Source organism: Capricornis sumatraensis, chromosome 10, assembly GCF_032405125.1.
Source record: "Capricornis sumatraensis isolate serow.1 chromosome 10, serow.2, whole genome shotgun sequence".
Lineage (NCBI taxonomy): Eukaryota > Metazoa > Chordata > Mammalia > Artiodactyla > Bovidae > Capricornis > Capricornis sumatraensis.
In genome coordinates, this window is record NC_091078.1 from 101,916,382 (window position 1) to 102,140,999 (window position 224,618).

At 47.8% G+C, this 224,618-nt stretch overlaps 4 protein-coding genes across 6 annotated transcripts; 2 read left to right on the forward strand and 2 right to left on the reverse strand.

The window, feature by feature from the left end:
- The first annotated feature begins 1,543 nt into the window (after window positions 1-1,543).
- Window positions 1,544-75,784, forward strand: RAF1 (Raf-1 proto-oncogene, serine/threonine kinase). Its single transcript, XM_068982807.1, has 17 exons — window positions 1,544-1,838; window positions 44,644-44,876; window positions 54,468-54,580; window positions 56,477-56,579; window positions 56,880-57,037; window positions 59,103-59,201; window positions 61,233-61,386; window positions 64,371-64,398; window positions 64,507-64,634; window positions 64,983-65,100; window positions 70,507-70,591; window positions 71,246-71,422; window positions 72,550-72,596; window positions 73,648-73,766; window positions 74,116-74,247; window positions 74,356-74,490; window positions 74,850-75,784. The coding sequence occupies exons 2-17, from the start codon at window positions 44,670-44,672 to the stop codon at window positions 74,991-74,993; spliced, it is 1,947 nt and encodes a 648-aa protein (XP_068838908.1). The 5' UTR covers window positions 1,544-1,838; window positions 44,644-44,669; the 3' UTR covers window positions 74,994-75,784.
- MKRN2 (makorin ring finger protein 2) lies at window positions 75,751-115,276 on the reverse strand. The gene is made up of 8 exons (XM_068982808.1): window positions 115,182-115,276; window positions 94,296-94,424; window positions 93,233-93,414; window positions 91,916-92,220; window positions 90,809-91,023; window positions 88,204-88,314; window positions 77,163-77,307; window positions 75,751-77,013 (listed from the first exon to the last, which is right to left on the reverse strand). Exons 1-8 carry the CDS (start codon window positions 115,205-115,207, stop codon window positions 76,876-76,878), a joined length of 1,251 nt encoding a protein of 416 aa, XP_068838909.1. The 5' UTR covers window positions 115,208-115,276; the 3' UTR covers window positions 75,751-76,875.
- Window positions 115,277-129,198: 13,922 nt separating this feature from the next.
- Window positions 129,199-135,350, forward strand: MKRN2OS (MKRN2 opposite strand). Of its 2 annotated transcripts, XM_068982895.1 has the most exons (4): window positions 129,199-129,461; window positions 132,831-132,880; window positions 133,630-133,792; window positions 135,032-135,350. In XM_068982895.1, the coding sequence occupies exons 1-4, from the start codon at window positions 129,244-129,246 to the stop codon at window positions 135,270-135,272; spliced, it is 672 nt and encodes a 223-aa protein (XP_068838996.1). In that variant the 5' UTR covers window positions 129,199-129,243; the 3' UTR covers window positions 135,273-135,350. The 2 variants fall into 2 exon arrangements, with proteins under 2 accessions (XP_068838996.1, XP_068838997.1); XM_068982896.1 differs by lacking the exon at window positions 132,831-132,880 and having other exon boundaries at window positions 129,199-129,458; window positions 133,646-133,792.
- A 7,625-nt stretch (window positions 135,351-142,975) lies between these two features.
- Window positions 142,976-186,455, reverse strand: TSEN2 (tRNA splicing endonuclease subunit 2). 2 transcript variants are annotated; one of them, XR_011145478.1, is made up of 13 exons: window positions 186,431-186,455; window positions 180,011-180,225; window positions 178,178-178,259; window positions 173,289-173,325; window positions 169,409-169,904; window positions 168,293-168,370; window positions 159,639-159,689; window positions 157,224-157,362; window positions 149,819-149,855; window positions 148,958-149,069; window positions 144,550-144,639; window positions 143,511-143,643; window positions 142,976-143,237 (listed from the first exon to the last, which is right to left on the reverse strand). XR_011145478.1 is itself a non-coding variant. In XM_068982508.1 (12 exons), the coding sequence occupies exons 2-12, from the start codon at window positions 180,197-180,199 to the stop codon at window positions 143,584-143,586; spliced, it is 1,371 nt and encodes a 456-aa protein (XP_068838609.1). In that variant the 5' UTR covers window positions 180,200-180,225; window positions 186,431-186,455; the 3' UTR covers window positions 142,976-143,583. The 2 variants fall into 2 exon arrangements, 1 of the variants encoding a protein (XP_068838609.1); XM_068982508.1 differs by having other exon boundaries at window positions 142,976-143,643.
- Window positions 186,456-224,618: the final 38,163 nt, after the last annotated feature.

Genomic DNA, 224,618 nt, shown 5'->3' on the forward strand with positions numbered 1-224,618 from the left:
TATATATAGGTCCACATACTCTTTTTAAAAAAATAATTGTATTTATTTAGGCTCTTCTCTAGTTGCAGCAAGTTTAGGGGCTACACTCCAGTCCAGGTGTGTGGGCTTCTCATTGCAGTGGCTCTTGCTGCTGTCGAGCACGGCCCTAGCTAGGGCTTGCAGGCTTCACTAGCTGCAGTACATGGCACAGTAGTTGCGGATCCTGGGTTCTAGGGCACAGGCTCAGCAGTTAAGGCACATGAGCTTAGCTGCTCCTCAGCATGTGGGATCTTCCCGGATCAGGAATGGAACCCCTGTCTCTTGTATTGCCAGGTGGATTTTTTTCCACTGAGCCACCGAGGAAGCCAAGTCCTATACATAGTCTTGCTTCATCTTCATTTCCCTTTATACTGTACATAGGACTGACTATATTTTCTTTGGCTTTCTCTTTACAAGACAGAGCTTTTGATTATTGCTGACTTCCCAATACGGAGAATAACGTGTGGTACTAACAGGCTTTCAATAAAAATTTAAATTAAAAAATGTACATGGTGGTGGGTAGCATTGTGTGCCCCTGTTAGAATGGTCATTCTGTACATGTTCTACTTTTTAAAATGTAATGTCTTCGATGAAAAAAAATCAGTATATAGAACTAGCTGATTCTTTTTAACAAATGGGTATCATGGACTGTGGAGATAGCACCCTTTATTTGAACAGTTTCCTTTTTAACTAAGTAACATTTTTTCCAGTGTCATCTCTAATGCAAACAGCATGGCAATGAACATTTTAGCGAGTGCCTTTTTGTGCTCTAGAATTAGTGTCCAGAGGGGACCTGCTGGGGCGATGGGTATATGCATTAAAATATCCATTTGCTGTTGCTGTTTAGTAGCTACACTGTGTCTCTTTTGCAACCCTATGGACTGTAGCCGCCAGGCTCCTCTGTCCATGGGGTTTCCCAATCAAGAATACTGGAGTGGGTAGCCATTCCCTTCTTCAGCGGTCTTTCAGACCCAGGGATCCAACCTGGGTCTCCTGCAGGCAGATTCTTTCTCGTTTGAGCCAGCAAGGAACTGAGACTCAAAAGTTTACTGACTTTCCCACATGATGGGTAAACGACAGAGTCGCGATGTGTCTCCTGATGCGTCGGACTCCAGGGAGAACATGCCAAAGCTGGACACTGTTCTCTACACTGAGTCCTCGGGCTTATTTGGTTATCTCTGGACCTTGAGATATCACCAGGCTGGCCGCCTTCTCCCTTTTCAGTCTCAGACTCCTTCGGGGCAGCTAAACTCTGACCCTCCTCGACCGCCACTCCGTTGGCCGATCGGCCCCCGCCCTAGAGCCTTCACGGCTCGGAAATGGCGACCTGCGCGATCTCTAGGCCACGCCCACTAGGAGGTGGGACCAGAGTTCAGGCCAGAGCGATGGATGCCCGAGCCAAGTTTGAAGTCGGCTCCTAGGCGGGCTCGCGCAGAAGCAGAGCTGGTGGCGGCGCAGGTCGGGAGGAGGAGCACCGAGTGTAGGGCTCGCCTGCCGGGGCCGCCCGAGAGTCTCTCAAGTGCGGGCGCTGGGGCCGCCATCTTAGATGGCGGGATTAAGGCGAGAACGAGAGTGAGACGGGAAGGCTTTCCTGCCGCTCTTGGGCCCCGGAGAGGGACAGGTGGCCGGGCTTTGGGGTGTGTGCCCTGAGGCCGCGGAGCGCGAGTGGGACAATGCGAGAGCTGCCCGGGGCCCCGTCCCCTGGGCTGGGGACGCGCCGAATGTGATCGCCTCCCGCTCCCTCACCCGCCGCGGGGAGGAGGAGCGGACCAGACGCCGCCGCCGGACGACTGGACGCGGAGGCGGCCGGGCTCCCTCAGGTAGGCTGCAGGGCCGGGCCCTGGGAGCGGGGCGGCGGGGCTGAGTGGGCCGGGTTCCCGGGCGGCCCGGCTAGGGCGTCGCTGACGGAACGGCCCCGCGGCGGTCGGGCGGAGGGCCGGGCCAGGCCGCTGTCACCCCGGGTGGCGCTGGGCGGGCGGGGGCCCCGGGGCTCGGTGTCATGGCCGGCGAGCCGAGTCCCCACATTCCCCACTCAGGATTTCCTTGTGTTTCGGGGAGACGTGCGGGCGCCACCCGAGTTCCCGTTGCACAGTCCTTGTGTTTCGGCCACGGGAAAATCCGCCCAGAGACGCCTCGAATCCGTGTTGTCACTGAGGTGGACCACCGTCGTTTCTTTCTGGCCGCAGAGTGGGGGGACCCGGGCTTGCATCTTCTCTCAAGTGACACCCTTTTCGGGAAGGTGAGAGCAGTCGGAGACAAGAGGAGGAAGTAGGTCGGTGTCCCACCACAAAGGAAGGGATCGGGGCCTCCCCTTGGGGCTCAGGACTCTGCGGGTTACTGATGATACCGTTGGGATGCTTATACTGACGGTCGGCCCCAGGATGCTTGGGAATAAAGATCCAGGGCTCCTTTGTGTGAAGTGAGAGCCGCCTGGACGCTTCAGCTGTGCAGCTGCAGAGGCTCTGCGGAGCTAGTCGATGCCCCGAGAGAGGCGTTTGGACGTGAGGAGAGGCGAGGCGGCTGTGTTCATTCATTGTTCTCTCTCAGGGGGCCAGGGTGTGCCCCTTTCTCTGGTGGGAGGAAGGTTAGGGTCTGCTGTGCCTCCTCTAGGTGTGACGGGGTTCTGAAAAGTCGTAAGGAGGGAATGGATTCAGCCCGCGTTCATTATTTCTGCCTGCTTCGTCCGCTCGGGTCTGAGTGGAGGTAGGCGGCCCCTCTGTTCGCTCCCAAGTGTGAAAACAATACGCTGTGATTAGGGTGGGTTTACCCAGGGTCGTGCTAGTTTGGTACGACTCATTTTGCTTGGGGGAGTTGAGGGAGCACGTAGACTGGAGGGGACTTTCGTGCTGAGCAAATGCTCTTCAGGTGGGGAGGGCGGAGCAGGCTAAGCTGAGGAAACAGCTGGTACAGAGGCCCCGAGATGTGCAGGAGTTGGAATGAATTTGGGGAGCAGCAAGCCGTCTGGGGTGCAGGAAGGAAGTGGTGAGAGATGAGGGTCTGAAACAAAGGTTGCCTAGCTTGCGAAGGATCTTTCTTTGTTGAAGATAGTCAGCTAGTTGGTTTAATTGGAGTTATTTTAGACGAATGTTGCTAGTTTTCTTGCTGATAATCGATTTTCCCCCTTCTCTTGATGATGTTAAAGCTGTTAGTAATTGCACAGATTTACTTTGTTAAGCTCCGTCAAGAACATTTTGATAAATGCTTTATGTCAAATATTTTGCTCTTGCACTGTGGTGAATGAACAGAATTCATATTTCTCGGGATTCTTGCAAAAGGTTCTTCTGAAGTTGTGCTTGCTCACAAAAGTGTTGTCTTTATAAATGTAAGACAGTCTACTAATACCGCATTTTAAATGGTTGTTGACAACATAAATTGTGCTCCCCAGTTGCTTAGAAATTGGCAGATTATATGAAACATCTGAAAAATTGTAGAATGCAACTATTTTTAGTTGAGTAGATGTTTTATATAGTAAACTGTTCAGATTGATTCTGTGGATTCCAGTTCTGTTTTAAAGTCTTTAGCTCTATGAACATAATTTTCCCCAAAGAGCTGTATTGTTGTGCTTAATGTTTGTGCTAAAGTGACTATTATGATATTAACAGACTTCATCTAGAAGTTCCTGAATCTTTTTTGGGTTGTGATGATTATATACCACTCCAGAACATTAAGATTAAAATTCTTTTGGTTTGTTTTCACCCTTATCACTTTAAGGGCTGTGCTGTTTAAAATGCAACAGAAACATTTGACCCAGTTGAACACAGGATACTTGGGAAAATTAACCTGTTACTCTTTCTGTGTAAAAGCTTATTATCTTTTAGGTATGCAGTGTTTGTGATTATAAGTTGTAGTGAAATTGCTTAGTTTTCTAAAATTCTTATTTAACAACAATTAAAAGATGTGTATGCCTTCAAAGGAGAAGGCTTGAGTGAAGTACAGGAGAACATATTTCATAGGTTTTGGTTTTGCAGGAGAAAACAGTGAGAAGCAGATTAAGCTGGTCACTTATGATGAAAAGTAACTAAAAGATCAAATGGAGAATGGTTAAACATTAAGTATTATATTTTAACTGCTCTGAGACTAGTTGGTTTTAGTTTAAAACAGGCCATTTGTGAAATCCAAAGTAGAAGTTTGCTCTGAGGATTAAACAACAACTTCTTGGAAGTTAAATTTGACTTCTCCAGAAGCACTAGGTTACTTATTAAATGGAAAATATAATTAATAACTTCAAATTACTATTTCAAGTAACCTGTTTGTAGTAGGTGCATGATTCTATCACATTTTAATTCCAGATAAAGCTTTGTTAATAACCTGTTGCCTAAAAATAGAAAAATGTTACATGGGGAGTGCTTTTGTTTGCATGTTAACATAATAGCCCATACATCATAATCCTGGTCTTGGGAGGAGCTTGTTAGATGAACAGCATGCCTTAATGTTGACTTGCAGAAGAGAATTTTAACTAGTGCCTTTGAAAGGCAGTGGACTATGTGACAGTGGGGGGTTTATGAAACCATAAAGTCAAGCTTTGACTTAAAAAGATCTTTTGTTTTTTAAATCGTGTGTTGTGAAAGTCAGTTCTCCGAAAAAAATCACTGTAGTTGGAAAATTGTTCACCTTGACTAAATTAATTGGGACATCAAGGGACACTTGGGTTCATTTAGGATGAGGTTGTTTAGGGTTTTGGTTGTTGTGCGTGTGTGTGTGTTTATCTTTGTGTATGGATGTCTAAGAATTCTTATTTGCTAAGCTGCCCAGGTTGCAAATGTGATACTAGTTATTTGTGTTATAATTCAGTTAGTATTTTTGGTACAGGGTTTAACTACCTTGCCTATAATCCTTAGGATAGTAAATGGCTGGTTTTTTTTTTTTCCTTGCCTTAAAGTTGTGAGTAAAAATTCCTTAATTACATATTATAGTTTTCATCTTTAATTTTATAGTGGTTGAGTCATTCTGCTCCTCCTTTTCTCCCAGGATACTTGTGAAGCTCACAATGATTTTAGTAGTTAACTTCAGATCTGTTAGCCTTTCTCCTAAAATTACTCCTAGAATGTCAGTTTAACCAAGGAAAATGTCAAGTGGGTGTTGTTCCTTTGTTACTGGTTTTGGCCCAGGCTATCTCAAGTCTCTTTGGCAACTCACTCAAGAAGTGTGTTAATTGCTTCACATTCCAATCAGTGTAGATAGTTTTTCTTGAGGAACACTTGACACATAGTTTTATTTTTAGATCAGATTCTAAGGGATTTTACTGGGTGGGGATTAACAATCGTAAAACTGATTTGGAATTAAAACCTTTGTGATTTAGAAATTGTTCACATTTTTGGTTAATGAATGGGAAGTCACAGGCAGTGAAAATGTTTTAGGGGAACCAGATATGTCTAATTGCTTCTGAGGATCCTGGTGGACTATATGGGTGACATCTTTCTGCCTGTTGGGTTTCATGTACTGTCATCCAGTAGCAAGAGTAAATAATACATCTTTACTGTTTTAGTCAAGACTTATCTCCTGTTTATTGTCTTCCATCCTGCTGGGGAAGGGAAAAGTGGTATGATTTCTTTGAAGCTACTTAATACTAGGCATCACATTTGGACAGAGTATTTACTTTCTTCATCCGTAAACATTTCTGATGGAAGAGTCCGGCTAGTAATGGTTAACTATGTTACTGGGTCTTTAAAATTATGAGTTGTCATTCTTAATCTGGGTTTTATGGGAACATACTTCTTTTTTTTCTTTTCAAAATTAAAAAAATATTATAGTGTAATTGCTTTACAATGTTGTGTTACTTTCTGCTGTGTAACACTGGGAATCAGCTATATGTATACATATATCCCCTCCTTCTTAATCTTTCCCCAGCCCCCGCCCCACCTCTCTAGGTCATCACAGAGCACCCAGCTGAGCTCAGCTTCCTTACAGCTATCTGTTCTACACATGGTAATGTATATATGTCAATGCTTACTCTCAGAATTCACCCCATCTCATACTTTTCCATGTTAGATGGCTTTTAACATCTGTCCTTTACCTAGGTTTCAGTTCAGTTCAGTCGCTCAGTTGTGTCCGACTCTCTGCGACCCCATGAATCGCAGCACGCCAGGCCTCCCTGTCCATCACCAACTCCCGGAGTTCACTCAAACTCATGTCCATCGAGTCGGTGATGCCATCCAGCCATCTCATCCTCTGTCGTCCCCTTCTCTTCCTGCCCCCAATCCCTCCCAGCATCAGGGTCTTTTCCAATGAGTCAATTCTTCGCATGAGGTGGCCAAAGTATTGGAGTTTCAGCTTTAACATCAGTCCTTCCAATGAACACCCAGGACCTATCTCCTTTAGAATGGACTAGTTGGATCTCCTTGCAGTCCAAGGGACTCTCAAGAGTCTTCTCCAACACCACAGTTCAAAAGCATCAATTCTTGGTGCTCAGCTTTCTTCACAGTTCAACTCTCACATCCATACATGACCACAGGAAAAACCATAGCCTTGACTAGACGGACCTTTGTTAGCAAAGTAATATCTCTGCTTTTGAATATGCTATCTAGGTTGGTCATAACTTTCCTTCCAAGGAGTAAGCGTCTTTTAATTTCATGGCTGCAATCACCATCTGCAGTGATCTTGGAGCCCCCCAAAATAAACTCTGACACTGTTTCCACTGTTTCCCCATCTATTTCCCATGAAGTGATGGGACCAGATGCCATGATCTTCGTTTTCTGAATGTTGAGCTTTAAGCCAACTTTTTCACTCTCTTTCACTTTCATCAAGAGGCTTTTTAGTTCCTCTTCACTTTCTGCCATAAGGGCGGTGTCATCGGCATATCTGAGGTTATTGATATTTCTCCTGGCAATCTTGATTCCAGCTTGTGCTTCCTCCAGCCCAGCGTTTCTCATGATGTACTCTGCATAGAAGTTAATAAGCAGGGTGAAAATATACATCCTTGACGTACTCCTTTTCCTATTTGGAACCAGTCTGTTGTTCAGTTCTAACTGTTGCTTCCTGACGTTAGGGTAGATGGAATCCTGAGTTTTCCTTAGAAGAACATGACTTTTGTTCTCTGTGGCAAATCTCATTAGGAATCTCAGTTTCTGGGAGAGGCATTTCCCTGGATCTAGATAGATTATTTTGAAAGGAGTTCCCATTTGCATTTTAAAAAGTTTGTTTATGGTAGAAAAAACTGGAAAAACTTTAGATGTTCAACAATAAGTAAACTGTTGGACAGCCCCTTATGGGGCACAGTGCTTTTCTTGAACTGTGGCATATATGAAGCATTTATGACACAAGAAATGCTGTATCTGAATGATTGTAGTTCTGTTAAAAACACAACATTTAACACAATGGAATGTTATTCAATAGTGAAAAGGAATTCATCTGAGCAAACTCCAGGAGATAGTGAAGAGCAGGGAAACCTGGCATGCTACAGTCTGTGGGGGTCTCAGAGTTGGACATGACTCAGCAACAGAACAACAACAAAACTGATACATTCTCCAGTACGTATAAACCTTGCAAACATCATGTTAAATAAAGGAGTCAGTCAGAAAACCCCACATAGTCTGTGATTCTTTTTGCATGAAGTGCCCAAAACAGGCAAATCTGCAGAGACAAAGTAGATTTGTGGTTACCAGTGGCTGGAGGGAGAGGGGAATGTCAGTGAACAGTGATAGGGGTTTCTTTTTGAAGTATTGAAAATGTTCTGAAATTGATTGTGGAGGTAAATGTACCACTCTGAGTCTAATAAAAGCCATGGAGTTGTACACTTTAAATGGGTGACTTGTATGGGATGGAAGTTATATCTCAAGCTTTAAAAACAAAAACTCAAAGCCTACACATAGGAAGAAAGTACATGTAGATGTTACTGGTTGTTGTTAAACAGAAATTAATTATTATTACTTTATATTACTTTTCATTGTCTCTGAATATATTGTTTTATAATAAAAAAACACATATAAAGATAAATTCTATTCATGTTGTGGGCCCTTATGACCCTCAGACATTCAGTCACTCTCAGTTGTCATGACAACTATATTTTTGCGCTTCTTTCAGCTGTGTTCTACTTTGTCCAGGTTACTTCAGGCTTTTATCACTGAATTTGCCTGGGCTATCCTTAGAACTTCTAAACTGAACTCCTTTTTCTTGTTTCTTTCAGTTGGATTTTTCAAGTTACTGCCAGATTCACTTTTTAAATGTATATTGTTCAGTCGTGAAATCGAGTCCAAGTCTTTGTGACCCCATAGACTGCAGCATGCCAGGCTTCCCTGTCCCTCACCAGAATCTTTTTTCTTTTTTAATTTATGTTAGATGTGGTGGGTCTTTGTTGCTATGTATGGGCTTCTCATCGCGTGGCCTCTCCTATTGCTGAGCACAGGGTCGGTTCTTGCGTCTCTCAGGCTTAATTGGGTCTGCAGCATGTGGAATCTTCCCGGAGCAGGGATCGAACCCACGTCCCCTGTGTTGGCAGGCAGACTCTTCACCACGGCACCTCCAGGGAAGTCCCCTCACAGAATCTTAAAAATTAGGTTTTATAAATCTTTTGTATAGATTATGCAGTCACATGCTCCAGAATTTAAAGGATACAGAAAGTTACGCTGTTTAGAGTAACTCTACTTTCTCCTTTGTTTCCTGTACCCAGCTTTCTTTCGTGGAGGGAAGTGTGTTACGAGATTCTTGGGTATCTGCCTGTTTTGTGATGATACAGGAATATTCACATGTTGTTGAGCTGCCCTTACTTCCTTTGGCAGATCATCCAAGAGTCTCCTTTGCTTTTCAGACTAAGCATACAGTTCTTGCTTTTATATCTTGGTAGTGTGGATTTCTTACTATCTTCAGTGGAATTCAGAAGCCTTTTTTTTTTTTTTTTAAAGCACCTAAGTAAGTGCAGCAGGCTAGTGTGGTGGAGGGTGAATTAGGCAAGTTCCTGCCTCAGTAACCTTATCTACTGAGGAGAGATTCACACGATTTCCTCACTTTTATCTGTTCCTCTTTTAAGAGCCATTTTGAACACCGTCTTCTAAATACATTTCCTGATCTTTTTCTCAGTATGTTTTCTTCCTTGAACCCTACCTTAAAACCCTTGCATTTATTTTTCTGACTGTCTTTATCATATAGCCATTTGTGAGTTTATCATCCCATTAGATTATAAATTCAAGTTAATGCTTTCTACTCAGTGTGCAAGTCCTTCTTTGTTGACATTTGTGAAAAAATTTGAGAAATTGAGGGACCAGGTCTGTGCATTTTGGTGAAACTATTAAATCTAAATCAGTACATTTAATGCTAGACTTTATAATAAGACTTTTTATTTAAACTTAAATGGTTTGTGTATGTACTTGTTTGGTAGTGTACACTGTAGACGTGATATGTATTTATTGTGATATGTATTTTATTAAAATATTTGTTTGCCTCTCATCTTTTCTCACAGGATTGTCTCTTAATCACCTTTGAATACCCAGAGTTTAGCACAGTGTTTGGTGCCCCTGATTTCAGTTCAATTTGTTGAGTGTAAGGTGCTAAATGATGTTGATTGAACTGAATTTTTTATATAGATGTCTTACATCTCTGGCTAGATATAAGCTCCTTAGAGCCGAGACATGTCTAATTTATAAATCTCTAGTTCTTGAAACTTTGTCTTGATGATGTAGTAAACATTATTTACATAAGTAGAAATTCACAGGTTAATCACCTGTGGATTGTTCCTACTGCCCATCACACACTAGCTTCCCTGGTGGCTCAGATGGTAAAGCGTCTGCCTACAAGGTGGGAGACCTGGATTCGATCCCTGGGTCGGGAAGATCCTCTGGAGAAGGAATTGGCAACCCACTCCAGTACTCTTGCCTGGAAAATCCCATAGAAGGAGGAGCCTGATGGGCTACAGTCTGTGGGGTCGCAAAGAGTCGGACACGACTGAGTAACTTCACTTTCCTCACACACTAATGTTTACAATTAAAATTGTAAACTCATACTCAGAAGTTTGTAACTTAGGATTTCTATGGAAGGAATCAACCTTGCTTAGCTTTCCCGTCTATTTTGCATTATCAGTAGAGGGCTCTGGGTTCTCAGTGCCAGCTCCCTGAGGACGTGTGCCTGCTTTAGCAGCTCGCTGACGCATTGCTTCAAGTGGCTCTTGCCACACTGGCTGTTCTCTTCTGCATTCATAGGCTTTCTACATGGAGGGTATAGATGACACTCTTCTATCTTCCTTGGTCTTAGTCTGGACTGGAATTAGAGAATGTGAGTGTGAGAATAACCGTCATAAATACTCCATGCCTAGTATTTAGCTGGCTGACAATTCAGAAATGGGCCCCTTAGGCTTTTTTGGAGGGAGTGGTGGAGATAAGCTGTACCTAACATACAGTTTACTGTTTTAACCACATTTGAGTGTATTATTCCATGGCATCAAGTGCGCATAGTGTTGTGCAAACATGACCGCTACTCTGTTTCTAGAAATTTTTCATCATACCAGATAGAACCTTGTAACAATTATATTGATACAATAACTCCCAATTCCTCCCTACCTCCAGCCCCTGGTAAACTCTGCTTTCTCTCTGAATTTGCTAGTCCAAGTATCTCATATAAAGGGAATCATTGTTACTCAGTCAGTTGTGTCCCACTCTTTGCAACCCCATGAACTGCAGCACGCCAGACCTCCCTGTCCTTCACCATCTCCCAGAGCTCGCTCAAACTCATGTCCATCCAGTCGGTGATGCTATCCAACCATCTCACCCTTTGTCATGCCCTTCTCCTCCTGCCTTCAGTCTTTCCCAGCATCAGGGTCTTTTCCAGTGAGTCAGCTCTTTGCATCAGGTGGCCAGAATATTGGAGCTTCAGTTTCAGCATCAGTCCTTCCAGTGAATATTCAGGGTTGGTCTCCTTTAGGATGGACTGGTTGGATCTCCTTGCAGTCCAAAGGACTCTCAAGAGTCTTCTCCAGCACCACAGTTCAAAAGCATCAATTCTTTGGCTCTCAGCCTTCTTTATGGTCCGACTCTCACATCCATACATGACAACTGGAAAAACCATAGCTTTGACTTTTGGACCTTTTGGGGAATCATACAATATTTATAATTTTGTATCTGGCTTATTTCACTTACTGTTTTCAGGATTCATCCACATTATACTGTGTGTCAAAATTTTATTCCTTTTCCTGGTTGAATAATAATAATATTCATGTGCGTGCACACACACATACACATTTTATTTATCCTTTCAACAGTTGATGGGCTCTTAGGTTCCACATTTTGGCTTTTGTGAATAATGATGCTGTTAACATTGATTTGTAAGGGTCTGTTTGAGTCTCTGCTTTTGTTTCATTTTACTATATATACCCAGGAGTGGAATTGCTGGAACTGATGGTAATTCTGTCTGACTTTTGAGGAATTGCCAGATTATTTTCCACAGCAGCTGCATCATTTTATATTCCCACCAGCAATGCATGAGAGTTCCAGTTTATCTGCATCTTTGCTAATACTTGTTATATTTTGTTATTTGATAATAATTGTCCTAATGGATGTGAAGTGGCTCTAGGCTTTTCTCTTAACTGCTAATTAGATCAACTAAGCAAACCAGAAGTTTAGGAAGTTGGCTGTATTTGCATCTATGGAATTTTTCCTCCTTTATAAATGTATTTGTATATAATGTTCTTCAAAGAGGTAAATTAATTACACAATTAATGACTTTTTTTGAAAAAAAAACAGTTTTTTATTAAGTTGGTACATGTAGTTGTTGCTGTTACCTTCCTTATACCCTTCATCCCCTTTTAATCTAAAATATATTCAGTTAACTTATAAATAATTATTTCAATTAATCTTGAGTGGTAAGATATACCAAGTGAAAAAAGTAGGGTACTAAAATATGTACATTAAAATTCTATTTTTTATAAAGAAAAACATTTACATGCACCTATTAAAATGCTTCCCCTTCAATTTCAGATACTACAGTGAAATCATCCTGTATTGTCTGCCTCTTCTCTGCTCAGGCTGGAAGTGGCCGTTCCATGCTCCACATTCTTACAGCTTTCTTGAGAAGGCACTCCTTTTCCCCCCGTCACCGCACACACACAGCTGTCAGTTCTTGCTGTTGTAGCCTCTGTGTCATCCCGAGAGCTCTTAGCACATAGGCAGTCTTTGGTAAGTCATGATTTTTTGTTTTTTTTCTACTTTAACAAGGCAAGGGCTATTTTTTTGAACTTTACATTCTTCAAAGCCACTGGCAGTTGAAAGAGATGATTAGAAATTGTCAAATGATGTGCTCCTTACACTTCTCCACTCAGTTCTGTGCCAGGTTGCAGTATATAGAGAGGCATTCTGTTTTATTGGAGTCTATGTATCAGTACTTTCATGTGGTAGGTAGTGATTCAATATCCATGAGAAAAGTTTAGGATAAATAGTGTGATTACATCATTTCTCCATTAATAGTTTATTCAGATATTTAAACGTTGATTTTGTGCAAGGTACTGTACTGGCGTGTGTGCTAAGTCACTTTGGTCATGTCTGACTCTTTGCGACCCTATGGACTGTAGCCCACCAGGCTCCTCTATCCATGGGGATTCTCTAGGAAAGAATACTGGAGTGGGTTGCCATGCCCTCCTCCAGGGGATTGTCCTGACCCAGGGATCGAACTTGTGTCTCCTTTGACTCTTGCATTGCAGGTGGATTCTTTACTGCTGAGCCATCGGGGACGCCCTACTGTACTGGCTGATGGAGTATATAACAAGATGTAGGAGACACATACAGCTCTTTTCCTTAAGGCATTCAGACTTTGACATGTAATTATATAGGTTACATTTTCATATTTAGTTTCTTTTTTTACTCCTGTGGCAAAGTAGCTGGGTATAAATTAGAGTTTTAATGAATTAATGGTCCAATTTACAGTGGAAACCTCTGAACATGTCCTTGGTTTAAGAAAAATATTCTTGAAAAGTTGATTTAAAGTATTTTCTGGAAAAAAAATGGTTTTACAGATATACCTTATTGTAATTCTTACAAGTTCTCAGAACAAGCAAGATGCTTACCTTTGGTGGTATCATTGAAGACCAGGGAATTTTTCTGTATGAAAGCCATTGACTCCAAAGGAATCATTGGAGAAATGACTGAATCAGATGGTTACTTCTTGAAATAGCTTTGGCAAGGTTGTAAACCTGGAGGAGTACTTATCTTGAGGGTAAATCTCAGTGTCTGCCCAAGTGAGAGAGGCCAGTGTGCAGAATGGTGGATTCACTTATTTTATAGTTCATGTCTTTATTTTATTAAATTTTTTTCATGTCTTTATTTTTGAAGAAAGCTCATGGCTATTTTTTAAATCACTTGTTGATTATGCAGGAGTTGCCACTAAAATTTATGCCTTTTATGTGGAACAGAAATTATTGGTATGGTTAAGTCAGTGTTTCCAGGCATTAGCTTAGCAGGATGAGATGTCTGGGTGGTTTTTATTTCCTCTTCTCCCCCTTCCACTGTGTAGCTGTTTTTTACTTCATTATTAGCCGACCATCAGAGTGATCATACTTACACCATCTTTTCTTTGTGTGTTGCATATTTTTCTACTTGTGTAAGGATATACTTTGTAAATAGCTCCGTTCATTTAAAAATGAACAGTTGCTGCTTAAATGAAGAAGCAGTGACTGATTTGGAGATGAAAAGTAAAACGAATTAAAGAGTTTAGACAAAGTGACTTAAAATGAAAATAATGAAAAACTAAGAGTTAAAAATAAAATCGGCTCCATATGTCTTTCACTGTGGAACTGATGGTTCAATGTAATTGTTTGAACTAGCTGATGAACTTTTAAAAAATTAGTTATCCTTTAAAAAAGTTAGGTTCTTTTCGAAACTTGGGCAGCCCAGCTTGCTAACTATGAGAAGGGTAGAGTATCACATTTCTTCATGTGCGTTTATGCTGGCCAGTCATCTGATGAAGTTGCCAGTTTGTGGTCAGAAGTTGAGAAAGAGGGGTGAGGAAACTCAAAATATTGACACACACCCCACCTTGCAGTGCCTTTGAGCTGCCCTTTTGGACTGGTTGTGAAACTAGCTAAGCCGTTTCCAAACCAGACTTATTATTGTTTCCTAGCTTGGATGAGATGATATTTTAAGTGTTGGAGTGTGTCTGTTTCAGCAGAAACTTTTTATGTGTGAGGGTGGGTTTTTTCCAGTGTTGTGTGACCAGTTGGATGAAAAAAAGGGAAAAAAAGAAAATAGAAAAACACGTACTCCTTAAAGGAAGCTTGGAGTAATCTTGAAAAATTGATCACCCAGTTCCTCAGATGGAACAGAGCTAGACTGAGCAAAGAAATGAGCTTAAAGGAGAAACGAAGAGTGAAACTGCATTGTCAATATATTAAAGTGAGCAGGGAATTCCCTGGCAGTCCAGTGGTTAGTGTTCTGCGCTCTCACTGCGGGGAACCTGGGTTCAAGCCGTGTGTTGTGGCAAAAAAAACACACCAAAACCCCAAAAAAGAAAAACAAAGAAGAAATAAGTATTCAACTATGTTTTGTCCTGCCAAAAAAGTATTTTAATAGTCCAGGCAGTTTCAGCCATCACTCACTCCTTATGGTACTGAGCATATGTTCTTGGGAGATTTTGATTGCAGTTGAAGAAAGTGAATCTATTCTTTGTCATTCTCAATTCTCCCATGCCTTATAATTCGACCATCTCATAATTGAGTGTGGTTTTTTTGTCTAAAGATACATTTTTAAAAAGGCCATCCTGAAGATAACAGCTTACCTTTATCTTAACTACTGCATACCAGATTCTTTTAAGAGTTTACCTTAATTCGTTTAATCTTCCCATAAACCTGATGATGTAGGTACATTGTAATCCTTACTTTAAAGAGGAAGAAGCACTGAGAAAGATGGAGTAAATACTCTAAATATAGGCCATCGACTTAAGGAGAGATTTAAAGGGGTTTCTAGGTTAGTTTTTGACTGCATCCTACACCCTCTCTGCACCTAACAATGTAACCCGAAGATGTGATGCAAACTTTAGGTTTTTGTTAGGTTTCTGGGAATGCTGTTTTATAATTTTCTTTATGGCTTAGAGAAGATCCATTTCCTTCTCATAGGCCTTGTATAATTAACCCCACCTTGTCCTTGTGTTACTTCTTCATCTAAACTATAAGTTCATTGAGGGCTGGGATTGAGGCTACTCTAATTTGCCTCTCCAGGTACTTATTTTTCATAGGACCCTCAGAGATATCCGCCCCCCCCACACACACTTTTTTTGACTGCACCATGCAGGATCTTAGTTCCACACCAGGGATCAAACCCCCACCCTCTGCAGTGGAAACGAGGAATCTTAATTCCTGGACCACCAGGGGAGTCCCGAGATACCCCTGTTGACGAGTTGTCTTTTCTAAACCTTTTTGACTTGAATGGAAATAATTAGTTCCGTTACCTTTTTTCTGTAAGATGATAATCATAGTGCTATGACTTTGTATGTGAAAACTTTTCTTCTAATTTTACGTGTTTAATTTAGGGAATTATGTTAAAATAGCACTTTAAGAAGTATTCTTTCTCTTTACCACTAATCAATATTTCATAAACTTCTAGGAACACTTAATCACTTGCATATGTATAAAGCAATTGTGGGCTCACCCTAAAGCCTTTAGAGTTTAGAGTGGTTGGGGGTACCCACCTAAGTTTGCCAGTTCTTATGAGAATATTTAAGCTGCTTAGACTTTTATGTGATAGTAGTACTCTGAAAAGTGAGCTTAGTGCAGAGATTTCTAAAATGATGTACTGGTTTTTGTAATTTTAAAAGTTCATTGTACAATTCAGTAATGATCCTGAGTTGGTGCCAGGCTTTGGAGTGCATTCGTGTTGTGGTCAGAGTGGCTGTCGGCGTCTCTGAGGCTAATGGGCTCAGCTTCAGTACTGCCGTTCCCCTACTTTGTGCTCTCAGCCTGGCTTCTAATTTTCCGATTTACCAGGAGGATACGGAGTTAGAATACTTTAAGTAGTTAACTGGTTACAATCGACATATACTTCACGTATACCCTCTATAGTTAATAGAGCTACTTTTAACTGTATTTTACTTTTTAGAACAGTGAAGTAGGATATTTTACATTTCTTCTAAGGCTTGTTGTAAGTTGTACATAGCATTAGGTTTACTTCTCTTTGATGGTAAATCTTGTCTCATTTCTCCTACCATGGAGAAATACAAAAATAAGAAGCTTTTTGAGGAAATGATAAGTCTAAGCAGAGAAGGAGGTATTTTTCAGAAAGTTACCTTGGTTGTTAATTGCAGGTAATTTAGGCATGTGTTGATGTGTAGATAATTTAGGAATGTGTTTACAGGTTCCAAGATACAGACTGATGGTTCAGCATCTAGAATTATTACTCCATGCAGGCTCTGCAGAAGATCTCTGGGAATAGAGAGACCATTTGCAGAGATGAAATGAACAAGATAGCATATTAGCTGTGTTATTCCCCCAACTGGGCTTCCCAGCTGGCTCAGTGATAAAGGATTCTGCCTGCCAGTACAGGAGATGTAAGAGATGCGGGTTTGATCCCTGGGTCGGGAAGATTCCCTGGAGGAGAACATGTCAGCCTGCTCCAGTATTTTTGCCTAGAAAATTCCATGGACAGAGGAGCCTCGTGGGCTACAGGTCAAAATAGGGTCAAAAAGAGTCAGACACAACTGAGTGACTGAGCTCACAGCACACATTAACCCGAGTAGCGTGAGAGCTAAACAGTTGATCTGTATTTTGGAAGCTAGGACTTAATTTTGGAACACAGAACCGTAGTAGTGAAGAGTGTTAGGCTTTGAACTCAGAAAAACCCAGGCTGGAGGTTTATGGCTGTCTAGAATTCCTGACTGTTTCATCATAATAGGGAACATTTACTGTGTCAGGCCAACACTCTGTGCTTCATATACATTGTTTAACTTTCACATTTTGTAAAACATGCTGAGTAGAGGGGAGTGAGCTCCACGTCCATCTTAAGTAAATGTCATGAGTAAAGGGCTGTTTAAAGCTGTGGGCATCTTAGTGTGTTCAGGTCTTTAGTCTAGCAATAGTCTTTTCAAGCCCTTGCTACCCGTTTCTCCTCCTCATTTCTCTCCTTTTGAACCAAGGAAAAACTCACAGCAGCTACAAAATATTACAACAGAATTTTAACTCCAGGGCAGTGCCCAGGTGATTTTGATGTATAGGAGTTCTTTTGTATTGACTAATATTCAGAATTAGTGAGTCATGGTTTGTAGTTTAGCAGTCTTCTAATTACATGGAGATTTTATTTTATCTAACTTCTGTTTGTTACCAACTCTGAGTAGGAAAATTTTGGAGTGAAGATTAAAAAAGAGTGACTTACAAACAGTTTACGAGACCAGTGCTCTAGTCCCTGAGCCATAGAGCCGTTGAACACAGTGGAGCCTTCGTTATGTTTGTCTTCACTGGTTATTCACTTGCTGCAGATTGTGAGAGTTAGCTTCTAAATAAGAGATTGTCTGTGCGCATTTTGAAATACTTACTCGGCAGCGCCAGGCCTTGGTTGAGGCAGACGGGTCTGTAGTTGAGGCGCTCGAACCCTTAGCTGTGGCTTGTGAGCTCTAGTTCCCCGACCAGAAATTGAACCCAGGCCTCCTTGAATTGGGAGTGTGGAGTACTAACCTCTGGACTACCCACGAAGTCCCAGGATTATATTTTTGATACTCTTCTATTCTGTATTATTTAATGGATAAGAAGAAAGAAAGGCTATGTGAGAAAAAGCATTGGGAAAACAACTGCTCTAAGATAATGAATTTGAACTAAATCATTATTTAGAAAGGAAGTAAAACTCTCTTCAATATGAAGGACATTTAAATTGCTTATGTTATGTAAAAATATTTTCCTTTATTCCGTATACCGCATCACCTATAAACTATTTATTTCAAAGTAGTAATAGTAATAATGTTAAACAATTATTTTTGTTTCTTAATGTGTTAAGATAGACCTGTGATTCATAGAGTCTGAGAACCTGAATTTTTTTGTTTTCCTTCCCTTATTGTCACTAAACCTTTTGAACTTCTTGTTTTCTTTGTCTGTAGAAGAACTAGGAATAATACCTGGTTTTAGCCTGTTTAATAGCACTGTGAGATAGTGGAGAGGAATAAACTGTAAATTTATGTAAAATTTTAAGTTCTCTTGATTGAAGTAAACTTTCTCCCATCTATCTCAACCACAGAATGCATTGCTATGTTCTTAGAAACTCGCTATTAGGCTTAAGATATCTCTAAAATCTAGTTTAACACCAAAGTGCTGGTTGCCTTAGGTATTTGTGTTCTACCACTTTAATATTTTTAAGTGAACTAAAAGAGAGTAGTATTTGAATAAAAGCTCAAAAGTGAGGTTTTAAGACAGATTTTATATACTGATTCACTGAGGCATTTTCAAGAAAAATGCCATCCGTCTCTGAGATATTTACACGTGTGTGTGTGTGTTTCCCTACTCAGGAAAGAATAGTAAAATTTATTTGGTTGCTTGGCTTGGCTGAGGTAGGGAGAGGGTAAAGCAGTCCACCTTAACCCCAGGTTGGCGCAACTGCTTCTTGACTCTTTTAGGCCGAAGTCTTAGAACACTTTGGTTCTTGTACACTGAACTCCTGAAGAGCTTTCTGGATTAATCGGGGTTGTTTTCATTTGTTTTACTTACCATGGTCCAAAGGTATCTAACCCTTCAGGAGAGTAACTGACAAGACAATCGATGAGGAATGTTTGAGCGAGTGCTCTGCTGAGGTCTGTATCTCCTGACGTCGATAGGATAGTGTTTCCAGTCAAACATTTATCCATCAGATTAGGCCCTGAGTTAGATGATGGACCTTAAACACAGGACTCGAGTCCCTGAAAGGCGCACGCTGCGTACTGGCGGTCACGTTTTCATAGTAGTGCTCGCGCCGCATCTGGCTTGTCTCGGGCTGTTTATTAGCACTTTGTATGTGTGCTGCTCCCTAATAATCTTGCACCTGAAACAGGCTTGCTTTCTGAACACTTTTTTTATAGCACATGGTAAGCCAAAAAACAAGAAAAAAACACAAGACTCTCCCAGAGTAATTAATTTATTACTGTTTTATTAATCTGGTGCTACTTATTCATTTTTAGAAATGCCTCTGAATGAAGCAGTTCTTTGAAGTTGCTGCTAGAGCTGAGCCACAGGGTGAGAAGTCTGAAACGAATGTGTTGAGTTTAAAATGCCTGTATCATAACCTGTGTATTCTGGATTCTGAGTTTCAGAATAAAGATCCCAGTTTCCTTTGTAATGTCACTTCTCAACAGCTTGTTAGGAATTGACTAGGAAATAACTTGATTTCTCTAAAAAATTTTAAGCAAGTCAGTTTTCACAGACACAGTATGGCCCCTGTATTTACTACCCTTTTACTTTGTTTGCATATCCAAGTGTTCCTTCCTGCTCTAACCGGCTTCTCAGTCACGTGGTGTTTTGTGTAGTTTGGGGCGTGAGGATTGTGGGAAGAGTGCTCAAAACTCTGCAGACTGTGGAAATGCAGCCTGCAGAGTTCTGTAAAGCCTTTTGCCTTAGCCAAGAGAATGTTTGTGACTTATCTCCTAATCCCTGGGAGTTGAGTGGTAGGTGCTGTGCTCTTATGGGCCATTTGAGGACAGAAGTGTACCTTGCTTTGCCAGTGTTCAGACTTTTATAAAGATAATCTTACTTCTTGAAAGCGTAAGATGAAAATCACTGGCACCCTGCTTCTGTTCCATTTCTTCAGTTTTTTGCTTGACTGTCCTGGTGCATGTTGTTCATGGAAACTCCCAGGAATGGGTTATTGATTTAAAAAAAAAAATGAATTTGCTATAAAAGTTGAGTTCAAAAGAAAAAAAGTGAGCTTTTCTTAACATTCCTATATTTGAATTATTTTAAAAAGAGTTGAGAAATTTATCATTTTAATCATCTAATTAGCTGTGGCCTGTGAAACGTGCTGACATTCAGCAGTTCCTTGTTTTTATTCACTGAGTTACTGGTTTCATCATTTTACTAAAATGGAGACTTATTTTTAGAGGTTACAACATACGGCATTAGGCCCATAGCAAATATAGAGAAGGTGATGACTAGTAACTGATTCTAGAATCATTTGCAAACCTGATGTGAAAATGTATCAGTTTTCTCAAATTTTAGCTTTTGTATGTTCTGAAATTGCTGAAAACTGTAACAAAACTTTGATTTTCTGTTTAATTTTGTTGATTAGTTTCATGGTTCACAACTTATGTATGTGAAGAATACTTTTTTAGATTGACATCCAAAAATTTAAACTGGAACTGCCATTGTTTGGTTATGCTTAAGAAATCATTCTTGTTTTGGGACATGTACCCCAAATATTTGTTAATTATTGTATTTCTGTTAGGCTGAACCACCCCTCCTCCTGTCTGATAGCCTACTCATTCTTTTGGATTCTACATGATCTTAGGCATGTTTAAAAACACATTTCAACATTTCTTTAGTAGAGACACTGTGGCTTAAAACCACTTTTTATTTTCAGCAGTGTATATTTAGGACAAATGGATGTGTGTGTAGCTGGAACATGTTTACAGTTCAGTTTGACAGAGCAGGTGAACAAGAATGGTGCTTGGTTTTATTTTTACAATAAAACAACTGTGAAGAAAAATGCCAAACAACACTAGGAAATCAAACTTTGGAAATAGCTCAAGCATGGTCGAATTCCATAATGGCTCCCACTGGCTATTACCAGCTAGCTTTTGTCCGTTTGGCATCTGTCTGGTAGAGCGGACTGCTAGCCAGTGGTTACACTGTGCCGATTCTGCATTTGCAGAATTCCACAGTTGTCAGTGTTCTAGTCCTGGAGTGTAGCCCCTCAGCATCGTGTGGATCATAAATGACTGGACTGATGATTTTTAGTAGAACTCAGCAACTCACTGACTGGACCTAGATGCCAGCCTTTAGTATTCATTCAGGAAGTGTCTTTAATGGCCAGTTGTATGCTAGACACTGAAAGGTGATGGGGTTTTTAGGGTAAACTGAACGTAGCTTCTTGGAACATACTATCGAGGGTAGACAATCACTGGGTAGCAGGTATCTAATATAATTTCAAAGTATTGTAAAAATGGCGTAAAGGATGGTGGGAACAGTAAAGCTCAGTAAAGAGGGAAAAATGCTGGGGAGAGACAGGATACACTGAAACAGGATGGCCAAGGAGGTCCCCTGTGAGGAACCACATTTGAGTGGAAACGGGGTTGACAAGCTAGCAACAAGAAGGTCAGTATGACAGGAATAAATGAACTAAGAGAGAGGATAGGGGATAAGGTGTAGAACAGAGATAGAGGCCAGGTCATCATGTAAGGCCTTGTAGGTCATAGTTTTGAAGAATTTGGGTTTTATTTTGAGTGTAATAGGGAACCAGTCACACTCAAAAGTAAGGACTTTAGCAGAGCAATCATGTGACCAGATTTGTGCCTTAAGGTAGTAGGTAGAGAATAGATTCGCAAGTTTTGAGAGTGGACATAGTGACACCTGCTGTAATCTAGGCAAGACATGATGGTGCTTTAGGTTGGAATGGTTGGGTTAAAGTGGTGGAGTTTGGAGGCTCTGACAGTATGTGTTGGATGATTAAATGTGGTGGGTGAGGAAAATACTAAAGGAATCAAGGATCATATCTAGTTTACTCTGTTGTGTGGGTAAGCACTATTATTACCAATAATATCATGTAGCAATAGCTATTTTGAATTAAGTGCCCACAGTGTACCAGACAGTGAATTTTGTACTCTTTATAATTTTTCATTTATTTCTCATAACCACTCCACCTCTTAAAATATATTCTTATTTTACAGTTGAAGAAATTAAGGCGTAGATGTTTTTTGCCCAATTCCACACAGCCAAGAATGTTATTCATCAGCAAATCTCTGCACTTAAAAGTGCATGCTTAGTTTATTTAGTCATTCAACAAGTACTCTTCTAGGAATTAAGTATACAGAGGTTGTCAAAGCTCAGTCTTTATTTTCATGGAGTTTAATAATTTGAGTGTTAAAAATTTTACCACAAGAGTCTATATAGTTTTGTGGACCAAGTGTGTAGGAGGACCTTGGTTAGCTGAATGTTGGATTTTTGGTACTCTTATTAATTTTCTGGACTGTAGGTTTGACCTTGCAAACAAGCCTGTACTGAAGCGTTTTTATTACTCAGTAGGTTAGGCCTTCTCTGGGTTTCCCTTGTGGCTCAGATGGTAAAGAATCTGCCTGCAATGCAGGAGACCCAGGTTCATTCGCTGGCTTGGAAGGATTCTGGAGAAGGGAACGTCTACCCATTCCAACATTTCTTGCCTGGAGAATTCCATGGACAGAGGAATTGGGGAGCTACAGTTCATGGGGTCACAAAGAGTCAGACACAACTGAGTGACTTTCACGCTGTGGCCTTCTTTCTCTTCCTATTGTTTTGCTTAATATATAGGCTTGATTCTTCTCTTTCTCAAATCAGGTCGTCAAGAGCGAATGCTGAGGAGTAGGGCAATCAGCAGAAGTAAAACTGTCAAGTCAGAAGTGGTTCTGGCAGCTGGAGTGCAGGAAGAATCTGAGAAACAGAAGGCACAGAACTCTGTTGTCTGTTACAGTGATTGTCATTATTGTTTTGAAGCTTTTCCATCAAACTACCACTAATATTAGATTAAATGCCTACTCTTTAAACCTGAAAGTTTTTTGAAACATTTCATCTTAAATCTTTGGTTTTTGACTTTTACTTCTTAATAGACACGTTATAAAAATATTTAAAACTGTGTGTTAGTCGCTCAGTCGTGTCTAGCTCTTTGCCACCCCGTGAACTGTAGCTCGCCAGGCTCCTCTGTCCATGGAATTCTCCAGGCAAGAAATGCTGGAGTGGGTAGCCGTACCCTTCTCCAGGGGATCTTCCCAACCCAGGGGTCGAACCCTGATCTCCCACATTGCAGGCAGATTCTTTAACGTCTGAACCACCAGGGAAGCCCATATTTAAAACTGTAATTACCTTATTAACCTCCCCAACTCAAATCTGAGTAAAATTATTGTTTTTTTGGAAAATCTGCTGTATTTATATTTTGTAGATAACCAGAGGTTACTCATTACAGTAACTTATAAATCATTAAGAGAAGGTTGCCATATAGTCTGTTTGGAAAACTAGGGAAGGATATTCTGTATCAGAAAATTGTAGTATTTGTCATATTTTCACGGCAGTAGAATCATTACAAGGTGTTAGAGCTAGAAGCGTCAATATAAGTCATCTCTTCCAACTCTTTTTTTTTGGGAGGGTGGGCAGAAGAGGCAGGTAACTTGAGGTTATGTGGATTAAAGGAAATAGCATTTGAATACCTATATGCTTAGCACCTAGCTCGTAGTAGATGGTTGAAAGTTGCTGGTTTTTTTTTTTTTTTTTAAATCTGTCAAGTCTGTTCCTTTTATATTTTCTCATATTTTGCTTTCTGGAAATTCCATTTTCCTGGTCCTAGTGATAGATGTGTTCCACAGAAGCGATTGAACAAGAAAACGTGGTATTTTGTCCCCTCCCTGCTCAAGGATCTTCCCCTAAGATTTGCTGAAGAACAGAGTGACAAGAGCTTAAGAAGACCCATGTCGCTTGCCTGATTTGTTGTGCGTGCGTGTGTTTACAAATAGTGGCAGTATTTGAGAAGCTTGAAGTTAAAGGTATTACCTGAGTTTTGATTCTACCTTTAAGAGTATGCACAGTAGGTCAATTTAAGGATATATCTCTTACGCTCCTTCCTTCAACAAACCCTTGATCTTGGTGATTGTCACCTGAAAACTGGTGAAGTGGACACCTGTTGTTTGTTTCTATTACCCCCTTTCATTGTAACTGTACCCATATTTTTCTCTGAGGAACTGTCAGCCCTTATTCTCTATTACGTAGGCACTCAGTTTTAATGAGACTGATCTCATCGTTAGCTCTAGTGGAGAGCCTGATTTGCTTCAGTCAGTCTGTAAAGGCCAACCATTTGGACGTAATGATTTGTTCACAGTGACTCACTGGAGGCCAGTGAAATGTGAGCTTGTGTGGGGCTCGTTACTCTGAAGAGGTTCCCTGGGAAATGCTGTTTACCCGAAGGCAATACCAGAAAGTTCCAAAAAGCAGAACTTGAATTTGTTCCTTTGTCAAGGCAACTATATACATATCATTTGCATTGCATTAAATATTGAAGGTAATCTTGTTGTTGTTCAATTGCTTGTAAGTAATCTAGAGATGATTTAAAGTTTGGAAGGATGTGTGTAGTTTTTATGCAAATATTACACCATTGAATATAATGTACTTGAGTGTCCTTGGACTTTGTTATCTGCAGGGGATCCTGGAACAAATCCCTTGCAGATACCTAGGGGTGACTGTACCACATTTTATTTATTCATTCATCACTGGATGGATATTTGTGCTGTTTCTACCTTTTGGCTGTTAGGCATAATGCTCCTGTGAACTTTCTGATGTCCTAAGGTTCTAATGGACTTCCCAAGTGGCTGAGTGGAAAAGAATCCTCCTGCCAAGCAGGAGACTCAGGTTTGGGAGGATCCCCTGGAGTAGGAAATGGCAACCCACTCCAGTATTCTTGCCTGGAGAATCCCATGGAAAGAGGAGCCTGGTGGGCTACAACTCATAGGGTTGCAGAGAGTTATATGTAACTGAGTGACTTCATAACAGCAGCAACATCAAAGGTCCTGATAACTTGCAAGTCTGCTCTGAAGTCCTGTAGCTCCAGTCTGCAGTAGATAAAGAAGCCTGATGATTTTTGTTGCTCCGAGTGGATTTTTGGAAGGTAAAAGAATAGATTATTAGTTTTAGTTTGGAAATATTGCAGGTAACCAGATGTTTTATTTTTATGGTTTTTGGAATCTTAGTTCCTTGACCAAGGATTGAAAGTAGTGAAAGCATGAAGTCCTAACCACTGGCCCACCAGGGAATTCCCGGAGGAGTTTTTCTTTTTTTTAATTGGTTTGGCCAAAAAGCTCATTTGGGTTTTCCTGTAACATATTATGGAAAAACCCCAGCGAACTTTTTGGCCACCCCAATTTTGTGACATTTGGGGTTCACAGGAGTTCTGAGACTCCAAGTTAGGGTAGGTCTGATTTAGTCCTTTGCACCTGTTTTTTAAGATGAAACCATGAGGTCCAGGGAGATGCATGGGCTTTCCCAGAGCCTCCAGATTTACTATCAGTGACTTTGATGGTGTTTTGACATGCTATCTTTAAAAAAAAACATGGTAGGTTTAGGCAACTATAAACATTATTTGTAAAAAAAATTTGTTGTGGTAAAATATAACAAATTTACCACCATGCACCATATACATCGGAGAAGGCAATGGCACCCCACTCCAGTACTCTTGCCTGGCAAATTCCATGGGCGGAGGAGCCTGGTAGGCTGCAGTCCATGGGGTCGCTAGGAGTCGGACACAACTGAGTGACTTCACTTTCACTTTTCACTTTCACACATTGGAGAGGGAAATGGCAACCCACTCCAGTGTTCTTGCCTGGAGAATCCCAGGGATGGGGGAGCCTGGTGGGCTGCTGTCTCTGGGGTCACACAAGAGTCGGATACGACTGAAACGACTTAGCAGCAGCACCACATACATAATATAAATCTCTGCACAGTTCAGTGGCATTAAGTACCTTTACAGTGTGTTGCAGCCATCACCACCATCCATCTCCAGAACTTTTCCATCATCCCATACTGAAACTCTGTACCCTTAACCTCCCTGCCTGACTCCCCACTCCTGTCCCTGTGAACTGCAATCCTACTTTCTTTATGAATTTGACTACTCTAGGTATGCCATGTAAGTGGAGTCATAGGATATTTGTCCCTTTATGACTGGCTTGGTTCACTTAGCATAATATCCTCAAGGTTCATCCATGCTGTGGCATGTATTAAAATCCTCTTGCTTTTTAAGGCTGAATGATAACTTCCTTGTATGTGTATAGCATGTTTTGTTATCATTTCACTGGTCAGTGGACACTTGGCTTGTGCCCACCTTTTGGCTGTTGGGAATAGTACTGTGAATATGGGTGTGCAAGTATTTTGAGTTCCTGCTTTCAGTTCTCTTGGGTCTGCATCCAGATGTGGACTTGCTGGACCGTACAGTAACTCTGATGTTTTGAGGAAGTACCATACTGTTTTCTGTAGAGGCCATACACCATTTCACATTTCCCACCAGCAGTTTACAAGAGTTTCACTTGCTCTGTATCCTTGCCAACACTTCCCTCCCTCCCTTCCTTTCTCCCTTTTTCTTTCTCTCTTTTTGATAATAGTCATGTAAAGTGCTTATTATGTTTTTGATTTTTTGTTTCCTTAAAGATTAGTAATGTTGAGCACCTTTGCATGTTCTTGACTGTTTCTGTGTCTTTTTTGGAAAAATGTCTATGCAGATTCTTGGCCCGTCTTGAAATTGGGTTGTCTTTTTATTATTGGGTTCTAAGAATTCTTTAGCCTGTATTCTATAGAATATTTATATTCTAGATGCAAATCCCTTATGAGTTACATGATTTGCAGATTTCCCCCCCTTTTCTCAGTTAATTAATTTATTTTTAATTGAAGGGTAAATGCTTTACAGAATTGCATTGGTTTCTGCCAGACTTGATTATCTTTTTATTTTCTTGATTGTGTTCTTTGAAGCAAGAAGTTTTTAATTTTGATAAAGTCTATTTTATCTGTTTTTCTTTCATTGCTTGTGTCTTTAGTATTATATCTTAAAAACCACTGGCAAGTTCAAGGTCATCCAGATTTCCTCTTTTGTTTTCTTTTAAGTGTTGTATAGTTTTAGCTCTTACATTATTCAGGTCTTCATCTGTTGGTTTCATTTTTGCATAGTCTCTGAAGTAGGGGTCCAGCTCCATTCTTTTGCATGTGGATAATGAATTGTCTGGTGCCCCCCTCATTTCTGCTCTGTTGCTCTAAATGACTATCGTTATGCCAGTACCACATTGATTACTGTAGCTTTGTGTAGTAAGCTTTGAAATTGGTAAGTATGATTCCTCAAACTTTGTTCTTTTTCCAGATTATTTCGGCTATTCTGGGTCCCTTGAATTTTCATATGTATTTTAGAGTCAGCTTGGCAATATCTACTAAGAAGCTGGCAAAGAAGCCTGTTCCGTTAGAGATTGTGTTGAATCTGTAGGTCAGCTTGCAGAATATTCTTCTCTTAATAGCAAACTTGCTTTGACTGCTTTGAACATACATGGACCAACATTCTTATAGCTCTTGAGTTTCTATGTTCTCGGTTCAAAGGATCATTCTTTATAGTCTCTCAGTTTCAAAGCAAGTTTCCGCTTGCTTGTTCCATTCAGTTGTAGTGGGGCCTCAAGGGGTGGGGTCATGAATATAAACAGATAAACGTCGCTGCTTGGGGGTTATTCCTGTGGATGAAGGAATGAAGTTCTCAAAAGAGGAATGTGGGGTTGAGAGACAACAGTGTTGTTTGCCGCGCTTTTCACTGATGGAGGCAGTGTGTGTAGGCCAGGTTGGAAAGGCTGTGGAACACTTGGGAAGTTAGAAGTCTTCAGGTGCATCCATGGTTTTGAGGCAGGAGGAAGAACAGAAGCCAGAAAGCAGGTGGAGAAGATAGAAGAAATCTCTGCAAGTGCCGGATAACGAAAGTCTCTTAGGAGGAAGAGAGGATCGTTAGGCTGAGAAACCCTCTAGATTCAATTACTAGGATTTTATTGCTCAGACTTGCTTAAAAGCCTGAAGGATAAGTAGTGGCAGACTACAGGGTCAGTTTTTTAAAGAATGTATTGCCTCTGCTAGACTACTGTTTCACCGCTTTCAGTCATTGAGGTGCTCTCTTCCTGACTTTTACCAGAACAGAGAACCACCTATAGTAGTGCTTATTTAATGTATTCTCTTAAAATGGCTCACTGCTTTTTTGTTTTTTGGCGATGCCTTGCAGTTTGTGGGATCTTAAGTTCCCCGACCAGGGATTGAATTTGTGCCTCCTGTGGAGTCCTAACCACTGGACTGACCGCCTGGGTATTCCTGGAATTTTAACTTTAAAAATAGTAAAGTAGTTTGAGACTGTAGAGTTATAGAGGTCAGGGCTTGGTGCTAGCATCACCTGAAATTGCAGGAGCAAAGCATCAAGGATGGATGGTGATGGCTTACTCTCTTGCGTTGACTTCTTTTGCACAGAAATGGAGGGAACTATGTTATGTGCACTTTGAAAATACAGTCAAAATGAATCCAAAAGAAGCTGCCAGGAGAATGGGGATTGCGTATAGTACTGTATTCCTTTGCTGCTATTTTAATATAATAAAAACAACAGTATTAATTTTTAGTTAGAGTTTGTCAGTGGCTTTTTTCTTTTTTTAATGGCAATTAAGAAGTGTTAAAGAGGTATTAAAGATCCCAAACTGGTAATTCTTCTTTATCATAATCTTTATCTGATTGATTCAGTGTTATTTTATGTCATGTTCACAAATCCTCTAAAATCACCTTTTAAACCATGAATAATGTATGGCCCATGCTTTGGGAAACCCTGTATTGCTAGACCGAATATTCTGTTCATGTTGATCGACCACCCAGAATATGTCAAGGTGCAGCCCAGCTCTCACTAGCTCCTGTATAAGGAAGAGTGTACTTTAAGGGGTATAGGATCATGTCATACATTGTACTGATGTTTTCTTAGGTCAGTCTCTCAAGGCAGTAGAAATAGAAGCAAAGATAAATCAAACTTATAAGCTTTTGTACAGCAAAGAAAGAAGAAAAAGTCACTCAGTCATGTCCAACTGTTATACAGTCCATGGAATTCTCTAGGCCACAATACTGGAGTGGGTAGCCTTTCTCTTCTCTAGGGGATCTTCCCAGCTCAGGGATCAAACTCAGGTCTCCCACTTTAGGGGCAGATTCTTTACCAGCTGAGCAACAAGGGAGCCCCAGGCCCCAAGAAAACTTGAGTGGGTAGCCTTTCCTTTCTCCAGGGGATCTTCCCAACCCAGGGATCGAACCCAGGTCCTCCTGCATTGCAGGCAGACTCTTTACCAGCTGAACCACAAGAGAAGCCCTTTGTAGAGCAAAGAAAACCACAAATAAAATGAAAATATAACCTATAGATGGAGAGAAAGTATTTGCAAATGATGAGACCAACAAGGGCTTAATTTGCAAACTATACAAATATACAACTCAAGAATAAAAAACAACTCAATCAAAAAATGGGCATAAGAAACTTAAATAGGCATTTCTCCAAAGAAGACAGACAGATGGCCTTCAGGCATGTGAAAATATGCTCAACATCGCTAATTTTTAGAAAAAGGCAAATCAGAACTATAATAAGATATCACTCCACATCAGTCAGAATGCTCATCATTAAAAAAGTCTACAAGTAACAAATGTTGGAGAGGGTATGGAGAAAAGGGAACGTGCCTACAATGTTTGTGGGAATGTGAGTTGATGCAGCCAAAACAGTATGGAGGTTCCTCAAAAAAATAAAAATAGAGTTGCCATATGATCCATCAGGACTTCCCAAGTGGCTCAGTGGGTAAAAGAATCTGCCTGCTGTGCAGGAAACATAGGAGATACTGGTTCGATCCCTGGGTTGGGAAGATACCCTGGAGAAGGGCATGGCAACTCTCTCCAGTATTCTTGCCTGGAGAATCCCATGCCAGAGGAGCCTGGCAACCTGTGGTCCATGGTGTCAGAAAGAGTCAGACACGACTGAAGTGAACGCATGATGCATGCACATGGCCCAGCAATCCCACTCCTGGGCAGATACGTGCACCCCTTTCTTCACAGCAGCACTCTTCACAAAAGCCAAGACACGGGAACAGCCTAAATGCCCTTTGACAGATGAGTGGATGATGAAGATGTGCACACAGACACGCACGCACTGGAATACATACAGCAGCAGAGAAGAAGAATGCCGTTTGCAGCAACGTGGATGGTGTCAGATATTATCACACTGAGTGAAGTAAGTCAGGAAAAGGCTGCTGCTGCATGATGCCACCCGTATGTGGACTCTCAAGTATGGTGCAAATGAGCTTATCTACAGAACAGAGATGGACTCACAGACGCAGAACAGGCCTGTGGTTGCCCAGCGGGAGGGGCTTGGGGAGGGATGGAGTGCAGGTTTGAGCTTGGCAGATGCAAAAATTATATATAGTGTGGGCAAACAGGGTCCTATGATATAGCATGGGGAACTTCAGCATCTTGTGATAAACCATAATGGAAATGAATATAAAAAAGAATATATGTATGTATAACTGAGTCACTTTGTTGTACAGCAGAAATTAACTCAACGTTGTAAATCAGCTATACTTCAGTTTAAAAAAATATGGAGAGTATAGGATCATGTAAAACTAAAAATGTGCGCTGTTTCCTTCTATCTCTTCTCTCCCTTCTGCTCTTCCCTTACCTCTCTCCCCCTCCCCTCTCTCTACTCTGTCTGTGAAGAAAAGAAAAGGCCATTGTGCAGGTGAGTGTTGTTGGTGGCAGTTCACGGTGCTACAGAGGGTCACACAGTTATGGATTCTTGTCCCTGATGCACAGGTGTGATTCAGAGATTTCTGCCCACTGGCCTAGGGATTTTGTTTTGCTTCTTTCTTGTGTTAGATGCCCCTTTTCCTATATCTCATCTCTTTCTTGATTTATTCTTAATTATGTAACAAATCCCTTGAGACATGGATCTTGAAGGGTAAAATAGTAGTAAATGTCAGAAAATACCTCTTTTCTACAATAGTTTCGGTGATTATTCTAAATTGGAAATAGTTTCCCTTTGGAATTCAGAAGTCTTTTCTTCATTATTTTTCTAGCTTCCAGTGTTGATAAGTTTGAAGGCATTCCCATTCCTGATTCCTTTTATTTTTTTTCTCTAGAAGTTTGTGAAATTTTCTGTTACCCCGTTACTGTAAAATTGAATGTAATGAGCATTTGATGGGCTCTGTTCTGATAATTTCAGTTAATCTGATAGCTCAAGTCATGCAGGGGTGTATGTGTTTCTTATTGTGTTTTGGTCTTTATCATCCATGTTAAAGTGTCTGGTAATCCTTGGCAGTCTTATTTCTAAAAGGATTGGACTAAATAGCTGATTGGAATCTTTGAACGCTTGGGTTAGGCTTATTGTCTTTGAGCTTCATCGTAAGGTAGGGGAGCTAATGTTGGGGTTTTTTTTGAGCCTGGTTGCCCAGCTGTGGAAGGAGCTCTTTGGTCTCTGCTTTCAGGCATTCAGTTAGCATGGTTTTCAGAATAGCACCCATGCTCTCAACTGTACCTGAAACCTCCCAGTGTAGAGACCCTCTGTGTTACTTTTTCCAGGAATAAAGACCTGAGCCACCTTATTAGAAGAGTTTAAGAGACCTCTTTGGGAATTAGGCGGTTGAGTGCTCCTTTTCTTCCATGGAGTGTAAAAACACAAAATAATCTTACTTAATACCCAGCCTGCTGATGGAAAGCTGACCTAATGTGAAATTCTTAAGAAAGTTACACCCATTGGTGTTGCCTTTATCAGTCTGTATCTTTACCCTCTCTAAACTTTCAGAAGTCTTTGTCATTTCTAAGATAGTGAAATAACACAACCCTCCTCTTCCGGGTTAAACCTACCCTAACCCCCTACCCCACCCCGCCACCCCGCCACCCCGCCACCCCGCGGTAAAAAAGATCAGAGAAAATAGCCACGAGTTGCTTCAGAAAATAAGCTTATCTTAAAGACAAAAATTCATCCCAGACCAATTTTAAAATATTAACCTTGTGAGAGTAGCAGCATTCGTCCATAATTCTTACCTTCTGACCTAGTATCTCATACCTAGGTTATGGAGCAGAATACTCACGTACCTGATGGTGTTCTTCTCCGGTTCTCTGTTGGGACAAGTAAGGGACAGCATTGTTTTTTTTCATATGTTCTGATTTCAGAGACTTTTAGCTCTGGAAAAAAAAAGTGACTTAAAAGAATAGGTTAAGGATGAATTATATGCAACACAATGGGGTATGATTAGACAAAGAATTATCAAATATTTAAAGTTGGAAGGAGAATAATGTAACTGTTTGGATTGAGACAGCAGTTGTGCCTATGTACACGTATGGACAAGGATTGAGGCCACAGTTAGACCCAAAGACAGCATTGCTAAATAGTGAAAGTCTGTAGCTCAGCTCCCAGAACCACCCACTTCACGGGATTTAGGAGAAACCCTTCCTTCAGCCTGGTCTGTCTGCATACACGGCACACTGAGGCACAGGCTTGTTTTCCGCCACTCTCATTCTCCATGCTGAGTGGCCTTGGTAAGGCAGAAGCTACAGCAATATTAGCGTTAGGCACAGCCGTTTACAAACACTGAACCATTTTCATGAAAACTCAGTATTATTACCCCTTTTTACGGTTAATCCTTCAGCACAGACATCTTCTGAACTTCATAGTTGGATGTCTACTGCGCATGTAGTTTATTTACAGTGTAGCAACTGGGCTAGTCCTTCTAAGACTTTGGTTGTGTGTCTTCTCTGCTCGAAACTTTTCAGTGGCTTCCCATTTCCCTCAGTAAAAGGCAGAGTCCTTCCAGTGGTGACCTGGGTGACCGCATTGCCCCCTCCCCCAGATGTACTCTCACTTCACTGAGCTCCATGATCTTTGCTGATTGTGCACGGGACACTCCTCCTGGAGGTTTTCACTGGCTGCTCCTTCTGCCTTGTCTGTCCCCTCAGCTGCTTGCAGGTCAGACTCCTGACTTCCTCACCCAACTCCACCTCCTCAGTGAGACCGACTCTGACTCTGACCTCATTATATAAATTGCAACTTGTCTCCCTTCCCCCAGCACTTACCACCCGCTATCATGTTATATAATTTACTTTGTTTGGTGTGTGTCCTCTAGAAGATCCACTTCTCCGGAGATCAGGAGTCTTTGTCTCTAATTCACTGAGTTAACTCAGGCATGTAGAGTAAAACAGTGTCTGGTACATAGTAGTTGCTCCGTAATGTGACTGAGTGAAAAAATTAGTATGGGGGAAATTAAGTAATTTGGCAAAAGGCCACACAGCTAATAAAAGGGGCAAGTAGATTCTGAACAGATATCCATGTACCACGCTTCTAATATTAGGAGATAGTATCCAAAAATGTTTTGTTAGGATGAATAAGGTTATGGGTAACTTTCCTCTTTTATGCCCCTCCCCAAATTTAATTATATCATATTTTAAATAAAAGTGTAATAAAAACAAATGATCAGGGTGGAAGGAAGAAGCCAGTAGCAGGAAGCTAGAGCAGGCAGCCACAGGGTTGAAATCTGGCACCTCATCTCAGCCTGCCACCCAAATGCACTGATCTTATCTGCCTGAACAATAAAGAGTGATAGTGTGATAAAGCTCTGGCAAAACTTGTGAGTGCTTTTGACCTTAGATATTCTGTCAGTAATCTTGGCTCTCTATCTTACTGTGTAACCTTGGACAGTTTTTTTAACTTTCTTGCTCTTCAGTTTCTTTATCTCCAAAATCAGGATAATAGTATCTCTCATAGAGTTCTTGGGAGGCTTAAATGAGAGATTTAATTAAAGAACTGATGCTTACATAGTGAAATGTGACAATTTCAATATTACTCTGCATGTTGTAGTCTGTACCTCAGTAGTATCGTACCTGCTGAAATGTCAAGAACTCAGTAGCAATGGACTAATGTTATCATTCTTGCTGTATAGTTGGTACAGAATTTTAAGAAATTCATTTTTGGTGAATATATCTCATTTCCTAGTCAGTTTTGGCAGGTGTCAAAATAGAGAACAAACCAATATTGTTACTGTTCAGATAACTAGTCTTTGTTAAGTTATTTGTATTTTTCATGGATCCTTGCTTGTGGTTATAATCTTATATTACATATTAAAAATAGCCCTTTCCCTTAATAATTTACATAAATCTAAATGTTTACTATGTTGTGGATTCTGCAACAACCATCTCATTGATTTGAAGTCTTCGTTGAATAACTTCTTTGAGTCACATGTTGTGCTAATAGTAAGTTCTGGGGAAACAGGGAAACAGAGAGGCATGTGTGTGCTGTCCTCAAGGTGCTTATAGTCAAATAGGGATGCAGACGTGAATAACTAGGGAAGGGCTATTAATAGCATGCATGTGAATAATAGCAATATAAAAAAACAAGAGAGAGTGGTAAATTCTTTAGGAAGCAAAGAAAGGAGGTTTTATGGGAAGAGTTTTACCTGAAGGACATCGCAAAGAACCCAAAGCTCAGTAGAGGCATGTAGAATTTTTCTACATAGAGGCTGCCTTCGAAGACTTCCGGAAGCCTACTTTGTATGTTTTGAAGTTCTCATGCTTGCTATCCAGAGACTTAATCTCTGGAACTCTCCAAAAGAGAAGGTTAAAAAAAAATTACGAGACTCTGAGTGAGGATAATCTTTCTCACGTCCACTTTGGAGAAGGATTTAAATTGGGAGTGGAATGTGCATTAAGTTCAGTGACATAGATTTAACCCCACACTCTTATTTGGTATTTCCTTTAAAAGCAGAAAAGAATAGGAAACAGAAGATCTTACAGCAACAACGATCATTATAAGGAGTGATAAATGAGACGATAAAGAGGAAGGGCAGTTTTGGGAGAGAACGAAATATTACCACTTCAACATGGAGTAAACTAATTTAGTAATGAGGCTTTGTAGGGGCTTCCCTGGTGGTCCAGTGGTTAAGACATCACACTCATGATTCCTGGTCAGGGAACTAAGATCCCACACGCTGCAACCGGGGAAAAGAACAGATTTGGCATGCTGGAAACTAAGACTTGGCACAACCAAACAGATAAATATATTTACATATATGTTGAAATGAGACTTCATCATGGGAGTATAAGTTCCATGCCTTAAAAATGTCACAGTATTTAACAGTTAGTGAGCCATGTAGCCCAATCAGTGTTAGAGAATGGTCTCAAGTTCCTGTCAGTGAATCCACTGCAGTAGATATTGTCACAGTAAATTTGAATGATAAATGTTCATTGTTCAGTCGCTTAGTTGTGTCTGGATCAAGCTCATGTCCATTGACTCAGTGATGCTGTTCAGCCAACCATCTCATCCTCTGTCACTCCCTTTTCCTCCTGGCCTCAATCTTTCCCAGCATCAATGTCTTTTCCAGTGAGTCAGCTCTTCGCATCAGGTGGCCAAAGTATTGAAGCTTCAGCATCAGTCCTTCCAGTGAATATTTAGGGTTGATTTCCTTTAGGATGGACTGGTTGGATCTCCTTGCAGTCCAAGGGACTCTCAAGAGTCTTCTCCAGCACCATAGTTCGAAAGCATCAATTCTGTGGTACTTGGTCTTCTTTATGGTCCAGCTCTCACATCCATACATGACTACTGGAAAAACCATAGCTTTGATTCTGTGGACCTTTGTTGGCAAAGTAATCTCTCTGCTTTTTAATATACTGTCTAGGTTGGTCATAGCTTTTCTTCCAAGGAGCAAGTGTCTTTTAATTTCATGGCTGCAGTCACCGTCCTCAGTGATTTTGGAGCCCAAGAAAATAGTCTGTCATTGTTCCCATTTTTTTCCCATCTGTTTGCCATGAAGTGATGGGACTGAATGCCGTGATCTTGGTTTTTTTGAATGTTGAATTTTAAACCAGCTTTTTCACTCTCCTCTTTCACGTTCATCAAGAGGCTTTTCAGTTCCTCTTTGCTGTCTGCCGTAAGGGTGGTACCATCTGCGTATCTGAGGTTATTGATATTTCTCCCAGCAGTGTTGATTCCAGCTTGTGCTTCAGCCAGCCTGACATTTCCCATGATGTACTCTGCATTTAAGTTAAATAAGCAGGGTGACAGAGTACAGCCTTGACGTTCTCCTTCCCAATTTGGAACCATTCTGTTGTTCCATTTCCGGTTCTAACTGTTCCTTCCTGACCTGCATACATATTTCTAAGGAGGCAGGTCAGGTGGTCTGGTATTCCTATCTCTTGAAGAATTTTCCACAGTTTGTTGTGATCCACACAGTCAGAGGCTTTAGCAAAGTCAGTGAAGCAGAAGTAGATGTTTTCCTGGAATTTCCTTGCTTTTTCTATAATCCAGCAGATGTTGGCAATTTGATCTTTGGTTCCTCTGCCTTTTCTAAATACAGTTTGTTCATCTGGAAGTTTTTGGTTCATGTACTGTTGGAGCCTAGCTTGGAGGATTTTGAGCATTACCTTGCTAGCATGTGAAATGAGTGCAATTGTGCTATAGTTTGAATATTCTTTGGCTTTGCCCTTCTTTGGGATTGGGATGAAACTGACCTTTTCCAGTCCTGTGGCCACTGCCGAGTTTTCCAAATTTGCTGGCATATTGAATGCAGCACTTTCATAGCATCATGTTTTAGGATTTGAAATAGCTCACCTGGAATCCCATCACCTCCACTAGGTTTGTTTGTAGTGATGCTTCCTAAGGCCCACTTGACTTCGCACTCCAGACTGTCTGGCTCTAGTGATCACACCATGGTGGTTATCTGGGTCATTAAAACGTTTTTTTGTACAGTTTTTCTATGTATTCTTGCCACCTCTTCTTAATATCTTCTGCTTCTGTTAGGTCCATACCATTTCTGTCCTTTATTGTGCCCATCTTTGCATGAAATATTCCCTTGGTATCTCTGATTTTCTTGAAGAGATCTCTAGTCTTTCCCTTTCTGTTGGTTTTCTCTATTTCTTTTCAGTGTTCACTTTAGAAGGCTTTCTCATCTCTCGTTGCTATTCTGTGGAACTCTGGGTTCCATAGCTATAGATGGGTATATCTAACGTTTTCTCCTTTGCCTTTTCACTTCTCTTCTTTTCTCAGCTATTTATAAGGCCTCCTCAGACAACCATTTTGCCTTCTTGCATTTCTTTTTCTTGGGGATGGTCTTGATCACTGCCTCCTGTACAGTTTTACAAACCTCCATCCATAGTTCTTCAGCACCTCTGTCTGATCTAATCCCTTGAGTCTGTTTGTCACCTCCACTGTATAATCATAAGGGATTTGATTTAGGTCACACCTGAGAGATCTAGTGGATTTTCCCTACTTTCTTTAAGTCTGAATTTTGCAATGACGAGTTCTTGATCTGAGCCACAGTCAGCTCCTGGTCTTCCTTTTGCTGACTTTGCTCCTTCTTAGATTGCAAAGAATATAATCAATTTGGTTTTGGTATTGACCATTTGGTGATGTCTATGTGTAGAGTCATCTCTTGTGTTGTTGGAAGAAGGTGTTTGCTATAATCAGTGTGCTCTCTTGGCAAAACTCTGTTAGCCTTTGCCCTGCTTCATTTTGTACTCCAAGGCCAAACTTGTTACTCCAGGTATCTTTTGACTTCCTACTTTTGCATTCCAGTCCCCTATAATGAAAAGGACATCTTTATTTGGTGTTAGTTCTAGAAGGTCTTGTAGGTCTTCATAGAACCAACCGGTCAACTTCAGCTTCTTCAGCATTAGTGGTTGGGGCATAGACTTGGATTACTGTGATACTGAATGGTTTGCCTTGGAAATGAACAGAGATCGTTCTGTCATTTATGAGAATGATAAATAAGCTCACAAAATAACTAATGGAACCTGAGAAAAGAATGAAAGGTTAGTATACTGAGTTTCTTTGAGTCTGCTTGGCAGTGAAATACATGAAAACTGGAAGAATCACATGAATTAGCAGAAATGACTATTTTAGTACCTAACATAAGGTGGAATTAGCAGACACATGGAGAGAGTTCATTGGTAAAACTAAGACAATCTAAGACTACATGGATCCTTTAAAAAACTGATCATTCAAGCGCAAGGAGATATATTCTGAGTGGATAAATGCGCTTGAGACCTCAGTGAATGCTCTGGTAGGGATTCTGAGCTTTATAATTACACCAGGAGTTTTCAGACTTAGTAGTGATCTATACTAAGGAATACATTTTATGATGTGTGTGTACCTGAGTCAGAGATTTCTCAAAGTAGTATTTAACTCTGCTATGTGGATACGTGCTGCTCTACCGTACTTGAGAAAGCTGGTCATAACTCATGAAAATGATATTCTGAACACCTAGGGGTCACACTCCACAGTGTGAAAAAGTGCTGAGTTACAGTCTAGGAGAGAAAGAGATGAGTTTTGGAAGTCTTCCTTGAAGAAGCTGGCTATTAAGAAGGTACTTATTCTGTCCTTGTTTGAAGCACGCCGGATACTATTTTAATTACATAATAGTCCCCCCTTACCTGTGAAGGATACTTTGTTAAGTGTCCGTCCCCGACTCCCCCTTGGGTGTCTGAAACTATAGATAGTTCAGAACTCTTGTACTGTTTTATCCCATACATACATATATACATATGATAAAGTTTAATTTATAAACTAGGCACAGTAAGAGAATATTCGAATTGCCAGCATCACAACTCTTGCACTTTTGGCCATTGTTAAGTGAAATAACATGCACTCCCATACTGCGACAGCCCATCTGGTGACCCAGAAGACCCCTAAAGGACTGCAGAGCAGGTGGAATATGTAGTGTGTGTGTGTGCTGGACAGAGGGGTGGTTCACATCCCGGCAGGAGGGGGCCAATTGCTGTGAGATTTCATTACACTACTCAGATGTGAAGAGTTGACTCATTGGAAAAGACTTTGATGCTGGGAGGGATTGGGGGCAGGAGGAGAAGGGGACGACCGAGGATGAGATGGCTGGATGGCATCACTGACTCGATGGACGTGAGTCTGAGTGAACTCCGGGAGTTGGTGATGGACAGGGAGGCCTGGCGTGCTGCGATTCATGGGGTCGCAAAGAGTCGGACACGACTGAGCGACTGAACTGAAATGAACTCAGAAATCAAAAAGCTTTGAAAGGCGTGCAGTTTAAAGCTTAGCAGTTATTCATTCTGAACTTTTCTATTTAATATTTTCAGATGGGTAACTGAAACTGCAGAACGCAAAGCTTTCTAAGATGGGGCACTACTGTACCAACCAGAAGGGCCTGGAGAAGGCAGCTGAAATGGATCTCAAGATAGAACTTAGCAGATTATTCAGGGTTTTGGTCTTCGACTCTTCCTTGAGTCCCCTTGCTGCATAATTCAGGGCAATGTGCTTTCTATGTGGTTCTTTTGTTCGCTCCTGAACTCCCTGGTGGCTCAGATGGTAAAGAATCTGCCTGAAATGCAGGAGACCTGAGTTCAGTCCCTGAATCGGGAAATCCCCTGGAGAAGGAAATGGCTACCCAGTCCAGGATTCTTGTCTGGAGAATTCCATGGACAGAGGAGCCTGGAACAGAGGGCTGCAGTCCATGGAGTCAAAAGAGTTGGACATGATTTAGCAACTAAACCACTACCCACGAGACTCAGTACTGCTAGAATTTCTAAACCACTTTTTAACTTAGATATAGGATAGATATCATTCTCTGACTTTCTAAAAGAATATTCATGCAGAGAATAAATGAGGTTGAATGCTTATGACAAGTGAACTATGGTAGTAAAAGCAAACATTTTGAAATAGATTCAGCTTTAAAAAGAGTTTAGACTACAAAACCTTTAAATTCTAGTATGACAGATGAAGCATGAAGTCAGTAAAAGGCAAGCTTTTTGGTGAACCTTATGGAGGCTGTCAGCCTCAGAAATTATGCTCGAAGTCATAGATTTAGGGGAAATTTTGATCAACTAATGATTGATAGATATAGACTGAGTGACTCAGGAAAGACATGACACCTATTAATTGATGAATTGTTCCCCCCCCCCCTCCTTTTTTTCATAAAATGTAGACCCTAGTGGTGTCTTTCAGCGACGGAATTTGGGGGTAAGCCCATTTTGGCATATCTTTAATGGAAGAGTCGCGGAGGAAGCAGAGCAGAGTAGGATCCGGGTGTTTTGATTTCTGTGGTGCTCTGTAATGGGGATGACTGGAGGAGAAAAGGCATATAAATGCAGAAGGAAGCAGCTTGAAACCAGTTGAGCCTAGCCTGTTCTAGAATGTTCTGTTCTAGAATAGGCTAGAATTCATGTTAAGCAAATTGTAGGCTTCCTAAAATTATAGCAGTTTGCTATCATAGTGAGATTGTGAATATGCTGTGTCCTTTCTGGTAAAAGGTCAATGTTTAGCTTGTCGAATACAAATTCTTGGGCTGTCTCACTATATATATGTATAAACACAGAAGTGTTTACAATCAGGGGTCTTTTGACATAATGAGGCTACTACTTTGTGTAGCTTTGAAGAGAGTTATCTAAAAAGTTATTTTTTAATCATGGGACAGAAAGGAGCTTTTAAAATTAGGTTCCATGTAAACTTTTTGTTTCCAAAGTTATCTTTAAATGGCTTACTGAACAATCGTGTTTTACACAATACACTTTTATGTAAGGGTTGAAAAGGTTGGATAAATACCAAGAAATACTTTATGAACATTTTAAACTTCTTTTTTAAAATGTTTGCTTTACTTTTGATATTACACAGCACATATAGTCCTTTGAAGTATTTTTTAAAAGATGATGTAATTGGCTCCATCTTGAGAAGTATGAAAGTGTTAGCCACTCAGTCGTATCCGACTTTTTGCGACCCCATGAACTGTAGCCCACCAGGCTCCTCTGTCCATGGGATTTCCCAGGCAGGAATACTGAAGTGGGTTACCATGCCCTCCTCCAGGGGATCTCAACGACCCAGGCAGTAAACCTGGGTCTCTTCCCTGGTGGCTCAGACGATAAAGAATCTGCCTGCAATGCAAGAGATCTGGGTTTGATCCCTGGATGGGAAAGTTCCCCTGGAGAAGGGAATAGCAACTCACTCCAGTATTCTTGCCCGAAGAATCCTATGGACAGAGGAGCTTGGTGGGCTACAGGCTGTGGGGTCCTATATGACTGAGCGACTAACACTTTATCTGCATTGGAAGCAGATTTTTTGCCATTTGAGCCACCAGGGAAGCCCTGGACCCATCTTGTGGATGAATAATTTACACTTTTAGCAATAATGTCCAGTGGTTTTCTACTTAAATATGAAAATATGAAATATTCCACAATTAAAGTTTGAAAATTTTCTTATTAATTTTCAGGAGTTCTTTGTATGTCAGGAATGATAATCCTCTTATTATATTCTTGTGTTGTGGGGAAGTATATATGTCTTATTTTAAATTATTTCTTCTGATATAATGAATTTCTCTATTCATAAGAGAATGTGTTTGTTTTGAAACTTTTCTTGGGAACTGTGAAAGACCTTTTACTATCAGAAGTAGATTTCTACTTTGGACTGTCTAATTTTATTATATCTTTAGGAGGATATGTGTGGGTGTGTATATATATATATATATTTTAACAGAGCATTTGGTCAACAGATCAGAGGGAGAGATCACAATGTTAGAAACTAGATTTATATTTACATTATGCATGCTTTTACGTTTGGGAGTAGTATCAATGGGGTTTCTGAATGTCTCCATTTAATATTGAAGTATGTTGGCTGCTATATGGTTTTTTAGAAGATTCTTTGTTCTTGTTTTTAGATGTGTATCCTTTCTTGTTAATTGATTACAGAATACTTTGGCTTACAGCTTCCTGTGATACAGTGGTCAGCACTGGGGCAGCTGGTAGGGGCCTTGGCTTTTCTGGGCTTGTCTGCTTATCTCAGCATGCCTTACAGTTAGGATTCATCATTTTCTGTGAGTGGCATGAAAAAGGCACTGCTTTAGCATGCTTCTTAGCCTGTAAGTGGTCTTGATATAAACATGGAAACTTCAAAGTTATGAATGATAAATAATCAAAAACTTGAGAATTAGAGTGGATTTGCTTTTGTCCGTTTTTATTAACAGTTTTGTAATGTGTTCCTACTAAGTACCAGGACTGTTATTTTCTAAGTGCCTACAGTAGGGCACAGAATTGGTCATAAAATAACTATGATCTTGATTTTAGGCTGCAGTTAAGTCTTGTAAGTGGGTTCTTTAGCCAGTAGATTATAATACAGAATGCAATTTATTGCAGTTTGTCTTTTGCTGAATAATAGGTTGTTTTTTTTTTTTTTTTAAGATGTACTACCAGATGGAGATTTAATTCACATTTACTAGTTCTTGACAGGTCTTTTCTTTTAAAATATATTTTTTGCAGCATTATTCTGGCTCCTAACTGAATTCATTTAATAAATACTTGAGTGCTTTTGTGATCCAGGCACTGTATCAAGGACTAAGAACACAGTAGTGAACAAGATTGGCAGGAGGCACTGGCAGGATTGGCAGGAGGCACTGGCAGGATTGGCACGGAGCAGAAAGAGGGTGGGAGGTACTGACCAAAATCTGTAAGCAGTTAACATCAGTGGTAAGTGGCATGAAGAAAGTAAGACTGGGTTATTTGATGGGGGAAGGGCGGTGGAGTCTTATGGTTAGGGTGGAGAAAGTGTCTCTAAATGATATTTTAAGTAAAGCCCTTAATGATCTGAAAAGGACAGCTTGGCTGTTTGTGGAGGTTTTGGCTTTCCAGGTGAAGGGGACAGAATGTTCAAAAGCACTGAGATGCGAAGCTTGGATGGGAGTTTAGCTTTTGTTCTGAGTCTTAAACAGGGGAGGGAAATGACGAGTTGCATTTTTAAGATTAATCTGGCTGCTCTGTATCTGTCGATTATATGAGCTACACCTTTTCAGGCTACTGAGATGCTCAGATAAGTCTTCCTCTTTAGTTGGGAAAAACGGTCTAGGGAAAAGAAGCTGTAGATGCCCCTAAAAAGTGACCTCATGGTAATAGAATTAGGAATGTGTTGGAGCTTGGGTGGTGTCAGAAAGAAATGGGAGGCAATGCGTCATGGTTCTGCCCCTCGAAGGCTGTAGGATCTTGTCCTGCCCTTCCCCCTTACACAAATAAAATAAGCTTTTCATGTAGTAGTAAAATATAAAAAGCAAAAAGTAGATATATATAGAGTAAAAATTTCCTAACCATCCTGCTGAAATAATTATTGGCACATTGTTTATTACTCTAGATTTTATCACCTTTAAAAGAAAGATTTTAGATTTTTCTCCTTTCTAGATTAGTATGAAAGAGGTTCAGACTACATTTTTCATTTTGTCTTGGGTAGCTTTTTCTGTCTCTGCACATACAGAGCAACTTAGTCACATGGGAATTAGCATGATTTGTGTAGTTCTCTGTTGTTAAGTATTTGGTCTTTTCCCCAGTATTGAAGATGCTTATACATATATCTTTTGTTTTGGCTGTGCCGTGGGATCTTAGTTCCCCGACCAGGGATTGAACCCACGTCCCCTGCACTGGCGGTGCAGAGTCTTACCCACAGGAGCATCAGGGAAGGCCTTGCCTTCTACTTCTGTAGGATAAATTCCGAGAGCAATATTGAATTACCAAGTTAGTCTTTAAGAACATTTCAAATTTTTAGTAGTATTTTGTTTTTAACCATATTCTCCTCTAAAAAGTTGTGTCGAGACTTTGTGTGAGAGTGATGCCAGATAGTGATCCTGTCTCTAAACTTCTCTAGTTTCCTCAGCTGTCAGCTCAGAATAGTTAGTATCTATCGTCCCTTCTGGATTCAGGCATGTGAGGTGAGAAAGAGCTTACTGCATAGTGGGTGTGCAGACAGAAGCTTCTGGTACAGAGCAAGACGTTTGGATTAAATGATCTTTAATTCTGGGCCATTTTAGCTCTGACTAAATGATTTCAAGTGTCAGGGTTACGTATGACAAGGTAAGGACTCTGGAATCAGATAGAGCTGCCCAGTTCTGAATCCTGTCTCTGCCAGGTAGAGTGAAGTGGATGTCATTTCCACCTAGAGTATCCCCTAAGGATCAGGGTGGATAATAGGAATGGGGTGTGTGCAGCATATGCTCATTCTCATGATAGATAGTAGGCATCTAGTAAGGTAACTACTGCTGACAGTGGTGATAATAAGATAAAACAACTTTCTGAAGGAGGAAGGCTTGAGAAGGATGGGTTCCCTGTCGACCTCACTGTTCTGTAAAGGTGGAAGCACCTCTCACTTCTGCCAAGATCGATTGCCTTCAGGCTGGTATGGCTGTGGACCCCCTGTCACTTCTGCATGGTTGCTGACTCCCAGTCGGTGCCAGGGCATTGCACATCCTCACTGCAGAGTATCTCTGACTTACTCTCATTGTGTGACTGTCTGTGGACTTTAACTGCGGTTTTCTTGTTGCCCTATTAAGACATTTGATTGTTTTTTGTTACTATCTCTGTTTGCATCTGTTTGTAAGCTTTGTTTCTGCACTAAAACTGAATGTTATGTTGTAAAGTTCATGTACTTTAAATACAAACAGATATAGAGTCTGGTTATTTTACCTATCAACCTGGATGTTCTTGGGCAAGTAGCATGGTTTTCTTCTGCCTCATTTGTTTAAAAATTAAAGCATGGTTGGAGGAAGGTATTTAAAATCTTTCTGGGTCCTTATTATAGATTAAATGAGATAATTTACATATAAAGTGTCTAACATACATCTTACAAAAACTAATTTCTTTTTCTTCTTCAAAGGCAGAAAATGATGGCTTACACTTTTTTTTTTGTATTTCTCATAGTACTAATGTGTTACTAATATTCAAAGGTAGCTGTTTGTGCTTAATATACAATAACAAAAGAAAAAGTGGAATTGAAAAAGCATTAGACTAGACCTAGCTATGTTCCGCGTTGACTTTTACCTGGTTGTATAACCCTTGATGAGTCTTTTGATCTCTAGGCCCCATCTGGTTCATTTTTGGTTGTCTGTGAAATATTCTATGGAAATACACTATAATAGAAGTTTTCTGAATAATATATTTAAACAGAATATGTCACCTACAAAAAAAACCCAATAGTACTGTTTTCATAGTTACTCTGTATATTGTATTGTTGAGCTAATTAGTTTTACTCAAGAATTATTATATTTTTTCACTAGGTTGAAGTGCTGCGTAAGCTGCATCAATGGAGCACATACAGGGCGCCTGGAAGACGATCAGCAACGGTTTCGGATTCAAAGACACGGTGTTTGACGGCGCCAGCTGCATCTCCCCTACAATAGTTCAGCAGTTTGGCTATCAGCGTCGGGCGTCAGATGATGGCAAGCTTACAGACCCTTCTAAGACAAGCAACACTATCCGTGTGTTTTTGCCAAACAAGCAAAGAACAGTGGTACGTGAACATTCCTCTCCGAAAATGCAGCTGTCCATCACCTGTGAAATCATTACAGATCCTGTTTGCCCATCTCATAGATAGCAGAGATCTTCACTGTCACTTAGAGGCTTTATGTTTCAATGTTAGTTTAGTGTTTTGTAGTTGCACTTTTTTTTTTCAGTTGAGATGTTGTTGATTTACACTGTCGTGTTAGTTTCAGGCACGCGGCACAGTGACTCCAGCATGTACATGTGCTTCAGACAACTTTCTGCTGTGGGCCATTACACGATGTTGACTGGTTCTGCATGTCGTACAGGAGATCCTTGTTTCTAATCTATTTAATGTATCGTAGTTTGTTTCTGTTAATTCCACACTCCTGACTTACGCCACCTTTCTTTCCCCTCTCCTTGGTAATAAGCTTGGTTTCTATATCTGTGGTCTGTTTTGATTTTGTATGTAGATTCGTCTGTTTTTAGATTACACATTTAAACGATAATTACATAATATCTGTTTTCTCTTTCGGACTGACTTCACTTAGCATGGCAGTGGTTCATTCTTCCTTATGGCTGAGTGATACACTGGTGGGCACTGGGGTCGTTTCCATGTCTTGGGTATTGTAAATAGTGCTGTGAACACTGGGGTGCATGTATGGTTTTGAGTTAGAGTTTTTGTCTTTTTTGGATATATGCCCAGGAGTGGGGTTGCTGGATCGTATAGTAACTGGTTTTTGTTTTGTAAGGAACCTCTATACTGTTTCTCATCGGGTGTGTACAAATGTTCATTCCCACCAACAGTGTAAGAGGGTTCTACTTAGAGTCTTTGTTAATTGACTTTCTAGTTGTTGATTTTATTGCTTTATATTCTCTTCACACCCCCTTGCTTTTTCCTTTCTAGCTCTTGGCCTTCCTTCGACTTAGCCTTGCTTAGAAGGTCTTTTCTGACAATTCACCTAAACAAATTTAGTACATTTTAAAGAAAATATTTACTGAAATATAGTTGATTAACAATATTGTGTTTCAGGTATATAACAGTGAATCATTTATACATACACATAGATCCAGTTTTTTTAATACTCTTTTCCCACAGGCCATTGTCGAGTATTGAGTAGAGTTCCCTGTGGTCGCTGTAGGTCCTTACTAGTTATCAGTTTTGTATATAGTAGTGTAGATAGGTCAGTCCCGGTCTCCCAGTTTATTCCTCCCCCTCCCTACCCTCTGGTAAGCACAGATTTGTGTTTATAGGTAACTTTCTGTTTTGTGGATAAGCCCATGGTACCCTGTTTTTAGGTTCCATGTGAAAGTGATATCATGCTGTTTGTGTTTGTCTCTCTCTGTCTTCACTCAGTCTGACAGTCTCTGGGTCCATCCATGCTGCTGCAGATGGCAGGGCTCCGCTCTTCTGTGTGGCTGAGTGACATTCCGCTGTATATATAGGAGCCCCATCTGCATCCATTCCTCTGTTGGTGGACATTTAGGGTCCTTCCACACCCTGGTTACTCTAAGTAGTGCTGCAGGGACTATTGGGGTGTCCGTATCTTTAGAATTATAATTTTCTCTAGATATGTCCAGGAGTGGGCTTGCTGAATCATAATGGTAGTTCTGGTTGTAGTTTTTTAAGGAACTTCCATTCTCTTCTTCTCAGTGGCTGTATCAATTTATGTTCCCCCCAGCAGTGTAGGAGGGTTCCCTTTTCTCCACACCCTCTGTGGCATTTATTATTTGTATTAGATTTTTTTGATAATGGCCATTCTGATTGGTGTCAGGTGAATGTAGTACATTCTTAATGGGGATGTATTTCAAAGGGTTCTCTAAGAAATCCCCTTAGACATTTCAGGCTCATTACAAACTTTGTTCAGTGTATTAAAGCAAATTGTTCATTTAAATTTTTTGATATTATAGTCAAGTATATAGAAGAAAATAAAATTACCTGGAAAAAATTATTTTAGTACATTTCCTAGGTTCTGGGGCAAAGCTGGAGGTAGCCTGGAAACCAAACTTTTTTTCCAAGGCCCTGGACTAGCCAGTTATTCTTGTGTAGCTTCTGACACAAAATCTCAACTTTTTTAAGAAATTACTGCTTAAAAGCTTCTTCCTTTTCTGGGGGAGGCGGGGGGAACACCACCTGGTTGAAACCCAAAAGTGAAGCTGTGCTAATTGTGGTGGGTGTGTGGCTATCAAACACCGATAAGGTGCGAGAAAACCTTTGTTCAGAACATCCAGGCGTCGTCCCTTCCCACCCTCTGTTCTTTGTGTGAAATCGGGGCCTTGTGTTTATTCTGTGTTCCAAGGTTGGGAAGTGCAGTCCAGAGTTTTCTTTCTAACAGTTCCACTCTCTTCACTAAAATTTCCTTTTACTTTTGTGAAACCTAGAGAGCCTCCCAGTTACAGTGTTGTACATTAAGGTACATTTTTAAACTGAAGGCAAAACTCAAAGGCATTTAAAGTTTGAGTAAATTTATTTTTGTTCTCTTTCCTGGAAATGAAACTTTAATGACTGGCAAAATAAATAATAATAATCTCCTTATTTCAGGAGTAATCTTTTGTTTGCAAAGTGAGTTTTCTCATTAATTTTCTGACCTTAAGAAAGTGGAAAGTGTGAGTGTGCCGCGGAGCTGAGACCCTCTGGTGCTGCTTCTGGGTGTTGCTGCCCCGTCTTTTCCACCCCTGTGTACCCGTTTGCCTGCAGACTGGGAACCTTAGTTTTGCGCAATAGTTTAAGTGTTTAGGCCTTTAAGACAACAAGGCCCAAATTTAAATCCTTGTATTGCCTTTTATAAGCTGTATCATGGCAAGTTACATAATATTTTGAGCCTCTCTTCCTGACCTTCATGAAATGAGGCTGATGCTAGCTACAGTGACTAGTTTCACAAGGAAAATGGTAGTTATGATAGTTTCTGGAGGAGGAAATGGCAACCTACTCCAGTGTTCTTGCCTGGAGAATCCCAGGGACAGAGAAGCCTGGTGGGCTGCTGTCTGTGGGGTTGCACAGAGTTGGACACGACTGCAGCAACTCAGCAGCAGGAGGATGGTTTCTGAGAGTTTCCTACATCAGTGTGTCCTCGGTAGCCTTCAGCTGAGCGCAGCTGGGGGCTGGGACCACCGATTTGAAACGCATGACACCTACAGCAGCTTTTGAGAAGGTTCTATCAAAGAAAGTTAGATTCTCTTGTTTCTTTGTCCTGAGGCGGACTGTGTGCTTCTGATACAAACACTCACACGTGAGAGAGCCAGGACCTGTGTTGCACACTGTGCGGCAGTACTCTGAAAACTGAACGTGATCTCGGTGATATTTAATCTTCATTAGAAGCCAGAGCTCCAAGAGCGAGACTGTTCTTTAAATATCCTCTAATCCAGTGGGGTTCCCAAACGTGGCTGGTATGAGTACCCAGCTCCAGGGGTACCTTGAAGGAGGAAGGCGTCACGTGCTGGCCGGCTTGGCCAGTCAGCTGTTTGTAGTCCTCCCCAGGTTGCTTCACCGCTGGAGCCCAGAATGACTGTCATAATCACTTAGGGGGCTCCAGAGATGAGTCAGACCGTAACTGATCACAGCATGTACCCATGGGGAGTCCAGAGAGAAGAGTGACAGAGAGCATGTATGTCTGATAAGGAATTTTTAGAATAATTAGTAGTTGCTTGGTTTTTGAGTTTTTCTTGTCATTTGTTTTGTAAACATGTGTCTTTGACTTGCTGCTGCTGCTTTTTATTAGATGAGTGATTGGATCAGAGCTCAGGCTCTTTAATTACCATTGGAATCATGTCAGAAGCAGCTTAAGCTACAGATTGCTGAGCTTCATTCAGGATGAACTGAATCAGATGAGTGTGTTAGAGGGGGCAGGCTGGGAAAAGACATTTTCCCAGGCTCCTCGGATGACTCTAATACCAGCCACGTTTGGGAACCCCGCTGGATTAGAGGATATTTAAAGAACCGTCTCGCTCTTGGAGCTCTGGCTTCTAATGAAGATTAAATATCACAGAGATCACTTTTCAGTTTTCAAAGTACTGCTGCACAGTGTGTGACCCAGGTCCTGGCTCTCTTACTGTTGAGTGTTTATTACTTTTCATTGTCTTCATTCTTGGTGCCGTCACAGTTCAGATCAGTCTCTTTCCCTTTACTGAGTTGTTTTGTTTCTGAAAAGCTGGAAGTCGGTGGGATATTTCTAAGGGTATCACTGCTTCAAGAAACCTTAAAAATAAACTTGTTGTGAAACATTGAAGATGGACAGTTGAAAATATTCTAAACCTTTAAAATAAAAAATCACTTACCTCTCTCTGGAAAGGGGCTGGATTGGCCACTGTCAGCTGTCACATTTTCAGCAGAAGGACTCCACTGTGGGCAGTTTGCAAGCACCGCAAATCTCATTCTGCTCACCCTGCTGCCCATCCTGAGTCTAGTTGCCTTACTTTTGATTACGTCTATTGGCTTTTAAAACACTGTATAGGACTCTTACTGAAATGCTTAAAATCTTGGTTGAAATGTTTATCTAGCTGCTGATATTAGCATGCTGGGTGCTCACACTTTCTGTTAGGCTCTGAAGTGCCTACTGAGCTCCTGAGGACTGGGTACATGGGGGTGTGAAGGGGTCTATACTGCTGAGACTACTGGATGGGTATGCACACGTGTTCAAACCAGCAGTGCTGTTTGCCCTGACAGCGGGGCAGAGACTGTATTTCCTCTGCATCCTGCTTGCCCGCCTCTACTGTGCAGTGTACGTGAGATGGCTTTTTGGTTAGGAAGATGAACCATTTTGTTGAAAATAAGTTAAAATACAAATTTTTAATACAAAGAACTCATGTCATAGATTGCATTGGTTAATTTTTGTTTCTGGTGGATATTTATATTTGCATGAATATTTCATTGACTCAAACAACTTCAGTCAATTCAGTTCAGTCGCTCAGTGGTGTCCGACTCTGTGACCCCATGAACTGTAGCATGCCAGGCCTCCCTGTCCATCACCAGCTCCCGGAGTTTACCCAAACTCATGTCCATTGACTTGGTGATGCCATCCAACCATCTCATCCTCTGTCGTCCCCTTCTCCTCCTGCCCCCAATCCCTCCCAGCATTACGGTCTTTTCAAATGAGTCAGCTCTTTGCATGAGGTGGCCAAAGTATTGGAGTTTCAGCTTCAACATCAGTCCTTCCAGTGAACACCCAGGACTGATCTCCTTCAGAATGGACTAGTTGGATCTCCTTGCAGTCTAAGGGACTCTCAAGAGTCTTCTCCAACACCACAGTTCAAAAGCATCAGTTCTCCTGTGCTCAGCTTTCTTTATAGTCCAACTCTCACATCCATACATGACTACTGGAAAAACCATAGCCTTGACTAGACAGACCTTTGTTGACAAAGTAATGTCTCTGCTTTTTAATATGCTGTCTAGGTTGTTCATAACTTTCCTTCCAAGGAGTAAGCATCTTTTAATTTCATGGCTGCAATCACCATCTGTAGTGATTTTGGAGCCCTATGGTTTTTCCAGTGGTCATGTATGGATGTAAGAGTTCGACTGTGAAGAAAGCTGAGTGCCGAAGAATTGATGCTTTTGAACTGTGGTGTTGGAGAAGACTCTTGAGAGTCCCTTGGACTGCAGGGAGATCCAACCAGTCCATTCTGAAGGAGATCGGCCCTGGGATTTCTTTGGAGGGAATGATGCTGAAGCTGAAACTCCAGTACTTTGGCCACCTCATGAGAAGAGTTGACTCATTGGAGAAGACTCTGATGCTAGGAGGGATTGGGGGCAGGAGGAGAAGGGGACGACAGAGGATGAGATGGCTGGATGGCATCACTGACTCGATAGACGTGAGTCTGAGTGAACTCTGGGAGTTGGTGATGGACAGGGAGGCCTGGCGTGCTGCGATTCATGGGGTCGCAAAGAGTTGGCCACGACTGAGTGACTGAACTGAACTGAAAATAAAGTCAGCCACTGTTTCCACTGTATCCCCATCTATTTGCCATAAAGTGAAGGGACTGGATGCCATGATCTTTGTTTTCTGAATGTTGAGCTTTAAGCCAGCTTTTTCACTCTCCTCTTTCACTTTCATCAAGAGGCTCTTTAGTTCTTCTTTACTTTCTGCCATAAGGGTGGTGTCATCTGCATATCTGAGGTTATTGATATTTCTCCCGGCAATCTTGATTCCAGCTTGTGCTTCCTCCAGCCCAGTGTTTCTCATGATGTGCTCTGCATATAAGTTAAATAAGCAGGGTGAAAATATACAGCCTTGACATACCCCTTTTCCTGTTTGGAACCAGTCTGTTGTTCCATGTCCAGTTCTAACTGTTGCTTCCTGACCTGCATACAGGTAGAAAGGGAAAGTTGATCATTTTCTCTCTCCCAACTACTGTCTCTTGGGGCTTCCCTGGTGGTTCAGTGTTAAAGAATCTGCTTGCCAATGTAGGAGACGTGGGTTTGATTTCTGGGACGGGAAGATCCTCTGGAGAAGGAAATGGCTACCCACTCCAGTATTCTTGCCTTGGAAATCCCATGTAGCCTGGTGGGCTACGGTCCATAGAGTCAAAAAGAGTCAGACACATCTTAGTGACTAAACAACAAGAAACCACTTCTCTTAGGGAAAAGAGCTATTTTTTCACATGCAGATGACATATATAAACATATATTGGTTCCCCACCCTTTAAGTAATCTTCTTGGCATTCTTCAGTTGCTAAGTCATGTGTGACTCTTTGCAGCTCCATGGACTACAGTACGCCAGGCTCCCCTGTGCTTCATTATATCCCGGAGCTTGCTCAGTCTTACGTCCATTGAGTTGGAGATGTTATCTAAACATCTCATCCTCTGTCACCCCCTTCTTCTTTTGCCTTCAGTCTTTCCCAGCATCAGGGTCTTTTCCAGTGAGGTGGCTCTGTGCATCAGATGGCCAGAGTACTGGAGCGTCAGTCTTTCCACTGAGTACTGGGAGTGGGTTTCCTTTAGAATTGATTGGTTCGATCTCCTTGCAGCCAAGGGACCCTCAAGAGTCTTCTCCAGCACCACAATTCAAACGTGTCAATTCTTCGGCGCTCAGCCTTCTTTATGGTCCAGCTCTCATACCTATATGACTACTGGTAAAACCATAGCTTTGACTATTCAGACCAATAGGCAAAGTGATGTCTCAGCTTTTTAATGTGCTGTCTAGGTTTGTCATAGCTTTCCCTCCAAGGAGCAAGCATCTTTCAATGTCATGGCTCCAGTCACTGTCTGCAGTGATTTTGGAGCCCAAGAAAATAAAATCTACCGCTGTTTCCACCTTTTCCCCTTGTATTAGCAATGAAGTGATGAGACCGGATGCCATGATCTTTGTTTTTTGAATGTTGAGTTTCAGACCACCTTTTTCACTCTCCTCTTTCATCCTCATCAAGAGACTCAAGTTCCTCTTCACTTTCTGCCATTAGTGTGGTATCATCTACTTATCTGAGGTTATTGATATTTCTCCTGGCACTCTTGATTCCAGCTTGTGATTCATTCAGCCCAGCATTTCACATGATGTACTCTGCATGTAAGTTAAATAAGCAGGATGACAATATACAGGCTTGATGTACTCCTTTCCCAATTTGAAACCAGTCTATCGTTCCATGTCCGGTTCTAACTGTTGCTTCTTGACCTGCATATAGTTTTTGCAGGAGACAGGTAAAGTGGTCTGGTATTCCCATCTCTTTAAGAACTTTCCATAGTTCGTTGTGATCCACCCAAAGGCTTTCACATAGCTAGTGAAGCATACAGTTAATTGGACTTCCCTGGTGGCTCAGACGGTAAAGTGTCTGCCTACAATGCGGGAGACCTGGGTTCAGTCTCTGGGTTGGGAAGATCTCCTGGAGAAGGAAATGGCAACCCACTCCAGTATTCTTGCCTGGAAAATCCCATGGATGGAGGAGCCTGGTAGGCAACCCACTCCAGTATTCTTGCCTGGAAAATCCCATGGATGGAGGAGCCTGGTAGGCTACAGTTAATGGGGTCGGAAAGAGTCAGACACGACTGAGTGACTTCACTCAGTGAAGCAGAAGTAGCCGTTGTCCTGGGATTCCTGTGCTTTCTCTGTAATCCATCGAATGTTGTCAGTTTGATCTCTGGTTCCTCTGCCTTTACTGAACTCAGCTTGTACATCTGAAAGTTCTTGGTTCATGTATTGGTGAAGCCTAACGTGAAGAATTTTGAGCATAACTTTGCTAGCATGTGAAATGAGTGCAGTTGTATGGTAGTTTGAACATTCTTGAACATTGCCCTTCTTTGGTATTGGAATGAAAACTGACCTTTTCTAGATGAAGACTGACCTTTTCCAGTCCTGTAGCCACTGCTAAGTTTTCCAAATTTGCTGGCATATTGAGTGCAGCACTTTAACAGCATCATGTTTTGGATTTTATGTATTTATTTTAAAAATGTGTTTATTTCTTAGTTCCCTGATCAGGGATCCAACCTATGGCCGTTATGGTGGAAGTGGAGAGTCCCGAGGTGGAGAGTGCTAACCACTGGACCACTGGAGAAGTCCTCCTTTTAGGATTTTAAATAGCTCAGCTGGAATTCCACCACCTCCACTAGCCTTATTTGTAGTCGTGCTTTCCAAGGCTCACTTCACTTTACATTCCAGGATATCTGGCTTTAGGCGAGTGACCAGACCATCAGGATTATCTGGGTCATTAAGACCTTTTTTTTTAAAATAGTTCTGCGTATTCTTGTCACTTGATCTTGTCTTCTTCTGTCAGGTCCTTACCCATTCTGCCCTTTATCCTGCCAGTCCTTTCGTGAAATGCTCCCTTGATATCTCCAGTTTTCTTGAAGAGATTTCTAATCTTTTCCAGTTCTCTTGGTTTCCTCTGTTTCTTTGCATTGTTCACATAAGGCCTTTTTATCTCTCTTTGTTCTCTGAAACTCTGCATTCAGTTGAGTATATCTTTCCCTTTCTCTTCTGCATCTCTTCATTTCTCAGCTATTTGTAAAGCTTCCTCAGACAGCCACTTAGCCTTCTTGTGTTTCTTTTTCTTTGGGATGGTTTTGGTCACTGCCTCGTGTACAGTGTTACAAACTTCTGTCCATAGGTTTTCAGGCACTCTGTCAGATCTAATCTTTTGAATCTAATACTACTCTTTGTGTTATTCTGAAAAATATTTTCCTCCAATTGAGATGGGGGGACCTGTCCCCCTTCTGACAGGTCATTGGAAGTAGTATAGTCACAGCACAGCGTGACACGTGCTGATGTTCAGTGCTTTATTCCAGCTCTCGCCTGTTGCTGGGCATCCTGGTTGTTTCCCCTGTGTATGTATTTGCCGTTATATTTGGCTCTTGAACAACTTGAGGGTTATGGGTGCCCTCCCTGTGTGCAGTTGCAAATTCAAATATAATTTATAGTCAGCCCCTGGGTATGTTGCTATGTATTTCCTGTTCCGTAGCCTTTGGATCAAACAACCACGACTCATGTAGTACTGTAGTATTTATTACTGCAGAAAGGCCACGTGTAAATGGACGTATGCAGTTTAGAGCCGTGTTGTTCAAGGGTCAGCTGTCCGAGCAGCGCTCTTCTACATTTTCTCCGTACACCTTTATGGACCGATGCCTTTATTCTATGCTTACTTTCCAAGGAGTATGCTTGCACAGCCTGTGTTTGTTCTAATGGTGGTCCTTCGTTTGTAGGTCAACGTGCGGAATGGAATGAGCTTGCATGACTGCCTTATGAAAGCTCTCAAGGTGAGGGGCCTGCAACCAGAGTGCTGTGCAGTGTTCAGACTTCTCCACGAACACAAGGGGTAAGAGCTTGGAAGTCAGCCAGGTCTTCCTTCACACTAGTAAGGATCTCCTAGCTTCAGATCATAACTCTTTTCCATTAAACAAAAACAAGTACTTGCTTCCTATTGAATAGTGAATATTTGAATATCTTATTTATAAAGAGACAGCTTAGAAAAGTAAGATACCAAGAACTTGAAAATTTTGCTTAAATATCACATTGGAAAATAAAATACATGTTAGGTGTTGGATACTGTTTCCACAGAAGGAAGCAGTAATGTCAGATGGTATGTTTTTTGAGAGCAAGGCTTTTGTGTTTGCTGTAAGGCAGTTAACAGAATGGGGACTCAGAAAGTCTTTGCCTTATTTATAGTTAAAGAATGTTGTCTGTAAGAGAGAAACTTTTACAATTCACTCATTTTTATTCAGTTCTACTAAATCCCAGCAGTTTGACAGACACAGGGGTAAAAGATGCAGGAGAATTTGCCTCAGGGATTATCCGTATAACATGCTATTTCTAATGATGGTGGAAAGATAGAGACATCACCTCATAGTCGAGGAGTAATAATAATAAACACCCTGAGGCATCAGAGCTGTCTGTGACCATTGGTTACCTGTTATCTTCCCCCCAGAAATCTGGGGTGATACCTTAACTTTCCGTTCTTTTTTCGCTTGCATGTTTTATTTTTCAAGGTACTCCCTAGTTTGAGAGAGGAGCCTAGGGAATGAGTCTGCTCAGAAGGGTGAGCATAAAGTCTTCTGTTGATGATGCTCCTTTCAGCTTCAGAGGCTTTTTGCTGAAGTGCAAATCTTTGAAGCAGATGCCAGCTCTGTCTGGTACAATTGTGGGTTGGTCCCCAAGCTCGTACATAGAGCTCCTTAGAGACTGGGGCGCTGAGATGGTGGGGGGTTTGGTGCTTGAGCCCCCTGGGTCTCCAGGCGCGTTTGTTTGGAGCCATCCTCAGTTCTCCCTTGGGTGGAGAGCACCTGAGGGCTGATCAGAAAACAGCACAACCCTCACCTTCGCCACTAGGGCGAACTGGGGTCAGGATGGGTTTCCTGTACCCTGTCCGGGGAACCGTACTAAGGAGTGGATTATCTCCTGTTCGACAGTCAGAGAGATGGCTCTGAGGGCTTCTTGTGGGTGAAGGGAGAGGCTTGCGTGGTGCCATGGACGCGGTGTCCTCTTCCTGTCCCGGGCCGCCTTCCTTCAGGAGGTGGGCCGATGGACTGCGTAGGACACGGGAAAGGAGCTGGGTGTTCATTTCCACTGACATGTACCTGCTTGTATGTCTCATGTAGGCACAGAAAGAATAGTTTCAGAGTAAATATTAAGACACTTAATGTCTTTCCTCAGTTTTATATTTATAGACGATAAACAGTTCTACAGAGTTAAGCCCATTATTAATAGAAGAAGTGCATTTTATTTGTGATTCCTTTCTACCTGTTTATTTTTAAGAGTGAAATAGGCTAGTGAAGATTAAATTTTGCTACTCTCACAATATTTTTAACCCGTTTTACAGGATTTTTATAGGATTCTAATGTTTAAAGATGTCTCCAGTTTATTGCAGATTTTCTTTGTTATGAGATTGTTTTATTGCATTGTTTAAAGAAAACTTTATTCTAAGAGTACCTATTTGGAGTCTGACTGACCTAGATTCCAAATAGGCCCTTAAACTCTGTGTAGCCTTGAGCCAAGTCACCTTCTTAGAGCCCCAGTTCTCTTATTTTTAAGATGGAGGTAAGAATGCCTGCTTTATGGATTTGTTGTATGAATTAAATGTTAGTGTTGTATGGGGCTTTAAGTTTTATGTTTATGTAGCATGAGCTAAATGGTATTTATTGTTTATTGGTATTCAGCTCTTTTACCTTGTTTAAATAGTTCCCTTTTGTGTTATGGTTTTAAAAATCCTCTTTAGTAAAAAAGCACGGTTAGATTGGAATACTGATGCTGCCTCATTGATCGGAGAGGAACTTCAAGTGGATTTCCTGGATCATGTTCCCCTCACAACACACAACTTTGTAAGTGGCGGATCTCTTCTCTCTTTGTGGTATGTTGGGTGCTTTGGCTGGCACAGTAGGAATTTCTCAGAGATAATAAGCATGTATGTTGTTGGATTGTTTAAAGCTATGCTATTATTGTTTACAGTAAAGCAGTTTAGGTTTCACTAGATCACAGATGTACCTCAGTTTCTGTGTATGAATTTTATTACAAATGTTGGAAGTGTGATTCTCCATTGTAATAAAACCTCGTGGGGGCCGAGGAGGAAATTATTTTGTCTTTTATTCAGCATAATTTACTCACCTGTGTTCTTGTTGCAGGCTCGGAAAACCTTCCTGAAGCTTGCCTTCTGTGACATCTGTCAGAAGTTCTTGCTAAATGGATTTAGATGTCAGACTTGTGGCTACAAGTTTCACGAGCATTGTAGCACCAAAGTACCCACTATGTGTGTGGACTGGAGTAATATCAGACAGCTCTTGTAAGGCATTGTTCTTTTTTTCAAAGAATATAAGGGGATAGGGAGGTATAAACCCCCTTGGGGGATGCATCTTGTATATTTGACTGACAGGTCTGGGTTTTAGACTTTCTAAGTGAATTATCATGATCTGGAAATGATCTCCTTTAGAAATCTGACAGTTCTGAAATTAGTTAAGGTTTAGTTTGGCTTGTATACAACTTTCTAAAATGAGCTGGGAGGATTGTCAACTAGAGATTGATATACTGTGATTCTGTAAGATAAAGAGCACGGTGACATGGACAGCCCCCAGGGTTACTGGGTTGCTAGGAGACACTCTTCTGTATTGTATTAAATAATGCTGAAGAGACCTCTTCTTCAGAGAGGGAGTAGTTGGTACGGTTGGTGCTGTTTTCTTCACCTCAAACTAGGGAAAACATTAGTCTTCAAATGATTTTACAGTAAACCTTAAACACATATATCTCTGACGACAAGCCAGTTACTCAAATATATTCCATATAGACAAACTGTCTTTTTTAGTAAGGTTTAAAGAAGTACTCCAGAGCCTCTCTTAAAACCTGTGGACAGGGATAGGAAACGTCGGAGTTGCACTTCACCCCTTTCTGAGGGCACCAGGAAAATGAGGGGCCTGTCACCATTAAGCCACCGTGGGGGCATCTGTTTTGCTTTCGTGGCAGTCACATGTAGCTTTTGCAGAGAGAACTTTGTAAGTGGCCCAGACTTTGGAGTCCAGCAGACACTGGTCAGAATCTCACTGTTGCATTAACTAACTGTTATTACTTCTGAGCTTTGGCTCACTCATCTGTAAAAGGGGGCATTCCCCTGGCTGCAGCGTTCTTGTGAGCCTTATGAGAGAGAACGCATGAGCTTTCTAGTCACTGAGTGCTCATCTCATGGAGGGAAGATGCCCAATTGGTGTGAATATCACTTTTTTCTATGTATGACTTTTGGTGCTAATCTGTCCTCTCATACTTCAGTCTTACCATTTGTGCATTTCTGAGACAGAATGTTTCCAGAAAAGCTATATGATTTAGGTTACAAAGTGCCCTACTATATATAGATTTTAAAAAAAAAACCCGTTATTTTGATGTAGTTGGGCATTAGGCCAGTATTTCCTAGAACTGCACGCTAGAGACTCTGTTCATTGGCAGGTCAAGATTGTTCACGTTCTGTAGTCATTAGGCCAGTCACTTAGGTTGGTAGTCCATTGGTGGACTCCCCAGGTGGCTCAGTGGTAAAGAATCCATCTGCGATGCAGGAGACCTGGGTTTGATCCCTGGAGAAGGGAATGGCTACCCACTCCAGTATTGCCTGGAGAATTCCATGGATAGAGGAGCCTGGCGGGCCACAGTCTGTAGGGTTGCAAAGAGTTGGACGTGACTTGAGCTACTTAAACAACTTACTCTGCTGCTGCTGCTAAGTCGCTTCAGTCATGTCCGACTCTGTGTGACCCCATAGACAGCAGCCCACCAGGCTCCCCCGTCCCTGGGATTCTCCAGGCAAGAACACTGGAGTGGGCTGCCATTTCCTTCTCCAATGCATGAAAGTGAAAAGTGAAAGTGAAGTCGCTCAGTCGTGCCCTACCCTTAGCGACCCCACGGACTGCAGCCTACGAGGCTCCTCCATCCACAGGAGTTTCCAGGCAAGAGCACTGGAGTGGGGTGCCATTTCCTTCTCTGATGAATGTGGTTGGCTCTCATCATAACCGACATGCCCATCCACGTCCCCTCCAAACTGCCCACAGTAGAAAGGAAAAGACTGAAACCCAGAGAGAGAAAGTGACTGCCGCTCTGAGGGGCTCCTGAGTCTCCTACCTGGCTTCAACTCTGAGGCCTCATTGTTGATCAGGGGCTGCCGAGCTGCTGTGTCTGAATCCTCTTCCCCTCTGGGATCCTGTGGCCCAGCGGACGTGAGCAACAAGAAATAGCTGGCCAGCAACTTACTCTGGGTAGCCTAAAATGGTCCAGGAAAGTGTGACTAGGAGAAGCTGAATTTGGAAGGCCAAGCAGGCTGACTGTAAAATCACTATCACAAGTCTGTAAACCAGCCTTTCTCTGATTTCATTTAGATTGTTCCCAAATTCCACTGTTGGTGATGGCGGGGTCCCAGCACTGCCTTCTTTGACGATGCGTCGGATGCGAGAGTCTGTTTCCCGGATACCTCCTGGGTACTTTGCACCTACTGCTTTTATGGGAAGTTGTACTGGGGCAGATAGAATTGAAAGTGTGAACACAGAGGACAGGAGTTCCCTTGGGTTCCCTTCTCTTTCCATGTAAACTGTGCAGCTTCTGTGGAACTCAGCATTGGTGTTAAAGCAAAATGTAGAACTTTCCTTTTGTAGTCCTTTAGTTCTTAAATTCTGGAAAGTGAATACAATTAATTCTGGTATTGTGGCGTGTTCGTTATATCTCATTTGTGTGTTTTGTTTTTGTATTTTTTACTGAAATGTAATTGCTTTACAGTGTTGTGTTACTTTCTCCTCTGCAGTGAAGTAAATCAGCTGTATGTATACAGGTGTCCCCTCCCTCTCCCACCCCAGCCCTCTAGGCTGTCATTTCACTGAGCTGAGCTCCCCGCACGGTACAGCAGCGGCCCTCTGGCTATCTGTTTTACACACGGTAGTGGATACATGTCAGTCCGAATCTCCCAGTTCATCACAGCCTCCCCTTCCCTCACTGTGTCTGCAAATCTTTTCTCTACGTCTGTGTCTCTAGGGCTGCCCTGCAGATAGATTCTTTGGAGCCGTGATTCCAGATTCCACATATATGCATCAATAGTTGACATTTGTTTTTCTCTTTCTGACTTACTCTGTATGACAGACTCAAGATCCGTCCACATCTCTACAGATGATCCGGTTTTTTCCATTTTCTGGCTGACTGAGATTCTCTTGTCTACACGTACCACATCTCCTCTCTCCATTCACTACATTTCAAAGACTTTGAGATTTGCCTTTGTCAGTATGCAGTGAGCCTCAAGGGAAGGGTCCCAAAATGATATACAGTGATTCAATAAAAGTAAAACCCTCGACTTTGAAATACTTATTATGGCCTTGCATTGCTAAAACCATGATGTTTAATAAACTGCTATCTTGAAAAAATCTAATTAGATTTTTAATATGAAAAATCCATTTTAATGTGCCTGTAAGTTTGCACATAATCTGTCTTTACTCTGTTTTCCAACTTTAAAATCAGAGTTTTGTTGAGTTCACATGCCTCACTAAGTTTTACACATGAATTTGGAACCTAAAATAATTCTACATCTTTGCCCCAAATATCTGACTTTAATTTATATGTAGTCATATAATATTTAATGGCCTTTGTAAAACTAACATAGAAATTATTCAGGGCAGCATATCTTAGAATAAGGAATTTGTATTGAAATGATACTTGGATGTATTAGTGTATGACCTTATTTTTCTTGATAATTTGAAAAGCATGTCTTTCTGAAAAACTGTACTTGCTTCTGAATATTTAGATAGAAAAAGCCAGGCCTCTGAGGCCATTCATGTTGAATTGCCTGGAAAGGCAATTTTTCAAGGCCATGAAATAATTTCTCTTGAAAAACTCTTTCATCCCTTGAATTCATGCATGGTGCTAACCTTGTCTGAACAAAACTCAGAGTAATCTTTTGAGCAAATGACAGTGTTACGCTGAATGCATGGGTAAAAGAAGCCAGTGATAAATGTCAGAGGTATGCAGATCTGAAAATCAAAGTCATTGTAAGTGATTTTGTGAGCTGTTTATGGGGAGAGGATGCCCATGAGTAAAGTGCTACTTGTGTGCAGACACACTGGGCAGGTCTAAGATGGTTAGAAATCTTCCTTCAGGTTTTCTCATTTAGTCTCGAAATGAACCTGGGAAAGTTCAGCTAGCTTAATTGTAGAGGGTAGTGTTGAGATGGTCTAAAATTTTGGAGTATTCTGTAGACGTGATTTATTGAAGTATCATTTCTTTTTACATGAATTCTGAGCACATATGTTATTTCCTTTTTAAAAATTTGCATGCAGAGGCACCTCAACAGAAGAAAAATTGTAAGTGGTGCATATTTAGATTGACAAAAGAAAGGAATACCTTTGTCGAAGGTCATAGTTTAAGTAGGGTTTGCCCCGAGTATGTTAATGAAGTAAGTAGTTGAAAGATTTTTCCATTCCAGAGGCCTGAGTGTCAACCGTGGACTTTTGTTTCTCCTTGTTGCCTAGTTCCCAGCACAGATACTCCACACCCCACGCTTTCACATTCAGCACCTCCAGCCCCTCCTCTGAAGGCTCCCTCTCCCAGAGGCAGAGGTCGACGTCCACCCCAAACGTGCACATGGTCAGCGCTGCTCTGCCCGTGGACAGCAGGATGATCGAGGTAACGGCCCGCGGGTGGAGGCAGGAGTCAGCCGTCGGGTGGGTTGACAGTTGTGTCCGAGAGGTTTGGGTTTCTAACCTGGTAAGGAATGTTGCAGCAGTTTCTGAGGCCCTTGGACTTTCTGAATTTTTTATTCACTATATCCTCAGACTAGCTTAATAATCCTGTTGGTATATCATTCAAATGGAGAACTGAAATTTCCTGAAGAGATGTTAACATTTGAGCTCATTGTTTCCAGGTTAGATATGAAGAGAATTTCAGCGAACTGGTGGATAAGTTAGAATAGAGCCCTGTTGTTTTGGAGGGGGAGTGGGGAAAAGGAAACAGCAGTGATGGAGGGCTGTGAACTCTCTGAAAGACTTGTGTTTTATTTAGAAATAAAAGGGTGGAGGCCTAAGATTTTAATAAGCAAGTGTTTAGGGATGTATGAAAGTGCCCAAAGCTAGTGTTTTCAAACTGCTGCTTTTTCTTTGCCTTGCGTTATGGTATGTTCTATTTGTTTGGTTTGCTTTCTGGTTCATCTTTATTAACAACTGAATACACTTAAAATACTTCCTTTGTTCTTTATTCTTCTTATTTCTCATTGCTTTGGACTAGAATAACAGCCTGAATGCTTCTCCCAGGGCGTGGTCCAGACGATTTTGTGTGAGGGGAAGAGTAGGTATTCTTCTTCATGCCTTTGCTTTCTTGTAAACTAACAGGATTTCTTAGACTGTCACACAGTAGACTATCAAAAATGAGGCAATCACTGCATTTTATATTTCTCATCAGACTTGCTCTCATGTTTTCTTTTTTGGCAGCAGCATATTTAGGAGTTTAAAAAAATACCAGTTTCTCAGGTGGGATTTTGAGTCTAAGGGTATTAAAAATTGTTCTTTAAAAATAATTTTCAGCCGGAGACTAATGCTAGTTTATTCACTTCATGTTGGACACCGTCAGGATCCTGTTACGTTTTGTTTAGAAACACAGTGTGTCAGCTTGGTTGGTACACCCTGGAAACCCTGTGATAAGAGGTTTCTTAGAATCAGACAGCTGTGCCCTGTCTGCCTCCTGAATTGGTCCTTGAAAAACCTCAGGGCCACCTGTGCCCTCAGACCCAGCTCACCATGCTCAGACCTCAAGTCATTCCTAACAGACTTGTGCTTTGAATGTGGGGTCTAAACTGGTCACTTAGGGGCTCTTCGGTCATGACACGATTATTGTGAGGTTGTGTGTATGCAGACTATGAATCTTATTATTTTATTGTGATGAGCCAGTTTATACCAGTAATATAGCCAGTAGTATACCAGTTTTCTTCTGATATATAATCTGTTCTTGTATAAACACTGTATTATGGTTGGAGAGAACAGTAAATGTGAAAATTCTTGAATTGTAGGATAACTGGCACATCTGTTGTGCTTAATCCTGTCTGTACTTCAGAAGCAGAGCAAAATTTTGACTCCTGTGTTTTAAAAATTTGATTCAGCATTTTTAAAGTACACTTTCTTGCTTTGTATACACCATCTTAGTTCTCTTTAATATTTAGATTTCAAGATGACAGGTCAATCCAGCTGTAGAAATTAGCACAGAAAAAACAGGGAAGAAAATTACTGTGGCATTAAGAAAAAAATCCTAATGCACGGGGTATATAATTCTGGTCAATAAAAATACATTGTGCCATGCTTTGACTGAAAACAATAGAGTAGTTGAATAATAAAACTACAGCTGGTAAATATCTACTGAAATTCAGGTTTTTTTTGGATAAAGGATTGTCCACCTGGCAGTCATCTTGTCATTCTTAAAAGCATGCAGATTCCTAGATTTCCCACCTTTTCTCCCAGACATTCTTAGATCAATTCTGCTGGTGGAGGGGCTTGGGAATCTGTGTTCTTACATACCTCTCCAGGTAATTTTGAAGACTGACCAATTTGGGGAACCCTGGAACCAAGCTTTATTGGTAAACTCTGAAGATGGGGCTGCCAACGTTGGGGGGCTTGGCCTGTGATTTCTCTCATCTCTTGTAAAGATACCACAGAGTGCAAGCATTTTGATAATAATTCTGTGAAAAAAGTATCTGTGGTTACACAAGGAAAACAGAGTAGGACTTGCAAGAAAAATATCCTTTTCAAGGATATGGGGATGAAGTGGTTTCATACTGTTGTTATTTATGTACTCCAAGTGAGCTTTTTATAAAATGAGGATTTAGGCCTCATGGGAGAGCCCTGTGATTTAAACTGTTCCAACTGAACAGTTTCTAATAAATTCTAAAGGTAACCTTTGCCCTCTCACCTGAGTAGGATGTGGCTCATTTCCGAGCGCACCCACAGGGTCTGAGGAACACTTTGTGATGAGTGCGCTCCTGGCTGAGGTCCTTGGGTGGTATTTTTAGTTCCGTTTCTTCCACCTGCTGGTTGTGTGGCCCTTGCCACACCCCTTTGCCTGTTTCCATAAGTTTTCTTATATGTAAAAAGTAGGTTTCAGACTAGGGGATTTATGGTTCTCCCAGCTTTCCATGATTTTAGGCTTGGATAAAGTATGTAGTCATGGTGCTTACCCTTCGCAAGTCTAACTCCTAGGGGAGTAAGAGTGAACTGGGCACTGAATCCCTTGCTAAAAAATATTATTATTCTCTTTTTTTGAGCTTCAGTGGAGCAAGATCCCCAACCATTGGAAATCTCTCACCTTGATAGTGGCTCTGTTAGCCTCCCTTTAAAGAGTGCCAGTCTGCTGTGTGCATTGCTTTCTTCAGAGAAATAAGAATGTCATGTCCATCGTGTATGAGAAACTAGCGTCAGTCCTCCTAGTATGTGATAACAGTCCTGGAGATACTGGCCACAGACATTTGATGAATTGAATCGAAGAAACGTTAGTGTATGAAATTAGACCTTTTGTGATGTAGAGATTTTATAATCTCTTTTGCTCTTGTAAATCCTTATCCTCCCTCTCCCTCCCCTAGAGAACATCTTTTCTAGGGCAGAAATTGACACTTTCCTTTTCTGTTTCAGGATGCAATTCGAAGTCACAGTGAATCAGGTACTTGCTTAAGTCATTTAGCAGATGGTAATGGGCTCTTTCTCTTTATGCTGTTGTGTATTCTGTTGGCTTATCCGTGAGTGGATCCTGTTTGTCTTGTCTATTAAGGCTCCCCTTCAGCCTTGTCCAGCAGCCCCAATAATCTGAGCCCGACAGGCTGGTCACAGCCCAAAACCCCTGCGCCTGCGCAGAGAGAGCGGGCGCCAGGCTCCAGCACCCAGGAGAAGAACAAAATTGTGAGTGTGCCCACAGCACCCCCTGCATGTCCGGGTTCAGCAAGAGAAGCCTAGTCAGAAATGGGGATGCCGTTAATTTTAGGGCTGGGAAGGGCTAATTAAGCGAACATGTGACACGTGTCAGTGCTGTTTTTCGCATGCTTGCACCAGAAAACTTGCTGGTTTGTTGCAAGGCAGGGCACAACTAAAATCGTATTTTCTCAAATGACAAAAACTAGACTTATAGTTAATAGGTATTTTTGAAAGATCTGGGAATGGATGGAGTTGGGTTGATCCTTTCTTTGACACCCTCATGAAACAGAGTTTTAACCATTCATGGAACATATTAATGATCTGTGCTTGCTTTAGAGGCCTCGTGGACAGAGAGATTCGAGCTATTACTGGGAGATAGAAGCCAGTGAAGTGATGCTGTCCACTCGGATTGGATCAGGCTCCTTCGGGACTGTTTATAAGGGCAAGTGGCATGGTAAGTTTGGTACCCCCCCTGCCCCCGCCAACTACCAGGGTGAAGTCCTGTTTCAATCCAGAGAGGGCCAGGCGGGCTCACAGCAGCACTGTCCAAGGTTACCTATTCTATCTCAGTGACATTGCACACTGTTCTTTGTAAGACTCAACAATCTATAATTGGTACAAAAAAGTTTTCAGGATAACTTGAAATCGGTGAACAAGGGTTGAACACTATAGTCAAATGTCACAGTCTCTTCTTTCTTATAAATTGACTAGATAGTGTGAACCTGGGAGGGACATGCTTTGAAGCTCCTTAAATGTGTTTAAGAGTCTGTTAGGCTCATGCATTCCAGCAAGTTAAAGCTGGCAAGGCCCTTAGAGATTTTACATGCAGAAAAGCAAGGTCTCAAGAAGGGGAACTGGCACACCCATGGTCAGACAGTCAGCACAGTAAAGCCTGGAGCCTCCTAAGGCAGAATTTCTTTGCTCTGCCCTGGAATTGGTTGTGGGAACCTCTGTCAGACAGGAATGCACAGACTGTATTCTTGAATCTGTATGGAGTTGATGTTCTTATTTGAATGGAAATACTTCGTCACTTGGAAGAAACTTTCTATTTTAAGGTCTGTAGCCACAGCTTCTTTATTTTGGCAACACGCTTAACATTTCTCTGTCAGGTTTTTATTGCCTCTGCCTTTAGAATGTCAGCAGAGAAGAGTATTTTCTTGAAAATGCTACATGTTCCCCAAAAGACATCTCTCCTAAATTCAGATTTTAATAAAACAAAAAGGCAAGCAAGCAGACCACCAAAAGCCCCACAAAACCACACACAGAATCTAGAGTGCCTGCATTTCTACTTTGGATGCCACCGTGTTTATCTTTACACATAAGTGGACAAAGGCTGAGAGAAGTCATGAGCATAAAATGTGTTGGAGCATTAAGATTCAACTTGTTAACAACTGAGAAACACTGGCAGCATTGCGAGTAGCGTATTCATTAACCTATGGGTTTTCCTCTTATAACTAACCATCTGAGAAGTCTCTGGTTCTTTGTAAGAACTGAGAAAGGACTGAATGTTTGTAAATTACATGAAGGGGGATTCAGGTCACCAAGAAATTATGCTATTGCTGAATATTTTGTAAATAGATGTCATAAATGTCTTGGTGATCCCTTAGAAAAGAAAAACACAATTTTGTGAGATAGAGTGCTTATATTTGAGACAGCAAGCCTGTAAGTAATTGCAGGAAGTGGAGCAGAAAATACTTCTTTTAATGCTTCCATTAGGAGCATTTTATCATTTTTATACATTTTAAAGCCTCTGCCAAAAGCCAGTTACATGCAGTTTAAATGTTGCCCAAATTTAAACCTCCTCCGATTGAGCACTTTTATTGGGGATTCATGTTTTTAGAGCATTAGATTTGCCACAGTACTCCCTTTGAGATTGTAGATTTTCTCTTAGTTGTGAGCTTGTAGATTACTGTAAGGAGGTATATTGCGCTAGTGTTACTTCCATAAAGACAACCGTTAGAATGTGGATAACATCTAATGCTTTTAATTCTAATTTTTCTGAGTTAAGAGTCTCAAAAGTCAGAGGAGTGAGGAGCTGTGGACTTTTAGGTCAGCCTCTCAGAAAGTAAGCTGTGGTCTGCAAATGAAGATGAAGGAGGAGAGGGTCAAGGAAACCATGATTTCAAGAGTGAATGTTTTATGCTATGCTTGCTTCCTTTTTGCCTCCCCCCCATGCTTTTCTGATTCCTATATATATAATATAATGTTTTATTCGATTCCTTAAAAATTAGAGCTGTTTTGGTGATTTTTAAATGCTTTTTATTTTTCCCAGCTGCAGAACAAAAATAAAAAAACAGAAAAGGTCTTAAAGCAGCCAAGGTGGAGGCCTCAGATCCGTGAACGGAGCCTATTGACTTCACATACAGAAGAGACTCTTCGGGCCCGAGAGCCGAGTCTCCTTTTGAGTGTGAATTTGGCGTCTCCTAATTGCAAAAATGCATTAAAAACGATAAAGACAGCAGCTGAAGCTCTCAGACTGTTAGCAGGGTCAGTCTCTCAGGGCGAGAAGAGGTAGCAGATCCCCAGACCGAGGACACTCAGGGGCCCCATGTGAGGTCTGCAGCTGGTGGAGCCATGCGTGGGGCCCCCAGCCCCACCTCAGTCTGAGGCTCATGTTGACTGAGTCAGTATGAAGAGGAGGAATGGGGTTCAGTCTGTTTCTGTTCTAGAAAGCAGGGTTGTATACAGTAAGTTTTAGGCAATCCCAGATGATTAAAACAGGGAAGGTAATTGAAGTATAAAAAGGTAAAAAAAAAAAAAAAAAAAAACAACCCACTTGAGATTCATCAGTGATGGCAGCTCTTTCTTCTTCAGTGGTGGATGAATCATACCAGCTCAGTGTCTTATTGAAACTGTGATAACCAGTGGCAATGTATCTTAGAGCTTGTACCACGTTTGCCTCTGACATTACTGTGGAGGGAAAGTGAGACGTTCTTGGTTTAGTAGCGCCCACGTCACATGGTCACTCAACAGTGGCGCTGAGCCTGCTGCACGAAGCGCTGAGAGGGCGACGCTGAGTGGTCCTGACGCGCTGGGCCCTGCGGGCCATCTCAGTGCCCGCTGTTCCCTGTCAGAGGCTGTGCCCGCTTCCAGCTCCAGAGCTTCAGACAGACAGCTTTTCAGTTCATGACTTGGCTTGCTGACCGGTGCCTCTTAGAATCCACTCATTTCTTCAGCCAGTGTTTCCTGAGCATTCTTCTAATACCAAGCATTTCTCTTAGGGCTAGGACTGAAGCCCTGAGCAAAATGGATACAAATTCTTTCTCTTACGGAGTTAATATTCTGGTGGGGATAATAACCAAGGAAAGCCCAGCAGATGGTGTGTGCTGAGCGCTCAGGAGGAACTTGGAAGAAGGCGGGTGAGGAGTGGCAGGCCTGGCTCCCGGCATTTAGTCGATGGGTCAGTGGGGAGTCCGTGAGGGAAGCAGCAGAGGTGGAGTGGGCCGCACCCCGGGCCTGTCTCAGGGACCCCAGGAGCTCTGAGGGGCTGCTGGGGAGGCGTGAGGGAGAGGCTGGGGCAGTGGGGTCAGGCTGTGGCCTGTGAGGGCCCGGAGAGACCCTGGTCTCACTGGGTGCAGTGGGCATCCCGGACTCTGCCCGGCCTTCAGGAGGCTGCCCAGCCTTGGCCTGAAGACCAGTGACGGGAGCTTCTGAGTGACCTGAAAACTCAGCCTCGCTCTGGGCGGTTCCCACCAGCAGAGAGCCTTTCTGTATGGGAGTTGAAATCGGTTTTCCTGTCTTGTTTGGCCATTGTTCTCAGCAAACTGGATCCCTGTGATGGCCTCGTTGGGGGTGCTGTGACCCAGACTGTAGTCTTAACGCACAGTCCGCTGGCAGAACTGCTAACCTGAGCTGGCGGGCCTCTGGGTCCCGTCTCCCCATCAGTGACGGGCACGACCTGGGGAGTAGGGTTTGGACTTAAGAGAGAGTGATGGTGGAACAGAGAACAGATGACTGTTTAACAGGAGTCCGTCTTGTTCCCAGCTCCAGAAAGTAGAGGCTAGAGGGGGAGGGTGCCAGCTGAGCTCAGGTCAGGGGGCGTTGCTGGGGCAGCTGTGGCTGCTGCTGCCCTCTCTGCAGTTGCCGTGCTGATCAGTCCACAGCGGGACTGCGTGTGCCCGTGTACCCGGGACTACCTGTGCCCATGTGCCCGGAGGAGAGCCGTGAGGGGGCAGGGCGTGCAGGACGTGCCCGACCAGGCTCAACGCGGGGAGTGGTTCCCCCGAGGGGCGGCCAGCCTTGCCCGGCTCTCTCCCGCATCCTCCCCAGCCTGGCCCTTTGCGTCCCGCCCCGGCCGACCCTGGCCCCGGCCGTGCCTCTCGGCTGACTGCCACGTTGAGCCGGTTCACCTTCACGGGGTTCTGGCCTCTGTCCCTTCCAGCCCTCCGTCAGCTCTGCCTGCGCCGAGCTGGGCCTGCTGCAGGCTCCCCCAGCCCCCTTCTGGCCTGCAGGCGTCGCAGCACACGCTAGCGTTTCCCTGGCCTCTCTCTCCTCCCCATCACCTCACTGCTCCTGGTGTTCCTCGTCCAGAACTGCCTCTTGCCTTGGCTGACCTCCCATCTCCCTCAGAAGACCGCCACCCTCTCTGCCGGCATACTCGCTCCTCTCTGGGTCAGCGCCCTCACCTGCGTTCTGTCTTGGCTCAGATGCTCCAGAATGGACAGTTACCCAGAAGGCTCTTGTCCGTTTGTCCATCATCAGAACTTGGGGTCGGGGCCGCACGGTTCACCAGCTCCATCTGCCCAGGTAGAAGGCAGCTCTGAACACAGAGTGCGTCTCTGCCGTCCACAGGCTGCCTGGGCCCTCCGCAAATTCATGTGGCAGGAAATTGGTTAAGAACCAGTGTGGAAGCTGCTGTTAGGTGATTTTATTTTCACATGATACAGAGATCGCAGGGCAGCAGTCCGTAATGAGAACCATCTCTCTACCATTTGGTGCCCCCCAAAGTGAAATGAGTGCCCCAGTAGAGGTGCCGGGGTGCTGCGGGCACGGGCTCAGGATGCGGGGGAACTCGGTCACCTCTGGGGTGCCGCTGAGCTGGAATCCTCTGTCTGATCGCTTTTCCTGAAAGCTGACGTCCCTGTAGGGCTTCAGGCAGTTTGTCATCAGCACTGTTACTGAAAGTGGCTTCTAAATCAGCCTACCTATAAAATAGAGTTGCTCTGTGGGTGTTTCTGAAATTACATGAAGAGTGATTGACAGTATGTTAGTTATAAGTACAGCTGTTGGACTGGGGTTCTAGCCTGGCTCTGGCTTTTTGGGCAGTGCTACCGTGGCCAACTGGCCGAGCCCCTGCATTGCTTATAGGGTGAGGTCAGCAGTGCTAGCGGGAGACGGCAGCTGAGGATTGGAGCAGTGCCGCCCCTTGAAGGCAGCGTGCAGGCTTAGTGAGTGGTCAGGGGTCGTTGAGAGGATTGGTTTCTAATGGGATTGAAGGCAGAGGAGCTTCATTACAATGCAGATCTTTGAATCTGTGCAAGGAGCATCTGGGCCATCACTGGCCTGCTTCTGGGCACCAGCCTCTGGCCTCGGAGACTCAGCATCTGCTGGGCGGTTCACACCCTGCTGCTCTCATCCTTATGGGCCCAGCTTGTGACGGTCACCTCACCACCGGGGATGCCAGGCTTGACAGGAACAGGTGAAACCGAGCCGGTTCAGGGCCTTGGGGTGGAATTTTAAGGATAGTAGTATAACCTATTTTTTTTTCAGCCACTTGAATAATTCAGAAATTGGCATAGTATTTGTCCTGTGTAGGTCTGTGATTTTTGAATAAGGGATTTACTATCTCTTCCTCAGACGAGTGTACGTGAAAAATGAAGTTAAGATCATTCAGCTGTACTGACTGTAAACTCATTTGCAGGAGATGTTGCAGTAAAGATTCTGAAGGTTGTTGACCCCACACCAGAGCAGTTCCAGGCCTTCAGGAACGAGGTGGCTGTCCTCCGGTGAGTGGAGAGCGGGCCTCTGTGGAGCTGTGGAGGGGCGGGCGGGACCTGCCTCTGGGGGCGTGCTCCTGTGGAGCTCCCTTTCGAGTGGAAAGGAGTGGAACCTTCTTCCAGCTCCTGTGCTCATTAGGCCTTGAGAAGAGCTGCTCTGATGGCACCGCCCTCCCACCGCCTCAGCCTCTGGGCTCACCACCTCAACAGCTCAGGTTCTGTTGCTGGGTTTTGGTTTGACATAGGGAGAAATAGGTTCTATTTTCATATTTATTTCCAAGAACTCTTTATAGCCAAATGGCCTTAATTTGGACTTCAAAACCATCAGCTTTTCAGTCTTTGTGGAGTCCCTGATTAAACTCAGGACTAGGCTGAGTGGATGGTCCCCGCAGATGCAGGGTCCCTGTGACCCCTGTGGGGAGCTTGTTGGGTCTGTGCTGCTGGGAGGGGACGCCTTCTCTGCCGTCCAGGCCAGCACCTGGGCGGCCGCCCTGCTAGCCCAGGGCAGCGGCTGTGGGCGCAGTCTGCCATGCTTGCTTTGCGAGCCCCCGGATTGTAAGCGCGGCGGTGTCGGTAGCACACCAGCTGCGCTCGGGGGCAGGATGCACCTCCCTGTCTGCAGAAGCACAGAGCCTTTTGTCCCCCCGCCCCCCCCGCCCCCAGCAAAACCCGGCACGTGAACATCCTGCTCTTCATGGGGTACATGACGAAGGACAACCTGGCAATAGTGACACAGTGGTGTGAGGGCAGCAGCCTCTACAAGCACCTGCACGTCCAGGAGACCAAGTTCCAGATGTTCCAGCTGATCGACATTGCCCGGCAGACGGCTCAGGGAATGGAGTGAGTGGATGGCTTGACGAGGAGGAGGTCTGGGGTCCATGCACCTTGTCCCTAAATCAAAACCAAGATTAGGGAAAGCTCAGTCTGTTAAGTGGATTCTGTGATATTTTTGCACAGCTGGAAGTGAACCTGTGGGGTGGACTGAAAGAATGAGAATGTCAGGTTTCTTGCCTGAGCTATCTAGCTGCTTAGAGCTCAGCTTCAGGTTCCAGCTGCTGCCCTCAGAGTTCAGCCAGACACCCCAGAACAGAGTGGGCCGGCAGCTTCTGGGGGGCACCACGCCTCTGAGGTGTAGCCGTCCAGTGTGGTTTATCCACCTGAGGGTTTATCAGATGTCACTTTTCTGATAATTTACATCACCGACTTGATGGACATGAATTTGAGTGAACTCCAGGAGATGGAGATTGAAAGGGAGGCCTGGCGTGCTGCGATTCATGGGGTCGCAAAGAGTCGGACATGAGTGAGCGACTCAACTGAGCTGCAGTTGTGCTTGCAAGCGGTTTATAAAATCTCCTGTCGTGCTTGTAAAATTCATACGGAATTTGCATGGTATACATTTTCAGAAATGACTAGTGACTCGTTTTATTCAGAGTTGTGCAGCGATTACCACTATCCAATTGTAGAATATTTCAAGATTAATTAGATGGAAGTCTTTTGTGTCTGGCTTCTTTCCCTTGGCATGTTTTTGAGGCGTTCATCTATGTTGCAGTGTGTTAGTACTGCAGTCCTTTCTGTGGCTGAAGAACAGTCGGCTGTACAGATATGGTTTTACTTGTTTATCAGCTGATGGACATCTGGGTTGTCAGAATTACCTTTTGAATACAACTGATGCTAAAAGACAACCCTGTTTGTGCTGTGGCCTTGCTTTCAGGTCTGAGTCCTAACAGGGACCACGCTGAACCAGGGCAGGACCAGTACCCATACTGGGGTGGCCAAAAAGTTCAGTTAGGCTTTTCTGTAAGATGCAACCAAATAAATAACTGAACTAACATTTTGGCCAACCCCATAACTCCTCACCTGGGAGTCAGGCCTTCCAGGTGGTTTGCTTCTTTGATGTAATTTGAAGGAAGCTGCTTTTTACCAATGTCTCTCAAACTGGTTTTAATACATTTATTTTCCCTTCACAGCTATTTGCATGCAAAGAACATCATCCACAGAGACATGAAATCCAACAGTATCCTTTGGTGGTAGTTTCATCAGACTGCTCAGTTCTAAATTTAGAAGACTTCTAAAGTTTACCTCAGCAAAAGTGACTTTGGAAAGAGTTCCACCAAAGTTGAGATACTTGTTTTGGTTATACTTGAAACAGGCCTAATTTAGAATGTTATTTATTAGTGAATCTGACTGGGGGGAAGGGGCCTTTTGTCTTATGTTTATTTCTGGTTTGTGGATTATATCTGGTCAGAAAGTAGATGTAAGTCGAAAGTTATAAGATTTTTAGAATTATTACTTGAAATTGTTTTTCTTGAATGTACAGAAATGGTTTCCTTAGAGATGACTGTTGGAATCAGCCCTTTTCTGACTGGAATGTGCTTTTGCAGAAGGGGAGTGAGTAAAGGCGGTTCTCATGCGGTAGGCGTGGAGTAGACAAGCTGCATACCTGCCTCCCGCCCCCCGCCTCTCAGAGGAGCGGCTTTGCAGCCAGCTTTGCTCCTGGCCCGTGGGGGGCACAGCAGTTGTGTTGGGCTGGAATTTGGGATGTGACCTACTTGGGGCATGTGTCTGAGGCAGGAAGTACCTGTAAAGTGGTGGGTTTGGGGGCTAACACATCACACCGCGAAAGCAGACACCCAATTCTAAGGAGGTACGGATTACTGGGCATCAGCAGATCGCACGCGTCGGCCTTAAACCGCCTGACTACTTTACCCGGAACAGAGGCAAGTTTGGTTCTGATTTTGAAGTCACCGCGGTGCCTGTTCTCATGGGAAATGTCTGAAGGCAGACAGCACTCAGGACTGAGGTGTTTCTCTTGGTCATGGGAGGGCGAGGTGCAGGCCAAGCTCGCAGTCGTGGGGTGTGAGGCCCTGCAGGCTGTGGGGAGCCCCAGCTGCCCGTGAGCGCAGCGGGAGGGACAGGGCTGCCCGGGCCCGTCGCTCTGGTCCCCTCAGCAGCACCACAGGTCCAGCGCAGGGAAGGGCGAGAGGTGGTGCCAGGGGGAACTTGGGGCGGCTTTTCAGGAGGAATGGGACCGTCCTTCTAAACTAGCGTCCTTAACGAGCATTGAGATATATTTCTCCACGAAGGCCTAACGGTGAAAATCGGCGATTTTGGATTGGCCACGGTGAAGTCGCGCTGGAGTGGTTCTCAGCAGGTCGAGCAGCCCACCGGCTCCATCCTGTGGATGGTGAGGTGGCTCGGCACCCACGGCGGGTGGGGGGCCGGGTGGCCGGGTGGCCGGGTGCAAACTCCAGGCCAAGCCCAGAGCACCTCCATGCTGTCCTGTGCCGGCAGCTCCCGGGCATTACGGGCTTCCTGGAGGGAGCTGGCCGCACAGCATGGCGTGGAGTTGGGTGGCGGGGGTGCTGGTTTCACGTCGGGCTCTGAGCTCATGGATCTGAGTGAGCGTGGGAGCCCTTGGGGATGAGCAGCCACAGGGCTTTCTGAGGACAGGACAGGCACACTCAGCCCCAGGACAGACAGCCTGGCTCCTGGACGGTTGGGGCACCCAGTGACAGATGCACTTGGTTCTGTAGGCCCCAGAGGTGATCCGGATGCAGGATAATAACCCGTTCAGCTTCCAGTCTGACGTCTACTCCTACGGCATCGTGCTGTATGAGCTCATGACGGGGGAGCTCCCTTACTCCCACATCAACAACCGCGACCAGGTGCGTCCCTGGCGCCCACCTGCTGGCTCTGGGAAGCCGGGCCGCCATCTGAGCGGCAGGGTTAGAGGCGCTCTGCTCACTGCCTGCCCTCCCTCGCTGCTTCCCCAGATCATCTTCATGGTGGGCCGCGGGTACGCCTCCCCAGACCTCAGCAAGCTGTACAAGAACTGCCCCAAAGCCATGAAGAGGCTGGTAGCTGACTGTGTGAAGAAAGTGAAGGAAGAGAGGCCTCTTTTTCCCCAGGTAAGGCTAGGTCCAGGTGCTCGAGCATGTTAGAGTGGGTCTGATGCTAGGAGGGATTGGGGGCAGGAGAAGGGGACGACAGAGGATGAGATGGGTGGATGGCATCACTGACTCGATGGACGCGAGTCTGAGTGAACTCTGGGAGTTGGTGATGGATAGGGAGGCCTGGCATGCTGCAATTCATGGGGTCGCAGAGTCGGACACAACTGAGCGACTGAACTGAGTGATGTGGAGGCGGGCAGACACGCGTCCTGCACACACCGTGCGTGGGGGTGGGAAAGGCCTATCTGGGGCCCGAGGGGAAGCTGCTGCAGGGACACCTGGCGTGCCCCCCGAGACCGCCCTGGCGCCTCTTTCAGATCCTGTCTTCCATTGAGCTGCTCCAGCACTCTCTGCCCAAGATCAACCGGAGTGCCTCGGAGCCCTCCCTGCACCGGGCGGCCCACACCGAGGACATCAACGCCTGCACGCTGACCACGTCCCCTCGGCTGCCCGTCTTCTAGTAGCCCCGCGCCTCTGCCCGGGCTGCCGGTGGGAAGGGCGGTCAGCAGGCACCGCCGTCTGTTCCCTTTCTGTGGGGACGGAGCTGGTCTTCCGAGAAGCTGCTGCTAAGGACCTTCTACACCACTCAACAGGGCCTTAACTTCACGTTGCCTTTTCTGCCCTTACTGCCCCGGGAGGAGGAAGCCATTCGCCAGCTGGTTTATCCTGCTCCCCCGGCAGCTCCCGAGCTCATGAGCCGACCTCCTCCAGACGCACCCATGGCTGCTGATGGCCACACAGTGGGCCCAGCTGTCAGCTGCAGGAGTGTCTTTGAAACAGCCGCGCTCAGAGGGGAAATGAAGGTGGCAGGCAACCAGCCGTGATGTGGGGTGTGTGGACTAAGCCAGCTCCTAGGAGGATCGCTGTCACAGAAGGCCTTCTCTGCAGACACCTGATGTGGCGCCAAACAGGTAGCTTTGCACATAACGCTCCAGACAGCCCAGGGCTGTCGGGACTGCAGCGGCCTGGATGAGCCCGCTTTGGTACTAGGGACTTGACTTGGGGACACATCCTTTCCTGACGGGCTCTGGTGCTGGGCCTGGTTGCACCAGAGGTGCTGGGCCTCCCCGCCCCGGGGAGCAGTCCTCAGCGTGCCGAGTCTTCCAGGAGTGGCCCCCGTGGGTGGGGCCTGGCCAGCCTTGTCTCTGTATCCCATCATGTGTGCAAGGAAGCCAGGAACACCGGTTTTCTTGATAATTTGCGTTTAATTTTGTTTTTATTGCGCCTGACAAAATACAGTTATTCAATTAGGTTATTTTAATAAAATAAATTAAATGTAGGTTTAATGGCTGTTTTCTCCTCTTAAAGTAATACTGAGCTTACAGGATTGAATTCAGTTTGTTCAGAGCAGAACTCCAGAAGCAGGAAATGGGCCAGAGTGTCTGCCGGAGTGAATGGAATCCAGCCTCTGTTCACCCTCCACTAAAGAATTAACTGCAGGAATTATGCAGAAGAGCAGTCTAAACTCAGGTGAAGAGTAGACTTTCTTTTACCCATACTTTAATACGTTTTATAAAATATCTGGTATCTACAGATGTCTATAAAAATAGGTAATTCAGGCTTGGAGTGAGTTCTGGGATTGGCAATATTTTAAGCTCTTAAAATCACAACTGATGACTTGTATTCAGTTTTCCTTAGGACCACTGCTGGGTCAGAACTAGAAACTGTTCTTAGGTGCTGTTACATTTGTATAAAACTTCTACTCAAACAAAGCCAGTTTACAGAGGAGAGAGCACAGCAGCCCTTGGCACAGGGACCCTGGGGTCACAAGCCAGCAGGTGAGAGCCAGGGCGTGTCTGCAAGGTTGTTATCTGCCCGGCGACCCCAAAACAAACCCTGAACGGGGCGCCGTATCTGCTCTGCCCCCTGCTGCTTCAGGAGCCCCCCCCTCAGAGGAACACCCAGCTGCAACGCTCCTGCCCTGCCTGGGGCCCTGGAGCGCCTCAGCCAAACTGAGCCAGGCAAGTAAGGTGTGCAGCAGCCGCGGTGTTCTAAAAGCAAGGTGCAGACCCCGTGTGGAGCACACGCTGAGCACTCGAGGCTCGCCACACAGGAGCCCTCTGAAGGGGGAGGCTCCTTTGGGGATCCAAGTACCCGCTGCTGGGGGGGCAGCTGCACGCTGGAGGGGCGACTACAGTAGCAGCTAGAGAAGCAGGACCCCATCTACGTGTTAGGTTATTTTATATCCTTCACTCTTCCCACCGCTGGAGTAACGGAGTGGCTGAGACCCAGAGGCGTAGAGCCCCACTGACTCCGGCACCCGCTGCCCCGGGCTGCCGTGGACGGAGCTCAGCGCGGCGCGAGGCTGGGCCGCAGAGCCCCCGAGGAGGGCGCGACCGCTCTTCAGGTCTCGGACGGCGCCACCCCGGACAGGTGCATGAAGAGGTCCCCAAGCTCCGTCACGTCCACGTCCTCAGTGGTGGGGGCGTGCCGGCTCTCTCGGTTTTCGATGAAATCCCAGAGCCGCACGGAGTTAAGGAACTGCAAAGACAGCCAGCAGACATGCTTGGTTATTGCTAACCGCAATGCGAAAGCGGAGTCGCTGAGACTCCATTGGCATCCCTGTGGCCAATGCCCTGAAGAGGCCAGGAGTGGCCCCAGCAATGCCCACAGGTGGGCAGACTCCTCACCCGCACGGTGCCTTCGGAGCTGAGCTGTTTCCGCGGTTTCTCAGGCTCTGCCAGCCGCCCGTCAGGGTAAGCATGACGGTAAAGGCATTTGCTCCCAAATGGACAGGTCCCTTTGCCTTGCTCAAAGTATTTACAAGCTTTTTTCCTGAAAAGCAGAAGAGGATAATGTCAAAACCTAGATGCAGATGAACCACTCCTCCGCTGACAGGGAGGCTCAGAGACGCTGGAAGCCGATCTCCACGCTGGACCGGTGGTTCACCACACTGCACAGCCTCCCGCGGAGTCTCACGCACCCGGGGAGCCCCGTTCGGCCAAGACTCTGAAGCCGGGCCACTCGTCTCAGCCCAGGGTCCCAGCACTGGCTCCACCTGGGCAAGCTCCCCGTCCTTCCGGCCAGCAGTCATGTCAAGGTGAACACGGGAGCCTGGACCTTGGCAGCTGCGTTACGGGTCTCATTCTGATTTACCTTGGTCCCACCCTCCAGGGCAGGGCTTCTTCACTCTGGGCCACAGACCCTGCGCGCCTACAAAACATAGTCGGAAAGTTAAGCTTTCCCCATCTTCAGCTTCTAGCTACAGATCTCTGTTAGAAATCCCTGCTCCTGAAACTCAAAACCAGACAGACAATCCACATTCCTTACTGAAATGAAATCTGTGGTCCAAAGTTATCCCAAGCTGAAGAGATGCCCAAGAAGCCGGAAGGTGTCTGGAGAAGGTGAAGAGATGAAGCCCGACCCCAGCTAACAAGACGCAGAGAGTGAGGCTGGCGGGAGCCCAGCTCCCCAACAGCCGGCCTCCCACAGGACTGACCCACACATAGGGGCCGTGGCCCCGTTCCCGAGCTTCTGAGCAGGTCCTCAAAGAACCGCCCAAGCTGGCGGTTCTTAACCAGGGTCTCTGGGACACTGGCTTTTTAAACGTGTCAGGTTCTAGAGGTTCTAGACTCTAGTCCCCACCCTAAAATGATTTTTCCCCAGCCTTATCTGGTCACCAAGTCTACAGAGCACCTCCCCAGACGACCCTCCTCTCAGTTTGGACAGGACTGTGACCAGAGTCCCCTGTCGTCCTCTTCCTGAAGACCCTGGCCAGGCTGAGGCCCTTCAGGACTTGTGTCTGTGTTGCTGTAAATGCCACATCTTCCCACGTTTCTTTTAACCTGAGGGACTGCTCCCCAAACAAAATCTGCACCCCGTCATTCCACCTGCCCCCACAAGCCCAACACACAGGCTGCTCACGCGTCTGGGCTCAAGGTCCCCGCCCCATCCTGCTCTCCTGACACTGCCAGGTGCCATGAGGACTACGTAACTCCTTGCGTAAGTTCCCGTGCAATTTCTTACCCGCTCTCCCACACTGGCATTTAGCTTGAAGGGGCTGGGCCCACAACTCAGTAAAATCTGTGCAATGCACAGAAACACTCATCCACAGAAAGCGAGGCCATGAAACCCAACGGCTGTACTGGGATGTTTTCAGGTGGCTGCAGCAGAGCAGCCTTGCTGCTCCTGCCCTCTGGTGGACACACAGGACCACCACAGGAGGTAAATCGATACGCTCTCAAGCCTTCAGTCACTTAAAGGAGCTAGTTTTGCTCTTAGTACCATTTCTGCAGATAAACTAGTGCCTTCAGGTCTTTTAATCATATCTGTATTTCTAGTTTATGAAGAATGAACAAAAGCAGCGTTTTTCAAGGGATTATAGACACCTGGAAGAATGGAATGGTAAGAGGCTGAATTACCTTTTTAAGAAATAATAGTGCTCAACCTAGAGCAGGCCCCAGTCAAATACATTGGCAAGGGAGCTAAAACTCCAGTGGAAAAGCCATGTCTTTGTGGCCTGAAGAACGTCAAGACAGAGTTGGTGGAAATCCACTATTCGAGGTGAGGAAAGGTCTGTCGCTGGCTCTTTGTCATTCCCCACCATTCTGGTTGCTAAAAATACAAGATGACACACAAGAAGAATCAGTAAAAGGTGCCCCATTCACACCGGAGGCTACCTTCAAGATGACAAGGGTTTCAAAGCAGCTGCTTCTGAAAGGTGTTCAAGATGAACAGAGAGAGAAAAAGACTGTGTGTGTCGGGGGGGGGGGGGTGGCGGGGAGGGGAGAAAAAGAAACTGAGTGGGAAATATAAAAACGTTTATCAGCTGCAGAAAAAATATGTGATGAAACGATGGTCAAAATTTATTCTGTCAGTTCCTAACAGTAATACTTACAGGTGACAATAAAACCCTCTAGCATTTTTGGTCTCTCACAATATGTAGCCCTTAATTGGAAGATGATGGTCTGAGATTATTTTCTGTTTTATAGATTTCCCTAAGCTGAATTATATGGTCTCTGAGGATAAGATCTAACAGATAATGGTGCGAGTTCTTGTTGACTTAATAAGAGCACACTGATCTGCGGTAATTCTCCTGAGGTCAGACACTGGAAGCTGTTTAGTGTGTGCTGAGTAACATTCTAAAACTGATCTAATGCAAACAAAACATACGCTACAGTGCTGAGAGCCAGGTGAAAAATTCCAGACTACCTGTTAGAGTTACTTGCGCCATGGCCTTCCACTGGTTTGAATATGGTTAGCTGAGTATCATCTGATAAGTCTGTAAATTACCCAGAAGCCTGGCTTGTATTATAAGTCTGCCTACCTCTTGACACTGCCAGTGTCCTCTGAACTTCAGGAGGCTTATTTGCAAGCAGAAAAGTACCTCACTTGCTTAAGTAAGTAATATCCCACATCGAAACGCCCTTAGAGCACTGTCTGCTACGTCCTTAAGTGTCCAGCAGATAGATCTGTCTTCTTACCTTTAAAATGGAAGATAACCACTTTGGGATAATACAGGTTTACATTATCCAGACTATCAAAAGTTTTCCATTTCCATACATTCCTTCACATGTTCTAGACATGTGAACACAATGGCCCCCTTCTTTCTGCTGGAGAAAGTTAAGTACTCATTCTCCATATTCTTTTGCTTTGCATTAGCAATTAAATATTTTTAATGTAAGATAACCAGATATTACTTTACTGTTCTGTCTTACACTTTACGTTAAAGATCTCTTAGGTAAGACTGGGCAACTCTGCTTAATTAGTTGATTAAAAGAATGCTAGTAAGATCCTAACGGAGAAGGCGATGGCACCCCACTCTTGCCTGGAAAATCCTATGGAGAGAGGAGCCTGGTGGGCTGCAGTCCATGGGGTCGTGAAGAGTCAGACACAACTGAGCGACTTCACTTTCACTTTTCACTTTCATGCACTGGAGAAGGAAATGGCAACCCACTCCAGTGTTCTTGCCTGGAGAATCCCAGGGACAGGAGAGCCTGGTGGGCTGCCGTCTATGGGGTCGCACAGAGTCGGACACGACTGAAGCGACTTAGCAGCAGCAGTAAGATCCTAAAGTATGTGCTGGTTGGTTGGTTTAGTTGCTAAGTTGCGTCTGACTCTTGCAACCCCATGGATTGTGGCCCGCCAGGCTCCTCTGTCCAGGGATTCTCCAGGCAAGAATATTGGAGTGGGTTGCCATTTCCTTCTCCAGGGGATCTTCCTGACCCAGGGATCGAACCTGGGTCTCCTGCATTGCAGGCAGATTGTATACCAACTGAGGTACAAGGGAAGACCAATATTTAACATACTGGGAAAGAAAAATGGAAAAGAAAAGTTTTGAGAAGAAAACACTGTATAAAATACAATGACACTTCAAAGAAGCAAGTCGGGAGCTTGACTGTAACCAACTGATGTATTTCAATAAAGATGTCTCAAGAAACACCTCAAGGACATTAACTTTCCCACACAGGACTCCCATTAGGTGCTGGAAAAAAATATCCTAGGGACCTACAGCAAAACAGAACACAGACCGTCCTGAGTCACCTTTTACTAATTCTTCAACACCCTTGGTCATTCAGGATGGGATCAGCCCACAGAGCCAGGAGGGCCATGCCTACAGTTCAAACAAGCTGAGGGAACCCAAAGCTCAGCACCCTGTGGACTGGAAGGGGTCCTGAAGAGTCCTCCGGTCGGCAAGGGTCCTGGTGGTGGATTCCCCTTCCTCTTTCCAGAGTGATGCCTCCCTGCCACGACAGATTAGCGTGCACTAGGTGATATACACAGATACACTAGCACACACAGATCCCCATAGTGCACACACCCCAGTCTGTGAACGGTGAGGGGGAAGCAGGAACGAGGCACCAGCCCTCGCGCCTTCCTCTGGCCCAGGCCCCACCCCACCAGCACGCCTTTCTCTAGGGCTCTGGCCGCCGTGGCACCAGCACCAGGAAGGAAATGCAGGCGTGCTGCCGCCTTGTGGACGCTTCCTTTCACAGCACCTCGATATCCCGGCTCACGGGTCCTTCTAAGTCACAAGGCCAGAGGGGCCGAGAGTGACACCTGCCACACAGCCATGTCTGGGGTAGGTCATCAAGAACAGTTCAAAGCAGAACTGCCTCTCAAGAAGCAAATTCAAGGCATTCATCTAACAAAGAACAGGCCACCCACCCCTTGTCAAGCACATGGAGAGGATGCCGCCTGGCTGATGATTAGACAGGGCTACATCATCTCATCACTGACAGTGGCCATCCTCAAATCTCTACAGACAGCACCTAACACAGGGCAGAGAGCACACGGACTCCCCCGGGGCTGTCTCTGGGAAGGTATGTTTCTAAAGGCCCCACTGACAAGGGGCCAGAGTGTTCTAAGAGAGCTCAATACACACACACCAGGTGAACCGGCAGTGACAAACGTGGGCCCACAGGTGAAGTGCTCCGTCACCAGCAACAGACACGGCACAAGACGCCCATCGACAAACGCGAGGGTTCAGAAGATGGGGCACTTTACAGAAGGGACTACTCCCTACTCAGCCGAAGAGAGAGAATGAAATGACGCCTTTTCCAACAACCTGGATAGCCTTGGACTTGGCATACAGAGTGAAGCCAGACGCAGACGTTCCGGAAAACATATGCTATTAGTTGCAGGTGGAATCTACAACACGGGACAACTGAACCCACATCAGAAACAAAAACCGACCGCCAGGCCCACGACACAGCCTGACAGCTGCCCAAGGCAAGGCGCTGGCGGTGAGAGGGGGAGGGTCTGACCGCCTGAGCACACGCGCAGAGCGACGGTCCCGAGAGGCCTGGTGCTCAGCGCAGAGTCCAGACCCCACTCTCACAGACTAGGCCACAAAGTGAAACAAAAAAGTGTGTGTGTATAAGTGAGCTCCCAGGAGAAACAGCACAGAAGAGGAACCGTATGCCACAGGAAGACGCGCACCGAAGACGCAAGGCCAGCGGCATTCCCCTGAGGTCTCTGGCCCTGGGCTGTGACCCATCCCTGAAGCCTGAGCAGTCTTGGGTCCCTGTGCTGGGCAGGAGCCGGTCAGGATGAGACTGCACACGGCGCCACTGGGCCCTGCACGGTCTGGCCCCGTAAGGCGGGGACCACATCCTGCACAGCCAGGAGGGCCTGCCGACAGCAAGCCAGGCGGAACCAAGGTTGGCGCACCCTCCGGTTGGTGTGGGCTCCAAAAGGCACCGCGTCTGCCAGCATCCTGGTGCCAGACCTCCCACTCTCCATGAGAAGCCCCTGCCGGGACAGCACCCTCAGCCCAGCTGTTTTCCACTGGTTGAGATCTGCCTGCTGGGGCATGAGGCTAAGGCGGAGGTGGGGAGGAGATGCAAGTCCTCTGGCACACCCCACTCTCCCCTAGCACCCAGCACCCGGACCTTCTCTAGCTTCTCACTGCCCTAGCAACCAGAACAGAAAATGCAGGAATGCTGCCATCCTGTGTAAATGTCCACCAGCAACTTAAAATATGGTGCGTTCAGGCCCTTTACGCAGATCTGGGGATGTAAATGCCACCTGTCTTCGAGCCAATTCGTACGTTTTGTCTTCCGTCTTTGTGACTGCTTGCGTTGTGGCCCACCTGCCTTCTCTGTGCATGGAATTTTGTATGCAAGAAGATTTGAGTGCGTTTCCATTTCCTTCTCCAATATATATTCCAGATCCCTGGACTGAACTGGCATTTGCTACAATGGCAGGCGGGTTTTTTACCACTCAGCACTTTGTGCACGCATGCTCAGTTGCCTCAGCCATGTCAGAGTCTTCGATCGTAGGACTCCTGCCAGGCAAGAATACTGGAGTGGGTTGCCATGCCCTCCTCCATGCCATCTTCCCCACCCAGGGATCGAACCTGCATCTCTTGTATCTCCTATATTGGCAGGTGTGATTTTTACTAATAGTGCCACCTGGGAACCCCCCTGACCCACCAGGCAAACCCCAAAGCACACGTTCCAGGAGACAAGGAGACCCTGCCATTTGTGACAGCCTGGACTGTCCTGGAGGACATCGTGCTAAGTGAAGTAAGACAGGGAAGACGAACGCTGCAGGACGTCACACACGTGCAGCTCTCAGGGCAAAAGTTACACAAATAGAAGTGGAGTGGAAACATGGTGGCCAGGAACACAGTGCTAAAAGATAGGGACAGCGGGTGAAAGGTTACAGACTCTCTCCTGTAGGATGAGCACGTATTTACCGTAAAACACAGTGACTGACTGAGAGCACTGCAGCGCGCCCCGGAAGCTGCCGTGGAGCCAGCAGACGCTGCACACGGACACCAGCACGGGCAGCACCAAAACCAGACTGCTCGCGCTCTCTACAGTCAGCGGAAACAAGACCGGGGTGGCTGTGGCTCAGACCATGAACTCCTTATTGCCAAATTCAGACTGAAATTGGAGAAAGTAGGGAAAACCACTAGACCATTCAGGTATGACCTAAATCAAATCCCTCACAATTATACAGTGGAAGTGACAAACAGATTCAAGGGATCAGACCTGATAGCCTGAAGAACTACGGACGGAGGCTTGTGACACTGTACAGGAGGCAGTGATCAAGACCATCCCCAAGAAAAAGAAATGCGAAAAGGTAAAATGGTTGTCTGAGGACTTACAAATAGCTGAGAAAAGAAGAGAAGCTAAAGGAAAAGGAGAAAAGGAAAGATATACCCATCTGAATGCAGAGTTCCAAAGAATAGCAAGGAGAGATAAGAAAAGATTCCTCAGTGATCAGTGCAAAGAAATAGAGAAAAACAACAGAATGGGAAAGACTACAGAAATTTCTTCAAGAAAATTAAGAGACACCGAGGGAACATTTCATGCAAAGATGGGCTCGATAAAGGACAGATGGTAAGGACCTAACAGAAGCAGAAGATATTAAGAAGAAGGGGTAAGAATACACAGAAAAACTGTACAAAAAAGGTCTTAATGACCCAGATAACCACTATGGTGGGGTAACTCACCTCGAGCCAGATGTCCTGGAATGTGAAGTCAAGTGGGCCTTAGGAAGCATCACTATGAATAAAGCTAGTGGAGGTGATGGGATTCCAGTTGAGCTATTTCAAACCCTAAAAGATGATGCTGTGAAAGTGCTGCACTCAATATGCCAGCAAATTTGGAAACCTCAGCAGTGGCCACAGGACTGGAAAAGGTCAGTTTTCATTCCAATCCCAAAGAAAGGCAATGCCAAAGAATGCTCAAACTGCCACACAATTGCACTCATCTCACATGCTAGTAAAGTAATGCTCAATATTCTCCAAGCAACACTTCAGCAATATGTGAACCGTGAACTTCCAGATGTTCAAGCTGGATTTTTCTTTAGAAAAGGCAGAGGAACCAGAGACCAAATTGCCAACATCTGTTGGATCATGGAAAAAAAAGAATTCCAGAAAACCATCTACTTCTGCTTCACTGACTACCCTTTTTTTACTGTGGAGATCACAACAAACTGTGGAAAATTCTTAAAGAGATGGGAATACCAGATCACCTGACCTGCCTCTTGAGAAATCTGTATGCAGGTCAGGAAGGAACAGCTAGAACTGGACACTGAACAACAGACTGGTTCCAAATTGGGAAAGGAGAACGTCAAGTCCTGCTTATTTAACTTACACGCAGAGTACATCGTGAAAAATGCCAGGCTGGATGAATCACAAGCTGGAACCCAGGTTGTAGGGAGAAATATCAATAATTTGATATTATGCAGATGATACCACCCTAATGGCAGAAAGTGAAGAGGAACTAATGAGTCTCTTGATGAAAGTGAAACAGGAGAGTGAAAAACCAGCTTAAAGCTCAACATCAAAAAAATAAGATCATGGCTTCCCGTCCCATTACCTCAGGGCAAACAGATGGGGAAAAAATGGAAATGGTGACAGACTTTACTTTCCTCTCTCCAAAAATCACTCCAGATTGTGACTGTAATCAAGAAATTAAGACACTATGCTCCTTGACAGAAAAACTATAACAAACCTAGACAGCCTATTAAAAGGCAGAGACATCACTGTGCCAACAAAGGTCTGTATACTCAAAGCTGTGATTTTTCCCGTAGGCACGGATGGATCTGGGAGTTGGACCATAAAGAAGGCTGAGTGCCAAAGAGCTGATGCTTTCTAATTGTGCTGGAGGGTCCCTGGGACAGCAGAGAGATCCTGCTAGTCAATCCTAAAGGAGATCACTGTTTCCACATTCAAGGGAAGGACTGATGCTGAAGCTGAACCTCCAATGATCCGGCCACCTGATGTGAAGAACTGACCCACTGGAAAAGACCCTGATGCTGGGAAATACTGAGGACAGGAGAAGAGGACGACAGAGGATGAGGTGGTTGGATGGCATCACCGCCTCAGTGGACGTGAACTTGAGCACACTTCAGACGGTGACAGCCGGAAGCATGCCTGGCACGCTGTAGAACATGGTGTCGCAAAGAGCTGGAGACAGTTCAGTGACCGAACAAACTGCGGTTGCCGAGTATACCTCAGCCAAGTTTTAAAACGGTACCACCACCTTGTGTAGCCTTATGTATGTAAATATAATGCATACGTATTACATCTGTACCACAAAGATGCTAACAGGGAGGTAACTGCATTTCATGTATGGCAGCAGGAGTATTAACTGCCTGAAAAATTAGGAATACATTGTAATCCCAAGGGAAAAAAAAAACAGTTAAGAAAAAAGAGAAGCTAAAAGATGTCAGTTAAAATGGAATTCTAAAACAAATATTCAAAATAGCTCTCAGTTGCAAACAGTAGCGGTGTCCTTCAACAGAGATCAGCGCTTCCACAGGCAGGCCTGCTCTGCTGGCTTTGGTGTGTGTGCGTTTCAGCTATCACGGGTCATGGTGTGAGTGTGCGTGAGTTCCCTGCAACCCACATGCCCAGCAGGACAGGGTCAGCAGACAGGTGATGGAGTCAGGAGGTGGGCCCTCAGGAAGGGGAGCAGCGCTGCTGCAGGGGCCTGCGAGCTCCTTCACCCTCCCAGCACGTGAAGACGCGGCGAGGGGGCGCAGGCCTTCACTGGTCCCTGACCATGCCGGCACGCTGATCTCGTACCCCCGGCCTCCAGAACCGCAACAGTAAACACGCCTGTTGTTTTTAAGTCCCCCGGTCTGTGCTGTTTTGTTACAGCATCAGAAACAGGCTGAGAAACCACGTACAGTGAGATGCATCGTGGGCACATCCGAGCCTGTGGTTCTGGGGACCGGGACCTCCTCTGGAGAAACCACGTCTGCTGACGCAGCGAGAGACCTCGAGAGGGGCTCTTCCTGGGTTAATGGGAGGGTCTCACAGGAGAGCCTCACAGGAGCCGGAAGGGAGAGAGACAGAGGTGGAGGGTGCTGCTCCCCGAAGCCGGGAGGGGCCCGCAGCCCCAGGGAGCCATGCCTGCCCACACCTGGTCTGGGGCTCCCAGCCTGCAAACCGTAGGGAGGCCAGCGTCCGTTGTTTCTAGCCATCCCGTCGGGGTCATGCTCCAGCAGCCACGGGAAACAAAGCCCAGGGTTCTGCTAACAGCCACTGTGCCCCCGCGACACGGTTCAGATTCCATCCTCGCGACCCAGGCCGCAGGAAGCACAGCCAGCTCTCCAGACCAGCCCACACACAGCACAAGGGCGCGGGCAGGACGACCGTCTGGAGCTCTTCTCACGCCTGTCAGTGGCCGGCCACCCAGCGGCGCCACGTTGCCTCCTCGTTTCCGCGTGCTAAATCCTCAAGAGATCTGATGAAAACTGATGGAGAGGAAACTGGCCAAAAAGACAGGCGCGCAGCCAAGCAAACGGAGAGCGGCGCCTCTGGGGCGAGAGTGAAATCCGGCGTCTCAGCCCTCACCACGTTCAGGGCCCAGCAAATTCACCCCGATCCTCCCGCAGAACGGAGAATCCAGACCGGTCCAGAAGCCTCCACGCCTCCCGGCCCGGCCCCCGCCCGCCGTGGCTCGCCCGGCTTGTAACAGGCTGACTGGTCTCCCCTCTTCCCCTGTCTCCTCTTTCAGGACATTTGCAGCGGTTCAGTCACAGGTCACGTCAGTCCTCCGGTCAGAATCCCATGGCGGCTGCCCGCCTCGGCCAGAATGAAAGCGGGGTCCCACCCAGTACCCCGAGCCCCGCACGATGCGGCCGGCCCTCCCTTCCCACCCAGCTCCGCCCTGCTGGTCCCAGCACCAGGCGCTGGCCTGCAGCCTTCCTCTGCAGGGACCAGCCCCTCCCTCGGGTGGCCGCTGCCTCCCCTCCCTCAGGTCTCTGCTTCCTCTGCTGAGGCTCTCCAGGCTCCACCACGGACACTGCAAGCCCCTCACTTCCTGTCCCCATTCCCAGGCTTATTTCTCTCCTTAGTCCCACCGTCTCATATCCTGTTTATCTCATGGGTTTACTTGATTCAGTGGAATGTGAACGGTGTGCCGGCTGGGATGTCTGCCATTTGTTTAAAGCCGTTTCCCCAGCAACTAGCAAGAGCCTGTCACACAGATCCTCCCTGCCATCTGCTGCATGAGCGATCAGGTAGGGCAGGCCTGCCTCAGCATCACAAGCGGGGTTTCAGGGGCATACTGCTCAGCTTCGGAACCAAAAGGCAAGCCCACTTCACCCTGGCGGCGCTCATCTCCACGCCCCCAGAGCCCGGCCCGCCGCCCGAAAGAGAGCAGACGCTGAGTGGCCTCAGGCCCCCACAGGCGAGGCCCCGCATGCCGTGCGACGGAACGAGCCAGGCCGGCACCAGACCATGCTGGAGCTCACAGCACTTACCCCATTCCCTGTTTGAAAGCTTCAATCAGCTCATTCTTTTTGTTCTGATCTTCTACCCAGTACACACTTGGAATTACAAACTCTGATATCACGCGGCATTCTGGACAAGACCTGCAACAAGCAGCGGGTTAGGAAGGGAGAGACTCAGTCACACACCCCATGCCCACTCCCCACTACACCTCGTGCTCAAGTGTGTGACCAGCCCGGTGCCTCTCACCCCTGAATTCTAAAAGGTACAAACACAATCCTCTAAGCCTAATCTACAGTTAAAACATGTTCAACAGTAAAGAGACAACCTAATTTTAAAATGGGGAAAGGATTTGAGTAGGCATTTCTCCACAATGGCCAACAAGCACACGATGTTTAATACCATTAGTTATCAGGGAAATGCAAATTAAAACCATACTAAGGTATCACTTCACACTTGCTAGGATGGCTAACATCAGAAATCAAGACAATTCCAAAATAAGTGTTGGCAAGAATGTGGAGAAACTGGAATCCTCCTACGTTGCTGAAAGTGAAAAGTCAAAGTGAAAGTCACTCAGTCATGTCTGACTCTTTGTGACCCCGTGGACTATACAGTCCATGGAATTCTCGAGGCCAGAATACTGGACTGGGCAGCCTTTCCCTCTCCAGAGCATCGTCCAAACCCAGGGATTGAACCCAGGTCTCCCGGATTGCAGGCAGACTCTTTACCAGCTGAGCCACAAGGCAAGCCCAAGAACACTGGGGTGGGTAGCCTATCCCTTCTCTAGCGGATCTTCCCGACCCAGGGATTGAACCAGGGTCTCCCACATTGCAGGCGATTCTTTACCCACTGAGCTATCAGGGAAGCCCCTGGGGGTATAGAATGGTTCACCCATTTTTTTTTAACAGACTAAGCGCTTCGGGGCGTCTTTATCTGGCTGTGCTGGTCTTAGCTGCAGCGCACAGAGTCCAGTGGCGCACAGGGTAGGGAGCCGCGGGGTGCCGGCTCCGAGGCATATGGGATCTCAGCTCCCTGACAAAGGACTGAACCCACGTCCCTTGCGTCACAAGGTGGGTTGTTCACCACTGGACCACCAGGGACATCCCTGGTTCAGCCACTTTGGACAGCAATCTGGCAGGTTCTCAAAATGTTAGACACAGAGTTCGCATATGCTCAGCAACTGCGCTCCTAAGTGTATACCCAGAAGTATTGAAAGCAGGCAGGCAAACAAATACAATAAATATTCACAAGCACAAATAGCCAAAAGATGTAAATAGCCAAAAAGCCACTGTAATAGCCAACAGATAAAAACAACCCGGAAGCTCATCAACTGGTGAACACATAAACAAAACGCGTCCTTGGCACAGGATGGAACATTACTCGGTCACCGAAAGGGAACAGTATGTTGGCTCATGCCACAACGAAGGTGAACTCTGACAACAAGCTGAGTTGAGGAGCCAGAGAAAAAGGCCTGCTATGGCAGGGTCCGCTTCATGTGGCCAGAACAGGCAACGTCAGAGCAACACTGATTTACTGACTGAAACCACCCTTGGCTATTCACTGAAGGACTGATGCTGAAGCTGATGCTCCAATATTTCGATCACCTGATGAATGGACTCACTGGAAAAGACCCTGATGCTGGGAAAGACTGAAGGCAGGAGAAGGGGACGACAGAAGACGAGATGGTTGGATGGCATCACCGACTCAAAGGACATGAGTCCGACAAGTTCTGCGAGATGGTGAAGGCCAGGGAGGCCTGGCGTGCTGCAGACTGTGGGGTTGCAAAGAGGCGGACGCGCCTAAGCGCCTGAACGACAGCAAAGCAGTCGCCAGGGGCTGGAAGGAGGGAACAGGCAGTGAGTCAAGGCAGAGTGTTTTCTTTTTAAGATGATGAAAATGTTCTAAAATTAGCCTATATGACACCTGCACTACTCTGAACATAATACAAGTCCTCTGAACTGTACATCCTATCTCAATAAAGCTGTTCTCTCACCACACAAACGTGAGACTTTAGGCCAGTCACCTGACCTCACCAGGCCTGAGTTTCCCTGCACAAAGCGAGGGTGACGATCACGGGGTCACTGAGAGAATGGCGACATAACGAGGGCGACGTTTCTCACGCTGCACAACGTGTGGCGGCTTCTCCCTGCGGGCGAGCTCTGCTCCCTGCCGCTGAGGAGCTGAAGACTCCTGCGTTCCTGCGTGCGGGTTCGCGCTCAGCAGAGCTGCGGCCAAGCCCTGCGCTCACTGAGGACGCCCAGTGTCAGATGCCACGTGGAGTGGGCTCCACGCCCTCCCTCACTCAGGCTTCAAGAGGCCCCTATGTGGCAGACGAAGATCAAGACAGGCAGCTGTCCTAAGGGCAGACTGCCAGTTACGTGAGCACCAGAGCCCAGTGGGCCCTCTCGCACAGGGGTGCCTGCTGAGGTCCCCCCAGCACTGCAGACACCTGCAGGAACTGACACCCACATTTAAAAGGAGAAGGCATCAGGGCTCGGGTGTGTGGGGGGGGGGGGTCCTGCAACTTGTTCAAGGCCCTGCAGCCCGGAAGACGAGGAAGGCTTCAGAGCGGACGGAAGAAGGTCCCGGGTCGAGCCTCCTCCCAGCGTCTACAGCTCAGGCCCCAGCCGCACTTACTTGATGATGGGGTTTTCAAACTGCTTGGCACACCGCCACTGCCGGATGCAGGACAGGCAGTACGTGTGGTTGCAGCTGGAGAGGATCCCGAACCTCCGCTCCGAGGCCGACGCCTTCTCCAGGATCACCTCCATGCAGATGCTGCAGGCCTTGTCCTGGCTCGCCTGGAGGGCGAAGGCCTTCTCCATCTCGCTTTCGAATGCTGACATGCAGACCTGACGTACGGGGGGGGAGTGGGGGGCGGAGCCTGAGGCCTGGGAGCAGCTGGCGCCCACGCGGCCCAGCTTGGGCAGGAGGGCCGGGGACCCAGGCTGCCGAGGCAGGGCCTGCGTCCGGGACACAGTGCGCACTCAGGCCGCCACCGGCTTGGCCCTCCGCCCTCCAGCACCGCTCCTGGGTCGCCTCCAATTTAAACCCGAGATCAGAGGCCCAAGGAAGTTACAGGGCTGATGTGGGGTCACAGAGGTTGCCAGGACTGGGACCCTGGTGTCCTGTCCCCTTGGGCACTGCCCTGCTCCACACCAATACCAGACATGGTGAACAATTCTTAACCTAAAACATTAGGCTGACAGGCCAGGGTCAGAGGTCAGCAGCATCACTTCCTCCCAGGACACGCCCCTCCACTCAGGAAGCAGGTGAACACGTCCCGGTGCAGCACCACGTACCGGGCACCGGCGTCAATATGAAGGATACGCAGACCCAGGCCCTGGCACAGTGGACGCACACGAGCCGAACCCACGGGCACACGGGACACTGCATCCCCGGGGGAGGGCAGCTCTCATCAGCGCTCACCGCCACACCCCCTGGAGACGGCGGGGGGGGGGGGGCGCAGTCCCCCCTCACCCACTGGAGATGGTGGGGGGAGGGGAGCAGCCCCCCTCCACAGCCTGTGCTGAGCGGAGGCCGCCAGAAGACGCTGGAGCCCCTGGCCCTGCCAGTCCCTCCAGCAGCGGGCGCCTCACTCTCGCCGGGGCTCGGCCTGGCTGGCCAGGCCCAGGATGCAGGTGTTACTGGCAGAAAGACGCGGACAGAACTGCCAAGGGTTTCGTCATCTAGCGCACCCCCCCCGCAACCCGCTGCTTCAGACGCGTTCACGTAAAGCTGTACCTTCTCATGAGCTTTCCTCTGCTCGGGGTCGAAGGGGTGCAGGACGCGTAACCTACAGATCTCGCACACCTCCCCATGCAGGTAGGCGCACGCGTCCCCAAAGCGGCACTCCCCAGTGGCCGCGTAGGGGCACAGCTGCTGCCCGCCGCCGTACGAGCTGCTGGCCTCCAGGTCGTCCAGGCCGCTCCGGATGGCGTCCAGGTAGGAGTGTGGCCTCAGCTCGGGGCTGCTCTGCGCGTCGCTGCAGCCCCCAGGACCACTCCCCACGCCGGGGCAGGTCTTGTCTTCAGCCATGCCGGAGAGATCTGAAGAGAAAATGCACAGCGCACACACTCGTGAACCCCGGCCCCACCTTTCTGGGAAGCCATCAGTCAAAACCTGACAGATGAACCCTGACTTTGGGAGTTTCACCCTTGGGAATGTATGGAAAAAAACAAAGGCCAGAGGGGAAAATGTTCAGAGTGATATTACTTACAACTGTAATAAAAACCAAAAAGCCCTAATTGGCAACGTAGGGAAATAGCAAAGCAGACGGTGATATATTTATATAAAAGAATGTGAAAGTTGCTTTTTAAAAACGGCAAGTATGGAAATGTCAACACGTGGACCAGTTACACTCAAAAAAAAAGAAAGTCGAACGGAATCCGGAATGATGTCAACAGAACCGCAGGGACTCCCTCTTCTCCAGTCGCTCTACGGTGAGGAGACGAAAGACCCAGGGCAGATTCCCGCCCTTCAGCCACCACGCACCTCTCAGCCAGGAGCCGCCACCGCCCTGGCACACGCTCCTAGCCTCCTCAGAGTGGGCAGCTATGGGATGGACCTGTTTGCTTAGCACAGTGTCTGCCTATCTTATGCTGAACAATTTCCAGAAGTAGAAACTCCTTCACCTGGTGAGAACCAGCCAATAAAACAACTACCGTTTGCAGTCTCTGACCCAGGCAAACCCTGTTCCAGGGCACAGACCACTTCCCAAACAGCGGCGGGCTGTTCTGTTTCTGAAAGTGCAACTGGCTCAGTGTTGAGGACTGAGACTGTGAACCAGCGGAGAAGGGAAACAGTGAAACGCGCTTCATCAACACGCGGAGCTTTGCGATGAGCAGCCTGCGGCCTCTCAGAGCTGGGCCGGCATCCCATGCGGTGCCAGCAGCGTCCCTTCCCCACCACGGGCACGAGCCCAGACATGGGGCCCGAGCGCCCTGCAGCAGAGCAGGCTGCTCTCAGGGGGCTCTGGGTAGGTGCTGAGGGGCCCCCTGACAGGGAAGCCCAGGACACGAGGGTGCTGCTCAAAGGAGAGACAGGGCCGTGCCCACTCACTTCGGTCTCTCAGTACCAACGTCCTCTTTTCACGTTTCCCAGGCTCGTGTAAGTTAGTCTTCACGATCGATGCGGTGAGCTCAGAAGCAGGGCGAGGACTGTGGAAAGCCGGGGAGGGCACCCCATGGGGCACAGTGCCCATGGCCCCACCAGCCGCAGCAGAGGGCCTTGTGTGATCATACCTGGACAAGACACACGCAGAGGATCAGGAGCCCCCCCGACACGCCTCACCCGCCCCAGGCCGCAAAGGCTCCGTGCACTTCTGCTCCATCTGTGCACGTGGACGGGGAGACAATCTCCTGTACTTTAATTGATAAAACTCTTACCAACTGGAAAGAACTGCCTGGCAATTCAGAGTGGGTGGTACACTGCTGTCTATTACTTCCACTGAGTGCCCTGTGGAGCTCGAGTGGGACGGACGTGCCCAGACCACGCAGAGCCCGACCCGCCAGGAGATGCTGGCTGTTCCCTGGACTCCTGGGGGTGCCCACTGGCGGGAGCAGAGCAGGGCGGGCCGAGTGCCCACGTCCCGAGAACACAGGGAGGGACAGAGGGCGCTCCCAGTCCAGGAGGCAGAGCAGCTGCTCTCTGCGCGCCCAGGGAAAGGCACCTACGGACGGTGGATTCAAATGAAGACCACGCGCACATAAATGCTGCTGCGTGCGCGCTCACCCAAAAAACTGGACGCCACTTACGTCTCTAAAAGTAGCTAATATGGAAGAGTTGAATGATGGGACATCAACATCATGGAAGGTTATAAAATCACAGTTAGCACGCAACAGTGGCAGCACTGGGAAGAGCTTATGACATGTTATCAAGAAAAGGCAAGACATAAAATCTTGGGTATACTGTGAATGCAAATTTATAGTTACAGACTCATAAGAACAGGCCTGAAAGTGACTTTGGAAAATTAAAATTGTTTTTAGGGCACTAAGTTTGAGGTTTCTGAATTATTTTTGCACACTCCTTTTGAAGTTCTCCCCTCATCAAGACCCAAGGTTCAGATGAAGGATTCAGGGCCCCGTGAGCTCAGTGTAGCAGCCGGCACAGGCGCGGCTCTTGCCTGCAACGAGCCCCGTAGGCGCAGCAGCCCTTCTGGTAGTATTTGCAGACGGTGGATGGCTTGCTGTTCGCCAAGTCGTGTGAGAACAGGCACTGGCTTCCTTCCCGACACACACCGTGCATAAAATACCTGGAGAGAAAGCAGAGGCACAGGGCTTTTAGAGGCACACTTTACTTTCCACATCACCGTATTCTTGAACCGAATACACACACACACACGCTCCATACACTATGTGTTAAGTGGGGACTGGAGATGCCCCCGTGTCCTTGACTCGAAGACACAGTGATTTTAGACACACCACAGCTTTTTCCGTGGCAGCGTTTCGAGAAGAAACATGATCGCACATATTTCATCCTCCAAACATCCTCTTGATTTAAGAAACGTTCCCTGCGTAAAATGTGAGCCTCCTAACCGAGAAAGCACGTGCTGAAGGCCTGCTCTGTCCTCACGGAGTTAAAGGGTCTGCTGTGCAGAAGTCAGAGACCTGGGCTCGAGCCCCAGCGGTGTCAGCCATCAGCGCAAAACCAGCTTTGGCGGGCCTTGCTACCTTCACCTGTGAAACAAAGCTGACACGACCTGCCCTACTAAACCGTGCCGAGGGCAGCGCCGAGACAGGCACAGAGAAGAGCATCGGCCGGCCGTCCCAGTCGGGCCTGAAGGAGCCACAGCGAGGCATCCTGGCTCCGTCCCGCCGGAGCAGGGAGGCACTTTGGCACTAAGGGCAAACTCACTCTCAAACGGAGAGACTTTAGGTCTGCCCCAGTAACGTTCAGAAAAAGACAGAAAAGCTCCAAAACGAGCTAGATGACAGCAAATAACTTACTGGCAGTTAAAACAAACTTTAACATTCTGTGAGGGAGGAGAATAAAATCTAAATGCTCAAAAACACAACGTTTGGCATTCAATCAAAAATCACTGGATATACCCAAAAGCAGGAAAATGTGACCCACAACCAGGCGAACAGTCAGTAACAGGAATGGCAGGCGGCAGACTCAGGAGACCAAGACTTTAATTACAGCCATCACAGGCTATGCTCAGTGTGCTGAAGGGTTTAAGAGAAGCGCAAAAATAGCATGAGGAGAAATGGACAGCACAACACAGAGCCGAATGAACTTCCACAACATAGGAACCAGATGAGAAATGACAGTTACACCATGACGGCAAAATAGCACTACCGAAGACAATCTCAGAAAACCCGAAGACAGAGCAACGGAAACTGTCCAAACTGAAGTACAAGAAGAGGAAAGAGGTTTCCGCTTCCAGCCAGGAGGAGCGTGGAACCTGCCCCTCCGCTGTGGAACGCTAGGACACAGGACAAAACACGTCAAGCGACTGCTTTCAACGTGGACAAAAGGCAACACCAGACTGGACCATGCAGGCAAACAAAGGCGCCAAGCCCGGCCTCCCGCCGCGAGGCATAGCTGGGCCCGGGGCAGGGAGGGCGACCCGGAGCAGGGCGGGCGACCCCAAGCGGAGCCCCGCGGTCTTGCTGACACGAAGAGGCAGAAACTGCAGTTCGAGGAGGCGGAGGGAGGCTCTTTTAAGAGCCAATAAATAGAATCGCACGTATACAGTGACTGACTTTTGATAAAGGTGTCAAGGTAATTCAACAAATGATGCTGGACCCAGTATACACACGAAAAAAAAAAAAAAGCTATGTCTGCTGATGGTACCCAATGTGAATGAAGTATACAATGAAACTGCCACGCATCCTAGGCAAAAACACTTAAACTCGAATCCAACAAAACTGCGGATCTACACCTCAAAGAATAACATACCTAGGAATAAACCTACCTAGGGAGACAAAAGTACTCCAAAGACTGTAAGAAGACAAACAGACGGAAAAATATCCCATGTTTGTGGACTGAAGAAGCAATATTGTCAAAATGACTATACTCCCCAAGGCAATCTACAGATTCAATGCAATCCCTATCAAATTTCCAATGGCATTTTTCACAGAAATAGAACAAAAATCTCAAAATCTGTATGTAGACACAAAAGACCCCAGAGAGTCAAAGCAATCCTGAGAAAGAAAAACAGAGCTAGAGGAATCGGGTGCCCGGACTTCAGACGACACTACAAAGCTCCAGTCATCAAAACAGTATGGTACCGGCACAAAATGAGAGATATACATCAATGGACCAGGACAGAACACCCAGAAAGAAGCCCACGCACCTACGGTCAACCGATCTATGACAAAGGAGTAAGACCACACAACGCTGGACAGTCTTTTCAACAAATGGTGCTGGGAAAACTGGACAACCACGTGCAAAAAAATGACCACAGGTCATTCTTTAACTCCATATAAGGTCAAACAGGATTAAAGACCTAAATGAGACCAGATACTGGAAAACTCCTAGAGGAAAACACAGGCAGAACACTCTGTGCAATCAATCACAGCAACATCTTTTTCTCACCCATCTCCCAGAATAATCAAAATGAAAACAAAAATAGACAAGTGGGACCAACTCAAACTCAAAAGCTTTGCCACAGAGAAGGAAACTATAAACAAAACGAAAACACAACTCACAGATTGGGAGAAATATTTGCAAATGATGCGATACACAAGGCATCAGTCACGATCAAAATGTGTACAAACAGCTCATGCTGCTTCAGAGTGTCAAAGCAATCAACTCACTCAACAAATGGGGAGAAGGCCTAAACAGACATTTCTCCAAAGACACACAGACGGCCAACAGGCACACGAAAAGATGTTCAGTATCACTAATCATTCAAGAAATGCAAGTCAAAACTACAATGAGATCTCACATCCGCCAGAATGGCTATCACGAAAAAAAAATCCACAAACAATACCTGCTGGAGAGGGTACGATGAGAAGGGCACCCTCCTACCCTGCTGGTGGGGATGTAGGCTGGTACAGCCATTACAGAGAACAGCGCAAAGATCCCTTAAAAACTAAACATAGAGCTACCATCTGACCCTGAAACCCCACTCCTGGGCATGCACCGACGGGTAAAAACATGACCCAAAAGGATACAAGCGCCCCAGTGTTCACTGCAGCCCGGCTTACAGCAGCCAAGACGGGAGCCCCTGAATGTCCATCGGCGGGAGAAAGAAACGCAGCGCACGCAGACCAAGGGCTGTGGCTCAGCCACCGAGAGAGAACGACAGGACACGATTTACAGCAGCCGGGGATGGGCCTGGGGGCATCCTACTGAGTGCAGTCATCAGACAGAGGAGGAGAAATACCACGCGACAGCCCTTATATGTGGAATCTAAAAAGAAATTATACAAATGAACTTACAAAACAGAAACTCACAGACTTAGAAAATGAACTTATGGTTGCTGAGGGGAAGGAACAGTCAGGGAGTTTGGGATGGCCATGTACACACGGCTGCGTCTTAAATGGATAACCAACAAGGACCTACTGGACAGCGCACGGAACTCTTCAATGCTATGTGACAGCCTGGATAGGAGCGGGGCTTGGGGGAGAAGGGGTCCACATATATGCATGACTGATCCCTTCCCTGTCCACCTGAAACTGTTACAGCTCTGTTAATCAGTTATACCAAGACACAAAATAAAAAGTTCAAGAAAACCCAAAGCTGCAGATCTTTGAGTTTATAGGAAATTCAGGAGGACTGGGAACAAACTAAAAGACTTCATGATAAAGCAACCAGATAAATACAAAAGAAGAGGCGGTATGTGGGGCAGGTCTCTTTACCAAGCAAGTGTCATGGGAAAAGAGTAAGGGGAGAGGGCCTTGGTTTGGAAAACAGTTTGGCAGTTTCTTAAAACTTAAACATAAATTTACCACAGGACTTAGCAATTCCATTCCTAGGTGTTGACCCTGTCTACCCAAGAAAGATGAAAACATGTTCAAATACTTGGACAGAACATTCACAGCAACGTTATTCATAATAGTCAGAGTGAGAACTCTGACAATTCCATCAAGTGGTGACGGGATAAACAAACTGTAAAACATCCACACAGTGGGGCATTATCTGGCAATAAAAAGGAAACAGCAATGATGCGTGCTACAAGGGTGAGGGCGAACACATCACAGCAAGGGAAATACGGCAGACACAAAAGGCCACCCGCTGCGTGAGTTCACTGCGTGTGGTGTAAAGGGGCGCATCCACAGGGGCACAGCGGTCCTTCTACAGACCTACTACGCAGCTTATACAGCCTACACGCAGACACAGTCCCTGTGAATGGCATGCAAATTACACTTCAATAAAGCTGTCAAAAGACAATTTAGAAAGAAGTGACTGCACTAGCTTAGCAGACAGAATCTAAGGTGGCAATAACCGATGCGATATTTGGTCCTGGACTATATTCTGGTTTGGACAAAGCAGCTCCAAAAAACCCCTGTGGCCCTGGAGAAGGAAATGGCAACCTGCTTCAGTATGCTTGCCCGGGAAATCCCATGGACAGAGGAGCCTGGTGGGCTATAGTCCATGTGGCTGCAGAACGCTCAGACACGACTTCAGTGACTCAACAACAAAGTGGAATAAAACAGTGAATCCACTGTTTAATAAAGTGCTCGGTGAAAACGGGAAAAAACATCTGTGGGACAAATGAGGAAATCCAGGTACAGACGCATACAGACTAGATATCAGATAATTCACTGACATGGAAAACTGAAGTGTATTAACTGAAAAAAGTGTATAACAAGACAATATACAGTAAAACGGTGCAGTCGTCACTATGTGAAACAGCACAGTGATTCCTCAAAAAATTAAAAGTAGAATTGCCGTATGACTCAGCAATTCCCCTCCTGGGTTTATACACAGACGAACTGGAAACAAGAACTCAAGTATTTGTACACCCCACATGATTCACAACAGAGAAAAGGTGAAACAATCCAAGTGTTCCCTCGTGGACGAATGGATAAGAACAACATGTGTCTGCACATGCAAGGAAGGAAAGCCTGACCGTTGCTGCAACATGGAAGGCCTTCAGACACAGAAGCCAAGCACCGCGGAATTCCACCTCCACGAGGTGCTCAGCACAGTCAAACTCGGAGAAAAGTGAACGGCGGTGCCAGGGGCTGGGGAGGCAGATGCAGGAGTGAAGTGTCGAAAGGGCTTGGGCTTTGGGCTTCGGTTTGGGGTTGGGAGAGTCCTGGAGGTGGATGGGGGAGATGGGCGCACGAGCGCGCGAATGCGCCAGCCACGGCACCGAGACTCGGCTAAGATGGGAAAGTGTGTTACGGACATTTTACCACAGACTTTGGATCATACCGTTTGCTCTCACACACACACGTGTTTGCATTTCAAAAATGCAGAAAGGTATTTCTACCATGAATACATACTACTTCTGTAAGAGTAAACGATGGTTATTTTAGTTTTTAAAAATTATAAAAAGTATCGAATACTGGGGAGAGTGTGTTTAAAAAAAACAAACAAACATAAACGCTCAGTATAATACCTATCTCACCCAACCCCCAAAGTTCACCTCTGATTCAGCTCAGTCCCTCAGTCGTGTCTGACTCTTTGTGACCCCATGGACGCAGCACGCCAGGCCTCCCTGTCCATCACCAACTCCCGCAGTTCACCCAAATTCATGTCCATCGAGTCGGTGATGCCATCCAGCCATCTCATCCTCTGTCATCCCCTTCTCCTCCTGCCTTCAATCTTCCCCAGCATCAGGGTCTTATCCAATGAGTCAGTTCTTTGCATCAGATGGCCAAAGTTTTTGAGTTTCAGCTTCAGCATCAGTTCTTCCAATAAATATTCAGGACTGATCTCCTTTAGGATGGACTGGTTGGATCTCCTTGCAGTCCAAGGGACTCTCAAGAGTCTTCTCCAACACCTCAGTTCAAAAGCATCAATTCTTCAGCGCTGCTTTCTTCATAGTCCTACACTCACATCCAAACATGACCAGTAGAAAAACCATAGCTTTTACTAGATGGACTTTCGTTGCCAAAGTAACGTCTTTGCTTTTTAATACGGTTGGTTACAGCTTTACTTCCAAGCAGCAAGCGTGTTTTAATCGCATGGCTGCAGTCATTCACCTCTTTAAAAAGAGTCAGCTCTTATTAAAGTTTAGTTAAAAAACACTGACGATTAAGCTGATAGTCACAAGACGGACCCGTGCCTTACCACAATGCACGCACAGGGCTGAGGAGGCATAGGACCGAGGCGGGGAGGACCCAGGGGGCTGTGCAAAGCGTGTGCAGAGCGCAGGGCTGCCATGGGCGGGAGGAGGCCGTGTCTCTTCCGAGAAGAGACAGGAAGGCAGACAGGGGAGCCGCCTGAGGGCACAGCAGGCCTGCTGAGACGGACGGGAGGGTCACGGCCAGACCGCGCCAGCTTTACTGACCAGTGTGCCCCCAGTAAGGGACAAGGGGCTCAAAGACATGACCCCTTCCCAGGCCTTTTCCAGAAGGGCTATGGAGCCGCAGGGGGGGCACAGACTAGAGAGGCTGGAGAAGTCGGTGAGGAACTCATCAGGAAGGTGCTCTGAAAGGGGCTTCATCTGTGAACCCACGTTTTAACTTAAGGCACAAAAGCAGACAGAGTGGAAGACTCCCAAGACCCACGCCAGCTCTCAACTTAGCAGCCTGGAGCACTCGGTTACCCATTTCTCCCCTCCCCCGGAAGGCTGTGACAATGCATCTTTTTGAAAGAGCGATTCTTCTTAACTGTGGCAAAGAGGGCCTTCCCTCTCTGAACAAGTTTCCAGAAATACAACAGGAAGGGAAACTACAACAGGTTCAAGGAGCAGCACCATCAGTGAGACTCTGTCTAGCACTTTCGCTTCTCTATCTCACTTAATCCTGACACTACCTTGGAGTACCAGCTCTATACCCATGACACAGACAGGAAAGCTGAGGCTCAGAGAGGTGGGAGGCTTAGAGAAGATCTAATTGCTGGGCAGGGGACCCCAGCTCTGGTCTCCCCAGGGAGCCCAGACCTCTTCTTCCCGAAACTGACTTTCCGGTCACTCTGCCTCTGGCCAAACCACAGCCTCGTCTGCAGTGCCGCGCCCCAGCTTTCACCGCACCCAACGGTGATGGCCCACCTTCCTCCACGGCCAGATGAGTCCTGGCGGGACCAAGAGACCATCCCACCCCCTCCAACCCACCACATGCTTTCCTGAGGGTTTCACTGTGCGGTGCTTCCCAACGTGGGGGCCCTGGCCTGAGAGAACTGCTACTCTCGAAAACATGCTTGGGGCCGTCTGGTCAACACCACACGCAAACACAAACTCAAGATGGACTAAAGACCTAAATGTAAGACTGGAAACCATAAGACTAGAGGAAAACACAGGCTGAACATTCCTTGACATAAACCATAGCAATATTTTTGGGGATCTGTCTCCTAAAGCAAAGGAAGCAAAAACAAACATAAACAAATGGTACCTAATTAAACATGAAGATTTGCACAGCAAAAGAAAACACCAACAGAATGGAAAGACGACCTACGGAATGGGAGAAAACACCTGTAAATGATTTGACTGATAAGGGGTAAATATCCAAAATACATACACAGTTCATACAACTCAACATCAAACAAACAACATGATTTTAAAAAGACGGGCAGAAAACCTGAGTAGACATTTTTTCCAAAGAGGACATGCAGATAACCAAGAGGCATGTGAAAAGATGCTCAACATTACTCATTAGGGAAATCAAAACCACAAGATCACTTCACACCACTCAGAACAGCTATCATAAAAAAGGACACAAATAACAAATGCTGGCAAGGATGTGGAGAAAAGGGAACGCTCCGGCACCGTTGCTAAGAATGTAAGTTGGTGCAGCCGGTGTGGTAAACAGCGTGGAGATTTCCCAACTAACTAGAAAGAGAACCAGCAATTCCGGCCCTGCTGCTGCTGCTGCTAGGTCGCTCAGTCGTGCCCGACTCTTCGCTACCCACGGACTGCAGCCCACCAGGCTCCTCCGTCCATGGGATTTTCCAGGCAAGAGGACTGGAGAGGGGTGCCACTGTCTTCTCCGAATTCCACTCCTGCGTATATTTAAATAAAAAGTTTTTTTTACCCAGAACACTAATTTGAAAAGGTGCATGCACCCCAATATCCACAGCAGCACCATTTAAAGAGCAGTGCACGGGAGCAGCGCAGACGCCCGTCAGCAGACAGGCGGGGAAAGGCGCGGCTCACAGGCACAGCAGACCAGGGGCAGAGAAGTGGACGGGCCCAGAGACAGCCACACGGACAGGAAGAAGCCAGAAAGGGAGAAATAAACATCATATACTAAGACATACATAGGCGTGGCTCACAGTCACAGCAGACCAAGGGCAGAGAAGTGGACGGGCCCAGAGACAGCCACACGGACAGGAAGAAGTCAGAAAGGGAGAAATAAACATCATATACTAAGACATATATAGGCGCGGCTCACAGGCACAGCAGACCAGGGACAGAGAAGTGGACAGGCCCAGAGACAGCCACACGGACAGGAAGAAGCCAGAGACGGAGAAATAAACATCATATACTAAGACATATATAAGCGTGGCTCACAGGCACAGCAGACCAAGGGCAGAGAAGTGGACGGGCCCAGAGACAGCCACACGGACAGGAAGAAGCCAGAAAGGGAGAAATAAACATCATATACTAATACATATCTGTGGAATCTAGAAAAAAATGGTGCAGCTGAACCCATTTACAAAGTAGAGATAGAGAAACAGATGCAGAGAACAATCGTATGAACAGCAAGAGGGGAGGGGTAAATCCGGAGACTAGGACTGACATACACGCACCACCACACACACAACAGGTAACTAACGCGAACCCAACACTGTCTTCAAGACGGCAGAGTAGAGGGACGTGTGCTCACCTTCTCCTGCACGAACTCCAAAACTGCAACTTGCTGCTGAACAAGCATCCACAGGAGAATGCTGGATCCCAACAAAAAATGATACCCCACACCCAAGGACAAAGGCGAAGCCCCAGCAAGATGACAGAAGGGGCAAAATCGCGTTTAGAATCAAACCCCATACCCAGCGGAGATGCTCGCAGGGCTCAAACAAAACCGTGTGCGCACCAGGCCCCGAGGCCCCAGAGACCAGCCACACCTGCCTCCGAGTGTCTGTGTCTCCTGTGGAGGAAGGGTCAGCAGTGGCCTGCCGCACAGGGGCTCTGCAGCAGCCCTGGGTCACGCGGCGTGTGGCATCAGCGCTCTTGGAGGAGACCACCACTGTACCAGCCCCACCACAGAGCCACTGAGCAGCCTGGAACCCCCAGGCAATCTGACTTCGGAGGCCAGTGGAACTTGATCACGAAGTTTCACAGGACTGGGGAAACAGACTCTCGCAGGGCACTAAGAAAACCGAGTGTACCAGGACCAGGGGACGGGAGCAGTGACCCCAAAAGAGACGGAGCCAGACTCGCCCAGGAGAGTCCAGGAGCAGAGGCGGCGGCTGACAGCTTGACCTCAGGCCAAACAGGGAGGGAACACCGCCCTGCCTGGCAACAGAAAACTGGATTAAAGAGTTACTGAGCATGGCCCCTTATTAAAAAGCAGAGACAGTACCTTGCTGACAAAGTCAAAGCTAGTCTAGTCAAAGCTATGGTTTTCCCAGTAGTCATGTATGGATGTGAGAGTTGGACTATAAAGAAAGCTGAGCTCCAAAGAATTGCTGCTTTTGAACTGTGCTGTTGGAGAAGACTCTTGAGAGTCCCTTGGACTGCAAGGAGATCCAACCAGTCCATCCTAAAGGAGATCAACCCTGAATATTCACTGGAAGCACTGATACTGAAGCTGAAGCTCCAATACTTTAACCACCTGATGTGAAGAGCTGACTCACTGGAAAAGACCCTGATGCTGGGAAAGATTGAAGGCGGGAGGAGAGGGGACAACAGAGGATGAGGTGATTGGATGGCATCACCGACTCAGGGACATGAGTTTGAGCAAGCTCTGGTAGTTGGTGATGGATAAGAAGACCTGGTGTGCTGGAGTCCACGGAGCCACAGAGTTGAACAGGACTGAGTGAGTGAACTGAACTGATCCTGGCCCCACGCATCAGAACAAGACCCAGTCTCCCCCCTCAGTCAGTCTCTCCCATCAGGAAGCTTCCATAAGCCTCTTATCCTTATTCATCAGAGAGCAAAGAGAATGAAAACCACAATCACAGAAAACTAACCAAACTGATCACATGGACCACAAGGCTTGTCTAACTCAGTGAAACTAAGCCATGCCATGGGGGGCCACCCAAGACGGACAGGTCATGTGGAAGGTCTGATAGAATGTGGTCCACTGGAAGGGAATGGCAAACCACTTCAGTATTCTTGCCTTGAGAACCCCATGAACAGCATGAAAAGGCAAAACGATAGGACACTGAAAGATGAACTCCCCAGGTCAGTAGGTGCCCAATATGCTACTGGAGATCAGTGGAGAAATAACTCCAGAAAGAATGAAGGGATGGAGCCAAAGCAAAAACAACGCCCAGTTGTGGATGTGACTGGTGATAGAAGTAAAGTCCGATGCTATAAAGAACAATATTGCATTGGAACCTGGAACGTTAAGTCCGTAAATCAAGGCAAACTGGAAGTGGTCAAACAGGAGATGGCAAGACTGAGTATCAACATTTTAGGAATCAGTGAACTAAAATGGACGGGAACGCGTGAATTTAACTCAGGTGACCATTCTATCTACTGCTGCGGGCAAGAATCCCTTAGAAGAAATGGAGTAGCCCTCATAGTCAACAAAAGAGTCCGAAAGGCAGTACTTGGGTTCAACCTCAAAAATGACGGAATTATCTCTGCTCATTTCCAAGGCGAACTATTCAGTATCACAGTAATCCAAGCCTATGCCCCAACCAGTAATGCTGAAGAAGCTGAAGTTGAATGGTTCTATGAAGACCTACAAGACCTTCTAGAACTAACACCCAAAAAAGATGTCCTTTTCATCACAGGGGATTGGAATGCAAAAGTAGAATCAAGAGATACCTGGAGTAACAGGAAAATTTGGCCTTGGAGTACCAAACGAAGCAGGTCAAAGGCTAACAGAGTTCTGCCAAGAGAATGCACTGGTCATAGCAAACTCTCTCTTGCAACAACACAAGAAAAGACTCTACACATGGATACCACCAGATGGCTAACACCAAAATCAGACTGACTATATTCTTTGCAGCCAAAGATGGAGAAGCTCTATATAGTCAGGAAAAACAAGACCGGGAGCTGACTGTGACTCAGATCATGAACTCCTTATTGCCAAATTCAGACTTAAATTGAAGAAAGTAGGGAAAACCACTGGACCATTCAGGTATGACCTAAATTAAATCCCTTACAATTATACGGTGGAAGTGACAAATAGATTCAAGGGATTAGATCTGATAGCGTGCCTGAAGAACTATGGACGGAGGTTTGTGACACTGTACAGCAGGCAGTGATCAAGATCATCCCCAAGAAAAAGAAATGCAAAAGGCAAAATGGTTGTCTGAGGAGGCCTTACAAATAGCTGAGAAAAGAAGAGAAGCTTAAGGCAAAAGGGAAAATTGAAGCTATACCCATCTGAATGCAGAGTTCCAAAGAGTAGCAAGGAGGGATAAGAAAGCCTTCCTCAGTGATCAGTGCATAGAAACAGAGGAAAACAATAGAATGGGAAAGACTAGAGATCTCGTCAAGAAAATTAGAGATACCAAGGGAACATTTCATGCAAAGATGGGCTCAATAAAGGACAGAAATGGTATGGACCTAACAGAAGCAGAAGATATTAAGAAGAGGTGGCAAGAATACATGGAAGCACTATACAAAAACAGATTAATGCTCCAGATAACCATGATGGTGTGATCACTCACCTAGAGCCAGACATCCTGGGGTCCAAAGTCAAGTGGGCCTTAAGAAAGCATCACTATGAACAAAGCTAGTGAAGGTGATAGAGTTCCAGGTGAGCTATTTCAAATCCTAAAAGATGATGCTGTGAAAGTGCTGCACTCAATACGCCAGCAAATTTGGGCAACTCAGCAGTGCCCACAGGACTGGAAAAGGTCAGTTTTTATTCCAATCTCAAAGAAGGGCAATGCCAAAGAATCCTACTGCACAACTGCACTCATCTCACATGCTAGCAAAGTAATGCTCAAATTCTCCAAATCAGGCTTCAACAGTATGTGAAGCAAGAACTTCCGGATGTTCAAGCTGGATTTATAAAAGGCAGCGGAACCAGAGATCAAGTTGTCAACATCCACTGGATCATAGAAAAAGCAAGAGAGTTCCAGAAAAACATCTACTTCTTCTTTATTGACTATGCCAAAGCCTTTGACTGTGTGGATCACAACAAACTGTGGAAAATTCTTAAAGAGATGGCAATACCAGACCACCTGACCTGTCTCCTGAGAAATCTGTATGCAGGTCAGGAACCAACAGCTAAAACTGGACATGGAACAAAGGAACGGTTCCAAATTGGGAAGAGTATGTCAAAGCTGTATACTGTCACCCTGCTTGTTTAACTTAAATGCAGAGTACTTCATGTGAAATGCTGGGCTGGAATCAAGATTCCCCCCCCCCCAATGGAAAATTATTCAGTCTTTATTTTTTTACCTTACAATATTGTATTGGTTTTGCCACACATTGTCATGAATCCACCACGGGTGTACGTGTTCCCCATCCTGAACCCCCCTCCCACCTCATCCCTCTGGGTTATCCCAGTGCACCAGCCCTGAGCACCCTGGAATCAAGATTTAAAGGAGAGATATCAATAACCTCAGATATGCAGATGACACCACCCTTATGGCAGAAAGTGAAGAAGAACTAAAGAGCCCCTTGATTAAAGTGAAAGAGGAGAGTGAAAAAGTTGGCTTAAGACTCGACATTCAAAAAACTAGTATCATAGCATCCGATCCCATCACTTCATGGCAAATAGATGGGGAACAATGGAAACAGTGACAGACTTTATTTTCCTGGGCTCCAAAATCACTGCAGATGGTGACTGCAGCCATGAAATTAAAAGATGCTTGCTCCTTGGAAGAAAAGCTATGACAAACCTAGATAGCACAATAAAAAGCAGAGACACTGCTTTGCCGACAAAGGTCCATCTAGTCAAAGCTATGGTTTTCCCAGTAGTCGTGTGTAGATGTGAGAGTTGGACTATAAAGAAAGCTGAGCGCTTAAGAATTGATGCTTTTGAGCTGTGGTGTTGGAAAAGACTCTTGAGAGTCCCCTGGACAGCAAGGAGATCCAACCAGTCCATCCTAAAGGAAATCAGTCCTGAATATTTATTGGAAGGACTGATGCTGAAGGTGAAACTCCAATACTCTGGCCACCTGATGTGAAGAACTGACTCACTGGAAGACCCTGATGCTGGGAAAGATTGAAGGTGGGAGGAGAGGGGACGACAGAGGATGAGATGGTTGAATGGCATCACTGACTCAATGGACATGAGTTTGAGTAAGTTCCGGAAGTTGGTGATGGACAGGGAAGCCTGGTGCGCAGCAGTCCACGGGGTCGCAAAGAGTTGGACACGACTGAGCAACTGAACTGAGGTCAATGAGAACCTACTGTATAGCATTGGGGTGGGGTGGGAAGAAAGTACAATCTGTTTGTAGGACATACATTAACTTAACCTTAAAAATGCATCCCAATTTACAGTGCAGACAAATACTGTTTGATTCCCACGTATACGAGGTACAGAGAATACCTAGTCAAATTGAGAGAGTCAGAAAGTAAGGATAAAATGGTAGATGCTAGGGGGTGGGGGGGGGGTACCGAGAATACCTAGTCAGATTCAGAGAGTCAGAAAGTAAGGATAAATTGGTAGATGCCAGGGGTTGGGGGGGAGGGGCATGGGGAGTGAGTGTTTATGAGAACAGAGTTTCAGTTCAGGAAAGTGAAAAATATTCAAGAAAGAGATGACGGTGAGCCATACGGGGGCTCGGTGCTCAAGCCACCACAAGCTCCACCTGCAATTCAGGAGCTGTGGATACTTGGTTTGATCCCTGGGTAGGGAAGATTCCTGGAAGAGGAAATGGCAACCCACTCCAGTATTCCTGCCTGGAAAATCTCATGGACAGAGGAGCCGGGCGGGCTACAGACCATGGGGCCACAAAGTGTCAGACGCAACTGAGCACGCACGCACGCACACACACAAGTTGTACAAGAGTATGAAGGTACTTGGTGCCACTGACATGTACAGTTAAACATGGTTAAAATGGTATGTTTTCTATTATGTGAATTTACCAATGACCACAAAAGCGGCGAGACAGGCCGCCAGGAAGCACAGACGCGCACTGCGCCTCAGCCCTCCGGAGCCCGGGGCTGCTCAGCGGAGCCACGGTCTGAAGGCCCACCCGCCCTGCTCTGCACACTCGTCCCCGTCTCTCCACCTGCCCGTCTCCCCACCGGCAGCCTGCTGACCAGGCCCACGGGGCAGCTGCTCTCCTCCCAGGAGCGTGAAAAGGGTGCCCACTGAGTCTGGGGGCCGCGGGCTCAGCCGCTCAGCTGTCGCTCACATAAAAAGCGACACCTGGAAAGCCCCTGGGTAGCATGTGTCACCTCTAAACACACCAACAGAATCAAGTTTCTGAGCCTACAAAGATGACTGGACCTGCGGTGCAAGCGGCGACACTGAGGCGGTGTCCTGCAGGGTCCTGCCAACGTGGTCAGCTGGGCTCTCCGCAGGCGACACCCCCCGGGGGCCGCCACCAGACTGGAGACTTGTGTAGTAACTTGCTATAAGGCCGGATGTAGTTTTATGTGAAAAAAAGAAAAAAGGCTCAGAACCTGGCAAACTAAGGGTATTGTTAGAAACATTAAAAAGAAAAAGGGCCTAAATAAACCTTGGTATTCACAAAACTGGCTTTCGAAGTGTGCAGAAGCAACGTGAATACAGCAGGCCTGAGCCCACCTAGAAGGCAGGCCCCTGCCTATAGCCCCTGGGGCCCAGCTGGTAGACGGCCCCCCACACCGAGAGACGGTCTGAGTGACGAGACGCTCGCTGCGCGTCTCCTGTGTAGCATCTAGTTGGCGCTGCACATCGGCTTTCCCAGGAGTCTGGTCTGGGGACACGCTAGGCAGAGGGCGAGAGGCCAGGGCACAGAGCCTCTGATGGCCTTGCCTGTGTTTCTGCTGCAGGAGGAAAAGGGTGCTGTGACCCTTTATGGGAGGAAGTGAGGGCAGGAAGCCTGCACTCAGGTTCCCCAGATGCCACTGGAGTCTGTCTCCCTTAGGGTCCAGCTGTGACCCCTCACCACTCACTGTGATCAACCTTCGTCTTCAGTACAACGATATGTTGAGTTCCATGGGTCATTCTAGCCAATCACCAGCTGTAGCGGCGATTCTGGGATCCCCGACATGAAAGCGTATCACACTTCTCAACAGTTGGGTAACTCTTCTGGAGAACACTACTCAACATCGTGACATAATTCCGGGACTTCCCCGGTGTCCCAGTGGTTAGGAACCCACCTTGTAGTACAGGGGACGCAGATCCAAGCCCTGGTGGGGGAACCGGGATCCCACGCGCCACGGAGCAACTAAAGCCCCGCGCCCCGCAACTGAAGATCCTGCGTGCCACAACTAAGACCAACTCAGCCAAACAAATAAATATAAAGGAAACAAACACTGATAGAGCCCAGCCATCCTCAAGTATGGTAAGCTTTGAAGGTGTTAAAAAAAATCAATGACGAGAGCCAAATCCGGTTATCAGAATTAGTAAACTCCTAAAGAGTGGAATGCAGATGACACCAACCTTATGGCAGAAAGTGAAGAGGAACTAAAAATAAAAAGCCTCTTGAAAGTGAAAGAGGAGAGTGAAAAAGTTGGCTTAAAGCTCAACATTCAGAAAATGAAGATCATGGCATCTGGTCCCATCACTTCATGGGAAATAGGGAAACTGGAAACAGTGTCAGACTTTATTTTGGCGGGCTCCAAAATCACTGCAGATGGTGACTGCAGCCAGGAAATCAAAAGACGCTTACTCCTTGGAAGGAAAGTTATGACCAACCTAGATAGCATATTCAAAAGCAGAGACATTACTTTGCCAACAAAGGTCTGTCTAGTCAAGGCTATGGTTTTTCCAGTGGTCATGTATGGATGTGAGAGTTCGACTGTGAAGAAAGCTGAGCACCGAAGAATCGATGCTTTGGAACTGTGGTGTTGGAGAAGACTCTTGAGATCCAACCAGTCCATTCTGAAGGAGATCAGTCCTGGGATTGCTTTGGAAGGAATGATGTTAAGCTGAAACTCCAGTATTTTGGCCACCTCATGTGAAGAGCTGACTCATTCGAAAAGACCCTGATGCTGGGAGGGATTGGGGGCAGGAAGAGAAGGGGACGACCGTGGATGAGATGGCTGGATGGAATCACCAACTCGATGGACGTGAGTCTGAGTGAACTCCGGGAGTTCATGATGGACAGGGAGGCCTGTTGTGCTGCAATTCATGGGGTCGCAAAGAGTCGGACACAACTGAGCGACTGAACTGAACTGAACTGCAAGAGTGGAAGAGAACAGGTTCCAGTTGGCTACAAAAACAGTTTCACACAAGTGAGATTTCACAAATGCTTCATTAACTATTTCTTTTGGAGAAACTAGACAAAATCTCCTCAAAGAACCAGGGCAAGACTGGCAGATACCATCTACTAAGCAGGCAAGAGGAGGAGAGATGCTCAGCGGGGCCTGCAGGTGTCTCTTATATTGAGTAATTCTACCACCACCTCCCACAAGTCCTATTTGGAAAACACACGTTCCCAACTGCACTAATTATATTCTCCATCAAAAATTCAAAATACTTCACCACCACCCAAGTTCCCAGTTTTCTCACTTAGAAGCTGGTGACTACATACAAGGCATTTCACCTCTGTGACTAAACTGAAATTTAGTTTCAAATATAACTTCTAAGCCTCCATCATTGCCTCAAGCAAGGCAAGCGGGAAACAAGAAGTGGAGCCGTCCAGTCCTATTTCTGGAGCACATGTCAGCATTTCTGCTGCCCGGTGACAAACCCAGAACTCCCCTGGGAGTGGCCCGCCAGTCCGTCAGGGCACCTCCGTCAGCTGCTCACAGCGATTCCTCACCATCCAGCTTATACTAAGTTTCACCCCGGCCTCCTTCATGTGGTACGTATCCTGTAACGAGTTTCCAGCTGCTCACCCTCTGGATGGCCAAGCCATCCCTCACACAGCTTCCTAGAGAGCAGGAGGAGACACGAGCTGGAGAGGACTGTGGGCTGTTGGTATATGAGGGGGGATGTGCACAGCTGAGACTCAGAGTAGGGAGGTTCTTTCCAGGGACAGTCCAAAGTCATCTGTTATCCTGGGTAACCCTAGAGATGGTTTCAGATGGTGCAGCTGTTATCTGCTGCAGGGGGTATCAGGTACACTACCAGCTACAGGACCGCCAGCAGCTGTGGCTGAACGCTGAGCCAAACAGAACCAACCTGGTTTCGTGCAGGTCTTTCCATAGTGCCCGCCACTAGCAGGACATGTTTGCAAGTCACTTCCAAGTACATGGGCAGTTTGCATTCTCAGCGTCACCTTCCGGCACCTTTTCCCACGTATTTTCACAGGCTTAAATTTTACAGCTGTACTACCTGTGACAACAGGTCCATCAAGGGGGAAGGGAGATTTAGACTCCCCTGGTGGCCCGGGCCCCCAATGCAGGGGGCCCAGGTTTGATCCCTGGTCAGGGAACTAGATCCAGCATGCCACAGCAAAGAGTTCGAATGCCACAGCTAAGGCGCCTGCGTGCTGCAACTAAGACCCACTGCAGTCAAATAAATAAAAACAAAAGCTTTATAAAAAGGGGAAGGAACTTAGCTAATGGCAGGCGTGGCGACAGGCTTGAAGTACCTGATGAGTGGCAGGGATGAAATAAAGAACAACGTGGTGCTTAAAGGAAGACCGTGAAGTTAGCTTCCTATATGACCTCGAGTAAAAAACTTAAATCTCCAAGCCCTTCCCATCTGTAATATGATTATAATTCATAGTACTTAATAGACTGCATGTCAGTGCTTAGCCTAAAACATCCTCAGTGGTCTGAGGATTATGTTATTATCTAATTTCTTAACCAACCCTACTGGCTGGGCATTGTCGTTCAGTCACTCAGTCGTGTCTGACTGCCACCCCACGGACTGCAGCACGCCAGGCCTCCCTGTCCCTTGCCACCTCTCGGAGTCTGCCCAAGTTCATGTCCATTGCATCGATGATGCCGTCTGGCCATCTCATCCTCTGACGCCCTCTTCTCCTTCTGCCCTCGATCCTTCCCAGCACAGGGGCTTTTCCAAGCTGGGTGGGCATGGCCATCCCCATTTTACAGATGAGGAGACTGCAGCCCAGGTGAAGCCAGAATCAGAATCCAGAGCTGCCCGAGGCTGGAGCCCAAGCGCTTCCTTCACTCAGGGGCCACAAGGTGCCCCGTATTTTGTTGGTGCCTTTCAATGAGTCACAAGCTCCAGGCCTGACTCTCTGGAAACCGTAATTAACAAAGGGACCTACCGCTATCACGTGAGGAGGAGGACAAACAAACTGGTTACCCAGCAATGATAAAGGCCTGCACCAGGCTTTTGAAAACAGACTGGAAACCTAGGGAGACGGTTTGGAAAAAAGAATCAGCAAAAAATTGAGATTCTGGACAGACTGAGATTCTGGAGAGAGTGGAATGTTGAGGAGGGGAGCTGACCGACAGCGCAGAGGTGTGAGTGGCCATTCTTGCATTCCAGGAAACAACCTGAATGTCTTTGTCCTTCAGCCTGGGAACCCCACCATTTAGCTCGTCTTATAGCGGAAGCAACGCAAACACTTGTTCCTGCCGACATGCAGCATAAACCAAAACCCGTCTGCATCTTGACATGAACCAAAGACAGGAGACCACCCAGCTTTAGATCTGGTCTCCCAAACAAATCAAACCTTGCACATTTCATATAAGTTGCCAATGTCTGGAGATAAGATCTCAGTGTATAAGGCACTGAAGCGAGAAGAGCTTTCCCATCACTAGCGCACTCATGGTAACCTAGCACTCTTGGTGCCACTGCCATTTTCCTATGTAAGTACGTCTTCTGTTTCTCCTTGGGCAAGGCAGGCCTTGCAAGCCAGACTCTTCCGCATCCCTTTGCAAGTAACCTTTTTTTCTCTTTAACATGGACCATTTTAAAGTCTTTACTGAATTTGTTACAATACTGTTTCTGTTGCTTCTGCTCTGATTTTTTTGGCCCTGAGGAATGTGAAATGTTAGCTCCCTAACCAGGGATCGAACTGGAACCCCCTACTGGCAGGCGAAGTCTTAAGCACTGGACCGCTAGGCACAGTCCCACTGTATAGTTTTGGATGAGTTTTCCTTTTTGGTATGAGCAAATTTAAAACTTTGAAAATTCCCGCAGTAAAGAAACTTTAATTTAGCATTTCCCGAACTTATTTGGGGGCCAGAGCACCTACAAGAGCACAAACTCTGATGCCACATGTGCCACCTGGAAGCTGAAAACCTTGGAAGTCACTTCACTGCTGAGGTTTGGTTGGTGATCCACAGAATGGTCTGTGTTGCTGGCTGACAAGCAACATGGCTGGTAAGGAACCTCAAAGAACACCCAGGGCACCGCCAACAAACATCACTTCATACAGAACTGATCCCTTCTCATCCTTCCAACCCACTCTACTTTCTCTGCACCGATGCCCTGCAGGACACTCCTATCTGGGAAAACCAGAACCGAAGCTTTTAGATCAAGCCATCTCCTAGGATAGAAAGAACAACCCCAAGGTAATCTTGATTTACATTTCTGTTCCTCCAGGTCGATGTGAATTCGGGGCAAGCTTCAAGTCGGGGCACAGATTCTCCTCATCTGTCAAATGAGACACCACGCAGATGGGAGATTCTATTACAAAGCAGCGCAGACACAAGCACCCTTATGCAGACGCGGCTTAGGCGGGGTAACCGGAATTTGGTATACAGACCTCAACGATTAAAGATACTGTCCAACAGGGGGAAGTTTTCAGAAATATACATAAACATACCTTCTATTACAAATAACCTAGTGAAATTCTTTTCTATCCACACAAACTGCCGATTTCTGACAACAGCACATAGGCCTTGGATTAACTGGTTAAACGGTTAATAGAGACTAATGCTAACAGGAAACTTTTTACATCACACTTTCTCAAAGATTCATAGTAAGGAAAAGAAGTAGTAACACAGATGATACTTAAAACTCTTCATTACATATAATCGAACCACACGACTATGGGGCTGGGTACCGCCGCCCATCATTGTGTCAGACCAACTGTTAAAAGCTGTACTTTTCAGGTTCAGTAAGAGCAGGACCCCCAAACCTTCGAGCCACATCCCTACCGAGGAATGCGGTGTTACACACACCAAAGCTCCTTCTATTTAACGGGCGCAGTGGAGCCATTCGGTTTTGAATTTTCTACAACTCCCCGTCCAGCCGTTACCGCTGCATTTCTCCACAGAAATGGGTTTCTCCGTTAAGGGGCGGCTCTCACTTACCCTCGGTCGGCCTGAGTTCCCTGTCCTACAAAACAGGAATAAAGTCAGCCTAGTACGTTACTGTGAAGGCTGCTCAACACAAGCCTTGGGGATACGCGGGAAAAGAAAGAAACTTCCAGCAAACGCTATTTCCCACACAGCAGCTTCCAACTCGCTAACTGTGCACCGGAGTTCTCCAGACACTTAGGAACCGAAGGCCGCTTCCGCAGGCCCTCACCGACGATGAGAGCCTACACCTGGGTGGTATCGCCATTTGTAAACGACCTCCTCGGCCCCCTGGCTGCTCAGCGGCGGCTTCGCCCCAGGTCTCGGGCCCACCTCCCAGCCCGCACGACCCGCCAGCGCGCTCTCCTTCCAGCCGCGCGGCGGCCGGCGCAGCGCCCGCGGGGCTCCGCCACGCACCGCCGGGTCCTGGGCACCGGCCCCGCCGGAGCCCGAACCTCGGGAGAGCCGCTTCCCACCGCCCCACTCGGGCTCGTTTCCCTGGCGCGGCGGAGAGGCGCGCGCGGGGAAGGACTCGCGGCGCCGCGCACTGACCTGCAAGTGACCTGCTTGGTGCTCATGGCGGTCGGATGGGAGGACCGTCGTGCGGCCGCCGCCTCTAGCTCTCCCAGCCGCCGCCGTCGCCGCCTCGGCCTCGGCCCTGCCCACCCCGCGGGCCCGCGTCACGCCGGCGCACGCCGGCGTCTCCGTGCCGCACGCTGGGGGCGCCGGCAGGAAACCTCGCCGCCGTCACAATTGGTTCCGCCCCGGGGTGAGGCGGGGCCAACCGCCAATCGCGGCACTCCTAGTCCCGCCTCCGCAGGCCTCCCGGGCGGGCGTGGCTAGCCTCAGGCCCGCGGGTTCTACTCCCGGGGGCCCATTGTTAGTCCCTACGGGTCTCTCCTTTTCTTCACCGTTCCTTAGCGACTTCTCGTGGCCTAGGATCACCTCAGCCCTCCCGCGGCCAAGCTCCCCCCTCTCCTCTGCGCAGTTCAATTCAGGGTCTCACACAGGAGAAGGCAATGGCACCCCACTCCAGTACTCTTGCCAGGAAAATCCCGTGGACGGAGGAGCCTGGAAGGCGGCAGTCCACGGGGTCGCACAGAGCGACTTAGCAGCAGCAGTAGCAGGACTGCGGCGCGCCAGGCCTCCCTGTCCATCACCATCTCCCGGAGCTTGCTCAGACTCACGTCCATCGAGTCGGTGATGCCATCCAACCATCGCATCCTCTGTCGTCCCCTTCTTCTACCGCCTTCAATCTTTCCCAGCATTGGGGTCTTTTCCAATGAGTCAACTCTTCGCATGAGGTGGCCAAAGTATTAGAGTTTCAGCTTCAGCATCAGTCCTTCCAATGAATATTCAAGGTTAATTTCCTTTAGGTTGGACTGATTTGATCTCTTTGCTGTCAATGGGACGTTTAAGAGTCTTTTTACTGCTGTAAAAATATTGTCTTCTGATGAATGAACATAGACTATACTTCCAATTATGTAGAACTTTTGAAATTTCTTTCAGAAACTTAGGAAGAATACTGGAAAATTTGTAGTTTTCAGTGTAGATGTCAACAGCTTTTATTATGTTTATTTTCACGTACCTCGGTCAGTGTTTTGGACGCATTTTAAATGATATTTTTTAAAATGTCCTAATTGTTTATTGCTTGCTCCGTGCTATATTCATGTATTAGTTCCAGTGGTTTCTTTGTTGTTTTGGATTTTTTCAGTTCAGTTCAGTTCAGTTAGTCGCTCAGTCGTGTCCGACTCTTTGCGACTCCATGAATCACAGCACGCCAGGCCTCCCTGTCCATTACCAACTCCCGAAGTTCACTCAGACTCGCGCCCATTGAGTCAGTGATGCCATCCAGCCATCTCATCCTCTGTCGTCCCCTACTTCTCCTGCCCCCAATCCCTCCCAGCATCAGAGTTTTTTCCAATGAGTCAACTCGCATACACAATCATGCCGTCAACAAATAATGGTAGTTTTACTTTGTTACCCGTCTTCACGTCCTTTATTTCTACCTCATGCCTTATTGCACTGCTGAGAATCTTCAGGGCAACTGTGAACAGAAGTGGTAATAGTGGACACCTCCGTCTTGTTCTTGAGTTCAGGGAAAGTAATATTTCATCATTAATTAAAATGTTCAGTTCAGTTCAGTTGCTCAGTTGTGTCCGACTCTTTGCGACCCCATGAATCGCAGCACAACAGGCCTCCCTGTCCATCATGAACTCCCGGAGTTCACTCAGACTCACGTCCATCGAGTCAGTGATGCCATCCAGCCATCTCATCCTAGGTCATCCCCTTCTCCTCCTGCCCCCAATCCCTCCCAGCATCACAGTCTTTTCCAATGAGTCAACTCTTCGCATGAGGTGGCCCAAGTACTGGAGTTTCAGCTTTAGCATCATTCCTTCCAAAGAAATCCCAGGGCTGATCTCCTTCAGAATGGACTGGTTGGATCTCCTTGCAGTCCAAGGGACTCTCAAGAGTCTTCTCCAACACCACAGTTCAAAAGCATCAATTCTTCGGCGCTCACCCTTCTTCACAGTCCAACTCTCACATGCATACATGACCACAGGAAAAACCATAGCCTTGACTAGACGGACCTTAGTCGGCAAAGTAATGTCTCTGCTTTTGAATATACTATCTAGGTTGGTCATAACTTTTCTTGCAAGGAGTAAACGTCTTTTAATTTCATGGCTGCAGTCACCATCTGCAGTGATTTTGGAGCCCCAAAAAATAAAGTCTAACACTGTCTCCACTGTTTCCCCATCTATTTCCCATGAAGTGATGGGACCGGATGGCATGATCTTAGTTTTCTGAATGTTGAGCTTTACACCAACTTTTTCACTCTGCTCTTTCACTTTCATCAAGAGGCTTTTTAGTTCCTCTTCACTTTCTGCCATAAGGGTGGTGTCATCTGCATATCTGAGGTTATTGATATTTCTCCTGGCAATCTTGATTCCAGCTTTTGTTTCTTCCAGTCCAGCGTTTCTCATGATGTACTCTGCATAGAAGTTAAATAAGCAGGGTGATAATATACAGCCTTGACGTACCCCTTTTCCTATTTGGAACCAGTCCGTTGTTCCATGACCAGTTCTAACTGTTGCCTCCTGACCTGCATATAGGTTTCTCAAGAGGCAGGTCAGGTAGGCCCAGAGTTTTTAAAGCTACCCCCCCTATCAAATAAAGGCAGTTTCTTTATCATTCTAGCTTTAAGACTTTTTAATAATAAATGGCTTCTTCTTTTAAATCAAGTCTGTTTTTCTCCTCTCTGAGAAAACCACACAGTCCTTTTTATTTAGTTAACGTATTGAATTATATCAATTGATTTTTCAATGTTAAACCAACCTGAGATTCCTCAGATATACCTCACTTGGCCATGATATATTATTCTTTCTATAAATCATCAGATTCGATTTGTTAATATTGTGTTTAGGAATTATGCATCCTTATCCTTAAGAGATATTATTCTGTACTGTTCCCCTGTGATGTCCATGTCAGGTTTTGTAGTTGAGATGTGCTGGCCTCATAAAACAAGTTTGGAAGTCTTATCTCTTTTCTATTATTTGGAAAAGTCTATATAATATAGGTATTAACTTTTCCTCAAATATTTGGAAGGATTCACCACTAAAGCCACCTCAGCTTGCAGTTTCTGGCATAAGCAGATTTTTAATTAAAGATTTAATTGCTGTCTTACATATGGGCTGGGCTTCCCAGGTGGCTCAGTGATAAAGAATCCACCTTCCAATGCAGGAGATGTGGGTTTGATCCTTGGGTCAGGAAGATCCCCTGGAGTAAGAAATGGCTATTCTTGCCTGGGAAATCCCTTGGACAGAGGAGCCTGGAGGGCTAGAGGCAATGAGGTAGCAAAGACTTGGACACAACTGAGCATGCACGCACGCACACACATATAGGCCTATTCAGATTTTATCTTGTCAGGTTTGGAAAGCTTTTTTTCCCCCAAGTAAAATAGTCCATTTCATTGAAATTATTAAATTTATTGTCATGGAGTTAATAATATCTTCTTTAAAAAATGATCTGTAAGCTCCTTTCATTACTGATACTAACTGGTATCTCCTTTCGTTACTGATGGACTTCCCCGGTAGCTCAGATGGTAATGCGTCTGCCTATAACGTGGGAGACCTGGGTTCAATCCCTGGGTTGGGAAGATCTCCTGAGAAGGAAATGGCAACCCACTCCAGTATTCTTGCCTGGAAAATCCCATGAATGATGGAGGGGCAACTTCACTTCATTACTGATATTATTTGGTATTTTACCTCTTTTTTAAAAATTCATTTGACTAGAAATTTATCAATTTTGTTAATCTTTTCAAGGGAGAAGCTTTTGACTTTGTTCATTTTCCCCACTGTAGATGCTTTTTATATTTCACTGATTTCTGCTCGTATCTTTACTACTTTTTTCCCCTTACATTCTTTGAATTCATAATGCTATTGTTTCTGGCTTTTTCAGATGGAACTTCAGATTATCAATTCTCAAATGTTCTTCTTTTTTGATTATTTGAAGCTATAATTTTTCCCTCTAAGCACATTTTAACTGTGTTTCACAAGCTTTTAAGTCCTATTTTCCTTATCATTCAGTTCAAATATTTTCTAATTTTCATTCTTTGACTCATAAGTTATTTAGAAGTGTTCTGCTTAATTTTCAAACAACTGAGACTTTCTAATTATCTTTTCCTCACTGATTTCTAGTGTAATCCCAGTGTGGAATTATCTGTTCTCCTTTTGGTTTGGTCAACAGTTGATTTCTACATTTTGAAGCTGTGTTTTAGGCTCAAATTTCATGTTTTATCTTTTTTTGTATTATACATTACTGAGAAATGTTCCTCACCCTGCTTAGCTGTACTTGTTAACCACGGCAGAGTTACATCAGTGAAAACAGAAGTGTTACAAAGTGTCAAGAAATTCTTCTAATTTTAAAAGTAATTAGAAGAAGAATCTGGAGCTAAAGTGCCATTCTCATCACATATTCTAAGGACTGGACACACAAACTATTGAAACTGATTCAAGAAGTGGAAAATACGAATAGACCTCCACCAAGAGATTGAATTAGCAATCCAAAATCTTCCCACAGAGAAATTCCAAAACCAGTAGCTTCACTGTATCTGGGGGCTCAGTCATGTCTGACTGTTTGCGACCCCCGGGAACTGGAGCCCGCCAGGCTCCTCTGTTCGTGGTATTTTCCAGGCAAGAATACTGCAATGGGTTGCCATTTCCTTCAGGAGAGGATCTTCCCAACACAGGGATTGAACCCTTGGCTCCTGCAATGCCAGGCGGATTCTTCACCACTAGCGCCACCTGGGCAGTCAAGCTTCACTAGTGAATTCTACTGAACATTCAAAGAAGAATTAACACCAATTCTTTACAGAGTCTTACAAAAAACAGAAGAGGATGGAATGCCTCCCATTCTGTGAGGCCACTATTACACCTTGATACAAAAAGCAAACACATCACGAGATATACACCAATATACTTTATAAAGAGAAATATAAAACTTTTCCACAAATTACTAGCAAATGGAATGCAGCAATACAGAAAAAGTATTATCCACCATGACCATGTGAAAAGTATCCCTGGAGTGCAAGAGCAGTCCAACATATGTAAATCAATGTAATTCACCATGTTAAAAGAAAAAATAATATGCTCATTTTAGTAGACGTGGAAAAAAAATTTGACAAAATCTAATGCCTTTTCTTTGACATTGCCCTTCTTTGGGATTGGAATGACAACTGACTGTTTCAAGTCCTGTGGCCACTGCTGAGTTTTCCAAATTTGCTGACATATTGAGTGCAGCACTTTCACAGCATCATCTTTTAGGATCTGAAATAGCTCAACTGGAATTCCATCACCTCCCCTAGCTTTGAACATAGTGATGCTTCCAAAGGCCCACTTGACTTCACATTCCAGGATGTCTGGCTCTAGGTGAGTGATCACACCATCGTGATGATCTGGGTCGTGAAGATCTTTTTTGTACATATCTTCTCTGTATTCTTGCCACCTCTTCTTAATATTTTCCACTTCTGTTAGGTACATACCATTTCTGTCCTTTATTGAGCCCATCTTTGCATGAAATGTTCCCTTGGTATCTCTAGTTTTCTTGAAGAGATCTCCAGTCTTTCCCATTCTATTGTTTTCCTCTATTTCTTTGCATTGATCGCTGAGGAAGGCTTTCTTATCTCTTCTTGCTATTCTTTGGAACGCTGCATTCAAATGGGTATATCTTTCCTTTTCACTTCTCTTCTTTTCACAGCTATTTGTAAGGCCTCTTCAGACAGCCATTCTGCTTTTTTGCATTTCTTTTTCTTGGGGATGGTCTTGATCCCTGTTTCCTGTACAATGTCAGAAACCTCCGTCCATAGTTCATCAGGCACTCTGTCTATCAGATCTAGTCCCTTAAATCTATTTCTCACTTTCACCGTATAATCATAAGGGATTTGATTTAGGTCATACCTGAATGGCCTAGTGGTTTTCCCTACTTTCTTCAATTTAAGTCTGAATTTGGCAATAAGGACTTCATGGTCTGAGCCACAGCCAGCTCCCGGTCTTGTTTTTGCTGACTATATAGAGCTTCTCCATCTTTGGCTGCAAAGAATATAATCAATCTGATTTCGGTATTGGCCATCTGGTGATGTCCATGTGTAGAGTCTTCTCTTGTTTTGTTGGAAGAAGGTGTTTGCTATGACCAGTGTGTTCTCTTGGAAAAACTCTATTAGCCTTTGCCCTGCTTCTTTCTGTACTCCAAGGCCAAAATTGCCTGTTACTCCAGGTGTTTCTTGACTTCCTACTTTTGCATTCCAGTCCCCTATAATGAAAAGGACATTTTTTTTTTTTTGGTGTCAGTTCTAAAATGTCTTGTAGGTCTTCATAGAACCATTCAATTTCAGCTTCATCAGCATTACTGGTCAGGGCATAGACTTGGATTACTGTGATATTGAATGGTTTGCCTCGGAAACGAACAGAGATCATTCTGTTGTTTTTGAGATTGCATCCAAGTACTGCATTTCAGGCTCTTGTTGACTATGAGGGCTACTCCATTTCTTCTAAGGGATTCCTGCCCACAATAGTAGATATAATGGTCATCTCAGTTAAATTCACCCATTCCGGTTCATTTTAGTTCGCTGATTCCTAGAATGTCAATGTTCACTCTTGCCATCTCTTGCTTGACTACTTCCACTTTGCCTTGATTCGTGGAGCTAACATTCCAGGTTCCTATGCAATATTGCTCTTTACAGCATTGGACCTTGCTTCTATCTCCAGTCACATCCAAAACTGGGGGTTGTTTTTGCTTTGGCTCCATCCCCTCATTCTTTCTGGAGTTATTTCTCCACTGATCTCCAGTAGCATATTGGGCACCTATTGACCTGGGGAGTTCCTCTTTCAGTGTCCTATCTTTTTGCCTTTTCATACTGTTTATGGGGTTCTCAAGGCAAGAATACGGAAGTGGTTTGCCATTCCCTTCTCCAGTGGACCGATTCTGTCAGACCTCTCCACCATGACCCGCCCATCTTGGGTGACCCGACATGGCATGGCTTAGTTTCATTGAGTTAGACAAGCCTGTGGTCCATGTGATCAGACTGGCTAGTCTCCTGTGATTGTGGTTTCAGTTTGTGTTCCCACTGATGGCCTCTCGCAGAGCCTACCGTCTTACTTGGGTTTCTCTTACCTTGGACATGGGGTATCTCTTCTCAGCTGCCGCTCCTGACCTTGGACGTGGGGTATCTCTTCTCGGCTGCCGCTCCTGACCTTGGACGTGGGGTAGCTCCTCTGAGCCGCTGCTCCTGTGCTGCGCAGCTACCGCTTCAGCAATACGTGAACCGTGAGCTTCCAGATGTTCAAGCTGGTTTTAGAAAAGGCAGAGGAACCAGAGATCAAATTCCAACATCCGCTGGATCATCGAAAAAGCAAGAGAGTTCCAGAAAAACATCTATTTCTGCTTTATTGACTATGCCAAAGGTTTTGACTGTGTGGATCATAATAAACTGTGGAAAATTCTGAAAGAGATGGTAATTCCAGACCACCTTACCTGTCTTTTGAGAAACCTGTATGCAGGTCAGGAAGCAACAGTTAGAATTGGACATGGAACAACAGACTGGTTCCAAATCAGGAAAGGAGTATGTCAAGGCTGTATATTGTCACCCTGCTTATTTAACTTCTATGCAGAGCACATCATGAGAAACGCTGGGCTGGAGGAAGCACAAGCTGGAACCAAGACTGCCAGGAGAAATATCAATAATCTCAGATAGGCAGATGACACCACCCTTATGGCAGAAAGTGAAGAGGAACTGAAAAGCCTCTTGATGAAAGTGAAAGAGCAGAGTGAAAAAGTTGGTGTAAAGCTCAACATTCAGAAAACTAAGATCATGCCATCTGGTCCCATCACTTCATGGCGAATAGATGAGGAAACAGTGGAGACAGTGTCAGACTTTATTTTTGGGGGCTCCAAAATCACTGCAGATGGTGACTGCAGCCATGAAATTAAAAGATGCTTACTCCTTGGAAGAAAAGTTATGATCAACCTAGATAGCATATTCAAAAGCAGAGACATTACTTTGCCGACTAAGGTCCGTCTAGTCAAGGCTATGGTTTTTCCACTAGTCGTGTATGGATGTGAGCGTTGGGGTATAAAGAAAGCTATAGATCACCGAAGAATTGATGCTTTTGAACTGTGGTGTTGGAGAAGACTCTTGAGAGTCCCTTGGACTGCAAGGAGATCCAACCAGTCCATCCTAAAGGAGATCAGTCCTGAGTGTTCATTGGAAGGACTGATGCTGAAGCTGAAACTCCAATACTTTGGGCACCTGAAGGGAAGAGCTGACTCATTTGAAAAGACCCTGATGTTGAGAGAGACTGAGGACAGGAGGAGAAGGGGACGGCAGAAGATGAGATGGTTGGATGGCATCACTGACTCAATGGACATGGGTTTGGGTGGACTCCGGGAGTTGGTGATGGACAGGGAAGCCTGGCGAGCTGCGGTTCATGGGGTTGCAAAGCATCGGACACGACTGAACGACTGAACTGAACTGAACTGAATGCCTTTTGCTAATAAAAACGCTCAAAAGAACCAGGAAGAGAAAGGAACTTCCTCACCCTAATCAGGTCTTCTACCCAAACCCCACAGGTAACATCAAACTTAACGGTGAAAGACTGGCAGGTCTCCCTCTGAGGTCCAGAACAAGAAAAGGATGCTCACTGGTAACACCTCTATTCAACAGTACGCTGGAGTTTCTCACCCGGGCAATTAGGCAAGAAAATAAAGTTATTCCGACTGGAAAGGAAGACGTAAAACTATCTTTATCTGCAAATGGTATGATCCTGTGTAAAACTCTTAGAAGAAAGTACAGTCACAAATTTTCATGACACTGGATTAGGCAATGGATTCTTAAATGAAACACCAAAAGGGTAAGAAATGAAAGAAAAAAATGGATAAATCTGACTTCATCAAAATTTTAAAAATTTATACTTTAAATGATATCATCAAGAAAGTAAAAAGACAGCATTTAGAATTTATACAGGATATATATATATATATATCCAGAATATATAAAGAACAGCAAAGCACCAAAAAAGATAAAATATATCAAGAACAATTATGAACTCCACAATTTATATATACACAAGGCCAACAAACGTGTGAAAAGATGTTCAGCATCATCAGTCACTAGGGAAATGCAAATCAAAACCATGACAAGGGACTTTCCTGGTGGTCCAGTGGCTAAGACTCTGCACTCCCAACGCAGGGGCCCCGGTTTGATCCCTGGTCAGGGAACTAGATCCCACACACCACATGCCACACATCTAAGGTCCCTTGTGTGGAAACTAAGACCCAGCACCGCCGAATAAATAAACAAAAAATCCACAAGGAGATACTATTTTGAAACCACTAGAACAGCTAAAAAATACAGACAATAACAAGTGATGATGTGGAGAAATTGGAACCCCCTAAAATTGCTAGTGGGAATGGAAAATGACATCGCCACTTGGAAAAAAAGTTTGGCAGTTCCTCAAAATGTTAAATATAGTTAATATGCGGCCCAGAAATTCCACTCTTGGGTACGGAATCCAGAGAATTGATAACATATGCTCACACAAAAACTTGCACAGTAATATAAAACTCATTTATAGCAGGATCATTCATATAACCCCGAAATGGAAACAAGCAACCAAAATGCCCATCAACTGATGAAAGGATATTTAAAATGAGGTACATCTGTACAATGGAATGTCATTCAGCCATTAAAAGGGATGAACAGCCAATACACACTACAACATGGATGAACTTTGAAAACATTATGCTAAGGAAAGAAACTAGATGCCAAAGACCACATATCAAATCATTCCATTTATATGAAATGTCCAGAACAGACAAATGCCTAGAGAAAAAAGGTAGTGGTCACCAGGGGCTGGTGGGAACAGGGGATGGGGAGTGGCTGCTGACAGGCACAGCTTTTTTTGAGGGGGGTGGTACAAAATATTCTAAACTTAGATCAGGTAAAAACCATGGAATTGTACACTTGAAATGGATGCATTTTACATGCAAAATTTTATGTGAATTTTTTAAAAGAAAGGGGTATTGAAGACAAAGGGATCCAACATACAGAGAAGAGAACTTCATAAAGAAGAAAACCAGAACAAAGGAAACAGAACAAATCCTCAAATTATACTTTATGAAACCCTTCCTGAAATAAGATACAAAACTCCATAGTCAAAAGACGCAGCACAAAATATAACAGAAAAGCAGCAGACTCAGATACAGAGAAGGAACCAGCGGGGAGAGGGACGTGGAGCGGGCGCGATACAAGGCCAGGGGATTAGGAGCAACAAACCGTTAGGTATAAGTAAGCTTTAAGAAGGACTTCCCTGGTGGCGTGGTGGGTAAGACTCCACCTGCCAAGGCAGGGGACATGGGTTTGATCCCTAGTCCAAGAAGACTGCACCAGCTGCAGAGCAGCTAAGCCTGTGTGCCTCAACTACTGAGTCCATGCTTTAGAGTCTGCAGGTTGCAACTAACCACATGCCTAGAGCATATGCTCTGCAACAAGAGAAGCCACCGCATTCAGAAGCCCATGCACCAGAGCAGCCCCTGCTCGCTGCAACTAGAGAAAGCCTTCAAAGCAATGAAGACCCAGCACAGCCAAAAATAAAACAGACTTTTTCAAAATAAAAAAGCTACAAGACTATACTGCACAATATGGGAATATCGCCAATATTTTATAACAGTTTAAGTGGATTATAGCTTTTAAAAAGTAGTTTTGTAAGTTAAAAAAAAATACAAAGAACATACCACAAGCCTGAACTGTGCTCAGTCGTGTCCAACTCTTTGCAAGCCCATGGACTGTGGCCTGCCAGGCTCCTCTGTCTATGGGATTCTCCAGGCAAGAATACTGGAGTAGGTCGCCATTTCCTCCTCCAAGACAACCCTGAATAAGTCAATCCAAAAAGATAACCTCATGACATATCATAGTAAATCTATTAATCTTTAAAAGAAAAAAATATCCTGTGGGCATACTGGCAGAAAAGCACACAACTTATATGAGAAAGAAAATAAGTTACTTTGTCATCAGACTTTTGACAGCAGTGCCTTATACGAGGAGAAAATGGAATGAGATATTAAAGAAAATGTGAGCCAAGGATTTTACATCCAGAAAAATCAACCTTCAAGTGTGAAGAACAGGGATGAATTATCCAAGAACTCACAACATTCCTCCTATGAGCTCTTCCTATGGAATCTTTTCAAGAATGAACTTCAGACAACCTTATAATTGCTAGAGACTGACGGAAAGATGAAGAGTGCGCATGAAGCGAAGTGTGTGCTTAAGACTAAGCCTCAGCGAGGGTCAGAGGCCAGAGACGATTGTTTACAAGGGCAGATGCTCCGACAGTGACGACACAGGCCCGACAATGTAAGGACACGAGAGAGAGATGGGGAGACCACTGCAAAAATAGAAGCAAAACCTCTCATCGTGAAGAGAGGCGGTAGTATTTCCTACTGTTACTCTTGAGATTGTGTTGAGTGAGATTTTCAGCGTGGAGGAAAAGAGATAACATGCAGTACAGGAAAGGTTGAGTAAAAACACTAGTCCTGAGCTTGAACTGCAAATAGTGTTTAGTCTTTGTTTTGTCCGTGAGTTTCTTACCCTGTGGTGTTTTACCCGGCTCTGTTCACTGAAAAGATCAAGAAATGATTAAGGAAAAAAAAAAAAAAAAAGAATGCTAGTGTATTAAAAAATGTTTATTAAGGCATAGGTCCCCTGTTTCTTTTCACGGGGCTAAAAATACCTCTTGGTATTGGTGTCGTGAAGATGAGAATATTCTCAGTGAACAACAGCGGTGGTTTCTATTAATAATGAACAACCTCAGATCCCTGTCCCCTGAGCTAGGTGTCTAGCTGTAACCTGTCTGCCTTCGCTGTAACAGGAGAAGCTTGGTTGGAATGATTTCTAAGGCCTTTTTTATTTCTGTGAGTCTGCTGAATATTCCATATTATTACACTGAATGTGTGCTTTCCTGCATTTCAGCATGCTGTAATTTATCTGAATGCAATGAGGAAGCGCTTCTCTGAAGCACCTTTACCTGCCACGATACCTTCTCTGGGGGGTCTTCCCTCTTCTCTGAAACCACATTCATCAGCAGGGGGCTGTCTAAGTGAAGTGTGTCACAATCAAACTTTGGGATCCTCTGCACATATCTGATATGCTGAGTTGGACTTACACACCTGATACTGTGAAGAAGTTTCCAAGATGAGAGAAAAACGTGAATTTCAAAACAGTATACAGTAAACAGATAATTAACAAGAACCTGCTGTATCACTATACAGGGAATTCTACTCAATACTCTGTGATGGCCTATATAGGGAAAGAATCTAAAAAAAACAAAAGAGTGGACATATGTATTAATATGTGTATAACTGACTCATTTGGCTTTATATGTGAAACTAAGACAATATTATAAATCAACTATAATAAAAATAAGAAAAAACAGTGTAAGTTATAACAGCATCGGGGTTTGAAACAAAAGCACATGGAAATATACACTTGTCTTACCTTTTAGTTTTCTCCTGGGAATATAATACGGTGGGTGCAAAACTGTTATGAGAGACAACGGACATTGTCTTGTTTTCCATGTTTTTGTGCAGTTGCTTAAAGCTTTTGAAACTGAAGAGTAACAAACTGCATAGAGTAAAATGTATAGCTTGATGAAATTTTACAAACTGAATGCTCTCGGATAATCAACACCTTCCCTGGTGGCTCAGACGGTAAAGGATCCGCCTGCAATGAGGGAGACCTGGGTTCGATCCCTGGGTTGGGACGATCCCCTGCAGGAGGGCATGGCAGCCCACTCTAGTGTTCTTGCCTGGGAGAAACCCGTGGACAGAGGAGACTGGTGGGCAACAGTCCATGGGAGTTCACAAAGAGTGGGACACGACTGAGTGACTGACAGTCAACACCTAGACAGTGAATCAGCTCCACCCCGGACCCCAGAGCCCCTTCACGCCCTCTCCCGGGCAGTATTCACCACCTCGGGTAACCACTACTCCTGTTCCTGTGCTGTCAGTTTTTTAATGAGCAAGATTCCTTCTACAATACAAAATATCACAAGAAAAATAACCTCAAAGTAAGTGCAGGTCTCTCAGTCATGTCCGACTCTTTGCAACCCCATGGACTATAACAGTCCATTAAATTCTCCAGGCCACAATACTGGAGTGGGTAGCCGTTCCCTTTTCCAGGGATCTTTCCAACTCAGGAACTGAACCAGGCTCTTTTGCATTGCAGACGGATTCTTCACCAGCTGAGCCACAGGGAAGCCCTAATAGTTAAGAGATTTGTTGAGTTGCTAAGTCATGTCAGATTCTTTCACGATCCCTTAGACTGTAGCCCATCAGGCTCCTCTGTCCATGGGATTTCCCAGGCAAAAGTACTGGAGTGGGTTGCCCTTTCTTTCTCCAAGGGATCTTCCCGACCCAAGGACTGAGCCCTTATCTCCTGCATTGCAGGCAGATTCTTTACCGCTGAGCCACTGGGGAATCCTTGAAAGGAAGGATCCCATGTATTTATTCAAGACCCAAATGAGATAACAACCTATTCTAGAAAACCAAAAGTAAAAGTGGATCTCTAACTACAGGAAGCTCACGGACATTGACAGCTCTAGTAGAAACAAATATTGTTCAGTCGCTCAGTCGTATCCAACTCTTCGCGGACCCCACGAACGTCAGCATACTGGGCTTCCCTGTCCTTCACTATCTCCTGTAGTTTGCTCAAACTGATGTCCACTAAGAAACAAACACAGCACTGCCAATGCAAGGGGATGCTGGGGGAAGCTGAGGAAGATTTCACAGAAGAGTAGGGCTTTGGAGGATAAAGAGGAGCTGGATGTCGACTGGGGGAAAACGTATCATGGCTAGAGAGACGCGCTGTGAGCACAGATGAAACTAGCTCTTTAAGACACTGGGGAGGCCTGGTTACAGGTTAACTCTAGCTGGCTTGGCCTGAAGCCGCTCCGCAGAATGACATCACAGCTCTCAGGTTACTTGGAAGCAGGCCATTGACTGGCTGAGTTAACGAGGAGAAGGAAGTCCGGGGAGCTCGCCCCTGCCAGCCCGGGGCAGGGCAGCCATGCAGTGGCCAGAGGCCGGGAAGCTTATCATCAAGTTCAACCACTGTCAGAAGTGCGTCTACAGCTTCGGGCTGCCAAGGCGCTGCCCCCTCTGCGGGCAGGACGTGGGCTCCAGGAGGCTGCAGGAAGCGCCCGTCAGCATCTCTGAGCCGTTTACCGACGGCCATCGAGAAAAGTGCTCCTTCCTCCTCAGGCCGACTCGAGGGACGTTTCTCAGGTACGCGGCTGGGCGTGCTGCCCTGGACTCTGCCAGGTTTCCCTTCGCTGTTTTGGTCGCCTCATCTTTCTTTTTCTAACATGCACTCTACGGTGTGAGATCCGGTGGATCACCTGTTCAGTGCTTTGGAGTTAAATGCTAAGACATAGGCCTCTGTGTTTCACAAGAGTAGAAGGGTGCATACGTTCCTGGGGGCTTCCCTGGTGGCTCAGTAGTATAGAATCCACGTGTCGATGCAGGAGGCGAACAAAACATGGGTTCAGTCCCTGGGTGGGGAAGATCTCCCGGAGGAGGAAATGTCAACCCACTCCAGTATTCTTGCCTGGGAAATCCCATGGACAGAGGAGCCTGGTGGGCTAGAGTCCATGGGGTTGCAGAGTCAGACATGACTGAGCAACTCAACACCATATACTTTTCTGGGGTAAGTGCAAGAATATACAAAGGTCAAAGCTGCTTATACAATTTTAAGAGAGAGGGATCAATAGACTGGAGGTTTTTTTTTTTTTTTTTAACTCATAGATTTCATATGAAGAGACTCACTGGGAAAATGACCCAGCAGCTAATCTCATCAAAACAATACCTTTACTTCGAGTTAGTTTGTAGCATTTGTGACAAGCAGGTACTCAGCACACAGCCTGAAGAATGGCCACTTACAGACCATTTTCCAGGGAGGTGCATGAAACTGAGACAAGCTGGTCTGCTTCAACTGGAGATGCCACCAGACTTTCAGAAACATTTCAGAAATCAGAAGAAAGGATGGTGGCTTCTCCGAGTCCTGAGTTGACAGATGGAACTGAAACTGGTGCTGCTGCAAGCCAGGGTTCAAGAGGACACAGGTGCTGAGTGAGCTCTGGGAAGTGTGTCCGGCACTCCATCGCTGTCCAATGCCCGGACGGTCCTGCCTCCTGAAACACGCCCTCGCCCGAATCCCTCATGCTGCTTTGGGACTAGAAAATGGGACCTGAGTGCTTCTTTGCTCACCAGCACCCTTAATCAACCCCCTTCCTGTTCCTATGGGGACGAAATGAACTGACGTGTGGAGGAGGCACGGGTCAACATTAGAGACAGAACAGACTGCACCCCGACCCTTCCTTGGGGAGGCTGCGGGGTGCAGAGAGGAGTGTGCAGGCTTTGATGCCAAGAAGCCCCTGGTTTCTGCTCTGCTTCAGATGAGCTCTGGGACCCTCATCTGTTAAATGAGGACCCATCGACCTTGCACAGTTGTGTGGGTCAGCGATAAGGCCTATCAAGCTGGCAGGCATGGTGTTGAACCAAACTGCTCCTTCCCATCCTATTCTTTCATACTCAGCTTGGAAGGTGACTGTTAGAACCTTCCTTTCCACCCTAACCAGAACCATGATGCTCAAACAGTGAACAGCTGCAGCCCTGCTCTCCAGAAATGACACAGCCCGGGACAGGCTTTCAGGCTGGCCCCTGGAAAGCACTATTTCTTCTATGATGTGCTAGTGACAGTGACAGGCCTGGCTTCCCTTGGCAACAGCAGGAAGGAGGTGGTGGTGCTGAAACCGGCCGTCCGCTGAGGCATCTGCCTATCCCCTCAGGCACTCAGGCCAGGAACTGCAGAACCCAAGCAGCAGCCCCCTGCCCACCAGACCCTTGAATACCAAGTTCCAGATTATTTCCTTCCCTCTCATCCTATTACTAAACCCTCAGAACCGGCTCCCACAACCCACCTTGAGACAACTTCATCTACTTCTGCAAAGAGAACCAGCAGGGACTCGAGGAATCGCCAAGGCTCTGGTCTAACCAGAAGAGGCTCCCTCAGGGCGGCCACATAACGGTTGCGCAGGTTGTGGACTGCACAAAGGCACCTGGCCTCTGGTACACTGAAACTCGGCCGGAGTCCCACTCACCCTGGGCAGAACTGCATCTGCAATAAGAAGGGTCACTTTTTCTTAATTTGTACAAAAGTGTCATATGGCATAGGGGTGGCCTGGCCCTGCCCCTCTCACATGGTTCTCTAACACCTTCCAGGCTATCAAAAACTTGCTAAACTAAAAATGTCCTCTCTGGAAGCAAGTGAACTCTGTGAGGCAGAGACCTCATCTTATTTCCCGCTGGGTCCCTGGCCCTTTGCTACAAATGACCGGCCTGCAGTTGACACCTGTTATGTGACTGAAGCAGCTGAAGGAAACGGAGGAGGGCGGGAGTGGGATGGACCTCTGGGATTCAGGTGGGAAACGGGGGCTGCAGACACGGGGAGTGCGCGTCCAGGGCCAGCGCCGTGACCAGCCGCTCAAGACTGCCTGCCTTTCCCAGCTTCATTCTCAACCTCTAAACTCGCAGGATCACAGAAAACTCACAGTGGCTGCAACAGGACAACTCTGGGTGTTGGGGTGGGGTGGGGGAGAGTTCCTCTGAAGAAGATGGAGCAGTCATCTGTGTCCTTGCATGCATGCTAAGTTGCTTCAGTCATGTCCGACTCTGGGCAATCCCATGGACTGTAGCCCGCCAGGCTCCCATTCACAGGATTTCCCAGGCAAGAGTACTGGAGTGGGTTACCATTTCCTTCTCCAGGGGATCTTCCCCACCCAGGGATCGAACCCGGGTCTCTTACGTCTAACCTGCATTGGCAGCCGGGTTCTCTACCATTAGCGCCACCGCCGAGTCCTTGGGCCATTTTAAAGCCCAGGACTTCTTGCTTTAACAAGGAACCAGACATCCAGACCTGTGGTCTGACGAAAGAGCTGTCATTTAAAAGTGACCTGGTTCATGGGACACCTCTGCGTGGTGGCACTCAGTAGGCATTTTACCCTAACAACAAGCTTGCTAAGAGGCTTATGCTATTTCCATGTTAAAGGTGGGAAAATCTCAAGGTGAGTGATGATCTGGGATCCTGTATGGAGCTTATCACCTGGAGTTGTACATCTAATGTCAGGGTGGGGTGAAGAATCATTTCAGGAAAAGCGAGTGTGGTCACAGGCTTCAGGAAACAGGTGGTGTTCGTTTCAGAGGTAGACGCCCACTGAGCTGCACTCACGACCCTTTCACCCGTGTGGTGAGGAACTGGCTCCCCCCAACACACGAGGAAGGAGGAACAAGAAACAGGGAGCTTCCTCGACAGCTGCCTGCCAGGTGGAGCCCTCTGCTGCAGAGCCGGGCGTCAGGCGGCTTCTTGCTCCAGCAGAGCGGGCCTTCCAGCATACTCACTTCAGGACTGGGGGCCAAGAAAATCCAGCAGGGGCACAGGGCAGTGGCTTTCCTGGTGTTTCCACTCAGCTGGCTGCTGGTGCCGAGTTCTGGTACCAGCCAAGGGGGGAGCCCATCACTCTCCGCCCACTTTAAATACCAACTCCAGCTGCCAAACGCGTGCACGTGAGACAACCGGAACGCACTTGTGTCTTTCAGGGAGTACGACGGAAGGTCTGATCTTCACGTGGGAATAACCAACACGGGTGGTAAGTGCGTTCTCACAGCTCAAGAAGTTCCCACAATACCCGGTTAGGAGAGAGCAGTGTCTCTAGACAAAAAGTATTGCAACAATATCACAAACAACCCTCAGTATCTGAACGCTCTCAAAGGAGTGTCTCCAAACATTCAAACCACCACCAACCTGTGAGCCTTTCTGTTAGACTTTTAAGACAAGAAGAAACTGACATCCAGAGATCAAGCTGTCCAAGCCCTCCTCTTGCGTTAGGAGCAGACTCTCTGCTCTCAAAGCCCTACTCAGCCCACTGCCACTGGGTGCTCCCACTTCAGGGGCCAGGCAGGGACCTCAGCGATAAACTGGTGGGGAGGGGCACAGCAGCTGAACACACGGTGGGGCCTGCAAAGGTCTGCTTTAAAGAAGATCAGAGAACGCTGACACTGAACAGACAGCGAGGACTGGGTTTTGAACGCAGCGACTGGTGTGAGCGTGCCAAGGTGCACCGGTCTTTGACAAGAGAAGCCTGCTGCTCACTTAAGGAAACCAGACAGACCCCTTTGTAAACAGAGCTTCCACAAGAATCACTGGAGATGACAATCTCAGGCCGTCTTACTGTCTTGTTTCTCTGGGGCGACCTCGGGTGCAGAGAGCAGGGGAGGCAGATGGTCCCCGGAGGAGGGGCATGCCAGCGACCTGGGTTTCTGTTGGGTGCAGTCACCCCGATGGTACTGGGGGGGCGTTTCCCCTGACACCTCTGTGTGACTGTGGTTTTGGCCGCAGGAGTCGTGTATAACTACACGGTACATGGTGTCCAGCGAGACGAGGTGGGCTGGGAGCAGAGTGTGAGCGTCCCACTCCTGCGGCCAGGCCTCTTTGGACTGCTGGACCAGTGGGACAAGTACCTGGAGGACTTCTCCGCCACGGGGGCCTGGCTGCCTCACAGGTAGGACAGGGCCCTCCCTCACCGCCAGGTGTGATCCCAGCTCCCCGAGGATGCTGAGCTGCCCCGGCTTTCGTGTTGAGCCAGTACCCGGGCAGGTGCATCTGAAACAGAACAAAGCAGGGGTTGAATGACTGGGGTTTTCTGCACAGGTGAGCCAGCACACCTTTACACATTAGAACCACAGCACTCTACGAGCTTTGAAAAGGACCAGAGCTTAGTACTGAAGCTATTTTACTTATTTGATTAGGTATTTTTAGATACTTGACGTTTAACAGGCCTCCCCAGTGGCTCAGTGGTAAAGAACCCGCCTGCCAATGCAGCAGACGCAGAGATGCGGGTTCAATCCCTGGGTAGGGAAGATCCCCTGGAGGAGGAAATGGCAACCCATTCCGGTATTCTTGCCTGGAAAATTCCACAAACAGAGGACCTTGGCAGGCTACAGTCCATAGGGGTTGCAAAGAATCAGACACAGTTGAACAACTGCACACACACAAGACATTTAATAATACATACAGCAAAACCCATAGTCTTATGTTCCCTTAAAAAAAATTTAAATGATGCCCAAAATGTAAACCTATCTAAAGCTCCCCGCGTGTTGAGCTTCAGCTATTTTGAAATTAACTTCTTGATTCCATGCCCCCTCGTCACTGTAGAAGAGGAATACAGTAACACTTGTAGACTTAAATTGTTCTGACGCTTTCCTTGAAATAAGTTTAGACACTGCTGTTCAGTTGCTAAGTCGACTCTTTGCAACCCCACAGACTATAGCCCTCCAGGCTCTTCTATCCACGGGATTTCCTAGGCAAGAATACTGGAGCGGATTTTGCCATTTCCTTCTCCAGGGGATCTTCATGACCCAGGGATCGAACCAGCGTTTCCTGCATTGGCAGGCGAATTCTTTACCGCTGAGGCACCTGGGAAGCCCTTAAACATGGTGGGATTTCATAAGACATGGAGTTCCACTTGTAGAACACAGGTCTTCAGGGAAACTGAGTTCCCCCAATTGGCGCTTAGCTGTAACCTAAGTCACCACTCTGGACATTCCGGTGAGTCGTTTCTGCACTGCAAGCAGAAATGCGCCCAGATGCCAAGTGTCCCTCAGAACCGCACTTCTGGATGCTTTGCCATCAAGGGGCCTGGCTCACACGGGGGCCCAGCTCGCAGAGGCATTAAGACGACAGAAGGCTTCGGGCAGCTCAGGGCTAACCCTTGTCTTCTCGACACCCTTGCCCTTGTAAGGTATGAAGAGGACCACCACAACTGCTACAGCTACGCCCTCGCGTTCATTAACTGCGTCCTGGCCACAGAGGGCGAGGAGCAGCTGGACCGAGACGAGTTCACGGAGAAGTTCGTGGTCCCGAGGACGAGGAAGGCTTCCAAGTACATCACGCTCTACCGTGCGATAGAAGAGCAAGGCTTCTATGTCACCGACCCCCCTAGTCCCCAGACGGGCCCACACCCAGGAAGTGGCTTGTGCTGAGCGTGCAGTGCTTGAGAGCAGACGGGACAGGAAGGGGTGTCTGGGGGTTCCTGCCTGGAACAGATGCTAGGTTTCTACATGCCTTAAACCGTGGTTAATAAAAAAAGTTACAGCTTTCCTTTCTGCCTGTTTCAGCCTCCTGCAGTGAAAGAATTTATGATATGAATAAAAAAGGCCCTGGGTTTTCAAGTTGTAGAAGAGGGGACAGAGGATGAGATGGCTGGATCGCATCACCAGCTCAATGGACATGAGTCTGGGTAAACTCCGGGAGCTGGTGATGGACAGGGAAGCCTGGCGTGCTGCAGTCCATGGGGTTGCAGAGAGTTGAACACGACTGAGTGACTGAACTGAAGTGCTACTACCAAAATGCCTTCCCTAGTAGTTCAGGGTCCATGTTAAAGCATGAAGTGGCGGCATGTATCTTGTATCCACAGAGCAGTGAAAACTCTTCCTGTAGAGTAACTGGCGCTGAACAAAGTCACCTGTCAATGTGAATCCAGAAAGTGGGGATTGATAGGATGGTGCCTCAGATCTTTACAGTTTTATTTAGTAATGAGTGCCTTCACCTTGCTGTTTTTACAGAAACAGCACATGGTAACAGTCCATAGCGTTGCAGAGTCGGACGTGACTGAGGAGACTTAACACACACAACTTTTTAATAATCAATAGTAGGGGGAAAAAAAAGGAAAAAGGTCTCAGAATCTGAGCTGAGAATCGGGCAGTCTCCTGAACCAGACTTTGCGTGTCTATGCACACAAACGGGATTGGGAATTTCTCAGTCAGTCCGTTTTCCTCTCATCTTCTGGCCTGACGTGAGGAACTGGGGGTGTTGGGGTTATCAGAGCAACCCATCTCCTCTGCCCACTGAAAGTGTGGAATTCAGACACAATGGAAGTCTGTCTTCTTTCTCTAACACCTTCAGGAGGAAGGGGACAACTGGGATGGGTAACTGTAATGATTCTTAACAAGCACATTAGGATTTTTATACCCAAATGATCAGACTTGAGCCAGTGAGCAAACATCTCAGAGTTCATCTTTGGAGAATGCTTCCAGAACTCTTTGTTTCTGACCAACCTGATAAACTATCCAGCTAATCTTACTCCCAGTGTGGGCACCAAATGATGTCCGATTTCCAAAACCCAAACCCATCTGCAAAGTACCAATAATTACTTAGTAATAAACATATTTGGGGTTTCCCTGATAGGTCCCTGAATCTGCCTGCAGTGCGGGAGACCTGGGTGTGATCCCTGGGTTGGGACAATCCCTTGGAGAAGGGAAAGGCTACCTACTCCAGTATTCTGGCCTAGAGAATTCCATGGACTGTAGAGTCCATGGGGTCGCAAGGAGTCAGACACGACTGAGTGACTTTCACTTTCAAACATATTAAAGCACTACACTGAATATGCCAGCAAATTTGGAAAAGTCAGCAGAGGCCAGAGGACTGGAAAAGTCACTTTTCATTCCAATACCAAAGAGGGGCAATGCCAAAGAATGTCCCAATTACCGCACAATGTCACGTGCTAGCAAAGTAACGCTCAAAATCCTTCAAGTTAGGCTTCAGCAGCATGTGAACTGAGAACTTCCAGATGTACAAGCTGGATTTAGAAAAGGAAGAGGAACCAGAAGTCAAATCATCAACATTCACTGGATCATGGAGAAAGCAAGGAAACTTAAAAAATATATATATTTGTGGTTCATTGACTACGTTAAAGTCTTTGACTGTGTGGATGACAACAAAGACGGGAACACTTTATCTGCCTCCTGAGAAACCTGTACGCAGGTCAAGAAGCAATGGTTAGAACCAGACATGGAACAATGGACTGGTTCAAAATTGGGAAAGGAGTACGTCAAGGTTGCCTATTGTCATCCTGCTTATTTAACTTATATGCAGAGTACATCATGTGAAATACTGGGCTGGATGAATCACAAGTTGAAATCAAGATTGTCAGGAGAAATATCAACAACCTCAGATAAGCAGATGATACCACTCTAATGGCAGAAAGTGAAGAGGAACTTAAGAAGCCTCTTGATGAAGGTAAAAGAAGGGAGTGGAAAAGCTGACTTGAAACTCAATATTTAAAAAACTAGGATCATGGCATCTGGTCCCATCACTTCATGGCAAACAGCAGGGGGAAAAGTGGCAGCAGCGGCAGATTTTATTTTCTTGGGCTTTAAAGCCACCACGGACTGTGCCTGCAGCCATGAAACTCAAAGGTGCTTGCTCTCTGGAAGAAAAGCTATAACAAACCTAGACAGCATATGAAAAAGTAGAGACATTATTTGCCGACAAAGGTCCATCTTTGGACCATAGTCAAAGCTATGGTTTTTCCAGTGGTCATGTATGGATGTGAGAATTGGACTATAAAGAAAGGTGAGCACTGAAGAATCAATGCTTTTGAACTGTGGTGTTGGAGAACACTCTTGAGAGTCCCTTGGACTGCAAGCAGATCCAACCAGTCAGTCCATCCTAAAGGAGATCAGTCCTGAATATTCATTGGAAGGAGTGGTGCTGAAGCTCCAATACTTTGGCCACTTGATGCAAAGTCCTGACTCACTGGAAAATACTCTGATGCTGGGAAAGGCTGAAGGCGAAAGGAGAGGGGCAGCAGAGGATGAGATGTTTAGATAGCCTCACCGACCCAACGGGCACGAATCTGGGCAAACTCTAGGAGACAGTGGAGGACAGAGGAGCCTGGTGTGCTGCAGTCCACGGGGTCACAAAGAGCTGGACAAGACTTAGTGCATGAACAACAAAGGTATTTAGATCCTAAAGCTTGCTTCTAGAGAGGTACTGGTCAGCGCTCCAGCCCTGGCAACTCCGGTGGGAGAACACGCAGGCAGACCCACATTTGTTACGTTTTCAGGACTGTTCTGTAAGAAACACAAAAGTTGCTACCTAGAGAATGAGGCCGCCGTAAACAACTGTGCCTGCTATTCTGTGCGTTCAAGGGACGATAAAGACCTCAGCAGGTGAAGATGAGAGGAACACTGAGCTTGGAGGGCATGCCCACCTTCCCCCCTTCTGTTCACGCTGTCTCAGGATTCCGCTCCCAGGCCCAGTTCTTCACTCAACTATTAGTAATCATAACAGCGGCATGTGATGAGCGTTCCTGTGCAATTCCGCGGCAGAGCGCACACTCTCTACTCTTCCCTTTCAATCCCGAAGACCGTCCTGTGAGACTGGTGTTTATAGCATGCCAACTGTACAGATGAGAAGGGAAACTGACTTCCCCAAACGCAGTCAGTGGCAAAACCAGGGTTCAGACCAGGCTTGACAGCAAAGCCCGTGTGGTCACCTCCAGCATCCAGCTACCAGAAAGTGACTGGCAGTACGCAGGGTGACCCAGGAAGCTGGGTCAGCGATTTGCCATCGTGAGGGAAGATAAACGAGAAGACGAGGATTCTGCTTTCACCGGCATTCAAATATGAACAGAAGAAACATACTGTGAAACAATTAAATAAGCATCAGCAAATATTAGAAACCCTAATGTCATGCTTCTTTCTCTCAGTGCCATGGGACCCTGATTTTCAAGCAAAGCTTTCAAGACCTCCACTTCCTAGTTTCAGGGCTGCTCTGCACCCCGGAGGTGACTGGCAGCAATCAACTTTGTATTTTTTCTTTCACTCGAAAGTGAAAGCTGCTCAGTCGTGTCCGACTCTTTGCGACCCCATGGATTATACAGCTCATGGGATTCTCCCGCCCAGAATACTGGAGTGGGTAGCCGGTTCCCTTCTCCAGTGGATCTTCCCAACCCAGGGATTGAACCCAGGTCTCCCGTATTGGAGGCGGATTCTTTACCAGCTGAGGCACACAGGCCACAAATCCCCTGCTCACAGAATCGCAGTGTACAGGTTGTACCCCAGTAAAAGTGAAGCTTCAGAACAGCACCAGCAGACGGCAGTATGGCTCAGTTGTGTAGAACTGTGGACGGAGAATCTGTCGTCTCCGTGATCTTACTGGCCAAACGTGAACTGCAGGAGAGTCACTGCTGGCGCCGACTCTGCCCCCGAATGAGTGCCAGCGGTCCCCCAGGGGCCCCCAAGTGCACTCCTTCTGGCAGCACAGCGGTCAGTGTGGCCCTGGGCGCTCGTCTGTCCCCCTCAGCGCTCCTGGGATGACGACAGCCAGGCTCCTGTTTCCAGCAATGCCAGACCGTGCCTGAGAGTCGCTGATTCTTGGGACTAAATGCACCCACATGGAGGTATTTTTCCAAAGCCTCCACAATGTGCTGGATTACTCTTACAACCAGGAAAATCCAATACATATTATAAATGGGAGGTGGGGGATGGAGAGGAGAAACATTTAATTTCTTTTTAGCCTACGTACTTTTCCCACAGGAGAAAATGAAAACCCACATTCAAGGGCTTTTTTTTTTTTTTTTTAAGAGAAAATGAAAATACTTTAACAAAAAAGGTAGAAATAAATGAAGATTGAAAAAAAAGTTTATCAATAAGTAACAGTGAACTTTCAGATCTGCATACTAGGCTCAGAAACTCTGGGAAACCTAACCAGGTTGAGCCTGGCCAACCTGCCTAAAGTGGTATCCTACTCACACTGGTTTAAAGTTATATATTAAACCAATATGAGTGGGAGCAGAGTGTTACATATAAATAGCTTTGTTTTTTTTTTTTAAGAGAACTGAATCTCTTTATGAGGGAACTCTACGACAAGGAAGGCAAAGATGCCGTCATTTCCCCTCACAGTCTGGAGCTGAGATGAGAAAAGGTCAGCTTCTAGAACTGCAGCTAAGAGGATCAACCTATGGTAATCACCATCAACAAGTATTAATAACAGCCGTCACGGATGGGGTGCACTGTGGCTCTAAGGATGCAGCGACCCCCCCACCCCCCAAATGAAATGTCACACCTGCAAAGTGCTGAAGGGTGTCACAGGCCAGGCTCTGAGCTGAACCTTGCACGGATCAACCTGCTGGGATCAGTGACATCATTATTATTTTTGGCCACGGTGTATGGCTTTTGCAGGATCTTAGTTCCCCGACCAGGGACTGAACCTGGGCCCACAATAGTGAAAGCACCAAGTCCTAACCACCGAACTGCCAGGGAATTCCCAGTAACACTGTATCATCATTTTTACTTTGTCTTATTGAGGTGAGATTCGCACCACGTTAATGACATTTAACTTTATTTTTATGTAAAATACAAAGATATAAAAACTCGGAACAATTTAATGGCATTTAGTACATGCACAAAGTCGTACAACCAGCAGCTCTATCTGGTTCTAGAACATTCCATCGCCCCGAAAGGCGAGTCTGTACCCACTAACCAGTTTCTCCCCATCCCCCCTCGCCGTAGACTCTGGTGACCACACCAATCTGAGTTCTGTATGGACGTATCTGCTTGCGTATATGACCGCAATCACACAGTACGTGTGACCTTTTGTGTCGGCTTCTCACTTGGCATAATGTTCCGAGGTCCGTCTGTGTCGGAGTGTGGGTCAGTATTCATTCCTTTTTATGGCTGAACAGTCTGTTCCGCTGTGTGTGTATGCTGGTAACACTAATCCCTCCTAACATATGAAGAAACCAAAGTTAGGGTCTCACAGTCAGTAAGCGGTCGAGTTGGATGCAAACCAGTCAGCGTGATGCCACTGAGCCCGTGCTGGCAGAGGGAAGAGTCAGAAAAGCGATGGGGAGTGAGGATCTGGTGACAGACTCTGGTTTTTAAGCTGGCCTGGAAGGCCTGCGAGATTTAAGAACCACATGAGTCTGATGCTTTGAAGGAGGGGCGGGCAGGCTGCAGCAGCAAACCCCAGAAACTGCTGGAGGGGCTGCACCACAGGGCCAACTGCCTATCTTGACGAAACTCAACTTTTTTTTTTGAAAACAAATGTCACAGCATATGTATGCTCAATTGTGTCCAACTCTTTGAGACCCCATAGACTGTAGCCTGCCAGACTCCTCTATGGGATTCTCCAGGCAAGAATGCTGGAGTGGGTTGCCATTTCCTACTCCAAACAAATGCCATGTTGTACACTTCAGAAGGTAAGAAAGAGGTGTTAGGTCTAATGCTTCCACAGGTAAGCTGATCCTGCTTTCAGCTGGAGACGTCGAGGGTGACGTAAACCAAAACCTCAGCTGGTGTATCTCCTCCAGAGCTGTCTCTAACCTCAGCTGGTGTATCTCCTCCAGAGCTGTCTCTAACCTCAGCTGGTATTATCTCCTCCAGGGCTGTTTCTAACCCCAGCTGGTGTGTCTACTCCAGCGCTGTTGCCGTCTCTAACCTCGGCTGGTGGATCTCCTCCAGAGCTGTCTCTAACCTCAGCTGGAGGATCTCCTCCAGGGCTGTCTCTAACCCCAGCTGGTGTGTCTACTCCAGCGCTGTTGCCGTCTCTAACCTCTGCTGATGTATCTCCTCTAGAGCTGTCTCTAACCTCAGCTGGTATTATCTCCTCCAGGGCTGTTTCTAACCCCAGCTGGTGTGTCTACTCCAGAGCTGTTGCCGTCTCTAACCTCGGATGGTGTATCTCCTGCAGGGCTATATCTAACCTCGGCTGGTGTATCTCCTCCAGGGCCGTCTCTAACCTCAGCTGGTGTATCTCCTTCAGGACTGTCTCTAACCTCGGCTGGTGTATCTCCTCCACAGCTGTCTCTAACCTCGGCTGGTGGGTCTACTCCAGGGCTGTCTCTAACCTCGGCTGGTGTATCATCCTCTGATGCTCAGAGTGCACGGCCGGCTACCCGGTATTCAAACCATACATGATGGGGCAGAATCTTTCCCTCAAGCCTTGTAGGCACCCTTCCGGAGCTTTCAGTACAAGTCGTAACTGTGGTCTTCATGCTTTCCTACACCTTTTCTGGAGCCTTTATTCCAAGGAGTCACCACAATCTTCGAGGCTATTAACTGATGACACAGTATCTGGAGGGCTGAGAGGGTGATGATCCTCTGGAGAAGGATTCACGATGGCAAGAGTGTCTACCATTAAGGCATTCGATCCTGATTAGGCTTGGAAAGAAACGGCCTCACGAAGGATAAATCAAACAGGAAGGAGACGGCTCTGGAAACTTTTTTTGCTGACTTGTCAAGGTTTCAAGAAAGTGATGATTCAAAGCCAAGCCTTCGTCTAAGGGAGCCTGGAGTAAGCAAGGTGGATGATAAAAGTGCTGACCAACTTGTCCTGTTACTAATGAAGAGCAAAGAGTGCTTTCACACTGGGCGTTACTGGTCCGAAGTGGGGAGGGGGTAAACAGAGCTCCATCATCTGGACGCCAAATCTGAAGACGCAGACTTGACCATCTGGCTGCGAGAGCAGGATCGGGAGGACAGAAGCAGCGCGCGGCACACACAGCCTCAAGCAGAACTTCAGTCGCCAGGAGCTCCGACACCAAGGTGGGCGGGAAGCAAACAGGCCTGCCTTGGTTTTCCCATCGCACGGCTTCCAAAGATGGTTTCTAACTGTCTGCTTCCGGGATAGTCAGTGCCAAGGAGAAGCCTGCCCACCAGGGGCGTGGATCTGGGCACTGAATCTCAGACACTGCTCACTCACCCCGACTCACTCCTGGCCCTTGGGTAACACTCTTCATTGTCATCCACACAATTCTGTTTTCCTTTGCTTTTTTTTTAACAAAGTAATTTTACTTACTTCATCCAGTGTGTTTTATGAAATATTAATCGCACTCACCAAACACCTTGATTCATTTTTCTCACCACATATTTTTATTTCGTAACAAGTTCGGTGAAGCAATATACAACCCTCATCCAGCCCGTACATACTGCTGTGTGCGCTACACGATGCGCCCGCCGATGAGGTCACTGAGAAATAACTGAGGTAACTTGTCTTAAAACGCTTCTTATGACACAGCAGTCCTTGGGAGACAGTACATGGAGTTTTCCGTGTTGGGGTAACTGGCTGAAGTTCCTGGAGAGCTGAGACCTGTGGACAGAGCACCCTCCTCCAGGACAGACTCGACGTGGGTTTCAAGAGGCAGGTGCACAGGGCTGAATCGCCTGCAGTGAAACCACCGTTTCAGGTAAAATCAGAGACTAACAGAAGTTCCCTGCTGCTGGGAGAGTCCGGCTCCCAGAACCGCTGAGGCGCCAGGGCGAGAGGCTGGGGGTCGGTGAGTGAGCAATCCAAGGACAGAACCTGTGGTCCCTGCACAGGGCTGATTTCCTCCATGAATTTTAACTTTTAAAATACTAACACTTTCTGGTGCTGGAAGCACCATGCCCTTTACAACTTTTACATTAAGGGGCGATTACCATGAAAGGACTTTTTACCTCGCCTGAATTTGGTTTATGCAGGAAGCTCAGTGGTATCTGCTGGAGAGACTAGAAACTTGAGGCTGAATTGTTAAAGTTCGTCCTGGTCGCTCCTCTCCCGTGAAGAGACCCAACGGCTGAGAATCACCTCCTGGAACCAATCCAAACACAAAGGCGGCTGAATTTTGGAAGCAGAAATACACAAACACGCTAGACACGCGGCATCACAGGGATGTTTCACAGCTGCCTGTCTGTACAGGGATGGCACCTGCTCCTGTGCCTTGCAACTAATCATGGGAGGAACGCGACTGCGGCAACCCCAGCGTGGAAACAGCACCTATGGGCAGAAGCCCGGGATTCTAAGAGCTCCCCTGGCCGCAGCGGTGGTTGTCTGGCGGCACGTTTCAAGAACAGGGAGTGCTGGCGTGAACTTGACGTCTGACACAGAACCGGGTCCGTGATGGCTCTGGTGTGTCTGGGGCAGCACAGAGAAGGCACTCCAGGCTCTGGAGTGGGATTTACTGAAAATCTAACCCCGTGGACACAGAAAGAAAAAACAGCAGGATGAGGCCCTGGAGACGGACTCTGCAGGCCTACAGCAGGGCGTGGGGCGTGGGAACAAGGAGAGACAGAAGTATTAACCAAGACTGGGCGACTGGAGGGTGGACTGGCAGTCCCAGCAGAGAAACACCCTCCAGGAAGATGGGGGAGCCTGAGCCTGGCCCAGGCCCCGGGCCAGACCGGAAGTTCAGGGGGGCAGCAGGCTGTCAGTGACCCTTGTCTTGGGAACTGAGCACCAGGAGAGGCTAGGATGGGCCCCAGGCCGGCAGTGCAGGTGGTTCTGGCCGAGTGCTGGGGACAGAAACCAGAGGGCATCGAGGCCGTGGGGCCATGGGATTGAGGGGAAGCGAGGCTGGGTTCAGTGGGGAAGGGTCTCAGAGGGCGGAGGAGAGGCGCTGATCCTGTCCTGTCTGGGGCCCACACCTTCCAGAGGACAGACACAACGCAACGGGCAGAGCTTTCCAGATGACGTGAACTTGGCTCTGAGTTCACTTACTTGAACTTTAATTTGTTTCATACATTCGGGTGACTCCATGTCCTTGTCGGTCATGGTGGAGGGTTTAATCAAATAGCACAGCATAAGTTCCTAAGAAGACATGGAAAAACAAACTCCGTGTTACACAAAACAGAAATACAAACCCGAGTGCGTGTGCAAGAAACGTGGGCCCCCTCCACCCCCTTGCAACTCACAAGCATGGCGGTCTCCCCTCAGGAATGTAACCGGGCGTTCCAAACCGAAGATCTGCCATCTGGTGATCGCTGACACGGCAGGCGAACGCAAACACAGCACATACACTGACTACAGACGCAGCGTTTAAAGTACTCAACCCTGGGGTCAGACGGACCCCCTAATTCTACAGGACAAAGCCACTTTCACAGGCTAATGCCTCAGCAGCTTAGCCTGCATGCAGGCAGCTGCCGTGGGCTCCCGCTGGCCCCTCCCCAAGGCCGCCTGAGCCTCCAGCAGCGGGACAGGGAGCTCGGAACTACTAACAGAGGGCACCGCATGTTCACTGCTTGTAGTCCGGGTACGGGGTGAGCTGCCCCTCCTATCCTGCCGGGAGCAGGAGGGAGGAGAACACAAGCTGGGAACTCACGGGGCCCTGGGTCTGAATCCGGTTCCGCACACGAGCTGCGAGAGCGCGGATTTATCACCCGACCTCCCTAACACCGACTCCTCGCCCTTCAGATAACAACAGGGTGGTGAGAGAAGACATAAGGTGTTCAGTTAGTCGTCAGTTCAGTCGCTCAGTCGTGTCCGACTCTTTGCGACCCCATGGACTGCAGCAGGCCAGGCCTCCCTGTCCATCACCAACTCCCGGAGTTTACCCAAACTCATATCCATTGAGTCAGTGATGCCACCAACCATCTCATCCTCTGTTGTCCCCTTCTCCTCCTGCCCTCAATCTTTCCCAGCATCAGGGTCTTTTCAAACGAGTCAGCTCTTCGCATCAGGTGGCCAAAGTATTGGAGCTTGAGCTTCAACATCATTCCTTCCAATGAACACTCAGGACTGATTTCCTTTAGGATGGACTGGTTGGATCTCCTTGCAGTCCAAGGGACTCTCAAGAGTCTTCTCCAACACTACAGTTCAAAAGCATCAATTCTTTGGCACTCAGCTTTCTTTACAGTTCAACTCTCACATCCATACATGACCACAGGAAAAACCATAGCCTTGACTAGACAGACCTCTGTTGGCAAAGTAATGTCTCTGCATTTTAATACACTGTCAAGGTTGGTCATAACTTTCCTTCCAAGGAGTAAGCGTCTTTTAATTTCATGGCTGCAATCACCATCTGCAGTATTTTTGGAGCCCCTCAAATAAAGTCTGACACTGTTTCCCCATCTATTTGCCATGAAGTGATGGGACCAGATGCCATGATCTTAGTTTTCTGAATGTTGAGCTTTAAGCCAACTTTTTCACTCTCCTCTTTCACTTTCATCAAGAGGCTTTTTAGTTCCTCTTCACTTTCTGCCATAAGGGTGGTGTCATCTGCATATCTGAGGTTGTTGATATTTCTCCCAGCAATCTTGATTCCAGCTTGTGCTTCTTCCAGCCCAGCATTTCTCATGATGTACTTTGTATAGAAGTTAAATAAGCAGGGTGACAATATACAGCCTTGATGTACTCCTTTCCCTATTTGGAACCAGTCTGTTGTCCCATGTCCAGTTCTAACTATTGCTTCCTGACCTGCATACAGATTTCTCAAGAGGCAGGTCAGGTGGTCTGGTATTCCCATCTCTTTCAGAATTTTCCAGAGTTTATTGTGATCCACACAGTCAAAAGCTTTGGCATAGTCAATAAAGCCGAAATAGATGTTTTTCTGAACTCTCTTGCTTTTTCCATGATCCAGCAGATGTTGGCAATTTGATCTCTGGTTCCTCTGCCTTTTCTAAAACCAGCTTGAACATCTGGAAGTTCATGGTTCACATATTGCTGAAGACTGGCTTGGAGAATTTTGAGCATTACTTTGCTAGTGTGTGAGATGAGTGCAGTTTGGTGGTAGTTTGAGCATTCTTTGGCATTGCCTTTCTTTGGGATTGGAATGAAAATTGACCTTTTCCAGTCCTGTGGCTACTGCTGAGTTTTCCAAATTTGCTGCATACTGAGTGCAGCACTTTCACAGCATCATCTTTCAGGATTTGAAACAGCTCAACTGGAATTCCATCACCTCCACGAGCTTTGTTCGTAGTGATGCTTCCTAAGGCCCACTTGACTTCACATTCCAGGATGTCTGGCTCTAGGTGAGTGATCACACCACCATGATTATCTGGGTCGTGAAGATCTATTTTGTACATATCTTCTCTGTATTCTTGCCACCTCTTCTTAGTATCTTCTGCTTCTGTTAGGTCCATACCATTTCTCTCCTTTATTGAGCCCGTTTTCCCATGAAATGTTCCCTTTGGTATCTCTAATTTTCTTAAAGAGATCTCCAGTCTTTCCCATTCTATTGTTTTCCCTCTATTTCTTTGCACTGATCACTGAGGAAGGCTTTCTTATCTCTCCTTGCTATTCTTTGGAACTCTGCATTCAAATGGGTATATCTTTCCTTTTCACTTCTCTTCTTTTCACAGGTTTTTGTAAGGCCTCCTCAGACAGCCATTTTGCTTTTTTGTATTTCTTTTTCTTGGGGATGGGATGGTCTTGATCCCTGTCTCCTGTACAATGTCACGAACCTCTGTCCATAGTTCATCAGGCACTCTATCAGATCTAGTCCCTTAAATCTACTTCTCACTTCCACTGTATAATTGTAAGGGATTTGATTTAGGTCATACCTGAATGGTCTGGTGGTTTTCCCTACTTTCTTCAATTTAAGCCTGAATTTTGGGATAATGAGCTGATGATCTGAGCCACAGTCAGCTTCCAGGCTTCACTGACTGTATAGAGCTTCTCCATCTTTGTTTGGCTGCAAAGAATATAATCAATATGATTTTGGTGTTGACCATCTGGTGATGTCCATGTGTAGAGTCTTCTCTTGTTTTGTTGGAAGAAGGTGTTTGCTATGACCAGTGCGTTCTTTGCCCTGCTTCATTCTGTACTCCAAGGTCAAATTTGCCTGTTACTCCAGGTGTTTCTTGACTTCTTACTTTTGCATTTCAGCCCCCTATAATGAAAAGGACATCTTTTGGGGGTATTTGTTAGTTCTAGAAGGTCTTGTAGGTCTTCACAGAAACGTTCAACTTCAGCCTCTTCAGCATTACTGTTGGGGGCATAGACTTGGATTACCATGATAGTGAATGGTTTGCCTTGGACAAACCAACAGAGATCATTCTGTCGTTTTTGAGAGCACACCCAAGTACTGCATTTCAGACTCTTCTGTTGGCTCTGATGTAGTAGTCCTTTTCTTCTAAGGGATTCTTGCCCGCAGTAGTAGATATAATGATCATCTGAATTAAATTCACACATTCCAGTCCATTTTAGTTCACTGATTCCTAAAATGTCGACATTCACTCTTACCATCTCCTGTTTGACGACTTCCAATTTCCCTTGATTCATGGACCTAACATTCCAGGTTCCTATGCAATATTGCTCTTTACAGTATTCGACCTTGCTTCTCTCTCCAGTCACATCCACAGCTGGGTGTTGTTTTTGCTTTGGCTCCATATCTGTATTCTTTCTGGAGTTATTTCTCCACTGATCTCCAGTAGCATACTGGGCACCTACCGACCTGGGGAGTTCATCTTTCAGCGTCATATCTTCATGCCTTTTCATACTGTTAATGGGGTTCTCAAGGCAAGAATACTGAAGTGGTTTGCCAGGCCCTTCTCCAGTGGACCACATTTTGTCAGAACTCTCCACCGTGACCCGTCCGTCTTGGGTGGTCCTACACGCATGGCTCACACTTTCACCGAGTTAGACAAGGCTGTGGTCCATGTGATCAGATTGGCTAGTTTCCTATGACTGTGGTTTCAGTCTGTGTGCCCTCTGATAGAGAAGGATAAGAGGGTTATGGAAGCTCCCTGATGGGAGAGACTGACTGAGGGGGAAACTGGGTCTTATTCTTACAGGCAGGTCATCAGGGGTGTTCAGTGATAAGTATTAATTCCCTTTCTTTCTCTGAGAGACCTGCTACCTGTGAAAACGAACGTGTCCATGTTTTCTGAGTCATCTGTGAATGCGTATGGGTGGATTCTGAGCACGTGCTGGTGGGTCCTGCCCCCGGGAAGGAAGGTAAGGCTCACTGACACCCATGCCCACGGGGAACCTTGGGGCTCAGTCCCTGGAGCTGTGCACCCGCTGGTGGGGGCAGAGGGGAGGGCATGAGAGGAGGGCCAGCTTCCAGAGCTCCTCTGGCACAAATGTTCTGCGGTGCCCACAGATGACTTTCATGCTTCCGAAACATTTAATATGAAGATTCAACCGTTTAAGTGACATGTGAACCCCAAAGCTGATGCTCTGTTACCTTGGAGACACTGACTGAAACTCTGCTCAAGGCAGCCAGGGATCTCCAGCTGAGAGGTCTGCGAGGAGCACCCTGGAAATGGTCGTCCACCAGCTCCACGATGACGGAGTAACTATAAAACACAGTAGGGGCATTCCAGAAATGAAAAGCATGATGTCAACCCATCTAAAAAGACTGCTGTCCCACCAAGAACGACAATGCAGAAGACAGAAGCATACCTCATCTGGTCCTGAATTCCCCTAAACTATGCCTGGGAAAATATTTTACTGAAAAACTCATACTTTACATTACAGCCAGCCTGATTTCAGCAATTACAGGCAGGGAACAGGAATCTCTCTCCCAACATGAAAGCTGTGAATTCACTCACCTGTTTAGATAATAACACTCACTGATATGAAGATGAACAATTATTCTACATTAGTAACTACACAGATTAACTCAACGTTTACTATTCTGACCTATTTGTTTTATAGCATAAGGACATTAATGTACAAGGTACAGACATATAGTGCTGATTCCTGTTAGGCCAGGAGGAATCGTGTGCCTCTGAAAATTAAACTGGACCTCAGAAATTTCCTCCTGTCCCTTTAAGTCATTACCTTATTTAAAAATCTCTCCATTAAATCAGGAGCTGGGGATGTACACACACCCACTGCTCTGTACAAGACAGATAATGGACAAGGACCTACTGTATAGCACAAGGAATTCTACTCAATATTCTGTGATAACCTATACGAAAAAAGAATCTAAAAAGTAAAGAATATATGTGTATGCATGTCAATCGCTTTGCTGTACACCTGAAACCAACACAACATTGTAAATCAACTGCACTCCAACTGAAAAAGAAAAATCACTCCAAACCTTGCATGGTAAAACGGAGGGCCTTTTCGATACAGCACTGCAAAGGAAAAAGAAAACGTATGACCACTCGAAATCAAACTCTCACTTTATTACTTGATGAAGTGCTCTCTATCCTCAAAGGGACACGAACACCCGGTGCTCCGCACATGGGTGATCTGCAGCACTCCGTCGGGTCTAGTTTCAAAACCCAAACTGTTTTTTCCCCAGAACAGAATGCACTTAGCAAAGCAAATCTGTTGTTGAGACCCTAACGCCCTCGTCCCACCCGCACCCCACAAATGAAACCCAAATTCAAGCAAGATCGGGCGCAGCCATCTGCCCACCAAACCCGTCTGCTCCTTCTCCAGGCAGGTGAGAGACCCGTCTCAGCCTCCCGAGCACCGGCCAGGCGTGACTGGGCGTCATGGGCCCTTCCGGGCTGGCCTTGAAGCCCTCACAGACACCAACCTGTGCCTGTCGCTTTCTGAAGCCACGTGAAGCCCGTGGGGCCACATGAAGAAGCCAGGCTCCTGCAGCCCCTTTGGGAGTTGGTCCAACCACCATCTGGATACCAGCTTTGGATTTCACAGAAACAGAATTAACTTCAAGTGTTCGCTAAGCCCCTGAAATTTGGGGCAACCATAGCTGCAGGCATTACTTTAACTAACACAGTTATATCCGTGAGCTCTTGGATAAACCAAGGCAGAAAAGCTTTGTTTCCTTGAGGAACTGGTAGAACTTTTCCTTCTGGGCCACATCGATCCTGTAGTTAATCACGTTTCCCTTTGGCTCCAGCACCATGAGGTCAGAACGGGTCGAAGACCCTACTGATGATACAGCAACCCTCCACCTCTACTTCCCATGGCTGTGTTTCCTTACTATGAACAGAATTCCTATTTAAATCGTATTTAAATTATTCGGCAAGTCAGCTCAAATTCACTGGGTAAGGGTCCAAACAGAAGTAAATATCTAAACACCCATTTCTCAGCTTCTGGGCTGTGGTGCAGTGGAAGGAGACCCCCCACCAGGATGAGGCTGAATTCCGGGCTCTGCTTCATTCAGATCTCTGCCACTCCCAGTTGTGGGGCTCTAAGCACGTCATTAACTTCTCTGAGCCTCGGTCCCCTAACCCATTAAATGAAGACATGAAGGGAAATTACGATCTCCTCCAGTTCTCAAATGCCATTATCTCTGATCAATTACACACCCTTCATGGATGAGACTCAACTGGAAGATGACACAGCTTGAAAGAAAGTCTGACCCCCCACTTCAGGCCCTCGGATGCCTGACTATGATGGAGGTACATCTCAGGGGTTAGAAGCATGAACACAGCATCAGTCAGACCCCTGTTCAAGGCTCAGCAGTGCCAAGACCACACAATGACACCCGTGTTCCAATCTGCTTATGGGAATCGGGGAAAATAATGTAGGTGGAGGTGCTCGAAGGTTACCTGTGATAACAGTCATTACCATAGTAACAGTGCACCCAGAGCGAAAAAAGGAGAGAGTTTTACAGAAATGCCTCCAAGTGGAAAAGATGAAAACTCAGTCTAAGGGATACTGGGTATTTAAAATAAAGTCTGAAGGGACAGAGAGAAGAGAGGGTGTGACGTGTGGAATGAATGGTGGAGTGCAGTAACTGGTGAAAATGGTGGCGAGTGCAATAATTAATTCGGGGAACCACTGTAACTACCGGGGTACCAGATGGTCAGTCTCACTCTACAAACACCTGTGAACTACAAAAGGAAAAATGCAGATGTCTGACAACAACCAACTTAGCAAAAGAACAGCTTCACCAGCAGCAGGACAACCTGATATCATCCACTCCTGGACGCGGCCCTGAAGGACACACATCACCCGCGCCGGCTGAAAACTGGTGAGCCTAGCCTAACCGTGAGGAAGTGATCACACCTGCCCAGACTGTGGGACATCCTACAGGACTTCGCACGAGTCCCCGTCACAGGAAACCAACAGGTGGAGGGGCTCTTAGATGAAGAGGGCTGCAGTGCTGGCTGAGTGGCGGCCCCCAAAGACACGTCTGCATCCCAATCCCGTGAACGTGACCGTGCTGGGAAGAAGGAACTTTGCAGAGACTGAAGCGACGCAGCCGCGGCCAAGGAACGCCTGGCGCCACCGGAACCTGGACGAGGGGAGGGGCGGAGGGAGCGTGGCCCCGCCCACACCATGGTTTGAGGCTCCCGCCTCCGGACCTTCTGTGGCTTTATGGGCCCCAGTTTGTTGTCATTTCTCATAGCCTCCCTAGGAAACTATAAGATGGATAAATGTTCCGTGTGATAAATGAACCTCGAGTGGAGCCTGTCAAAAAAAAAAAAAAATGAGAATCCGAACAGCCACAAAAGACACTGCGGGAACAAGCAGGAAACTGAAAAGACGGACTGAAAACTTAGATGATGCTAATGAATAACTCCAATTTCTCTTAGGTATCATACGGTGTTATAAAATGGCAACCCACTCCAGTATTCATGCCTGGAAAATCCCATGGATGGAGGAGCCTGGTAGGCTACAGTCCATGGGGTCACAGAGTCGGACACGACTGAGCGACTTCACTTTCATAATTATGGAGGAGAATCTTCTTAGGAGCTGTGTCCAAAACCACTTATGAATTAATAGGGATTAGATGTACAAATGTGGACGACGTTAACAAAAACACATAGTCGGTAGGAAAAACAAGCTTAGGGTGGCTTAGGACAGGACTGGAGAAGAGATGGGATGAAGGCACTCCTCCCTGCTGGGTGAGGGCACGGGGCCCCTGATGCCTCTCCCTGGGGCAGAGCCAGTCGCCAGCTCTCCACGACGCGTGATGGTTCTCTGGGCTCTGGACATCCTGTCTCTGCGGGCTTCCCACGACTCCCATTTTTCGTCCGATTTGCAACTTCTAATTTGCAGGGAGCTGTGAAATCACGTGGCCAGTCAATGGGAATCCACAACGGAAATGGGTGGGGAGGAGGCTCAGGAGTGACTAGAAGTCTGGGCTAAGGCCTCCAGCAACTGCATGTCTAGGACAAAAACAAAAGTCCTGGAGCTGGGTTTTGGCTTTCTGGCTGGCAACACTACTTAGCCATGGTGGGAACTACATGGAGCTGAGACACAAAGAGCCCTAATCTCTGTACTTACCAACTGTGGTTAAAACTCAGCATTAAAAAAAACTAAGATCAAGGCATCTGGTCCCATCATTTCATGGCAAATAGAAAGGGAAAAAGTGGAAACAGTGATAGATTTTATTTTCTTGGGCTCCAAAAATCACTGTAGACAGTGACTACAGCCATGAAATTAAAAGATGCTTGCTTCTTGGAAGAAAAGCTATGATAAACCTAGACAGCATATTAAAAAGCAGAGACATCACTTTGCCAACAAAGGTCCATCTAGTCAAAGCTATGGCTTTTCCAGTAGTCATGTATGGATGTGAGAGTCAGACCTTAAGGAAGGCCAAACATCGAAGAATTGCTGCTTTTGAACCATAGTTCTGGAGAACCAAGACTCTTGTCCTTTGGACTGCAAGGAGATCAAACAAGCCAACCCTAAAAGAAATCAACCCTAAATATTCATTGAAGGACTGATTCATTTAAACACTTTGGCCATCCGATGTGAAGAGCCTACTCATTAGAAAAGACCCTGATGCTGGGAAAGACTGAAGGCAGGAGGAGAAGGGGGCAACAGAGGATGAGACAGTTGGATGGCATCACTGACTCAATGGACATGAATGTGAGGAAACTCTGGGAGATACTAAACGACAGGGAAGCCTGGCGTGCTGCAGTCCACGGTGTCGCAAAGCACTGGACACGACTGAATGACTGAACGACAACAACCAGCTGTGGGACCCTTGGTATCTGCCCTGACCCTCTGACACCTCAATTGCCTCGGCTGTAGGAGGAGGTGAGCGCCACAAGCCTCATGGAGCGTGAAGATGAAATAAGATGGGAAGGGAAAGGCAACAGGCAAGCTGACGGTGCCCAGAGGAGCCGGCAGCCAAGGGGGCTTTGCGGGGGGATGGGGGTGTGCGTAAGCAAGGGCTCTCGCGTGGTTCCTGGCCTGGTTGTCTGCTGTGGGCATTCACGGTCAAGCGGCTGGGCAGCTGCGCCTGACCTGAGATCCCGCTGCCCGTTCAGCACGTGCCGCTGCTGGAGTGAAACTGGACTCACAGGACTTAGTCCAGGGAAGAGTCTCCCTGATAAGACGTGAGTTTCACAGCGGCCCTCTGTCGTGAGTCACTGCCTCTGTGAGCAGGAACAACTGTGAAGGGAGCGTGTCCTTGGTGGTACTTGTGCCGGCAGCTCTAGTGTGTGTGTGGTCGCACTGCCGGCCTTCCAAATGAAACCGGCAGCGCTGGACATGGGAAGCACCCTGCCGCTGCGCCTGGGGCGGGGGCCACGCCCCTCACCGCAGGCCAGCACAGCTCCCGGACTCTGGCCGGAGGACCCCCTTCGCGGTGCTGCTGGGCCAGGACCTGGGCTCACAGTAACCACACGAGCGCCTCCAAGTGCATAAAACACCCCCCAGCAGGGCAAAGGCCTTGCGGAGCTGGGAAACCGCAGTGGATGGATTTCCTTCCTTTTTAAAAAGTCTGTCCATCTGTCCACCCTTTCATCAATCCTTACAAGGCTGTTTATTTTTAAACGAGGAAAGTTCTCTCTACTCACCCTCCACAAAGACGACTCGACTACTGAAAGCACATGTGATGAGGTATGCTTACACCGCATTCAACAGAGGTCCCGCCCCTGCAACTTTCTGTTTTTACTTTTTTTTATAAAGATGTTGCTTTATAAATATGTTATCCATGTTACATGATGAGTGACTGGAAGCTGAACGGCATAGTAACCTTCCTGAGGTCATACAGGCAGCAAGACACTGAGCTGGCTGCGAGCCCCAAAGGGCTCTCTCCGTCACCCCCACCGCCTCTGACTGCGTCACTGTGGCCTTGTTGGCTGGGAAACCCCGCTCACATTTCACCCATTCACTGAGCGCACTGGCCAAGGCCTGCTGAGCGTGGGGCCTGGGCGGCTGCTCTTCCCCGGGGAGGAGGAAGGCAGGGGGGAGCCGGTGATGGCTGGCCACAGGCTCCCCTCATTTAAGTGCCACGACCTGTGGGTGACTCTGCAAGCTAAGCTCGACATCATCCTGATCATTCACGTGGTGACCCAGAGTTAGGACATCTGTACCTGAAACCCAGGCCCAGAAGAAACAACAGGAGCCTTTATCTTGGAGGGGTGGTGGGCACTCCTTAAGCTTTATATATATTGCTGACCCACTTTGAGAATTTAATGAAAGCAGAAGGGGGTGGCAGAGGATGGGATGGCTAGACTGCTTCACTGACTCAAGGGACATGAATCTGAGCAGATTCCAGGATAGTGGACGACAGGGGAACCTGGCGGGCTACAGTCCGTGGGAGCACAGAGTCGGACATGACTTGAGAGACTGAACGACAACAACCCATTCTTGACACGGGAAAATGCACCCGTTTACAAACACGCAATTCTGAATAAAATTCTGGGGGGGGGGGATGCCTAGTACCCCTTGAAAATCATCCTATGATTCTAGGTTAAGCACACTTGATTTTAGAGCACTTAAGGATTTAAAAGACTGAACTGCCTTTCTTTGCGCATTAACAAGGAAAGGCTCAAAAACACACGGAATAGTACATGATCGAGCCTGTAGACCTTGGGGGCCATGATGTCATAGGAGTCCTCTCAAACACCTCGACATCTTTGTTTGCTCCTCACGTGCAATCCTCAAGAGCTCTCAGGAAGCACCCACTGGGTGGATGCGGCGAAGTTTTAGGGGCTTATCGGGAGCAGCAGTGCTGGAGGGCAGCGGCCCCCAAACGTTCTGGCACCACGGGCTGGTTCCGTGGAGGACAGTTTTCCCATGGACCGGTGGGGTCTGGGGATGACTCATGTGCATCACGTCTTTCTATTATCATTACATCGGCTCCACCTCAGATCGCCAGGCATTCGATCCTGGAGGCTGGGGACCCCTGCAGTAGCGGATCCCAAGAAACTTTGCCCACTTGCCCAGGCCTAGTGATGCAACCACCCCCCGGCAAGAGTGTACCTTTAGGCTCTCCTGGGCTCCAGAATCGCCCATCTTTGCAGTATCTTCCCCCTCTTCCCCCCGCTCCCAGTTGACTTACTATGTCCAAAACACAAATCCAAGAATCTAGGCATGACCCTGAATTCCTCTCCTCCCCCAGACGCTGCTTCCTATTCCATCTGCGAGGCTGGTCAGGTCAGCTTCCCTGACTCCTCTCTCTGCTTCCACTTTTTGCTCCCCTCATCCCACCCTAACCCCACCATCTATTAGTAAGAAAGCAAAGGTCCTACTGAATCGAGTTGTTAAATATAAGTCACTCCTTTGCTTGAGAGCCCCTCAGACTTCCAACAGGCAGAATAACCTCCCAAGTCTGTGCCAGGGCCCACGTGATCTCCCCCAGCCTGACTCTCCCCGGGGAAGGACCTCTGCAAAGCGTTACTCCTCTGGGCCCCAGGGGTTCTTCCTCACACTCTCAGGGGACCTGTTCCCTCACCGGGGTTGCACTTGAGCTGTTGGTGTTTGGGGCACATCTTTTCAGAGTCTTCCCCTACGCATCCCCCTTCCTTCTGCCGTCACTCTATCCCACTTTCTTTTTCTCAGTGCCCACAGTGCGTATTTGCGTGGCTGCTTGCTCGTCCCCTCCCAGCGCGTAAGGAGCGAGCCCACCCAGGCAGCCTGCCTGTCATGTTCAGCCTTGTGTTCCTGGCGCCTAAGGAGACCTGGCTCACACAAGGCCCTCAGCGATATTCTGGTGAGTGCGGTGCTTGCAGGGCCCCGACTCCTTCCTTGACGTCAAGAGCAGGAAGGCAGTGCCATATGCAAGTTTCTAGGAGCCTGGGTTCCAGCATTCAGAGTGTAGCGCTCTGACACTCGCCCTGGAAACTTTTAGGGGCAGGTGACCCTTTCTATCACAACTGCAGTCTCCTTATCAGAGAAATGAGACTGAGCACCAGTCTCGTAGAACTGCTGTTAGGATTAAATGAGGTCATGAATGTCGAATGCCTGGCACTAAGCGAGGGCTCAAGAGATGATCGCTGTCACTATCATCACCGGTACACCATGATTATTAATGGTGACTGCACAGGATTTGCCAAACGAAACTCTCCCAGAAGACAAGGGACCGCCCTTCATCACAGGATCACAAACTAATGAGAGGTGGTGGGGGGCAGGGGGGCTGTGGACTCTTTTAAGATCTCAGAGCAGACAAGAGGGAAAAACATACCCTCCACCCTCACCCAAACATTCTTATCTAAGCCAGGAGGAGGACAGCATCTCAGGAAAAAATAGCAACCACACATAACCAATTCCATATTCACCCCAGGATCTGACCTGGACCCTAATCCTGATTCGTGCGCCTGCGAGGCCAAGAAATCACTTACGCAAATCTGTTCCGTACTTAAGTCCGGGCTTGGGCACCCAGCCCTTGCTGCGGAAGTGATGGTATGCCATGTAGGTCGTCCTGAATGTGGGCTGAACTGTGGTGAAAGCGTTCCAGAGCTTCATGATCGTTAGAGGCTCCTACGGTTGGGGGGAGAAGACCAGGTATTACTACGTGTGTACCCACGGGCACCCAGCCAGCGAATCAACATCTCTACCAAATGTGAGCTGAAGGTGGTGCCCACGATGAAGGGTTTTAGCTGGAAGATACAGGCCCGCGATGTCCAGTGTGGCGGCCGCCAGCCACTCCCCTGAACTGTGATAAACACACACTGAGTTTCAAAGACTTCGTACGCAAAAGAGAACGCAAACTTGTATGCAAAGGAGAAGCAGTTTTAAATATGCTGGGTTACGACTATCTCAGTAGTTTTAAATATGTTCGGTTAAATAAACTATGTAAATCAATTTCAGCTGACTAAAAACAATAAAAACCTTTTGAATGTGGCTACTAGAAAATTAAAAATTATGCATGAGGCTCTCGTGTGAGGCTCCTATCATATTTCTACTGGACAGCAAAGTCACAGAGGACCTGGGCGAAGCTCCCCCAAGACAGCCACTCTGGAGACAGGGAGCAGCCAAGTGAGGGCGGGGAGGGCAGTGGACAGGGTGGTGGGAGAGAACAGCCCAGGCAGAGGAACGCGGGTGGGCCAGGGGGCCACCAAAGACGAGGGCGCATGTTCCAGCATGTACAGACCCTGATGGGTAGCTACAGTATGGTGGGCCACGTTCAGAAATGCAAAAAGTTAATTCTGTAAAAGCCTTAAAAGAAAAGATACTCCATTTAGTCACTGAAGCTAGGTAATTAATCCCATAGCACAAATTAATAATCCAACTGCTTGTTTCTAAGGTCGGACTTGAAGACACCACGGCTCAGATAACATTCTCACGTGTCAATTCAAAACCACCACACAAAGCACCAGGGAAGTGTGGAAAGCTTCCTGCTCCATTTCGGCCTTGAGTAAAAGGGACCATTCTTTACTTGGTTCACGGCTCCGTCACTCAATAAGACCTGCTCAGTTTGTCTCAGCCTAAGATCTTAACACTATAAATATGAGCTCGAGTTGAGACTTTTTTTCTTCTTTAAAAAAACAAAAAAAAAACACAAACCCCCAAAACAGTTGTTCCTACAATGGAAACTCCGTATGTGTGTGGTCTTCAAATCCATCCCCCCACAAAACAAGCAAGAGTCTGGTAGAGAAGGCTGGACTCTGACTTGGACAGCCCACTGCGTTTCAGAGTCTGAGGATGCTACAGGGCAGCTGGCACGTCCTGACAAGTGTCGGCGAGGGCCCAGGGGAGGACACAGGGCAGGGTGAGAAGGGCTGCTACCTGAGAAAATTAGTAACCCGCCAGCCACACACCTGTTCCCAAGCCACGGGAATACTCTGAAAAAGATTTACGGGGTTAGAATCTGCTGAATGATGTGACATGTGCTCCCAAGGACAGAATAAAATACACGTTCTCCCGGCTTCCCTGGTGGCTTAGATGGTAAAGCGTCTGTCTACAGTGCGGGAGATCCGGGTTCAATCCCTGGGCAGGGAAGATCCCCTGGATAAGGCAATGGCAACCCACTCCAGTATTCTTGCCTGGAAAATGTCATGGACGGAGGAGCCGGTCGCAAAGAGTTGGACACAACTGAGCAACTTCACTTCACTCCTGCTGTCTGATGTTCTGCTTAGCTTTTTCACCTTGATTTTAACTTCGTTTGAGTTTTCCTGAAGAGGTATTGTATTCACAAGGTCCAAAATTCAAAAAGTACAGACGGGTGCAGTGAACTCTCACCTCCCACCGCCCCCAGCTCCTTCACTGGAAACGGGATTAATGATCTTCCAAGGGCAGCAGGCTACAGCACAAAATTGTGGGCCTCGGAGCTGCCCTGGCATCAGTTCAAATGCTAATTCTAACCAGACCAGCTGCGTGACCCTGTGGGTGGCTCGTTTCCTGCGCCTCAGTTACCTCATCTGTAAAACTCTTCACGCGCGGGGCTAAGGCCCAGAAGTACCGCATGCAAGGTACCTGACTCACAACCTTCACTGAACTGGGTGCTAAACACAGGTGGTTTTCATTTCTGCTGTTAATTTTCAGTACTATTCTTACAGATTTCCTGATCATCAGATAAAGACACTGCTCTTCTCCTAGGATCTGGGAATGAAATTTAGTCTCAAAGGGTCAAAGTTGGCTTTTTTGCCTGAACAGTCCCAATTCAGGATCCAAAGACTAAACTTAGAGAAAAAAAATTCAAGTCCAGTTTTATCCAGTGAAAGTAGATACACTTGGAGTAAAGCAATATGAAAAGTATTACAACGTGCTTTTGAGATCAGGGATTTTAAGTGGATTGTGTGAATAAAACACCTTACCTTTTCATAGTAAATACTCAGACATCCCAGAGCATAGACCAGGAAGAAGGCCTAAAAACAGGACAAGGAGAAAATGCTCATCAGAAACTGTTCCTTGTTCTCGACAAACTATTTCACAGATTGAATTCTTTTTGCCTTAAGTATCAATGAATGTCCTTTGCACCATCCAATTGGTCATGCACTTTTAAAAAATATATGGTTCATTCAGATTTCAAGGGGGTAAAATAGGAATGTCACAGGATACTTTAGAATCAGTGGGAAGAAAAACACTTTTATGAAATTTTCCATGTATTTTCTCTTTTAAAAAACCACAAAGTTAAACTGAAAAATGACATAAAGAGCAATAACAGTAGAAACTTTTGCTCACTAGATTTTCCTCTGTAAAATAACCAGGAAAAAAAAATTGTAGAAGAAAAACAAAGAAATTTGTGGAAAGTGAGCAACACAGACTTGGGTTGACTCATAATCAAATGAGTTTCTTGGTCACTTGCTGTAAAGTGATTTCCTAACAAGTAAACCCCATCTTTCCATTAACCTCATCATATGACACCATGTTTCCCTCACATGGGGATACAAGGGGGAAACGGCAAAGTCAGGCTCAGTTGGGTAAGATCACTCTGACGTGGAAATAAAAATAACCTTCTGACAAAACCAAAAGGATGCCTAGCACTGACATGAGGAAACAGGCCCTGCTATTTGCTCTGTCTGTAGAAGGGGGCTGGGATCTGAGTTTACATATGAAAGACTCAGGTGAGGCTGGTCTGCAGTAGATGGTAACTAAAACGGTGGCTCTACATTCTACTTTCTTTTTAAACTTGAGGATGGAAGACGAGGCTTATGATCAAACGACAGGTTCCCTGTCGAGGGCCCTCTGCTAAAGGCGGCAGCAGAAAGGCAGGTCCCCTGCCACAGCCCCCCACCCTCAGGCTGCTGTCCTTGGTGCTGATGGCTGATCAAACTACAAGTACCCTGGAGGGCCCCCAAGCCCTCAGGCTGCTGTCCTTGGTGCTGACGACTGCTGTCCTCCCTGTCCAGTGTTTAGGACGCGAGACCACAGCTGTGAAGGTGCAGGGAGGGCTTTCAAGGAGTGGCAAGGCTCTGCTAAGAAAACACCTTCCCAACCCTCAGAAATCACCCCAGTCCACCCTATCGCCACCCTCTCCTGGCCACCTGGTGACATTTCTCTTTATAGCAGTGGTCCTCGAGGTGTGGCCAGTTGGGAGATCCTAGGGTCCCCAAGACCCTTGAAGGAAGCCACAAGGTCAAAACCATGTCCTGAGATTAAGACTCATTCTCCCCAGAGGCTCTGACACAGGCAATACCACCACAGGCTGAACAGAGCAGTGGATGTGAGAATCCAGGGCGCTTCCCTTCAGCCTCACCTTACCGTCTTTGCAAAAGCGAAAAAACCATGCTATTCTTCTCACTCGACTTGTTTTGCTTTGAAAGAATATAGTTGTTTTTCATAAAAATATTATTTCAGTGGGTTTATTATCATGTAAAATGAGTTAATAAACACATAACTTAAATTTTCATTTAAATATATAATTTGGTAAACATCAACAGATATAATCCACATAAGATGCTCCTCAGCATCCCTCGACAGTTTTTAAGAGAAAAGTGGTGTGATAACTACTTTAGTTCTACCCAGATCCAAACTGAGAGCTGCTCTGAAGAGCAGCGGGTCTACAGCCATACCACCTGAATGCGCCTGATCTCGTCTGAAGACCAGTGGTCTCCTCCTGCCTGTACTTCTGCAAAGGGCCCCGCACTCTGGCCCCACAGCCTCTTCTCCAGGGCAGCCCGAGCCACCTTCCCAACACGGGAAGACCCCCTGCTCCCAGGCGCCGGGCTGCACACCTGACTTCACTGCCAACAGCCTTGTGACTCTTCCCAGCAGGTTGCTGCACTTCTCTTCTGATGCACTGAGCTTGTTTCTGCCTTGGCCTTTGTAACTGCTGCTCCCACAGCTGGAGTCAAAGGTCACTTCTCAGATAGGTCTTCCCTGACCACCCTGTTTAAGTAATCCCCATTCTGATCGACTTATAGATGGGGAGGATCTTGTTCCAGTGGGGTTGGCATTCTTTAGAATTAAGTCATCAGTGTTGAAGGGGCTTGCATAACTTGATCAAGTTACAGGCCATGCTGTGCAGGGTCACAGTGGAGAGTTGTGACAAAATGCAGTCCACTGGAGAAGGGAATGGCAAACCACTCCAGTATTCTTGCGGCGAGAACCCCATGAACGTGGACAGTATGAAAAAGCAAAAAGATATACCTGGAAGATGAGCCTCCCAGGTTGGAAGGCATCAAATATACTACTGGGGAAAAGTGGAGGGCAACTACCAATAGCTCCAGAAGGAACAAAGAGGCTGAGACAAAGTGGGAATGTCACTTAGCTGTGGATGTGTTTGGTGGTGAAAGTAAAGTCCAATGCTGTAAAGAGCAATTTGCATAGGAACCTGGACTGTTAGGCCTGTAAATCAAGGTAAATTAGATCTGGTCAAGCAGGAGATGTTTAGAGTGAACATCAACATCTTAGGAATCAGTGAACTAAAATGGACAGGAACAGGCAAATTTAATTCAGATGACCATTCTATGTACTACTGTGGGCAAGAATCCCCTAGAAGAAATGGAGGAGCTCTTCGTCAGCCAAAGAGTCTGAAATGCAACACTTGCATGCAATCTCAAAAACGACAGAATGAATTTGGTTCATTTCCAAGGCAAACCATTCATCATTACACTACATATCCAGGTCTGTGCCCCAACCACTGATGCCGAAGAAGCTGCAGTTGAGTGGTCCTATGAAGACCTACAAGACCTTCTAGAACTAACAACAAAAAAAGATGTCCTTTTCTTCGTGGGGAATTGGAATGCAAAAGCAGGAAGTCAAGAGATACCTGGAATAATAGGCAAGTTTGGCCTTGGAGTACGACATGAAGCAGAGCAAAAGCTAAAAGAGCTTTGCCAAGAGAACACATTGGTCATAGCAAACACCTCTTCCAACAACACAAGAGACGACTATACACACGGACATCACCAGATGGTCAACACCAAAATCAAACTGATTATATTCTTCGCAGCCAAAGATGGAGAAGCTCTATACAGTCAGTGAAAACAAGACTGGAAGCTGACTGTGGCTCAGATCATCACCTCCTTATCCCAAAATTCAGGCTTAAATTGAAGAAAGCAGGGAAAACCAGTAGGCCATTCAGGTATGATCTAAATCAAATCCCTTATGGTTATACAGTGGAGGCGATGAATAGATTCAAGGGATTAGATCTTGTAGACAGAGTGCCTGAAGAACTATGGACAGAGGTTCACAACACTGCACAGGAGGCAGTGACCAAAACCATCCCAAAGAAAAAGAAATGCAAGAAGGCGAAGTGGTTGTCTGAGGGGGCCGTACAAATAGCTGAGGAAAGAAGAGAAGCAAAAAGCAAAGGAGAAAGGGAAAGATATCCCCAAGTGAATGTACAGTTCCAAATAGCAAGGAGAGATAAAAGGCCCTCTTTAATGAACAATGCAAAGAAATAGAGGAAAACAATAGAGTTGGAAAGACTGGAGATCTCTTCAAGAAAATTGGAGATATGAAGGGAACATTTCATGCAAAGATGGGCTTGATAAAGGAGAGAAATGATAAGGATTTAACAGAGGCAGAAAAGATTAAGAAGTGATGGCAAAAATACACAGAAGACTATACAAAAAAGGTCTTAGTAACCCGGATAACCACAATGGTGTGGTCACTCACCTAGAGCCAGATATCCTGGAGTGTGAAGTCAAGTGGGCTTTAGGAAGCATAACTGCAAACAAAGCTACTAGAGGTGATGGAATTCCGGCTGAGCTACTTCAAATCCTAAAAGATGATGCTGTGAAAGTGCTGCACTCCATATGCCAGCAAATTTGGAAAACTCAGCAGTGGCCATAGGACTGGAAAAGGTCAGTTTTCATTCCAATCTCAAAGGAGGGCACTGTCAAAGGATGTTCAAACTACCGGATAATTGTGCTCATTTCACGTGCTAATAAGGTTATGCTCAAAACCCTTCAAGCCAGGCTTCAGCAGTATGTGAACCCAGAACTTCCAGATGTACAAGCTGGGTTTAGAAAAGGCAGAAGAACCAGGGATCAAATTGCCAACATCCACTGAATCACAGAGAAAGGAAGGGAATTCTAGGGAAACATCTGCTTCATGGACTGTGTGAAAGCCTTTGACTGTGTGGATCACAACAAGCTGTGGAAAATTGTTAAAGAGATGGTAATACCAAACCACCTTATCTGCCTCCCAAGAAACCTCTAGGCAGGTCAAGAAGCAATGGTTAGAAACAGACATGGAACAATGGACTGATTCCAAATTGGGCTGTCTATTGTCACCCTGCTTATTTAACTTATATGCAGAGTATATCATGAGAAATGCTGGAGTGTCTGAATCACAAGCTGGAATCAAGATAACTGGGAGAAACATCAATAACCTCAGATATGCAGATGATACCACTCTAATGGCAGAAAATAAAGAGGAACTAAAGAGCCTCTTGATGAGAGTGAAAGGAGAGAGAGAAAAAGCTGGCTTAAAACAACATTCAAGAAACTAATAGGATCATGCCATCTGGTTTCGTCACTTCGTGCAAACAGAAGGGGAAAACGGGGAAAGAGACAGAGTTCATTTTCTTGAGCTCCAAAATCACTGTGAATGGCGACTGCAGCCATGAAATCAAAGACACTTGCTCTTTGGAAGGAAAGCTATGACAAATCCAGACAGCGTATTAAAAAGCAAAGACGTCACTTTGCTAACAAAGGTCTGTATAGTCAAGCGATGGTCTTTCCAGTAGTCATGTCGAACCATAAAGGCTGAGCGCCAAAGAACTGATGCTTTTCCATTGTGGTGTTAGAGAAGACCCTTGAGAGTCCCTTGGACTGCAAGGAGATCAAACCAATCAATCCTAAAGGAAATCAACCCTGAATAGTGTTTGGAAGGACTGATGCTGAGGCTCCAACACTTTGGCCACCTGCTGTGAAGAGCCGACTCATTGGAAAAGACCCTGATGCTGGGAAAGACTGAAGGCAGGAGGAGAAGGGGGCAGCAGAGGATGAGATAGTTAAGACAGCGTAACAGATTCAATGGATATAAATTTGAGCAAACTCCAGCAGATGGTAAAGCACAGAGAAGCCTGGCAGTTACAGTCCACTGGTCGCAAAGAACTGGACACAACTAGGCGGGTGAAGAACAAGTCCAGGGAGATCTGTGGGGAATGTCGACTTTGCTCCTTGAAATGTCACAGTAAGCCTTTACTTTGGGAGTACTAACAATGATGGATAACGGCTTTCGCTGGTAGCTCAGTCGGTAAAGAATCCACCTGCACTGCAGGAGACCTGGGTTCAATCCCTGGGTCAGGAAGATCTCCTGGAGAAGGAAATGGCAACCCACTCCAGTATTCTTGCCTGGAGAATTCCCGGGAGAGAGGAGCCTGATGGGCTACAGTCCGCCGGGTTGCAAGATTCGGACACGACTTAGCAACTAAACCCACCAATATGATGGCTGGATGAGCCTAAGGCGGTTTTAACGCCGCGTCACTAGATCTGGTCAGGGCCTAAAGCGTCAAGGTGAAAAACAGCTCTCCAAGACACAGGTCTACGCCAGCTCAGAGCTACCATTCTCAACCTAAGAGCCGCGCTGAACCACCACAGCAGGGCCGCCCATGTTCCTCGTGGACATTTATGGAAACACGGAAAACTGCACGGGTGGTGCTGATAAACAGGGGTGATGCAACCAAGGAAACTGGCCAAAACAGAGCTGGGAAGCGGGGCTGGGTTTAACTGGCAGCAGCCTGGAGACTTCTGCCAGCACGTCTCTGGAATTTCTCGGGGACCAAGCAGCTTGCAGGAATGAGAACCCCCTCGTCTCCTGTCACTCCAGCACTTCTTCAGCAGGTATTTGGGAAGCGAGAACACGACAGTCAGTGAGAAGCATCGGGTCACCGGGCTGGAGTAGAGATGGAGCTCCCGGTTCCTGACACGCACCTCGTCCCTTCTGGATCCACCAGTTTCTGGGCCAATCCCAGACCTCGTACACGTCCATTGATAAATTGTTACCGAGCACCTCACAGACGTCAGGCACCGGGTAGGCGGGCGTGGCACAGGTGCAGCCCACTGCCCACTCTGTGCCCATCAAGCTGGACCGCGATCCCATCTGAGGACTTGAGCCGCATTCTGCTTCTCTATGGACTGTTAATACTCAGCCCAGGGCCTGGACACAGAAAGCACCTGGTGAATAATTTTTCTCGACATGAATCACAAAGGAAAGGGTTCCAGCCACTAACGAGCTTGCACAAGTGACAATGATGATGGCGATGGCAGCAACAGCGGGCACCACACTCCCCGGGCACCACGACACAACACACGTCACTGAGGCCATCACACGCATGATTTAATTCCAGAAGAGCTGATGCATGAGGCGTTACATGACCCTCACCTCACAGTGCAGACACCCGAGGCTCAGAGAGGCCAAGCAACTAGAGACTGGTGTTCTCAGCACTACCCAACAGTCACCACGTGTGCCTCCTGAGCCTCTAAAACGTGGCAGGCCAGCCGAGGACAGGGCTTTTAATTTTGCTCAATTTTAGTTAGTTTATCTAGTGACATGTGGCTGGTGACCACTGTGTTCGACAGCAGACTCTGCTGTCTCGTGTGTAGAATGAGGAGACGAAGGGAATAAATCCCGATGTCCTTTCCTGCCGCGAGCTCTTCTGTGTCCCGCTGGCCGCACTGTGGAGGGAGGCTTGGGCCAGCGGGAGACACCATTGCTCTGTGAGCACATCTGGGGAATGACCAGCGTGGATGAGGTCAATGAGCGTGGCCTGAGACCCACAGAGATGCCCGGAGCTGAGCCAGACACCGCAGGAGCCATCCAGGCAGGCAGGGGCGCCCCTGGAGAAGGGCACAACCACAGACATGAGACGGAGGAGGGGCGCTGTCTTCAAATCCGGGTGCAGGACAGACAGAAGCAAAAAAGGAGGCGCCTGAGGCTGTGTGAACACAGGACGGAGAAACTCCAGAGGGAAACAGGAGGCAGGTTTAGAAACCCACCTGCACCCACTTTTGAGGCTTTCATAAAGGGGACATGTTAGTAATTCTGCAGAAGGAAACACTTAGAATCCATCCATTCACACAATCAGCTGTCGTGACATGACCCGGAGCACGCATCACAGTTTACAAAAAGCTGGCGAAGCTCTAGGAATATGCTAAAAACCACTGCACAGGGTTCCCTGGTGGCTCAGTGGTAAAGAATCTGCCTGCTAGTGTAGGAGACACAGGTTCAATCCCCGGTCCATGAAGATCCCACATGCCTTGGTGCAACTAAGCCTGTGTGCCCCAGCTACTGAGCCCATGCTCTGCAGCCCGAATGCTCTAGAGCCCACGCTCCACGACTAAAGAAGCTGCTGCAAAGAGAAGCCTGCGCACCACAACTAGAGTGGGCCCTGTTCACCTCAGCTAGAGCAAAGCCTGTGCAGCAGCAAAGACCCAGCAGAGCTAAATAAACAAACATACAATTACATATGTGTGTGTGTACACACAAATATACAATTACATATGTGTGCACACACACATACAATCACATATATGCGTGCGCATGTGTGTACACACAAATATACAATTACATATACGTGTGTGCGTGTGTACACACACAAATATACAATCATATATACGCGCACGTGTGTACACACAAATATACAATTACATATATGTGTGTGCACACAAATATACAATTACATATATGCGCGTGTGTGCGTGTGTGTACACACAAATATACAATTACATATATGCGTGTATGTGTACACATACATATATGGGCTTCCCTGGTGGCTCAGACAGCTAAGGATCCGTCTGCATTGCGGAAGACCTGGGCTCGATCCCTGGGTTGAGAAGATCCCCTGGAGGATATGGCAACCCACTCTAGTATTCTTGCCTGGAGAATCCCATGGACAGAGGAGCCTGGTGGGCTGCAGTTCATGGGGTTGCAAAGAGTCGGACATGACTTAGTGACTAAGCACAGCACACACAGCGCGCACACACACACACAGTGCACACACACATATATATAAAACCACTGCACACTGTAAATGAGAGAATGGTATGTATGTGCTCTGTGTCTCAATAAATTTGTGATTTTTCTATATTTAGTCGCTCAGTTGTGTCCGACTCTTTGCGCCCCCAGGCTCCTCTCTCCATGGGAACTCTCCAGGCAAGAATACTAGAGTGGGCTGCCTTGCCCTCCTCCAGGGGATCTTCCCAACCCAGTTCTCCCACTTTGCAAGTGGATTCTTTACCATCTGGGGCACCATGTTTCTACAGAAGCTGGTAAAAAAAAAAAAAAAAAAGAGTAAAATGGTATTTGGACAATCTGAAACCCTGATGTCAAAAGAAGAGTCACGTGACCCCCTGAAACCTCTGTGGGATGATACTGGGCAGGATCCACAAATAGTCCTCCTAGAGTGGATAAAGTGAAGGCCGAGGAGTGAAATGCAGGCAGGCTGACGGTGGGCGCTGCCTGTGGCGGTCTTGGTACCAAACTGCAGGCAGAACCGCACTGAGGAGGACTTGTCTACACCGTGTTGCCCAGGCCCGAGGCCCACAGCTGAGAAACCACACGCTGGAAACATTACCTCTTCTAGGCTAAGCTGCAGATACTCAAAGATCCTGAACGGATTCCTTCTACATACCAGTCTCTTCTGTGGCAACACCTGAAGAGGAAAATGAGATACATATAGGAGAAACGTAAGCCCTACATGTTATATGGAGGAGGCTGCATTTTAAAATGATGATACTCCTAAGTTTCCCAGACCCACACTTGCTGGATTCTGTTAAAAATGAAATTTTCCATTATTTATGTATAAAAAGAAGTTTTTATTTTCCTTTTATAGCTGACCCTTGAACGACGTGGGTGCTGGGGGGTTGACCTTCCGGGCAGCTGAAAATCTGCATGTAACTCACGGTTGGCCCTGCAGGTCCTCACTTCCTGCATATCTGTGGATTCAGCCAACCTCGGATTGTGGAGTGCAGCACTTATTATGGAAAGAAACACTCTTCTAAGGGGACCCATGTTCCCACCCATGTTGTTCCAAGGTCAGTATTGACATCTTGACATTTCTTTTTATCCTCCACGGAGGATCATTTCGTGGGTCAATTTTACGTGTTACTTTTTATTTTTTCGCCTGACTGCACACCTCATAAGCACATGTCTAGGTTCTTAATGAGACTCCATTCTCAAGGCAAGATAACATTTCTTCCCGTGGGTGTTTTACTTACTATCTAATTATGAGACTGCTTCTCACTTGCAGCTTCCACAGGTAATTCTGGGGCAACTGTCGAGTACGTCACTTAATGAAGCAGCTCCAGCTCTGCGCCCCACCTCCTCCTGTGACGGCTCGCAAACACCTGAGCCCGTGCCCACGGCTACCTTCAAGACCTGCTGCTCACCTCTGCGTCCTTCTCCCCGACAAGGGACAGGATGTTACCTGACGTGTGTTATTTCCCATGCGTAAAGCCAGGTTATTCACAGACTCTGAGGTTTTAGTTGAAACAGCCCTGACTGCTGAGCCCTCAGAGCCGCTGGGGCCTGCAGATGGTCTGCAGGGTGTGTCCTGCACCGGCTCGCCCAGGCCCTGGGCGCTGGACACCAGCCCACTGCCAGGTCCCAGGGAGGGCCGTCCCCGCTGGCCAGCATCTCTGGGCCAGGAACAGACGGCTCTGCAGGAAGTGATCTCTTCTCTTTTACTTACGTCCCCTGCTTGGACCGCTTCGCTTTCGCTCCCAGCACACACTGCTTCCTCCACCAGCACGTGCTCAGGCCCCCTCTCTCCGGCTCGCCGGCTGCTGTCCCCAGGCTGACCGCCAGATGGCAGCAGGAGAGCGTCCCAGTGGCTGTAGGGCAGAGGCGCGGGGACCTCGGCCACATCTTCACCTGAGCCATCTGGGGTTCGGGGCTCAGGCCCGGGGCCCTCCTGCAGGCCGTCTGATCGCTCACTGGAATCCTCCAGATCACACGGCTTGCCCTCGACCCCATTCACGGCAGAGGGTTTCTCTCTCTCTGCTCTGCCTTCTGATTTGGAAACCACCTCGGAGTTGGGCTCATCGCCCAAAGCAACCTCTTCCGTCGTTTTCAGACGAGGATGCTCAAGGGGCTTCGTGTAGCCCTCGAGGATGCTGCGCACCGTGCTCTCGTCCCGGCCTTGTCTTCGCAGGAGCTCTGCGGCCCACTCCACGCTACGCTGATACCTGCAAACGGGGAAGTCTGTTAGCAACGACACTTCAACGTTGGTATTAAAGAGACAGCAGACAATTAAAAAAAAGACAGCAGAACGTGTGAAAACGATGGGAAAGCAGTTCGCCAAAAAGTCTATAGTGCTTCTTAATGATGGCCTATGGGTAAATGATTTCTTTACACTTCTCTGCATTTTCTAATTGCTCTGTGATAACTATATTGTTGTTATTTATTTTTATTACAGTTACATTTAATTTGCTTAATTTGAACAAAAAAATGACCCCAGCTTAACAAAGTGTGAAAATTTATGTGATTTAAACCTGGTGGACTAAGGACTTCCCTGGTCGTCCGGTGGCCAAGACTCCATGCTCCCAGGGCAGGGGACCCAGGTTCAATCCCTGGTCAGGGAACTAGATCCCCCGTGCTGCAAAGATCCCGTATGCACCAACGAAGACCGGAGATCCAGTGCGCCACAACTGAGACCCAGCACAGCCAAATAAACAGAAAAAAAACCCCAAACAACTGGTGGACAAAATGATCTAGGTAAATATAAAGCGAAAAATGGTCATCCTCTGTCAGGGTTTGTTTTGTATTATTTTCCATTTTGGATATCCTGAAGTTTTCAGACATGTATCCCAGTCACAGAAAAAGGTCTTTGTCTAGTGTTGGAAAGCAAAATGAGAATTTTAATGAACATTTTTCACAGGACCTACTAATGTCTACACCACACGTGGAAAGGAACAGCTACAGTTCTATACACCCCAGTGTCTTAAAAAAAAAAAAAAAGACCCCTCCTCCACAATTTTCAAAATGTATTTCAATGAGACGATACACTACATTTCTTAAACTTGAAGGCAAGCCCTGAACACTTCCCAAGTTACAAACGGCCACAGGTTCTGTTTAGTGAAGCAGGGCCAACAGCTGACGAGGCTGCTGGGGGTGTCATGTGGTACAAGATGGCACACGTGTGGAATCAGATGAGCGCAGGTGAAAGAGTGTGAGACTCAAGCTCTGTTCACCTCCACCTACAGCGATCGGTCTGGAAAGCATCTGGAGAAGCCACGTGGCTTGTGGGAAGACAGCTGTCACTTTTCTCTTCACCTTGGGCGTGCTGCCTGGGTGCAGATGACGGGATGCGTCGTGGTTTGCAAACTGCTAATGACACACGGTGAAGCAAGGGAGCTAGCTGGCTTCTGCTGTGGCCGCCTCACCCTGACTCATCAGAAATATCTCCAAGCTGTCCACGCCCAGTCTGTCCTGCACAGGGATGAGCCTGCCATCCTGTGTATACAGGAAACGGTACCACAGATGCGAAGACTAAGACCCGGGGAGGCCGCTCTACGTCTGAGACGGGTGCAGCCGTGATCACACGAGCAGGACCAGAGTCCTGGCGTCTCGCGTTCAGCCCCGCCTCGCTCCGCCACTACTGGGTGGCTGAGCCAATGACGTAACTGCTCCGTGCCTCAGTTTCCCCCCATAAGACAGAGGCAACAGTACCATGACCTCGTAAGGATCACGTCACGTGCTGCTGTTTCTAATCGGGGTAAAAGGTCGCTGCCCGGAGAACAGCAGGGGGTCTCTTCTCCTGCATGACAGGCACAGCCGCTCTCCTGGGCGGTCGGAAGCCTTTTCACACAAGCAATCTAAAAGCATGTGTGCTCTTCACGCCGCCTGAAACGCCATCTAAAGCCTTCGTGGGTCTACGCATCTCCTGTGTCTGAGCAAAAATGTGTATCTGTATCATGTGTATTTTCCTGGGGAAGGGATCCATGACTTTTCAGCAGATTCCCTGAGTTAAAACATGTGAAAGAACCACTGTATTAAAGGTTCAATGGTTCCCGCTTTGGGCAGATGGTGGAACTTAGAGAGACAAAGAGAAAGTAAGAGAGCAAAAGAGACAGCGTGTGCACACAGGCCCCTGTTCTGTCCTCGGCAGCAGAGTGGTCGAGGCAGACGTGGGTCCAAGCCCTCACTGCGAGTGCGAGGTTCTTGCACCAGCTATGTCCCCATCCCTCCCAGCTCAGGGACACTGGTGCCCACCCCAGGGAGCTCTGAGCATGGATTAAAGGGGACCAGATACGTGAAGGGCTCGGCGCACAGGCAGCGTTGGACGAGTATTTGTCAGCTTGTGACTGTGGGGTTTTGGGGGCAGACCTGAAAAGTAAAATCATCCTGACTTCAGACACAGTACGTTTCACAATACAAAGAACACTTTAACAGATGGAGACGCGGGCCTCAGCGGGCGCTCCCTGGGCGCAGGAGTGGGCTCCTCCCTGTGACTCTGAGTGAAACCCCTCGGCATCCGGCTTTCTCCGCTGTCCTGCCATTGCCGGCATCACACTCGAGTCCCTGCCTCTAACAACCTCAGGCTGGCTCGTGGACAGCGGCTGCTGAAGCGCGTGCAGGAAAGCCTCTGAGGCAGACCGGTGATCAAGCCACGGCAGAGAGACACAGAAGAGGCGGTGTCCTCCCGCTGGTGGGCAGTGCCTTTAGAAAGTCCTGCTGTGATCAGCTCCAAGCACTGCTAGAGAGGCAGCAGGAACAGAGAGGAAGAGTTGGAAAGCGTAAGGGCAGAGCGGCAGCTCTCATCAGAAGCCAGACTGAGGCTGGTGACCCCTCCGACCCACCCTGGGGCCCCCTGACCCCTGAGTGGGGCCACCTGGACATGCCTCAGCTTCGCAGGCAACCCTGTCCTCGGACACACGTCTTCCACCTGCAGAGAACACCCTGCTCCACCTCTTACTGATTAAGGCTGACTTAGTATTGGAAATTCTCGGCAAAATGGTTTTCAGTCAGTCTGCTTAGGTCTAAGTGCTGACCCTGAGCAAGTTAGCGAACCTCTTCCTGTCCTGTGTCCTCACCTTCCAAGACAGACAACAGCAGGACTGACCTCCGAGGGGCAGCGAGCGGACGAAAGCAGCTAACCCATCAAGCTGCTATGAACGCAGTGCCTATCGCATGGGAGACGCTCCAGAAATGCTGGCATGCACAAGTTCACAGTCACCCCCCATCCCAGGCTCTGGAGCTGCTCCGCCTGGTTTAAGTTCAAGTCCTCCTGGGCAGCTCTCGGGAGGCTCCCCAGGCAGGGGACGCAAACAACTACACCCACCTCAAAGGCTTCCCGAGAAGATGAACTGGGATGATACAGGTAGGTGGTCTGGACCAGGAATGGTGCTGCTATGACAACGGCAGCGATGCTGAGAGTGAGGGCGACAGCCCGTCACGCTCATCACGGAGGAGGCAACTGCCTCCTCCTCCTCTCCCACCAGAGTCTACAGTGACCGGACCACACGGCCCCAAGGAGAGGACCCAGGGCTCTCCTCCGTTCCCATCTCCCACACCTGCCCAGCGCCTGCCCCACGTCATTCTGCCCACGGCCAACGTCCGCCAAGACTTACTTCTTTGATGTGATTACCGGCAGGTCTAGCTTCATATCTGCAACAACAAGGAGGTTTCGGTTAGTTTACAGACTGACAGCCTAGAAGAGACAGAGGGAATTTCAAGGTCTGCAAAAATCTCACACCCAGGAAGTTGATTAATCCTGTCCAAGCAGCCGCAGCAAACACGTGCTGTATAAACCACCCCTCTCTGCTGCCCACAGCCCCTGCAGGTGCCGCTGACCCGTCAGGGCTCAGACATGACCTTGGAACCCTTCTCAACACTCCAGCTAAGTGGCCATGGCACGGAGGGGGAGACTATCCCCTCTGGATGCTCAGGCCCTCGACTTATTTATTTTCACTTCCTAGACCAGGGATCGAACCTGTGTCCCCCACATTGCAAGGCAGATTCTTAACCACTGAACCACCAGGGAAGCCCCAGGCCCTCGATTTCTCAATGAGAGCGCTGAGGCCCTAAAGGTGCACACTTCATTCTGCTGGGCATCTGGCCAGAAGAGTCTTTCTGCCTAAAGCGTTGACGAGGTCACTTCGCGGTATAGGTTTTCGTCCTCGACCTCCCTGACCCTGCCCGTGGGGAAGTCATCTCTGTTTTCTGACTCCCTGCCCAGTGCTCTAAACGCCTGGAGTCGTTGATGTTCAGCTTTAAAATCCTAGGGAAGCGAGTTCACAGACTCCTATCTCCTTAGGAATGACAGTCTTCCTGGTGTCATGACCTTCCCCTTCTGGTAGTTTTACAACAAGCAACAATTTAGCAAGTGTTACTGACACCCTTCCACTTACCAAGCACAGGAAATAGAGGCAGTAAAGCAAATCCCCTCTCCTTAAGATACTCACACTCTAGCAATGGCACCCACTCCAGTACTCTTGCCTGGAAAATCCCATGGATGGAGGAGCCTGGTAGGCTGCAGTCCATGGGGTCACTAAGAGTTGACATGACTGAGTGACTTCACTTTCACTTTTCACTTTCATGCACTGGAGAAGGAAATAGCAACCCACTCCAGTGTTCTTGCCTGGAGAATCCCAGGGACGGGGGAGCCTGGTGGGCTGCCGTCTCTGGGGTCGCACAGAGTTGGACATGACTGAAGCGACCTAGCAGCAGCAGCAGCTGGGGAGACAGACCAGCTGAACCGCTGATTCTAACCCCAGCTGATAAATGGCAAGGAAAGCAAGTGTTGTCAAGGAACTGGCTTACTTGAACTGGAAGGGTTAGGAAAAAACACAAAGAAGGAATAATTGAGTTGGGCTCTGCAGAATGAGTATGAGGTCGCCAGGCAGACCAGGGGAAAATGCAGAGGGATCCGTGCAGAGGCTGGGAGACGGCACACACACGGCAGCCCACGGTAGGTGTGATGCCAACAGGTACAGTGGGGTAGAATGGAACAAAGGGTGGAAGGTGAGGCTGAGGCCAAAAGCTGAAGAACATCCTAAAATGGACACTTGAGATCTACGTTGTGAGAGCACCCTACGCCCTTAATCTCTGCTTCCTTGGCCTAAATCCATTTCCTTCACATTTTGATCACTATCGGAAACTTTAGTTATACTACATAGATCAGGAAAAGCTTCTCAACACTTAAGACCATCACACTATTTGAAACTTTTTATTTCTTATTTTGCCAAGTATTAGTAACGGCTGAGGCTGGGTGATGAGGACAAAGTCACGGTGCTTATTTGCTCTACTTTTTTTTTCTCCCTCTTTAAAAATTAAAAAATTTTTAAATAAAAATTTAAAAAATTTAAAGTGCATAAAAGTAGAGAGAATAGTATAATACATTTCCATGTTCCCATCACTCAGCTTTAACTCACAGCCAGTTCGGGCTTCCTGGGTGGCTCAGTGGTAAAGAATCTGCCTGCCGATGCAGAAGGGGATTTAACCTCTGGGTGGGGAAGATCCCCTGGAGAAAGGAATGGCAACCCACTCCAGTATTCTTGCCTGGAGAATCCCATGGACAGAGGAGCCTGGCGGGCTACAGACCATGGGGTTGCGAAGAGCTGGATGCAACTGAGCAACTGAACGAGAAGTCATGCTCCGTATGTCTTCTGCCCCGGCCCCCTCACATCATTCCGTCTTCGGTGCTTGTGTGCTCAGCTGCTAAGCTGTATCCGACTCTCTGCAGCCCCCTGGACTGTAGCCTGCCAGGGCTCCTCTGTCCACGGAATTCTCCAGGCAAGAATACTGGAGTGGGTTGCCATTCCCTTCTCCAGGGGATCTTCCTGAGTGTTCACAGGAACTGGAGAGCAAGCGCAAGCTGGCCTGCGGAGGATGACACATATGGGGGCCTCCACCCCTCACTGCGGTGGAGACCATCCTGGACCAGCTGACAGCCATCCAGTCCAGCTGGATCCATCGCTGGATCCATCACTGCGGCCAGCAGATCCATGACTAACCAGATATGAGCCCATCCAGCCAAGAACAGCAGACCTACCCAGAACTCCCCTGGAGACTCAAATGAGCAAATGCAGCTGCTGTTGAAGACCACCGGATTTGGGGGTGGTCTGTTCCACAACATCGTGGCAGGAGATACAAAGTCTGTCCCATTAGGACTGAATCACTGTGGTTTTGGTTTTGGTCATACCACATGGCATGTGGAATCTGTTAGTAAATGTACTTATTTTTGGCTGTGGGGGTTCTTCGTTGCTGCACGGGCCTTTCTCCTGTTGCAGAGCACCGGCTCTAGGGCTTCAGCAGTTAAGGCACACGGGCTCAGTAGCTGTGGGGCATGGGCTTAGTTATTTCATGGCCTACGGATCTTCTCTGACCAGAGCTCGAACCCGTGTCTCCTGCATTTGCAGGCGGGCTCTTCAACACTGAGCAACGTGGGGAGCCCCTATCATATTTTAAAGTCACTCGAAATAGCTTCCCCTGTGGCTACACCATCAACGTGATATACAGATTCTTCATTCTCTCGATTTTTTGTGTGTGTGTGTTTTAAATAAAATTAACTTTTTAAAATCTAACTTTCATTTGTAGTCATGTAATACGTTTACAAGTTTCCAAAGTCAAATCTAGTCTCACTTCTCTCTCCATCCTAGTCTATCCCTCCCTCACAGGCATTTAAAATTATAGTTTATCCTTCTTAACATTTCAAAACCTATTTGTAATCTCCTCCCCTTAGATGACCCGTGGCACACTGTCCTTTAACTTGCTTTCTCTGCTTAGAAATAATAGCCTAGTGAGCCCCTATTCCTATCTCAGCTCCACAGCACATCCTTCTGAGATTGGTCTATACTTTATTCTGCTGGTACCCGCATGGCTATTTGGGTTATTTCTAGTCTTTTAACATTAGGAAGAGTGTTGCAATGAACAGCCCTGGGCTCTTTCTTTTCATATTTTTGCCAACTTATCTTTAAGATAAATTGTCAGGAGTGGAATTGCTGAGTTAAAAGCAAACGCACCTATTGGACAACTGGGTATCTTCGGGCGAAACAATGAAGCGGGACCCATATCCTACATCAAAGAAAAATTAAATCAAAACAGATGAAAGACCCAAACTCGAGAGCTGAAACTATCAACCTCTTAGAAGAAACCCCGGGGAAAATCTGCGTGAGCTTGGATTTGGCAATGGTTCCCTAAACACGATAGCAAAAGCACACGCAAGGAAAGAAGAAGGATAAATTAGACTTCATTAAAACGATAAACTTGTTACCATGTCACACGCATTAAAATGGCTGTTATTCAAAAAAACAAAATGACGAGCGGTGGTGGGGATGCGCAAAAACTGAGAAACCTTACACCCTGCTCTTGGGAGCGTAAAATGACGCAGGTGTGGTGGAAAAGTTTGTGGGTCCTCAAACAATTAGAATAATCGTTGGATCCAGCGAGTCCACTCCTAAGTATACACAAAGGAAGAACAAAAACATACGTCTGTACGGAAACCCGTACATGAATGCTCAGACCAGTGCTCCTCGCGACGGTAGAAACAGCCCCAATATCCGTCTGTGAACAAACAGACAAAAAACACAAAGTATATCCTACCGTGGAACAGCACTGAGAACAAAGTTCTGCTACATGCTAGGACATGGATGAACCTGGAAAAAATTTATCCCACGTGAAGGACACAAGAGTTTTTTCCCCTTACAAGAAATATTTAGAAGGGGCGAAATCAAGGGCACAGAAAGCATGCGAAAGTTACCAGGGATTTGGCGGGGAGGTGTTGGGGGGAGTGCGTACGTGATTTTTAGAGACGTCCAATTCCCCTCCGTGACGGCCATACCACCTGCAGCCCCACCAGGATCACGTGAGAGTGTTTCTCAGGGCTTACCGACAGGGCACGCTGCGAAACTTTAGGATTTCTGTCATTCTGATTGCTGAAATGGTATCTCAGTGCAGTTTTAATTTCTATTTTTTTCTTGCTATCTAATGTTTTTTTAAAATCCTTTCTAATTATGTTTTAACCTGCTGGTATTGGTTACATACTTTCCATGAGACTCCCCTTAGAAAAATACACCAAAATGAAAGATTTATAAAGTAAAGAGGAACAGCTATTGAGAACCACACACATTAGTACATTTTACAAATACATCAATGTCATGGTTACTGTTGCAAATTCCGAACCTAAAAATAAAATATAAAATCCGCTTTGCATATGGGTGAGCAGATACTTAATGACTAGAACCTTCCACATGCCCAGGACACTGTGAGGCAATGCTTAACAACAGAAAAGTCGGAATAACACTTCTGTTAATTTCAGAAATTACATGAAACACATTTTCACCAATTGTTAAGGGCACTTTCACCATGATTAGAATTATTTTAGCTGGTATTTTTAGCAGTAAGATTGCAGTGGCATGTTACTTCTCCTTTGGAATTTTATTGTATAATCTGGTGTGAGAGCTAAAAACGAAGAAAAAAGATAATTTGCCAAAAGAACGCAATGTTGTACAAGTCTCACCTTTCCATTTAGCAACCAGCTTGGGATCTGAGATTGTGAAGTTTGGTCGGCTTCTGGACAGGATGCCTTTTCCAAAATAACCCTTCCGGGAAGAGAAGAAAGAGAGTTAGCTCCTGTTGAGTTATTCATTTTTTAGCTGAAGGAGAACTATCTGAGTTAACAAGAGAGTCATCACATTGTTCACAGCTTGACATCCTCCTTTTGATTACGTAATGATTACTCTGAAGATCGATCATAGCATTTTTTTTCCCTCCGATTGCGTGAAGGGAGCTGGGAAGTTTCCCGTGCACGTCATTTGTCTCCGGAGTAATGCTTTCAGTCTGGCCCGGGGAGCTGAAGGTGAAGGGCAGACGGAGGCAGGGTGCCCTCTGCACATGTGGGCCAGGAGCCACATCCACCAGACACAAAAGCCTTCTTGGATTCCCAGGCACCCAGAACTGGTTCTACTCCTCTCCTTCCTGCTGACTCCAAAAACCCTGGATCCCTCTCCACCATTTCTTAAAAACCAGAATATATTTAAACCCACAGGCCACTAAAAGAATAATAAAATGAACACCTTATACCCTCCGCCCAGATTGAACAGTCAGAATAAATCACCGGCACAGCGCTTCACAAAGCCTCTGCTAAATGTTACGTGTTGCGACTGTCGGGGAGACTGTCCTTGGCCTGGACCTCTGAGCCATTACGGTCAATGCCATCCTCGTACCCCACCCTGGGAGGCTGGCTGTGACATGGATTTTACATAAAACGAGTCGAGAAGCCACACTTACAGAGGCAGTAAGTGGACCAGGCGCGCCGGGGCTGGGAGTGGGGGCAGAGATCAAGCACACGGGGCACCAGGGAACCTCCTGTGGCTGTGGGGAGGCTCCACAGCTGGACTGTGGTGTGGCTGCACGGCTCTCTGAGTTTGTTACGGTCGTTGTGGTGTACCCTTGAAAGGGCAAATTTTATGGCTTTATACATCTGTAACGGAGAAGGCAATGGCACCACACTCCAGTACTCTTGCCGGAAAATCCCATGGACGGAGGAGCCCAATGGGCTGCAGTCCATGGGGTCACTAAGAGTCAGACACGACTGAGCGACTTCACTTTCACTTTTCACCTTCATGCATTGGAGAAGGAAATGGCAACCCACTCCAGTGTTCTTGCCTGGAGAATCCCAGGGACGGGGGAGCCTGGTGGGCTACCGTCTCTGGGGTCACACAGAGTCGGACACGCCTGAAGTGACTTAGCAGCAGCAGCAGCAGCATACCTCTACAAAGCTGTCTTAAAAGTGCCTCCAGCGTTGAACTGGCTATGGGGCAGAAGATAAGGAAGCTTCCCATCTCAACCCACACCTATCAGTGACGGGAAAAGCCAGAACCGGAACTCGCCCTCATCAGAGGAGAGGTCCTCAACCAGGAGGGCGGGCAGGTGAGGAGCCAGAGGATAAGCAGAGGCCTCCTCTGGACTGTCCTGCAGCACAACAGTCTGCGGCTCCACAATAACCCCCGGGATGGAAGGGCGTGAGGGCCACACTTTATTTCTTACCCAGGACGTTTCTGTAAACTGCTTAAAATTTTTTGTTTTTAAACAATGAACACATGTTGCTTTTACATTCAAGAAGCAAGAAAGGTCGACACACTGACCAACTTCCGTGCTACAGTGTGGGTTCGTGGTGGGGGTTATGGTCCTCTGGGCTTAAGGCTTCAGGGTACCTGATTCAGCTCCCATGCTGGACCGGATCTCAAAGAGCGTGTGCGGGTCACTGGTGGTCTGCTTCTGGAGGTGGGGAGGGGAGCATGGCTGGCTCAGGGCGATTGGGGAGCAGCCGGGCCAAGCTGCCCACACCTACCTTCCCGTAGAGCTGCTCCATGTCTTCCAGGCCCCTCACGATCACGTGGCTGTTTATCATCTCAGCCTGGAAGATTCGGAAGTCGTTCTCAGGACCACAGTCCTGACCACAAGGGATGGGCAGGGGAGACTCATAGCTGTCGTGCACTCTTCTCTTCCTCTTTGGGGGACGGAACACTGCCTCCGCCATCTTCCCAAGTGACTGTTCCTTCAGGACTGTAAGAGACAGACAGAAGCAAGTCAATCGGTTACCATGCCGATCAGACAGGCAAGTGCCTGTATGCCCAGGCTCAGAAAAACCTCGTGGCCTGTGGGAAAAACAAAATATTCAAGAGAGACAAAAACAAGACGGATCTGTTGAAGCAGCTCTGACTCCCCAAGGGGACCCCCATGAGTTCCCACAACAATGCCCCAGGAGTCGTGGTACGATTTCTGATCGCAGCTGGTGCCTGAGCCTAGAGACAGGTCCATGGGCACAACGCTACTCAAAGGCCTCCTGCCATCGGGCCCAAGAGGGCTTCTGCCCTCGAGGATTTCTCCCGCCCGCTCACTCAGCCAATAGACATTTATCAAGCACCCACCAGAGGCTCCTAATCACCAGGGGTGCTGGGGACAGAGAGAAAACCAAAAGGACCCCGTCCTCAAAGAAGTACAGGTAGTGAGCACTTCGTATTCCAAAACAGGATCATCTCCCAGTTTTTCAGGTAAATTAATAATAATGACAATGTCTTTAAATGGTCATCATTGAAGGCACCAAGTGTGAGCGGCTAAGAGCAGGAAGCGTCAGGCCAGGGTGTGGGGACCGGAATTGGCTCCCTGCTGCCCAGCCATGTGATGGGTGAAACTTACTTCGTCTCTCCAAGCTTTTGTTTTCTCCTCTGCTAAATAAGGATAAAAACAGGCTCCATCTTATAGTGAAGACCCAGAAGGTGCCTAGAACAGCCTTCAGCATGTGGCACCGAGTGCTCTGCGTGCCCAGTATCGTTACTATTACGGGCAGAGCGCTGCCAACACTGCTGATGGATGAGAAAGCAGGGCCAGGTCAGAGAAACGCTGTCAGAGGCCCGGAGGGGAAGGGCTCGGCTCCAGGTCCTGCCAGGAGCACGGGTGGCAGCTGTCCCTCTCGTTTGAAGGCTCACTGCTTCTCCAGGTTAGGGGCTGAGGGTTATGGAGAATCCTGGAATTACTTGACACCCAGCACTACTAGAGCCCCTTGAACAGCAAGGAGCTCAAAGCAGTCCATCCTAGAGGAAATCAACCCTGAATATTTGCTGGAAGGACTGATGCTGAAGTTCCAATACTTTGGCCACCTGATGCAAAGAGCCGACTCGTTGGAACAAACCCTGAGGCTGGGAGAGACTGAAGGTGAGAGAAGGGGCGACAGAGGAGGAGATGGTTAGACAGCATCACCACGACTCAGTGGACCTGAGTTAGAGCAAACTCTCAGAGACAGTGAAGGGATAGGGAGCCTGGCGTGCTGCAGTTCAGGCAGCGACTAAACGAGTCGGACACGACTGAGCGACTCAACAGCAGCAGCACTCGGAGGGAGGAAAGGAAGGTGAAGCCGGTGTCTCTCCCTTCCTCAACCCCGAGGAGCCCAAAGGAGGACAAAGCACACACAGGCTGCAGCTCAGCAATGGCTGGAGGAAGGAAGTCAAATCGGGTGCGCTGCTGTGATAAAGACAGAGGACCACAGCAGATGTATCAGCTCAGCAACTCAGCCACGGGCGGGGCGGGGGGTGGGCGGGAAACGCAGGCAGTGCAGCAGGGCCTGGCGCTCCAGACGCTGGGCAGGCCTGCCGGGACGAGGCGGGGACTGCAACCTGCCCCGCCCCGCGTCCCGGCTCTGGACCGGACTGAGGCTGACGGCACACGCGGCGCCTGAAGACACAAGCGCGCCGTACCAACCACATGTTTAGCCTCCCGAGCTCCAAACGCTCGCAGGGGAAAAAGCACCGCTGACTGCTTAGCTGCGCCCTGCACTTGGTACCAGCATCTGTTGGACACAGGATACACTCAAGCCTGAAACAGCCAGTGAAGGTGGTGAAAGCTGGAGCAGGAAGCTGAGGGGCTCCAGAGTTTCAGTTCAGTTGCTCAGTCATTTCCGACTCTTTGCAACCCCATGAACTGCAGCAGGCCAGGCCTCACTGTCCATCACCAACTCCTGGAGTTTATTCAAACTCACGTCCATAGAGTTGGTGATGCCATCCAACCATCTCACCCTCTGTCGTCGCCTTCTCCTCCTGCCTCCAATCCCTCCCAGCATCAGAGTCTTTTCCAATGAGTCAACTCTTCGCACGAGGTGACCAAAGTACTAGAGTTTCAGCTTTAGCATCCTTCCTTCCAAAGAAATCCCAGGGCTGATCTCCTTCAGAATGGACTGGTGGATCTCCTTGCAGTCCAAGGGACTCTCAAGAGTCTTCTCCAACACCACAGTTCAAAAGCATCAATTCTTCGGTGCTCAGCCTTCTTCACAGTCCAACTCTCACATCCATACATGACCACTGGAAAAACCATAGCCTTGACTAGACGGACCTTTGCTGGCAAATAGGCTATCTAGGTTGGTCATAACTTTCCTTCCAAGGAGTAAGTGTCTTTTAATTTCATGGCTGCAATCACCATCTGCAGTGATTTTGGAGCCCCCCCAAAATAAAGTCTGACACTATTTCCACTAGTTCCCCATCTATTTCCCATGAAGTGATGGGACCAGATGCCATGCTCTTAGTTTTAGGCCCATTAAGAAGAAACCCAGGGACTTCCCTGGTGGTCCAGAAGCTTAAGACCCTGTGCTCCCAGTGCTGGGGGCCCGGGTTCCATCCCTGGTCACGGAACTAGATCCCCCACGCCACAACTAAGAGTCCGCAGGGCACAATTAAGAACCCATTGCCAGCACTAAGGCAGGGCACAACCAAATAATTAAAAATAAACATTAAGGAAGCGTGCATGTGTTGCTAAAGACTCATTGGCCACGTGTGTGCTCAGACTTTTTGATTTTTGCTCATGAGACAGCAGAGAAATAGTATCCGGTGTGGTTGCAATTTAGCCTTTTTAAAATATTTCAATTTTTTTCTGTATGGTTTTTCATTTCTCATATGGTTGAGGTCATGCTGTGGATACGAGGGGAGACAGACACGCCGGTCCTTTAACGAGCCCACGGGCCAGATGGGAAGACAGACAGACACACACAAATCATTCCTGGCAGGACAACGAGTACCAAGGACAGCAGGGACAGGAAAGCGAGCCCCTCGCCCAGCAGACCCACTCCTCCCAGAGATGCACGACTCTTCCACTCTTTCTCCCACAGGCTAGGAGCCTGCATGCTGCAGCTAAAGAGAAAAAAAAGATCCCAAGTGCCGCAAGACCCAGCGCACTGAAACAAATGAACTATTAGGGAAAAGAAAGAAATCAAAAGCACTGTCCCATGTGTAAGGATTCCTCTAGCCACTCTCCAAAAGATGTGAAGGAATTAAATGAAGACAAAGGAAAAGAGAAACCAGGGACATTAAGACGGTGATAACCAGTTACAATAGGAACTATAAATAAAGAATCAGCAAGTTGGCAGATTGCTTCATAAGATTGCTATAGAGTATTCCAGACAGCAAAATGCTAAGATTCTAAATGAGTCCCCCAACAGATGTAAATATTGAGCATGACTGTATACATTTCATATACATATATATGTGTATCTATGCACACATCTTGCCATATAGTGTTCAGAACAAAACTACGTATACCACGTGTTAATGGGCAATTAAGAGATTCCCTCTCAAGAGCATTTTAAGTAGACTTTCACTTGCCAATTTGTCACTCAACCCAAGCAACTACAGCAGACCCCGAACCACATGGGGTTTACCTGCATGGGTACATGTATACCCAGACTTGTTTCAATGGTGAATGCTGCAGTGATACACCATCCGTGGTTGGTTGAGTCCACAGATCCTTAGCCTTAGATATAAAGGAACAAGGGATATGGAGGGGGACTGAAAATTACCCTCGTTGTTTTGATGATAACAGAGGGTCAGCACCCTCACCTTCTATGTTATTCAAGCACCAAGTGCATTTAGCATGCAACTGAACAATCGGCAACTTATTCTAAAACTTAAAATAACGTGTCGACTTTTTTGAGGCAGGATGCTGGTTTCCAGTTAGGATTTCCAGGAATAATTCATGGACTTTTATAAGCAGTTCACTTTTATAACTTAACCGCTGCTTAGTATTTGACTTGTATATATTACATTAAAAGATTTTTAAAAACAGAAAATGTTCAATGACTAACTTCACGCACTTCCAATTAAATTCTCTCAAACCAGTGAAAGAGAAAAGTTCTGTTTTAATGTGCCTAGATTGCTTAGGATTCTCCCTTTCAGACTGCTGTTATACTCTTTAAGAAAGCCTAGAATGAGCTCTGACACTTGATGCAAGAACTCTGTACATCAACCCACGTTGGCATCATAGAAGGTTCCTCTAACAAGACTCCCTGCTTTTCACAAGACCTCCAAATTTTGGAGGTCTGGCGTCGCCTCTGTGCGTGTGGCAGCATGGACATCAAGGAGGATGTGCCTCTCAGTAGGCCTTCCAAATGTGCAGCGCTACCATTACGATCGTGTGATTTTAACAACCCACGTATGGTCCCTGAACTCAATGTCATCTTCAAATTGATCAGGACTAGACAACTGTGGAAGCCACTCACACATTAAACTAAGACCTGGTGCAGCCAAATAAGGAAATAAATAATAAAAAGATTTTTAAAAACATGCTGCATCCATATAGGCTTTCCTGGTTGGTAAAGAATCCGCCTGCCAATGCAGAAGACTCGGGTTCGATCCCTCAGTCGGGAAGATCCCCTGGAGAAGGAAATGGCAACCCACTTTAGTATTTCTGCCTGGGAAATCCCATGGACAGAGGAGCTTGGCAGGCTACAGTCCATGGGGTCCCAAAGAGTCAGACATGACTTAGCAACTATAGAACAACATATCCACGTATTGGAATATTACCAGCAATTAACAGGAATGAAGGTTAAGAGGGAATTCTCTGACTTCTCAGCAGACTTTAAGACTCTCTGCTTTCACTGCTAAGGTTCAATCCCTGGTTGAGGAACTAAGTTCCTACAAGCCATAACGTGTGGCCAAAAAAAAAAAACCAGTTTAAAAGATTAAGAAAATTGACCTGGGGTCATATATAACAGTGGCTCTCAAGCTTGGATGCTCTTAGAATCACCTGGGGAGATTGTGAAACTCCCAATGCCCAGGCCTAACCTACAATTACATCAGAAGGTCAGAGATGGGGTCCAGGCGATTTCAATATGCAGTCCATAGTTGCAGCCACTAGAGATAGGGAGGCCCATTCAAACTCGATGCCAACAGCCATCCCACTGGAGAGAGGAGGAAAGGGGCTGGGGGCTGGCGCCGAGCGCCACGCACCTGTAAGGGGCTGTTCCTTTTGCTTTTCCAAACCTGGCTGTATGACTCCAGGCACCCACAGTGTTAAGTACACTATACATTTAGTTTTCTATAAAAAGCAGGGCTTGTTCCTAATTCTTCCCTTGAGCACACAAGCTAACATCTTTTAGGTGTTCCGTAAATGTTTATTCCAAACAAAACAAAGGAAGACAAAAAGGAGGGGGGGAGGTACCATTATTTAATTTTCCAACCCCCTGGGCCCACTTTGCCAAACCAGCTGGTTAAAGCCTCCCACTCAGAACTCACATTCTCCCTATTAAAAAAACAACACCACAAAAAAACACGCTTGAGGCTCCAAGTGCGTACCCTGTAGGCGAGGGGAGGCAAGGATGAAAAGGAAAAGACAATCCTGCCTCTGGGGAGCTTTCAGGTTAGAACCCGAGACTAAGACACACAAACAAAAGTTAAACCTTTGAAGACTGATGGGTGATTGTGCGATCGAGCCTGGTACTGGGCTTCCCATGTGATGTGCGAGCCAGGCGAAAAGCTGCAGCTGCAACTAATGAGCAAAAAAAAAAAAAAAGTCAAGGGCTCAACAGACTCTCCCAACTCCGTGTCATAACCTGTCCCTTTGCCGGTCTCCTACAGCGGCGCCCAGCAACTCTACTAGCGACCAGAGAAGGCTCCCCTAGGGCACGGTCTGTTATCAGATGCACCTCGCCTTACTCTGCCCCGCGGGGTCAGTGTTTCCACAAAAAGCATAGAAAACAGAGAGTTGCAGATACACGGAGGAGGGGAAAGGGGGCTAATATTCCGGCAGAACTAGAAGCCGGGCCCTGCGTCCCGGCCCAGTTCCGCGTGGCTGTGCGCCCGGAGGAACGTCCCAGGACCGCTTCTACTCTAGCCCCGGAGAGCTTTCTGAAAAGGCGAGGCCTCCTCCCGCGGACGAGCGCCCCCCCCCCCGGCCACCGCGCTCGGCGCCTCGAGTCGCCACCCGCTCCCGGGGGCCCAGGGTACTTTACCTTCCTCCGCCCCCAGCGCGCGCGCGGCGTTACCCCGGCAACGCCGGCCGGGAGACGGACACCGCTGCCGTCAAGCAGCGCAGCCGCAAAGCCGGGCGACTGCGCAGCCGTGGAGCCCGCGAGAGCGCCCGCCGGGTCTTTGCGTAGCGCGCCTGCGCGAGGCCTACAGGCGGGTCTCAGTGGGGTGTGACCCCCGGTGTGAGTCGCGGGCGGCGCGTCCTTTTTCCTGCGCTTCCCGCGATTGTACCGATAGCCCCTCTGCACAGGTGCTGTTCTCGTTTAATCCCCACAGCAGTCCCACAAGATCGGTTTCACAGATGAGATCTAAGTTACTTACCCAGTGTCACGTAGCTGAGGTATTGGAGTGACACGAAGCCAGGTCTTCAGGAGTTGTGGTCTTCGCCCCTGGGGAGATGGGATGCTTGAAGCGACTGCACTTGACATGACCCAAGCCCTGAGGAAGCGGGTAGGCTGAGCTCAGCCCGCAGACTTCAGCCTTCTCAACGCTTCTGTGTAAGTGAAGCATGCAGGGAACCTGTAAGGAATTGCCCCCTCGCAGAGGGCACCGCCCAGAAGCCACGGTGGGCACCGGCTGCCCCGTTAAGCGTCCAGGACAGCAGGCCTGGAGTCAGATCTGAGTTAGCATCCTCACCTCCCTCCTCACCAACTGTGTGATCTTGAGTGACAACAAGAGCCTCTTGATGAAAGTGAAAGAGCAGAGTGGAAAAGTTGGCTTAAAGCTCCACATTCAGAAAACTAAGATCATGGCATCCGGTCCCATCACTTCATGGGAAATAGATGGGTAAACAGTGGAAACAGTGACCGACTTTATTTTGGGAGGGGCTCCAAAATCACTGCAGATGGTGACTGCAGCCATGAAATTAAGATGCTTACTCCTTGGAAGGAAAGTTATAACCAACCTAGACAGCACATTAAAAAGCAGAGACATTACTTTGCCAACAAAGGTCCGTCTAGTCAAGGCTATGGTTTTCCCAGTGGTCATGTATGGATGTGAGAGTTGGACTGTGAAGAAAGCTGAGCACAGGAGAATTATGCTTTTGAACTGTGGTGTTGGAGAAGACTCTTGAGAGTCCCTTGGACTGCAAGGAGATCCAACTAGTACATCCTAAAGGAAATCAGTCCTGAATATTCATTGGAAAGACTGATGCTGAAGCTGAAACTCCAATATTTTGGCCACCTGATACGAGGAACTGACTCATTTGAAAAGACCCTGATGCTGGGAAAGACTGAACGCAGGAGGAGAAGCGGGAGACAGAGGATGACATGGTTGGATGGCATCACCGACTCAATGGACATGAGTTTGAGTACACTCCGGGAGTTGGTGATGGACAGGGAAGCCTGGTATGCTGCAGTCCATGGGGTCACAAAGAACTGGACACGACTGAGCGACGGAACGGAACTGAACCTTCCTGAACCACAGTTTCCTCTATTAAAAAATGGGTCATCAGGATCATGAGGGATGAGCAAAACAAAAGGTGCCTTGGGAATTATAAAAGCTTCTGCTACCTGGTTTTAAAGGAGGCCTGGTAGGGAGTGCAGTATATACCTTTGTAAAATAAATCCCAGGGTCCCCAGCAAATATACCACACATGCTGGGCAGTGTGGAAGGCAGGTGGCAGGAAAGGGTGGCAGATAACGCCAGAGAGATTAATGAGGCTGAAATCCGGACCTTCCCCAACCTCCTCTTGTCTCCGGACCTTCGCGAACACTGCGGCCTCCACCTGGAACATCCTTCTCCTGGGTCTGCAGCAGTGACCCCTGGCTGCCCTGTAGGTCTCAGCTCAGACCTCTCTTCTTCAGGACACTTCCTCTTGCTTCCCAGGCTGCCTTGGGTGACATTCCTCTGTGTTCTGGGATAGTCTGGTGCCCCCTGAAAAGTAGTGAAAGTGTTAGTCACTCAGTTGCATCCGACTCTTTGTGACTCTGTGCATGGATTGTGGCCCGCCAGGCTCCTCCATTCATGGACTTCTCCAGGCAAGAACACTGGAGTGGGTTGCCATTTCCTTCTCCAGGGGCTCTTCCTGACAAAGGGATTGAACCTGGGTCTCCCACACTGTAGGCTGATTCTTTACCCACTGAGCCACCAGGGAAGACCTGCTGACCCCTGTGATGTCCCTGATTCCTGGTCCTCCTTAACTGGACTGTGAACTCCTGGCAGAAAGAGCCCCAGACATGGCACTTAGAGGGTACTCTGCCTGCAGGGGCCTTGACTGCTCAGCTGAGGAGTTCAGACTTTAGAGAACTAGAAATCAGAGTAGGTTCCTGGTTAGAACGTTGCAAAAAAGGGAGAACTTCCGCAAGATTTGCAGAATGGTGGTGCTGGCCTGGACTGGGTTGGGAAGAGACAGCTGGAGGTGTGCTGTAATACTGCACCAGAACAAGGCGATGGAGGAAATACTGGAGCTGGAAGGAGAGGGTTTTTAAAATGAAAGAGAATGCAGAGGTTGTCCAGTTCAACTTCCTTATTTACCTGGTAAGGAAAAAGGCTCAGATTCGCCAGAGGTAACAGAGCAAGTCTGAGGGGGAGCTGAGACTAGAGCCAGGGCTGGGCAACCTCAGTGGATGCTCTGCGCTCAAGGGCTTGGCATGTGCCCACGATGGGCCCTCAGGGGCCATGGTCTGGAGTCCTGTCCCCACAGACGGTCCCGAGAAAAGGCTAATGAACAAGGTATTCTTGCAACAAGATTTTCCTCTCAGTGGTGTGTTTGTTGATCTCTGCTCCCCCACCCCCACATGCCACGCAGGATCTCAGTTCCCTGAGCAGGGACTGAACCCGGGCCATGGCAGTGAAAGCCCAGGATCCTAACCACTAGGCCACCAGCGAACTCCCAACAGTGTGTGTTTTAGACCTTTTGTTATGGTCCTTTTCAAACATAAACAAAAGGAGAGAGAATAGCCTAATACCTCATCACTTCCAGCACCTTCAACCTTTGGTATCTTGATTCTTTTATACTGGCCATAAAACACGCTTCTCTCCCACTGCTAGGGTGTTTTAAAGCATCATATAATTTCACACTTTATATTTTGATATGTGACTCTAACAGGTAAGAATTTAAATTTTATTACATCCATATTTATATAGTTGCTTCTTGTTATTCACAGTAGTTCTGTAAAGTCACATGAACATGAAGTCAGAGAATACTGACTCCCTGTTTCTAGGGGAAATACAGGCAGGTTCCCCCCAGCCTCCAGTCACAACATTTTCATCAACCAATTGATATGCAACCTAGTTTCATGAGTGCTTGTGCTTGAAAACACTTTACCTAATGTCCACAGTAGATGCATCAGCGTTGAACTCATGGCCCGCATGTGTATAACTCGAGTGAGCCAAGCGCATCTAACATGTACATCTCATGAGACACAGCACGGCCTTCTTGGCTTAGGAACAATGGGCAGCACCTCAGCACTCTGCCTGGGGGTCCATTTGAAAATCAACACAAAGCACAAAGATATGAAAAGCATGGCACTGAAGGGACGGCAAAAAGCACACCTGCTTATGACATGGGAGCTGAGACAAGACAGAGCTGCTGACGTCAGCTGAGAGCATGCCTCTCGGGAGACTCAAATACTTCTCTCTACGCATGTGCGTGTCTGTAAGTGACCTAGTACTGTGAATATTGGTTTCAACATTACAAATAAATTTTAGCCAGCAGGTGAATTTGCAAATACAGAATGTGCCAATAATGGGGACTGACTGTATAAATATATATTCCTGATTTCATTAGCACATCTAACAAAATGAACAATAATCCTTACCATCTCTGAAATGTAACACAGAAGCTACATGTACTATTTGGGATATATGTATACTATAATAAATAAAAATCATTTATCAGAAATTCAGAATCAGTTGGGTACCCTGTATTTCATCTGACCACCCTAATAATTTATCAGGCCTTTACATGTGCTAGCCACTTAGCATCTGATCTTGACTCTCACCACAGTTCTGTGAGCTAGGTGTTCTCACTGGTATTTCATGGGTGAGGTTCCCTCCTCGCCCAGGTTTTCAGAGCTAGGAAGTGGGGGAGGCCAGGCGACGCTCCATCGGTCTTGCGTTCATTTTATCCATCATGTTTGATACAGGAGGGCAGTGCATCGACAGAAGCACAGCTTGAAACGTGTGTGTGTGTTTGTGTGCACGCTCGGGGAAGTCTTGACTCTTTCAAGTCCGAGGACTGAAGCCCGCCAGGCTCCTCTGTCCATGGGATTTTCCAGGCAAGAATCCTAGAGTGGGTTGCCATTTCCTTCCCCAAGCATCTTCCCGACACAAGGATCAAACTCATGTCACTTATGACTCCTGCACTGGCAGGCGGGTTCTGCACCACTGTGCCACCTGGGACATGGAAATACAGAAATGCCCCAGAGGGAGTGTTGCGGTGGGGGGCAGGGGGGGGGGGGCGGGGAGGAAGGTGGGGGGAGGTCAGGGAAGACTCAGATGGGCTTAAGAATCCTGGAGGCTTCCAGGAAGAGGTGGCCTTTGAGCTGATCCTGGAGAAGGGTGAGCGTGGAGGAGGAGGAGGGAGACAGCAGACAGTCAGGGGCACAGGGCAGGCCCACGTGCCAGGAGGTGTGGGCCTGGACTTTCTGCAGCAGGAAAGGAGCTGGGCCTGGCAGGGCAGGAGGTCGAAGCCGCCGATAAGGTCTGATAGGCAGGGCGGGACCCGATCTCGCAGGCACTTGAATTCCAGGCTGGGCGTTTGGACTTTACCCCGCAGACAATGGGGAGCCACCGGCGTTTCTGAGCCGGGCAGGGCGGCCCCAGCTGTCGCCCCATTGTTTTTCTCAGACGGGTTGAAAGCCCTGCAGTATTTCCGCGGAGGCCACTAGATGGCAGTATTTTAGCAAATTTCAACTACCCAGCCTCCAGCTTTCGGCGAGGAAAACCAACACAATCGGCAACCCAGCAAAAGGTTCTACGCGTTTACCCGCAGCATCGGCAACAGAAAACACCGGGCTGGAAAGGAAAATCAATCGGGGGACTGCAGTCCAGCTTCCCCCGGCCGGCGGGACGAAACCTCAGATCATTTCTCTGCCGTGAAGGAGAAAGTGTTCAGGATGTGCAGGAACGGGCGTTCCATTTTAACAAGAGCCCTGCAGACATTCTCCAGCAATTTAGCCTCAGGGCAGCCCTTGGGAGGAGGTGCTGCCATCCCATTTTACAGCTGAGGCCACTGAGACGCTGAAGAACATATTTGCTCAGTTAATTTACGGAGCTGACACCAGGCTAGGCAGGGAGATAGAGCTGGCAGCGAGTTGAAGGGGTGCGGGCTGGGAGAGCCCAAGGCTGCGCTTTGCTGGGCCCAGGGACCCCAGGGCAAGCTGCCGGTGTCACCTTTAGATCCTACTTTGGCTGCTAGAAAACCCGCAGCGGAGATGAAGGGAGCTGCTGGACTCCCACCATTTGCCTGATTCCAGCTGCTTTTGAGAGACCGTCTCACGATTCTCACAGCCACTCAGTGAATTAGGGGTTATCACACAATGGTTTTACAGGTAAGAAAACAGACTCAGAGAGGTGAAATGACTTGCCCAAGGTCACACTGGAATTCATCACAGGAGGAGGAAGTTGATCCCACATAAGCTTACTCCTCCCTGTGATTAATGAAACAGATTTCGACGTCTGGGTACATTTCCTAGAAAAACCTGGGCAGAGACGGGACACATACGAAGATTTTTTTCTTTTTTTAATCGAAGCATGATGGTTTGTAATTGAAAAAGGAAACGACCTAAATGTCCATCCCTAGAAGAATGGACATACGGAATGTGGTACAGAGGCTTTATAAAGTGGAAAAGTAGTCTCAGCCATAAAGCTTCTGTGCTCATTAGCATGGACAGATTTCACAAACATGTTTGCTGACAAAGGCAAGACTCAGAATGACATGAATCCTATGATACCTTTCCATGAAGTTAAAATACAGTCCAAACAGTATCAAGGCCTCAGAGTATGCATAGGTATGTCAAACTATTTTAAAACAACAGGAAGGTTATGCACCAAATTCATTAGTTATCTGTGGGCCTTGGGTAGTACGTAAGGGGTTTTTAGCTTTGTATTTTATTTATTAAAGAAAAATAAAACTACAGAAGCAAACACCAGGGTAGAAATATAAGTGATTGTTACTTTGCTATATTGACGTCTCTATTTTAATTTTTGCACAGAAAAGATGCTTCAGGTAACTGGATAAATACAAAGACAGGAAATGACAAAACCTAAATAATTTTCCTGCTTAGGATCAGCAGTTTGAAGATGACGGTTGCCCGTACTCTGGGAGGGTGGGAGAGGACCCTGCGGCAAGGCGATCAGAGGAAGGAGTGGACAAATTCGGCCAGAAATGCACAGGCCTGGCTCCGGTGTTACGGGGGTCCAGGTCACCAGCAATCTCAGAGTAACAGCTCATCCTGGCAACGCCCAAGTGGTCCCAGCATCCTGTGACTGCCATGCGTACCAGGGAGCAGCGGGCAGCCAGCGAGGCTGTGGGGACTCCAGGAGGAGGGCAGAGGGGACCAGCAGAGGGTGCAGGGGCCCCTGGAAGATGCGGCTCCTGTGTGGCTGGACGTGGCTACACCCTCTGGCTTTGCTCCCTCCGTCCCTTCCCTTTGGTCATTTTCTCTGGACTCATGATCACATGGACCACTTCAAGTGTGGCCTGGAGGGGTCACAGCCCCTCCCGACAGCAGGTGCGGCAAGCAGAAACTGAAGGCAGTTTTCGCTCTGCCCGCCTCCCAGGTCTGCGGTGCCCAGTGTGGCAGGTCTTTAGTACTCTGCCAACTATCGATCACTACCCAAAGTCTTCTCACTTTTCCTCATTCTTAACATTTGTCCTATTGCACAAAATGAAAAAAGATCCATGTCAGTTCAGTTCAGTTGCTCAATTGTGTCTGACTCTTTGCGACCCCATGGACTGCAGGGCGCCAGGCTTCCCTGTCCATCATCAACTCCTGGAGTTTGCTCAAACTCATGCCCATCAAGTCGGTGATACCAACCAACCATCTCATCTTCTGTGGTCCTCTTCTCCTCCCGGCCTTCAGTCTTTCCCAGCATCAGGGTCTTTTACAATGGGTCACTTTTTCACATCAGGTGGCCAAAGTATTGGAGCGTCAGCTTCAGCATCAGTCCTTCCAATGAATATTCAGGACTGATTTCCTCTAGGACTGAGTGCTTGGATTTCAGTTTCATTTTCCTTGTTTTGGCTCATTTTCCCACTCACTCATTCCTCCCAACAGCTCCGTTAGTGGACACTTTTATTCTTCCCATTTTGAAGGTAAGGAGACTGAGTTGGAGAAGTTATGTAACTGACCCAAGGTAATCCAGCTAAGAAGCGGCAGAGGTAGGAATCAGACTCAGCTCTGCCTGACTTTGGGCTTCCCAGGCGGCACTGGTGCTAAAGAACCCACCTGCCAGTGCAGGAGGCGTAAGACGCTGATTTGATCCCTGGGTCAGAAAGATCCCCGGAGGAGGGCATGGCAACGCACCCTAATATTCTTGCCTGGAGAATCCCATGGACAGAGGAGTCTGGGGGGCTGTGATCCATAGGGTCACAGAGAGTTGGACACGACTGAAGTGACTTAGCATGCACACACACTGCCTAACTGCAGGGCCGCTATGCTGTATTGATAAGATATGTTGATGGTCTCATATCCTAAAAAGGAGAATCTGGGGTTTTGTTCTGCTTTTTTTCTCTTCCTCATAGAAACTTTCTTTGTTCCACGTTGCCCTTGTGTGTGACCCTCCCTAACCTGGCCCCCTCTCTGAGCTCAAGGTTGTCATTTCCTGGGTGGTTGAAGAATTCATTGGTCTGCTCATAGGAGAGGAAGGAGGAGAAGCCCAAGGTGGCCCAAACCTGGCTTTCCTCTCTCCTGGGCATGTCCGCCTCCGATGTCAAAAGGCCTGGATTCCAGGCAAACCAGAAATAATGCCCCAGTCATCAGATTTGAAACCAAAATTCAGCAAAGACATGTATTTGCTGCCAGAAAGCAAATAGCTTTTTCTTTTCTTTCTCGTTTTTTTTCACCCAAACAAAACATCCTCTTATGAAATATGTCCAATTTGCAATATTTACTTTCCCTTTATTTAATAACAGGAAAGGGTTTGCTGGACTTCTGTTGATTTTTGCATTTCTTATTAAAATTCTTAAGGGGGTTTTGGGGGAACTTAATCAGCAGAAAAAGGAGAAGGAAAAAAATTGCATCTGCATTCCACAGGCCTTATTAATGGAGGAAACTTGCTGTTTGTTTAAGAGCATTTTCTGATGGGAGAAGGCAAATGGTCACGTGTTCAGAGGCTCTGACTCCTATTCTTGACCATGCCTCCTCCTCAGCTGCCTCTACAGCTCTGAACGCCTTGTCTGAAACTCTCTGCCCAAGAAGATGGGGCTGCTCCGAAGCTTTCAGCCTGAGAAGGTGCCCCCCTGCCAGGCCGGGAGGGAAGCTAACGTTCACTGAAGATCCAAGTGCGGTTCTCTGCACTCACAATCTCACTTCACCGCAAGCCGGGCAACCCTGGCTAGGCAGACGAGAAAACGGAGGCTTAGAAGGGTGAGGCCCCGTGTACAAGCTCCCTTTCCTGGTGGCTTACATTCCTTGGGATGAAACGGGAGTGCCAGGAGTCATGGAGTCCTACCTCCAAGGGCACCTCTCTGGGCTAGCTAGACAATGTCTCATCTTGAAGGATCAGAGAGGCAACGGGCCTTGCTAAAGGTCCCACAGTGCGAGGGTTGTGGAGCTGGGGTTTGAGCTGTGCTCTGCCTGACTCTCACATCCACCTTTATTTCGCTTCACCACACCTACTCTCTGGGGCCAAGAGCAGCGTCGTGTTTCTTGTAACAGAATACCTCACTCTCCTGAGGTTCAAATTCTGCCCCCCTAAGAGGTCTTGGTCCTGCCTCTTCCTTGGTTCTAGAATCAGACTGCAAGTAACTGTAAGGGCTTTGTTTTGATATGTTCATTCTACCAGACATATTTATGCAACATGACTTTTATTATATACATTATATAATCATTGTAACACGTTTATTTCCAGAATAGTGCCTTATGCAGGGTCTTTTTTCAGTAATTTTGTTGTTTTGTTTTTGGCTGTGCCGGGTCTTTGTTGCTGTGTGGGCCCCTTTTCCAGCTGCGGTGAGTGGGGGCCACCCCCTAGTTGCGGTAGGTGGGCTTCTCTTGTGAAGCATGGGCTCCAGGGCGAGGGCGGACTTCAGTAGTTGCGGCACGTGGGCTCGTGAGCTGCAGTTCCCGGGCTCGAGAGCACACTCTCGATAGTGGGAGCCTGTGGGCCTAGTGGCTCCACGGCGTGTGGGATCTTCCCAGATCAGGGATCGAACCCTCGTCTCCTGCACGGACAGGCGGACTCTTAACCACTGAGCCACCAGGGAAGCCCACCAGGCTGTCTTAATAAAAGGCCTTGCGGACAGCTGGGTCTCCACGTTCCCCTTCTCTAGAGAAGCGAACTGAGGAGGAATTTGCCCCAGGTCTTGGAGGCCAGAGCCAGGTCCCAGGCTCCTTGGCCTCTCAGCTTGGTGCAAGCACCAGCCACCTTCCCATTCTTCCAGCCCCCACTCCGTGTGGCCCCGAGGCGGAGGTTAGGACATTGAGATAAGCCACACATCATATGTGACGTCAAAGTTCTCAGGGTTCCAGCTGTGGAGCAGGTGCTTGGAAAAGTTACTCTTGTAAACGTGGCAAATGGTACAACGAAGGGTTTCGGGGCGGGGGGGCAGGGCTCAGGAAAGACTGCAAGGAGGAGTGGATGCTTGAGCTGGGACTTAAAAGAATGAGGACGGACTGGCCAAGTCGGGAAGGCACCGCAGGCTGAAAGCCCCACCTGAGCAAAGGCCTAGAGGTCTGAACACACAGGGAATATTCAGGAGCGATCCAGCGGTCTGCTGGGGAAGAGAAACGGGCCTGGAACGGAGACTGGGGACTAGGCTGTGAAAGGCCTGGAGCGCTATCCAGAGGGACACAGGAAAGGTTGAAGGAGGGGAATGACTCAGTTAGATTTGGGTTCCAAAGATCCCTCTCGATGCCAGAGAGCAGAAGAGGATTCAGAGGGCCTGAGAGGCCCCGGGAAGGAGGCAGCTCTATGTTCCAGGCCAGAGATCCCCAGGCCTCCCCACCTAAGTCCTCCTCCTCCTCCTCCCACCCTTGAATGAAATCCTCCTGTCCCCGCTGCTCCAGGAGCATCCCCACCCCCGAACCACAGGCCTGCCTGGAGCCCCTCTCACTGGTTCCTGGAGTTCTGACTTCTCGGACAGCTGTTCTGCACTGTCAAGGTCCTCTCTGCCCATGGACCTTAACCTGGAGGTCAGAGCTCTCCAGAAGAGTCCAAGGAAAGCCTTGGAAAAAACTGCACAAGGATGGAACTGTTCTAAACATGGAACCTGTGTGTGGAGTCTCGCAGAGCCCCACACACAGGAGTCGGGAGGGGGCGACTCCAAGACAACACCCTAAAAATGATCAGCTCCACTCTGCGAATCCCCGAGGCATGCAGAGGCAGTCCAGGAGGCAGAGGAATTAGGACTGAAGACCGACCACCTTGAGAGTTCAAGCATGGACCCAGGAGGGCTCTCATGCCAGCGGGGGCTGGAGATGAATGTTTCTAAAGAGAGACCATGTCCATCTGAAGAAGCGCTGGGCAGCTGGTGAGAAAGGAGGATGCTGTCCTGGCCAAGGACCATCCGGTGGCATCCTAGTGGTAGGTCCAGCTTGCTCCGACGCCCTGAAACCCTGGAATCGCATAACCGGCCCCTCCCTTCCCTCATTCTGTGCTCACCAAGCCTCCTTCTGATTAGAATTTGGCCTCCCCATGCAGGGCGCCCACAGGGAGCTGGGGTGTTGGCTGGGGGACACGTGTATCCGGTCCCTTTGGCAGTTGTGTTTCTCGTTGCAAATTAGTAAATTGGGAACAGACAATTCACAGAAGAAGCAATACAAATGACTAAGAAGCACATGAAAAAAAAAAAAGTTCATCCTCACCAGCATTCAAAGAAATGCAAATTCAAACCAAAACCGAGATTGTTTTCTAGCTATTAAAGTAGAAAGGATTTCTTTAAGTTAATACATTCTGCTGGGAAAGGGGTGATATAAGAGGCACCGACGTGCTGCTGATGGGCGCGTCACGCTACCTGCTGGGCTGGGCGAGTCATGCCTTTACACTCCTGCAGCAGAGAACTGGGCAATCCTGGTGTGGAAGGAGTGGCTGGGGGACCCTCTGTGCAATCCTGGTGTGGAAGGAGTGGCTGGGGGGCCTTCTGTGTGAATCTGTTCACCAAATGTTTAGGGAGCATGTAGTATGTGCTGGGCTTCTCTGGGGGCTCAGACGGGAAAGATCCTCCTGCCTGAAATGCGGGAGACCCGGGTTCAATCCCCGGGTCAGGACGATTTCCTGGAGGAGGAAATGGCAACCCGCTCCAGTATTGTTGCCTGGAGAATCCCACAGACAGAGGAGCCTGGCGGGCCACAGTCCATGGGGTTGCCAAGGGTCGGAGATGACTGAGCGACTGACACTGGTCCGCGCCAGGCTGGTGAGACACTAGCGAGGGAGGGGCCACACAGAGATCTCACCCCCAATGCATGAAGGCCCAGACCAAGGGGGAGGCTGGAGGCCAGTTCCTGGTGGGCTGGAGGGGAAGGAGACGGAGGGGAAGACAGAGCAGCTAGCCTCCAGCTCCCCCCGCCCCACAATTTCCATTCTCCCCTGGTTCCAGGTCCCCCTCAGGCTCCTCTAGGTGGACCTCTGGGTGGTTCCTAGAGTCGAAGTCTGCCCGCTTGTCCACTCCCCAACACTGATGTAACCGCATCAAGCTGGGCCCAGGCAGGATCCCAGGCATTTCAGATGTGACAGCGGGGCTGCAAACCACTGAGAAAGTGGAAAATGAGGAACTCATGCAAGGGGCCCCGGACCTGGGTCTCGGGCGGGTCACCTGAGGCAGGACCCGTGCCCTCCGTGGGCTGCGGTTCGCTTCTCTGTCAGACAGAGAGCAGGTATTTGGGTTGGGGTCCCATGAGCGCGCCCGCCAGGTCAGGTGACCTTCACGGTCATGGTGCTGGGTCGGTCAGACACCAAGACTCGCCGCCCTCTGGCAGGGACCAGGGACACGGGGCTCCCAAGGCTTCTGAAAACCGTCCCAGAGAAAGACGTGACTGAAACAGCTCTGACCAGCCACGCGAACTTTCTCTGTGAACTTGGAGGCCACCTGCCTGGTTTCCCTCGTGCTGTGTAGTTGTGTGAGTCGCTCAGTCGTGTCCGACCCTCTGCGACCCCGTGGACGGTAGCCCACCAGGCTCCCCTGTCCATGGGATTCTCCAGGCAAGAATACTGGAGTGGGTAGCCATTCCCTTCTCCAGGGGATCTTCCCAACTCAGGGATTGAACCTGGGTCTCCTGCAGGCAGACTGCAGGCGGATTCTTTACTGTCTGAGCCACCAGGGAAGCCCATGGTTTCATTTGAGGGGCTGGAATTCTTGTTCCAGCTGACTGTGCAGTTTGGGAGATAACCACACGGCTCCAGCCCCAGAGTCCTGATTTGGGAAGGGACGGAGCTGGTTTTCCATGTCAGGACCTACGGGCCCCACTTCCATGAAGACAACCATGAGCACCAACCCTCAGACCCAGCTCTCAGATCCCACCTCTCACGAGCTGTGTGACCTGGGGTGAGCAGCGCCACCTCTCTGAGCCTCAGGGTTTCCTCTCTACTGTGGAGATAACACGGGTCCCTGCTCCAACTGGCTTTGAGGGAGAATGAATGGGGTTGAGGGCTTCCCAGGGGAGGCTAGGGGAAAAGAACCTGCCTGCCAATGCAGGAGACATAAGAGAGACGCACGTTCGACCCCTGGGCTGGGAAGATCCCCTGGAGAAGGGAACGGCAACCCACTCCAGTATTCTTGCCTGGGAAAGCCCATGGACAGAGGAGCCTGGTGGGCTGCAATCCATACGGTTGCAAAGACCTGGACATGACTCTAAAGTGATTGCGCACACACGCACACGAATGGGGTTGATGCTGGTGCAGCTCTGAGCCTGGGATGCGGGCCGCCTGAGGGCCTGTGCGGATGGTGGCCAGAGGGGAGTGATGCCAGGGCAGCGGAGGCCACGTGCTGCCTGCTCGGCTCACTGGGCGGGGAAGGTGTCTCCAAGGGGGTGGGTCTCACCTGGGCAGAGGCTGGGGCCTTCCACTGACTGCCTTCCTAGGGGCTGAACTTTGACGGAGGGGGTGAAGGAGTGCGAGGTGACCACAGACACCCCAGGGGACAGTGGCCAGCAGTGGTGAGCCTTGGCCGGAGGCCCAGGGCCAGGGTGGCGGGGGGAGGAGCGGGGCCGGGCAAGTGAACTTCAGGCTGTTACGGGCAGGGTGACTCATCTGTGCCAACCGGCTGGTGAGACATAGAGAAACTCGGGGACAGGAAGATCGGTGGGATAATGTGTTTGAAAAGTTCTTTGAAAAGGGTGAGTCGATCTAAGAGCGAGGGCTCTGGGCTTCAGACAGAGTGGGATGCCCAGCCCGCTTCTGGAACCTTCCTGCAATCTTGGGCTTAGCCTTGTGGGGCCTCCGTTTGCTCATCTGAAAGGAGGGGCCAGTGGGCAGGATAACGGGCCGGGTATGCAGGGGTCCGGCCCGGGACCACCCCCGGCAGCAGTGGGGCCCTTGGCCAGGAGGGATGTCGGCCTTCGCCGAGTCTCTCTATGCAGTTCGCCCCCATCCTTCGGCCTTGCCCGATTCCCCCGCGTGTACAGGCCCTCCCCTGTGCTCCATACTCTCACGACCTTTTATCTCAGCCTTTCCCACAACCCTTATCAGTCTAGGCCTGGAGTGCATGGCTGTTTAGTGAGCGTGCCTTATCGCCCCCCGGGGGGCATGGGTCTTACTCATGTCTGTACCCACCGGGCCCAGCACACAGCCTCCAGCCTCTCCAGAGAGGCTTTGCCGGACACTTGAGGACTGGTCAGGATGCAGCATTAGCAGCTGGGTGTTAGCTGTCTGTGTCCTGATACCCAAAAAAACTATGCCCTTTGCAGTAATGAAAACACAAAACACATTTTTGTGTTTCCAAATATTCTATAGACTTCTTTTGACGGGTACACTTGAATTCATCTTCACAGTGAATATGGTTTCCTGTGTCTTTGGTTTTCAGGCTTTGATATACAGAAAATGACTGAGAACTTCTCGCAAGATCCATGGGACGAAAGTTCCCCCTGGAATGTCTGAAAGCTGGCCTGCACGGAGAAAGCGCTATCGCCCCGCCATCAGCAGAGGCCAAAACAGATAAAAAGAAAAAGCACCCTACTCTTGAAGTCTGGAGAATTCTGGGGCCTGCACCTGCGTGACCTTGTGTGAGGTGACCCCCCTAAGCCGGCAGGGGGTGGGTGGCCCTTGAGGTCCTCAGAGCTGCCCTTGTGAGGACAGCAATGTGCAGAGCCTCGGGCAGGTAGTGGGCGCTTCAAGATGCCCACTACGCTTCCCTTCACTGCTTGGCAAGGATACACCAACTTATCTTTTGCACTTGTTCCATGAGGTTCACAGCGACTTGTATATAGTACAATGACCTGAATCTAACTCTACGAGTGAGCCCAGCCCAACCCCTCTTAAATGAATAAATCTTGATTTTGAGTCTCCACTAAATAGGAAGCCGGGTGGGAGATGCTGCTGGGGCGGGGGGAATGGGGATCAGCCAAGAATTGAGCCAGGCAGGATCTCAGGGAGCTAAACACCTGGCCACTGGGGTTTTCTTCAATAAGAAGGTTCCAGAACTACTTTGAACAGAGCTGGACCATTACTGCACGCTCAGTCACTCAGTCGAGCCCTACTCTGCGGCTCCATGGACTGTAGCCCACCAGGCTCCTCTGTCCATGGGATTTCCCAGGCAAGAATGCTGGAGTGGGTTGCCATTTGATGTCTCCAAAACCAACCAGCTAGGAAATAAAATCACTCATCTGCCAAATACTCACTGAGCCGAGAAGACTCTCTTCCTTCTTCCCTTCCCTCCTCTCCTGCCTCCCTCCCTCCCTGCTTTCCCTCTCTGCCTGCCCTCCTCTCTTCCCTCCCACCTTCTCTATCAGTGCGGTCATTTTCTGCCTAGTAATTTTCTAAACCTATCTCTCCAGGTCAGAAACGCCTGTGGTGTTTCTGTTCTTTCTTCTCGCCTGTCACAGGGTAAGAACCCCGCTGCTCTGAGCTCCTGATTTGCAGCCAGTATAACCGGCCTGAGGGTCACGGGGCGAACAGCCCAGCTCCGTCTGGCTGGCCCTTGGGCAAGCCCTGTGTCCTCCGCCCCCTCTGCTTTGCCCTGGTTGCAGGTACACTAGGAGCAGATGATAGACACCCTGGCCCTTCCGGCTCAGCCACTGCGACCCCAGCGAGGCCGCCTGTTGGGTCTGAGAGTCCAGCCGACTGGGGTCCCCTCCCCGCTTTACACACACGGCTGACGGCCTTGGGCAAGGCACACAACAGCCAGTGGGTGCCCAGGGGTCCTCGCGGGATGCCCTCTTTATAGAGTCACGGTGCGAGTGAAGTGACGAGCTTTCAGATGAAAGTTTATGCCACTGCTGGCACGGTAAGGCTCGCTCTCGTGCCGAAGCGGGCGCACTGGCACGTCAGAGCCATCTCACACTGACCGTGGGGCCTGGCCGGAGGTCTGCACTCTGCCGATTCTTAAACCTGGCGGCCATAACTTGCTAGCCTGGGGGCATCATACGATCAGACACCCGTGGAAGGATGGGGTGCAGCAGGCTTCAGAGGCGCTCAGGCTGGGTCAGGGCTATGTCCCTGAAACCCTAAGCACCCCACCCAGGGGTTCGGCAGGCTGGGTGCAAGGGGTAGACACGTCAAGCCACACAGGTTGAGTTAAATTCAACCCTGAGTGCCTGGAGAGGGGGACTGGAGAGCACACACGGGCTGGAAACACTGCCAGTCCCACCAGATTCCATGGCCTGGCCGGATCTGCAGCCCAGGGCTCCCCACTGGGTGCCTTGCTGCATGAGTAGGGCTGGAGTCACGGTCCTCAGCAGTGTGCCCCCGTGTTACTGAGACAGACTCCACATCCCCCGCAAGCCACCCTTTCTAAGTGCACGACTGGGGGACTTCTCTGTCTCTCCCGTGGTTAAGGCTCTGCCTTCCAGAGAAGAAGGCATGGGTTCAATCCCTGGTCGAGGAGCTACAGTTCCATGTGCCACAGGGGCAGGGCGGGGTGGGGATGTGCAGCCAAAATTTTCTTTGCTATACACTAGGTCTTTTTTGGTTACCCATTTTAAATATAGCAGTGTGTTCATGACCTTCCCGAACTCCCTAACTATCCCTTCCCCCTGGCAACCATTAACTGTTTTTTTAAAAAGTCAAAGACTACAATTGTTTGTTGAATACATTCCCAGAGTGGTGCAACCAACGATGATCACAATAAATTGTAGAACATTTTCAGCATCCTCCAAAGAAACTTCTTACCCCATTAGTTGAATCATTCCTCATTCTCTCCTCCCTCCTGGCAACCAAGAATGTACTTCCTGTCTTTATTGACTGGCCCACTTTGGACTTTCCGTGTGAACGGAATCCCACAAAACATGTGGCCTTTTGCCACTCCCTTCTCTGACTCGGCACAATGTGTTCAAGGCTCATCCCCGGAACAGAACATCAGGGCTTCACCCTTCTTTTTTTCTGGCCAGATAATACTCCATCGTATGGACAGACGACCACATTTTGTCGATCCGTTCATCTGCTGATGAGCCTTTTGGTTCTTTCCACCTCTTGGCGAACTGTGAATAATACTGCTCTGAACATCCATGTATGTGCCTTTGTGTACAGATATGTTTTCATATCACTTTTGAAAGTACCTGGGGGTGGATGGCTGGGTCATATGTGCTGTGCTTAGTCACTCAGTCATGTCCAACTCTTTGTGACCCCATGGACTGTAGCCCACCAGGTACTTCTGTCCGTGGAGATTATCTAGGCCAAGAGTACTGGAGTAGGGTTGCCATGCCCTCCTCCAGGGGATCTTCCCAAACTAGGCATTGAACTCAGGTCTCCCACGTTGCAGGTGGATTCTTCATCATCTGAGCCACCAGGGAAGCCCAATAACACTGGAGCCGGTAGCCCATCCCTTCTCCAGGGAATCTTTCTGACCAGGGAATCAAACTGGGGTCTCCGGCATTCCAGGTGGATTCTTTACCAGCTGAGCTACCAGGGAAGCCTGAGTAGCTCTACCGTCTGAGCTACCAGGGTCATAGGTAAACTGTATTTTTCACTTTGGCCCAGACGGTAAAGAATCAGCCTGCAATATTGGAGACCTGAGTTTGATCGCAGGGTTGGGGAGATCCCCTGGAGAAGGGAATGGCTACCCACTCCAGTATTCTTGCCTGGAGAATTGCGTGGACAGAGGAGCCTGGTGGGCTACAGCCCATAGGCAGGCAGAGTCGGACGCAGCTGAGCGACTGACTCATACTGTACATATACACGTGAACCAAGTGTTTCCTACCCTGCGCTCCCGTCGGCAGTGTGCGGATGACCTAACTACCTGCTCCACATTCCCACCCACGCTCGCCACGGTTGGGCTTCTTAGTTTCAGTCATTCTGACGGAGGACGAGGGGCAGCGGTCGTTTTACCTTGCATTTGCCCCTCCTCCCTCTGAATCACACGGTCAGCTGCCCGGCCCCGAGTGAGACTCGGGATGAGGAAGAAGCAGAGTAGCCCTCGAGGGGTCCGGAGTCGGGTCGGGGCCTGGGTGACGGCCTCAGCTTCAGCTTCAAAGGCTGTCTCCACTGATCCCTCGGGGGGTAAACAGGGCCAAGTAGGTGCTGGGGGTGGGAGATCAGGCAAAGGGGAGAGTGTTTGGGTGGCGGGGTGGGTGGGGGAGCCGGACGGAGCGAAGCGCACAGCTGACTCAGCTCTCGGTTTCCAGGTTGGCTGCCTTTGTTTTTTCAGCATGTTGGAATCTCCTGGCCACTAGTCTTTTATTTCCTTTTAATTAGCCTTCCCCACTGACAGAGACAGGTCAAGATTTCTAGGAAGTGCTCTAGACGACGCTGCCTGACAGACATCCATCTCAAGGAGTTCACTCCTTAGGGCTGAAATACATCCTCTATCTCATCCTCGGAGCTGACTTGGGGGCTGGCAAAACAGCTGGGCTTTGGGGCTCTGATTTCTCATTGACACTTGACCTCCAACACACAAGAAGCAGAATATTTACAAAACATCCCCGTGACCTACAAAACATCTCCCTGGGAAGAATTAAACAGTTACACATTAAAATCTCTTAAAAATGCAGGTACACATTAGCTGCCTTTAGTGCAGACCCGCCTGGCGTCTGTTTGGTAGAAAAACAAGCTTCTAAAGCTTGAAGGCAAAGTTGTCTCCCTTGAACGGACGCTTGGTTTGTACATGCGGGCATCTTTAGACATGTCTTACAGAGCAATAATCCACACTGTTAACCATTTTGGAGAAGGAAATTTCCTTCTGCAGATCCAATCAGATTGAGGAAATTTTTAAAAGTCTGGAGCAAAAAACCTCAGAAATAAATTCCTAAGTGACTAAGCTTGTTGTTTCCACACATGAGACATCTATAAAGAAATAAATGATAAGATAGCATGATAGCTATTATGACAGAGAGAAGGACGGGGCACCGTGGAAGCACAGAAGAGAGAGCAACTGTTCGCAGGAAGTTCAGGGCTGTTGGACAGAAAAGGGCACACTGAGGCTGGGCTTTGAAGGATGAATAGGAGTTTGTTGGAAGCTAAGGAAAGGAAAAATCTACGAGTTAGAAAAGCATACACAAGGGACCGACATGTGAAACCATGTCCAGGGCTCAGCCGAGACTGCAGCAACCCAAACACTCCAGGTGCCACTTCCTTGGTATTCGTACCCCTCGTGACCCAGGGTCCCGGTTGACAACCCTTGCTCCCCCGACAGCTGCGTCACACCCTGGGAGGCAGGAAGGTCAGGGCTGGTTAGACTCTTGCTTTTCCAGAGGAGGAAACCAAGATACAGAGAAGGGGCAGGGGCTTGCCCATGCTCCCAGGATTAAGAAAGAGTGGAGGCAGGAATCGGATGAAGGTCTTCAGATTCCCTAGTCACTTTTCCAAGGTACTTCTCACAAAGGGTCAGGAAAACAAATGCTGTGACGTGTGTTAAATCCACCTTTTCTTATTTGAGGTCTCAAGGCGGACCCACTTTGCAGATGAGGAGACTGAGGCTCCAAACATGTAGACAACATACAGCCAGAGGCCTCGGTCCGCCTGAGGCCTTGCACATGCACCAAACTGCCTTCCCAAATCTGAGAACACACTGGACCAACACCTCTTTCTACCCTGGCGACGGTCGAGCCTGTTGTGCTGAGCAAAGGCTGATGAAGACACAGGCCTCTGGAGACGGTAATATTTTCTGCATTGACATAGCAAATCACTTGCAAAATCCCATGCTATTGAGAAGGGTTTTTGCAACACAGCTCCTTGTGACAAGGCAAAGCGGCTGTAATGCTCTGGGACTTGCGCTTCTTTCGAAAAATCATTTTTTTTCCTCTCTCTCTCTTTTTGACAAATAACTCAGATCCCGGGCCAGCGTCGGAGTGGCCAGGGGAAGCTGCTCTTCCCCCTGGCGGCACCCACTTCCTCCTGGGGCCCAGGAGAGAACGGCCTGCCTGCTATCTCCCCGGCGGCCATTCTCTGAGCCGGCCCCAGGTACCTGGGGTTTGTTTTATGGATGGATCTGTCGTGAGTCAATATGATACTGTTTCCTGTGAGAACTTTATTTCCCTGCATTGTTTGCAGAGTCTGCGTGTGTGTGTCTGAGCACGTACTCCTGATGGCCGCAGAAGTCTGCGCGGCTGTGCCCCTCGTGTGGCGGGATACCTCTGGGGGTGGGGGCCAGGGGCTCAGACACGGTTGTCCCTGCCGCCTCTGGTGCCAGGGAGATGTGGGCTGACTCGCAGGCTCGGGTCTTGCCTCCTGCCTGTGCCCAGCTGGCTGGCCCCTTGCTGAAAGCCACTTCATTCGGGCATCTCCTGCTGCGGGTGGGGGGCGGCCTCACCGTGGGCCTAGCCTGGACCGGCTGCACCTGCCCTGGGCTCTCTGGGACTGTCTGTGATGTTCCTGAGCAGTTTCACTACGACTGGAGATGACCCTCCTCGAGCTTTCAACTCCCTGATCTGCAGGTGGGGAAACCCAGAGAAGTTACAGGACCTATCTGAGCTGAATGACCAGCGGGGAGGCACATGGGACCGCAGGGAGCTCTCTGGTCCTGGGTTCAAATCCTGCCTCTGGGACTTGTCCCTCTCAGCAGCTCAGATTGCCAGATGGGGTTAATACTCGCCCTGCAGACTGGCAGTGAGCATTAAATCAGAAAACAGACGCACAGCAGGCGTCACAGAAGGCGTCTGGAAGGTGTTCATCCTTTCCCCCGTTTTATCTGAAATACAAGCCGGAACTGGAACTGTAGCAAGTGCGACCCAGCAAACAGCTCAGATGGAGGCCTGAGGACCACAGAGAGGTCTGCGTACCTGGTCCGGAACGGTCCTCCTTGGACCATTTCATCAAACCCCGTGGACTCCCTGGGTTTCCAGAACAGAGAGAAAATGGCCTGAGTGCTGAGAGATGGCTATCAAGATCAGCCAGAAGCTGGGCCAAGAGTTATAAAGAACAACCTATAAGTTACCCTGGTTCTCCTTAACTCCCTAGCCCACCAACCACTCCCTTCTCTGCCCAGTGCCCCCCTACCCGGTGCTCAAAGACGGCCTGGCATTCATGGCACTGAGCGCCCCTTGCCTTGGTGATCTTCCTGTTAATTCTTTCAACTTGCATCTCCATCTTTTGCAATCAGAGAAGCTTTCCAGGGGACATCAGTTGTTCTGATCTGCCCAGCATGCATCCCGCTTCCTTCTAGAAGCAGAGCCCAGCCTGGGGGACTTCCTTGGTGGTCCAGTGGCTAAGACTCTGCACTCCCAATGCAGGAGACCTGGGTTCGATCCTTGGTCAGGGAACTGGATCCCACATGCCCCAACCAAAGATGCTGCATGCGGCCCCAATGGAAAAACAATCCTGAGTACCGCAGCTAAGACCCAGTGCAGCCAAAAGAAAAAAAAAGAACCCAGTTTGGGTTTTGAGCCCCTCCTCCCCTCCCTAAAGGCAATCTGTCAACTGAAGTGCCCGAGCAACACTTCTGACCCCATCTAGCCAATCACATGCCCTTCTCCTGGGGTCTGAATCTTGAAATCCTTCCTGAATGCAGACCACACCTGCTTGAAGCATTCTTTTTTTTTTTTTTTTTTAAAGCTAAAGTACCAGTGATCTGTTGGCGCAGTGGTAAAGAATCCACTCGCTATTGTGGGAGATTCAGGTTCAATCCCTGGGTCGGGAAGATCCCCTAGAGGAGGGTGTGGCAACCCACTGCAGGGCCAAAAATAGTTACAGCTGCCTCATCCCATTCAGGCTGCCTAAAGATGCAAGCTGGGTCAGCTGTGTAGACCCAGGAGTTGCTTTTGACCCATCCTTCCCATGGCATGAGCGCTGGGTCTTCCTCGTGCTTCCTCAGTAAATTTCCTATGCCCTAATGTTACAATCTTAGGGGCTTCCCTGTGGTCCAGCGGCTAAGACCTCATGTTCCCGATGCAGGGGACCTGGGTTCGATTCCTGGTCAGGGAACTAGGTCCCAAGTGGCACAACTAAGAGTTTGTAGGCTGCAACGAAAGATCCTGCAGGCCGAAACTAAGACCTGGTGCAGCCAAAGGAAATTAAAAAAAATAAAAATAAAAATACGTTAAAAAAATAAAGTTACATCCTAAGTAATACACAGTGAGTGTATATACATGGATGTCTTACCTCCTCAGCTTGTTTCACGAGCAGGGACTGAGCCATTTATTCATTCACTTTTTAAATTTATTCAACGAACCATTACCAGGTATCTACTCCGTGCATCAATGCTGGGGCTGCTTCAGACATGAAAACACAGTGCCTGCCTCCAGCACCCCAACTCGGGTGAACACTGTGAGAACGTGCCAGGTGTTCCTCCCATCAAGGGTGGCCACTCATCTCTGGAGGCCTGGCAGAGCCTGCTGTGGTCCGCGTGCTGTGCGGGGCTGGACTGGAAGAAATCCTTGTCCTCCCAGAGAACTCAGAGCCGGCTGCACAGAGTGAACTAAAATGACCTCAGAATCCCCCAAGGTCAGAGTCTGAAGGCCATCCAGAGTCCACACAGCCCGAGGGTTTTCAAACAATCCGGTGGGGTCCTGGGGGTTGAATGTCACTATTTCATGAAACAATATAATTCTTTACGGCTTGATTGAGGGATAATTTACCTGCCATAAAATTCACCCATTACAAGTGTCCAAGTTAAGGCTTTTCAGAAAATACATCACCACAATCCACTTGGAGAATGTTTCCCTCATCCTACCAAATGTCCTCCTGCCTGAATGCAGACCACACTTGCTTGAAGCATTCTTTTTTTTAAGCTAAAGTAACATTTGAGAACCAGTGATCTGTGGGCGCAGTGGTACAAAATCCGCTAGCCAGTGTGGAAGATTCAGGTTCAGTCCCTGGGTCGGGAAGATCCCCTGGAGGAGGGTGTGGCAACCCACTGCAGGATTCTTGCCTGGAGAATCCCAAGAACAGAGGAGTCTGGTGGGCTACAGTCCATGGGGTCTAAAGAGTCGGACACGACTAAGCACGCTTACACGCACATGCGTGATCTGTTCTAACCCATTGAATTCTCCAGGCGGGGAAAGTGAGGCTGAGAGAGGAGGCAGGGCCTGCTGGGGACCCAGGCACTGCTGAGATGCAACCTGGAACAGCCTGATCGCAGAGCCCAGCTTCTTGGCCCTCGTGGGGAGCAGTACGGAGCAGCCGGGAAGAGGGCCGGAATCACGCAGGGCGAGTTTGCATCCGCGCGGCCAGGACACTTCGCCCTGGGGAAGCCGCTGTATTCCTCCGCGGGTGAGGGGGGAGAACGGTACCCACTGCGAGGGTCGGGGTGCGCACCTCGCGCATACGGCCTCCTCCTTGGCACCGCGGGCATGGTGCGGGTTGAATGCTCAGGGGAAGTTGGCTAATCACCATCGTTTCACCATATCTTGTCGCCCGATTTGCCCTCAGAAATTTGGAAGTGAAAAAGACACTGCTTAAACAAAACCAGGACTAGATGGAAATGCGTGTACAGAGGCCGCTTTCTAAGAACGTGGTGCAACTCGGCACCCTGGGGCATCGTCGCCCCTCTTGCAGATGGAGCAACTGCCGGGGTGGGGGTGGGGGTGGGGGTTGCTCAAGCTGCCTGGACCCGGTGGTGGGGCGTTGGTGGTAGCGGGGAGCAGCTGCCCCTAGCTCGCCTTCCTCTCCACGCTCGGCATTGCCCAACAGACCCGGGACAGACACATTTCGTCAGTGACCAGGGAGCCTGGCTCCTGGCCCCACCTCTGCCCAGATGAACCAGATGTGTGATGCCGAGGGACCTCAAGGAAGACAGGGCCCTGCCCCCCGCCCTGCCCCAGTCAGCACTGCTCAGCCATCCCCCAGCAAGGAAGAGGCTTACCAGCAGCCCCCATGCTGTGTGTGTACTATCTCCATCAGCCCCAGAGGGAAACTGTTAATACCAAGCCCGTAATAGCAGAGGACATTTGAGATTTCAGAAAAGGAGGGGGGTGTCTGTCCAGGTACTGAGCTCCAAAAAACAAAACAAAACGGAACACGAGGTCCCGTGAGAGGTGGATGGGATTAGGCCCAGGTAATGCTGCTCTGGTGAAGCAGAGTCACTGGTTTGTTTTTTTTTTTTTGTATGGACACACTGTAAAGAGTTCTGCCTTTGAAGCTAAGTAGATGCAACGTTGGGGCAAGTTGCTTAGCCTGAGACGTCACTTTGGGGAAAGCACTGTCCAGGTTGCGAGGTTACCATGGTGATTACATCTTCCCAGGTGGCACAGTGGTAAAGAACCCTCCTGCCAATGCGGGAGATACAAAAAGAACGTGGGTTGGATCCCTAGGTCACAAAGACCCCCTGGAGAAGGGCATGGCAACCCACCCCAGTATTCCTGCTGGGAGGATCCCATGGACAGAGGAGCCTAGACAGCTATAGCCCGTGGGGTCACAAAGAGTCAGACACAACTGAGCAACTGTGTGCACAGACACGCACAGAGATTAGAGTTCCTGTTTGTAAAAAGCATCTGGGCCGGTGACTGGGTATTTACTGAGTGCAGGGTACGGAGGATTCTCAGCTAAGACACACCTCCAACCCCAGGAAGGTGCAGTCTCTGTGATGGGTGGATAAAATCCTGTGGGAATCTAAGTTCCAATATGATGAGGATTAGAATAAAAGTGCTGGGGGAGAACTAAGGAGAGACCCAGGGAGGGTTTGGGTTGCCGAACGGACCAGGAACAGCTGGAGAAGGCTGTGGCCCCGTGTGGTTGGGGTGGGAGGTGAGGCTGGAGCGGCCAGCTGAAGTCAGACTGTGAGGACTTTCTATGGTGGTTAAGACTTGGAATCTTATCCTGTAGGTCACAGGGAGACACTGAAGGTGTGTGAGCAAGGGAGAAATGCTACTAGAAGGGCCTTGATCTGCTGGCAGCTACGCTGGAGTTGACTGGGAAATGGGTTTCCTCCAGGCGCCTTCCCTGATCTCCATGACTGAATGAAAGTGTAAAAGGCAACTGAGAACCTGAGGCGTGCGGGGTGCCTGTTGGATCCGGAAATGATGCGGTCACACATAGGGCTTTAACAAGGCGATGCCTCAGTTATCAGGCCGCAGATGATACTTTGGGGAGCCGGGAGCATGGCTGAAACCCGACACTCATGAGAGGCACATCCCCCAGCAAAGAAAGCAGCAGGACGGTCAGGGAGCAGCGAACTCCACCTGTTGCTCAATTAGTGACGGAACAACAGAAAGTTCTACAGCAGCTGCTCAGTTGTGTCCATCGTGATGACACCGAAAGTGACGTGAAAGTGAAAGTCGCTCAGTCGTGTCTGACTCTTTTCCATCCCATGGACTGTAGTCCATGGAATTGTCCAGGCCAGAATACTGGAGTGGGAGCCTTTCCCTTCTCCAGGGGATCTTCCCAACCCAGGGATCAAACCCAGGTCTCCCGCACTGCAGGCGGATTCTTTACCAGTTGAGCCACCAGGGAAGCCTAAGAACACTGGAGTGGGTAGCCTATCCCTTCTCCAGTGGATCTTCCTGACCCAGGACTTGAGCCGGGGTCTCCTGCTTTGCAGGCAATTCTTTACCAGCTGAGCTTTCAGGGAAACCCTGATGGCACTGGCAGTGAGAGTCACCAGCAGTCTGGTGCTGTGTTTGCGAGCGCAGGGACCGCTCATTCTACCATTACCATGAGTCAATACGGGGGCTTCCCAGGTATCACTAGTGGTGAAGAATCCGCCAGTCAGTGCAGAAGACACAAGAGACGCAGGTTCGAACCCTGGGTCGGGAAGATCCCCTGGAGAACGAAGCGGCAACCCACTCCAGTGTTCTTGTCTGGGAAATCTCATGAACAGAGGAGTCTGGTGGGCTACAGTCCTTGGGGTCGCAGAGTTGGACATGTCTGAGCAGCTAACAAACCAGGTCAACTGGGTGAAGCCACAGGAGGGGCTAGGGCACTCAGGAGGCCACTCTGTGGCCACTGGGGTTGGCCACTGTCCACCCAGCGTCCATCTTTACCTCCTCCAGATGCTCCACGACCTCCCCTCTCTGTACCACCTGCTCTTGGGCCACCTTGCCCAGCTGTCGTCACCACTAACCAGGACGCTGGCTGCCAGCTGGCCACCATGGGCTTGCCCGCGCTCTGGGGGCTGTTCAAGCTTCTCTGGGTCTCCCCCACCTCTCCACGGCAGCCCACAGACACCAGGAGTGCCCTTAAGCTCAGGCTGACGCTTGGTCAGGCCCCATCGATGCACCCTAGAAGGAGCCTCTATGCTGCACCAAAGGAGGTTAGGTCTGCGGACAGATGTCGTCCGTCCAACTTCGTGCCTCTTGGTCAAGAGTGGCTCCTGCTTAGCCCCTGGCTGTTTCCTCCTGGGTTCCACCAAGGGCCCACGGTGCTTGAAGGCTAGCCAAACCCAGCGTGCACGGCAGCAGCTTGAATCGCCCTGTCCAGGGGCCCTAAGATCTGGGATCCCATAGCCTTATGAGCTCAAGAGAGGGCGAGGCCACCCAGGGCTGGAGTGGCCGGGAAATGGGAGGAGAAGGACAAGAGCTTGAATAGGAGAGAAAACATGAAGAAGGAAGGGAATGGAAAGAGGTTACAAAAGAGCCGTTATGTGTCTTTCCTGTGGGTATGCGGGACGACATGTCGTTGGCCTATTAACTCCTGACTTGTTCTTGCTCCTGTGAGAGACGCAGGAAGAAAGAGAGATCTCATCTCCATCTCTCCCACATCAGCTTCTCCCAGAGAATTTACTGGCCTTTTCTTCCCTAAAGCCTGAGGCCCCAGAGGTGATGCTGCTGCACGGCTTGGGATGGATGGAGTCGGGGGAGATACAAGTGGGAAGGAAGGGGCCGTAGCCACGGAGACCGGGGACCTGGGCGGTGGCCTGGAGGTAGCTGAGCCGCTAATGCGCCTATGGCACAGAGGCCGTGAAGGAGGGGTAGGTGATGGAGCTCTGACCGCGACCGGAGACCCTTTGCACCCTGTCTTTGCCGTGGGGATGGAGCTGCCTGCCTCTGGCAGACCACTGAGTCCTGCAGACGATCAGAGGCCCTGCTTCAGCTTCCCATGACCTCCTACCCTGAAAACATCCTCATCTAATTTAGAAAGAAAGCAAGGTTGGCTCTTTTGCTCAGGCGCTGTGCCGTGGCTGTGCCTGTATCACCTACAGCAGAGAGACGTCATCGGAGAGGAAACCCCCAGCAGAGGTCGACAGTGCTGGCTGTTTGCTCCTGTCCTGTGTCATCCACAGTGTGCACCTGATCTCTCACCAACAGGGATTATTTTTCTCCCAACAATTTTTTTAAGATGATGAAGCAGTTTCCGAATAGCATTTTGGTTAAAAAAAAAAAAAAAGAAGTCAAGGTACACGCGTTGTTTGGGCTTCTCAGGCGGCTCAGTGGTAAAGAATCCGCTGGCCAACGCAGGAGACTTGTAGGAGACGCAGGTTCGATCCCTGGGTGGGGAAGACCCCCTAGAATAGGCAATGGCAACCCGCTCCACTATTCTTGGCTGGAAGATCCCATACACAGAGGAGCCTGGAGGGCTGCAGTCCATGGGATCACAAAGGGTGGGACATGACTTAGCGACTAAACAACAACACACGTGTCACTTAGCCTGGGAGTTTGGGAGTTGTTAATGGCTCTCTGTGTTCTGTTGTGATTGATTCTTAACTTCTCAGTCTTCACTATGAAGTGAATATTTGAAATAAATAGAAAATTTCATTCTCTGCTAAGTACATTTTTTTTCTAAAATAAAATGAATTGCATGGTAAAGACAAATAAATGAAAGATATTCCCCCCAAAGCCCAGAAGCAGGACACGGGGGTGGGGATACTCTGAGCCCAGGTCTGGGGCTGAGGTGGATGGTCCCCATGGGAACCTGTGTGAAGCAAGGAGGCTGGGCTGGGCAGGGAGGGACAGGATTCCAGAGGCTGTGTGTCCAGCTGCCTTCATCCGTCCCGGCAGGAGCGTTTGCATCAAACTGGAGGAGGGCCCTTATCTGCCCCTGCAAAGTCCAGAGCCCCGAGGCCTAAGCAGACCCCCTCCTGAACGTCACGCTTCATGGCCTGAGCCTGGGTGCTGATCATTCATCAGCAGGCATTTCTTGGGTCCCCGGGATGCAGAGATGAACATGATAGGTTTGCTGGGAAGAGCTGGACCGGTTCCACCTCTTGCATGGTGTGCGGCCTTCGGCAAGTTACTTCACCTCTCTGGGCTCCAATGCGTTTCTCTGTAAGAATGACAAGAATGCCACGGGCCAGCAGGGTGGAATGGGATCACAGCCTACGGAAGCCCCCGGCTGGAGACTGGTGCGTAACAGATGATCAGCAGGGGCCAGGCTCCTGGGTCCTCCTGGGCTACCTGCAACTTCAGAGCCGGAGGGGAGAGACGCATGGGCAAAAGGGTCTCTGCACAACAGCAACAATAATGACGACGCTGATAGCACTGATTTGTTGTTGAGCCGTTCAGTCGTGTCTGACTCTCTGCGACCCCAGAGACTGCAGCACGCCAGGCTTCCATGTCCTTCACCGTCTCCCGGAGTTTGCTCAAACTCACGTCCATTGAGTTGGTGATGCCATCCAACCATCTCATCCTCTGTCGCCCCCCTTCTCCTTCTGCCCACAATCTTTCCCAGCATCAGGGTCTTTTCCAAAGAGTCAGCTCTTTGCATCAGGTGGCCAGAGTACTGGTGCTTCAGCTTCAGCATCAGTCCTTCCAGTGACAGAATTTATTACCCATTTAGTTTGCGTCAATCCTTGTGCTAAGAGCATGAACAGCACTTCATTCTCGTAATTGCCCTGAGAAGACAGGGTCGCCATTCCTATTTTCAGAAAAGGATGCTGACGATCAAAGACGTGGAGTCGCTTGTCCAGGGCTGCACAGCTAGACAGGCAGAGGGAGACTGCACTCAGGTCTGCCTTGCTCTTTGCCAAGAAACTGTTTTCGTCTCCAACCCGATAAATGCCAACACAGAAGTCTGTCCAGGGCCTTAGAAGTGAGAGTGAGATGCAGAGCTGAGAATGTGGTGAAGAGGGCCCGTGGAATCAAGGGAGGCTTCTCAGAGGCGGTGACATTTACAGGGGGCCTCACACTATGGGTTGGAGTGCGCCAGACTCCGCGCTCCGCAGATGCGAAAGTTAGTTAGATGGTGACTGTCCCGCTAAGCGGTTTCCAGGCTCTTGTGGAACTCAAGATGCGGGGCATGGAGTTCCCAATCCCTCATCGGCCTTTGAGGACAGCCCGCAGGACAGATTCTTAGCTGGTTCTGGGCTGGAAGAAACTGGGACTCACCTAAGCCAAGAGGCTTGCCCGGAGCCACAAAACTTGCAAGTGGCAGGACTTGAATGCCTGTCGGACACCTAACGCCCCATGTTTAACCCCTGGGCGAAACTGCAACTCTGGAAACTGCTGCATGAAGGATCCTGTTGTAAGCACAAAGAGAGAGTCTCCCCTCTGACCACCCATCCTGAACTCAGAGAGCTTGTCCTTAGAAATGACGGGGCAGCCTAGCGTGGGCGCCTGAGAGTCATGTAGCCCTGAGCTCCAAGTCTGACTCAGGCCCTAAAGAATTGTGACTGTGTCATGCCCTCCTCAGCCTCACTTTCCTCATCTGTAAGAGAGATAAAGCTGCCTCCCCCAACCCAGGAATGCTGTGAACATGTGCAATAATGTGTATTCGGTGCCTTGGCCGGTAGCTGCCACCCCACTGGATCCCCAGTAACAGCTTGTTGTGTTTGTATCTAAGGAACCCAGCCCTGTTTATCGGCAAACCCTTGACCCAATCCCTTGCACAACTTTGGTGCTGATCATCTGAGCCTTTGCACCAGAGCTCAGGTCCCCCGAGTCCTCCATGGCCTTATTCGGAGATGCTGAGCCCCGCGCGTGTGGCAATAACTGTCTCACATGGCGGCCGCCCTTCTTGCAACGGGGACCGTGGAGGCAGCCAAGAGCCCCATGGTGTCACCAGCTCGTGCTCCATCCCAGGGTGGCCGGCTCCACCGGGGATTGCTAAACACGGCCGCGTGTCCCTGGCACCGTCCAGGGAGCTTGCGCCAGGGCTGGAGGGGCTGGAGGTAAACCTGGTCCCCAGAGCCCACTGTTGGTGGGGGCACGGATGTCCGACTTTTCCATTTGTCTACCTTCTACCCTACAAGGCCTTCAGGGTCAGAGAGACCACAGGTCAAGTTTAGGCCCCACTGCTCCTCAGCTCTGACTCGAGACAGTTCATTTCTCTTCTGTAAAACGGGCTTTGTCATTCCCGCAGTTCAGGGTTTCTGTAAAGGCTAAACGGCACAATGGGGGTGAAGGCGCCAGCACCAGGCCCGGCTCAAAGTGGGCGCCCAGTGTGTTAGTTCCCAGGGGCCTTAGATCACTCCCTTTCTTCTCTGGACACGATCACATATCCAGCACCAGGCCCGGCTCAAAGTGGGCGCCCAATGTGTTAGTTCCCAGGGGCCTTAGATCACTCCCTTTCCTCTCTGGACACGATCACATATCAGATGTGAGACCTGACGGTCTCTCAGGGCCTGTCCAGCTCTCAGCCTCTAGGCTTGACCCAAACTGGAGCAACTATCCTGGGTGGTGTCAGCCTTTGGTCAGCAAAAGGGACAGGACCAGCTCAATGTCACCCAGCCATCTGGCTAGAGGCCCAGGGCCTCCTGTGCCCAGTTTCCAAGGAACTTGTCCTTGAGGTGAGAACAGGGGCTTAGCTGGTTCTCCGTCTGCTGCGAAGGTGTCTGGACCACCTCTGGGGCCATGGTGAGCTCCGTGAGTCTATTCATCTCTGGTTCTCTTGAGCACTAGCTTGTACTGGCCTCTCCCGATTCAGTCTTTAGCCTACATTTCCAAGAATAATACAAGCCCTTGAGGGTAGGGACTGTGTCAAGCCCCACCCGAGGCTGGGACACAGTTGGTACTTGTCAGACACAAATTGACCAGCTGTACCTGCCAGGCTCCGCGCAAACACTGGGGTGGTAGCCAGCCTCCAAGGTGACCCCGCAGTGATCCAAGGTTCCTGGTATCCATACACCGTGCAGTCCTCTCCCACCGAGAAGAGGGCTGGCCTGTGTGACCAGCAGAATCTCGTGGAAATGACGGAGTATGACTTCCAAGGCTAGGTGATAAAAGGCATTGTGGGTTCTGCCTTGCTCTTTGGGATCCCGCACCTGGGGGAAGCGAGCTGCCATGTTGCAAGGGCACCCAGGCAGGGCGGTCTACACAGTGAGGAGAGAGGTCTACACGGTGAGGAGCCCAGGCCTCCTGCCAGTTGCCACGTGAGCATCATGGAAGCAGACCCCACAGCCACAATCAGGCCTTTCGAGGATGCAGCCCCAGCCGACACCTGGATGCAACCTCTGAGAAACTCCCAAGTCAAAACCTCCCCACTGAGCCGCCTTGAAATCTGACCCGCGGATACTGCGTGAGATGATAAAACGATTATCACTGTTTCAGGCCACCAGATGTTTGAGGGTAACTTGTTATGAAGCAGTAGATAACTGATACACCCAAGGTCCAAAATGATACGTCAGCACCATCAGCCACTCACTCCCTCTTCTGAGGGCCTCCTGGCTCACTCACAGCCCCTGGTGCCTGAAACGTAAGTGCCCCACTCTCCTTGGAAGCCTTCCCAGTTGTGGTTTCCCAAAAGTCTCCTTCAGGAGCTCCTGGGATGTCCACCCACCGTCCGGGTTTGGGGTCCTCCACAGGACTTGTCAGGCAGAGGCACAGGCACCTGGTGCCCATGTCGCATCCCAGGCCCGCTTGTGACCAGCCGCAGCCATGGGGGCGGTCTTGTGCAGGCTCAGACTCGGCTTCAGCTGTCGGGGTCCCATGCCCGGTACATGCAGCACCCCTTTTCCCATTCTGCCCCAGGATCTCCTCCCCGGTTGTGGGAGCCCTCGAGGCTCACATGAAGACATGCTCAGGACAACTCCCAGCGTCGGTGCTCTCAGCCGGGGGCCGGTGGGGACTGTCCTTCTGGGGAACTTACCTACTGAGCGGCCAGCAACGGTGCCCCCACACCTGTATTCTGACTTTCCCTGCTCTCCCTCGGGTTCTCCCCACGCTGCCACTGCTGCTTCCTGCAACCACCCCCCCCCCCCAGATATCACCTGCACCCTTGGGTGAACCCCATGCTAAGACACACTGAGTCAGAGTCGGGAAACGTCTCGGGAAACTGCGCGTATGCACACTCCCTGGGTGGTTTTCAAGCACTCTTAACCTGGAGAGCACTGCCTGCAGGGGAGTTTCCCAGCGTGAGGACCAAGGGCCCTGCTTCCAAGAGCTGCTGGGCTGTCGGTGTGCTGGGTACCTCCCATCCACCTCCCAAGACCCACACCTGTGTTTCTCCCCGCCGCCGCCGGAGGCTGACCTGCATGGTGTGCATGAATCCTCGCCGAGTGGTTTCTGGCCAGCTCCAGTCAATGGGAGACAGAGGGAGAGGAGAGTGGGGCTGGGGCTTACTGCCCTGGCTCCTCGGCTGCCAGGGCCGGGTGAGCGGGCCACCTCCCTGGACCAACACCACTCTCCTCCCAGGCTCTCTTCTCCCCACAGCTGACTCTCCCTCCAGGTTCTGGTGACTGCTGCCTGACCTTGGGTCTCGCCCTGGATCTCTACACTGCCCCTGGGGGTCTCTCTGCTCACCCCTTTGGAAATAACCCCTTTATCAAGCTGTCTTCAAACTACCCAATCTGAGCATGCCTGCTGTTTCCTGGTGGGACGCTAACACAATTCTGTGTGTGCTCCGCGCCTTGTGGTGGATGGAAGATACCACGTTTTCCTCACGTGGCTGCAGCTAGCGCTCCTCCAGATCCCACTTCCTTTTCCTTTACCAGCATCCTCCGGTGTTTGACTGGAGCTGTTCTCATCTTCCTCAAGTGCTGGAGGAGGCCCCAGGCCCTGCTTCGGGGCTGGGCAGGAGACACATTGGCTTTCTGCATCCTCGTGGATGCAGGGATTGGGCAGGTGGCACATCATGTGACTGTGGTGGACCAATCAGGTTGAGGTTTCAGAGGTTGGCAGGTGCTACCTGAAAAGACGGACTGTTTCTGGTCTGGGGGCTACCTGACTGCACTAGGCTTCTTTGTGGTGTCAGAGCTTCAGCTGGGGCTGAGGGGAAGTGTGGGAAGTTGGCTCCCTCTTTTCTCTGTCGAATTAAAAATGTGCCCTTGGGCAAATCACTTAACAATTCTACGTTTCGATTGTGAAGTGTGAAAGTGTTAGTCACTCAGTCCTGTCCGACTCTTTGTGACCCCATGGACTGTAGCCCACCAGGCTCCTCTGCCTATGGAATTCTCCAGGCAAGAATACTGGAGTGGATTGCCACTCCCTTGTCCAGGGGACCTTCCCCATCCAGGGACAGAACCCATGTCCCTGCATTCCGGGCAGATTCTTTACCTTCTGAGCCATCAGGGAAGCCCACCTATTCTTTAAAGGGGCACAGGAGGACTTCCCTGGGGGTCCAGCGATTAAGACTTGGTGCTTTCACCACGGAGGGTGGGGGTTTATCCCTAGTCAGGGAACTAAGATCCCCAAGCCGCATGAAGTGGCCAAAACAAACAAACAGACAAAAAACACTGGTGGGCATAGGGATTTTCCAAGAGCCTCATTAAATTCTTGCAAGACTAAACCAGAGAATCCATGAAAAGAACTGGGAACAGAGGATTTATCAAAGAAGCTCTTTAACCTCTACCCAGAGGGCTCTTCTTTCCTAGGATCCAGATGCAGGTCTGTGGAGCTGAGCCAGGCAGAGAGTTCGGGGACCATCCTCTGCTGGGCTCAGAACCACACCTCCCCAGACTGCAACCAGGCTCCTGACCCCGCTGCACAGTCTTCTCTGCGGCTCAGGGAACTGACTCTCCGCGGCTCCAATCCACAGGCTCACCTGACCGGCCCAGGAATGTCTGAATCACCCCTCCCCCACACCCACACGAATTATCGCCCAAATCTGACTTTCCCATGTTTCCAGTAGACGGGGATCTCTGAGAAGAGTGGGAGCCAGCCTGAGAGGTGGGGGGAGCTTTCCAGGCTGGCTTGGGCTGGCTGCAGATGGGAGCCTGACGCCAGCCCGCTTGCTTCCTCCTGTTCTCTGCTGTCCTCCAAAGCCTCGTGTCCCTCTGCACACGGCCATCTGGTCACAGCGAGGGGTGGACCAGCAATGAGGCAGGACAGGGAGGAGGGAGGGGCCTGAAACCCACCCCCATGGCAGCCTCACCTCCTGAGGCTTCAACACTGCCCTGTTCAGGGTCTCTTTTTAAAATGCAAATGTGGGGAAAACTAGACGGCTTTTAGGGCTTTCCTGGTGGCTCAGACAGTAGAGGATCTGCCTGCACTGCTGGAGATCCGGGGTTCGGTCCCTGGGTCAGGAAGATCCCCTAGAGAAGGGAATGGCAACCCACTTTGGTATTCTTGCCTGGGAAATCCCATGGCCCACAGTCCATGGGGTTGCAAAGGGTTGGACACGACTCAGCGACTAACACACTCACACACACTAGGATCTGAATGCAGTTTCATTTCTCCGTTCTATCTTATGAGCTGAGTCCCAACCCCCGTGGCCTCCTTGGTGTTTCTGGAGCCAGCCCATGCTTGACTCTGCCTTCACCCATACCATTCCTGACCTGGAGCTCCCTTTCATGCTTTCTTCTCCTGGACTCTGAAGACCCAGCTTAATGCCCGCCTCTCCCACTCCCAGGCTGAGTTAGGGGCTGTCCTCCGTGTTCCCACAGCAGCCTGGACCATGCTCCATCACTGCCCGCATCACTCTGACTGGTAACCGCTGCCTTACTAGTCTGCCTTCCTCACTAGACAGTGTGTTTCTTGGAGGCCGGGTCCAAGACTGGATCTCCCCAGTGTCCCCAGCACCCAGAGTGGGTGCTCAGGGTGTTCTCACTGACTGTCTGGACAGATGCGTGAGTGTCCCCAGTCTGGCCACTGTTACTGCTACCTGGGTGTCTTAGTCTGGGCTCCCCCACAAACAGGGAGACCCTGGGCAGGGTTCAGGGTGGACAGGGGTTATCAGGAGGTAAAGAGAACACCTCAGGTGGGGAGGGGGTGGGACAGAAATAGAAGGCAGCCCCCCAAATCTGTGGTTTCAAGCTGTTTGCCATGGTCGGAGATGGGATCTTAATCCCACTGGGACACTCTGGGAGTTGGCATAGACTGCCCTACTGGAGGGGTAAGGGAGCTGGGTGTTTGCCCCTGACTCCCATCACCCAGTCAATCCTAAAGGAAATCAACCTTGAATATTCATTGGAAGGATGGATGCTGAAGCTGAAGCTCCAGTACTTTGGCTACTTGATGCAAATAACTGACTCACTGGAAAAGACCCTGACGCTGGGAAAGACTGAGGGCAGGAGAAGGGGGTGACGGAGGATGAGATGGTTGGATGGCATCACCAACTCAACGGACATGAGTCTGAGCAAGCTCTGGGAGATGGTGAAGAACGGGGAAGGCCTGGCGTACTATAGTTCATGGGGCTGCAAAGAGTTGGACACGACCGAGCGATTGAACAACAACCCATCGCCCTTGGCTTCGGGCTGCTCCCAGGAGCGTGAAGATCCCAGCAAATCTCATTAAGTGAAGCTGGTGGCTGGGTGCAGGCAAGAGGTGAGGATGAGGGATGTGAGGATGAAGGAGGGGCGCGATGGGGCTCCTGGGCTTCTCTGCTGCAACGGCCTTCCAGATGGTACCCTGGGCCCTCTTCCCATCCTGACGACGAACTCCCCAAGGGCAGCGACTGGAGGGTATCTCTGCCACCAGCACACAGGGCCGAACTCAGAGCAGACGCTCTCTGAGCCCTGAATGAACGAATGAGCGGGTGAGTGAATGATGGATGGATGGCTGGAGTGGTCTTCAGGTTAGCAACTTCCTCCCTCTCCAGCAGGAGAAATTTGGGGGCTGGAGATCCCCGGAGCCAAGAGAGAAGGTAGAGGTGCATGTGTTGGGGGGGCAGGGGCGGTGCAGGGCAGAAGGGCTGGCCAGCCAGCCGGCAGTGAAGAAAGGCCTGGTTCATGTACTTCTCGGGCTGGGGAGGTTCTGGGGCCTGGCCGCTGTGGGAGTGGCTTCCGCCCTGGCCCGTGGGGTTGCGTGACTCCCGGAATGCTGGACCCAGGGTGTGGAGGCGAGCAAACGCCATCAGGCGTATCAGTGATCTCCCGGTGCAGATATGGAAGTTTGAGGAGGCCCAGCCGGCTCTGCCCGACTGTAAAGAGACGTGATTGAGGCGGGTCACAGGGAGGTGGCGGTGATTAAGGGGGGCTGAGTCCCGCGGACTTCCTGCCCAGCAGGTGGGGGTGACCCGGGGAGCGAGATGGGACATTAGTCACAATGTAAACCTCCTCTGCGCTCATAAACCTGGGCAGGGGCGGGGCGCCCATGGCTCCAGGCACCAAAGCTGATTCCCTGGGGCGGAGCCCTAGCTCCTGGGCTTTATCTTCCTCACCTGAGACCCAAGCGTCTGGCTGGAGTCTCGAGAGCCTGGGGCCCAACTCAGGGAGGCACCTGGGGACACGGCTCTAAAACAACTAGCAGTAGCTCGGTGGCCCCCACGATTTCTAGTTTATAGGGTTTGTAAAGCACTTCCTGTTCCCATTACCTTGTCTGATCCTCCAGACAGCTTTGCGCCATCTTATAATGGAGGGCAATCACCTCCATTTTATTGATGTGAAAACTGAGGCCCCTCAAGGTTTCAGGCCTGGAAAAACTGGGGTGGGAAGAATACCCAGGAAATCAAATCAGGGGCTGAATTTCAACCACGGAAAGTCTAGTTTGGGGCTCCAGCTGAGGTCCAGGGACACAGGCTGGAGGGGGCATCCCCTGGGCTGGGAACCCCAGGCAGAGGAATCTGAGAGCAAAAGGACTCTGGGCCTGGGCCCTGCCATCTGTCTGGGCCACTGCTTCCTGATAATAAAACTCTCCCCAGAAGGAGACCTAGGAGCTCAGGGGAGGTTTCTGTTGAGTCGTGGGAAAGAACTGAGCCTGACAAAAAAGCCAGAGACGAGCACCTACTAGCTGGTGTGTCTGTGCAGACGCCCCGCGAGACGCCCGTAGGGTCCGTGCGCACTTGCAGCCTCTACCCCTGTTCCTGGCGGGGAGAAGGAAACACGAAGAATACTGCTCATCCTCAACTGTCACTGTTAGGAGAAACGGGATGGCCTGTGGCTTTGCCCACTAGAAACTCTGAAGAACTGGCCTTCGGGTGAAATCCTATCTCCCCAACAGCCCACAGCTCATAGAAAGTGAAAGTGTGAGTCACTCAGTCGTGTTGGACTCTTTGCAACCCCACGGATTGTAGCCCGCCAGGCTCCTCTGTCCATGGGATTCTCTAGGCAAGGATACTGGAGTAGGTTGCTGCTTCCGTCTCCAGGGGATCTTCCCAACCCAGGGACTGAACCCAGTCTCCCTCAGATTCTTTACCGACTAAGCCACCAGGAAAGCCCACACAGGAGGTACTCAATAAATAAAACCGAACCAACAGGTAAGAGAAAACAGAGAAAGTCAAGCCTCCTGTTGACCTTGAAGGGGAAACAGGGCTTAGGGACTCAGACAAGCTTGGACTGTTGGTTGGCCTCCTTTCCCGCCACTGTCCTGAGACTGCCGTCACTCTCCTCCGTCCACCCATGTGGCTCCCCCAGCCCGCCTCCCCACGCTTAGCAGACACCCACCCATCCATCTGACGGCTAATGAGCCCTCCCCGCCCGATGATGGGCAAGTTCCCACCTGCAGTGTTTCGAAAACAGGACTTGTGTTCCTTACCGAAGACAAGCTCTCATCTCAATAAAGACCATCCCTTCCCTGAACTGTGTCCCCCAAGTCAAACCTTGTGAACCAACCCCTATCGCCGCCCCAGGAAGCTGAGCCTGGACTGCTTCCCAGGTCTGAACTCCTTTTGTCCTCCTGGCTGATCCCCGCCCCCGTTTCAGGCCACCATCCCCTCTTGTCACAACAGTGTCACAGCCTCTGGAGGTCTCCTCACCTTCCCATCACGTCCCATCTCCTCGCTGGCTGACAGAGGGGTCGCTGGAGTGATTATATCATCAGCCAGCTCTCTGCTTGAGATCTCCACAACTCTGTGCTGCCCCCTGGGTGGAGTCTGAACCCCTTCATCTGTAAGTAGAGGCCCCGCTGTAATTAGATTCCGGCCATTTCTCCTTCCCTACTTCTGTTCCAGCCACACCAAAACACTCACCCTTCCCAACACGCCATGTGTCTTTGCCCTGGACAACCCTCCCCTGCCTTCCAGGACGATCCTCATAAATCCTCTCAAGTCTATCTCAAAAGGCACCTCCTCTGTGAAGCCTTCCGTACCCCCACCCTGTGCAGAGTTTGGCCTCTCTCGCAATTCCATGGCAACAGAAACCACAGAGCTCAGATCATCCAGGAGTTTTAAGACAACCTCTTCTGACGTCGGGTCAGAAGTGCAACTTTTGGTCGAGAGAGTGGCTGTCCCAACCAGCCGTGGCGGCGGGGCCCCCCAGCCTAGGGTTTGCTACTGGAGGAGAGGACGCCCAAGTCCATGTGCTGCGATATGAATGCTGCTGCGTGTCATCACACACTTCCTCCCAGTAGCCTCATGAGGTAGGTG

What these genes read in the sequence shown, in the direction of transcription:
- RAF1 (XM_068982807.1), top strand. Translation starts at nt 44,670, where the DNA reads ATGGAGCACATACAGGGCGCCTGGAAGACGATCAGCAACGGTTTCGGA. An exon ending in CTTCTCCACGAACACAAGGG is followed by an intron (nt 54,581 to 56,476) that starts GTAAGAGCTTGG and finishes AATCCTCTTTAG; the next exon opens with TAAAAAAGCACGGTTAGATT. An exon ending in CAGACGGCTCAGGGAATGGA is followed by an intron (nt 71,423 to 72,549) that starts GTGAGTGGATGG and finishes TTCCCTTCACAG; the next exon opens with CTATTTGCATGCAAAGAACA.
- MKRN2 (XM_068982808.1), bottom strand. Translation starts at nt 115,207, where the DNA reads ATGAGCACCAAGCAGGTCACTTGCAG. An exon ending in ACCAAGCAGGTCACTTGCAG is followed by an intron (nt 94,425 to 115,181) that starts GTCAGTGCGCGG and finishes CTTTCTCTCCAG; the next exon opens with GTATTTTATGCACGGTGTGT. An exon ending in GCCTACGGGGCTCGTTGCAG is followed by an intron (nt 93,415 to 94,295) that starts GCAAGAGCCGCG and finishes TGTCTTGTCCAG; the next exon opens with GTATGATCACACAAGGCCCT.
- MKRN2OS (XM_068982895.1), top strand. Translation starts at nt 129,244, where the DNA reads ATGCAGTGGCCAGAGGCCGGGAAGCTTATCATCAAGTTCAACCACTGT. An exon ending in ACTCGAGGGACGTTTCTCAG is followed by an intron (nt 129,462 to 132,830) that starts GTACGCGGCTGG and finishes TGTGTCTTTCAG; the next exon opens with GGAGTACGACGGAAGGTCTG. An exon ending in GGGGCCTGGCTGCCTCACAG is followed by an intron (nt 133,793 to 135,031) that starts GTAGGACAGGGC and finishes TGCCCTTGTAAG; the next exon opens with GTATGAAGAGGACCACCACA.
- TSEN2 (XM_068982508.1), bottom strand. Translation starts at nt 180,199, where the DNA reads ATGGCGGAGGCAGTGTTCCGTCCCCCAAAGAGGAAGAGAAGAGTGCAC. An exon ending in GCTGGTTGCTAAATGGAAAG is followed by an intron (nt 173,326 to 178,177) that starts GTGAGACTTGTA and finishes TTGTTGTTGCAG; the next exon opens with ATATGAAGCTAGACCTGCCG. An exon ending in CCTCCGTTTTACCATGCAAG is followed by an intron (nt 149,070 to 149,818) that starts GTTTGGAGTGAT and finishes TGTGTTTTATAG; the next exon opens with TTACTCCGTCATCGTGGAGC.